This window comes from Motacilla alba, chromosome 20, assembly GCF_015832195.1.
Source record: "Motacilla alba alba isolate MOTALB_02 chromosome 20, Motacilla_alba_V1.0_pri, whole genome shotgun sequence".
Taxonomy (NCBI): domain Eukaryota; kingdom Metazoa; phylum Chordata; class Aves; order Passeriformes; family Motacillidae; genus Motacilla; species Motacilla alba.
The window spans coordinates 62053-301128 of record NC_052035.1 but is presented as its reverse complement, the minus strand read 5'-3'; the positions used below and the strand labels follow the sequence as shown (position 1 = coordinate 301128).

General features: G+C 50.6%; 4 protein-coding genes and 1 pseudogene across 10 annotated transcripts; 4 read left to right on the top strand and 1 right to left on the bottom strand.

Annotated features, from left to right (window-relative positions):
• Positions 1-4824: 4824 nt before the first annotated feature.
• RBM12 (RNA binding motif protein 12) lies at positions 4825-18237 on the top strand. Of its 3 annotated transcripts, none has more exons than XM_038158575.1 (3): positions 6171-6307; positions 9045-9127; positions 13624-18237. In XM_038158575.1, exon 3 carries the CDS (start codon positions 13646-13648, stop codon positions 16283-16285), a length of 2640 nt encoding a protein of 879 aa, XP_038014503.1. In that variant the 5' UTR covers positions 6171-6307; positions 9045-9127; positions 13624-13645; the 3' UTR covers positions 16286-18237. The 3 variants fall into 3 exon arrangements, with proteins under 3 accessions (XP_038014502.1, XP_038014503.1, XP_038014504.1); XM_038158576.1 differs by having other exon boundaries at positions 6180-6307; positions 9077-9127; XM_038158574.1 differs by lacking the exon at positions 9045-9127 and having other exon boundaries at positions 4825-6307.
• On the top strand, positions 13635-53158 carry CPNE1 (copine 1). The gene is given in 11 exon segments (XM_038158577.1): positions 13635-13766; positions 33523-33651; positions 34142-34321; positions 34622-34696; positions 35642-35728; positions 36195-36242; positions 36244-36285; positions 41041-41139; positions 42124-42210; positions 50587-50823; positions 52034-53158. Coding segments are annotated over 10 exon segments (1107 nt in total). The 5' UTR covers positions 13635-13766; the 3' UTR covers positions 52157-53158.
• Positions 53159-62826: 9668 nt separating this feature from the next.
• Positions 62827-102668, top strand: LOC119710341 (fer-1-like protein 4). 5 transcript variants are annotated; one of them, XM_038159310.1, is made up of 45 exons: positions 62827-62955; positions 63055-63110; positions 64116-64204; positions 66788-66887; positions 69076-69167; positions 69770-69811; positions 69918-70082; positions 70357-70417; positions 71601-71732; positions 71851-71913; positions 72927-73011; positions 73290-73449; positions 73667-73850; positions 74557-74743; positions 74948-75312; positions 75661-75769; positions 76510-76708; positions 77464-77584; positions 78225-78325; positions 78892-78979; positions 80279-80395; positions 81515-81667; positions 81906-82083; positions 82687-82811; positions 83192-83326; positions 84439-84612; positions 84858-84974; positions 85281-85442; positions 85770-85929; positions 86701-86804; positions 87185-87310; positions 89280-89328; positions 90509-90615; positions 90969-91100; positions 91809-91919; positions 92361-92488; positions 92964-93134; positions 93914-94068; positions 95944-96122; positions 97146-97231; positions 98175-98273; positions 98540-98781; positions 100661-100938; positions 101695-101795; positions 102330-102668. In XM_038159310.1, the coding sequence occupies exons 1-45, from the start codon at positions 62877-62879 to the stop codon at positions 102508-102510; spliced, it is 6048 nt and encodes a 2015-aa protein (XP_038015238.1). In that variant the 5' UTR covers positions 62827-62876; the 3' UTR covers positions 102511-102668. The 5 variants fall into 5 exon arrangements, with proteins under 5 accessions (XP_038015238.1, XP_038015237.1, XP_038015240.1 ...); XM_038159309.1 differs by having other exon boundaries at positions 93914-94131; XM_038159312.1 differs by lacking the exon at positions 84439-84612 and having other exon boundaries at positions 93914-94131.
• Positions 102669-107823: 5155 nt separating this feature from the next.
• On the top strand, positions 107824-112174 carry LOC119710168 (annotated as a pseudogene).
• A 160-nt stretch (positions 112175-112334) lies between these two features.
• ERGIC3 (ERGIC and golgi 3) lies at positions 112335-139633 on the bottom strand. The gene is made up of 13 exons (XM_038158861.1): positions 139492-139633; positions 139291-139361; positions 138704-138791; positions 138466-138585; positions 137133-137226; positions 135805-135970; positions 134092-134149; positions 121550-121581; positions 120803-120899; positions 119068-119132; positions 118123-118259; positions 117221-117276; positions 112335-114656 (listed from the first exon to the last, which is right to left on the bottom strand). The coding sequence occupies exons 1-13, from the start codon at positions 139577-139579 to the stop codon at positions 114577-114579; spliced, it is 1152 nt and encodes a 383-aa protein (XP_038014789.1). The 5' UTR covers positions 139580-139633; the 3' UTR covers positions 112335-114576.
• Positions 139634-239076: the final 99443 nt, after the last annotated feature.

Genomic DNA, 239076 nt, shown 5'->3' with positions numbered 1-239076 from the left:
TTAAATTGTGGTTATTTTGAAAAAAGGGAGCCTCAAATCTTAAAGATTCTGACCACCTCTTATTTGATAAGATTTAAAATAAAAATTCTACATGTAAAGGTTAGAGAAACTCATTCATACTAGTAACAAATGTTTATTTGAAATGTTTATGGGACAAGATGAGGAAAAATGTATGGTGGAAATAGTTCCCCCATGACAGAAATAAGTAATGCCAAGGATGAACATCTAGCTGTACCTCACTGAATGCAGTTAAAGCCTTTGGGGAATGAGAACTTGAGTCTATCCCACTCTTACCAGCTGGATGCCAATAAATGGTGGTGCATCATAACCCTTCCCCAGGCTGCACCATGATCTGAAAAATGCCTACTAGGCCTTGGCCTTGAACAGCCCTTGGGTTCAGCTCCTCTGGAGCTTATCAGAAAAACTGCTTCAGGAACTGGTCCTGTATAATGATCTCCTGGGTTTTGTTTGTTTGTTTGTTTGTTTTAATGGCATAATATTCTTGTTCTCCCACTTTCAAAGAAAGTTTCTGACCTGAAGTGGGGCCAGGATGAAACATTGTTGTGACTAAAGCCCATCTCTTGTGGCCCTGTAAACAGTGGCCCTGAGTGAGACCCTTGGAGCTCTCCTAGGTTGCAGTGACCTCTCTCTGCTGGGGCCTCTCAGAGCTAGGAACTCTCCCATTTTCTGCACTCACAAAATCCCCAAAGGATGGATCCTGGGCCAGTCCCCCTGCTCCTCAAGGCTCTGCCCTTCCCGCAGTGAAAAAAACAAAGGTATCTGAAGTGAGAACCATTTCAGTTAGAACCAACCGTTCATGTGCCTGCAGGGCTGTGATCCTATTAGCAACAAGGAGATGTGTTGGGATGACTCCTGTGACTGGAGGGTTGGAATAGAAGGATGCAGGCAGGGGAGAAGAGAGGCAATGTTGCTCTTTATGCCAGTGACCAGCAGAAGTGCATGGAGCTCCACCTGGGGATGAATGAGAAATGGACCGAGAGTTTAAGAGTCAGGATTAAATGGAGGGCAGGGATGGGTGACATCACAGAGGGGGGTCTGCTGCAGGCCACCTGAGCAGGAAGATGAGTCCATGAGGGTCTTCACAGACAAACAAGAATGGCCTCATATTTACAAGCCCTAGTTTTCATGGGGGAATTCAACCACCCTGACATCTGCTGGGGGTAGAACCCAGCAGGTCACAGGCAATCCAGGAGGTTTATGGAATACACTGATGTCAACTTCCTTCTCTGAGTGGTAGAGGAGACAATGAGGAAGGGTGCTATGCCACTTTATTCTCACCAACAAGGACAGGCTCGTGGGGAATGTGAAGCTCAAGGGCAGCCTAGGCTGCACTGACCATGAAATGGTGGATATTGAGATCCTTGGGGCAATGACAAGGGTGAGAAGCAAGCCCACTGTGCTCAACTTCAGGAGAGTAGGCTTTGAACTCACATGGGATCTGCTTGATAAGATAATGCCCTGGAGGGAAGAGGAGTCCAAGAAAGCTGTAGCAATGGGAAAGAAAGCGACACAGACCTCCTATGCAATCAAAACAGATCCCTTTATTACAGAAATCACACCTTTTTTATACCTTCAATCTCCACCTAACAAAACTGAAACCAAACTGAGGCCTAACAAAACTTAACAGAAAGAGGGCACCCATTGGCTGACTCAGCTGCAGTGCTGCTGTGCACCCGTCCTGTCACCCAATCAGCTTCCTGCTTATACACTGTCCATGCGTTCCTCCAACCAATCACAACCTCGCTCCCAGCTGTCACTCAGCTGACTCTCTCCTCACCCCTCAACCGATCTGCAGCCCTCCAGGCTGCGGCTGTGCCTTTTGCACAGGGCCTTCTCGTGAGCATAAGCCTTAACAACTTTAACAGTTATAACCCGATATCCTACATCAAACTGGTTGGTATTAAAGGATCTGCTCTTTGAACTCAGCAGCAACAAAAATATCCCAACAAAGTCAGGCAGCAACACCAGGAGGCCTGCATGGAACTGACAGAGGAAGTGACTAAACACAATTCATCAATTTGAGAAGTTGTGGCAGTCTGGTGAAGTTTTCACTGACTGGAAAATATCCCCCATTTTTAAAAGGGAAATATGGAAGCCTTGGGGAACTACACCTGCCTGCTTGACTTGCTGGCAATTCTCTCTCTGCTGTGACATCTGTCATGGGCCAACCGTTTCCAGTCAAATTGTATCTGCTAATATGTATGCTGTGTGCTTTGAAATGGTACAGTTTCCCAGGGCCGAGTCCCAAAAAACTGGCCTGACATCTCTACTATTGACAGCTTTGATGAAATTTCAGGCTGGTGAATAAGGTCTTGCACTGGAAGGAAGAAAATGCCAATTTTTAAAATGGACACTGTGAGTTGCTGGGAGAAATGATCCCTCTGACAGCTGATCCAAATCAGAGTCAAAAAAGGCAGGTACAAGATGCTCTTATAAGAAGCAAAGCTCATACTAATGAACAATCAGAGTGGGCTTGTGCTGAGTAGGCATAGTAAAACTAACAAAGTGTTTGATTCTAAGAGTGCCTACACAGGATCATTAAGACAGATAAATATCTGACTGACAGGTTTTAAGTAGAGATTGATATGAGGAATGAAGAGAGTGTTTCTGGGAGACTCTGTGAGGATTATTTCTCTTGAAGTGTTTTCTAAATGATCTGTGTTATGGATGAATGTCAAAATTCATATTTTATTTAGGTAAAAAGCAGATGTAAGGTAGTATAAAATATATTAAAGGTAGTTAGATATTAAAGGATTGGGATTGGTGTGGGGATCGCGTCTGGACATGTTTCAGAAAAGCCAGGAAAAATGGCCAGCAGTATTGAGAAACCACCACACACACACATACCTCACCAATAGATTACATTTACATGTGAAACACAGCAGGAACCCATAGTTTCGAGGTTTAGGTTAAGCAAGGAATTACGCCATCGGCAGCACACCTGGCTACTCCCGACCGGAGGGAAGGAGCACACACTGTTCAGATTTTTAATCTGCTTCTGGGAAATCTCTTAGCTTGTAAAAGAGATTTCCAGTAAGGACTGAATATCGGGTATTCAGAGTGTTAACGAGGATATCTCTCTCGGTATGGGACAGGTGTGTATTGTTAAGCTTGGTTGTTTGAGTCCTGTCTAGCACAAGACCAGAAGCCGATGAATTATTCCCGAAGACATCGAGGACTGGACCATCTTCCATCAGATAGCATTCTGCTAGACCGGAAAAACCTTTGGGACTTGTTTGATTAAGAAAAGGACAATGGACTTCCTAGCCCGCGGCAAGAAAAAGGGGATAAAACCTAGGTTCGAGAAGACCATGGTGTGCCACTAGCACTCTGATGCATGCAGGGGCTCAGAGCTGTGTAAGTGCGTCACCCAGGGTCTAGTCCCGGGCTAGACTCTGTCCGATCCGTGGCTAACTGAAATTTTGTCATTTGAACGTGAAATAAATTTTGTACTTTGTTATTATATCATAATTTGGCTCTCGCAAATTATTAAAAATTAGATTGGCAATTTCATTCATAACAATCTGGAAACAAGATTTGTGGTTGACAGGTAGTTATTGGAAAGGAAAACACAAAGTAGTATGAATCATTTAGCAAACTGAGTTCATTCATCCAAACCATAGATGAAGGAATAGGTTTAGAGGCTGTATTTATGGAATGGTACCTTTAGGGTTTGGAGAAGCAAAGAACCTTGGATTTGGGGTAATACTTCCAGACTAATGGTGCAGCAAAACTAATATTGCAAGGAGGAAAATATATTTATTTCATATGTGCAATTGCCACAGTGGATGCTGGTTTCCTCAAGCTTTACTTTAAAATGTCTTGTGTAAATTTTTCTTCCCCTGGTTGCATGCCTAACCTTTCTTCAGTTTTGATTTAGGTAAAGGAGACATAAATTAGTGTGCTCCCAGTGGTTTCCTAGTGTCCAATAAAGGAAAATCCCATTATTTTCCAATGCTTTTTTTCCTCTGTCTGCCTTTCCCCACATGCGTGTTACAGGGAAAACACTGGACATGGTTACATGATCCCTTGTCCTTTAACCTTCTGTCTGTCAATGTTTTGCTTTCCATAGATACTTTCCTCCTGCTGTTGGTAACTATCTGTCTGTCAATGTTTTGCTTTCCATAGATACTTTCCTCCTGCTGTTGGTAACTATCTGCATCATGCTGCTGATTTGTCTCTGGTACTTTTGGTCCCTTGGCACGCTCCTAATGGTCCACACAATAAACCTGACAAGTATCTTCACCATACATTTTTTGAACAGAAAGTAATGTGGTAACTCATCACATTGCACAAAAGCTGAGAAGTCTTATTTTTCCTCTGACCTGGGGTATTTCAACACTGTCCTTTTGTTGTCCCACACTGTCTCCCCACTGCAGGGTGGCTGGCGCAGCTTGGGAAGTGCTATGGTGTCACAGAGTGAAGCCCTGAGCTGCAGTTGCTCCTGCTACCCCTCGCATGTCCTAGGCAACCAGGTCTCCAGAGAAGCTGGCAAGCCTGGCTGTTGATGCCTCTGGTGACTTCAATCACCTGCTTTTCTGGGCTGTGTCAGGGTGCATGGTGACAGCCAACCCTATCTATTGTCACTAGTGTCACTAGAAAGGTGAATTACTGGATACTGCCTACACTTGCCTAGACAAGAAGGTGATATTAGCTTGGCAGAACTGGTATTTTCAGGCCATCCATTATCATAAATACCAAATAGAATACAGAATCTGAAAAACTGGGGTTAATAGTGATTTATTTAAAATATGGATATTGATCTAGTACCGATATCCAACTGTGACAGACCAAAACTTTCTAACAGTTTAAAGTCAGAAAGTGTATGTTTATTGTGTCGCAGGCAGTGTGCGGGATAGCTCCCAAATACACACCGCAATTTACAGGTGATTACAGAGTTCTTTTATCTATGCAAGTATTGAATACCCAAAATACAAATACATATTCATGACTTTGGTACATCCCATTCCCCCGCTTCATATGGTAATTAGTTCAAAAGCTATTACGCATGCCCAGTGTGTTCCTTTCATGGGGAGGCCTCCCAAAAAGAAGTAGTAAAAGTAGTCTTCCTCGTTCTGACCTTTCTACCTTTTCAATGCAAATGTGACAAATGAACCCTTGGAAGAACTCCCATTCCTTGTCTTCAATTGGTTTCAGAACAGAGGAGGTCCACAATTGTCTTACCTTCCTCAAAGCTATTTGTCAGTTTCTGTATTCTTCATTATAAACCCAGCTAACCAAACATTATGCTGACAAGCAATCAATTATTAATTAACTACTAACTCTTAACTTCATCAAGGCCTACCTATTTGTTTTAATGAGCTCCAACAAAGCTTATCTCTAACTAAAATCTTAGCTTCTCTAAAATCTCTAAATTTTTAAAGTTTATGTTTCAATAGGGAGAAGATAAGCACGTGTGGGCTGTTGCCTGGGAGGGGATGAGAATAGTAAAGCAGAATTTAGGAGCAAAAAGAGGGGATACACAGGAAAACAAATGATGGAGTGGGGATTACTGCTGTGCTGCTGAGCAGCCCCACTCTGGGTCCCTCTGCCTCAAGAGAGCACAACCGTGACTATCTGTTGGTTTTCATCCCTTGAGAGAAACCAGCGCCAAAGTTAACTGAGTTGCTGAACTCCAACATTCAATGCAAAAGCATTTGCAACAGGAGGCAATTATTTATTTTTATCCGTTTCTTGCAGAGGACTAAACAGGGATGTTTTTCCCATTGGAGGTCGCTGGTGCTGCTCTGCCTGTGTCCGCTGAAGTGCAGTGAGGGAGAAACCAGAAGAGTCCGGGGGTCCCTGAGCTCAGGGCACTGCCTGGTTATCAGCGTTGTCTTCAGTCAAGCCAAGGAGACAATCACAGCACGGGGCATCAGCTCCCAGGAATCTTTCGTTTTTATTCTGCAACTTGGTCGTACGTCAAGATGTTATAAACAGCCGCTCTCAGAGTTGTTTTCTTCGTTAGAAGTTCAATGCTCTCCCGGAGTCCCCGTTCCCTCAGCCAGCGTCCTCAGCGGCGCCGCGAGCGCAGCGCAGCCCCAGCCCCAGCACAGCTCCAGCGCCCTGGCCCCGCCCCGTCCAGCGCACGCGCCGTCCGCCCGAGCGCGACCCCGCCTTCCCCGTTCCGCCCCGCCCGTCCCCCGCGCCGCCCGGCCCCCGCCCCCAGCGGCGCCGCATCGCGGCGGCCATTTTGTGCGGCTGCGGTCGGTGCGCGGGGCTCGGCGCGCCGCGGGCCCGGGCGGGGTGGCTCCGTTCTAATCCTTTTTCCCGTACAGATCCCTCGGTAAGAGCGCGGCGGCGCCCGGGCAGGCCGGGCCGCCTGCCCAGTCCGGCGCTGCGGGCCCGCGGCGCGGCGGGGAGACGCGGGGAGGGAGGCCGGGCGGGCGCGTCTCCGCGCACAAAGGGCCGGGCCGGGCGGTGCCTCCCGCGTGCGGCCCCGGGGCGCCGAGCGGGGCCGCTCCCGCCTCGCTGCGGCCCGGCGCGCTGAGGCCCGCGGCTCGGGCCGGCCCCGGCCGCTCCCCCGTCCCTGACTCCCTCTCGCCGCCCGCGCACGCCGGCCCGCGGAGCTGCGCGGGCAGGTGAGTCTGTGCGGGCCGAACGCAGGCGCCGCGGGCCCGTCCGGCGGGAGCGGCCGAGTGACCTTGCGGCGGCGCCGGGGCCCGAGCCCGGGCACGGGCCGCACGGCGGGAGCCGTGCCGGGGCCCGAGGCGGGGATTTGACGGGTCCGGAGCGGCGCCCGGCGGGCCGGGTGCGGCGGGGAGCTCTGCAGTCCCGTTGTCGGCGCGGGGCTCCGGCATGTCTGGATCCCGGGGGGTGCTCGGGCGGGGCGGCTGCGCCTTGCCCTGCCCCGCCCCGGGGGACGAGGCGAGGCAAGTACTCCGCACCTTGCGGGGAGGAAGGTCCCCGGTGTCCTCGGCGCTGCCAACGCTCGTACCCTATAAACACCAGCGGAGTTGCTGTTCAGTAATGTCTCTTCTGCTAGTAAAAATCAGCTCCGCTAAAAAAAAAACCCAAAACAACCAAACAGCAACAACCAACCAAACAAAATACCACCCCCTCCCCCAAGATCTATAAACGAAGAAAAACCCTTAAAGGCACCCTTCCTAGAAAAACAACAAAAAAAAAAAGAAAAGCTAAAAATAAATTAGCGTTTAAATGAGCCCCGGAAATACACAGTGTGAGTTTTCTTTCGAAAAAACCTCATGGGTCTGGTTTTACTTTTTACTCACTCTTAAACTTACCTGTTATTCTTATTGGTTTACTTCCCCACCTTGATCTACTGGTGTTAGGCAGGCAAATCGGCTGGTTGTTTCCTTGGTGGATTCCTCTGTTTAATCATTTGTTGTGTGTCCAGTGGATACTGGATCTGTCTGTACAGCGGACAGGGTATTGTTGAGTTTCTCTGGAGAACTCCCAGAGATGCTGTGCCAGCTCTCTGTGGGAACACCTGTGCTTTAGCCGGTGCTTGTCTAGTTAATGTGCTCTTGCACGTTCTGTTGATTGGAAAGGTTATTTTTGCCTACAGAAGGCATAGATGGTTTTCTTTAAAGTTGAGGGATGTGACACTTGAAATTAAAAGTAGATGGTATTTGGTGAAGTTAAGCATAGCAGAGTGGACTTTTGCTCCTGTTCTGAATGCTGCCTGGTTTTGTTTGTGTTGTCTTAGTCCACTGCAGATCTTCATCTTGTTTTCAGTGTTGTGAAGAGGAATGTGGTTACTATACTGGAAATCCATCTAATGATTTAGGTTTTTCTTCTAAATGGGAAGTTCCTTGTGCATGAAAGATTTATCTGCTGCTTGAAGCAGGTGTGGTTTTGCATGAAATGGTTTTTGAGGTGATTGCATTTCTTTCTTTGTAAACTGCTGGTTGATACTGCTATACATGAAAGTATATAGTTGAGTCCTTCTAATACAGGATTGCATGTTTCTCTTAAAGGTCTAATAAACAAAAGTCTTATTTTTCTAAATGTGTTTGCCATTTTAAAATAAGTGTAGTTTTATCTTTCTCACTTGTAAGTCTGCCATTAGTGTCCTGGAAGACACGTGAATAGTTATGTTTTTTTAATTCTCTCTGTTAGGGAGTTTGTGAAGGGTTTGTTAGTACTTCCTGCTCTAAGTTCACTTCGGTAATGATGCTTGTAACTCAAACCAGCTTGTTGGGGTTGTGTGAGAAGGAGGCAGTTATCTGTTCTTAGTGAGATTCATTCCTCAATGGCTTTCCAAAGAATCACAGTTTTAGTGTACGGTGGTCTGCTAGGTAATGAAAGAGCAAAGGTTTTCCATCCTATCTTTAAATATAAAATACTTGTGTGGCCACTTAAAATGCTTGGCTTGTTTCTTGGGTTGTAAACCTGGGAAGATAATTTTTGTACAGGAATGAAAAAAATGGGCATTTGATGAGGATTTGGGTAATGAAATAGCAGATTACAAATGAAAGTAGAGTATCTTATGGGAATTCTTGCTGTGTGCTCTGTGGAGTTGACTGCATAGACATGGCTGTGAAATGTCACTTAGTTTTACCCAGCTAGTGTGACTCCTGAAGAATTCTTCAGATGCAGTTCTTGGGTGGTTTTCTTAGGCATGGCTTACTCTACCTTACTTTGTTCAAGTAAGGAGATATACAGTTGGAGGAAGGAATATCATTATTGATGGAACAAGGGTTTGGTAAAATTCAGGGCTTTCAAGTATTTACCTCTTGTTCTTTGCCTTTGAAAGAGAGATTTTTTTCACCTATTGGTGATGGGAAAATTTGGAAGACTCTTTAAATGCTTTCTGGCTCTTTCTATAGTCTTTGTGGAAGGCGTATCTATGTCTTGAAACCATATAAAAGCTCTACAATGCAATTGCCAGTAAGTCATATAGAGATAATGTATAGAAAATTCACCCTTATGATTATTTTATGTTGCAGTGCCTTGTGGTGGTTGCAGGTTTGAAATTCTATGTATACAGTTCTTTGTGGACTGTTAGTGCTGTTGTGTTGCCTGCATTGATTTTTGCCTCCATTTATTCTTTATTGCAGTCTAAAAGTTGGTTTTAATTGGTTGCCCACAGGATTGGCTTGGCTTCTGCTACTTGTTAAGAAAAAAACATCTGTCTTTGCAGGTAAGAGCTTTTGAATTGAAGACTTCTTTACATGCATATCAAGTATATCCTAAGAAACTCATGAAGCTTTTGGAATCTGTAAATTTGTGTCAAAAGACTTGAAGTCAAATAATCTGTAGCTTGTCTACTCATCACTGCTGATGGTGGTTTTGGCAATGTTTTTCTTGTAAACAGAATTTTCTGCCAAACTAATGTTTTGTTGTTTCATCAGCATGTGGTAGTCTGGAACACTCCCGTTTATTTTGCACTGTTGGAAAATGCAGTTACTTTGCTGCAAGCCACAGGTCTGTGTGTTTGTAATTGTTGGAGTGTAGAAGTGTACATCAGTTGATTCTAATTAGGTTTTGCAGTACTTAAAGGGGTCAGATAGTTTTGAATTGGCTCCAGGATGATTATAACAGGTTGATTTTAGCCTTAAGTAAAAGACAAAACTGTAGTTTGCAGTTTTAACTTTTGTGAGACAGTCTCATACTTAAAATTCCTCCTACAGTACCAGTGTTCCTGCAGTTCTTAGTCTTCACTCAAGAATTGCCAGATATGTTTGTGTGTGTGTGTGTATCATGTGTGTTGTACTTTAATACTCCCCAGGGACTAGGATGAATCTTCTGAACTTTTCTATTGCGAAATCCATACATCCTAGAAGGCTAATCTGGTGTGCTTACAAATTTATATATATGACCCAAATTATTATTATTTTACTAACGAGCACATTGATGAGATAAATAGTATTGTTATGTTTTACACCTGTTTTTTTCCAGTGTAACATGAACATTTTTTAAAATATTACTGTCGAGACATGTTAAAATTCATCCAATGAGTTGAATCAGGTTGGTTGTCAGCAGCCTGTAAATCTCTAGCTTTGATGATAGCTTGCTAACGGGGATGGATTGTCCATAGTACACTCCTAGGATGTTGTCTTTTCACAAATATATGAAGCACACAAAACGGCAGTAAAACCCACTTTTGCTTTGAAGTACCTTTTTGTACTTGGAGAAAAGCAGTCAGCCTGAGAACTGACAGCCCAACAAAAAGCCTTCAGTGCCTGCTGAAATGATGTGCGGCCTGTTTTGTGTCTGAAGTTAATGTTGCCTCTGCATGTGCTGGTCTTTGCAAGTCAACAGTGGAATATTTGAGCAGGCTTTGCATTTTCATTACTTGGAAAATTTGAGCAAGTGGGTTATTGTCTCCTAAGTGCATTTTGGAAAAAATGTGTTTTGTGAGTGTTTAGACATTTAAAATTTGGCCCTTTTGGTCCTTGAGATTTTTCTGTAAATAACAGAAAATACCTGCTACTTTGTCTTAAGTATCAAAATTCTGAAAAATGAAGCAGCTATGTTACATGTTCTTTTGTCAAAAATATTTGATTAGTCAAGTCCTTAAAATTATTTTTATTCAGATCATGTTATTGTTAGCTCTTGCTTAACATTAAGCAAGCATTCGCTTAATACTCTGCTTGGAATTAACTACACTGAAGTAATTTCAGATAGTTTTTTAGTAACTATATGCCTAAGTGGCTCATTGGATTTTTTTGTCAATAGTGATTTAGTGGATCTGAATAGAATACTTCGTAACAAGACTTCAAGTACTTGCTTAGCATTTATTATGAAGTTTTGAATTTAATGCAAAACGGAAAGATTTGCATTATCCCAGAAGTTATGTAAATGTTCAAATGCTTGAACTCTTCTGTGACTTTATCTGTTGATTTGTCTTCTGGGCTGAAATAATTTATAAATGCAGTTATCTAGCAGGTGTCAGTTCTGTTGAAGAAAGTAAGGTGTTCCAAACCAGCAGACCTTAGTACAAGGTCTTCCCACACGCTCCCAAAATGCCTTTGGTCATCCAATGGCTATATCAGATTGTCATCCCTTTTGCATTAAGGAAATAGCTAAAAGTAGTCTCCCATTTAACAGAAGATGCTTCAAATGTCTTTAACTTCTGATACATAAAAATTTCTGAAACTAGTTTCTATGTATAATAGTAGTAGAAGAAATCTAAACCTCCTGGCAAGATTTGCTTTTAATAGTGTTGCAGTTTTGAAAGCATAGGTGCCAAGCTGGGGATACATTTATACGGCTTGCTTGCCTCAGGGTCATCTGATTGAAAGCAGTCCTGTAGCGCAACATAAACCTTGGGTTTACAATACTCTTTAATATAGCTTCTTTAAAGGTGTCAGAATTTTCATTTTAACTTTAATTTCAGAGATCGTTATCAATGCTGGGCAAATTTAAAATAAAACAACAGAATCATTGTAAAACGCTACTTTTTAAAACAGTGCAAGAAGTCTTAGATATGTTTTTAGATGTTTTAGATAGCATAGGTAATCCTTACTTTGACTTGTGTTTTTTTTTTCCTCATGGACAAATTATTTTGTTGCTGGAAAATGATTGGGCAATAATTTTATTTTCGGATTAAATGTAATTCCACTATAAGAACTAAAGGCAAGGATGTTGCTTCTGTTGCCTCATCATGGAGATGAGAAAGTTACTTTCAAAAAAAATTGTCCCCAAAGCTTAGTACAGTATAAGCCTAAGTATAGTATAAATCTTTCTGTTGCTGTCTTTCCTTGGCGAATAGGGTTTTCTTAGTGGTATTTTTTTCTTTTTTTTAAATCTTCTTATGTTATGAACTCAAGTTCTAGTCTCTCTTTCAGGATGGTGCAGTAAGGAATCCAGTATTCATGCACAGTGACTAAAGCCGCAGAGCTGACTTGGTGCAAATGGGCTTGTTTGCTGTTTCCTTGAGGGAGAAGGATCCTCCACACTCTTTTGGTGTCTGGTGATAGCTGTGGGGTGATGCCCTGTAATACTCCAGGATGTTGCTTGAGTTCACTAGTATGTTGAAGGATTTAGCTCTGGTGTGTTGATCAACAGAACAAAATACTTAAGGACACATGTTTAGTAATCTGAGGTTCCATTACGCAAACAAAAGAATTGTTGCTTCTTCACCCCGCAGAAGAATTGTTACTGTTGTTTTCATTAAGTACTGGATTCAGCCTTACCTGATTAAAATGTGTCTTTACGTAGTCATTCATGACTTGTCTTCTCTAAAGTGTTTGGATGACCTGGACAAGCAAATGGAGCCAACTTAGAGATTTGACTGTATGCTGGGATATAGCTTAGTTGCTGGGAGGTGGTTATTGATTGTGGTTGGTCAGAGCTTTGGTAATGGCCGGGAGTCTTTGATGCATAGCTTTGTGGTGTTGCATTGGGGCATCTGGTTGGACTCGGTCTTTAAGGTCTTTCCCAGCCTAAACAGTTCTGTCATTCTGTGGTCTGGTTCATCCTTGATTTCAAATGCTAAGTTAACACTACTTGTATGTGACTTAGGGGAGCCTTGGATATCTTCCATACAGATACTGAACTGGCTTGTACTAAGGAAGTCAAGAAGTTTCAGAGATAAAGTGGTTCAAGTGAAGCATGGTGCTATTGCTGACGATTTAGGATGAGAGACTGGCTTCTGAGATGTTGAATTGTGCTAATATTATTTAATATCATGCTTTCAGCCTTTGCTGAAGGTTTGCCTAAGTGACAAGTATCTAGTTTGCTCTTTATCCTCAACTTCTGATATGAGCTTGGACTTCTGAGATCACAAGGTAACTGTTCAGATCTAGCTGTTCAGAATTACCTTAAGCATCTACTAATGCCAGCCGTGGAGATAAAATTCATTTACTTCCATCTGAGACATAAGGGGTCATGCTAGACAGAATATCTGCAACTTTTAAAAAATACCTTGTTTTTGAAAATTGTAACGGTCATATATCCATATAGATATGCATAGATGTTAATTTAATTTAGGTGAGGTCTCTATTGTCACAAAATGTCTGGGGCTAGTTTATAATAGCAAGCTTCAGGTCACCTGGACCTCTTGCCTTTGCTAGGAGAAAAAACATCAGGTTAGTATAATATAGATGCTCCCTGTCAGGATGTCTTGTGAGTTTCACAGTTGCTAGTTGTCCGTAATGGGTTTTTGTTCTTTACCAACCCACTGTTACGTTTCTAGTTGTCTTCACCTGGCAGGAGGTAAAATCCTTTCCCAAATTAAAGGGAAGTGTTCGTTTCCCATAGCTGTGCAGCATTTTTCAGCCACATTGTCAGGTACAATTGATACCATATCAGGGTATGGTAAATTAATTTTGCTTTGTCTGGCTAAAATACTCCTTTTGCTTACATTCCATTAATTATTGAACTACTGATGTAATAGTTCTGATTTTTGATGTTCCTTTGGTTTTTTTTAACGACACTTGTGGGTCTTAGTATCTAACAGCTATTTTGGAATTTATAGTGCAAAATGTATACTGATTGAGTTGGTAAATGTTTAATACTTCAGTCTGTATGAAGTAAACAAACGTAAATAAGGAACTCGGAATATTAACACGCTTAATCTTTGCAAGATGTTATTAGGTATATATAAACAAATATAGTAGATGGTGTCTGTAGGTAATTGCATGGTGTCACAAACAGTAGTCTGACATAGCCGTTGCCTTTTCTCATCTGCAGGTGTGTGTTGTTTCAGCGCAGCATGGCTGTGGTCATCCGCTTGCAAGGTCTCCCGATTGTGGCGGGGACCATGGACATTCGCCACTTCTTCTCTGGATTGACCATTCCCGATGGGGGCGTGCATATTGTAGGGGGTGAACTGGGTGAGGCTTTCATCGTTTTTGCCACTGATGAAGATGCAAGGCTTGGTATGATGCGCACAGGTGGTACAATTAAAGGGTCAAAAGTAACGTTGTTGCTGAGCAGTAAAACTGAAATGCAGAACATGATAGAGCTCAGTCGTAGGCGTTTTGAAACTGCCAATCTAGATATGCCACCAGCAAATGCTAGCAGGTCGGGACCACCACCTAGTTCTGGAATGAGTGGAAGGGTTAACGTACCTACTACAGTACCTAACTTTAATAATCCTTCTCCTAGTGTAGTAACTGCTTCTACTACGGTGCATGAAAGCAATAAAAACATATCCACATTTTCTACTGCCAGTATTGGCACTGCACCTCCAAATCTTGGGAGTACCTTTGGTAGTCCAACATTTAGCTCAACTATACCTAGCACAGCATCCCCAATGAACACAGTACCTCCTCCACCAATCCCTCCTATCCCAGCTATGCCATCTTTGCCACCAATGCCTTCTATTCCCCCTATACCTGTTCCACCTCCTGTACCCACACTGCCTCCTGTTCCTCCAGTTCCTCCAATACCCCCTGTGCCCCCTGTACCTCCAATGACACCTCTGCCTCCCATATCAGGAATGCCTCCTATGAATCCTCCACCTGTAGCACCCTTACCCACTGGAATGAATGGGTCTGGAGCAGCAGTGAATATGAACAGCGGCTTGAATCCATTGTTTATTGGTCCCATGAATCCTGTAAATCCTATCCAGATGAATTCTCAAGGTAGTGTCAAGCCAATTCCAATCAATCCAGATGATTTGTATGTCAGCGTTCATGGAATGCCCTTTACTGCAACAGAATCTGATGTGAAAGACTTTTTCCTTGGGCTCCGTGTGGATGCAGTCCATATGCTGAAGGATCATGTAGGTCGAAATAATGGAAATGGACTAGTTAAGTTTTTTTCTCCTCAAGATACGTTTGAAGCACTGAAGCGAAACAGAATGCTGATGATTCAGCGCTATGTTGAAGTTAGTCCTGCAACAGAGAGACAGTGGGTAGCTGCTGGAGGCCACATAACTTTCAAGCAAACCATGGGTCCCTCTGGGCAGGCACATCCTTCTCCCCAGCCTCATCCTAGGTCCAAATCTCCCACTGGACAGAAAAGGTCACGGTCAAGATCTCCCCATGAGCATGGTTTCTGTGTTTATTTGAAAGGTCTTCCCTTTGAATCGGAGAACAAACATGTGATAGATTTTTTTAAAAAGCTGGATATAGTTGAGGATAGCATTTATATAGCTTATGGACCCAATGGAAAGGCAATTGGGGAGGGCTTTGTTGAGTTTAGGAATGAAGCTGATTATAAAGCAGCTTTGTGTCATCATAAGCAGTACATAGGGAATCGCTTCATTCAGGTACATCCAATTACTAAAAAGGCAATGTTAGAAAAGATAGATATGATTCGTAAAAGATTGCAGAACTTCAGCTATGACCAGAGAGAAATTCTGATGAATGCTGAGGGAGAATCAGGCTTGCCAAAACTGTGTGCGCATATATCTAATATTCCATACAACATAACAAAAATTGAAATACTTCAGTTTCTGGAGGGACTGGCAGTGGAAGAAAATTCTGTACAAATTCTTCTTGATAATAATGGGCAAGGTTTAGGACAAGCACTGGTTCAGTTTAAAGCTGAAGATGATGCTCGTAAGGCAGAACGCTTGCACCGTAAAAAACTGAATGGAAGAGATGTTAATTTGCGTTTGATAACTGTAGAAGAAATGAGAGATATTGAGAGGAACCCAGCATCTCAAGGAAAAAAGATCCTGAAAATACCAATCCAGGGGAATGCAGCTGTGCCAGGAACACAGGGCCCTGGTGGGGATGAGCATGCCTTCTTGGGGGGAAATGCTAAAGAAGCAAATAATGGTCCTCCGTTTAATTTCCCTGGTAACTTCAGTGGGTCTGGCACATTTGGTCCCCCCTTACCGCCACCTGGAATAGGTGGCTTTCCTGATTCTAGACCAGGAATACCTACAGTTGCAGCTAGTGGTTTACCTGGTGCAAGTATTGAAGTACCAGGTTTTGCAGGTGGTCCTGCTAATTTGAGTGGACCAGCAGGTTTTGCAGGGGGTCCTCAGACATTTGGAAATGGTCCTGGCAATTTAGGTGGGCCCCCTGCCTTTGGTGCTGGTCCTCCAGCAATTGCTAGTGGTCTTGGACATTTAAGTGGACCTCCAGGGTTTGGACCCGGACCAGGAAACATACATATTGGTGGACCCCCAGGTTTTGGAACCGGGTCTGGGAAGCCAGGGCCAACTGTCATTAAAGTGCAGAATATGCCCTTTACTGTTTCGGTGGATGAAATTTTGGATTTCTTTTATGGTTACCAAGTGATCCCTGGTTCAGTGTGCTTAAAATACAATGAAAAAGGCATGCCTACTGGAGAAGCAATGGTTGCATTTGAGTCTCGTGATGAAGCTATGGCAGCTGTTGTTGATTTAAATGACAGGCCTATAGGTTCCAGAAAAGTAAAACTTGTATTAGGGTAGCTGTTCATCAAGTAGTTGTAGAATAGATATTCATAGTGCTGTGACAAATGCATCTGGATTGGTTTTTATAGTATTTCCAGGATAGAACCTGTGGATTGTTTAAATTGTAAAACAGATGGGTTTTGGTAAGACAGAGCACTGGGTTAGCCATTACATGAGAAACACTGCAAGGAGAGAGGTGTGGTGGATTTTCCTCGTACAAATATGTGGACAAGCTGGACAGATTCTTATTCGTCATAAAAGTTTGGTAAACTCTTCTGGACTCAGTGCTTATTGAGAAACTGAGATTGGTTTGACATAGTTTTGGATAAGGGAAATAGATGAAGTGAGCGAAGCTCTTCAGTGGTGTTCTTGTAAGCCATTGTAAATTAGATAGCTATTTTTAGATTTGGTTAAAAGCTGGCTGAATTTGCTTTGTTCACAGGTCAAAGCTTTGTTTAAAGTCCTGATTTTATTCTGTGACTGAATGAATTCTCAGTGTACACAGATCAATTGTTTTGTGTATGTATCTTTATTTTTTCCAAAATTCTCACTGTATGAACAGTTGAATTATGCCCTTTGCTGATGTGTCTACCAAACTAATTCCTATGAGTATGAGCAGAATCGTTCTGTAAAATTCAAGCTGTTCTGTGTGGTATAACCTTTAGTTATTTATATATTGCAATTTATAACTGCAGAATAAGACTTTTGCCACAAGTATAGCTAACCTCAAACATAAATCATATGAGTTTTATAGTACATTTAAAATGTTTTCAGTTGAAAATAATCATTATTGTTTAAGTAGCTTGATTTGTTAGGATTACACAAATCAGTTGAGAAAGGATCTTTGACACTAGTTGGATATTGGTGTTTCTCACATGTCTCTTGAACTCCTCGCATAGAGTCTCTGCTAAGAGAACCAAAGTGGTGATTATTAGTACAAGATTGGAGTCCATATAAAGTTTTAAATTAGGTTATAATGGAAGAAACTTGTATCTTCAGCAACTCTGTTGTGAATTACTGCTGTGGGTGAATTGAGAGATAAAATTTATTTTTCTCCAAAACTTGAAAGTACTGAGTTTACTATATATTTTTGCAATAAAGTTGTGCTGTTGTATTCAAAGTTTGTAAAGAGTTGCCATTTTCTTTGTTGCACAGTGAAACCTTCCATGGAAAAACGGAGAAATGGAAAGGAAGTAATTATGCAAGTGAAAAGTAGAATTTTTTTGGTTCATCCTTGCTTGGCTTATGATAAATTTTAAGACTTGGACGTTGCCTGGAAAAAATCCTGCTATTCCCTGCAAATCATTGTACTTAAACATAGTAAACTTCAAACTGTTTTTGGGTTTTTTTGACAAAGAAAAACAGTGCTTTTTGGTGTTGCATACCATGGAACACTGAAGTGTATGGGCAGGCAAAATTGAGAGGTGCAAGTGGCAACAGTTTTATTCATGTGGTGTGTAGGAGAGATTTGCAAACGTGTGCAGCGCTGCGTCCTGAGAGGATTTCACAGTACAGAAATCCGTGGAAGGATTGTATAAAGGTGTACTTCAATAAAGAGGCGGTTGCATTACACAGATGCTTCTGTAATTCATTAGCATAATTTTGTTTTGACAGATTACTAGGTGGTCCCAACTTTGGAAAAGTCATGTGATTTGTATATACTGTTTAAAATTAAGCCTCCTGTTAATAAAACTGTCTGTCTCTGAAGCTTCATGTTATGCATTTCAACAGTCTTTGGGAGTAATGTTTCAACAGCAGATCTTTGTTTCTTTCTTTTTTTTCCCGACAGTCTGAAAGTACTCTTCCTGATGTCAGAAAGATGTGTGTGATAAGGAGTCAAGTCAGTTTATTTTACAATTTTGCTCTTTGTTTTTTAAGCAACTTTTATTAAAGTTTCATACTATATTGGAGTTTTTTGGGTGCTTGTTTCTTCGTGTTTCACATTAGAATAAAATTACTGAAAAGGAAAACATGGATTCATTGTTCACAGAATTGATTTAAGATATTAGTGTGTGTTGACTCACCAAAACTGGTGATAACTTCTTTTTCAAGTTCAAATGCATCACAACAATGCTTGCCTTGTTGTGAAATATAATTAAACTACAGGTGTCTGGAATTAGATACACAGTTCTGTGTTACTGTCTTTTGATTTCACATTGTGATCCTCTTGGTAATGGATCCAAGGCTTCTAGTGTTTGTGTTGGACACAGCATATGCTGTGAAACATGCTTGTGTGCCTGTTCCTTTGGACTTGCTAAAAATGCAGGTTTGTTTTGGAAAGCTTTTTTCGGATTCTTGATTTTTCAGTATGATCTAAAGATGTTTCAATGCTTATCTGAAAGAAAGCACAAACCAGAAAGCCATGGGGGTTGGGAATGTTTAAATGGAGGACTTTGGGTGGGGTAGGGGCTCTTTGTTTTGCCAAGCAGTTGATTCTCCTTATCTTTTAGCATAAATTAGTAAATATCCCCTCTTCCTTAAGAGTAGGCTCTTGGAAAAACATAGGAAGTCATAGCATGCTTAGGTTTTCTGTATGTATCAGAAACAGTACATCAACTCAAATAGTTACTGTTGATCCTTTAAAACATAAAAAGAGAAAAGTTCATTATGAAGGGTCAGTGCAAACTGTTTACTATAACAATGTGGTTTCATGTTAGAAGTAGCCTTAAACTGCATGTTATGCTAAATTATGAGCAATACCTGTAGACTACATGTCTAGAGTTCATAAAACTGCTTACTTAGCACTTGTCTATATTCATGAACAGCCTTAAAAATAGGGGTAGGACCTCTGAGGTCCCACCTCCAATGTGGAAGGTATGAAACTGCCATTGGATATAACACCCCAAGCTGATTGCCAGCGAGAGGTAGCAATAGACAGGACCAGCTGATTGATGCTGCTCAAATCCCCAGTTGTTTTGACCTTGATGCCTTGAGTGTCAGGAAGTTAACATCCTTGATGTCCCGATTTCTCCAAATAATGGCAAGAAGGTACTTAGGTTTATATAACTGGCTATGCTGATGTTCTTAGCAATTCCTTATGTGTGTCTAAGTACTACTGCTGAAAAAAAAAGTTGTGAATGTAACAGTTTACTACCTGATTTGTTTAATGTGTGGGGTTTTTTCCCACCCTAAATAGAAATGAATGCAATTAGTCAATGATAAAATTGTGACTTACATGAAAGAACTTTAGTATTTGGGTGACAGTGTGACTTAGTATTACCAAATCTCAAGCAGTTATCCATTAATGTCACAGTCAGATTTTGTTGGCATTCTGTAATATCAGCATTAAAACCAGTTCTTTACCAATGAATTGTTGCTGTGGTCTGAAAGTAGTTTTATGAACTATTCGAGGCTTTGTATGTTTAAAGAAACCTGAAGGGTGCTTTATTTTAAGTAGCATTCATTTCATAGCATGTAGTATTTTCCTTGAGTGTCTATGCTCTGAATTTGTGTTGAGTGGAGAGAAAGATCGATGCAAAAATGAAGACTGTATTTGTGTGGCAGATGACATGGAAGGTCTGCCTTTTAAAAATATATGTGCTGTTCAGTTCCACATTGCTCATGCTGTCCCTAAAGTCATTGCCTATACTCGGTGAAATCAGCAGCTTGTTTTGCTGAGAGTATTTTGGAGTGCTGAAGACTGTAGAGTCTACAAAAGAGAATGTTTCCAGTTTCTAGGCACACCAGTGGTGCGTTAAATGTAAATAATGATTATGGTTTCTCTATTTTGTTTCTCCTTAGTCTTCTGCTGTGGTGGTTCCTAAGTTGCTGCTTCTTTTAGCAAGTGCTGTTGACCCTCAATGGGTTGTTCAGCAGCACTGAACTGTGTTGGCCTTCTGATCTGCAAAACCTGAAACTGCTATGTATTCTGGACCATTTAAAACCTCTGGCTTGCCAATAGATCACTGTTTGAGAGCAGTTGGTTTAGGTTCACTATTCAGATACATGGATTAGACCCTGAAACAGAGGATTCCAATTCTTTTTCATTATGGACACTAGTGGAAGAAAACAACTAGTTGCTATATTTGCTAATTGGTTGGAAAGAAACAGTTTTGAAACTGGACATATTAGGAAACATTTAGTTGGAGTTCAGGGAAATAGACAAATTAGTTTTGTCTCAGTTTGCTGCTTTAGATGAGCATGTCTTTGAAAAGAAAATGAGATTCTATGTTCTGTTGCTGTAAGGTTTTTCATGAACTCTGCTTTGGCCTGGAGGCAGAGCTGCCAAATACATTTGGTTGTCTTTGCTCTTTTCCAGGTTTGCTGCTCTGTGGCTGTATTTTTTTTCATGGCTTTGGGAAAACTGAGCTAGAGTTTGTGTACAGAAGGCGAGGAAGGGAAGCTGTTTAATGCTTCTGCAGGAAGAGTAACTTCAAAGTGTTCTCTTCCTATCTGGGTGGTGGTTTTTTTTTTTTTTTTTTTTTTTTTTTTTTTTTTTTTTTTTTTTTTTTTTTTTTTTTTCAGTGAGAATGTGATTGCAGTTCAAAGATTTGTTTTTTCCACAGTCTGGATTTTCCATGGAATGAAAACCTGTTGCTTGGTAGTACACACATTGATTTGTGGATGTGTACTGAAATCCACCTCTCTTTCCCTATCTCATGATCAGGTAGGTCTAACTGTGGCTAGTTTTCTATACAGATGACATTAGTAATTTTCTTGGAGCTTTGTTACCAAGTGGAATGTTTGGGTGGTGTTTGTGCAAGGAGTGTTTCCCGCGTCCCTGACCTGGATGCTTTTCACTCCTGGCTATAAACACCAAAAGTAAAAAAAAAAAAAAAAAAAAAAAAAAAGGCAGCCCTAAAAGTGTTCTTTTTCAGTAGCTCCAGCGTGAACATGGGTGTCAGATGGTTTGGCTGTGACTCCTTTCACTTGCTGATAGTCACTTCTGTGCAGATTCCTTTGTTATCATTCTGGGTTTGTTTGTGTATTCACAGCATGGCAGCTTCAGAGAGAATTAGCCAGATGAGTTCTACCTGAGTTCCTTTACTGCTTCTGCAGAGGCAAAGCTTACTGCTTTGTGGCTATCTTTCTTGTGTGTTCTTGTGTCTACAGCCTGAAATTCAAATGGTCTTACTAGTTGCTTCCCAAATACCTTAGGTAAGCTTTCAGGAACAGGGAATGTGATTTCTTTCAGAATGAGTTCCACAAAATCAGTTTGTAACTCTGTATTTGCGATTCTCACACCAGCTTCACCATTTTTCTCAACTTTTGAGTTCTTTTGCTGTGAATCACCAGTGAATTAGATCTGGTTGATCACAGTCGGGAAAGACTTTGGGGCCTGGAGTGGGGATTGCCCCCTTACAGTGCACAGTACACAGGAGTGCTAATTTAATTTTCCTGTAAAGTTTAAAACCAAAAAATAAGGACTTTTAAGGCTTGCACAGGGAAAATAGGAATTAATCCTGCCTAAAACTGTCTCTGGCATAGCGTGGCCATTTGGGCTGGTCACTTCTTCAGGAAGGCTAAAGACACTTTCAGCTCTTTGTGTTGTAGTTACAGTATGGTTAAACAAGGAATCAATTGGATTGTATGGCTCTGATTTCTGACTATCTGAAGGAAGGTGGAACTTCCAGCTAACAATTTCAGAGTTTGGAACAAATAGTTTAATGTCAACTGTTTTCCATTTAATGTGAATATGTGGATGTAGCACTGCTCTATGTGATAGTGGAAAGCTTAGAAATGCTTTCTAGTCACTTAGGCAGATTTGGGGAGGAAAACAGTGATATAGTCAGAACCTAGACTACTTCAAGAATTCCTTTTAGATAATCTTGGTTGAGTGCCTTTTATGAAATTCATAGGATGTGCCTTTTGAGTGCCTTTTATGAAATTCATAGGATCTCTGTCATTAAAATTTGAAGCCTCTGTGTAGCACCCATTTGTTTAGTGACCTTGCTGTGGTGGCATTTGCCAGAATGTGCTTCTTAATGAACTTTTAATGAAACTTCTTTGTTTTCAGCAGTATAGCCAAAGCATTGCTACTTGTTTTGATGGGAGGATGCATATGGAGTGTGGGAAGTCCTTGCTTGTTTGATCAGGAAGCTGAGCTCTGAAGTGAAAATGATGGTTGCCAATACTTTTTCATTATTGGGCAAATGTTTCTAATACAAGGGCAGAATTTATAAATTGTGTGTTTGAGCAACACTAGTGCAACCAGCCATAAAAGTGAAGAGGCTCGTTAAAAGTAACATTAGACACTGGCAGTTCACTGACTGAATGTATGGGAAAGCCTGTTCCTTAAGGAGGTGAGGCAAAGTTATTAAATATCACAAATTCATCTGTCTAGAGGTCTCCTACTGCATTCCAGCATTGCTGCAGAGCCAGTTTTCTGTGTTGCAGGTCCAGTCTTACATGAATACATGAGAGTGTTTTTAATAGCACTTAGAGGTCTCTTCAAATACTGACTTGAGTGCTTTATGCTTGAGTGCTTTATTTGTGCAGAGTGGTGGTGGTATAGCTAATTTGTCTCTCAGTAACTGGTATGCAAGTGGCAGAATGTTTTCATCCTCTCTTTAAGGGAACTTCAACTTTTTCATCAGAGATGAGGCACTGGGGGGAAATCAAATGGTTGAGGCCAAACCGTCATGCTTTAGCTGTAGTGAAAACAACCAAGTGCTGCGCTGATCTAATGAAGAATGGACATGGGTTCAGAAACTTCAGCACTGAGTTTGTGTGAAAAGGAGCACAATAAACAGTGACTAAATACTTCCATTCTTAAACAGATCTGAAATTAAATTCAGCTGTTCCGATAGAATGTATGAGATAAGTAATTGATCTAAATGAGTTGCTGTTAAACAGTTAAACTTGAGCTCTGCGGAGTCTTATGTTTTCTTAGATTGTAAATCAGAATATTTTAGATGGTAAGTCTTTTTTAAGACAACTGTAGTTGTTATCACTTAAGTCAGTGTGTATATTTTAACTGGATGCATCTCTTAAAAAAGCCTTTCAAGTATATGTGGAAAATTACATGTACAACATCATGACCTACTGCACAAATGCCCTGAATTTTGTGAAGGACGTTTTTTGTCATCTGGACGCTTAGCCCTAACTTTGGGTAACTGACACTGTAGTTTTGTTTAGCCAATAACGCAAGTGGTGCTTCTTCTGTGCAGCGCAAGCACTATATCATGCTACCTCTTTGAATGAGTAGGCAGTATTTGGCTACTTTAATGTCTCCAGGAACAGAAGACTTTGTAGTCTTTTCCCTCTGCATGATAGCTTGTGTTACTTTTTGTATTAAATATTGTCATTAGCTAGGTCTGTAAAAACAGCTTCAAACAGAAACAACAGTAAGTTTTCTGAAACCTAAAATGCTTAGTTTTAAACTAAATAATACATGAATGTACTATGAATCCTAGTGAATCAGCAGGTAATGTATCTATATGAAATATCAGCTATTTCAGTGCAGTGACTGGAATGAATATATAACCATAGAATCACTTAATTTTGTTATTATGAAAGGTGAGAGGAATCCCTGTAACTGTTCTGTGCCCTCTCTGTCTTGTTTAGGTTTGAAGAAGTAATTTATGTAGGAAGAACCTGCTTTTTGAATTTCTTTGGGTGGCTCAAAGATAACGTTTTAATATTTTTGTGCTTTTCAAATCCCTTTGCTACTGCATTAGGTTCGCATAAAAGCTCTGAATCTGTGATGGACAAGTGACTGTGGTGCCAAATTCAGTCTGATGTTTGTCCTGACTGCTGCCAGATTGAGACAGGTAGTGCTCTGCAGTTTGTAACCCAAGTTTGCAGGTTCCGCCTAATGGTGGTAACTCTTGAGTCACTCTGCTTAGAGTGAATATAATTTATTTCATTTTTTTTTTGTAGCTGTTAAATTTACTCTAGATTTTTCATCAGAGAAGTTGCTTGGAGAATTTGGTCTGCTTCAGTTGAGTCACATTTCTTATAAGTTTAGTGAAACTATTCATTTCATTTTGAGAAAAGAAAGAAGGTCCCTGGTGGGAGTTGTAAGGGTTTTCAGGTGCTTGGCTTGCAGAGATCTGTTTTCTCAAGGGTGTGAAACACCTTTGTAGCAAATTCAAACCTAATGACAACAGATTTCTTCAGGGTATAGTACAGTGTGTGTACTGTGGATTGCAGACATGGAAGAGCATTGAGGAAATAGGTGTCTGCTTGCATTTGTGTAGTCGCTTCTCCATTAATGCAGGAAGATTTTGTCATCATTTGGCCCACTTGTCTCTGACACAAATGGAGTGGCTTGAACTTACTGCTGTAATGGGTTTGTGCTTTTGTGAAGGTGCACTGGCAAGAGAAGCTGCGTCTGGAACAGAACAGAAAAGGGAACATGAGGTCTGTTTGGTGTTTGTGGCCTTTAAATTGTTCTATTGTTAGTCTGGATGGGCAAGAGAAAAAACATCTTTTAAAATCCCTTGCCATATCCTTCCCTTTATCCTACTTCCTTAATGTCAGGCTTTTGTGGTAGTGAGATGTTTTAGTTTATTTTTGTTTTGAAATATCATTATTTTGCAACAGATTAGGATTGAGAAGTTAAGATGTTTGTGCTGTAGGTGGTAATAATTAGTGACAGAAAAGTAGTATGAGTGTGACTCTCTCTCTTAAAAGGAAGCATATGCTCAAAAGAAGAAAGAACGGAAAGAGTATTGGCAATTAGGCTGAACTTGCAATGAATAAGTCGAATCAGTTTCCTGGGAGTACTGCAGAATTAATGTTAAGGTTTGGGATTTTTACTGGATCGTATTTTATGAGCTAGATTCAGTATTAAAGTCCATAAAGAAGAAAGCCTGACTTATATAATGTGAAGGGGTAATGTTCTTAAAGTGTGAGAAATTGAAAGGTCACTTCTGCTTTATGTCCTTACTAATTTTTTAGGCAAGATTTGCCACTGTGCCATAATAACTTCAGGGTGACTGAGAATAGTGTAAAGAATTCCTTGGTAGTATTTTGATCTTTTCTGGTGGTTATTCAACAAGTGCAGTGAAAAGAAGCAGGTTTGACAAGCTTTTAATTGATTAATGGCTGTTGGTACAATGTAGCCACCAAAATTCTTCATGTGAATTTGATACAATAGCAAAGATCAGTAAAATGTATTGCTGGCTTATTTGTATTTAAAATCATGCTTTGAACTCATGCTGTTCACACAATATGGATTAGTCTAGAAAGATGGACTTACTGAGTTTCTGCCTTGAAGTCACCATGCCTAGTTTTGGAGGAATGGGTAAAGTTATATCAATGTAATATAACTACAGGATAGTGGTAGTATAGTTTAGATTTCCAGAGTTTGGGGAGGGTAGAGGTTGTGAAGGGGAAAGCTGAATGCTGAGGAATCACTTCAAAAATCATGGGTGCATGTAAGTAAGAATTGGTGTGTGGAGATACTTGCTGGTGAAGCTGCAGTGTAGTTGAAGAATCAAAGAAGAGGAGTATCGTGTAGTCTTTCATCTCAGCTTAAGGAGTTTGGATGAAAAAATGGAAGACTGAATGATGGACAGCTGGATTTACCTGGGGAATGGGACAGAATGTTTAGGCCTGAGGTAGAAATAGCTGGAGTTTAAGGGAAAGAACAAGACCTTACTGGAGAAGGGCAAATATGATTGGCAACGTAAAATACGTGTTTGGGTTTGTTACAAAGATCTATGTGGTTGAGATGTTAAGTCTCTTTTTCAGTTAAGTTGTTCTTCAGGTTTCAATAATAAATACTTGAAAATCACTGTAAGGAGAAGGAGAAAGCAGGTGGGTAAATATGAAAGGAATGGGAAAAGTATCTTACTTGGTGGGAGGAGTCAGTGAACACTTTTAGAATTGCAGTTACTATTGTAGCTTAAGTCCAGTGACTGACTCCAAAGCTCTAGCCTGTGTTAAGCTACTTTTTCAAGAAAATGAGTTTTGCTATTCTGCTATTAAATCCTATGAAGAACTTTGAAATGTTTTCTTTGCATGAAGAATTTCTTAAGTCCAGGTGTTAATTTGAAACCTTTTGTAATTTAATATGTTCCAAACTAATATTTAAAATAGTTTCAGTTTTGGCCTATCAGTTGCTTATTTCTCAGAAAAGTGGAGAATATATCTGTAGTGAAGGCATGCATGATCATTTCATTGAGTTTATTGGTCATGATTAAGGGGTATTTTGGCAGTGTGCAAGTTAACAGTGAACATTGTACAGGTGGACAGGTGAATTTGTAGAAGGTACTTTTTCCCCAGAGCTGGGACTTGTCTCTTGGGTGGGGGGAAGCTGCAGTAAAGATGAACTGATTGAAGTTCTTGTTTGCATTTTTTACTGGAAATTACCAAAATTACCATGCCAGTTGTGATTGTTAGGCATTGTTTCAGCTTGCTTTTTTTTTTTTTTTTTTTTTTTTCTTTTTTAACACTGTTCTAAGCTTGTTACTTTTGTTACAAGTGGGAGCTTTGCCTCCTCAGTCAATTTCTGGGAGCTTTTTGGAGGTTGGGTTGTCAGAGCTTGTACCCATTGGCTGACTTTGGACACACCGCCCCCCCAACCCCCCCATTTTCCTGGTGAGCTCAGAGGCTGAGCTGGGGCTCTTACCATTGGTCATGGCTCAGAGTTTTAGCATCAGCACAGCCTCCACTTCACCCTGGAGGAATTGTGTCTGTCCTCCCTGGGAGCTGTCATCCGTGGAATTAAGGCTGGCTGATGAACCGTGGACACTCTTTACCAGGACTGAATCAAGTTGACAATGGTTTGTTTAGAAAGCTGTTCTTCATACTATTCGCCATTCTTTTATAACAGTTAGAAAATGCCTTTTGTTTCAGGTTGTATGTCAAATTTGTAACAGCAGTTAATTAACCCCTTGTATGTATGGTGACAGCTTGGAACACATTGTGGAGATTAGTGTAGCACTGTAGCAATAGTGATCTTAATGCTCTTGCATCCCCGTTGCAAACTGCCACAAATAATAAAATTATAGAAAAACTTGCAGCCATTTATATTTTCTGCAGAACATCTCAGTCTGTGGAATGAGGTTCTGTGGCCTATGGAAGAGCTGAAGTGCTGGAAAAGGCCTGTATTGACTAATAATTTGTGGACTGTGGTCCTTCTCATTAGACTCCCGTACTCTCAGTTTAAAATAAAGTTGCATTTTACTGCATCTGGTGTTACAAACCTAGCTATATGATTTCTTTTAGAGCCTTATGGTGTTCAGGAAACAAGGATCAAAATATAACTTTTATTCTGATAGCATTTAGCAAGTGATCCTGACCTCAGCACTAGGATCAGCTTTGTAATATCAAAACCCAAAATGTTACAGGCTGCCCCCTCAAAATAGAACTAACAATAAGAGAAAGCATTGCTTCTGCTCGCCTGCATATTTTGGGATCACAGCAGAAAAAGAGAGATGAAGCTTTGAAAAAAGTTGGGTGATAACTGGAAGATGTGGGATTAAACTAAGCAAGAGTTTGATAAGTGCAAGATTAATTAACGGAGATGCTCTGTTACATGTTTTGGGTTAATTTCTTGAGTTGTTGGATAGCAAAAGGCCAAGATGATGAAAATTGCAGTAGGGACATCTTGCAGGCATGATTGCTGACAGTTGTGCTGGGTTTGTAAGCAGAATGTAAGGTGGGACTTATGGCCAGTCCAGTTCAGAGTAAATTCTTTGGAAATCAGCTGTCCTGGACCGTATGCATTAAAGCCTCAAGTTTGAGTTAAACAAGGTGCTAAATTAATGTGTAAAATTTGGTGTACACTGCAATAGAGCTGGTTGGGTATTTTGTACAGTATTTAATGTGAGTTTATTAGTATGTTTAAATACAAAAATCCTGCAGATTTTCTTGGGCTGAATCCTTGCTTATATTTCATTTTATGCAGAGCAGCAAAACCAGGCTGACCCACGAGGCTTGTATTCAGTGATAGTACTACTGTTTTCTCTCAAGAAGATACCACCTCCTGCTAAAAATACTGCTGATGGTGTTTGATGCCATGAAGTTATTAGATTTTTTTATTGTCCTCTGGGTGACTGTAGGTACGGTGTCCTGCCATGCTGGGGTGATCACAGTGCCCTCTTGCTCAGTGCTCACTGTATTCACCTCATCCTCCCAGCTTGAAGAGTAGTGTCTGGCCTTAAGGCTTACTGAGGGATGGAAGTATATAAAACAAACGATGTAATTCAATAATTCTCTCCTTGGAGTGTCCAGCACTTGATCCTTAGTTGGCTAAATGGTGGCACTCATATAGGAGAGATAAGTAAAGAGAAGTATATTTATGCTTCAGGCATCCATATGTGGCATTTTGGGGAAATGCAAGACCCTCCAAAGCTCTGAACTGGGACAGTTAAAGCCTTCAGTCACAGTTGATTTGGAGTTTTCTTCAACAATAAGTTTACAGTGCTTTCTTCTTTTACAATTGACTTGCTTTAAGCTTTGGTTAAGCTCAGTCACTAGAGGAATAATAAATTTATGATTACAGACTTGTAAATGTGTTGATTTTCTTTATGTTGGAAGTGTTCTTTTCTGTGCAGAAGGAGGTTGTTTTTCTGCAGAAATGTGAAAAAAATTGGAAGTTCTGAAATGCCTATGTGAAACTCCAGAAAGTAGCAGGTAGTTGCTTATTCTTCTGAGTGTGTAGTGTAGATGTCCTATGTAATTTTCCTAGAAAGCAACTTTATTTTTCATCTTGGTTTGATTAGGGCCAACCTCATTACTGCTGTCTTCATTTCAGTGTAGAAAAGTTCTATTGAAAAGTTGAGATTTATCTTTTTGTACGTATTGTACAGCTATCGGAGTTTATGATCATCTTTACAGGTAAAAGCGGGTATGCATAGTAAAAATGGTTTTGACTTTTAAAACTAGACCTCAGTTTGGTTGTCTGAGCACTTCTTAAAGTGTACCTAGTATGGAGCCATTCTGTGTTTTACTTAAACAAGTGGGAATGACATCTGGTTGGTCAGTGAAAGACTTCTCTGGAGTATGTGCTTGTGATTTTGCAGATTTCTATGGATAGTATTTTGCTGTAATGTTGGTAGGGATAGCATGGGTGATGTATTTGTTTTTTCTTCAAAGTGTGGTGTTACATCATGTGCAATTCTAAATAAGAGCAAAAAATATAGGTACCTGATGGATCTGAAGCTGTATGTTGGAAACTCTTCCCTTGAAGGAATATGCAGAATTTGGCTCAAAATGAAACTTCACAGATGATGCCTCTCACCAGTAAGATCCCCAGGTTGTGGGAGCAGTGGATCAGATATTTGTGGCTATTGTCTGTATAATTGTTGATCATGGGTGTATAGCACAACCTCAGCTGTATTTTACAAGCTCTTTCAAGCAGCTGAGGGTTGGAAGTATATAAAACAAACAATGTAAGCACTTACCTGGTGGGTTGTTTATGTTGCCTTTTCGTTAGAAGCTATTATGATGGGATGTACCCAGTAGGTCTGTTTTCTGTATTTTAAAAAGAGTTTGAATTTATTACTGCTTTTGGAGTTCATTTTCACTTGGTAATCTGAATTTCTGTGGCTAGATTACTTTTGATACTTCCAGTCCGTGCTGTACTTTAATGTACTAATGGCAGTTGGAGGTTGTTAAACTGTTATTATTGCAAGCTGATCAGGATCAATGTATAATAAATTCTTTGTAAATTAAATGTGATAACTTTGTGGAAAGTAGTTTGCTTTAGCTGCTAGTTTTCCTTTGGAAATATCTACTATCTTCTGTAAACCAGAAGATTCAAGTAGTAGACAGCAGTATTAATTATCAAGGGTGGTTATGAGGGGAAAAATAGGAAAACAGTGCATTTTAGAATTTCTGAAACTGTTGGAAAAATTTGTGTTGCAACAAATATAAATAATATTCTGTCATTATAAATACTGTTGCAAGTCTAAAAACTGAGTTTATTTTGTGTGTACAATGGATACAAATAAGTATGCTCTGTGACAATTCAGTGAAACTACATGAAATGTGGTTTTGAAATGTTGATTCCAGTCTGCAAGCTGAATACAACTGGTGTTCTTGAATGCATGCTGAGGAAAAAAAGGATGGCTATTAATAAAAATAATAAAACCCCAAGTTCTTTCAGTGTAATTGCAGCAAACTGTATGCTTAGCCTGAGATCAGAGCCTTTGTACACTGTTTGAGCTTAGTAACCACTAGAAGAATGTTCTCTGATCATGTGTCTATTGCACAGCGCTGGTAAGTGGTGGAGTGTTACTGCTGCGACAGTGTCAGCGCTGAGTGATGCTCGTAGTGCCTGTCTCTTGCAGTGAGCTGGCATGTGCCAGCTGGGCAGCTTGGAGTAATGGAATGCCAAGATGATGTTGCAGCATTGTGTGGAAGTGCAAATCAGAGAAAGCATCAAAGGCTCCAGCTTAAAGAGGAACAGGGTGTGGGGGATTGTGTTAGGTGTGGCGTAGTTCTAAGTCCAAGCACTAATTGCTGGCATTTTGAAAACTTTTGGAATTGTCACTTCTCTTGTAGGAAAATAACTGGGACTCTATGGAAAGAAGTGGAGATTAAAGTCAGCTGATATATTTCACATAAACTACTCACTTTTTTATAGAAAGAGAGATGAAATCACTATAGTTTACTATGAGAAATAAAATTCTAGAAATCTTAACTTTATGGAGGAAAAGAAAAAAAAAGCCAATATTATCATAATGAAATCCTGTTTAAAAATCAAGTTGGAGGTAGTTTTTCTAATTGGTGAGGAACTTCACTTTTTTTTCTTCCCATTCAGTTTTTGTTTGTTTGTTGTTTTTTGTTTTGTTTGTTTGGTTGGTTTTTTGTTTTTTGGGGTTTTTTTCAGATATATGTGTCTGTTTGGGGATGAAAATATGTTAAACTTTTAATCTTTCTAGGCTTTTCAAATGCAGGCAGATTTCCAGAGATTTGTGCTACTCTGTTAACTGCATGAGCAGGGTAACTGAGCAAAGTTGCTTACCTGCAGACTAAGCAGGTCTTCAGGCTTGGCTGAAATGGATGCTGTGTTTTAGCAGACCAGCTCCTCTTTGCTCTTGCTGCTGGGGTGTCTAGGACCAGGATTTTCTTCTGCTGCTATTCAAGGAATGGACTGATACTGGAGAACACCATACATTGTGTTTGGGTAGCCATGAGGTGAAAAGAAGGTTATGTGGGCTCTTTGAGGACATCCATAGGCAGTAATTATAAATAATTGCTGGCTGAGGTTCAAACTGGTGTTTTCAGTTTATTTTTTTTTGAAAATCAGAATCTGTTAAGGAGCTCTCCCTCTCTTCATAAGGATTCAGTCTGTAGTTGTTAAACCTATTTTCTTGTTATCTCCCGAGTTGGTGAGGAAGGGTCTATGGCCAGTTAGGACACTTCCTGCTCAGCTACTCCAAACAGCTGGCCTTGCTGATGCTCTGTTGTGTCTTGGTGGTTATGTGCATCAGTGAGTGTCCTGTGATCTCCTGATGGAGCAAGAGGATATAGTGGGAAAGGATCCCTTGTAGTTTGTATATGTCCCCAGTGGTTCAGCAGAACATCTGGGCTGTATTTCAAGGGAAATCCTAAGCTATTACTAAATTTAAAACAATCAGATGAGACAGCCTTCTAGGTATTAGGGTACTGGAAGTCAAATCTTTGAAACAGTAGAGTATTTTCATAATTTCATTGCTGCTGATCTGGAGAAGAGATTCAGGTAGTAGATAAGAGGTGATTGCGTTTGAGGACTTGCATCCCTTCACCTCCTGGCTTCATTGTGTGATTTAACAGTTGCTATCTCAAACTCTTCCTTTTTGGTGTCTTTGTAACGTGGAATAAATATATATGGGCTTGTTCTATATGCAGCTTAAAATCTGCAGTAGCAGTTTTCTCCCAGAAAGGAGCCACTGCTGACTGGGGATGCTAAAGCTTATGGGGAGCTCTTTCTTTGAGGTTAACTTAACTCCTGATGCTTTGAGCTCTAGCGGGGAGGAAAGGTGCCTTTTGCTAGTACAGAACTCTTTGTTGCAGTAGAGAAAAACAGAGGCAAAATGTTGGCAAAGGAGCCCCAGACTGGATGTCCTAATCTTGTTGTCAAATAGTGGGTGTCAAACAAAGTTTTGCTGTTCTGTTTGCACCTATGTGAGTCTGTGAGATGAAAGCTGGTCTAGTAGAATGATATGTATCAGTGAAGAAAAAACTTGATACCTGTGACTTGCAATTTTACAAGAAATGTATTTATTAAAGTCAGTGGTTTCTTTGTGAATCTTGTGGTTGAAGGCAACTGAATAGAAAACGGATGGCTTCTGCCAGTAGTTTTAACAGCTGACCACCAGACTACTTCAAATAAGTTTTTAAAAATATGCTGATGTTAAACGAAGTGATGATGACCTTAGTTTAAAGCTGCACTATGATTGTCTTTGCCTAAAGCTTTGCTAATTTTTACTGAGTGCTGGTTTTGTCCTGTCACCATCACTGGAGCACCATGCACTGGCGTATTAAGTGACTTTGTTAACATTTGTCCAGGGTGGATTGCTGACTGGGATGTCCAAGGGATTAAATGTTGTACAGTAAAAGCTCATCTCTTTGAGTTAAATATATTCACCCTGCAAGTATGAGGAAGCCATGGGGTACTTGGATGCTAAAAAGCCAAAGCAAGAATTTCCTTATTTTCCAGACTCAGAAGAAGAAGCTTCTTTATGAAATAATCCCATTTAAAGCTCTAGTCCTCCAACTGTCCAGTGTCTGTAATATTTTGGTGCTTGAAGGCTTATCTTCTAATTCAGTTTTGAGAATTATAGCTGTTCCTGAAACAGAAGCGTCTGCAGTTTAATATCTAATACAATTTAGTCAGTTATCCCCTGTTTGCAGGATGATGTTATGGTGTTTTGGAAGCCAGCACGGCAAAGCACGGGGTCTCTGTGGCTCCCGTGGGTGAGCAGGAGGGGCTTTGGCAGTGCTTTCACTGCGTGGGGCGACTCTTCAGCGCGGGGCGGTGGCTGCGGCGCTGGCGGGACGGAGGTCCCGGTCCCTGTGAAGGGCTGTGAGCGGCGGTCCCGGGGAGGGGACAACAGACCCGGCCCTTTGTAGAAACCTGAGGCAGCAGCACGCACCGAGGCAGAGGGAAGGGCTCCTGCGGGGGGGGAGCGGGAGCAGCGGGGAGAGCCCAGTAGAAATAGGTGAATTCAAGAGCCGAGGGGCGAGGCGGCCCGCAGTTGGTGCCCGGCTGCGCGGAGGTACCGCGCTCCTCCGCACCCGCCTGGGCCTGGGCGAGAGGGGCCGCGGAGCGCCGGTAGCCGCGTCCCCTCCCCGGCCGCGCGTGCCTCCGCTCCGCCGCACCGGGGGCACGCGGGGTCCGGGCCGGGCCGTCTGACGCTGTGCTCTGCCCGCAGATGGCCGCGTGCGTGTCCCGGGTGGAGCTGTCCGTGGCCTGCCGGAGCCTCCTCGACGGGGACCTGAGCTCCACGTCGGACCCCCTCTGCGTCCTGCTGCAGGACGCGGGCTATGGCCGGTGGGCTGAGGTAAGAGCGGCCCGTGGCCGCGCGCTGCCGACGGGTGTAAACACGCCGAGTCTCCCCTTTTCCATCCCGTAGGTTTTCCTGGAAGATGTGTGACATACTTAATTCAGATTTACGATTGGTGAGCAGTCCCATTGCCCACACTCAAACCTTCAGTGTTTTCTTTAATTGCTGACTTGCTTGCTCAGAGTTGCATCAGGAGTCTAATTTGCCTGTAACAATATGACTTGCCGTAGAGACATGCTCCAGAATACATTGTTTCAGCAGTCTTTTCCCCCTAGTTTTCAGAATTTTCCCATGCAATAGTGTTTTTCAATGCCGTTTCCTTTCTTGGTGATCCATCGGTTAGCCCAGTTTGTCACTGACTATGAGGTATGGTCCAGGGTGTGTAGCCTTGCTGGTGCCTGTGTCCACCTGGTGCAGGTAAAAAGCTGTATGTGAGAATATGGGCTTGTTACTCATTGTCAGCAGCTTTGCTCCTGTGTTTGTGCAGCTAGATCACAAGGAAAAGGTCAAGAACTGCCAAGACCCTGAATTCTGCAAGAAACTGGTGGTGGACTACTACTTTGAGAAAGTGTGGAAGCTGAAATTTGGCGTGTATGATATTGATAACAAGTCCTTTGATTTAAATGATGATGACTACTTAGGAGGAATTGAGTGCACGCTGGGACAGGTATGTGTAGACGTGTTAAGTGATGTACAAAATAGCAGCGAGAGTTGTCTTCATTATGAAAAATGAAGTGAAAATCTGCTTTGTCAAAGGCTGCAACATATTCAAATTTGAAAACACTGTTAAACAAGTTCATTTGTGTTACCATTGAATGTGGTTAGAAAAGTCATTATGTCGATCGCAAAGCAAAGGTCAGAAATACATGTATTTTGTAATTAATTGCTTAACCTAGGAGGCACTTCAAGAGTAATTATTTCCCCTTTGTCTAACATGATATTTTTATTATCTGTCTTCTAACCTTAGGTTGTGTCCAGCTCAGTGTTCACCCGACTGCTGGAATTGAAGCAGGAAAAGCCAGCAGGAAAGGGCGCTATTACGGTAGTTAAGGTTTTTGTTTGAAAAAAGTCTCTTAATATGTTGTCTGGGATAAAGTGGCTTTTCTGGTTTCTTGTCAGTATGTCTTCAAATGCTACATATACACAGGAGAGAGAGATATAAAAGAAACTACAGTTTCTTTTATGGACAAAATATAAGCAAAACTTTGTGATTTCTTGTTTACATTTTTTTCCCCCCTAAATTTCCATGGCAGAGATTTCAGCAGAGGAGATTAAGGATACCAGGGTTGTGTACCTGGAAACTGAAGCCCAAAACTTGGACAAAAAAGTATTGATTTAAAAAAAAAATTATCTTGCACGCTTCTCTAGTAATTACATTTTGTGCCTCTTGGCCAGGAATCTCTGTGTTTGCAGACATTAAGCTAAGCCAGTAATCCATTTGTGAGCAAAGGCTTGCTGTGTTTTGTGTTATTTACAGTGGAGTAAGTTGGAGATACAATTGCATGTTGAAGTCCACAATGTCAGACTAGAAACTCAACTGCCAGGTTTAGGTTTTAAGGTATTATTTTGGCTTTGGAATATTCTGTATATGAATACAAATCACTTATATAATTGTCTCAAGTGAACTGATACTTCTGTATTTTTGTTAAAGAAGAAAAGGTGGAAATTTAGGTGTTCTGCTCAATGTTATTTTAAGCCAAAGACCAATACAGTGATTTAGTCATCTAACTCTCAGCAAAATTATGTGATTTATAGGGACAAAAGTGGTTTGAGGAGGAGATCTTGGAATTGGAGCTTATAAATGCTGATGACTTACAGAGTGCAGCAGTTTTAAAAAGGAAAATAAAAAAGTAAAGAGGAAAGAAAATTAATGCATAGTTTGTTTGACTTTGTTATTTTTTGAAGTATTGTCTACTATTTAGTTAATTCTTTACTCATTTTGGTAAAATATAGAGGAGGCTGATTACTTCGGGGTTTTTGTGGGCAGGATTTCTTAGGTAAATTGGATCAATTTCTGGAGTTTGACAAACAGAGCAACAGAGCTGGAGCATGGCAGCTTCTGCACAGAGCAGAGGTAGAATTTCCACACAATGCTTTCCTTGAGTTGATCAGACAGCTTATTCTTACTCAAAGTGAGAATCCCACTCCTGGTCACGCTTTGCACCAGTTTTGCAGAGAAAGTATAAAAAGGTATCTGGTATCCTATAAAAAGGTATTCTGCTCACTATGGCTGCAGCAAATTGTTTATTTGCTGCCTGGTGACTGGGTGGAGCTACCCGAGTAAGGAGTCTTACCACAGACAGCAAGTGAGAAGAGGGTCTTTCTTCCTTCTCAATGGTGTTGAGCTTGGCTGTAAAATTTGACTTCACTGAGAGCATCAAGCTTTTATTTCTTCCAGAGCTGTTGCTTGGCCATTGATACATGCCAGGATTGAACTGGTTGAGGCTATTCTTAACCTGCTATGAAGAGCTCTCATGCCATCATTCCTAGTGAGTTGCATGCTGTATTCCTCATGTGACATTACGCTGTCATATTTTAAGGTCATCAAGAACAACTTAAATCCATGCTGGAGGAAGTTCAGTTGTTCCCTTGCAAACTTTCTGTGGTGGAGATTTTAATAAACCTATCAAGGTACAGCCTTTAGAAATTCTCTTTGTTGTTCCAAGTAATCAGTTTTCTGTTGATGCTAACTATGAATTATCAGGCTGTCTAGTCATATTTAAGTTATTAGATTGCCTTTCTAGAATTGTAGTGCAGCAGATAAGTGATTATATGTCTGTTTTAAAATATGATGAATTGTCAGATTGAGAAGTCGGGAAATGCAGAAGTGACACAATTTCCAATGATTAGTCATAAGAAGAATTGTAACTGGTTTTTTTCACTATTCTGGCCATGGTTTCAAGTTGAGCTTTGGTGGTGGTGTCTTGTTTGGTTGGGTGGTTGGTTGTTTTGGGTTTTTTTCATTGTGGCTTTCTAGCACTGTTTTTAAGTTGACTGAGAAACTTGCCGATATTGGACAAACTTAAGCGCCTTGGGATACTAACACAGAGAGGACTTTGAGGTATCTTTCAGATTTATCCACTCAAGAGACTGGAAGGTTGTCCCAACTCTTTTTTCTATCTGTTTCAAGTAGAAATTTAGTTTTGAGTCAGAATTGCATTCCCCTGTGGTCTTGTATATGATAACTAATTCTCTGTTGCCCTGGCTTGTGGACGTGTAGCAGAACATCTACATCTTTTAATATGTTTCTACAAAAGAAAAATCTGATAGCAACTTAACACATTAATTTTCCTTCTAAGCAATGTGTTGATAATTTAAAGGCATTTAAATCCATAGATTGTTCTGTGTGTGTATAATTTCTCTCTACTTTTCTAACACTTAAATGTTTTACATTTGCAGAATTTTACTTCTTCATCCTCTCTCTGAAGAAATCTCATGCTGAAAGCTTGATATGGAAGATTTAGCAAAATGCATGCATGCTAATCTTGTTCTTTGTGCAGTATGGTAGTTCCTAATAATTACTGAGATTATTACCTGGAAATAGGTGTTCGGTTGTTGTCTTGGTTTAAAAGACAGGTGTCTGCCAAAGAAGGTGGGAACCTCCCTTGGAAAGGAGAATATGATCTCCTTCCCTCCAAATTCTTATAACTTTGAAATTACAGGGCTTTCAGGCAAAGATATGAGAAGAGGAACAGCAGCTCCTTACGAGCGTGTGTGTGTATAACAAGGCAAACAAACACCAAGCCCGCAGCAACGCCGAGCAGACGCAGAGACCCCGGGCCGGCCTTCTCCCGGCTGCAGGCGCCTTCCCCTGCGGTGCAGTTCCGGGCACAGCCAGCAGGGGCGCTGCTGGCTCCCGGCCGGGCAGGGCGGGGGCGATGATTCCCCCGGGGCTGCAGGGGGCGCTGTGGCGCGAGCTCGGCCGCCTCCGCACACGGCAATGGCAGGCGGGCCGGCGGAAGGGATGGAGAAGGGGCTTCCTTAGCAAACTCACAGGAAGCAGCCAGTCCTAGCGGGTGTCTGCCACTCTGGGTGGCAAGCTGGACTGTAGCAGGAACCCCAGAACAGCAGGCTGAAACAGCAGAGGTGAGTAGACCCTGGGTGGCAAAAAACCCGAAGCTGTGGCAGGAGCAATGGGGGTCCCGCAGTAGCAGCCGGGCTCCCAAAAGCAGCAGGAGAGGTGCTCCCTCCAGAGGGGGAGAGGGGTCCTGGATTTCCCCTGAGGCATCCAAGCAGCTGATGAGGGTCTCTCCCAGTGAGGTTAGTTGTTGAAGGAGGTCCCAGTTCAACAGCTACTCTTATGAGCAGAGGCTCTCCCAGGGTAAGGAGAAGCAGTGAAGGACAAAACTCCACAGTGGTGAAACCTCTGGGCAGCAGCAGTCCAGCAGCAAACCACAACCAGTCTAGCACCAAAACCACAACCATGACCTCTGATCCCAAGAGCGAGACTGCGAGAGAGGGCTGAGCCCAGGCCCTGGCCCCCAGCTAAGTCTTGGTATCTCTGCACTTGGCAAGAGAAAATCTCCCCCAGCTACCAAGCTCACTACCCAGCTAAGAGACTGCAGCCAAATACACCCCTTGCCCCACTCCTCCCCATCTTGGCCACATCTTTTGTCTCACTTAGGCAACAAGTGGGAGAAAAATTCCCTGAGAGAGAGAGGAAAAAACCCAAAAAATCCAAACCTCCAACAGGTGTGCTGGGCTTGTTGATAGATGGCAGTGTTCTAAGTGGTGTTTGTGAGCTCTTATTGGTGGGGAATCAACAGTCTTAGGTCAGAAAGAAGTCATCTTTGTTCAAAAGTGTGCAGCAAGCATATAGAGGAGGTGACTAAGAGGTGCATATTGTCATTGATTAGAACTGACATGGTATGGTTTACACATGCTGTTTTGTGGGGCTATATTTGCTATAGCCAAATTTTTGTTTTGTTTGTTGTTAGATGCTTTCTATGCTTTGGAATTCACTTCAGAATTATCTACTTCTTCAAAAGGATAGCTTTTTTCTGTTAGTTCATTTAAGCCAAAATTCTTGATGCATGGGCAAATAATCTGTGAAATTTCCCAATGCAGCTGTGAAAAAGGATTAACTGTTCATATCCTTAACATGTTGGGGAAGTTAGTCAGGGTAGTCTAGACTGACAGTCAGGAGTTTCATTAACAACAGTGAAGTATATAATATTGCACTACTGTTTTATTTTTCATTTGGAATTTGTTCCTCAAAACCTCTTGTTTGAGGCTTCCAAAAATTTACCTAGTGGTGAAACCTTTGGGCAGCATACACCATTTTGGTGTATCCCCTAAACAACAACTTTGCCAGCTGTGTATGAGAATTAAATGCTGAATATGTGTGTGAACATAATTCTTTTGATTAAATGTTATCTAGTATTATGGCAATTCTTTCTTCATTGTGATTCAGAGTTATGTTCTCTTTGTTCTGTGTTAAGAACAGCTCATATTTGTGACACAGCCTAATCTTTGTTACAGTTTTGTGAAAAATAAGTGAAAGCAGTGCCTCAGCCCCATAGTTACTTAAATAGAAGTAACAAATGTAGCAAATAGAAGTAGCAAAATAGAAATTTATATGTATTGGTTTAATGCCATGTACACAGAGGCAAAATAATTTTCTGTGGATTTGGAAAGTTCGTCCTGTAGATGAATGGGGCCTTTTCCTTGCTGACTGTATTCCATGGCTTGTAATGAGTATTGGAGAGTTCATTTGCAAGGAAATAATAAATAACTCAGTACAGTGTCCTGCAGTATTGGAGGGTTTTGTTTGCAACAACACCACTCTTTGGGCTGCCTGCAGTGATTCTTAGCAAGTCTTAGAAAAAAACCTTTGTAAAAAGAGGTTTATTTTAAGCCATACCATGTTGTGAACTAATAACTGAACTGGTCCTTGGCATGGCTATGAGGGGAGTGGGAGCAGGAAGGAGGGGAGAGGAGGTATGTGGAGATGGCAGTGACTGGATTCCCTGAAGCTCTCCAGGTGGCATAAAGGAGGCCCTTCACTGGGAGTCTGCACTCTGGCTTCTGCACAAGAGAAGGCCTCCCTGGCATGAACCAGTCACTTTTGGGTGATGTGTAAACATCAGAATTGTTGGGAGAAGCAGAGTAAAGTTCCAGCAGGAGGGGTGGGAATTGTTTCACGGTGGAGTGTTCAGATGAGAAGAGCAGAAGTGGGGTGGGAAGGATGGGGAAGGAGAAGGGGTAGCAGTCTCTGTGGTGTCTTTTGCCATTAAGACAATGAAGGATGCCATGGTCCTTCCCATTTAGATGACTACATTAAGCCATAATTCACCTGGCTGTTTGTATGGCTTTTCCATTGATACCAGTGGAAGACTCCCAGTAGATCTGAATAGTCCTTTAAAGAGCCCTGTGTCATTCAGATATCTAGACATTGAATTTGACATCCTTATCAGGATGTTACCCATGGGTTCATCTTGTCCCACAGTCCTTAGGAGAAAGCTGTCACTGTGATTTATACTGGAGTAACATCAACTTCTTGATTTCTGAAGGCAGATCTCAGAAAGAGAGTTCCTGAATCTGTGTGGCATGTGAGCTTCAGAAGGGAAGGAGGCAGCTGCTTACAACTGTCCCTTAGTTGACTGCTTCTGGAATTGTGTTCTGCAGTTGAACATGTTAGAAATGCTCCTCACTGGTGATTTTGTGGAGAGCTATGACACCATGTTGCTGTAAACCAATTATTAGTATATTTTCATTTGTATATGCATTGCTGTTTTGCATTATCTAGTTCTGAAGCCTTCATTCTGACATAAAAATGACTGTTTATTAATAAAGTGTTTATAATTTGCTTGGTATAAGATGTAGAAAGAGGCAGACTTACTGTTCATGGAAATTAGAATTTCCTTGTAAATTGATATTATTGTTGGACAGAAAAAAAAAAGAACATAGCTTAGATAACAAAGTTTTAATTGTTTGTTCCCACTACTCCAGTTGCATATCTTGTCCTGAATGACCTCACATTTACACATTTGGACTGGGAAATGCTGAAATGCTGGGGGGGTTTAATGTTTCTTTAAAATATTTATTTATTTATTTAATCGCTTACATTTAAACCAGGGGAAATTTGTGTTGGTTGGGGTTTTTTTTGTTTTTTTTTTTTTTTTTTTGTTTGTTTTTTTTTTGTTTTGTTTTTGGTTTTTTTTGTTTTTGTTTTTTGTTTTTTTTTTTTTAAGTTTTCACCATGCATACTTAAATGGGTGAGGAAGTGAACATGTTCCTCACTTGAGATTCACTCTGGCTCCTGATGGCGTGGGGCAGTTCACAAGCATTGATGCAGAGCTGTCAGACAGGAGATGGGGCAGTGAGCCATGGCCAGTCTCCCTAATGCAGGACGCCTGCCCATTGCCTGCTTCTCCCTCCTTTCAGGTGCAGTTTGCAAATCATGACAGTGATGGCTCACATGACTTGATAGGCACTTTGGAAATGACCCTGGCGCACATGCAGACAGCTGATGCTGGCTCTCTGGTGAGCTTCCTCAGCCCCTGCTAACTTAGTCCAGATTTCAGGCTTTCAGACCCTTTCTAATATTGAACTCAGACATGCACTTTTAGTTGTTGCTTCCAAACATGTGTATTTTTGTATTATTAAGCCAATATTTAAAAAGAATAAAAAGTGGTGTGGGAAGTATATTTCTTTGTTTTCTTTGGGTTCTAGTACCATTCCTATTTCTAAAAATATCCTTGAGCCTGTTATCTGCTGGTCCTGTTGTCCCCTGACCTACTTTTCCCAGCAGTTCAGCTTGCTTTGGCCTCTGCTGAGTCAAGGGAAAACAGAAATGCTTGTTGGTGCTGTAACAGATGAGTCCAGAAGCACAGCTTGTCTCATATAATGTATGTGCTGGAGCTGGTCACCCTCCTGAGCACTCTGGTCACCTTGCCAGCTAACAGTAGTCCTTCCAAGGGGCACTTGTTTTGGTCATGCAGTCTAGAGTAAGTTGAGTCACATGCTGGTGTTGCTGGTTTTGGTTTGTTTGCAGTGAAAACCTGACATCTCATTCTCCTGGAGATTGAGATTCACCTGAATGGAGGCAGCTGTATTTGCACACAGGACGTAGCTCAGGACTACTCCAGTTGCCAGCCAGCTTGATTGGGCATAATACAAAAGTTGGGTGTAAGGTTCTTGCCTTTTTTCTATCCCTTGTGAATTCAGAACCAATGTGAATGAATCCAAGCAGGGAAGCACTGCCACTGGGAACCTATGGCCCAGGCTTTTTTAGCCTCCCCACCCTGAGAGTTTTGCTTCCTCTGCCTAGTGCTGGTGGCAAAAGCATTCTGTTTAGCTTGTCAGCGGCCAAAGTACTTGCAGACCTTTCAAAATTAAATTTCTTAATTCTGCTGCGTATTTTGGTAACCCTGAAATTGGGGGCTGTGTGGCACTGTCTGTTCCAGTAATTTGCTCTCCTGTAAAGGCACATATTTTGGAACTTGATTCTGTGCTTGCTTTCTGTAGGTGGAATACGAATGCATTCATCCTGAGAAAAAACAAAAGAAAAACAGCTACAAAAACTCTGGCATTACTAGGATAAAATCCTGCAAGGTAGGAAGATTTTTGTTAGGTTTTTTTGCTTTTTTATTTTCTGATCGTAGTGAAATGAGTAGGTGTTACAATGTCTGTTCGTCTAGATTGAGACAGAATATTTATTTCTGGACTATGTGATGGGAGGCTGCCAGATTAACTTTATGGTGAGTTGTTCCCCACTGCTTGTATTGGTAGATGACAGGACAAAAGCAGTGAGGTTGTGTTCAGTACATTTATTGGCAGCATGAGTGACTGCAAATGCACTATGAATTTGCAGTGATGAAGTCTGCAAAACACTAAAGGATACTGTATTTTTGCTTTTTGTGATCAAGTAGCACTTTAATGGAGCTAGGGCTTCTTAAACTTCTGTTGAGAAATTGGTTCAGTCTGTCAGTGGAAAGGATTGCTATGGCTTGGAAATACCTGTACCCGAGTGGGAAAAGGGGTGCAGGCTTGTGTGCATGTCCCTGTGTAGGGTTGCCGTGTGCCTGGGAGAAAAGAAACTGTGTGGGCCTGAGCTAACCCCCTGTTTCTGGATATAGTTTGTTCTTCTCATTTGTTTGTGCTGACATATCAGTGACTTGCTGCCATCATGTTGCCTGATCAGGTGGGTGTACACTTCACTGCCTCCAGTGGAGATCCCAAGTCACCAGATTCTCTTCACTACATCAGCCCAGATGGGACAAATGAGTACCTGATTGCCATGTGGAGTGCAGGAAGTGTAGTCCAGAATTATGACACATATGTATTGATCTTGACTGATCTAGTCACCATGTCAAAAATGTGACTAGAACAGCTTGTTCTAGCCCTGCACTGTTTTAATGATTGAGGGGCTGCCTTTCCTTGGGAGATCCCTTTAGGAGCTGCTACTGTTTCCTCTTGCTTCTGTCAGTGCTAGGGAGGGCAATGGCCCCCCTTCATAATTTGCAGTATTTGCTTGGCTTGTCCCTTCTGAGTCCCTTGATGCTTCAGCTGGGCACTGATCCCTTGTTGCAGATGATGCATTGCAAACATGAATGTCCTATTCGGTTCAATGGGAATGGATACTGGGAGCGGTGGGAGCAGTCATGTTTGTCTGCTTTGTCCTGTGGCTAGGGTGGGATTGGTCTGGCTTTTCTCTTGCTACTTTAAAATCTCCTGAGAGTCCTGTGGGGTGCTGCACTGAGAGAAATTATCTAACTCTCAAGCCCAACCCTGAAACCCTTGGATACCTGGTGCTCAGCCATGGGCAGCTGGATGATGTACCAGTTCCTTATGGCAGGAATTCTGCCTTTGTCTCCAGCTACTTTTGGTAAATAAAACCAAAGAGTGAGTTATTACAGAATTGCTCTTTCTCATTTTTGTTGTTGCCCTTTCTTTCCAGCAACAAACTGTTTCCTGCATTTGAGTTTGGAGCTCAGGTTCCTCCTAGCTGGCAAGTAGGGTCTTCACAATGCTGGGCCCTTGCTCTGTCCATGTCTGCATTCCCTAACTGTTTGTAATGTCCCATTTCCCAAGGTATCTCATGAGTTTGCTTCGAACTTCAACTCCAGCAGCCTTTATTGCCAAGATGAAAACACCTCTGTATTAATGATGCCACTGAGTGGGGGAGGTGTTTGAAATGCTGTGTTTATTTCACAACTGGTGGAAATCAAATGCAGCACCAAGACATGGGGCAAATATAGCTTTACTTTCACTTTGATGCTGATAAAAGCAGATGTGTGTTGATGCAGGCAAGCTCCATAACCTTCACTGAAGGGGGTCTAGATTTAATTGATTGTCAGTCTGTACTAAAATGTTTGTTGCTTCAAATTGGTTACTTCTGCTGGGTTACAGGTGCCAGTGGATTCAGTGCAGTCCTGTGCCTGTGCTTGTTAAGATTTCAGAGCCGCCATCTGCTGAGGCTTTTAGAAGCCAGGGTTTCTCCACCAGCAATGTGGATATGGTTGACTGCTCTCTTTTCAAGTTTGTCTTAAAAGCTTGCTTTTTTTCATAGCCATCTTCTCCAGAGGAGGTGGTTTCAGGTTATATTTGGTTTGTATGGCAACGTTTTGGTAATGGGGGCTACAGGGGTGCTTTCTCTGACAAGCTGGCCAGCCAGCTCCAAGACAGATTCATCACTGGCAAAGACCAAGCCCATCAGTGATGGTGGGATAACTGATTTTAAAAGGGGGAAAAAAACCCTGTGTGACAGCAATCAGAGGGAAGGAGTGAGAATATATTAGAGGATCAATACCAGAGACACCAAGGCTGGTAAATAAGAAGGAGGAGGAAGTGTTCCAAGCATTCAAGCAGAGATTCCCTTGCAGGCTGTGGTGAAGACCATGGTGAGACAGCTGGGCCTCTGTAGCCCAAGGAGTCCATAAGGGAGGAAATAACCACCACCAGCCCATGGATGCCCTTCTCTGGAGCAGCCTGTTCCTGAATGAATGCATCTCGTGGGAGGGACCTACATGGGCAGTTCATGAAGATCTGCAGCTTGTGGGAAGGACTCATATAGGAGAAGTTTATTGAGGATTGTTTCCTGTGGAAGTGACCCTTTGCTGGAGCAGGGAAAGAGTGAGGAGAGACTTTCCTCTAAGTGAGGAAGGAGCAGCAGAAATGACATGTGAACTGACCACAGCCCCCATTTGCTGTTCCACTGAGGGGGGAGGAGAGAGAGAATTCGGGAGTGAATTTGAGCCTCAGAAGAGGGGAGGTGAGGGGAAGATGTTTTCAAGATTTAGTTTTTAATTTTCTTTATTCTATTCTGATTTGATTAGCAACAAATTCAACTGATTTCCCCATGTCAAATCTGGTTTGCCCATGATGGTGGGTGCTGAGCAATCTCCCTGTCCTTATCTTGACCCATGAGCCTTATTATATTTTCTCTCCCTTGTCCAGCTAAAGAGTGGGGTGATACATGGCTTTGATGGGCATCTTGTATTCAGCCAGGGTCACCCCAGCACACTGCTGTATTTAAGGGCAGCTCCCAATGCTAGATCATGACCTTTAAGGGCTGAGTTCTCGCAGCATGCTGTCACACAGAATTGTTCTTGAACAAGCATTTTCACTTAGTTTTTTTCTCTGGTCTTAAGCCAACAAAAAGTGGAATTAGAAATTCAGAGCTAAAATCCAAGCATTTATTCTCAGTTCAGCCTTGTCTGCCTCACTGGGATCTGGGTCTGTGGTATTTTAGGGTCCTTATGCAGCAGTTTTGAGTGGTACCATGCTAAAACCTGATGATGGACAGTGTAAACAGTGACAAGTGAAGCTGCATTGATACAAGCCAGGAATAGGCCAATTTAGATGGATCCATAGAAGAGTATGTACCATCTAAAATAGGACTTTAAAATTTTTTGTTTGGTTAACCTGAAAAATGCTTTTTGCATTAAAAAACCCTTTAGAGATTCAAGCATTTCTGTAACAGAAATGGCAATCTTCAATCAGGGATTGTTTTCTAACTTCTGCACAAAGAAAATGAAAAGTTAGTGTTCCCAAGAGCTTCTGACCTTGTCTAATTAGAACTTAACCAATTGAACAAGGTAAATTGAGAAGGTAGAAGGGAAGAGTAAACACTGTCTTCACCATATCTTTGGTAGGTTATTTTTTCTGCAACTTCATAGAATCATAGAATGGTTTTAATTGGAAAGGACATTAAAGGCCATCTGGTTTCAGACCCCTGCTATAGGCAGGGAAACCTTTCGCTAGACCAGGGTTGCTCAGAGTTCTATCCAGCCTGGCCTTGAACACTTCCAAGCAAGGGGCAGCCACAGCTACTCTGGGCAACTTGTTCCAGTGCCTCACCACCCTCACAGCAAAGAAGTATCCAATCTAAACCTACTCTCAGTTTGAATCAATTCCTCTTTGTCCTGTACATGCTCTTGTAAAAAGTCCCTGTCCATCTTTCTTGTAAGCCCCCCTCAGGAACTGGAAGGCTGCAATTATGTCACCCCTAAGCCTCCTATTCTCCAGGCTGAACAAACCCAATTCTCTCAGCCTTTCCTCCCAAGAGAGGTGCTCCATCCTCCTGATCAACCTGGTGGCCTCCTCTGGACTGGCTCCACCAGGTTTGTGTCTGTCTGGCACTGTGAACTCCAGAGCTGGATGCAGCACTGCAGGTGGGGCCTCGCCTGAGGGGACTAGAGGGGCAGAATCCCCTCCCTTGACCTGCTGCCCACACTTCTTTTGATGCAGCCCAGGACATGGTTGGTTTCTGGGTGCCAGCACACACGGCCGGGCATGTGCAGCCTCTCATCCACCAGCACCCCCAAATCCTTCTCATCAGGGCTGCTCTCGATCTGTTCCTGCCCCGGTCTGGATCAATACTGGGACTGATACCCAGCCCAGACGCAGCACCAGCATCTGGCCTTGTTAAACCTCAGGAGATTCCCGTGGGCCACTTCTCGGGCTTGTCCAGGTCCCTCTGCATGGCCCTGTCCTTCAGGTGTGTCATCCGCAAACCTGCTGAGGGTACGCTTGTTCCCTTCATGTACTAATGAAGATATTAAACAACACTGGTCCCAATACGAACCCCTGAGGGACCCCACTTGTCACTAATGTCCATTGGGACTCTGAGCCATTGACCACTACTCTCTGGATGTGACTGTCCAACCACTTTCTTATCCATCTAACAGTCCACTCATCAAATTCATCTCTCTCCAATTTAGAGAGAAGGATGTTGTGGGGATCTGTGTCAAAGGCTTTACAGAAGTCCATATAAATGACATCTCTGTCCCCTCCCTTGTCTACTGAGCTGTGCCATTGTGCAAGGCCACTGGGTTGGTCAGGGAGGACTTGCCCTTGGTGAAGCTATCCATGGGTCCCATAGACTTAAGTATATTCAGATACCTCAGGTGATCACACACCTGATCTTTACTTACAGTGAGAGGGACTTTGCTCCTCCAATCCTCATCCTGCTGTCCATCCACTCAAGAGGTGTGGAAAGAGAGTTTGCCATTGAAGACTGAGGCAAAAAAGCTATTGGGTACCTCAGCCTCCTCATCTGTTGTTACCAGTTTTCCAGCATCGTTGATCAGGGCTAACAGCTTTGACTTTTCTGGTTAATGGGCCTGTAGAAGGCCTTCCTTTTACTCTTTCCCTACTTTGTCAGGTTCAGTTCCAGCTCCACCTTGGCCACCCCTATACACCCAAACTTTATCTCTGTACTCTTCCTGGGTGACCTGTCTTAGCTTCAACTGTCTGTGCATTTGTTTCTTTCCCTTTAGTTTGACTAGCAGTTCCCTACTCAGCTATACTGGTCTCTTGCCTGATTTCTTGCTCCTGGGATTGCTAGCTCTTGTGTTCTATGGAAGCTCTGTTCTTCTTAAAAATCTGCCAAGCTCTGTTCTTCTCCCTTGTCCCCGAGGGCAGTATCCTAGAGGATCCCACTGACTGTCTCCCTGAAGAGCTGGAAGTCTGCTTGCCTAACCTTCAGTGGCCTAATTTTACTCTTACCTGACCCATATTCCTCAGTAGCGCCAATTTCACCAATGCATGATCATTGCAGTGCAGATTGCCTCTGATCTTGATGTTCCCAATTAGCTGCCTTGCGTTGGTGACCAACAGATCCAGTAATGCATCCTCTCTGGCAGGGCTGTTGATCAGCGGGGTCAAGAAGTTATCGTCCATGCATTTCTGGATTGCCTACAGCTCATTGTGCTACTTTCCCAGCACATCAGGACAGTTCAAGTTCCCCAGCAGGACAGGAGCCTCCCATAGCTGGAGCAGAAAGGATTCATCAGCAGGCTCCCTTTGATCAGGCAGCCTGTAGTGGACCCCAACCATGAAGTTCCCTTTGTTGCCTTGGTCACTAATTTTTACCCACAGGATTTCTATCAGATTTTTACCCACATGGCTGCTCTTCACACTCAGTCCACCTCTTGGTATAAAGGGCAACCCTTCTACCTCTCCTTACTCTCCAGTTCCTTCCTGACAGCCTGTAGCCATCAGTAGCTGTACTCTAGTGACAGGATTCCCATGGGTTTCAATAAGGGCACAAAGTTGTAGCACCAGTGGAGTGCCAATGGCTTCCAGGTCCTCCTGTCTGTTGCTTGTGCTCTTTGCATTGTTGTAAGGCACTCAGCTGGGCATTTGGCTTTATCGCCTTCCTAGAGGAACATTCATAATTCCTTTGAGATAATTTTCTGCTGTTTCTCTTTTGGCTTTTATTACCTTTGGAGACCCTGTGTTCCAGTGATACTCACACACTTCGAAGTCAGCAAGGGTATAGATGCACTTTAGCTGGGCTTTTGATTTCACCTTCGATGCTGGCATGTCAGCCCTAGGCTCATGTCTGCTAAGTCTGGTCTTATTGCCTTCCCCCTTCAAACCTAATTTGAAGCCTTCTGAATCAGCCCTGCCAGCTCAAAAGCCAAAATCCTGAACTTTCTGATGTTAAAGGCACAAAGACTGATGTGAAGAATTGTAGAATGGGGAAGACATGTGCAAATCCAATCTCTGCAGCTGTCCACTGTTTTAATCTCTGTGCTTCCTGTATTTCCTGTTATGCTGCTGCTTATTTTCCCTTCAGGAGTTCACAGCTGTGTCTTCTGGCTATGCTATTTAGCAATGCTTATAAAATAATGACTGGAGGAATTGTGGGCTCTTGTGGAAGCTTTCCTTCCTTATGTTGTAGGGATCCAAGGAATAGTGGATGCCTACCACCAGATTCTGCCTCAGATCTGACTCTACAGGCCAACCAACTTCTCTCCTATTATAAACCACATGGCAAGGAACTGCTGCAGTAAGTGCAAGGTCTTTACTGTGGATCTGCTTTGGGTTGATGTTTCTGTTTTCCATGTTGATGGTTGACTAGAATGGAATAGTAAATTGATGTTATCTTCCTTCCTTGGAATCGCAAGTTTGATCTTCTGTTGTCAGCCTACAGAGAGCCTGTTGATACTCTCTTGGTACATAGTGATATGAACCTATACTGGGTAGACACATTAGTTTAATTGCTCAATTGATATTTAGTTCTCTCCCAGTTTGCTGGCACTGTATTTACTGTTGCATTGTATAGGGGTGCTCTGTTGGTTCAACCCGTTGGACTAAGGCAACAGTTGCCTCACTCTACTCTTACCAAGATCTGTCACCTGTAGGGCGTGCATATAGAATAGAGTTTTGTGCTGAACAATTTTGCTCTCAGGAATGCTGAGAAAAACCTCTAAGAAGCTACCAGAGGGCTTGACTGTCCCATGATAGTGGCATGGAGTCTGAGAACTGTTATATCAGTGTGCTGATTGCAGAGCAGCTGTGCTTCTCTATGGTCATGGGCTCATTTGTGTGCTGCTGTGGCCATGATTGCTGTTAAAATTCTACTTCATTTCTTTAAAACTTGATTCATTTTGCTTAATAATGAAGGACTTGGATGTACTGATAGATTTTAGCTGATTTCATTCTGACAGACCAATCAGAAAGAATTTTGACATATACTCTGCTACTTGTTTTATCACCAAACTGTGTCGGTATTTTTGGTGCTACTTAATGTTTGTATGTATATCAAATACATTTCCCATGCTGTGAGGCACTTGGGCTAAGGAGATCCATTTCTTGCATTTCTGAGGGTATTTTTTAACTTTCCTAGCACTTTGGGGAAATCTTCCTAATTCTCGTAATGTGTTAAATATCTCTACTTTTTCTTTCGGTTTTAAACCTAACTATTTAAATTAAGAATCAGCAATTGGATACAGCAATTTGTGTTAACTGTGCTTGGGAATTGGAAATTCAGTTTTCTCTTATTTCATCATGTTTGCCTCCTTTTAAGTCTGTAAATAGCTGCTATAAAACAGCAGTTGCTCATTTCAGAACCAGGTACTAACCTTAATCTTCTGGAAAATGATAAAAATTTTAAACACTTTCCACACTAAGGCATTAGTTTGAGGTACTCCTTTCTTTCTGGAAAAGCCATTCTTCCCTTCATGTTACCTCTAGAACATCTCATGTTAGTCATCACTGCTGTGTTTTGAGATTTTTAATACTTCTAATGCTTTTAATTAGACACACCTGAATTAAATTATTGATTAAAAAAAGAACCAAGGCTTTTTGAGTTATACTGCAGGGATATTAAATATCTCTGGCCTTTCTGAATGCCAGTCAGTAAAACAGCACCTATCATTGAATTTCATATGCATCTGTGTTTATTTAGTAGTACTTTCTGTCTCTAGTAATTTTTGCCAATTGATGTAACTGTTCTTTATAAATTGAACTTAATCCTTTCTCTTTTTTCTAGTACATAGAATTTTGGAAGTGCACAATGAAAATCATTAGGCATAGGAAAAAATGCAAATGAACATAAGTTTCTTTAATGTTCTGGTTTTGTCTCATGCACAGCAACATTTGATTTCTTTCTTAGCATAAGGGAGTGCTCTATCTGCCTTCAGTCATGTGAGCTCTGGTGTTGAAGCTCCTAACTGTATGCTTTCTCATGTTTTTCAGCAATACTTTATCTTGCTGATCATCACAGATGGAGAGATCACTGATCTAGATCAAACTAGGCAAACCATTGTTAATGTCTCTAAGCTGCCCATGTTCATTATCATTGTTGGTGTTGGTGAAGCCAATTTTAAAGCAATGGAATTCCTTGATGGAGACAACGGTGTTCTGAAATCTGTGACAGGAGAGCCAGCTGCCTGGGACATTGTCCAGTTTGTGCCTTTCCAACAGTTCAAAAATGTATGGTTTTTTTAAATTCAGAAGATGTCACTGTGATACTTTATGAAAATCCTTTTGCCAGGATTTTTTTCTCCTGAGAAGCTGAGAAGCCTCAGAAAAGAAATGTCAGCAATAATTATCTGCTGCTGTGGAATGTGGCAGGTGAATCTTTGATTGGTCTCATGTGAATTGTTTTTACTTGATGACCAATCATGGTCCAGCTGTGTTGAGACTGAGCAGTCACGAGTTTCTATTATTCATTCCTTTCTAGCCTTCTGATGAAATCCCTTTTTCTATCTTTTAGTATAGTTTTAGTATAGATAATATAATATAATATAATATAATATAATATAATATAATATAATATAATATAATATAATATAATATAATATAATATAATATAATATAATATAATATAATATAATATAATATAATATAATATAATAGCCTTCAGAAACATGGAGTCAAGATTCTCGTCTCTTCCCTCATCCTGGGGATCCTCAAACACCATCACAAGAGTCCCATTGCCAGGATGTATGCATCCTAAAAATGACCATGGTCTTGACAAGGCAGCAAGCTGCATGCTCAGAGGGGCATGCCTGTGCTGCTTGTTCCCAGTGAGAGTTGGGATGTTGGCTTCTGTGTTCAAAGCTGTGTCTTGCTGTCTTGTCGTTCTTGAGAGCCTTCATTGTATAATTGATTTTGCATACTATCTCTTGGCTATTGCAGGATTAAAGGAGATGTTCTCTGTCCTGGGATACGAATATTTAGGCAAAGAACTGAGATCATACTGTCAGTCTCTGATGTTGAGGTCCATGAGTGATTGAAGTTGATGTCAGTCTTCCCTGCTGTTGAAGGCAGTCCAGTCACTCACCAGCTCCCTGATTTCCACCGTTGGCATTGGCATTCACGCATTTTGTGTGGTCAATTGGCTTGAGTGATTAAAATGAAAACCCAAAATGAGAGACCTTGCTAGTGGCTCGGGCAGTTTTTCACTCAGACTGGGGCCATATAAAGGCTATGTGAGTCTGAGGTTGAGGTGAGAACAAGCGGTTTTCATCAGCAGTGCTCACTGAGACTGACTGGAAGTGCTCCTAAAACTGTAGCAAGCAATTCTTAAAACAGAATGAGCAGGGCAAGTGTTCCAAATTCTCTAAGAGAGTGTTTCACTAGGCTACCAAATTTGTTCTTTGTGGTATTTCTGATTTATTCTCCCCATTCTCTTTTTCAGGCTCCCCGGGAAGCACTTTCCCAGATGGTTCTGGCTGAAGTGCCCAAGCAGCTAGCTGCTATGAATGGCAGGGGTGGCCCCCCTGAAACTGCCAGATATCAAGGTGACAGAGATTCAGGCTAGCCCTGGCTACCTGTCACACTGGGGTGAAGAAGAGCTGCCTGCAGCCACACTCTCCCTTGCACGCTGTGGATGCTCAGTGCCTCGAGGTTGCACCAGTCACACAACTTCTTTCATCAGCTTGTGCTGAGTCTTTGATATTTCAAAGATTTCTATTGGAAGAAAAGTAAATACAGAAAAACCTCCAAGTGCTGAAAGTTTTTGTCCCAGAAAGATTGACCTTGTTGGTTTTCTACCTTGCAACAGCGACACTTTGTGACACATCACACCACACCTAGTTGCTTTACACAGCCCATCTGCTGCTTGCTAGTGGGGTGGGCCTCTGAACTGAGCTGCTCTAGTGCTGAGCCTGGTGATAGAAGTGTTTGCTGTAATGACACTTACCACGTGCTCCTTGATAAGTGTCTTTTATCAAGCTGCCTTTGAAATGGATGTGACCAAAGACTGTTGGTTGGATGCCTGAGGTAGTTCTTGTTGTCTTCATAAAGGGCCAGTATATTTTTATGTTTCAGTCACCATACTTTTCTGTGTTCTTTTTAATCACATTTTTCTATTAGCAAAATTTCTTTCTGTGATGAACTCCTGCTTGAAGCCATTGTTATAGTTCAAGAACATGGCACTTTGCTTATTTATGGGGGTTAAATGAGAATTAATCATTAATTAATGGGATTGGGGTGAGATTAATGAGTCACATTAATGTGACTTTAAAAATCCTGCAGTTAGAAACACTGAAATTAAGATGCTTTGAATGAATTCTTTATATCACACAAGTTACAAAATGAAGAAGTAACTTATCTGTGGAACTCCAAGGAGGTGCCACCTCAGTAGTATGAAATGTGCATTACATGATCTGGGGACTGTAGAACAGGCACATGATAGCAATGCACACATGTTTTGAGGAAGATGGTTCATTTCCAAGTAGAGATAAAGAAACTTGGGTTTGTCATTGCACTACAAGTGTCAACACTTTCAGTTACATAAATAAATATTCTACTTTGACTTAGATAACGTGTAGACTCTCATTTCCTTCCTGAACTTTTCCCTTTGCTTTCCGGCTATGTGGATGGTGGTGTTTCAGTATCTGAGTGAGCCTAGATTCAGTGAGATCCAAAAAAAGAGCAGAGCCAGTTGTCCATTTTTGTTAATTTTGTTCCCCTTTAGTTACTAACACTGCTGAATCCCACAGCCCTTTCCTGCTGCAATATAAGATGTTCCTTTACTGTGAAGTTGCAAAAGAATTTGTGTGTTCTACCCAATAAACCAGAAGATGGTGAGAATACATTGGCAGACTGCATCTGTGATCCAGGCCCTGAAACTTAAGTTACAAGCTTGACAGAAGGCAGAACTTTGGGTTGAATTCACAGAATGAGTAGGTTGGAAGAGACCTTCAAGATCATTGAGTCCAACCCATGCCCTAAACACCTCAACTAAACCATGTCACCAAGTGCCACATCCAGTCTTTTTTTAAACACATCCAGGGATGGTGACTCCGTCACCTCCCTGGGCAGGCCATTTCAGTACTTTATCACTCTTTCGATAAAAAACTTTTTCATAATATCCAACCTATGTTTCCCTTGGTGCAGCTTAAGACTGTGTCCTCTGGTTCTGTCAGTTGTTGCCTGGAGAAAGAGACCGACCCCACCTGGCTACAACCACCTTTCTACAACTTTCTAGTTGTAGAGAGTGATAAGGTCACCCCTGAGTCTCCTTTTCTCCAGGCTAAACAACCCCAGCTCCCTCAGTCGTTCCTCATAGGGCTTGTGTTCTAAGCTCCTCACCAGCCTTGTTGCCTCCTCTGGTCATACTTGAGTGTCTCAACGTCCTTCCCAAACTGAGGGGCCGGAACTGGACATAGCACTCAAGGTGGGACCTCACCAGTGCCGAGTACAGGGGAAGAATGACCTGCCTGATCCTGCTGCCTACACCATTCCTGATCCAGGCCAGGATGCCATTGGCCTTCTTGGCCACCAGGGCACACTGCTGGCTCATGTTCAGCTGGCTATCAACCAGTACCCCCAGGTTCCTTTCTGCCTGGGCACAGTCCAGCCACACCAACCCTAGCCCATAGCATTGCAGGGGTTATTGTGGCCAAAATGCAGGACTCGGCACTTGCATATATTAAACTTCATGCTATTGGACTCTGCACATGCATCCAACCGTTTTGAGTCTCTCTGCAGAGCCATCCTACCTTCCAACAGATTGACACACGCTCCCAGCTTAAAGTCATCTGCAAATTTACTAATGAGACACTGAATCCCCTCATCCATGTCATCAATAAAAATATTGATCAGAACTGGCCCCAGCACAGAGCCCTGAGGGACACCACTGGTGACTGCTGCCAGCTGGATACAGCACTGTTTACCACCACTCTCTGGGCCCAGCGATGCAGCCAGTTCTGAACTCAGCAAAGAGTGCTCCTGTCCAAGCCGTGGGCTGCAGCTTTTCCAGGAGTGTTCTGTGGGAGACAGTGCTAAAGGCCTTGCTGAAGTCCAGGTACACATCAACATCCACAGCCTTTCCTGCATCCACCAGGAGGGTCACTTGGTCATAAAAGGAGACTAGGTTGGTCAAACATGACCTACCCCTCCTAAACCCTTGCTGGCTAGGTTTGATAGCCTGGCAGTCCTGTAAGTGCTGCATGGTGGCACTCAGTATTAAGTGTTCCATTACCTTACAGGGTACTGAGGTCAGGCTGACTGGTCTATATTTACTTGGATCCTTCTTCCCACCCTTTTTATCAATGGGCATCACATTGGCCAGCTTCCAGTCATCTGGAACCTCAGCAGTGAGCCAGGACTGCTGGTAAATGATGGAGAGCAGCTTCACAAACTCATCTGCCAGCTCCCTCATCACCCATTTGGTCCCACGGATTTATGAATATCCAAGCAGTTCAGCAGTTCTCTGATTGCCTCCTCTTAGGTAATGGAGGGGACCATTCTGTCCCCTGATATCATCAACCAACCCAAGAGGACAGTTGTCCTGAAGGCAAGTCGTCTTCTCACTAAAAACTGAGGCAAAGGAGGCGTTAAGCACTTCTGCCTTCTCTTAGTGTGCAGTTAAGTTCCCTTCCGCATCTAATAAAGAACAAAGGTTGGTCTTACCCTTCCTTTTACAATGGATATATTTGTAAAAACATTTTTATTATCCTTTACAGAAGTTGCCAATTTAATTTCAAACTGACCTTTGGCCTCCCTTATTTTTTTCCTACATGCTCTATCAGCCCCCTTAAATACTTCCTGAGAGACTGGATTTTATTCCTAAGCTCCTCCAAAACCTCCTTGCCTATCCAGGCTTGACATTTGCCTCACCAACTCATCTTTTGGCACACAGGGACAGTCTGTTCCTGTGCCCTCAAGAGCTCTGTTTCAAAGCACACCCACCTTTCCTGAAGTCCTTTGTTTTTAAGGGCTGCTTCCCAAGGAACTCTCTGAATAAGTCGCCTAAATAGGCCAAAGTCTGCCCTCCGGAAGTCCAATGTAAAAGTCTTATTGGTGTTCCTCCTCATTTCACCAAATATCTAGAATTCTATAATTTCATGATCCCTGTGCCCCAAGCAGTCTCCAACCACATCTCTCACCAGCCCATCTCTATTTGTAAACAGCAGATCTAACACAGTCCCTCCCCAGTGGGCTCACCTACCAGCTGCGACAAAAAGTTGTCCTCCACAAACTAAAAATTTCCTGGACTGCCTTTTTTCAGCTGTATTAAGTTCCCAGCAGATGTCTGGCAAATTGAAGTCTCCTACAAGAACAAGGGCTGATGAACCTGAAACTCTAGCTGTTTAGAGAATAACTTGTCCACCTCTTCTTCCTGGTTGGGTGGACAATAACAGACTCTCAGCAGGATATCAGCCTTGTTGGCCTTCCCCCTAATTCTCACCCATAGGCATTCAACTTCATCCTCATTAGTTTCAATACCTATGGAAACAAAAGCGTCCCTAATATAGAGGGCCACCCCTCCACCTCTTCTTCCTTTCCTGTCTCTCCTGAAGAGCTTGTAGCCAGTGCAACACTCCAGCCATATGAGTCATCCCACCACGTTTCCGTAGTGGCAATTACATCATAGCTCTGCTGTTGGACCATGGCCTCCAGCTCTTCTTGTTTGTTACCCATGCTGCGTGCACTGGTATACATGCACCTCAGCTGGGCTGCTGATTTCACTCCTAATTTAGGCTTACCACCCTTAACCAGCCTGCTTCCAGACAGTCTAGATGCATCCCCTTCCCCCTTCAGAACTAGTTTAAAGCCCTCTCAACAAGTTCTGCCAGCTCATGAGCTAAAAACCTTCTGCCCTTAACAGAGAGATGGAGCCCGTCTGGTTCCAGCAGGCCAGGTGCCGTAAAAGTTGCCCCATGATCAAAGAATCCTAAATTCTGCTGATGACACCAACCCTTGAACCACTTATTGATAATGTGAGCTCTCCTATTCCTTTCACCATTTTTCTCAACCACCAAAGGGACTGAGGAAAAGACTACTGGCAACTCTGTCCTGTCAACCACTTGTCCCAGTGCCTGAAAGTCTCTTTTAATTGTCCTGATACACTTCTTTTCAATCTCATCACTGCCAGCCTGGAGTATCAGCAGTGGGTAATAATCAGAGGGCTGAATCAGCCCAGGCTGTCTCTCAGTGATATCCCATACCCAAGCCCCAGGGAGGCAGCAGATCTCTCTGTGGGGTGGGTCCAGTCCCTCAGTTCCCCTCAGAATGGGGCCCTCTGTTCCCCTCAGAAGGGAATCACCCACTACAATTACCCTTATTTTCTTTTTGATATTAGAGGTGGAGATCTGTCTTATAGATGAATCATAATTGGGAGGCTCACTGGGCAGATAATTTTCTTCTAAATCATCTAACTCTCCAGATCCAGGGGCTCATACCTATTCTGAAGTGGCACCTGGCTAGGGGATGGGGGTAAGGAGGAATTTTTATGATTACCTCCCCAAGCAGGGACCCATTTCCACTCCCCTTCATCTACCAGGTGTCCTATTGTGTGACAGCGGGAGGGATGGGTGTCCTCTGACTCTTGGTGGGCCTCTCTCAAGGATGGAAGGGCAGAACTCCACCAATCTATTTCTTCACTTTCCCTGATAGTCCTTAGTCTTTCAACCTCCTCTCTAAGCTCAGCAACCAGTGAAAAGAGATCGTTCACCTGTTCACACTGCAGGCAGATTTCTTCCGCAACGCCCCCTGATACCAGATAAACTCAAACAGTCCGCACAGGAATGGGTCTGGACAGGTGCATCCTTTTTGGAGGGTTCCATCCTGGTTACATACATGCCTACTAACTACAGTTTTCGATCGCGTAAAAACCATTACTAACTGTAAGGAGTGAAGTCACTGTTCTGCAGCAAGCTGAGGTATCTCCATGTATAGGACTCATTTATGGTAGAAGAGACCTTTCCTGTTTTGGGGAGGAAGAGGCCAAGAAGTGGTAGAGGCAAGTCTGAGTGGGGAGGAGGAGGCCAAGAAGTTGTAGAGGCAGGTCTGAGGAAGTTCTTCCCACTGTGGGAGCAGACCAGAATTTGAAGGAGATGCTCTTTACCCACAGTAAGTGACTGTGAAATGTGAGCAAGAGAAGGGACACAAGTCCTGTAGTTGTAACTTAGGAGGAAGAGCTGCATGGATGTGGGCTCATGTGAAAAGCCATGGGAAGCTAAATTGAGAAGCTACTGAACTAGGATGGCCGAATTTTGCCTGTTTTCTGTCTTTTACTCTCTTCGGGGCTCCAGGTTTTAGAGGAAGTGCAGACAGCTGCTGGACACTTTGGTGGAAGGATGGTGGGTCTGTTTCCTGCCACATGCTGCCCTGGGTGTAGCTGGAATGCAGATTGATGGCACAGCTGTCGAGTTAGAGGAGAGGTCAGGTTATTTTCCTCAGGACAATGTGTTGTGCATGCTCTCTGTGTCCCCCAGTCACTGGCTTGATTTATCTTCCCGGTGAGCACAGGGAACACCCCAGAGGTCTTTTTACCCACACCAAGATTAAACAAGCACCTTTATACTTGTGATCCCCAAAGGTATTTCAGCCTCAGGGCGTTGAAAAAAATCAAAAGCTGTTGCATGTGGGAGCTCAGTGGGGAGGGTTCCTTTTGCTTCCTGGACATGTGGCAATAAATATTGGTGGCATATCATGCCAGGCTATGCCACACTACCCAGCAGGCAGTGGGAAATAATGCCTTTTTTGCCTGGACAACTGGTTGGGTTAATGGCCTTCCTCAAGGTCTAAAATACACAGGGGACAGTTTCGCTAAAAATGAGGCACTGTCTTCAGGTGGGTGCAGTGATGAGACTGCTCCAGGTGTTTGAGGAAGCCACAGAAAGCCCACAGCGAGGTGTTGTCCTCTGACCAGCTTTGACCAAGTACTGGATCCACTCAGCAGCAGCATAATTTGATGGTGTGGATGTCTCCATTTTAAACTGCCTAAGTTTCACTCCTCACTTCACTCTACCAATGACTGGATGTGGGGTCATGTCACGATCCGCCCTCATGGACAAGATTGTGATGGTTCGTTATCTGATCTCAGGGTACAAAACATCAACACGGCAAGGGGGTTTGCAGTAACAAAATCAATGTACTTTATTGAACAATCACAGCAAAATGCATTGGAGGGAATTGGGGGGAGAGAGAGAGAGACAAAGAGAGAGAGAGAGAAAGAAAACCCCTATAGGAAAGGAAAGAAAGACAGAGTAAGTATATCTACCAACATACAGGCGATGCAATTCTTCAAGGTCCAGTTGAGGAGTGGCCTTTACGGTGGTGGAGATCTCTAGAGGCTAGCTGACTTGAGGGGCCTTTTATATTGAAAGTTGGGAAGGAGGGGGAAAAGAATACAATAGTCTTATGATCTCAACAGTGGGGAGAGCTATTATTTTCCTGGTTCACTGCCTGCAGGCAAACATGATCAGTTTGATTAGCTGTTCTCCCCACACACACTGCCCTCCTCCCCCCAGATTACAGGTTTCAGTCCTTGAGGAGAAAAAGAGTCTTGTCCACACAGGGGTTTCATGTCTCAGTCTTAGAGGGAGTGGTTTCTCCCATCTCAATCCATCTGCCATGGTTAGATGAAGGGTCTTCTGTGGAGACCACCAAAGGGTAATTCCAGAAGATAGTCCAGCTAGGCTTGGGGGTGGAAAACTCCAGGCCATTGTTCAGGCGAAGGAAGGTCAAGATGCTCCTTGTCCTTTTCACTGGGAGCAGTGTAGCGTGAGGTACAATAACTCAAGTTCCAGTCCTGGGGACTTGGCAAACTCCCACCAAACCAGGATGTAGGATCCTCTCTCTTTCGGTGGTCTCAGTCTTCTTTCATGACGATCATGAGGCAGATGAAAAAGCAATCTTGGGCAGAGTCTTACAGGTCAGCACACTGAGCTTTCTGTCTGTTTCAAACTGATGAGCTCACTTACTTGTGTTATAGATAAATAGCCCAATTATGCCAAATTAAATAATTTCACGAGAGCCAAATTATGGGGCAACAAAAATATAATTTATTTCACGAATTGGATCGTAAATTTTGCCAGCCACAAATCAAAGTAATAGGGCTGAGCCCAGGTCTCGACTCTGGGTGAACGCAGATCTGACCCCTGTCGCATCAGACCTGGTGAGTTCATGAAGTCCGTCCAAGTGAGTCCAGTTTTTGTGCTCTTTTTCTTGCCCGAAGCCACTTTTCCTTTGTCCTTTTCTTTGTTTGACGAGCTTTTCGATGTTTCTCCAGTGCTGAAGAATCCTATCAGATGGGTAAACAATGCTGAATCCAGAGTCTTCTGGAATATTCATGTAGTCCTCTTGTTGGCTGTAGACTTCTGTCTCTCACTCTCATAGTGCAGCCGTGGAAAACACATTACACATCCGAGAACACGTACATGTATAATGGAGTTTATGGGAATCCCCTTTTACATGTTAGTAGGTTTACAGGAACTCAGAATACACAAAACACAGTTATGGGAATTACCTCATATCTGGTTTATCTCCGATTGCTAAGGGCCATGATGGCTCGGATGTTCCTGAAATCCATTAGGAACTTCTTCTATGGGAGTAGTTCCTCTTTACTTGCTAATTAGAGATTCTATTCAGTGGAAACCTGTGTGAGCTACAAGCTGATGAGGAAACCGATGTCTCAATTCCTGTGTAGGATTCCAAGTGTCATTGTTGTGTTAAACCCTGAAACATAACTTTAATCTATGTATATTTTGAGTATCTCTTTTAGTGTTATATTTTATTTCTGCACAAATTTTAATATATCTATAACACTTGGGTTCACAAAAGTGGTGCCAAATGCTGTCAAGTCTGCTATGTTTTGTTGTTGCATGGTTGTGCTAGTTTGAAAATAAGCTGGTGTGTGAAATGAACCCCACTCAACAACCTTAAGAGAGATTACAGGTCAGAGTTAAAATTTATTAAAGAGATTTATGATAGATACGATAATACAGAGAAAACTGGTTTTAACCCATAATGACTGAATACAACCTGGCACCCTGTTGGTCAGGGTGATGGTACCAGTTCTGGTCCTCCTCCAAATCTATCAAGTGGTGGTGCCAGAAGTCCCCAGGCCTAAAGATTTTATACTCATGTTTGTTAGGAAAATTAATCCACAACGCCAGAGGTTTATGTCCGAAAAAGAAACAGACGAGTCCTGTAGCTTTATTCATGAATGAAAGGGGAGACCATGGGGCATTTTCCATAGGGTCTCTCAAAATGATGGAAGATGCAGTCTCCTTTTTATCCTAATTTCCCAGCCAATTTTCCTTCTCTCTTTCCCCATTGGCTGAGGTACTTGAGAACTACAGACTTCCCTAATGGCCTAATACAGACCCCCTTCCAGTGTGCACACCACACAACCCCAAGCCCCAACCCCTCTTTTCTTTGTATCTCTGTTCTGTTTCTCTAAGTCCAAGAATTTAGCAAAGCCTTGGGTGAGCAACAGTGTCAACTGGTGGAATTCCTCTGGAATTTATGTTTCTTCCCATTATTTTTTTCACTTATCAGTATCTGACCTAATCTACAAACAGGCTCACAGTTTGTAAAGACACATCCCTCTCATTCCTTTCACATTTATGTGGGGATGCTCAGTATCTCCCTCAGGGCGGAGAGTTTCACAATTCATGAGGTAACACTGTGAGTCATGGGATATTTTGAGAGTCCTTGATAGTTTAAGTGTTGCAGCTGCCCATTCTGCTGTTTCACTGAGTCCTTTATGGCCCATTAGAAGAGATGACCCCTTCAAAGCAACTGGGCATTACACAGGTATAATTCACTCCTTGGTGTTTGTGGAGCTGAATAAGCCACTCTGGCCTGCTGCAAGGCACTCTGTACATCGTGTGTGGATGGAGGTGTATGGAAAATCACGCTATGAAAAGCCAGTGTCCACAGAGGAGACAGAAGAGTCCTGAAACTTTATTTGAATAAATATTTGAAAAGTTTCCACTTTTCTCTCTCGAGGATTTGCAGGCCGCAGCCTCCTCTTACCCTAAACTCCCGGCCGCATATTGCCCTCTTCCTTTGCCCATTGGCTGAGGTACCAGGAAAGTACCTCCCGAACTGCCTACCACATATCCCCTCTTGAACCCGTCATTTTACAGTAAAGTTCAGAAGTTCAGGCTTGTGTAGACCCACTTGTCTGTTTCAGGAGCCAAATTGTCTGGGGTCTGCAACAAACCTACTGCCCAAAGTTAGCAGAGACATTAAGAACCATTTCAAGCTAACACCCATACCTTCATCCATCAAATTCTTTGTGAAGACATTAGCACACATCTTTCCAATCACAAATGTTTGGTGCTGGGTGCTGAGAGGGAGAAGCAGATCCTCAGGAGGAAGAAGTGCTCTCCAAAATCTGCTCAGCTCATGATTGTTTGATTGCTTTAATCTGGTCTGAATTTGTGCTTTGAAAGAACTCTGGCATCTCTATCAGCTCTCGAGTAGATAGGATGAGTAGATAGGATTAGGCCCGGGGGCTGCAGCAGGGAGCACAGCCATCTTCTGGCACCATGTGCCCCAGGTCTCCCTCCTACCTTGTGAGGTTGCCAGCACCCTTTGGAGCAGCTGAAACTCCTGGTCCACTGCCTGTGGATTTTGATGCTTGTCTGTGCCCTGCAGAGATCTGGCAGCTGGGGTGCAGCTGCTGTCCCAAAGTGCTCTGGCATTCCTACCTCCACTGAGTAGCACCTCAGGCCCCTGCTCAGGAAGCTGCTGAGCATGTGCTGTTTCCTCATGTCAGAGGAGCCCAACCCTCACAAGGGCAGCTCTGAACTGCCCTTTCCCACCCTCACTCTGTTTTTTTTGGAGGGTTTTAGCCACAGGACCTGTGATTTTGTGCTGGGAAAGGTGCGGGGCTGGGGCTGAAAGCAGAGCCAGGCTCTGTATTCGCAGCCGGTGTCTCTCAGTTCTGAATTCAGCAGCCCATGTCCTTCCAAGCACCAGATGAAGCGTGGCCATGTGATGGCTTCACTCCTCCTGCCATTTCCTGCAGTGCTCCCTGGGGGTCCCTGCGGCCCAGGGCTCTCTCAGCCAGCAGCGATGCATTCTGGGGGGCTCAGCCTGGTGCTGTGGGTTGAGGGAGGGAGGCAGTACAGCCAGGGCTTCCCCCTCCTCCCTGTGTCCCTCAGCAGGGGCTACCCAGCCCATGGGCCACTGGGGTGTGGAGTGTCTGGCCGGACCGGCTGGGTGAGTTGGGGTTGAGTCACTCTGGGCGGTGCACGGCTGAGCGAGAGGCAGCAGGGCCCACCACGAGCTCCATGGCGCTCAGTGTCGGTGTTCGGCGGCTCTCCCAACTGCCGGGCCATGGGGAGCGGCAGGTCCATCTCAGCTTCCGAGGTGGGCTCCGGGTAGCCAGGAGGGTGGGGATTTGGGGGATTTAGGGCTGGGGGCTGCCTTCCCCTGCCAGCACCTTATGCCTCCTCTCTACTTCTCAAGGCTTCACCCAGAAGACGAGAAAGGTCTGCTGTGGCCCAGAGGCCATCTTCAAGGAGGTGAGGAAACTGGGATCATGTGGAACATGTGGGACTAGGATGGGACAGGTCAGTGTCTTGGTCATAAAATCATAGATTGGTTTGCGTTGGAAGGGACCTTGAAGATGATCTTATTCCAGCCTCCACACCATGGACAGGGCCACCTTTCACTAGACTGTTCTCTGGGAATTTCTCTGCTGTCTCCTTCTTCTGCTCTGCTCAGAGGGGCAGATGGATTCCTCACATTGTGTATGTGACCCATGCGTACAAGCCTCCAGGAAGTGAAATTCAGCTGAGTGATACTGCCTGGAAGCCTGGGCACATCAAAGCTGAAGGCAAAGCTCCCCCTGCCCTCAGAAAGCCAGATTGTCACTGCAGTTGATGCCTTGTGGGACAGGAGTGGGACTTGTGTGTTTGAGTGTATATATGTGTGCATATGTGTGTGTGTGCAGGGGCAGGGATGGGGGTGGCCTGGGAAGCATGTCCGTTTCTCCAGTGCCATCCCCATCGAAGCCTGTGACTGCCCACCTGTGCTGTGCCAGTGGGCAGTTCCCACCTGTCCCTTGCTCAAGTCCCAGTGCCAATGTGCTGCCTGGTGAAAGGCAGTGAAGTTGGGGGGGAGCAGGAGGCACAGGCACTGTTTTGGATGTGTAGTGAGTCGAAGCCTCAGAGTGCAGCTTTTCTCTAAGCCAGATGACTCCCTGCCCGGGTGATCACTTCTCCCCAAGCACCTCTGTACATTCCCATGTTCTGTCTCACTCCACAACCTGCCAGCTCAGAGACCCCAGCAGGCACAAGCATCCTTCGTTTTCCAGGGTGGTGCTGCTCTGACATTCTGTAGCAGCTGATTTGTGGCTCTGTGCTGCTGGAGGGGCTCTATGCCTGGCCAGCAGGAAAGTAACTTCCCATCACAGCTGCTTTTCATCATATCCATGGACTTGGTCACCTCACAGGGGAGCGAACCAGCCATGAGACATCGGAAAGTGTGGCTGAGTTGTCACCTCTTCCTGCTCCATTTTTTTGCAGCTCTTCCATTGGCCGCACTATGGGAAGCTTGTCATGGGCGAAATGCTATCCATTAAGGTTTACAACTGCAGCAAGGTTTTCAGTAACAGGTGGGTCCTTTGATTGTTGGGGTGACCAGTAGAGGTGGGGGAGAAGACATACTGGTCTGTACATTGTCTACTGGCAGTAGAAAATATTTATTGAAAATTTGATGGAAAGAAGATGAGCAGAATGCCACTTACAGAGGAAGGAAGGAGCTGATTGTTCTGATGGGGCAGCAATACTGTATACAATAAGTTAAATAAGGGGAATGATTTAGCTGTGCCAGCAGTAGCAGGGTCTACATAAGGATCCAGATCCAACCCACAGCTGGGACAAAGGTTAAACAAGGCCCTAGAAACAGCTACAAAGGCAGGTCTTGCTGCAGACTGAGGACCTGCTGTCATTCTGAACATCCTTGTGGTGACTATGACCATGCTGTGCCCAAATTCAACATATCTGTTGGTGTAGAAAAGCCCTGAATGCATTGTGTCATGGTTAAACCTTTAATAAGGCAGCAATTTCAATATAAAAGATCTGCCAGAATTTAAAATGCTTCTAGGTGGCACAGGCACAACATTGTGAACTCAGTGGCTATTCCAACAGTTGTAAAACACTGCAGGGAAACCCAAGAATAGAGATGATAGATTGAGTAGTGGAGCAAGAAAGGCAGCAGAGGCATGTCCTTCAGGACATGTGAAACATGAAGATGCAGGGAAAAGTGCCAGCTCTGATAAACAAATTTTAAGAACTGAAGGAAAATGCACCAGCTAATAATGCAAACCTAATAAATTTGCATACAGCTAATAATGCAAACCTTTTCAAAGATGTTAGAGAGGGCATGGAAAAACAGATGAGCACAACACATGCGAAACACAGATGATGACAGAGCAGAAGGTATGGCAGAATGTTGCGTCACTCTTTCCTGGATGCTTTTCTTATGGGAGCTGGATCAGAGGAATTGTCTCTGATTGAAATGTCAATAGAAACTGCTGCAAGACAAAGAGATTACCACAAACAGTAGCAAAACAGGAGGACCTGACAGCCTGAAGGAGTCCAGTGGGAAATGAGTGGATTGACACTATATCCACACACCTCCACTGCTGGGGAGCAGCATAATAGCAGGTGACAAACAGTACAATTCAAAAGCAGTTGGTTTGTGCACTGGGATGGTCAAAATTAAATAGAAAGAAAGTGTGGAAAGACAGAATGGGAAAACTTGTTACATTGCTGTATCTGTTTATGGTCTCTGGACTTCTGTGTGTGCATCCTTTCTGTGGCAGCAGCATCAAGCTAGCAAAGATGGAAAGGAGGAGGATGAGTAGACAGACTCCTTCTTTGGGGGTAGGAAGTTGGACAGGCTCTGTGTCTCAGAGAAAAGGGAGGTGAGAAGGAATACAAGAGATCAACAGCTCACAGCTGAAATTGAGATGTGTGGGGAGCAGTTCCTCTTGTCTGATCCTGGGTAGGCTCTTCCAGAGGTGGTTCCCAGCTAGCATTGGGAAGCTCTGCTTCATGCAGGGCTTAGCTTGGCTGCCAGCAGAGATGCCATGAGGAGATGGAGGTCCATATACACATAGGTGCAGACAGTGACACACGAGCCAGGGTTAGGACTAGCAAATGCCATCCTGCATGCCTTACTGCCACTTGCAGGCAGCCAGATAACCCTTCTCCGGGGAGAAGCCACTTTGGAGTAGGTAAATTTTGGCTTGACTTGCGCAGACATTCTTGTGGTCATAGCTTTATGTCCTTGTTCAGTATTTTCTTGTGTAAACCTTGTTTCCCAGTTTTTTTCTGAGAAGAGTCCCCGCCAGCTCTGCTGGGTGCCGAGACACAGAGTGGCTCCTGTGAAGCCCAACTCTGCTGAAGGGGAGATCTCTTTTGCACTCCATGAGTCTGGATCTGCACAAACCTTTAACCATCAGTGGCAGCTCTGTTGCAAGTAGCTGCCTGGGCATGACTGGGGAAAAGGCAGGACCTGCTGTAGGGTCAGTCTCAGGTATTCAGCTGCCAGACTTCCTATGGAAAACACTTCAAGGCAGCTCAGAGGGGCTGTGAGCGGGAGAGTGGAGGTCCCAGTGCTCCCCAGGATGTAGGCACTTGATGCTATGTACAGTGTTGTTGCAGTCTCTCTTTTTAGTCCAGTGTTAGGAAAATCAATCCACAAACACCAGAGATTTATATCCAAACAGGAGACAGAGGACTCCTGTAACTTTATTTGAATAAAGGGAGAGGTCATGGGCATTTTCCATGGGGTCTCTCAAATTGTTAGAGGATGCAGTCTCCTTTTTATCCTGATTACCTAGCTACATTTCCCTTCTCTCTTTCCCCATTGGCTGACATACTTGAGAGGCACAGACTTCCCGAAATGCCTAATACCTAAGACTCCTTTGCAATTTGTATACCTCCCCCCTGCCTTTTTTTTCCCCCTTGTGTCAATCAGTGGAACTCCTATGGAATGTATGGTTCCTCTTTTATCTCTCTGTAACTAACTTTATTTATCAACAGACTCTGTTTGTAAAGACAAATCTCTCATTCCATTCATCAATCAGTGGAATCCTTCCCATTGTTTCTTTTATCTCTCAGTACTAGTTTTATCTACCAGCAAACCCACAGTTTGTTTGTAAAGACAAATCCCTCATTCCTTTCACCAGGCTGCTCGGTACCCTTGTCCTCAGCCTTCAGCACCTGATGACATCCGGAAGGCTAATCCTGCGTGAGGCCCTTGTGGACAAGAGCAACAGAGTCACTGATGTAAGTCCTCCATGGACAGCCTGGCTGTCAGCAGTCAGTAAGGTTTTTTGGGAAACGTCATGTGATACTCTCCAGGTGGATTGGGGACTGAGGGGGAATCCAAAAAGCTGTTTGAACTGGAAGCACTGTGGCATTTGTGCCATCTCTGCACAGACTCTTCATATCCACCCAGAGGTGTCTAGGAGCATCTACAAATGCATGGGTTAGGCTGGGGCTCCTGGAGAACTGCCAAGGGCCTGAATGAACAGAAGGAGGCTTCGTAAAACCTTCTCAAGTCTAGGAAATGGATGTAGAAAGTGGCATCTCCTCTGCTTCATGCCCCATGAAGTGCATGTGTATGGGCTGCTGCAGTGATGAAGTGAGGTGGAAGGTGGTAGGGTGCCTTGGAACCCTCAGCAAACTTTTGGCACTTGGAACCCTCAGTTTAGCACTAACTGGATGGCTTGATGAGTGTCTGGGACAGCATGAGTGTCGCTGACACCCGACTGCCCCTCTGCTCTGTGCGTCCTGCTCTCCTCCAGCCCTGGCATTGGGGCTCAGTTGGTCCTTTGCACTTGTAGAAGATGAACACCACCCTAAAATGAGCTGTTTCCTGCCAACTGGGTGTGCAGGCACAGCTCAGTGGGTTCCAGACTGCCAGACCTGTGCCAGGGCAGCTGGCAGGCAGGAAGAGCAGAGGTGGAGGCAGCAGTCCTGCAAAAGGTGCTGCATCTCTGCTTGCTCTTCACACAGGCAGTATTACTAAACCACATGGTGGCACATGGTATGCAAGCTCTGTGGCCACCAGACCACCAGCCTGAGTGGCATAGGCACAAGTTGCTGGTGTTACTGGACTCCTGGATCATGGAGCAGGTCCAGGTAGAAATTGACCATTTCCAGGATGATTTTTAGCCCATGCAGCTCACTGGATAGATGTTCATGCCAGCAAAGAGACAGGTATTAGACTCATCTCTTGGTGCTGATAATGGTTTGAAGGGACTCCACTGTGTAAGGTCAGAGGTACAGTGTGGCCCAGCCCTTTGCCCCGGGTACCTCTTCCCTTGTGCTAACAGCAACACGTGTGCTGATGAGCTGCTCCAACCAAAAGCCAACCACATTCAGTTTTGCCGGGTTAGTTTTGGATTGTGCAACCCTGGCTGCACAACAGCTGAAGGGGATAGAAACTGGGCAGGCAAGACTGCTTATCCAAGAGCAGCCTGGGACCCTCTCAGCTCAGCTAGGAAGAAACATGACCCCAAGAGAGAGGCTGCTCCTTTAGAAAAGTGGGAATAAAGCCATTAGACTTCCTGCTAGTCCAAATCCTGTTCTCCTGTGGGACTAGAGTTACTCACACCCCTTCTTCTCCTGGTGATTTGAAGGAGTGTTTTTAGGGCCTTAGCTTTTCATCCAGCTTCATCTTAGGCTTCTTCACCCTCCAGCCTTTGTTGCTGCCTTTCCTGATCACTGTACTGCTGATTTCTTGGGCTGCATTTCTTTTCCCAGAAATATGTATTTTCCAGGGATTGAGCTCTGAACCCAGAGTACATCTCCTTCAGCCTGCTAAGGAGTGATCTCGTCCATACTAGTGTTTTTGGCCTCTGCTAGGAAATCATTTGTGTTTGTGTTGGTTTGAGATCAAGCTGGCCACCTGCAGACCAAGGGTGTTCAGACCTGTGTTGGCTGTGCCAATACCCAGCGTGCTCTGTAGGTCTCTGGCTGTCCTTCTTTGTCTCTTGTGATGCAGGCTCTCGATGTGCTGGTGGCTTCTCCAGCATTTTAATCCAAGCTGTCCTTCCTAGGGATCCTCTGCCAGCTGTCTTGTGCCTCCTCCAGAGAGACTGCTCCAAATCCTGCATGTTATTGTGCAGGGCTCTCCCCAGTTCCCCTATCAAAAATGCCTCGAGATGATTCTCCGGGCCTCTTTATGGTAGATTTGTAAAGTTGAGCCAGCTTTTATTCAATGAAACATGGAGTTTGAGAAGCTGTGGAGGAGGAAGTTTTGTTTCATCTAGCTTGTTGATGGAGGCAGGCAATTTGAGTCTGGTATAAATATGCTTCTTGTGGGGACGTGACCACCTTTCTTCTGCATCTTTCCATCAACTTCTCACTTCTTTTTTTCTTCCATGTCCCTCTTTCTCTTTTTTGTGACATTTTTGCCATTGCTTTGAGGCTACCAAGCTCTCAGGCCCTTTCACTTTCTGCTTTGTAGATCTACATTGAGTTGGATTTGCGCTACCAGCCTCCAAATAGCTCAGCAGGGAGCTGGATTGAAGAGGATTTTGTCTATCCTATGAAAGACAGGTATGGAAATCCTAGGAAGAGCAAATTTCCAGGCAGTTTGTACAGCTGCCTTTGTCAGTGGCAGCCTTTGGGATGCAATCCAGCCTTATTTACTCTCCACTTCTAGCCAGGCTGATGCATCTCAACTCTAGAGCAGCACTAAGGTAGCAGGGCTCTTGGATAAAGAGGTACCTTGTAATCACAACGAGCCTTTGACTGCAATGATCCATTGTAGGTGCTGGGAGTCCTGGGACTCCCTAGGACAGCCTTGAGAGCATTTCTGCAGCCCTCCTGTCTTGTGGTTGCAAAGTTGCAGAGAGCATGGTTTTGGCCTCCAGCAACTCCATGCACCCTGTATGCTGGTAGTGCCCAAAGCCAGGGGAGTTGTAGGTTTCTGGGCAGACAGGATGACAGGCAGCAGCAAGGCCTGCAGAGTGTCACTTGTGGAACTAGAGGGAAAACAGCAGACACATGGGGTGGACAGTGGACAAGTTTAGGAAAAATTGCTGGTGTCCCTTCCAAGAAATAAACAGGAGGGTGGCTGGGGCATTGTTCCTTAAATGCATCAGGGAACAGCCGTGGCACACTGGACTTTAGAGAAAAGCATCTTTTGTTTTTTACAGTTCGGAGTTAATCATCCACAATCCTGGATTTGAGCAGCTGGAGTAAGTAGCCCTTGAATGTCTTGGCTCAGCCTCCTGGGTGGAGGGCAGTGCACAGCCCACTTGTGAGAGCTGATGTATGGCTCATGGCATGTGGCGGGGCTTGCAGGACTGCTGAGTGGCTGAGAGCGAAGGAACTGGACAAGAAGGCTGCTGCACTAGGCAGGAAGCTGGCAAAAGGTCTGGAGACTGATGAAGAAGAGGAAGAGGAGGAAGATTTCTATGATACATCTGAGATTGAGGCCTCGGGCATCATCTTCAGCCCTGTGAAGAGGTATCCAAGGTCTTCTCTCTTGCCCTTGCTTGGGTCCTGGTGTAGAAAATGCCATATCCTGGGGAATTCCTGCAGCTCAAGACAGTGTGCTTTGGCAAAATGTCAGAAGACTTCCATCTCCAAAGGCCCTAGACAGGGTGTGTTGGGGATTTGCTCATTCCCAAGGCAATGGGCCATTATTTGTGAGGTTTTCTATTGCTTCCCTTGATGGGGAATTACTCAGGTCCATGTTTACAAGGACACCTGCTCACCTGGACTTTTTTTTTCTGTGCAGCCGCTCCAGACTCTGCTCTGCACATGACCTCTTTGCCATCCCAATGCCGCAGAGTTTCCAGGTACTGCAGCTCTGGGTGCGTGTCCCCATAGCTGCCTCTGGCCCTGCAGCCAGTCCCTTACTGCCTTTCTGAAGGCCTGGGCATCTCCAGTTGCCACATACTCTGTCAAGGCCTCTAGCAAGAAGACCATCATGCTTTGTGTGACTTCCCTGGGCAAGATGTAAGATTCTGTAAATGAGCTGCATCCAGGAGTGCTGGTCACAGTATCAGTAAGCCCATGCAGTTGGCTAAGGATAAACAGGAGAAGGGAATCAGCTACATGTGCCATTACAAAACATTGCCTAAGCAGAGCTTCAGTACCCAGGCAGAGCTGGTGCCTGCCAGCTTTCCCAGGGTCTTTTCTGTCTTAGGTCCCTAAGCTATGGGACATGAGCAGGGCCAGAGGGCTATGTGAGGGCTATGTGGGGGCTTGCTTGGACATGCCAAGAGGCTGTTAGGAAGTGGTGGTTCTGGCTGATTATCTCACATCAGGCTAAACTGATTTCAGGGCAAGTCTCCCAGCATGGCTATGGATTTAAATCCTCCTCTGGTTCTAAGTAAGCATGGATTCACATTTTGTCCTGTCAACCACGCAGGAAGTTTTTGTGAGGGTTGAATTTACTACCATCATTCTCTTGAAGCAATCATTCTGTACCTTAACCATGGCCTAATTCCTTGTACTGAGAGCAAATGTGAAAACATTTCTTTCATATCTTAGACTCGTAAGCAGTTGCAGTAAATGTAAGTAAATCATAAACAGCCAAATTCCAGTCTTTCCAATGGTGTCCATCTCAGTAGGATTCAAAGAGGAGTATTAACAGAAGTTACAAAAAGCATCTTCTCCAAGATGCTCTGTGCACCCTCCCATGTGGGAGCAGTGGGTTTGCAACCCCTTGGGATCAGAAACTGAGGGTACAAGTGCTGCTGGGAAGGTCAGCTCTTGTCAAAAGTACTGGGGCTCTTACACTTTATTTCCTCACTTGTCTGAAAGAAACAAGTATCTCAAATACTACTTTGGTCTGTCCTGGCTGTAGCAGATTTCAGCAGCCATGCTTTTGCCTGCCCTAAGAGTCCAGCTCTGCATTGAGACTGCCCTGTACATGTGCATACTGGTATACTCAAAACAATCTCAGTATGGAGGTGTAAACAAGGAGAGTGCTGATTCAGACAAGGAGAGTGCTGGTTTTCTCCCATATTTTCTCAGGTTGGGATTAATGTCATTGAAGCACAGAAGTTGGTGGGGGTGAACATCAATCCCTTTGTTGTAGTCAAGGTGGGAGAAGAAAAGAGGCACACAGCAACACAGAAGTCAACAAACTGCCCCTTCTACAACGAAGTATGTGACATGGACAGAGGCGCTGTCCTTGCCCCACCAGTGTCCCAAGTGCCTGGGACCATCCTTGCAAGGGATGCCTGGAAGCCTGAGGCTCGGCTGTCTTGCTCTTCTCTTCCAGTATTTTTTGTTTGACTTCTATGAGCCAAGAGACATTTTATTGCACAGACTTATAGAGATCTCGGTATGTATGTCTTCCTCTTCATCTTTCATTCGTTAGTGGTACATCCTGATGCTTCTGTGTGTAGACACTGGGTGCAATTCGCAAAGCAAGGCTACCAATACCATTGAGGTGTTCCAGCTGGAATCACCTGCCCACAGAGAGCCATAGGGCCTTCCTATGGCTGCACTGGGGTAGAGACCTAACCCTGCTCTGACCTAACCCAGTGCTGGGCAGTGTTGCCTTCCCACCTCCTCCAGGTAAGGGTTTTCTTCACCCAGTGACTGCAGTGAGGCTCTGGGGCACTTTCTTGCCTTTTGCCTTGTTGCCCTGCTGTTTGGCAGCAATTCCCTACTGCCCCCTTACCCTGGAGTCTCATCCTGCAGGTCCCGAAGGTAAGTGACTGATGTGAGGGGAGGTGAGAAATTATTTGTGTTGTAGAAAAGCCCAGGCAGGCAGAGAGGTTGAAAATCCCTTTGCCCAAAGCACAAAGACATTCCCAAGACATGGGGATGTTCTGAAGATAGCTAAACCCAGCCAGCATGTCCTTTGCCAAGTGGTCTCCAGCACTTTCCCTGTGAAAAGCTGCATGTCTCTTCTGCGGGCAAGAGTTCAGCAAGAACTGAGTAAGACTTAGATTTTGGGAGAGACGCTAGCCTGATGGGGTCATGGCTCTGCCCTAACCCAGCAGGATATGGACATAAGGACTTCCTGTGTGGGAAAACAGATGTGTCTTAGCTCCATTGTTGGGCTGTGGCTTACCTGGGCCTGCAGAAGCTGAATTGTTTGCACATGACTGCCTCGGTCTAGGTTTGGCTGTGGGCTATGGGCTGGTGGGCTTTGTGGAAGTGGTTGGGTAGGAATTGGTAGTCCTAGCGCTAACACAGATGGGTCAATCTGCACAAAGAGCTTGCAACCACCACCTCAGCTGTGCTTTGGAACACCTCTTGGCAGCCCTGTGTTCCTTGGAGATATCTGGATGTGTCACCTGGCTGCCCACACCGCATGGTGCTCAGGGGGACTTGTGCTGTCTGTAGGTTTTTCACTCAAGGAAGATACCATTTCTGGGAACTTGCATAGGAACGTTCAAGATGGATGTTGAGACAGTGTACAGCCAGCCAGGTATGACAACTGCACCACATACCTGTGTCTGACCCTGGCTTTGTCTGAAACTGGTGTTTCCTTCATGCTCTGATGGGTCTGGTCAAATCCCTGGCTTTAAAACACTTAGTTTGCATGAAGATCTGAGCTTGCTTCTCCACCCAGCTGTCTGAAGGCAGGTGACACCTCCTGCACCTTCAGAGGCAGGGTCAGGGCCAGGGCAGTCTTTGTGCAGACAGACTTGGATGTGAAATGGTAACCTGGCTGCTCCCTAGGGAATTCCTCCTCTTCCCTCTCAGATCACAGGTTTTTCCAGAAGTGGGCAGTTATCAGTGACCCCATGGACACCCGGGCAGGCGTGAAAGGCTTTGTGAAGTGCAACATCTCTGTCTCTGCACGCAGGGATATTGTGGGCTTCCTTCACACCTATTCAAGGAACCAGGATGAGGACATTGAAAGGTAGGTGCAATGGGATCTTGCATGGCCGTGGGGAACACTGCCATGTCTGTTTTCACACTACCTTTTTTGCCCCATTTTCCCCTCTTCTGATGGGCAAAGACCCAATGAAAAAGACCTGTGGTGAGGCAGGATCCAATCTTCCTGCCAGTCAGTGAATTTCTCATCATTGTATTCCGTGGACTCCAGGAGAGGGGCAGAACATGAATTTGTCTTTCAGGAACCTGCTGCTGCCTAAGAGAATCCCTGCAGAGAGACCCTGGGCCAGGGTCTGCATCAAACTCTATCGTGCTGAGGGTCTGCCCAGCATGACAGCAGGCATCATGGGTGGTATCTCCAAGATCATAGGGGAGAGAAAAGTCTTTATCGACCCATATGTGCAGGTCTCATTCTGTGGGCAGCAGGTGAGTCTGAGGAGAAGCTGTGTTGGGACAGGCTGATTTTCCCTTGGCTGTGTGGCAGCATGTGGGCACAGCAATCCCACTGAAAATAGTCTGGGAGAGCCTAGGTGTTGCTGTCTTTAGCGGTTAGCAGTTGTCTGGGCTGTGTGGCCATGGCTGTGCAATGTCTGAATGAGAAGGCTGTTCTCTGCTTTTGTCTCTACAGAGAGCTGCTCATAGGACATCCCCAGCCCCGGGCATGGCTACTGGCTGAGCTACTGGCTTTGCAGGCAGAGATTCATATAGTTAAATATAGAGATAAATCCTGGAGCAGAAGTCCTTTTTCTGTGTCAAGCTGGGCTCAGCCTGAGACCCTTGAGAGATTTACTGAGATAATGATCAAGTTTTTGCACACAAGGTCAGGGTTTCTGGTCCCATAATATCCATTAATATGAGAATCAATCCCTGATTGGCAGTCTTGTGGGCCTGGAGTGCTCCAGGCAACTTGCATTCCCTTGATTGTATAGGTCATGCCAGGGCCTTGGGACAGTCCCCCATTAATGAAACAGAGAGGAATTGCAGGAACGGAGATAGGAGCAGGGACAATGCCACCCCAAGGCACTGTCTGCAGGTGGTACAAGAGTGCATGCCATTCCGAGACAAGTTCTGAGGCATCCTTTCTCTGGGTACCACTTGGGACTGTGTCACTTTCACACTTTCTCCTTCCCAGGGGGAAACGTCAGTAGAGACCAGCACCACTGAGCCCGAGTGGAATGAGCAGATCAGTTTCATTGAGATGTTCCCACCTCTGGCCAGGAAGATAAAAGTCCAGGTGCTGGATGATGCAAATGTTGGTGATGTGGCCATTGCTACACACTACATTGACCTGCAGGAGATCTCAGACCCTGACAGGAATGGTGAGGCTTGGCATGGCTGCTTTGGGGCAGGATGTGTTGGGCAGCCCTATACCATGCACTTTCTTCTTGGCATGCTGGTCTCCTGGGGCTGGGAGCAGGAGTGGCTGAGCACAGACATTCTGGTGTCCTGGGCAGTCCTTTTTGGGGAGGTCTCTCTGCAGTGGCATCCTGGAGCATAATGAAACCCTGTCCCTGTCTCTGCAGGCTTTAACCCCACATTTGGCCCAGCCTGGGTGAACCTGTATGGCTCCCCTCAGAACTCAACTCTACGGGATGTCCACAAAGACCTCAATGAAGGTATGGGTGATGGCATCTTCTACTGTGGGCGCATCCTCATGGCCATCACAGTGGAGATCTTCAGCAGCCCCAGTGCAGCAGAGAGAAAGCTTGGGTACAGGATGAGAGGTGCCCTGAAAAAAATGAAGCTGAAGAAGAAAAGTAAAAAATCCAAGGAGAAAACGAAAGAACTGAGCCAGCTGCAGGGAGAGGGGGAGGCTGGGAGCTCTCAGGAGGCCGAGCAGCCCAGGGAGGTCACTGTGGAAGTAGAAGAGCTTCATCCACTCCCTGAGGTGAGTTCTCCAGTGCTGACATGGCTGATCCATGCCAGTCTTTGGCATGCACAGCTGTGAAGGGAAAGAGGCAAGGCGGGAGGCAGCTGTGTTGATGCAGTAGCCATCCCTTAGCCTACAACCTGCTCAGTGGCTTCACACGAGCATCAGCCAATCCATGGCTCTGCACCAATACCTCACCTCAGGATTTCCAATAAATCTTATCTTGCTTCTGGCAGCCCAATGGTGATCTCAGCAGCATCCTGCTGAGGTCCTGTGGAAGGGCTGGCAGACATCAGTTATGCCCTGGTGCTCAGGGAGTGGTTTGGCACACGAGGCTCTCAGGCTGATTTCTGTGTCCTTGCTCAGAATGTGTTGGGGAGAAAGGATGAATTCCTCCTCTTTGCTGCCTTCTTTGAAGCCACTATGATGGACTCCTCTCTCAGCTCGAAACCTGTCAACTTTGAAGTCTCTATAGGTGAGTATTCCCTAGGGCCCCATGTCCAGAAACTATGGGAACAGTGTGAATCTCCCTCTGACAGCCAAGTCAGTTCTTCATACTGCCCTGACAAGTCAGCTTGGGGAGTCGGGAAAGATGAGGAATGAGCCCAGGGAGTGTGCACAGTGCTTTCCTAAAATCCTGAATCTCTTCTATGGGACTGGAGATTTGCACCATTTGTGTGAAATACCTGTTTTGGGAAAGTTTGGGGAAACTCTTCTAGTAAGTGAAGGATTTGGTAGCAAGAAAGGGAAAAAAATAAGGGAAAGCTGGGATGCTGGGGTTGGCCATGTGGCACTGAGGGGATTTGACAACAAGTGATGGGGAAACAATGGTCTGAGAGTGGGTCAAAGCCCCCACCTGCTAAGCTGGACGGCTGAAGATGTTTGATGCTGAGATACTACTTGAGGAGCTGATGCTGGCCCCAGTGTAGGGATGTAGATGGTAGTCAGCAGGCACTTGGTGGAGCTGTCAGAACTGAAGAAGGCATACACGAGAGCCTCCTTGCAATTGCCCAGCTCCCTCTCGGATCTCTTGGTTGTCCATGTGATGCGCCAATGCTTGGACACAACTACTACTTCTCAAAGCAGTAAATGCCTCTGTGTTTCTCTTGGCAGGAATCCTGCCAAGAGTCTGGTATTGCCAGGTAGAAAATGTCTTTTCTAAAAAATCCTGAGTGATCCCACTTACCTGTTTATAATTTAATGCTCACCTTCAAGGAAACTATGGAAAATTTGAAGAGGTTGTGACCAAAGGATGGCAAAAAGTGGAAAAGGGAGAAGTGAAAGAAGAAAGGCAGCCGTTACTGGCTGCTGGTTCAGATGGTGAGCTGGATGCTGAAATCCTGACTCCAGCTTTAGCAGCACTGAACAAATCAGTTACAAAGAGTCAGAGACCAGAGCCCATGGAATATGACAAGTAAGTCTTCTATGTCTTTCTATTCCCCCTTTCTTGGAGCTGTTACAGCTTCCCACATTGATTGTTCCAGATGTTATTAGAGGTCTGCTCAGCAATGCATCATAAGTTTCTCTTCCTTGTAACCCTGCATTTTGCCATGGCCTAGCTGGCTGGGATTTCCCACTAGTTCTAGGAGCACTATGGTCTCTGCTTGATATTTGCAGATGGCCAAGGATGGGGTCCCAAGGAAACTGAGACCTGTGAATAACAGCCATCCCTTTTCTGCTTCACAAGCAGTGTCCTAAGGGCTTGTTTCCAGTGAGGAAGGAGAGGAGTACTCTTGGCATATGCTGTCCTATGTTGAGCAGGCAAGACACATAGGCTCTTCTGATGTTTGCTCTGGGAATATTGCCTAGTTTGTCCCACAGGCCTGGCAATGTCTTGGTCTTTGTGTTGTGCGGCCGGTGCCTGCTACTACTTAGTCCCATAGAAGTGAGAAATCTTGGCAACATCCCATGCTCCTGTCAGCCTCATTCATCTGAGCATGTGCTTCTGTCTCCACTAGAAACCCTGTGTGGTAGTTTGGGATGGCAAAGGGCAGATGCAGCAGTTTGCACCCATGTCCATGGTGCAGAGCCCAAAACACCAATTTATTCCCTGTGAGTGAGACAGAGTTCAGCCTCTGCTCCCTTGCTGGATGTGCAAGTGCATGTGTTATGATACGGCATATGCTTTCTGTAGCAGTAGCCGTAACCTCCTTTGCCTGCGGTCCTTAGGTCATACATCTGCCTGCCCATGACGCATGAAAAACCCTGCGTGTATGTATGGAGCTACTGGGAGGATCACACCTGGAGACTCTGCATTTCCAACCGGATTGTCAAACTGGCAGAGCGCCTGGTAGCATGTTCAGGGTGTTTCTCTGTGGCATGCTCCTTCCTGGTGTGCTTTCTTTGTTGCATGTGCAGTTGCTGTGCGAGATTGTGAGATGTTTGCTGTCCTCACCACCCATGCAAGACCATGTCTCTCACAGGGCTTAGTCCCACCTGCCCTTTAGACACGGTTGGGTAGGCCACACAGACTCATGCTGTGCAACTGTCTAGTGGTGGTTCCTGGAGGAGTGAGTAATGTGATATGATGTGTGTGACAACAAGTTCCTCTGCTGCCAGTCCTGAGCTGTGTGAGCCCTGGGCAGATGATTGGGAAAGCAGATTCTCAGCCTCAGGTTGTCGTGAAGGGGATGCAGTCTCTCCCCAGGATCTTGTCTTTCCCTTCTGTCTTGAAAATACAAAAGTAGAGCTTGCCACAGTGTATGTTAGTGGCTGCTCGAGAACTGAGACACAAGGTGTTGTAACAACAAATGCTAAGGTTTTCCTCAGACTCTGGGGAGTCCCAGGCAGCATAGTGCTGATCTGCAGCACTCATGAATCCCAGCGCTGCAGAAAGGCATAAGCCATTTGTGACAAACGCATCCTTGCAAGGTTTTACTCTGACCCCTCAGCCAGGTGCAAGCTTCGTGAATACTGTGATTTCACTACAGGAGCAGGGTTTGGATGAAGTGGAGAAGCTCTTGAGAAGACCAAAGGCTAAAGCAGAAGAGCGGTTCCGAGAGGTGCTGGAGGAATTTGTAGGTGGATGCAGGTTAGCATGTCCCTGATGTCCTGAAGATTCTTGTTTTCAGGTTAGGAGGTCATATCATGTTCTGCCTCAGCTGTGTGCAGCTTCTCTCTTCTCCTTTTGAGGTGGATGTGCAGAAGGAAATGAGGATGACTTGGGAAAAGGACCCTCTCTGTAGCTCTTCAAGCTTGGAGAGGAGACTCCAGTCCTGTTCTAAGAATCAGAGGGGTCATAGATGACAGCCTCAGTGTTCCTAGGCTCTCATGTGTTTCCTAAATGTAAAGGATATTTCCTTCACTCTTTTCAATCACACAGTCAAAAGACCACTGTTTCAATCCCCATGACTACCCTGTGGGGGCTGTTATGCACTTCAGTCCACAGTGCTACAGTAGAAAGGGAGCCTCAGGTGCTGAGAATCCCCAGTGTACCTTCTGAACCAACAAGCTTGCAGAAGAGAAGGCATTGCAGAAATGGAGCCTCCTGACACATCTGGATTGCTACCAGGGATTTGGAGCTTGTGTCTGCTGTGAGCTGTGCTCAACATGCTAGGTGCAGAAGAGACAGAGTCTGTGCTGCTTTTCTCATTGCAGGCAATATTCACTCAACGCAGAGAGAAAAACAATTGCTCATCCAAATAACCTGGACAGATGTCGGACAAAATACCTGATGCGCAACATTGTAAGTTGTGGGGTTTGGTGGTGGTTGGTGGGAGCCTGTGCAATCCCTGCTCTGGGGAACCTTCTGGAGGATTGGCAGGAATTGATGCTAAGAAGGAAACCTGGAGCTAAAACTCACTGTATCAGTCATAGCCTTTTTCTACAGCATCTCCCAACTTCTGCTCAGAGCAATGCAATTTCTGGCACAGGCAAAAGAGACAGGGTCTGGCCATGGCTGCAACCTTTTTTTATGCAGATGCTGTGCCCTGATGCCTTCCTTCATCTCCACTGGGGCAAATGTAGTTGAGCACGTGCATATTGCTGCCCGGTTTGTTGCTAGAGGCCTTTTGGTGCACCATATTCCTGCAGGCAGTTTTGTGGTGGCTCACTGAGATCCGCTACTCCTGAAAACTCAGCGCCTTGGCTGAGTACATATTCAGCAGGTCTACAGCAGCCATTCATCTGTCTGTCCTTAGAAAGGGCGACACTTGGGCACTTATCATCCGGCACACAAGACTAGATAGCTGAATGAGAGCACCATTACATACCTTCCATCACAGCACATCTGTAGAGTCATAGCCCCCGTCAGACTATAAATCTTTGAAAGGCTGTCCAAAATGCAGTCACAGCAGCAGGAAATAAAATTTAGGCATATCTGGGTCCCAGTTCCCTCTGTTTCCTTGCATGTTGTCAGCTGAGCTATGGTGAAGGTACTCTGCTAAGCCTGAGAGACTCTGGAAGAGAGAACCCACCTAAGAGATGAGTTTTCTGGCCTTGCCAGTGCATAGTGGGTGTACTCCCTGAATTTCTTCTGGATTTCATTATTAGTTTTGATTAATCCCAAAGTTTCTCTTCAGCTGTGTACACTATCTCTGATATGTACTAATAGTGGTGAAAGCCAAGCCCTGTGTTGTAGTTTCCTACATCTTCATAATCCCACACTACTGTGGCCCCAGTTGCTCCTTGGCCAAGATCTCCCACAGGCACTATCTGGAGCCTTAGACCATCAGCTTCTGGAATGTTTATTCCTTAGACATCTTTCTTCCCCAAATAATTTTAAAGCTCATGGACTTCTGTTACCGGATTATATTGGCCAGGCTGATGAGTTACTGTGGTCTCCAGTTCATGGCACCCTTTGCTAAGTGGCTTGTGACTGGTTCATGGAGGTTTGCTCTCAGCAACTGGGCAGTGAGCCATGGTGGACGTCAGGGTGCAATGGGGCAAGATGGACTTGGTCAGCACAATAGGCTCCCTGCAGACCCCCCATGTGGGGTGGCAGTGGGGCATGGCTGGTTGTGTGACAGCTGTGCTTTCTGTTCAGATCCTGTATGCAAAGCAGGGGCTCCGTGTGAGGCGGCACCTGACCCGAGACAATGTCAAGGAGAAGGTTAAGGAGACAAGGAGGATCCTGGCAAAGATACGTTCCATGGCTAAAGAGGTACAGTGGCTACTAGAACCTCTGTTCTGAGCTGGAGAGGGTTGGCAAGGAGAGGATACTGAGCTGGCTGCTGGAGCTCTCACCAGTCTGAGCTGAAGCTTTTCCTCTGCTGTCTTCCCTCACTATGTAAAATTCTAAGTTCCAGCTACTGGAAGTTACCATGTTTCCTGTGATAGCTCTAATGAGGGATGAAGCCGGGCAGCTTTGCAGGGCTGTTGGTGGCGGAGCAGGGGTCCAAGCAACTTTGCTGTGGGTAGGAGGCAGAGCTGGGCCAGCTCCAGGCCTCTTGGGCCTCTCTGCTCCATCAGGCCAAGGCCTTGTCTGCAGCAGACAGTTTTGCCTCGGAAAACAGCCTTGCTTGCGCTCCCTGCACTTCCACCAGGGTCTGACCCTAGACACTTTCTGCAGATTCAAACTTGCATTGGAATAAGATTCTCATCCATAGCAGAGACTCTTCACGTTCAGAGTTTCATTGTTTTATTTTAAGTAACTGAAAAAAATCGTCACGTTGCTGTAGTGTCAACCAGAACGCCATGTTTGCTGACATAAGGTGGACAGATGCTGTTGAAGTTTGGAGAAGTCTTTCATCAAGTAAAGTCAAATAATTTTCACATCTTTAGCTATGTGAGGGTAGAGTGATGTACAATTGTAGTGATGATGTTTTTCTTCCCAAGTCAATATTTCTGTGATGGAGCTCTGCTCTTCTGGGGATGGTTGAAGACTTGCCTGACCACAGGAAGAGGAGAATGAATTTTTGGGTTTACTTTGCTTGTGTGTGAAGCTTTTTCTTTCCCTATTAAACTGTTTTTATCTCAATCCATGACTTCTTTCACTTTTACATTTTGAATCCTGTTTCTCATCACACCAAGAGACGGTGAGTGACAGGCTGCATGGGGCTGAGTTGCCAGCCAGAGTTAAACCACAACACCTCCAGAGCCGTATTGCAGGGCTGACTTTCAGAAGTATGTGGCCAATGTTAGGTCCTTTATTTCTGGATCTCTAAACTGCCATTGCTCATCAGTCCCTCCTGTGGGGAGATGAAGCTTTCACCATGTCAATGGAAAGAAGATGACTCATGGTGTTCCTCTGCTGTGATGTTCCTCCCTTCTCTTTCTCCAGCCCCAGTGCACTCTCCCTGATGTACTCATCTGGATGCTCAGCAACAACAGGCGTGTAGCATATGCCAGAATTCCTGCACAAAACATCCTCTACTCAGTAGTTGAAGAGGAGAAAGGCAAAGACTGTGCAAAGATCCAGACTGTCTTTATGAAGGTAGGGTTTATACCAAAACAGTGCGCTCTTGCTTGCTTCATGCTGTTTCCCCCTCCTTGCTTTCAGCTCTCCTTCCTGAAATCCTGGAGTTCACAAGGAAACATAGCTCTCACTCCACCACTGCCTTTTGCCTCTGCTGATGTGGTGCTCTTTCTCCTGTGGTCTTTGGTCAGTCCCAGGTTGATGGTGATCCTCTTGGTCTGAGATGTGAAACCTGCTAAACCTTCTGTGCTTTCAGGTCCCTGGCTTACACACTGGTGAGATCTTTGCCAAACTGGAAATCTACATGTGGCTTGGGGTAACCAAATATGCAAAAAACTGTTTGGCAGAGCTGCCTGAGGAGTTATTTTCTGAGACTGAGCAGGAGATAGCCCAGCTCTCAGCATACAGCCTTCCCAGCTGGCTCCGCAGGGATGGTGAGTGCAGATACCAGTTCTTCACATAAGCAGGAGAGCAGGGAGTTGAGAGGTCCCATCCATGGATTAGTGTCTGTGGTGGTGCATTGTCCCTCCACAGTCCTTCACCTCAGGCCACACTGTGATCTGAGAATTGTAGTACGTCTGAAAATTAGAACCTGATCTAGGTCCTAAGGCACGACTGGGATAGGCATGTCCAGTTTGATCTCATGAGGATGCATTCGCACATTCATAGCTAAAGCAGCAGACAGGACGGGCGCTTTGTAGGCATTGAATGTGCTGCCAAATTGGCAATGGGCGTGTGTTCTGCCCCTCTCATGAGGCTTGGTGGTGCTCCCCTGCAGTAGATGCTCATAGCAGAACACTGCACATTTCACATGTCGCATGTCATGTACTTCCCAGAGGTGTCTGGGAAGCCCACTGAGCTTGTCTGGCTTGGCTAAACCATTTGAGATGTACTGGCCTGAGAACCACAGTCCCTAGAAGTGGTAGCTATTTGTCACAGAATGTGCCCACTCTTATCTGGCTGGCCTTCTCCTTCAGGCATTTTTTTGGCCTCATAGAGGACTTTGTTGGGGACTTCTTCTCTCCTTTTCTTACCAGACTTCAGCTATTTCCAGCTCCGAGCCCATCTCTATCAGGCTCGAGGGATTCTCCCTGCAGATGATAATGGCCTTTCAGATCCATTCGCAAGAGTGGTGTTTTCAACTCATTGCCAGACCACCAGGGTGAGACCATTTAAACTCTTGCTTCTGTCATCTTGGGAACCTGGGGAGAGAAAAATGCCTTCACTGACATGTTTAAGGTCAGTGGTATGGAAGTCCTCCTGGGACTTTTGTATCTCCAAGCACTTAGGTATCTATGCTCTGAGCAGTGTGACTATATTCAGGGAATATTTGACAGTCATTGAGCATGGTCTCAAAAGCTGATTGGCATGTGCTAGTTGACCTTGAGTGCTGATCCCACACTTTTACCACATCCCTCCTGCCAGCCACCAGCTGCATGTGACTGTGTGAGAGAGGGAATCAGCCCAGAGTTCCTCACTTTCCTGCATGTGGTTTATTTCCACTGACTGTGAAACACTTGGGCCTTCTGTCTCCATCTGCAGATGCTGGAGGAGACACTGAGCCCTATGTGGAACGAGCTACTTTTGTTTGACCAGCTCATTATTGATGGGAAGAAAGAAGAGTTGAAAACAGAGACCCCCATCATTATAATCAACCTCTTCAGCCACAATAAATTTGTAAGTATGGCCATGCTCCCCTCCTTCTGTTGTTTCTGGAAAAGGGAAGGCAGAGGATCTCTGAGTGCTGCCACTTCTCTGTTTGGTTTCCATGACAGCTTGGTGCTGGTCACTGGTAACAGTGAGTTGTGGGGACTGTGGTTGAGGTTGAGACTTTCTGACTCAGAGATACTCTAAACTCATCAGGGGCTGATGAGTGCTTGTTGGATCCAGGATCTCTCATTTTTGAAGAAACATTATGCCTGCTTCCTTGGCAGGCTCACATTGCAGAGGGCTCATATCCTGGGGGAACTGATATTGCTTTTAGAGCTATTCCTTCCCTGTTTCCCTACATGTCATTGATCATCCCTCCTCAGCCCTCCCTTTTCTCTCTTTATTAATGCTTTAAAGTCACACTGTCTCCTAGAGCCTCTTTGCTATCCTAGGGCTAATGACATAACTTGCACCAGGTTCTCCTGTTGTAACTCAGCAGCTTTCCTGTGGTTCCAGTACAAGACAAACCCTATCATACTGGGATGAGTCCAGAGGAGGCCATCAAAATGGAGCACAGGACAGAGGAGGAGAGCTGAGTATATTCAGCCTACAGAGGTTGAGAGAAAGCCAGTGTCTTTTTGCTGTCTGCAGCTACCTGGTGGGAAAGGAGGGAACAACTCAGTTCAGATTTCTCATGGAAGTTACCAAGGGGCCCAACAGCAAGCAACGAGCACAAACTGGCAAGGAAGAAAATCCATCTTGATATAAGAAAGCAATTTTACACAGAGGTAGAACGCATGCTGGGCTTGTAGCTCAGAGAGCTTGTAGTGTATCAATCCTTGGAGATACTCAAACCCTGTCTGGAAGAGACTCTGAAAAACCTGATCTAGCTTTGATGTCCTCTGGTGCATGGTGCCAGGCTGAGTTCTGCATGGAGATGAACCAGGAGTTAAGTGGAGCTGCTGTAAACATGCCTTTATTTGTTCCTAGCTCTGGATGGAGCAGAGAAAATCAAAGCAGAGGATAACATGGGTAGAAGAGTAGTCTTGTATTGTCCCAGATTGGCTGGAATTAGTGGTGGTCTTTGAGGTGGTGAGATACCACAGGGATGATTTGAGTAATTCCCCTCTTTCCTGCAGGGCTCCCCTGAGTTCCTTGGGCAGGCCTTTGCTGTCCCACAGGTGAAGCTGGTTGATGAGCCATACACCAAACCTGCCTTGCAGTTCTTTGATTTCTACAGAGGCAGCAAAACAGCGGGAGAGCTCATTGCCACTTTTGAGCTGATTGAGCTTGATTACAGTGGCTATTTGGAGGTAACAGGCTTGTAGAAAGCTGCACATGGTTGCCAGCTCTCTGAGGAGAGCTGTGTGGGTGAGGAGCTGGTTGCATGGGGCCCACCAGAATTCCAAGTTGGAGACCATATCTGGCTTTCCAATGAGACGAGGCTGCAGGGACAGCCTGTGAGCATGGAACTAGAAGGTGGAAGAGAGGGGGCTTGGCATGGCATGGAATAGAAGTGATTTTCATCACCTGCTGTGTCCTGGTTCCACCTGTTCAGCCATCAGTGCCTGAAGATGTGGAGCCCAAGGAGCCTGACTACCTGGAAGACCCCCGTGCTGGACGGTTCATCATCCCTGAGGGCATCCGCCCGGTACTGAAGGAGTTTCGCATAGAGGTGCACCACATTCTGTTGCACTGGCTTTCCCCTCAAGCTGCCCCTGGGTGGAGGGCAGGGCTTGGTGAGGGAGTCCACTTTGATGGTCAAATGTGCCTGTGAGGCCTGAGCAGATGCCAGAAATGGAGGTGCTTGACCTGAGGGGGAAACTATTTGAGTAGTTCAACAGGCAAAACTGCTGGGCAGCTGAGCTGAGAGAGCAGGCCTGTGCCTCTTCTGGGGACTCTGTCCTGTGGGTGGGGGGTGGTAGCACGGGCAGTGCCATGGCTAGCATGTCTCAGACAGCAGCTTCATCTTGTGCTTCAGATCCTGTTCTGGGGCCTGAGGGACCTGAAGAGAGTGAACTTGTTTGAGGTGGATGAGCCTCAGGTGATCATTGAATGTGCTGGCAAAAAGGTGGAGTCAGAGGTGATTACGTCCTACAAAGAGAACCCCAACTTCACTGAGCTGGTCAAATACATGGATGTGGTGAGTGGGAAGGTTGATTCTGCCATGCCAGGGTACACCATGGCTAACCTGCATCACCTCACTGCATGGGACAACATAGATAGAGGGAAACTGCTTCCAGGATTTTGCTCTCATGACCACATGGTTCAGCTGCAGAACAAAACCTTTGTGAAATTGCCCACCAAGAGCCATCTTAGCCATGGCCTGTCACTGCAAGGCTTTGATTTTTGGGCATAGCTGCAAGGCGCCAGCAGGCTTCTCCTTATGTGATGGGTCTGCCATATTTGACAGCTCAACACAGGTTAGTCACCTTTACTCTTGTGAGCCCCGTGCATAATTCTTTTGCAGGAGCTCCCAGAGCAGGTATACCTGCACCCTCCCCTCAGCATCTTTGTGGTGGAGAAGCGTGCGTTTGGGCGCACTGTGCTTGTGGGTAGCCATGTTGTGTCCAATGTGATGAAATTCTCTCCCAGAGAGTTGGAGGAGGAACCAGAGCATGTGCCCAAAGGTAAGCTACTTAGAGAGGTTCTCACAGAGACAACAGACAGGTTTTGCCAGTGGCAAAGATCCCTGGCTCTTCCGCTTTTTCTTAGTCAGGCAGCAGAATCCTCTCCCTGGAATCACAAGGTCGTAGAATCACAGAATGGTTTGGGTTGAAAGGGAGCTTAAAGATCACCTTGTTCCACCTTCTGCCATGATTAGGGACACTTTCCACTAGACCAGATTACTCCAAGCTCTGCCCAACCTGGCCTTGAGCATTTCCAGGAATGGGGCAGCTACAGCTTCTCTGGGGAACCTGTGCCAGGGCCTCACCACCCTCACAGGGAAGAATTTGCTCAATGAGACCTCCATCTTTAGGGAGCTGGTCCACTAGGACAAGGACTGAAAAGTTTTCAGTTCTCTCATGTTGTCAGGTCAAAATCTGTTCATTGGGTAACAGCTTAGCTAAATAGCTCTATGATAGCAACAGCCACCACTCCTGATCTGGAAGCATGAAAAAGAAGCCAAAGATTGATCCATCTGTGGCTATTTCTGAGTAGGGAAGGTATATATCATAATTCTGAATTCCTGGGAGTCAGCAACAAGCATATTGATGATGGTGGCCAATCTCAGTACTGTAGTTGGATTTCCAGTAGTATTTTGGCAGGGTCTGCTTTAAAAAGCTTTGAAATAAATCAGACTAGTGTTTTAACAAGGAGGATTTTCCTGTGGCCAAAAGTAAGAAGTAGTGGGCAGAAATAAATGCATGGAAACATTAAGTTCTTTCTTTTCATCTCAGCTTGCAATGTCTCATCTCACCATCTTCCATCTCAGACTGTGGTAAATATTGGACAGGCAGCTGGTGACCCAGGCTCCAGCACTCACCCCCTTAGTTTTGTGAAGGTGAGTGATGTGTTGGGCCCAACAAATTTTGAAGTTTGCAAAGCCAACCTGTAGATTACAAACAACAACAAAAAAGTTCAGAAATTCAGTGTTAGGTTTCATCCACCAGGTCTTTTTCTGGACTGAAACACTCTCTCTCTTGCCTGCTCATTGGCAGTGCCATGTGCTGGGGCTCTGGCACAGGGACATTAAGGAGGCCTGCCCTGTGCCTTGAGAATGGCTTCTTTTGTAGCAAAGAACAAAGCTGGAGCCACAAGCAGCTTTGCACCTCCAGTGCTCTGCCTGAATGCTGAGTCTTTGCCAGAGGCTCCCAGGGCAGTGGAGAAGGGTGCATGAGTGTCCTGGGTGGTCATTTCTTCCCTCTGCTCTTTTGTCTCAAGGCTCCTTTGAAGAAAATTCTTATCAACAAGCTTGTAAAGAAGGAAGATGAAGAGGAAAAACCAGAACTGGAAGAACTGGATTGGTGGTCCAAGTACTATGCGTCCCTGAAAGAGCTGTATAACCAGGTAATGTTTTGTGACAGCTGCCAACAAAAGGGAAAATAGGCTGCACTGGTCTGAGGAAGATATTTTCAACCATACTGAGTGTCACAGGAGCTCTCCTGGCATGGATCTGCAGGAAGAGGTGAACTTTAGTGTATCAAGCGTATTTAAGGTAGCCAGATATCAAGCATCTACCATGTGGGCTGATTTCAGCAGGAGGTGGGTATTGAAACATCCTGTCAATGGTTTGATGCTGGCGCAATGCCAGTGCCCCCATGAAAACATACTCTCCCCGGTGTCTGCTGTGAGATGTGATCAGAAACAGAGCAAAGCAGGCCTCAACTTGAAAACAAAGGAGGAAAAAACTTTATTAACTTATAACTATATGAAACACACAGCAAAATGGAAACCTTTCAAAAACATTTCTCCTCCCCCCACTCAATTTCCCCACAGCATAAAATAAAACCTTAGATTTTTCATCCAGTCACCACCCTTCAGATATTCAATTCTCAGTCCATCAAGGAGAGAGGAGTCCCTCTTGCACCACATCGAGACCTCTTCCTTCCATGTCCAGTGCTCTCACCACTGTGCATGGACCAGAGCTGCTTCTAGGGTTCCCTTTTCAAGGATGCTTCGCCCAGTTCCAGAAAAAAAAAAAAAAAAGCTACAGTCTCTCACTTTTTGGGACACCCGTCTCCCCCAAATTTCACCCCCTGGGGCCGAGGGGTCTCAAGAACAAAGCTCTTCCTCTCCACTGAAGATCGAGGGCACCACCATCCTCCTCACCCGTTGTCTCTGTTCACACCACTCCTTCACTGTTGGCTCTCTTGGCTCCAAGCCATTGCCTCCTCCTAAATATAGTCTCTGTATCATAGGAAAAATGGTTCTGCCCATGGCTATACAAGAAAACTCCAGCCAAAGGCCACTCCATCATCTCTTCCCACCTACGATTCTTCTCAACTTTTCTCGGTCATCCTTCACTTGTACAACTTTACATCACACTTGTCCCATTTCCTCCTATTTCATCCCTATCTCTCCTCTCATTCAGCTCCAGGAGGATCAGCATTTGTAAGGTTTCCATCATCCCAGAAAGGGGCTAAAAGCTTGGGCTCTGTCTGCCCAGAACTCCCACAGCTGCTGGCTGCATCTTCTCGCCACATCCCCCGCCCTTTTCCTTCTCGGCCAGGCCAGTGCTATCAAATTTCAAGGTGGCACAGGCACGCTCTCTTTTTCTCTCTCTCTCCCAGGAGGGTGGGGAGGGGGGAAGGCTGCCTGATGTCTCTCAATGCTCCTCCACCCTTCCATCCTGAAGGGGCCAGGGGCCTTCACCTCCCTTCTCAGTCCAAGGTTCTGGCCTACCTCGCCTCGTGGCTTCTCCTCCCCCGCCCAGCCTGCAGCTGGGCAGGGGAGGTCTGGCGTCTTCAGGGACTGGAACCAAGAGAAAGTTCCCCTGGGCGTCCTCTGCTTTTAACCCCTGTGTTCTCAGAGGCATATCCATATCCTCAGTGGCCACACCAGGTGCGAATATTCACATCTGAGCACCTATTGGTTTGACCACTGCCTCTCCAAAAAAACTCACTTCCTTCTCAAACCACGACACATCCCTGAGGCTTGGTGCTCAAGTGGTGTGAGAATGAGGCAGCTTCTGTTGAGGGACTCCTGAAAATGTGATGTTGCTGACTTTAACAGGGACTTTCATGCTGCTTACTCTGTCCTGGTTATGTTCTAGTATGTGTTATGGGAGCAGGTCTGCTCCAAATTTCCTTCCTTGCACTGTCTACTCAAATTCCAATCAAAAGAAGCTAGAAGGAGGATATGGGGAGAAGAAAAAAGTCATTTAGACACTCGTTGGATGCCATCCTGCAATGATGTTATTGCTGAATGATTTCACACTATGCCTTACTTACTCTGCTGGCAGGATAATGTCAGTGTTCCATGCTTGGAAGGAGAAGCCTTTTCTGTTAGGGATCTGAGGTGACTGTGTGTATTTCAGGCATGCAGTGATGAGGAAGATGCTGAGAACGATGACCTGAATGATGCAGGTGAGTTCTCTAGCAATACCTCACTCTTTAGTGGGGAGAACCAAGATTTTATATCATCCCAGAGGGTACTGGGCTTGTGAGAATGGCATCTGTGCAGACAACACCCTTTCAACATTCAGCGACAACAACATAAAAGTGAGCAGAGAGGCTGAAGACATTGACAAGGGCTATCAGGCTATTTCAAGTTGAAAACACCAAACTTTCCTCAAAAAATTTGAAAAATAGTCAGAAAAGCCCTGGAAAATGGTGGAGTCTTGTAAAATGGTGTTAAAGCAAGTACTTTCCTGTGTGAGAAAAATGCAGAAAAATCATCTACAGGGATCGTGGGATTGTCTAGGTGAGACCAGGAAGCAGTGGTAGGAGGGAGAGAGGATGATGGACAGGAAAAACTTTCCAGGATCTGGGCATCACTCTGTGCTTATGGGGTACACATGCGGGGTGCAGGTGAATCAGGTAAGAGGAGGTATCAGAGGTAATGGACAATAATAACAATCTTTTTATGATCTGAGAACAGTGTTACAGCTGTAGGTTCAGGTTTGCAGAGGTGTAAGCAGTGACTCATACGGCTCTGACCTGGAAAAGTGCAAAGTATAAAAATGATGTAAATCACCACAATTTATGGAGAGAATTTGAGGGTACCTGCATGCCATTAGCACTTGAGGGATCTGGAGCCTTGGGAAATGGGACAAGCACACACCCACACTGTCCTTGGTTTGGTGGTGCCCCTCAGAAAGGTCTAGACACAGTCTCTTTCAGCTGGCTGTGCTGAAAGTGGCAGTGATGCTTCAGTTAGCTACCCAAACCAACAGGCCAGCAAATAAGCGCTCATCCAAAGAGGAGGGTGGGCTCTCCTCTGTGCCTTCCCTGACAGCACCTGTGAGCTGGCCCAACCACCTTCCTTCTTGGTTTCTGCCCAATTCCTGTCTGAATGGTGGCCATGCAGGTAAACAGACAGGTAGGTCTGTGCCAATTTTTGTCCCCTCACCCATCCAGCCATGCTGTGCTGGGAAACCGAAGATGCTGGAAGGACACCTGTAACAAACAGCAATAGCTCCAGTTGCCGTGACACAGGCCAAAGCCCTGGGTGAAAGCAGAAACTGTGGCTGGGGTGATTTCATGTAGACACTTGACATGATGGGTGAAATCAGAGTGTTTCCTAATCTCTTACCATCATTTCTAGATGGAGGGAATTTAAATGCATCTTCCATTGACATGGAAGCAGAGGATGAGGCAGTGACTGAAGCTGAACCTGCTCAACCCAAGAGGAAGCTCATTGCCACCCTTCAGGTGATAATTGGGGTGACCTAGTCACTTTCAGGCCTGGCCCTTTGTCCATGTCTTCCTCACATTCCTGCAATGGAAGTTATGCTGGGAGGAGAACCTGCAGTGTGTGCTGAGACCCCACCATTGTGGGACCTTGATGCAGCTAGTAAGACCTTGGAGACAAGCTGAGATGTGCATCCACATCTAAGGCTGGCCCTAGGGACATGCAGGAAAACCATTAAGACCCTGCACTGAGTAAAGCAGAAGTAAGGTAGAACTAGGTGAAATGATTGAAACAGAGAAAGAATGGCCTTTCTAACTCTCCTTCCTTTTGAGATGGCAAGGAAAGGCCCAAAATTACTTTCTACTTATTTCAGATCTACAACTCTGAGCTGGAACATGAGTTTGGTAATTTTGAAGACTGGTTGCGTATTTTCCCCCTTCATCGTGGCAAAGCAAATGAAGATGAAGATGGAAATGAGGATGAACATTATGTGGGGAAGTACAAGGTACTGTTTCATTTGGATGACATTTGTGCTGCTTGTGGAAGAAGATCCTTATGACCTGTCTTTCAGAGCAAGCCAACACCAGCAAAAGCTTGCAGAGTACATGGGTGTGCAGTTTGGGCTGCAGCATGGCCAGGGTACTGTTAGTGCCTGTTGAAGCAACTGTACTGTGGTCCTACTGTCGTTATCTTATAAATCCATCCAATTTAGATTTTTTAGCTGCTACAAGGAGAAAGCATGAAGCATAAAGGACTCATTCTGGTTGCAGCCTCTGGGTCTATTCGGTGTGCACATAAGTATTATATAAGTAAGCTTCACTGGTTTTAAAGCTAGGAAAACTTATTTAAAAGAGGCATCATCCTCCCATCCAGGAGCTCTTGAAAACTCTGAAATATCAACTACAGAAGTTGTAGCTGTCCCTAGAAAATGTTTGGTGTCCTCTGTCTTTGGCAATCCAAAGTGTCTAGAGATGCTCAGATCCGACATTGGCAGTGGTATGGCAGCCTGCAGCCTAAATTGCAAGCAGGGATTGCCTGGGCCATGTGGACATGATTTGACCTTTGGAAAGGACTGTCCATGGGCACAGGGTGGCTGGGGTCTGCATGGGGAAATGGCTCTGATTTTCTAGTTGGCAGGTGAAGCTGGTGGCTCCAATCCTTTCTGAGATATTCCCATGTATATCCAGCTGTTCCTTGAAAGTGTTTTCTGCAGGGCTCCTTCTATGTCTACCCCACTGAGGAAGCTGCTACAGAGCCCAAGGTCTCCCAGGGCATTCCAAGGAACAGACCCATCAAGGTTCTTGTAAGAGTTTACATTGTTAAGGTAAGTCTCTGGAGGAGGTGACAGTAATGCTTAGCAGTCTCTCCCGTCCCTGTGGATCTTCTGCCATTCTCTGCTCAGTAAATGTGAGCAGTGGCGCTTGTGAAAAATGTGACGCTGGCTTGAAGCTTCTGCCAGTGGAAGTCACCTACATCCTGTCCATGGAGAATCTTCCATGCTTTGTAGCTTGAGGATGGGCAGATGGGCATTTATTGGTTTCTCACATCTGCCTTGAGATCATGAGCAAGTAGGTGGGTCCACAACTGAAGACATCAATGGCTTGTAGAGTGAGGATTTGTGTGGGATCAAGTGGCTGTTTCACTGCTGGGGTGGTTGCTGGAGGGACATGACCAAGTGGGCTTGGGTGGTATCAGGCCTGTGCAGTGTCCCTTGTGCAGGCTGCCCTCCACACCTGTGTACAGCAGTATCTCTTATATATTCCAGGCCACAAATCTCTCTCCAGCAGACCCCAATGGCAAAGCAGACCCCTATGTGGTGGTGACTGTGGGGCAGCAGCAGAAGGACACGAAGGAGCGATACATCCCAAAGCAGCTCAATCCTGTGTTTGGAGAGTATGCAGGAAGGTTTCATCTAGTGGGTTTAATAAGAACAGTGCAAATCTGGGGCTTGAAATGTGGTTCAGCATGTAAGGTCTTCTGTTCCTCTCTGATGGAGAATCTTGTGCTTTTACACAAAGCCCTTGGGCATGTCTCTTGCCTCCTCTTGTCTCTTGCCTCCTTAACTCAGGAGCCATCATGCTTTGAGTTAGGAGGCAAGCATACCCAAGGACTTGATTTAAAATTGGAAGCCGAGCATTCCCTAACTTCAGGCCCGCTATCTGAGCCATACATTCCTGGACAAGTAATTCCTTTGTTTTAACATGCACACTGAAAATGTCACATACAGAATTTAGAAAGAACCAAAGTTTATTAGAGGCCTTTAAGTTGTCAAATACAGTTCTTAAATGTAGAGGATTATCAAAGCAGAGCATGTGTTTCATTTCCATCCTCTTTGCTAACTGTGCTTTCCCTGTTTGATTCTGTCCAGAGTTGTGGAGCTGACAGTCTCCTTTCCCATGGAATCAGAACTCACTGTGGCAATATTTGATCATGATTTGGTTGGATCTGATGATCTGATTGGGGAGACCAAGATTGACTTGGAGAATCGATTCTACAGCAAGCACAGGGCCAACTGTGGAGTGGCTGCGCAGTATGACTTGTAGGTACCAATGTGACACATGAGGGCCATAGACTTTCTTCTCACGTGCCACATGTGGGTTACAGAGCTCCTCCTGTTCTGTGAGACAGAATATGCATTTGCAGGTGCTCCACAGATTCGCTGCAAGTTACATGGATAACTCTATCTCTTTAGACACCTACCAGCTTCCTGTGATAACTCTAATTCCTACTGCAATCTAACATACCTTGCATAAAATAGCAAAAAAACCTTCTTTATTCCTTTCACATTGGTGTTCTGTGAGAAACGTGCTTGCTTGACTCTGATCTCTTTCAGAAAGTACAGCAGTTTCTCTGGCAGCATTTTGTAAGCAGCAACACTCAGGACATCTGATTTCCTTTGGCCTCCTTCCATATGGATTCTGCAGATCTTTGGCCAGATTTCTGCAAACTTCTCTTCTTCTACCCTGCTATTGGAAAATTAGCTGTGGGAATGGAGTTGAGCACCCAGCACAGCTAAAAGTTCTTTCTCCCTTAGGAACTGCATCTAGAATTGCTCCTGCTCCTAGCATTGCTTCTGCTGTTCAGAAGCTAATAGTTCTCTGGAGTGCAAGTCCAGCTTGTTTTTTTGTCAGGAAAGAATTTGTTTAGCTCTTCATTCATTAAGACTTTTTGTAACCTCTCTAAGCCCAGGGTTTTCCCAGTGGAAATCTGAGCAGGGTTCTAGTGCTATAGCCTGTGCTTTGGGAAGGAAGGCTGTTTCACAGCCTAGAAAAGAAACTTAAGCGGAAGAAGTTCCTGATGTTTTCTTTTTCCATGCAGAAATGGCTACAACATGTGGCGAGATGCTTTTAAACCCACACAGATCTTGGATAGTTTATGCAAGAAAAACTCAATCCCTGCTGCAGAGTACAGATGGGAGGAAATTAAAGTGGACAATAAAATATTCAAAGTCCCTCCAGAGGCTTTTCCTGAAGGTACAGAGGGCTTGTTGAACTGGTCCCTTAAACAGCTGCCTGTGGTCAGCAATGCATGTGTTGGTAGGTGGTCTGGGAGCCCACAATCCTCTCTTCCCTGAGGTGTCCAGGCTGGCTTCCCCACTATGTGCCCTGCATGGCCCAGTTTTTTGGGTCATTGTGAGATGCATCCTTGGTTCAGTGCCCTTGTTTCATTGGACATTGTTGCACTGGGAGAAGATGTGATCCAGGCCATTAGATACCACAGTGGCTTCCCCGGCAGTGGGTGGAACAAAGTAAACCTGTTTTCACAGCAGTGCTGGTCATGGAGGTTTGTTGTATGCCAGCTTATTCTGGTGGCTGGCACTATCACAAAGCTGAACCTTCATCTGCTTATGATCACTATCAGCAAGATAATGAAGTCCTGTGTCCTGTTTGGGATTATGTGTGTTTTGCAGTTTTTTGGTTTTCTTTTTTTTCTTTTTTTCTTTTTTTTTTTTTGGTTGATTTTTTTTTTTTGGTAGGTGTTGTTTTGTTTTGTTTTGGGTGTGTTTTAGGGTTGTGGGGGAGGGGGAAGGGAGTGTTTTTTCAGTCTTCTTTCCTGTTTCTAGCTGGCTTTGTCCAGGAATGTTCTGTGATTCCAGTGGCTTCAGGTGCCTTGAGTGATTCCACAATGCCCCCCTCTACTCTTGATCTTCACCTTGTGGGCAGCTTCTGCTTCTCATTTGCTGTTTTCTTTCCTTCTACCTGGCATTACAAACCCTGAGCCAGGGCCACAGATGTCCAAGAACATACCAACCTTTCACAGTCTCTACTAGCAGTGATGGAGATCTTCCCTCAGCAAAGGCCAGGCCCTGCTGCTGCCAACACCTGTGCAATTGAATCCAACCTTGTGGAAAGACTAGAGCAGATGTGGCCCACATGTGGATGGCTGAGTACTGCAAGGCAATGCTATGTAGCCTGTAGGAAGGATGATCCCTGGCCTTACCTGCTCAGAGTGAGGACACCTACACACGTATGGCCAACTTTACTTTCTCCTTGTTTCAGTGAAACTGTTCCTCAGTTTTCTGGTGGTTTCTATGACTTACGCAAAGAAGGGAAAATAAATCCTACTCAGGAGAGGGCAAGGAGCCTCCAGAAGACATTTTTCCTTTTTTTCAGGTCACTGGATAGCTGGGGAGAGAGAAACAAGGGGTTCTCCTGGTGTTCCCTGACAGCTGGCTCTAGTTCCAACACTGCTGCAGCTGGTGCCCTGTGAACTTCTGCTGTGCTTGAGCACTGCTTGAAATGGTTTAGGTCTCAGACTGATATCCAAGGGGCAGTTGTGCTCCATAAACCCAGGAGTGAGTGGGTCATTATGCCCTCACCTGTTGGCTATGGCTTATCTCCCACCGGCAAGATTTGGTTTTGAAGTGTCATTTAGCTCACTGTGCCAAAGGAGTCAATTACTAATTGTGTTCATTAACAGAGCACACAGCTGCATGTCTTGAGACTGGCAAGTAATGCTTTCCAGTAGCACTTCTCTGGCAAAAATTCACCCATGGATCTGTTGGCACTACCACAGAGATGTGGGGACTTAAAACTGCCCCAGAGGATCACATCCTCCTCAATGTCCCTTGGATCTTTTCCCCAGGGCCAGAGTAAATTCGTTTTTGCCCTTTCCATTGCATTTCTCTTGGCTTGTTTTCTTCCTGCCTGCCATTTCTGTCATCACTGCAACATACTGAACTCACTCCATTCATCTTTGCCCTCCTGCTTCTCCCCATTTGTTTTTCTGGAGAGGTGCTTGTTTGCCCAGTCCATCATCTCCTGTTGCTTGTGCTAGTGACTGATGTCCTGACATGACTCTTGCTGGCCAGAAGCCTTCATTTTCTCCCTGGCTGTGTCCTGCTGCAGAGGCTTCTGTGAGGAACAAGAGAGGAGTGGCAGATGAGAACTTGTCGCTGGATGTTGAACATAAGGCTTTGTACGTCCTGCAGCACTGGGAAGAGATGCCAGGATATGGGTACAAGCTAGTACCAGAGCATGTGGAAATCCGGTCTTTGTACAACCCGGAGAACCCCGGCCTTGTGCAGGTGACGTGTTTCTGTGCCAAACCTCAACATTGTTTCGGGGAAGGACCTTTTGGACAGCTGTTTTCTAGCCAGCTGTCTGGTCTGCTGTGAATCTTACACATTGTCCCATTCCTGGGTGGGTGACTGGAGTTGTGTCTGTGGATGGCTGGCCCAGGTTTGAAGTGAGGACATTGGCCATGGTTATCCTTTGCTCCCACCTACCCTCTGACCTCTCATGATGCTTCTGAACATCCTTTCCTCAAGGAAATTCTGTCCATTGATGTTGTGTTCACAGTGCTGGTGACACAGAGTCCTTCCTGTCTCCACAGGCCATTTAGCACTGGCTCTGATGAGGATGCTGTGTGGGTGGCAGTAGACCTGCTCTGCTTTTGAGCCTTGCCACTATGCACCCCCATGGGTGATGGTATCCTTGCCTATAACTGCCTCCTCTGCATTGTCCCTTATCACTGCTGTTTTGCAAGAACCTTGTTCTCCACCCTTGCCTTCTCCCTCCCTCCCTGCTGTTTTGCAAGAACCTTGTTCTCCTCCCTTGACTTCTCCATCCTTAGTTTTGTGCAATGTAGCCATCTGAACTCACTGTTTAAATGTCCTGTACTGAAATCTCCTGTTCCCTTGGATACTGGAGGTTTGAACAAAACAGAGTTCTGCAGTCACGTTGGCTTTGTTTGGCATTGGAAATGCACGAGTCAGACCTATCACTTCTTAGTTTTGTTGGTTTTGCTTAAGCATTGCATTACCATGTGCTCCTTATTAAAACAGAGGGATATGTTTACCTCTATTTGAAATGAATTTAGTGTAGGTGAAATGGTTTTTCTTAGGAGCAGAAATAAGCATTCTTTCATGGCCTTAATTTTTTTTCCCTGTGTAAAATCGAATCTCATGTCACTCTCAAGTGCTGGGAATGGAGAGAACCAAGCAGGGGCTTTCTGATGAGAACTTTCCTTGCAGGATCAAGCCCTTCCTCCTTGAAGACCTGCAGAGTGGTCTGTCTCTTGAAGTGTCTTTGCTGTCTTCTCTCATCAGGGCTCCTTGCACATGTGGATTGACATGTTCCCAAATGATGTCCCTGCACCACCACCCATCAACATCAAACCACGACTGCCTGTCAGGTACCACCTGTGGGGGTAGGCCTGGGGCTGGTGGGCTGCAGGGAGGGTCAATGTCCTTGCCATGGCTGGCAGGATGTGCCACAGGGCACAGGCTGAGGGTCAGTGCTAGTGTGGCATGTAGCCCTCTTTCCTCCAGCTCTGACCACAGTATGTTCTCTTGATTGTATCATGTTGGGCCATAAGAGCTTCAGCTGCACAAAGGTTTGGGGAATGGCAGGTCAACGTCTCTGTGGCTGGACATAAAGGTAATAGAAACCCAGGCCAGAGCTACTCATCAAACTCTATTCTGGCTAGTGGACAGATGTCCTTGGGAGTCTGGAGAAATGCAGTTGAAGGAGGAAATCTACTGTTTTCAAGTATCTAATGGTACTTTTGAGATGGAGGGTCCAGATTATTCTCAGATGTGCACCTGAAAGGACAAGAGATAATGATCATGAATTGCAGCAAGGGAAACTCTAACTGACTATAGGGAAAACATTTTCCCAGTGAGAGTGAAGCTACCCTGGAATAGGGGTAGATTGACTCAGATGTGCTGGGATGTCCATCCTTGGTGATATTAAAAACTAATGCAGACAAGGCCCTGCACAATCGACCTACTATGAAGCTAGAGCAAGAGCCTGGAGCAGAGACCGCAGAGATTCCTTCCTGCCTAAGCTTTTCTGTGCTCCTATGGCTTAGTAGAGCATTTCCCATGCAACAGGGACTTGGTTTGCAAAAGCTACCTGTATTGAATGTAGGTGTTTGTCTTGTAGGGTTGTAGTGTCCAGAAAGAGTTTTATGCCTGGCAGTGAGACTGCTAGGCTGTGCTTGGTGGGAGGAGCAGGGGGAACCACACTGCTGGGAATTTTCAAGTCCTGCTGCTCTGGCATTGTGCTCAGGGCTTGATCTGCCCTCCCATGCCCCAGAGACAAGGGCATGTGTCTCACCCGTGTCCTTCCCACAGCTATGAGCTCCGTGTGATTATCTGGAACACAGACAATGTGATCCTTGGTGATGTCAACCCAGTAACAGGAGAGCCTTCCAGTGACATCTACGTGAAAAGGTCTGGTGGGAATGAGCGGGAGGTCAGAGCCTGGCTGCCCTGCTCCCTGCCCTGATCCACATGCTCAACTTCCCTCCTCTGAACCTCTGGTGTGAGGTGCCTACTCCAGTCGTCTGCATGGGCTGCTCTAACCCCAGAGATGTAGTCCAGGTGTTGCTCTGGTTTGACCTTTTCCTGCTACCCCATGGTGTTCAGTGCTTCCATCCTTCTGCTCTGCCGCTGAGGCTGGCTGACAAGGGTAGAGGATAACTGAGTTTCTCCTGCAGCTGGATAAAAGGTCTTGACCGTGATAAGCAGGAGACAGATGTTCACTTTAACTCCTTGACTGGGGAAGGCAATTTCAACTGGAGGTTCATCTTTCGCTTCAATTATCTCCCAACTGAGAAGGAGATCACCTACAAGAAAAAGGACTCTGTCTTCTCCATGGAGGAATCAGAGTTTCGGGAACCGGCTGTTCTGGTCCTCCAGGTCTGGGACTATGACAGGATTTCAGCTAATGACTTTCTAGGTATGGTGTTACCTGCTGGAAGTGGGGTGACCTGTCCCTTACCTTGCTGGAGCATTTCCCTGGGGTTCAGCTCTCTGAGAAGGGAAACTAGGACCATCAGATCAAACTCTTCAGCTCAGCAGTCATCTGGGCTGGTTTTTCACACCTGAGCTACAGACAAAGCCTGGAGATAGGCACCTCCCATACACAGACATGTAGTGCTTGCATGCTTGTCCCAGGGCCTTGGCATATTTTTTCAGCACAACCCTTCCAATAAACTTGCTTATTTTCTGTGCTCTTAGAAATGCAGATCTCAAAGTCCGGGCTTAAGAACATTTTTCCCAGGACCTTATGTTGTGGGAACAGGGACAACCTGTGTACAACTAGACAACCTTTGTGAGACTATTGTCACTTGAGTTGCAGCATCCCATTGCTGGGGCCTCAGAAGTTCCTGGATGCTCTGGAACTTCCGGGTAATAAAACCTACCAAGCTAGGCATGCAGCAAGGCCCGGGGCCAAAACAGAGCTAGTGGTGATTCCCCACACATTATGCTAGCACAAGTACTGCTGATTCTCTCCCACTTCTGCTGTCATCCCCAAGCTTATAGCACTCTGTTCAGTTGTTCCTCCCTTCTTCAAATGTTAACCTCCGTACTAAAAAGCAGCCCCTTTCCCCTACTATCTCCTGGGCATGTTTAAACTCTCCTTATACTTCAACCTTTCATAGTGTACTTAAGAGGCTTTACTGCTTGATGTACTTCCAGTGGTCCAGCCATGAAGAATTAAGGCACTGAAAAAAGCATTAACAATTCCAATGATTTCTGGCATGTATAACCTCAGGAACTTCTAGATAGTAAGGGGCTTCTGCAGGGTTTATTGCAATCTCCTGCCCCAAGACAGGCTGGATGCACTCTAGGTCAGGTTGCTTAGGGAATTTTCTGGGTGGGTTTTGATTAGCTTCAAGGATAGATTCCTAGCATGCTTCTGGAACCCTTTTCCTGGCTGCACCTTTCTCACAATTCTCAGGTTTTTTACTTGCAGCATTTTGTGTCTGTTGCCTTAGGTGCTTTTATTATCCATTTCTGAGAAGAGTCTGGCTCCATCTGCTCTGTAGCTTCCTTTAGGCTGTGAGGGATGCAGTAAGATCACCGTCTTGACCCCTCTTCTCTGGACTGAACATATATGTGTCTCTCACTTCTCTTGCTGTGGCACCTACTACATACTTGACTATCTTAGCCATGAAAAACAAATTAGTTGACACCTTTCTTGTATTGGACGTCCAAAACTGGGCACAGTATCCAGATGTAGTCTCACTCGGAAATGAGCAGAGAACACTCACATCTCTTGTCTGCTTTTACCAGTACAGACCAGGATGTGGTAAGATTGTTCTGTTGCAAGGGCTCAGTGCCAAAGTGGGACAGGAGCTCATTCTGAGCAGAACAGAGGCATAAGGCCAAACAGGGAGATGAACTGAGGTTGTTGCAGATCTATGATAAACTTGAAATCTTTAAAGCACTTATAATTTTAAATCATTATCATTTTATAAGTTTAATTGACATTTCCAGGAATTAGAGACAAAGATCAGCTTGGACATGTGAGGAGAGCAGGGTGGGACATGATAAAAGGGTGAAAATAACTCACCATATGAACTCACCAAACAGCTCTTATCAAAAACATGATGAGACATGGGGCTTCTGCCTCTTAGTCTTTAACTCCTGAGCTAGTCATTTCTTATGCAGAATTTCAGGTTCTCCATTGGTAAATGTGCAGGGTGCTCCTAGACCATTGCAGCAGCTAGGACCTACTCGTGGCAGTTGGGAGCATGGCAGAGACAGTCAAATGTCGTGTGGGGCTGACCTCAAGGTTTCACCGTGTGGTCTCCTCTTCCCTGTGCCTGCAGGCTCCATCGAGCTGAAGCTGCATGACATGGTGTGGGCAGCCAAGAGCTCTGAGCATTGCACCATCAAAATGGCCAAGGAGAATGCAACACCTCGATTCTCCATCTTCCGAAATAAGCGCATGAGAGGCTGGTGGCCCTTCATTAAACTCAGAGATCAAGAAGATGACGAGAGAGAGGAAAGGGAGTGCAAGAAGAAGAAAAAAACTAAGTGGAGCAGCTCAGTCAGACCAGAGGACATGGAATTCACAGACGCCAGTGGGAACAAGTATTTCCTGACGGTAAGGTGGGGAGCTGGCACTGGTGAGCACAGCCAGTGTTCTTCCTCTGCCTTGATATGGCAGCCTGTCCTACATGCACACAACCTACAAGGGCAGCAGTGACCCAGCTTCTGCAGGATCCTGAAGACTTCTTCCATCTACTGCTGATCCAGCACTTTGTCTGTCCTGAAGAACCAGATGCTGTGGTATGCAGGGGTGTCTGACATCATGTATTCCCCTGAACTTTCCATAGAGCTCAGCTCCATGAGGGGAGCTGTATTTTTTTAGGAATTTAGTGTTCCCACTGAAACACCTCAGACCATGTTCTCCTTGCTCACTCCTACTCCAAAGCAAGAGACATATGGCTCCCCATCAGCCAGTCAGGACAGCAGCAGAATCTTGTCCTGGGGTCTCTGCCTGCCCAAGACAGGCAGATGCCAACTGACCAGGGACAGACTTGCTCCTGATACCCCTGCTGCTGGGCCACTGTGTGTCTCCAAGGGTGAATTTTGCTCCGTGCCACTGTGGGAGGGTAGAGACAAATCAGGTAGTTGGGGAGTTCATTAAAATACAGTTCCTTGTCTGCAAAACATTTTCTTACCAGGCCACAGTTTCCACTGGCTGTGAAGTAAGACTCTAGCCAATGGAGAAAAAAGCTCTGAGCCATCTGTAAGTGAAAATGGGAGAAAAATACCCAGTTGTGGCAGGATGTGTGCTCAGCGGGCTGGTTTGTGAAGCAACACATTCAACTGTGGCTCAGACATTTTGTCCCTCCAGGGTAAGGTGGAAGCGGAGTTCCAACTGCTGACTGTGGAGGAGGCTGACAAAAGTCCTGTTGGCTTGGGCCGAAAAGGGCCTGAACCCCTGGAAAAGCCCAAGTGAGTATATGTACTATCACTTTTAGGTTGAACAGATAGTGCCGTGTTCTCAGCAGCTGTTTGTAGGGAAGCCAGGAGTATTGGCTTGTCTGGAAGCCAAGAGCAATCTCTGAGGTCCTGGGCATTGGAGTCTGCAGGACCAGGACTGCCAGGGTTTCCCAGAGCTCAAGTGAGTCCACAGGACTTGAGGCTGCAGCACCTGGCCCAAGATTGAGCTAAGGAAGAAACTCAAGGCAGCTGTGCCATAACATTGCTTGTACAATGGTCAGGTCTGTCTGTGTGAAGGGATCTCTTGTGTACGAAGGTTAAGGACAGCTCTGAGGACACTGGGGCACTGTTCCAAAAAGTCCTATCCTGTTGTCTTTAGCGTCTCCACAGGCAGTGTGTTTACTGTAGCCCCTGGGCTGATCCTGCCTGGAAGCAGCAGGAAGAGCTGGTGATTCATGAAGGTAGCAGGACAACAAAGCAGAAGGGCCAACGTAAATGTTCTATGGATTGAGCCTGTGCTTATATATTCTTCTCTTCCTGTTCTAGTCGGCCCAAAACAACTTTCAACTGGTTTGTGAATCCCATGAAGACCTTTGTGTTTTTTATCTGGAAGCGGTACAAGAAATATATAATTGTGCTGTTTGTTGTCACTGTTCTGACAATCTTCCTGGTTCTTTTGGTCTACACTATGCCTGGATACATCAGCGAGAAGATCATTAATGGATAAATGCTCTTCATCAGAGGACTATTCAAAGACAGGGGTGATTGTAGCAGGAATCAAGACCTTAAGATCAGAAAGTTAATGAAAACCTGTGGGTGCAGACACAGCCTAGAGAGACAGAGACCTGCAGAAGTGAGCTTTGTTTTCCTTGTGAATAAAAACTCCTTGGCTACTCTCTCTGATGCATGTGTTTTTTAGCTGCTTTCTGGAGCTGGGGAACATGCTCTGGACATGAACCCAGAAGTCAGTGTGGGGTAGACATGATGTTCCCCCAGTGAGTCTAGAGTTCAGCCATGGGATGGGGACCCCAGAATGGCAAAGAGGTAGGCCTCTCTCCCTCTAGAGAACCTTTGGGCTGCAAGGTGGAGGTGAAATAGGCTGCAAAGGGCTCAGGCAACACCTGCTTGGGGCTACGGCAAAGCTCTGGGCTGTGACAGTGCTGCATCACTTCCTGTTTTTCTGCAGGGCCTATTTAGTGGGATGTTGCCTTCATAAATAGTGCTTGGTCCTCCCCAGCAGTGCTCAGTGAGCCCCAGCAGCGACTGCTCCATTCAAACTGAAACAGAGATTTTTGGAGTTCACTTGAATTAAGCATTTAAAAGGTAGACTGTAGAACTATGTGTTGAATTTTAAACTTCTTACTTAATAAACCTCTACCATGGTACAAAGGGCATAGGGAAATGCAAATTTCTGGAATTTCTTACATAAAGAACAATACCAGAGAAGACCAAGAGATACAAAAAGCCCAGATAAAGGAACTCCTCTGTCTCCAAGCTAATTAAGGCCGACAGACCTACTCAGATAAGCACCAAGGGACCAAAAGCGCATGCACAAAGAAGTTCAAAAGTTCAGTCATGAGGAAGACCACAGCCTTCAGCCTCAGAAGACTACCAGAGACCCCCGTGCGGTCACCACAGCAAAGAACGCATGCCCAGGAGGGCGTGGGTCTGATTACCAAACGAGGCGAGGACAGGCGGGGCCAGGGGTTGAATATGCATAGAAAAATTGTGCAGTGTACTGCATATGGAACACCTTTGTGAATAAAGATGTGGGACAGGCTGAAGCTCGGGGCACAAGTTTTCACGAGAGCGATCCCATTTGTGCCGGGCGCTGACATACATACCCACTTCATAACTATATCTGGTTGTGGAGTTTATTTATTCCGCGTATCGCTTTAAAACAAACTCCAGCACATCCAGTGCACACCTCCAGAGAGCCCTCTTAGCTCTTTCAGCCATGCTCAACCACATTTCCCACCACACCACCTGCTGAAACGCTGGCATTGGTCTTCTTCTCGTAGCAGATGAAGCTGGTGGATTTTGGTGTCCTTTCTCTTGTTGGTTCTGCTTTCCCCGAGGTCTAGGCGTGCGGAGTGGTTCCCGCGGCTCCCGCAGCTCCTGGCCGACAGTCTCCTGTCGATTGTCAGATCTCCGACCAAAACAAAGCAGAACAGTTCAGGAAAAAAAACCCAAAAGCCGCTGAAGGATTCCTGCCGCAGACTCGCCAGGCCAGGGAAGGGGAAAAAAGAAACTTGTTGTTTAAGCTAGCAAAAAAACCAAGCTAGCTAAACAACAAAGTGACGCGCAGCCGACACGGCACCCACCACACCTCGGAGTGAGGCTTTGAACAAAGCCCAAGGCTCCCAAGGTTCCCACACCCACACCCCGCCCCCGTCCCACCTTAAAGTTACAGCAAACATTTCTGGGCATAAAGCCAAGACACGCAGGCTTCCTCAAAATACTTCGCTTTATAATTCCTGCTGTGTGCCTGGGATATGCAGGTGTGTGTCTGTGTGTACAAAGTGAATGGAGGGTGAGGTGGTGTCTGTTCAGGGTGTGAGTTTGCAAGCCAAGAGGTTCAGTCCTGCTTTTGCTGCTGGCAGCAGAGTGACCCCAGGCCTCTGCCCCAGACCCCTCCAAGCCCAAATGTGACCATGATTCATGCCTGCAGTTCCCCTTCCTGGTCAGCACCATGGCTGCCCTGATCTCAGTGAGCAGCGGGTGCAGGAGGACTTCAGGTCACCCACCACCTACCTCTGTCTTCATCAGCCACATGGACCACTACAAGGCTACTGACAACAGCCTGGAGGAGAAGAGCAGGGGCGGAGGGCTACAGGGATGCACCCTGGGCAATGGGGAGGGCCTTCATCACTGTGGGCCTACTGAATCTGTACCAGGTCAGGCACCACCATACCATTTGTCACCATGAGTACAGAGTGGTGTGAATATATTTGGGTGTCTGCAAAACACCCGAAGCAAAGATTTGGTAAAGGCATGTAACAGGTTATGGTGGCCAGGGGTGTCAGAGACTGAAGATGGGTCTAAGGCCTGACGTGTTTGGTCTGCAGTTGTGCACGTCGACAAAATAATGTAGAAGAACTTATTGTTAGTTGATAGGACTAACCTTCAGAAATGCAACCATGTGTTGGTTACCTGGTGGGATTTATCTTGTGAAAGGGAAACAATACAATAAAACTGTTGTTGGCATAGAAGTGTGATCATGGGCCGTTGTGATCTCATCTCATGCATTGACCCCATGTGAGATGATGTTGAAACTGGCCACTCCTGAGGAGGGTGTGGTGGGGAGAGAGGATGACATGATGCACAGTGTATTGATCCAGGGGACACCCTGAAGGTGTGCTGCCCTCCTGCCTCTCCCGCTCAGGAGCCATGCTCTATCTCCTTCTGCTTGACAGCTTCTCCAACATCCAGGGGTCAGTATGTATTTATTGCCAATGCAACAAATGAAATTGACTTGCTTTGCTATTCTGACTGTGTCTCGAGTTTTTTGTGCATGGGCATCCTCCCGAACCCATAACACCAGGTAACAGGCAGCTGTCGGCTGAGGACAAGAGCAAGGGAGGAGATGTTTGTATGGGAAGGCTCTGCCTAGAACTGGTCCCACACCATGGGCTGAAGAGAGGACAGCTCTCACATGCCCAGGCAGGGTAGCAGACTGAGGGCTGAGGCAGGGTCTTCCACAGCACAGATCTTTGACAAATGTGTGAATGCTGCCAGAAGCAGCCCCAGGGTCTCCAGGATGGATATCTGGACAGCTGGAGCCTCTGGGTGCATTGAGGAACCTGCCTCATTCCAGCAGATCTCAGCAGTATGGGAAGCATGGCGGCAATAAAGGGTGCCAAGCACATGATGCACAGCAGCACCCTAATGCTGGCAGCTCTTGGAGCACCTTGGAGCTGCCTATCTCCCACCTCCTGGTAACATGCTTCTCATCCAAACCTCCATGCCATGTCCTCTTCCCCTGCTGCTGCTCTCCACCCTGTCCACAGTCCCTTCTCTTACCAGCTCCCAGACTGATGGTATGTTTGTTGCTCGCACCATATCATGGTGGAGGACCAGATTGCACTGTGTTGCCTGACAGTGGATGTTGCTGTTGTCCACATGTGATGAAAGGTGCGAGATAACCAGCCTGATTGTTGTTGTGCCTGAAAGTCAGGGACCCTATCTGCACATCTGACCCAGCACAGTGGAATAGTGTGGCCCACACCAGCCCCTCCAGGAGCCAGATCCATGTTCTGGCCATGCTTGGGATGTATCACCCCTTCTTCCTCAGAGGAGTAGTTTGGTAAGTGGTCAGAGACCAAAATCAGCTCAGCTCCCACATCTGCCAGTATTTATTCCCTTTGGTTTTTACCTGAACTGGTGTTGGCCCCAGCAGTTTCTCTTTTCAGCAGTGCTGTGATTCCTTGGCACTGACATCTCCCTGCTAAGTGCTGGGAATGCTATCACTGTTTATAATTCCAGGTTTTTAGCAGGTCACAGAGTGACATTTTGGACATGGAGAAGAGTGCAGTGTCTACACTGGCCCAGCTTCTCTGGGCTGCAGGAGACACCTTTTTTCCTGAGGACACTGCAAAGGCAGAGGCCTTTCCTTAGGGACACCTTGCTTGATCTTGAGATCATGGTGAGCAGCACTGCTGCCTCCCTGCGCAGACCTGCCCTGGGAAACTGAGACCCCATATGGTGCACCTGCACATGCCTGGGACCTGGTGTAAAGAATCAGCTGCCTCTCTAAGGATGCTCCAGCAGAAGGAGGCATTTTCTGGATCCCTCTCTCAAACTCCTCAGAGATGACCTGCTACCTCAGCACTTCCTCTGCACACAAAACCTCCCAGTCTCTCATTTTTGTTCTTCACACCATTGCCAGGGGCTTTGGGATCAGGACAGTGGAACTAGTTTTGGTTTGTGTCTGATGAAGAAGTTCTCTCCTTTGATTCCTTCAGAATCAACTGCTGCTCTGCAGGGTTCATGGTCTTTATATGTGTGGTAAGGATTGAGCACATTGGAGCTTGGGAAAGCAAACAAGCGGAGCCAGCACCACAGAGCCTCTGCTGTCCCTAACTCCTCCCACCGATGTTTCATGCTCTGTGTGATCCAGAAAATGTGCTTCATGACAGCTCCGGGCACAGCCCCTGCCTGGCTCCCCAGTAGTGGTGCAGAGGCCCTTTGAGCCTGTAACCAGTAAATACCTTTGCGTTTTCCAGTGCTGCTATAGTTTGAGTTTCTAGATCCTTCATCTTTGTGCCAAACTTCCTTCCAAAGCAAAGTGTTGACCTCCCCTTGGATAAAATAATCACTGTTCAGGTTGCACTGCTTTTTCACTAGCTGTGCTTTTCTAATTGCTGAGCACATTTCACAGTGCTCTGTCCCCTCTGAGCTAAAATTACATCCAGGTGTGCAAGAGTCCTGGTGAGGTGCTGGATGTACAAGGCTGTTGAGAGCTCTGCATTGCTGGTGTCAGTGAGCCATCCCAGCAGGACACACAGGGGCGGGAGGGCAGCTCCACTCCAGGCAGATTCTCCAACCCAGAGGAATTTCTTAATCATTAAATTCCTGATTTGGCCTTAGGAACCTGAATGGGGCACTCAGCTTCTGGTCTGCATGGAGAGGCTGTGCCAGAGTGCCAGGTACTGATGAAGAAAGGACAGCAGCTCTGACCTCACTGTACCACCCACAGTTCTCCCCCACACATGGTGCCACATTTCCTCTTCCCTTCACAGTTGCTGCACTTGCAAAAAGCACTGGAGAGGCTACTGAGCCCAGAAGCATTATCTTCACCCATTCATGCTCAGTGGACTGGGTGCTTGCAAGAGTATGAAAGATTAAGTCATAGGAACTTGTGACTGCCAGCAGGGAAAGTGTGGAGGCTCTGGTAGCCACCCTGTGGGCAGAAGAGCTGGCATTTCATGGCAGCTCCCTGCTTGGGAGAACCCACATCTGGGTTTCCAGTTGCACTGGTGATGGCTTGTTTGTGCTTCTCCCTTTAATATGGGGTGATGGTTCCTGGGCTTTTAGAAGGGACAGGCTATTAGAAGGGACAGCAGACATCCCCCGCTTCAGCCACCTAGGATCATGCAGATTCTTGTTGCTGTTATGTAAGAAACAACATAGACTCACCAGAAGGCTGGTTTGCACAGCATCTCACTTTACTTCAAATTCTCTCCTTTTATACAGTCCTCCCATACAGATAGACCAGACTGGTCAATTATCAATACATTTCACCTGATTGGCTAATTAACAAAATGCCTTTCTTATAAACAATCTTTGAGAAAAATAGGAAAACAGAGAGTAGGAAAACAACACCTGCAGGTTGTTTACAATAACAAGTGATCATTGTTTATCTTCAACTCCCTAAAGCCTCACAAGCCGATTCTGGGAAAACTTAAGCTAGTTTTCTCACTCTCTGACCAGGCTGTCACATCCCCAGATTCTCCCATTCTGTTCTGTCTCCCATATCTGTTGGTTGACTGGACCCCTGGGACAGCAGTTTTGCTGTCTGGGACATGTTCTGGGGGTCAGATCTGAGTACTGATCTGAGTCAGACACCATGGTGAGTAGGGATGTCCATTACGGCTCTGTTCTCCAGGAGCTGCAGAGAATGGTTTCTATGGAGAAATGGAGCTAATGCTGACACATAGCAACTGAGGGAGGCACAGGCTGCTACTGTGAGAACATGAGGGATTTTCTAGTACAGAGGGGACAGCTGCACAAACCAGCTGTGTTCTCTTCTGACTCTGGGATGAAGGCTGCCCATGAAGCTCTGCTCTTCACTCTTGTCTTGGGCCACAGAAGCCAAGTTGTAAGTCACTGAGCTCTTCATGAATTCCCTGAGGAATGGAAAATCCTTTTCCCTCTGACCGTAGGCTACATGAGCACTTTTTGATAGAGAACAGATGTTCTTCCTGGCAAAGATTTAATGCCCTTGAAACTGCAGAACCCCAGGACTGCTAGGGTGGGAGCTGCATGGTGCCTGCATGGGCTCAGCAGGGCAGAGAGGTTGTGGGGCTCCTCTGTCCCAGCTTCTCTTCATGTATGGGGAAGAGGGCTCACTGCATTGCAAGTGCATGTGCACTTGGTAGGTGAATGTACACCACTTAGGATGGGGAAGCTGGTAATTGACTCGTGGCCAGGGTGGTGATGATGCTTTGCTACTAGTTCACAGGTCAGTTTACAGACTCTAAATGCATTGCAGGCAGAGAGAAGTTTCTTGTACAGCACATGCTGCCAGCCAGCCCTATCTGACCTAAAGTAAATGGTGGCAGTGGCAACAGCAGAACACAGAAATAACATCATTGAACAGTTAGAAAAGGAAATTAATATTGGGCTATTTCAGTTCCCTCAGGGTGGGTGAGCATCCAAGGGGTGTCCTAGGAAGCTGGGCAGAGAGAGTGGGTGAGAAGGCATCCTATGGTGCCACTGCCACTGGTGTTTGTGACGTATTACTGCAGGAGGCACATGGGATGCTGTTACAGAGGTACACAAAGGTGGTGTTGGCGCTGTGCCCTGTGCTGCTTGTCCTGTGGCAATGTTTCTGAGCCCTCACTGATGGCATTAGTCCTGACTGTTGGGTTCCCTCCCTTCTCCACACCCCTACTGCCCACTGCACCGCCCCTACCAATGGCTCTGCATGGTTCAACACCCGCTACCAAGGCAGCCATGGGGCCTCTGCTGACAGGTGCACACCACGAGCTCTCCTCAGATGTAGTTCAGTGGTGGCTGGTAAGTGAGGCAAGGGGCAGGAGCTTGTTGGTCTTCCCAGGCTCCCTGAATCTGTTCGCAGTGGGGCAGGGCCAAGAACAGATATGATGGGGATAGAGGGATGCAGAGATCCCAGCTCAATCCTTCCTCCCCTTCATACCCTGCCCCCTGGGCTGTTTTGCATCCTTTTCCTAACATCCCATCTGTTTTTCTGTCCTTTCCCAGGTCTCTGCTAGGAGAAATGGGGCTCTGTCTCCCTTTGGGCTACTGGTGGAGGTGCTAATGCTGCATGTCACAGTGCTTGTTCCTCTAGACCTTGCAGGGTCCCTTGAGTAGTATCCAACTCCATGCCATAATTCAGCAGTTCTTCAATGTCCTCTCGGCCCTGACAGCTGACATGTGGGACCCATCTCACTTCAGGACTTGTGCAGTGGTGGGGAACTCAGGGCAGCTGAAAGAGTCCAGTCATGGGCTGCTAATTGACGCTCATAACTGGGTGCTGAGGTGGGTGACCTAAAGGGACTTGGTCTCACCCTGTCTTCCAAGAACGCTAGCATGCCCTAGCCCCTGTCTATGCTGTTGAAATCTGCCAAGACAAACCCTGTGAAGGAGTTGGCTGGCTGACCCTGCTCTCCGGAGCCCTACATCCTGGGACACACAGACCTTGTGTCACCCATATCCATTCTTTGCTGCTGGCTAGGGTGACCTGCTGTCCCTGCCTGGTGGGACCAAGAGCCTGGGAAGATGCACCTTTGTTTTGGGACACACCATCCTGCTGTCCTTTAGGATGAACAGAGCAAAGATCACTGGCTTTGAGCTGGATGTTGGCATGAGAACAACTCATCTCTTCATATGTTGCATATAGGTAAAGCCTTATAGAGTAAGAGCCTTTTTACCCTTGTAAAATCATAGATTAGGCCTGCTGCATCAGCTGGGTGCAGCTAACAGCTAGCCAAGCAAGTTACTGTGAGAAAGGAATTGCACCTGTGAAAATAGAAGCTCTAACTGTGAGAATAATTCTATACCCATGAAACAAGAATGTAAACCTCATTAGAGAGGAAAGTTTTTGATGGACATATACACTAGCAACTACTAAGCAACGAACCGATTTGCAGTAAGTTACCAATTAGAATTAAGCATGATGCCTTTAGAACTGTGATAAATATGATAAATACGAACTGTGAACAATAAAGATTGGGCTATTGTGCATGAAGAATAGAGGTGTCTTGTCCATCTCTACAGTGACATTCATGTACCCAGAAGAGTGCAGTGAACCTAAGGCCCGATGTTCACCTTGTCCTTGTCCCCTTCAAACCTCTGAACCTGCAGTGGGTCACCAGTTTCTTCTCCACTGGAGAACTCACATGGTATGTCAGCACTGGGGGATGGTGTCTTGTGCTGGAAACCCTGTGGATGGTGCAGTGTGGTCTGGGGGTTCTAGTGCCTCACTGGAGACCTGGCACTAGTCCTGATTGCACAAAGGGCACTGGGCAGCCCTCTGCCCTGCACTTTGAGGTAGTTGGGCATTGACCTGTCCCCAGAGGGCTCAGGCAACCTGCAGTACCATACTCCTATGAGTGGGATGGCAGCTGTGCCCACAGCGGGGCCAGGGGCTTGATGCATCCCTTCCTACAGCCTGGCCAGGGGATGCTGCTTGGCCAACTCAAGGGGTGGGAGATGCCACTGGGCTGGGTGCTGGGAGACAACAGATACCCTCTGCAAAGAAATGGGCCCCCTCAGCAGTGGGTGTACTACATGATCACTGCTCACCTCTGCTTTTGCAGCACATATGAGAGTTAGAAACAGTTCATCAAAGGAACAAGGTAATGGCTTTGTGGGCTCCAGCTTCTCAGGGGCAGGCAGAACTCTGCTGGGCAGTGAGCCAACAGCTGCACTGAGTTGGGCTGGCTGTCCTGTTCCAGCATGGAGAGCACCATATCACTCCACTCCCCACTCAGGTGCTGATCCTGAGCCCAGCTTTCCTCAAGTACATCCATGACAACTGAACAGAGCATCATGGGTGATACCCCTCCACTGGCTTCACAGCCCTGCTCTTTGCCTTGCACACCTGCCATCAGGTGAGCACAGCCCATGGAACCAGATGCTGCTGCTGTACCTCCCCTTGTACTGCTTGTCCATATGCTTGTAGGATGCCCCAGTGTCCACACAGCATTGGCCCTTGCTGGAATGCGCACAGGTCTCCGTGTTTGGCTTCGGAGCAGACAGTGAAGGGAACCGGCACCACTACTGGGAAAAAAACCACTGGCCTGGAGCCTTCTGCAGGACGAGAGCCGATGACACTGATGTTGAATTCAGCCTCATTGAGAGACGGGTACCTGAAGGCAGGATTGTATTTTACAAGTGATGCATTTCCAAGAAACTGAAGCCAGGTTGTTTGGCCAGGAATGGGCCAAAGGACACTACCAGCAGTTGTCCTGGCTCTTCAGCTTGCTGCTCCACCCCACCACCTGGGTTCACAGACCCTGCAATTCGCTGGGTTTCGGTACTGCTTGTGCTGGTCCTACCAGCTGGGTACTGTGGGTGCCATTCTTCCATGGCAGTAGCAATGTTGTGTTTAGCTGGACATAGGGTGGCACAGTTCTGCCCAAACTGGTTGGGAGGGACAAAGAGGAGATGTTGGGGCTGGAAGTGGGCATAGAGCCTGTGAGCTGCTGTGTGTGGCCCTGCAGGGCTGTGAAGCCAGTGGTGGACAGCAGCTGCTCAAATGTGGCTGTCCACATGACAGAGCTGGTATTTCCACCCACAGATGGCTTTTGGGGGAAGTTTGTAGTTGTTCTTAGGAAAGGAAGATGCCCTCCTCACCTTGCCCAGTCTTTTACTAAGACTTTTATTTTTACAGTCCTTAACTAAAGGAATATTTTTAAATTGTATCAAGGAAGAATAAGAAGGGAAAAATCAAACATGGTGACAGAAGACAACAGAATCCAACACATTTGAAATGATCTTATGTTGAATAAACTTTGAAAACACATGAACCACCATTTCCTTTCCTTTTTGACCCCTTACAACTTTGAAAAGGCATCCCTGTAGAACATGACCCCCCTGCAGATCAAGACTGCAGACCCTGGGGACTGAGCTCCCCAAAGGTTTTTGTCCTCCAGAGCAGGGTTAGCAGGATGTCTTTTATCACTTTCAATCACTAACATCCTTGATTCAGACTCAGCTTTATCATGATTCTTAGTCACTTGGGCTTTCAGTCTATTAAAATCACCAGCACTCTTGGACTCATATCCTCCCTACTGATAGCAGAAACCTGTATTACTTAACTATTAACTTCATTAATTTTCTGTCTCTCCAGATAGAATCTCCATGTTGGTGTCTTTGATTTCTTCTCTCCACTATTTCCAGTTTCCCATGATGAGTACAAGCATTGCGCCTTCACCTTCCCTTCACCTTTCTTTAGATCCTCAGGTCTGCTCTGGGCAATAATCTCCAATGCTTGTCCAGTTTATAAGCAATTGACTTTCCTATCAAGGACAAGCCAGTCCTTGACAGGAAACAGTGATAACTGTTTCACTATGGGTTAAATTCTTGCTGCATTACTTCCTTTTATCTCCTCTCTCCTACTATTCCTATAAATTTAGTTACAAAGCTGAAATGCACTGATGAGCACTTGAAGCTGTTCAGGTCACCTTTTGATCCTGAGAAACGTACAGATACTGTGTTCCATTCCTCAGGCTGTAGTAGTACTATGTGATCCTGACCCACTGGATTCATTAAATAAGCTTTGTAAAAAAATACATTTAAAACAAACCTGCATTTCAACATTCTTGCTTGAAGATAATAATTCTCCTTACCCACACCACAAATTGCTTCTCTCCCCAGCTGAAAAAACAGCAGTTTTTAGACTCTCCGGTTTATAGGTAAGTCAAATTAATTAAAAAACCAAACCACCTAGCAAAACCTGCTTTAAAATAAATTATAAAACAGCTTCCTCTCTGCAGTATCTGATCCTGTCCCTGTCCAATTGCTTGGACCAATATTAGAGTCATACCAAAGCAAATCCAGATCTGAGATTTAAGAGTAATCAATCTGTTTTACATCAAATAGGCAATAATTCACACATTTTTTCCTCATTATTTAAAAATTTCTCCCAATATAGTTTCAGACACCAAGCACTTTACTCACTTGTGTAATAATTTAACTAAAAAGGCCCCATCATCATCACAATCTCTACATACTTTGCCACAATGCAATGTGTCTTTTAATCCTTGTTTCCAATTCAGTATCAGGACTAGTTCAAATAATTTAATTATTCTTCCATATGCCTTACTAGAACAAGAGAGGATGGACTTTATTTGAAAATATATACCAAGGGGAAATGAAAAAAAAATCCAATTAAAAAATCACTTAAAATTCCAGACACCTTTTTTTTTCTGAAACATCAACTTGCATTTCTCAAAAGAAGAACAACTGGGAGCTACCCCAGCACAGAAAGTACATCCCAAATGCTTAGGCTACCCATACAGCCCAGGATGGCTGGAAGGCGATAGATGTGATTCAGCACATTTTTATGGAGATCTGACATACAGCATCAGTGCACCCAGAAACATTTTATGGAAAAATTAAAAATCCCTGATGGTGTTGCTAGAAAGCTTATTTGATGGCAACTTCAATCCATTACAGGTCTCTTGACAATAAAGTACATTATTCCTAGAGGCAAACAATGCGGCATCTCCAGCATCTCTGTTGGGAAGGGGAATAGAACTGGAGGAATATGGACTGACACAAAAAGAGTGTGACAGTAGGGCCTGCAGAGCTAATATGGTAGCTAATTATGATATGATAGCTAATCTTTATAGCAGCAAGGTTCAAGTTGTTCCATCCACAAACTAAGGCCAAAGAATCAGGGCACAGTAACATACGAGTGGTTAGGGCCATATGGAAGTTGCAAACCTCTTCTCCTGTGCACTCTCAGAAGATCACTTGTGCTTCAAAGAGCCTGCTCAGTTCTCCTTGGAGGCTTGGGGGGGTTCCTTTGTTTTGTTTGCTTTTGTCTGATTGTTTTTTTGTTTGTTTGTTTTTAATGGGTTGATAATAAGCCATTGCTTATTTATGTTGTCTTCCCAAGTTCAATCTTCTTCTGGATGGCACGTGCTGAGTGATAGATCAAGGAGTCAATGAAACCGGCAACTAAAAGGAAAAACCAAATGGATGAAGTCAGTCATGCCTCAAAGAGAGAACAACTCCCAAAGATAGAAAACACAAACCCTGCTATCAGAGGAAAGGAATCCCACATCCACCAGACAGAAAAAGGTTCTGCTGCTGCTGTTGCTGCTCAGAACAGTAAAGTCCTCATCTCCTCAGGACAGACAGGACTGACCCTGCAGGACAGAGGTGATCATGCTTCTCTAGAAAAGATCCCTTTTCCAGAAATAAAAGAGACAGGCTGTGTAATGCGTTTTTAATGATGACTGAGAAGAGTTTGGAGAGGAAGCTGATGTGCTTTACACCACTTGTTGCCTTGACTCAGCTTGCAAAGGGCGTTTCCCATTTCTTGCTCATTTCACAGCAACTTTAAAAGTACCATATGTTGCCCTTCAGGAATGCCCTTTATTGGAGATGGCAATGTACACCCACCAGACACAAAGCAATACAAACCACTGCCTTTAATTCTTTCTGCAGTATTTTCCTCAATCTCTCCAGCCCTGAAGAAGCCTTTTAATTCAGTGTTTGTTTGTGACCACAGAAAAACTCAGAATGGTCTACTGTACCACAAACCCCAACCAACCAAGGTTTTCACAGGACAGGAACCTTGAGCTCCTGCCAGGGAAGGAACACAAAGGTTGCTAGGGAGCTATTTTTCAATGATTGGATTTTATAAAGCTTCATATTCTTTCTTTTATTCAAAACTTCAATCAAAGGAATAAGTAAACTATTACCTGGCTGTATACAAAGACATTTCAATATGATACAAAGGATTGCAGCTAAAATGGGAATTGAATCTTCTGTTTATTACTATATAATATGGAATTCTTGGACTTAATATTTGGTCTATCATGCTTCAGATAACTCTTGTGTGGTTGTTTTGCCCTGAAATTATCTCTACTTGTGGAATCAATTTGATACTGTTACACGAACACTGAGGTGACTTTAGAATAGCACAGAATCATTAAGGCTGGGAAAGACCTCTAAGGTCATAGTGTCCAATTGCCCCCAGCTCTCCCAAGCCCACCACTATACCACGTCTTTAAGTGTCACATCTACACATCTTTTAGATTCCTCCAGGGTGGGTGACTCTGCCAACTGCCCTGGGCAGCTTGTGCCACAGACAACCCTTTCTGTGACAAAATTTTTTTTTCTGATATCCAATCTAAATTCCCCTAGTACAACTTGAAGCCATTTGATTTCATCCTGTCCCTGTAAGAAGAAGAGACTGACCCTGGTCTGGCTCCAACCTCCTTTCACATAGTTGTAGAGAGCAAGAAGGTCCCTCTTGAGCTTCTTTTCCTGCAGGCTGAGCACCCCCACCTGGTCCTTATCAGACCTACGTTCCAGCTCCTTCCACAGCTCCATTCTCTTCTCTGGACTTGCCGCAGCACCTCAATGTCTTGCTCGTCATGAAGGGTCCAGAACCCAGGATTCAAGGTACATCACCAGTGTGCAGTGAGGGACAGTCACTGCCCTGGTCCTGTTGGCCACACTATTGCTGGTACAAGTAATTGACCTTATTGGCCACTAGTTGATTTCTAGAATACAGAGAGTCTGGGCATGGTGTATGGCAGAAACATGAATTGGCTGTCTAACCCAGCCAGTGCTAAGGGGCACTTGAATTTGTCATAAAAGTAATTTCTGAATGACTTTTCAAATCAGAGAGATGAATAGGATAAAATTTATTGCAGACAGAAATTCTGTTTAACAGTGTCAGGGTAATTGAGGACTGTGACACCTCAGATGATGGGAAAATCATGCAGATAAAAGTATGATGTTATAGGTATTTAATACAGATGTTATGTGACACAGAAACTGGCTTCTCAGGTCCCTGACCACATCTTCAGGCTTGTCCTTAACACCCACATGTCCGACTATGAGCACCCTGGATTACTACCTGGAGAGCATAGCTGCACCAAGGTGCTCCCATGCACACAGCTGAGCAGATACTGATTAGCTATTCCAGATGCCAGCAGTGAGAGTGAAGTGTAGATACTCAGATGGATCTGCAGGAACCTCTGAGCCTCTCCTCAGAGACCCCATCTAGTCCTTGCAGAATACTAGCTAGAGCTCCTGTGTCTGGGAACAGTTTGATATCACTCAGATATATATTATGCCCATGGCAACCTGGGTTCACAGACTTAACTGGCATTGATTCCACATGAAAACAACTATCTACTTACAGACCCAAGATAGCCATGAATGCAAGTACAGACACTCTCATATGGTCTGTGAAGAACAGCTTTGTTAGAAAACAAAATGTCCTGTAGAGCATCAAAATGAAATCTTATGACAGGTCTACTGGTCTAATGAAATGAAATGCTGTAATAGGTCTGCATTGTCTACAGCATCTTGTAAGCCTCCAGTACTAGCTACAGTCTGATGCCACTCCTGTGGCTCTGCAGAACATGCTGTATCACTTCCTAAGGGCTGAAATAATATCTCTTAATCAAACAGGGATTTATTACTAGACATGCAGACTTTAGAAAGCGTAAGATAGTAAATGTTTATACTTTGGAAAGCAAAATGATTGAAAGGTGCAATACCTGTAAATATGCCTCCAACAATGGCACAAACTCCAGTGAGAAAGTGAGTAAAGGACCTAGAATTAGAACAACCAGCATGAGCTCAGATACCAATGTCAGGTACATAACAATTAACTAATAATTCTAATAATAATCATCAAACCATGTAAGTATGCATTACCTAAATATTCACAGCTAACAATTCTCAAATTAAAGAATTAATTAACCCCTATTGGCTAAAGAATGGAGTTTGTCACTGCTACTTTTAGTCAGCAGCACTAAGAGGAAGTACTGAATTTATAAATTTGAAAGATGGGCTTTTAATTCCTAAGGCATTATTCATGCCTACCCAGTGAGAATGCACAGGAGGGTCATGTAACACAGTAATTAAATCCTAAGCACACATTAATACATTTTAAGATATAGACATTATCTGCCCCCCATTATGAACCTCATAGGTTGGACAGCTACAACCCCTTCCCTTCCCCTGCAGTTGCATTGCCAGCCATTAACCCAGAGAGAAGAAGAGGTTCCACACTGGCTGCAAGATATAGAGAAAAGCTATAGCAAATGCAGAGTAAGGAACCAGTTGGACTGTGTGGGTGCTGGTGGTAAAATGGGTATGCTCTGTAAATCCAGTCTTCCCATTAGATGTCTGAACCAAGAACCATTACATCACACTTCTGCTCCTTGCACCACTTTCCTTTTCCATCTTGATACATAGTAACAGAAAAAACCCAGACCACAGTTCACACTGAGAGGAAGGGTATCGGTGAGCACCTCTTCCTTTTTACTGGCTGGGAAGGGGCTTGGATGAATTTCAGGCATTTGCACTATCATGTCTAAATGACGATGAAGTTTCAAGCTATGCAAAATTACAAAATCAATGAAGGATGAACAAAAGAGAATGAAATGTCTCTTACCTGTGTTTCTCTGTCAGCTTCACCATCATGGGTGAAAGCTCATACAGCACAAAGACACCAGGCAGACCCTGGTCTCCCAGTAGCCCATTTGCTATTTTCTCATGTCGTGTAACTGAGAACTGGTTAGTTCTTACCACCTACCAGGAAACAAACACAGCAAACATTGTTTTGCTAACAGGGAATAGGAAAAGCTACTAAAACATGAGTTCAGTGAACCACACCAGTGTAGCCCTGCCCATGTGGGCAACCCGACAGTGGTTAGAAAGAGTCATGAAAAGCTCTATCAGGATCAGGTATTTGCTATCAGGTCTATTTTTACTATAGGCTACCAGTTAAAGCTGCAGCTAGCCCATAGTACAAGGGAAGCATAACGTCCAGGCTGGACTATTTGGTCTCTGCTGGCACACAATAGCATAAGCTGTTCCTCTCAACCCTGAGTCTACATCATCCTCTGCAGGACCAAAATGCAGTCCTATTAGGCATGCTTCAGGAGACAGCACTGATAGTAGAGAGCCATAAATAATCAAGAGTGAGAAAAAGGAAAACAATACATAGAGGCAGGAGAGCAGAGAAAGACAGATATAGCCTGTCTTCACATAAATTAAGATCACCCTTCAGCATTCTTCTGTGCCCTGCCATTTTTTAAAACGTTGTTCATACTAGCCCTATTCTTAGAGCAATTAAACTGGGTTTCTGTAAAATGAAATGATGTCCTATCATCCCTACTAAGTTATCTGACACAAATTACAATCCAAGTGGAGAAAGATACTATCCAGGTTTCTTTACTGAATTCCACACTTGGGGGTTCCAAGTACTGAATGTACAATACGGCCCCTGGTGTACATCTGGCAACACATCTGGATCCACAGTTACTATCAGCATAAAAAATATGAGGAGAAAGTGAAGGCTTTCACTTGTCAAAGTAGCAGGTAAAAAGGTACTTACTTCACCATCTACTTTCCTATACACAGTGGGGACCACTTTGACAAAATATTGAAACATCATGGAAGCTGTAAGCAAAGACAGGGAGAGATACAATTAATATAAAGCAGTAAGCTGGAAGCTTTTCACTGACAGGTCAGGTAGACACAAACTGGTTTTGCTCAGCTTGTCAAGGAACATCTTTCTGCACAACAGCTGCTGGAGGTTTTCAAGGACAGTAAAGTTAATGTCTGAAATGTGTCTTCCTTTTGCCAAAGTGAATTTCATTTCTGCTCCGACCAAAACCAAAATTCATGGCTTTTTGGCTTTGAATAAATAGAAAAACTTCTACAAACTTGCTATAGTTTTACCAGTAAAACGTCTTGCAAATTCAGTTCTAGTCCAGGAAAATTTCTTAACAACATAGCCCTAAGAAAACTTACTCAGGTCAAAATGAGTATCTCATATCAATTTCAATTAACACTGCAGTTTATTCCTGTAGAAGCATGGCATTTATTGTATCAGAAGATGAAAAGGAAGATCTGGACCAATGAAGAAAAAATAGAAGAACCCCTTCTGTTGCCTCAGACCAGCCTGTTCCTTCAGTTCTCTTAAGAATAACATAATGCAAGAAAAAAAAAATTTTCTATGAAATTCCCTAGAGAAGACTATCCATCCATTTCTACAGCAGACGTAATCCTTGCATATGGTGTCTTTAGCTGCAATAAACATAAATTTGACCTGAAATCTACTGCTCCTACTTCTTTACTGGACCATGTGTTCAGAACAAATTCTTCAAGAATTTACCAACTGAGGTAAATTTCTCTGAGGCTCAGGATGACAAGCTTGAGCTTATGCAGAAATTTATCAGTCAGCTACAGGTTCTCCCTCTCAGATAGTTTGTTACTCCACAGAATAACTACAGCATCATAATAGTATTGAACACTATGATGCCTTTTAATTTTTTTGTACTTATTTTCAAACGCCATTCTCTGATTTGGCTACAAGGATCAAAACCAATGGTAGAAAACTTTAAATAACAGATTCAGGTAGGACTAACAATCCTATCACTGCTTCAAAGCAAATGACTTCTTACTCCAAGTTTTATTACATACAGCTCCAATTACCTTCAAAGACAAACTATTCAGACTTCAGTGGATCTAAAAAAAAAAAACCTCTGCAGTGGCATGTAAAGGACCTTTCATAGAAAAGCAGGCTTGTGGAAATAAACTCAAGCACAGCAGCAGCAGGAAGAAAAAAACTGTCTCTCAAGCCAGCAAATCTGGAGTTATCTGGAAAAGATCAACAATATTTCAATTTCACTGCAGCTTTTCAAGCTCTTACTGTTGGGTATGTCAAGGTCAGGCAGACACCACAGCTCTCCAGCAACTACCAATTAGGCCTTTTTTGTCTACCCTGCATCTTCTGGTTCTCTCTCACTGTATGTAGTAGTTAGACAGGGCTCTCCTTGAACTATATCTGACCTAGGCCTTTAATAATGACACACTGTATCTGCTGTTGTGCATTCATGAATGCTGAACAGAGATACCTTTCAGAAAGGTCACAGAATCCAAACATGCTGGCAGATTTCTTCCAGGTGAATGGAGACAGCTGCTCCAGAAAGAGCACAAGGTGGAGGAGTCACATTTCACATAACACTGTCAGGGTTTTTGTTGAATCTGAGAACTTTGCTCCTGTTCTCTTCGAACACTTATTAATACAGACACTTAAAAAGAGAGTTCTTTCAGCTGTCTTTTACCTTGCTGTGCAGTGATGGCTGTCCCATCCAGAGGGTTCACAATGCCTGGATAATCCCTTCCAAATGAGAGATGTTTGATATAGTGCGTCATATTGATCTGAAATGGAAATGCTAATAACTCAAATAACCGCACAGCACATGAGGGGTAAGATAAGGGGCCTGAAGGTCATTACTTGTATATTTTTCTGAGCGTGGCTCTAGAATGGAGACAGGTGCTCCTTTTCTCTGTGCATCCCAACAGTAAACTCCAAAACATTTGCTCTTCTTTTTTATTCATAGGAGATTTCAAGACAAGAAATTTCTCCTTCTCCTGCTGGAAATCCACAGATCTCAGTGCCCTTTCCTCCCATCTATAGAGCAGGCTCTCCTACCCACTCCTCTCCCTGCAATAGGAATACATGCTATCAGCTGCCTTGGTGGAATAAGTATGAGCATTGTCTGCTTTCCTCCCAGCACAAGGTAAACTCCAACAGATCCAGAAGCAGTTGTGACAATATCAACCTTAAGAAACTGTGAAGCATAGATTAAGGAAAAAGACTGGCTCAGAAAGAGAGGCACAGGCTTGCCCAGCAGCATGCAAATGTCACAGAATGCATTTCAGAACCCTCTGTGAAATCAGGACCCAGGTTCTGCTTAGACCCATAAAGCCAAATCTGCAGCAATCTAGGATCTCAATCTGGCAAGGGGAGGGAAATCCAGAAGGAAAATAGACTAAAAGAACTAGAACACTACCTCAGGAACACTTACATTATCAAGTCCGAAGCTCTGCAGATCGTGAACTGTAATAGAAAAATAGTTAACAATATAGCTCACATTGTCATAGCAATAGTATCTCTCTCACATATTCTAGCAATAAGGCAGCTCCTTTCATTTCCATCACAATCTAAAATGGCAAGAAAATTGCCTGGGTTTCTCTCTTGCTTGTATAGTAGGGTGTATGACAGATAAAACTGCTGTAATACCCTTCCTTACAGAGAGCCACTGCTAGAATGAAAGAAAGTAAATTTAATTTGGGGTTACTTCAGATTAGGTATTCAGTCCTCACCTGCATGTATTCTTCATCTAGGGCAAAAACAAGATCCCAGAGGCCAGAAAAGAAAGCTTTGTTGTTAGCTACACATAACTTCTCTCACTACTGTAAAACACAAAGGCACAACAGATCTAAACTAACAAATGAGCAGAGCACATGCTTTAATATAGCTTGCAAGTGCCCTTAAAAATCACCATCATCCTAGTAACTCTCAGCACTTTGCCTATCAGCCTTGCTACTGCTTCCCAGAGAACATACTAGGAAAGGAAAAGTCTTTGCAGGAATGGCCCGAGCAGGGTATTTACAAACCACTAGTAGGGCCACAGTGACTGTCACCAGTGTTGGGATTTGGGGAATTTGGCCTGCCCCTTCTCTGCCCTTCCCACATATAGCAATGTGATAATGCTGGCAGCACCACACACCGCTAGAAGGGATCTGGCAGAGATACGGTATGGGGATTTTTGAAAGAGTTTTGAATGAGTTACAGATGGTACCTCTGAGTTTTTTAGATGATGTGATTTATTTTTCTATCTTCTACATAGGCAGGAAAGGTGAGTTTGCCTCACATCTTCACTGCATGGTTCAGAAGGTCACAAGACCTCTAGTTACAAGACTTTTTAAGGATTTATTGACTAATAAAACACTACGAAAAAGGATATTTATGTTTTTGACCCAATCCTTAAATATTTCCTCTTATGGACTCATGCTACAGTGTAAACTTTCTTAGCTAATCATGTTATGACACATAAGCCTACAGTACTGCATTCTAAATCTCTCATTTACCTTTGTAACTACCTTTATTTTTTCTGCATTTTAAACTCCAAAACTATAAACTTTCTTCTATTTAGCTTAATGTGTCTCTGCTTTAAACTATAAATCCACATTCTCGCTTCCAGCAACCTGAATTTGGAAACCTTTTCCAGGGTCTTAGATCAAGTTCTGTGTTTAATTCTAAGCTTTCGCTTACAGGCCCAAAGTTCTGAGAGTTCCCTGCATTTCGGATTCCAACATCTTCCCCTTCTTTTTGTACTAAGAATACTCTTTTGATGGCTTAGTCAATTATCTTTCGTATGCAATGGAGTAGGTAAGGTACTGCTATATGTATAACTCTGATGACAATCAATATATACATGCTTATCTTTAAAATCTGTGGGAGGCAATGGATATCTTCTAGTTTGCCACTTAAATGACTTTATGCAATACCAGGAGCATCAGTCTCGGGAAGAAAATCTAAATTGCAACTCCATTTCAGTATCACTCCTACCAGGTTCATCTAGAGTCATACAATCAACTCAAAGAAGCCAGAGGCTGTGGCCATTTTAACAGGTAAATTCATGCGCTCAAGAAGGCAGACTTCACTTTTCAATCTAGCAAAGTAAAACACAGTTCAATAATCATGGGCTATTACTTTAGGAGCTAACGGAGTCAGATTACCAAGTGTTGCTACATTATTAACAAAGATTAGAAACGCTGCTCCCTTGAGAGCCTAGCACAAGATAAGCTGCTGTGTTGATTTGACACAGCCTGGTTTTTGATAGTGAGGGAGGGCAACAGGAGTAGCTTCTGTGAGAAGCTGCTAGAAGCTTCCACCATGTCCAACAGAGCCAATCTCTGATGGCTCTGAAGATGGACATGCTGTTGGCCCAATTAAAGAGGTTGGTAATGCCTCTGTGATGACATAGTTAAGAAGAAAAATTGAAACAGCATGCGTGCAGTTTTCTCCAGGGGTGGTGAGGTGCCACGGCTGCTGCCATCCTGGCACAGCGTGTGGCAAGCCTCTGCTGCCTGGCCGCCCCTAGCCGGCCATGCCGCGGGAAGAAGGGCGAGGGCAGTGGCAGCAGCTTCTCCTTCCCAGTGCCCCACAGGAAGAGAGGTGTTAAATAGCGCCGGTGTCATGGTGGCTGTCACTGCCCGCTTGGTGGTGGCGGGGCTGCATGGCCGGCAGCAGAAATAGTGAGAGACTATTAGAGAGACTCTAATAGTGAGAGACCATAGTGAGAGACTCTCCGGCACGGAACCTAGATGAGATTAACCTCTCAGAGCTGTGGGATCCTGTAGGAATCTTTGAATTAGCAGAACTTGTTACCAAAAGTACCTATGAGCTGCAGTTTTACTTCTAGTCAGAGAAGAGGAGGAGCTGAGCACATGTGAGGGAGAACAACAGGGCAACATGAAGGTCAGTGAAAAAAGAGGGTGTCAAAGTGTCAAAGCCAAGATTTCTCTGCAAGCCATGATGAGGACTATGGTGAAACAAACTGTCCCCCTGTGATGCACGAAGTCCATGGGGGATGCAGAGATCCACTCACAGCCAATGGGAGAAGTGCTCATGCCAGAGTGGGTGGATGCCAGAGAAAACTGTGATCCAGTGGGAGACCCAAATAGAGAGGGCCCCTGCTTCCAGAGATAGAGGGCCCTTGCTTCCAAACTCAAACAGCCTATCCTTAAGGGACTGCATCCCATGGAAAAGTGACATGTCACAATAGTTTTGGGAAGATTAATTGTCCGTGGGAGGGATTCATGCCATTGTAGAAGTAAGACTCCTCTCCCTGAGCAAACAGAAAAAGATCTCGGGTGATGAACTGACCAAAACCCCCATGTCCTGTCTCTCTGCACTGTCAGTGGGAAAGAGGGAACAGCTGGGGAAGGAAAAAGGTGGTTTAAAGGCTTATTTTACTTCTCATTATTTTCCTCTGACTCTGTTAATAAGAAACTTACTTTATGCCTTTAAATTTGAACCTGTTTTGCCCTTAAGAATGTTTTCTCTCAGTCCTCATCTCAACTCATGAGCCCTTAGTTAGTTTTTTTTCCCTCTCTGCCCAGCTGAGAGCAAGAGAGGGTGAGCAAATAACTTTCGTGGGTGCCTGGTGTTTGGCCAGTAGCAAACCACGACAGCTGCAAAGCTAAAGATCTGATTTGAACTAGCCTCTCCTTTAAAACATTTACTTGAGCGTGCTGTGAACTCCTTTTTTTCAATTAACATTTTCCAGTAAACCACCAGAAGCTGTACTTGTATTTATATAAAACCCTTACTAAACCTAAAGATATAGGCATGAAAAATAGAGAATGTACAGTTAGAAAAGGAAATGCTAAAGTACACTCCTCCTAAGGCACTAATGAAGGGAGAGGTCCTCTTGCAGCTAAATGCCCAGAGACTAGGCTGAGGCACTTGGAATTATAGCAATGGTTCTGCATTTCAAAGACCACAGAGATGCACTGGCTTCAGATATTCCTTTTGCTATCTCTGACTGGAGTGCAGACCTGTCACCTCCACTAGCACAGTGACAGCACACAGGTTTGTGTTCCTGTGCTGACAACTGCATCAATGAACTTTAAAAAAGAAATTCCTAGCAAAAATTTGGAAGTATATGTGATGGTGGGCAGGGGAAAGAAAGAAAGGAGAAATGGCCTTGGCATTATGCTATGCTATTCTTCTTAACAGTTACCAGCAACACTAGGCTGTTTCATGCTGCACTTATTTGCACTTAAGTCAAGAGTTCCATGGCTTAGCTGCCAGTGAAGTGTCAAGTCTTGCTGCCTTTTGTAAAGACGCTAGCTGGCTAACTTTCAGTTATAACAAAGTTCCACAGAGATCCTGGCTGTGATGGGTCTCATTTAAACTGGACCTACATGATTATCCTTGTGGGTTCCTTCTATCTCAGGATATTCTATGATTTCATACCACCAAAGGAATAAAACTTTGTCCCATCATCTTTCAGCTCATTCTATCCCATCCACCTTTCAGTCATGAGCCATCTCAGACTCTGTAAAAGGCTGAAATTCAAGTCTTGCTTTATCTGAGGCTATTCTTCCAGTCAGAACAGCTCCAAAGTAAGGTTAATCCCACAGCTGCACTGGCACAGTGATGCACAGAGAGGCAGAGAGATGATCCTCGTGGTAGCTGTGTTCCTAGAACCCTTTGCAGTATTATGGTGTTTATCAGATTTATCACCTGGGTAGTCACATGTGTTGGTTGGTACATGTGAAGTTGTACTGAGGACTAGTGAGCATGACAAAACTTACAGGAATAGCAGAGTACCAGAGAAACCCAAGGCATCACTTGAGAAGGACCAGACATTACTAACATGTTACACTAGATTTACATTGTGTGTGACCCCTATTAATAGTTATGGCTACTGAAAAAATATGTCCCTGGAGTGCTCTGCTATGCTTTCCACAACGAAGCAGTTTTTATAAAACTCCTCTCCAATAAGTGATTTACAACTCTGCAGTAGAGCTGTTCAGTTCCTAAAAGAGTCTTCCACCAGCCTGCAGGTTTATCTCTCTTTAATCACTGATGATTATGCTAAGCACGTATGTACATACTCTACGTTGCAGATACATGTTTAGCTTAACATAAACCAGCAGGCTATTTAGCCTGCTAAGATAAGGAACAGGACAAGGAAAGAGAACAGAAGATCTTTAAAAGACTGTCTCCTAGGACCAAAGACTCATATTTCTGAAGAAACAAACACATTTTTTCATTTCCTTAACCACACCTAACAGGCAAAATAAAGATACCTGCTAAACATCTTAAGTTTGTCAAGAACTCTGTCTGCTTTATAGAACCAAGATTTGTTCATGGTTTTAGTAACACAGTTTTAACGAATGCTGTCTATCTGAAGAATTCTCCCCATCCTGCATTTCTGACCTGGACAATCACAAAGCCTCCCTGGACTTCACAAAACTCAGTTCTTAACCCCTAAAAGGGATGAACAGCACTTACAGCCATTCAGGACTCTGTCAATAAACATGTGAAGATTCCAAAAAACCAAAGACTGCCACCCAAACACATTGCTCCAAAGTGAGATAGGACATCACTTTTCAAAGTGGGGACAAATTTTATGGAGGAAAATATCTTACAGGAGCACAATGGCAGAGAGATGGAAGTGGCATAAAGATGTGTTGTGAAGAGGGAGAATGAGGCAGGGAGCAACACAGAAAATGTTGCAGCTAAGCAAAACTGAGAGTCTAAGCCCTCTGCCAGATGCTACTGACTCGAAACACCACATCTCCACCTGCAACTGCCATGATTACCCATAGAAAAATCCAGTGGTTTACTAACCCTTGTAAAAGTTCCTACAAACTACTCACAGATCAGCTGGCTTGGTACATGAATTTTCAGGAAATATTCTCTAACGTGTTGCACAAATGAGATTAATTGAGATAATTCTCTCATCTGACTTGAAAAGGCAGAAGTTGCTCTAACATATCAGCACATTCCCCTCAAGCACATTAGCTGCACAGTGCAGCTAAACATTTGCCAAAACATTATCTCCAACATGGGGATACTAAAATAATTTAAGACAAGGATTGTCCACCTTTTCCACCCTGTTTACCACAGAAGAATGACCTGGCACAGCTCTCCTTTTAGCTTCCTGGAAACCTTCTCAAATCCCAGCCTGGATCAACAGCTCCTTCCAAAGGAGATTTATGGGCTCAGCAAATAACAAAAATCATGTTAGTTCTGTAGTCCAGAGGAAAAAAAAAAAGGATACAGCAACACCTAATCTCAACAGTATGGGAAAACAAGCAGAGTAGGAGAGAAAAGAGAAATGTTCATATCCTTAAAAAGAGATTCAGGCAGAGTAGTATTTAAAGTTCATACCAAAAAGGGGAAGAGAAACATCTGTGCTTGTGGGCTTTCTAGGCTATATAAAATCACCCTCTAGACAGCTAAAGGACTGATATATGGTCAAGCAATAATTTAAAGTGTAACAGAGAACTCAAAATGCAGTAATTAATCACCAAAAAAAACCCCACAGTGGGATGTGCTTATATGTTAAGCGAACTCCAAAGCAGCATGCCAAACAACAATACTGGTTATATTTAGAGTATTTTTCAGTCATAAGAGAAATAATTTTAGGAACAAAGCTATTCAAAAATGCACTCAAGGTTTATATTTACAACATATTAACATTCAAAGCTGTGTAATAGGTTCTTTATTCTTAATCAGTCCTGTGCTATTTTCATCCCACCTGATGCACAGAGGAAATAACAAATCATGAGGCTGCTTTTCTTCATTCTATTGCAAGATCCTGACAAAGGTGAATACTAGGAAAGATTGGGGGCAGGGAAATATATTTTTGAACAGCATATCTGAAGGGAGGTTAAGTAAACTCCTTTTTTGTTTCTTTCCAAAGCTTGTTCATTTGTATTCAACACTGTGCAATATACACATTTAACACTAATCAGTAACTGTCATAGACTTACTGGGCCTTATAGTTGTATGGGCCTCTGAATCCTTCCCACACCAATTAGATCCTCTCAGCCACATCTCTGTTGGGACTTCTACAATAGCATGATTTTTGGTAGGGAGAAGGACAGGCTGCTCCAGAGGGCTACTTGACAAATGTTAAGCATTCCCAACAACTGGTACAACTTGAGTTCTGATCGATGATAGTGAAGTGACAAATGAAAATGTCATTTTTGTTGTCTCCAAAACAGACTTGTTATAACTTGAAAACAGTCTGTCCACCATAAATGGGTGAGACCTTGAGTCTTTCAGCACCAAGACAACCAAACTCTGGTAAGAGGTCACTAGGGTAAAAAGAAAAGTCCTCAGCAATGCTGAGGATGAAGTAAGACTCTCAGTGTTCAGTATTGTGAGACACTACTAACAGACACTACTTTGGGACAAAAGTTAGAATGAGCTCATACACACCTCCTCTATGGAAGAAATAGTGTACAGGTGATCAGAGGATTTGGATCTCCTTCACACTGAACTGGTGTCCTGATGGAGACTGAGTCCCACATCAGTTTTTTCAAAGTTGTTGTTGGGCAGGAGAGGAACTCAGATAAGCAACTGCTACCTGTAGAGGCCTCTGCAATAGTGATGAGCCCACAACTAGTTGGGCCATAGGAAAGGAACAGAGAAGGAGACTGCAGGCTCTGCAGAAAAAGGAGCTAGTGTCACTTGCTCTTGGCTGACACTGAGAAGGTGCAGAGGGACTTGAAAAATGACAACCAGTCTGCAGTCAAAGACTTGGTATCTTTTCACAATTCAGTAATCAAAACACTAAAAAAAGTATGTAAAATAAGAGAGGCTATGTGGGGTCATCCAAAGCATCCAAGGATGAGTTCAAATAGGTTCTGGCTGTCAAATAAGCTCTAGCAGAGAAAGAAAGAAGCCCTTTGTTAAATACATAAACAGCACACTAATGAAGATGTATATCTGACCAGTGGATCTGACTCCTAGAGAGCTAACAAAGCTTCTCACCTTTCTAGGCAAAGCCTGGTGGCTCCAAGGAGGCAGCTCCTTTTCCAAGACCATCATCATCGCAAAGAGGAGCTAACATGTGTTTTTTCCTTCCACAGCCATCACCACAAAAGATGATGAAAACAAATGGTAATCTCTCAAAAACAGTATTTTTGAAGATAACATTGTTCCTCCACCTGACATGTAGGGTGTAAGAAAACCACAAAATTTGGACAACATACAGACTGCTTCATCCACAGAAATTGTCACAGTCATTCAGAGTGTGTTTTCAGGACAGAATGTCCTGAATGATGCCATCAACACCATCTTCTTTTTAAGGAATTGAAGGAATCTAATGAGACATTTTAAATAACGCTGAAAAGCTCTCTGGCTGTCAAAAAAGCACGATGGCCAACGTCTTCTCTAAAAAATACTGATGATGATGTAGCCACATTTCTCTTCACAAAGAAAAGCAAGGCACCACATGATGGCACCTCAGCAACAAAGTGGCCCAAAGACAATATAAAGGAGGAATGAGAACCCTCAGCTTCCCCTTGACTATAAGAAATAGAGCAAGAAAGATGGAAATTATATAGATAATGTCACTCTCCTCAGGAGCCTGCCATTAGGTAGGTGAAGTTTCCACAGGCAGGAAAGTCACTCTCAAATACTGAAGATAAAGCAGGAGATGGCTGCTGCTGCACAGGCACGGACAGACATGGCAGCAGTCCCTGAAACACAAATCTCAGAAGTTAAACAGCTAAATCACCCAATCATTCCTCTTTCCTCTGAGACAGGAAGGAAAGACAGGAGGTATGAATTGCTGCAAAAAAACCCAAATGCAATATTTAGAGTCATAAATAGGCCCAGCTGATGCTGGAGGCTGTCCTTGCAGATGCAAAACTGAAAGAGAGAACTTCACCAAAATCTGCAGCAGATTGCATGATCCAAACATAAAATCTCAGTTTAGGATTCAAAGTCTAAACAGACAACAGTAGAGCAACTCCAACCTCAGCAAGAACCACATGAATAAGCAGGGTTTGAGGCTGTGCTGCTTAAAACAGAAGACTCTAAGTATCAGTAATGTTTGACTCTGGCCTCCCTTAATGCAGGAGAACCAAAACTACTAGTTTCAGTGTTAAGAACTCTGATTGGAAGTGTTTCAGTCCTCTTCACAATCTCTTTCAATCCTTCTCCTAATGATCTGGGATTTCTTAGTGTAACTGAACAACAAATGACCATTTGCAGCCAGTATGACATTCCAGAGTTGGTGGTCTCCTCTAACACTGATGATGTCACATCATGTTGCAAGCCCAAAGTGACCAATTTTAAATGCTTCCAATAACTTGGGATGAAAAGCAGCATCGCTGCTTGCTTCAAAAGCAACACACTTCCAAAGGTTCGGCTCAGACTCTCAGGGAACACAGGATGTGAAGAACAGAAACGGAGTACCTGTCCAAGAAGTTCAAGCATTGTATTTATGCAGTAGCTAATACGTAATTAACCATTTTAAATGGCACAAAGGCATAAGATCAGCCATGTGAGTCATCCTAGACAGGACAATTCTGATGACCTGAGATTAAGAATGAGTAGCAATACACACTAAAACATAGTAATGAGGAAAACTAAGATAAAATACTACCTCTAGTAGTAAAGTGCTCAGCCTCTAATGGAGAGCTGAGAACACAGACCTTATACAAATAAAGTTATACATAACTGAAGTTCATTAACTAAACAGAAATAAAACTGCACCTTAGAGAGTGTTGCCATGTGTGTCAGCCCCTCTTATTCTACTTTCTGAAATAAAGCCATTTCAACTTGTTTCTCCCTAGGAAAGAAGTTACAGTTTCAAGATGTTAACACCAAGCACACAACAAGTGTTCAGAAGCTCAGATCAGGATTACATTTGCAGTCAGATGTACAAAGTGCTGCTTAATACGACGACCCTTGGGACTGTCACAGTGATGCCCACATCCATTTCCTGGCTGGAGATCTGTGATACAACAGGAACTTCAGCATAAGAAGAGAGGAACAACACAAGAAACTGAAAAGCTGATATGCAAGCTTCAGTATTTCAGTGCTATCTCAAAATAAAAATCCAACCATCAGCTGTACAAATGTGGTACAGACTCCAATAGGAGGCAAGAAGAATGGTGCCGTGGACTGAACTTTCCACACTACTCATATTCTTCACCCTCCTATTCTCTACTGATTCATATCAGTAGGGAATAGAAAGAAAAGCAAAAGTACTGTCAGTCATTAGAGTTCTGCATCAAGTAGGTCTAGTAAAATAATTTAGTGAATTGTTAATGTGACTTTCAACAACAACAGTTTGGAATATGCAGACTTCTCTTTGACATTGAACTTCATCCTGTGTGACATTCTGTTAAATGTATTAACAGGACTGCATGTTAAAGCAGACTTCACTGAAAGAATCAAACACCACAAGCACTTAAATTCTTGTCTGGAACTATGATCCAAACGAGATACAAGTTCTGGAAATATCTCACAGAACTCTGTCCTCTAATACTAGTCAAATTCTTTACCTGTAATTAAAGGGAGGAAAAAAACTCAAAACATAGAAAGAAAGGTTACAGTGAATCATGTACAAAAAAATAACCATGCTCTGAGCAGTCTGTTTTCCTTACGGGTCTGGAAAAATTCCTTGTTTGTTGGCTAGTGCCATGAAAACACTGCCAAAGAAAAAGGTGGGTAAAAAGGAAAATCCCACATTACGAATAACTAGGAAAGCAAGAGACAACAAAAGGAAGAAAATCATTAGGCCACTGCTTCTCATGCTTAGCCTGGACCACAATTCTGGACGCAGTCTGGTAACTTCAGACAGAGCTGAACTGAAAGAGGTTCAGAGAAATCCTGCAAGGAAGCTCAGAGGTCGACTGGCGTCCACAAATGACCAGGTTTATAAGCTGTGACTCTTCAGCAGGGAAAGATGTGCCCTGAGCCCTGTACAGGAAAGGCCTATGAAATGCTGAAGGGCAAGGAGAGAGCAGGAAGCAACCACACTCTTTTTCCATAGACGAAGAGGAGGCCATCAGCTACAGCCAGCAGGAACAACCAAATGAGTGGATGAGATTGGCAGTAACTACACAGCCCTTTTGAGTTTTATCTGTATTTTCTGAGTGAATTCTAATTCAGCTGTGCAGCATTTCTGAAGGACATGGAATTAGAGAGCTATCCTGACCTCATGCCCTCCTCTCTGCACACAAATACTTGCTCTGAGGCAGCCAGCCTGCATTCCTGTCTGTTACAGAGAGATGTAATACAGAGATGCTTCTCCTTAACATATATACCATGACTTTGTTGATTCTGGCTGTAGTAAGTTTGCTGTTGTCATGATAGTTTAAGCACACAAAGGAGGTTTTGCCACAATAAGTGAAGTATTTTTTTTTATTACAAATGATCAATATCATGGGGGAAACCAGGCTTTTCTCATTATTGCTGTTTGCACAAAAGTGCTTCTGTGCTCAGAAGTTTGTCTATTGTTCTCTAAATACACCAGTTACTCTCACCAAGCACATTCACATTCTCCCCTGACCTTAACCTCAGCAGTACTTAAGTTGGAGTGAGTGATAAAAGGAAAAAATACAATTTGATGTGTGGACTCTTCACTGGATAAGGAATTGGTTGGATGATCACATGCAAAGGGTAGTGGTCAGTGGCTCAATACACAGATGAAGAGCAGGAACAAGTGGGGTCCCTGTTAGGAACAGTACTGTTTAATACTGTAATCAATGACATGGACAATGAGACTGAGGGCACCTCAGCCTGTTTGCTGATAATAGCAAGTCAAGTAGTGAGGTTGATATGCTTGAGGGGCAGGATGCCATCCAGAGGAACCTGTACAAGCTTGAGAAGTGGGGCCAGTAAACATCATGACCAAGTGGAAGGTGCTGCACCTGGGTCAGGGCAACCCCTGGTACCAATACAGGCTGGGGATGAACAAGTCAAGAGCAGCCCAGGGTAGACGGAATTGGGGGTGTTGGTGGATGAGAAGCTTAACATGACCTGGCCATACGCACTGGCAATCCAGACACCACTTGCGTATTGGGTTCATTCTCAGCAGCATGGGCAACAGGTGGGGGGGAGGACTCTCCCCCTCTATTCCACTCAGGTGAGACCCCATATGCAGAGATGCCTCCAGCTCTGGAATGCCCAGCACAGGAAAGATGTAGATCTGCTGGAGCAAGTCTACATGAGCACACAAAGATGCTCCAAGGGCTGGAGCACTACTGCTATGGAGAGAGGCTGGGAGAGCCAGGAGAAGAGAAGGCTCTGGGAAGACCTGAGAGCCCCTTCCAACAGCAAAAGGGAACTATAAGAAAGATGGGAACAGACATTTTAATAAGGCCTGTTGCAATAGGACAAGGGGCAAGGATTTTAAACTAGAAGAGTGAACATTCAGATTGGAAATAGGAAACTGTATATGTTGAAAGTGATGAGGCATTTGCACAGGTTGCCCAGAGGGCTGGCAGACAGTCTCTGGGAACATTCAAGGCCAGGCTGGACTGGGCTCTTAGCAACCTGCTCTGGTGGAAGGTGTCCTTGCTCATTGCAAAGCGGTTGGACTACATGGCCTTTAAGGGTCCCTTCCAACTCAAACCATTCCATGATTTTGTAAACTACCACTATTGTTCTCGCCACACTATACTTATACATATACTTAAGGAAGTCCTTCACAACATAATTTTACTCTGAACCTCATGAATAGAGAAAAATATCCCTTCCAGAGGTACTGGTAGTTAGGTTCAGGACTGAAAATTTTACCTGAGGTTGTTTTACTGCAAAGCAGCAAAGTTTTCCAGAACTGAGAGACTGCCCAGAAACATTCTCTACCAAGTTCTTCCACATTCATGTGGCAGCACCCCTAGAAACCAATTTTCTGTTTGTCCATGATAGTTCTAAACCACTGTAACAAAACTTCAACAACGTCCTCCCCACTGAAGCAGTGATGTTGTTACTTCAGACAGTAATGCAAAGATATTAAAAGAAAATGGTCAGACACACCTGAAATCAAAAGGTCCAATGAACAGGAAAATACTTTACCATGTACATGAGACTGTTGAAAACTTTTTCCTGGTGCAAAGTGAAAATTTCCAGCTACCTGCAGGAGACAGTAAACATTCATTAAATGGTCTGAATCTATGTAACCAAAGCAGTTGTACTGGTGTTTGGATTTTTAGGATTTTGTTTACACAAGACAAACACCAACTGACTCATTTTCACAGGTGACAGTAGCAGCAGACATTATTCTAAGAGAGGTATGAATTTCCTATGTTCATTACAGGCAGTGATGCTGAAATCCATAATTAAATACTGACGTGGATAACAGCTGTTCTATCCAGATTATTTAGTGGACATAAAAATGAGAAAAGGAGGAATTAACTCCAAGTAGGGAACTGACTGGTCCTTCAGAAAATACAAAACAGTATCAAAGAAAAAGAGAGGAGAAAGTGAGAGTGAACACTTACAACAATAATCAGCAGTGATAAAAATGTATAAACCCATGAAAATAAGAGGATGCAAAAATGAAGCACTTAACCTACTAAACCTCCCTCCCAAAACAACCCAACCCTCCAAAAATCTGCAAAAGACAAACTGGTAAAATTTAATCCTGGACTCTGAAAGGGATATGGATATTAGGTGCCAGTCCTCCCTGACACATACTAGCAATCATATGGCCTCTGCCTTGGAAGATTTGAATGTTCCAAGCTCACACACTGTATTACATCTTTGATACCTGGGCAAATATATGCCTTATGTTAACTGCAGACCTGTGGAGAATGAAGATGGGCAAAATTCCAAGTGCCTAAAAAAGGACTCCAAAAACTTCCCCAGTGACACTCACACTTGGACCATTCCTACATTGAGAATTCCCCTTCGAATTTTCCTGCTCATCATATATTGTGAGAGAGGGTCCCATAACAGTTCAATACCTATGATAATGATCAAATCACAATGTCTGGATATGAGAGCTCAAAGTTTACTTTCAAGAAATAAAGACTGTGGTCTCCAGGAATAATATACAAGGATTAAAAAAAAAACCAACAAAACCAAACAAAAAACAAACCCAAAAAGAAAAAAACCCACGGAGTTTGAAGTTAAAAACAAACAAAAAATAGGCTGGGTCTGACTTCTTCTAGAAGGTACTTGGGTATGCAACCTGTGTGTTTGTGGGGGTAACCCACAAAATGACAGGTTACATAGTTACCTGGTGCATCTTCTGTATTTTCATACATCATTTGCATAAACCACCTCTCTGAGCATTTTCAGCCTTGACAACTAACTCCAATAGCCTTGATTCCACTGTTTTTCCAAAGAAGATAACACCTCACTCTCTCCAACACCTCTGCAGGTAAGTTGTTGGTTACTGCTACCTCCAGCATCCACTTGTGGCCTCTGATTTAAAACCGTAAGGGCAGGTGGAACAATTCAAGCTCAAAGAAGCTGCCTCTCCTCCTCCAGAAATCTCAGCAAATAGACTTGGTACCCAGCTGGGAGGAAAAGGCAAACTTCTCCAGCTGCCATGACTTCATACCAGCCCACAGAACACAAACCAGAATTAGACTCTTTCCCACTGCTCCTTCTGACTGTCCTCCTGAACCCCATGACAAGCACAAAGACGTTGCTGATCCCAGAGGTTATTCTATGATAGTCTTGTAAGCACCTAAAACTGGAAAAGGAGAGGAATGCCCCGACTCTGCCTTTTCCCAGTCCTTACCATTATGCAGCAGGTTCACAGCAAAAGCTCTCTCTCACCTTGTTGACCTCTAGGAAACCATACACTTGGCAGCCCTCATTCTTCTGCTCTTGCATTTTCTGGCTAAACCCTTCCCTCTTGCACTGCTCTATGCTATCTGGGTTCTTGAAGGCCCAGCCTCGCCGCCTGTATGCTTCTCTGACATCGTCACAAGTATTACAACACCTGCAAAAAACACAAGCACCATCTTACCATCTTTACCATTAAGAAGAGATGCTCCAGCTCAGGACTTGAATCCTTGACATATTCTTCTTTAACAAAGCAGCAACACAAACGTTGGGGACTGGACCTTGGAAAGTGGCCTAATGCTCCTGAATGAGCATGAGCTTCTTGATGTGCCTTTTGAGGTTCAGAGGTGAGGATGCACGCTGTTTGAATACAGGACTGGAGTCCAAAGAGGGCTCTGCCTGGCCATTTACACAGCCAAGGCAGCCCTTGGCAAAGAAATTTGCCACAAAAACAACATCAGTGTCCCACAATTATAAGCAGTTTGGAAATTCCTCATGTGAACAAAGCATCTGCCTGTTTCTATTGCTCCTTTCCTCTGTTTTTAGGCCAAGACATTGGCCTAAAGGGGGGGCTTAACTGCAAAGTTTCTTTGTACTTTTCTACCTGTGGACAATACCTTAGTTACCAGAAAAAAAAAACAGGTTTCTTCCTAGGTTTCATGTTCTGCTGGACATGTTGAACAAATTTCTGCTGTTGAAGGCAGCAGTTATGAATACCTCAAGATGAAAACATCTCTGGGAAAGGACACAACTTGACAGATGGGACAAACCAAGTTATCACTGAGCCAAAAATAGCCAAGATTAGTCCAGAACCTATACAGACTATCATGGATCCATTCTTACAGTAATTTCCTGTTCAGAGGAATGAGAAATACAAAAAGACGCCTGTTGTTTGTGTGAGCCATAGATGTCTGGTCTTTGCTCCTGTAAGGATACAATGCCAGCAGCAGAAGTGAGAAGGCAAGGCCAGGGCATAACCAGGTTTTACAGCAAGATAACTCGCGTAACAGTGAAATCATTTAAACACCTCCGCTCTGGACACCAAACAAGCCCAGAAAATCTCTTACCTGATGAAATACAATTTTTGTACTGCTTAAACAGGCATACAGACAATCCAAACAACCTACAGATGCACCTTCTCAACAATCTTAAGTGCAGCTTCTAAAGGCATAGCCAAACCACAATAGCTCTTATCACTGAACATGTGCCTGAGAGCAGGATTTCATTGCACAGACCTTCACAGACATTTGGGAAAAAAAAAGCATATAAAATACCAGAATTCAAGCGCTAAGAGGATAGAAAAAAGGTGGAAAGTTTACCGAATGTCCTCTGACTCTGCCCCATAACAGCTCTCGCAGCGATCAGCATCCAAAGAATTTGGATCAAACACTTTTTCTTCCTCTTTTCCCAGCTCTAAGACAAAACAGGATTCAAAGTGATGAGACACATCTAGAAACTCTGTACTCTTGTTCTGCTCTATGCATAATGAATACTCTATGCACACACAATGTGCTACTGCACATCCTGCACCCAACACCCACCTAAAATGGTACGTATGTAGCCTGCTGAGTTGTGGAGTAAAACCAAGAAGGAGCATAGTATTTATCCTCTCAAGAACAGCCTCCATGGAAAGAACTGGCTATCTGTAAGCCTTGCTGAAGCATCAGACATTACTTGCATAAAAGCTTTGCTAAAATGTGTCTTAAGTAGACCCATCCAGTACATTATGAATGATACAGGACTTGCTTAAAAACACGTAGAATAGTTTTTGTCCCCAGACAATAATTTTTAAAGTCACAACCTGTAGCGGCTGCTAAGTGCCACAGGAGTAAGAATACTATCACCACATTCCCATGACAACCAGAGAAACCCTTGTGCCTGCCAATTGTTCAGCTCTTGGCTTAGTTTAGCCTTTCAATGTCAACAACAGAAACCTTAAATCTAAAGCGATACAAAGCTAAAAATCCAATCATGTTGATACTCAGAACTACGCTGACTCCCAGAAAAGGGAATAAATAACTCATGTTTTGGAAATGAAAAGTCAAAACAGTATTACTGTGCAACTGAAATGCTTTGTCAGAATCCTTTCTGGTTGGTATCAAAGAACAAGCATGAGTCATAACACGTAAAAAATGTAGACAAGAGGTTTATGTAGCCAAGAATCACTTATTACAACTCGCAAACAATAGATCAACTCACATATATTTATGCAGGTGTGCATTAACACACACAGAGTTAATGGAGTAAAATGCAAGTTTAGGCTTAAAGATTAAGTCACTGGAGCCTTCCCCAGAGAAAGGCTCTTTCCTAGAACCACACAGTCCCATTTGTTCACCCACTGTGATTTAAAGCCAAATTTTGCAAGAACAGCTCCTTGATTTCTAATCCCAAAAGACCACCAACCGTGCAACTCTATTCCTCAAATGTATATATGGGTCTTTATCATAGTTTCAGAGGGACTGGGCAAAGATTTTCTTGCAAAAGTACTGAGTGTAAGAGTAGTTTAATAGATCTGCATGCTATAAGGTATTTAAGACTTTGTGGCATTTAAACACTCTACAGCTGTCACCTTGTCCCCACAAATCTCAGAACAGGCATACAGTGGAAAGACTAACACAACATCCACCCAGGACAGGCACAACAGCATCTTACCATGTCTCTCAGCCTCTGGAGTAACACGATTCCCAGCTTTATCCAAACGTTGTTTAAACAGATTGTGCTCTACATCCAGCTGCTGCTCTCCTGCTACATCCATTGCATCAATGCTCAAATCTGAAACCAGTGCACAAGGAAAGTGATCTATAAACATACATTTGTTATGGGCACATTGAGCCTCCTGAGTCCCTGCCAAGGACAAAAATTATCATCACCATTCAGAAGTCTTACTCACAAGCACAAGGCATATGTGGGAAAATAACATCTAGATTGATCTTCAGTTTATCTCCCCTTGATTTGTCAACGTATAATTCTGGATGAACCTGGGAACAAAGGAAAAACAGTCCCATTTTACTTGTAAGCAAATCAAAAGGCTCCTTTCCCTTGGTGCTGTGGCCCAGGAGCTGATTTTTAAGACAGAAGAGGTTTGCCAAACAGCTGAGCCACTGCCACACACAGCTCAGCACATGCCATTTGCAATGCTGTTAAATAACTAGGGGATCTCTGAACGTGGGGAGGGAACAAGCCTTCAGCGCTTGCTTTCCCTTCTTGGCATGGCTGCTCACAGGCAGCGAGACGTAGCGCCGTCCCGGCGGGACGCCACGGGGGAGGGGGCGGGGGCAGCCCGCTCTCACAGCCGCCGCGAACGAACAGGGAACAGAAAAATAACGCGAACCGCGGGTCTATGCGGGGCGAAGCTGCTGCCCGGGCAGCCCAGGGGCAGAGGCGAGGGCCCTCCGGCCGCCCTGAAGGGTTGCCCGCCGTGAGTCGGAGGCAGCACCGAAGGACTGGAGCTGTGTCCGCTCCATCGGCGGTACTTACCTCCTTGGTGAGGTAGTATTGCAGCTCCGAGAAGAAAAGCAGCACCATGATGAGCCCGCTAACTGCCGTCACTGCCGGGGAGACGAGAACCACTGTCAGCCCCGCCACAACCCGACCGCCGCCGCCCCGATCCGCTGACGAGCGCCGGCCCGCTAAGGTCCCCCGGCCACCCGCAGCCCACCCGCAGCCCCCCCCGCTCACCCAGCGCTCCCCCGCACGTCTTAACCCGAAAATCTTCTAGGGTCTTAGGAAAAGCATCGAACCGCTTCAGCCGCCACAGCGACTCCATGACACCGCGCGGCCCGGAACAGAACCCTTCTTCCGGCGCCGGCCTCGCCCCCGCTCCCGGGCCCGCCCCCGGCGGCGAGCAGCTCTCTGTAGCCGGGTGAGCTTCCGAATCCCGTCTGTGGCCTCCAGCTGCAGGAGGGCAGGAGCTGCAGGGCACTGAGAGGTTTTGGAGAGCAGTCGAGCTGCCCCCTGGGCCCGCTGTGGCGGCAGCAGTGCGGAAAGCAAAGCGTCTCCGTAGAGTATGAATCATGATTTTAAAGGGTTAAAATTTTAACTGAGGGTTAGAACCAATTCATATTGAAGTTAGATACACCAGCGATAGGTTAGTGATTATTAGATGCTTAAGCTAAAGCTAATTGTTATTTTATGAGCTCATTTGTAGAAAGACGTGGAGCAAGTGAACCATTATAGGAACGTATTGAAACCAGTAGAGCAATGCCCAGCACCTGGGCTCTATGTCAATCCATCACGAAGCAGAGGGCCTTGGGTCATGCCAGAGGGTCACAGAGACCTGATGAAGACTTTCCTGACTTCATCCCTGGGACCACTGACCCAATTCAAGAGAAGAATTGTGCATGTGTGAAAGAATAATAACCTCATTTTAATACAAAACAGAGATGGGAAGTGCTGGGGTTATGCACATGTTTTATTTTGGGAAATAAATAGGAGGCAAAGAAGCTTGTATTGCCAGCCAGGGGCTATGTACAAATCATGAACAGGACAGGACTGCTAGGAATTTGTCTTGAGCTGTTTTATTTTCCAGCATCAGTCTCATGACATGATTATGACAATGGGGAGATGCCATCAGCTCACATCCCAGGCAGCAGACCAAGAACTTAATGTTACAAATTACTTAATAAGTTTTTGACCAATCTCACAAAGCAAAAGCATATTGACAGTAGTTCCATCCAACCACTATAAGCACACGTACCTTTGGTTAAAACAATGCTTGCTTATTTCGGATACAATACCTGCTTGTAAGCCTTAAAACACAACACACAGAGCTCCATTATTAAGCTTAGAACTTCCTAATATCTCAGTAGATATACTTTTCTGTAGCTTAGGGAGTTATTCTAGACAAGTGTTAATACACTGACCATTGTTCTATTTGTCCTTACTTTTCTACTTCTTACATAACTTTTCTGCTGACCAATCTTAAGGCTACTGCTTAGCTCAGATCACAGTTCTGCTGTCTCTGAGGCCTGCCTTTTGCAGCTTTCCAAAATCCCTCTAATTTTATGGATTCCCACACTTAGCGTCCCACTGTCTGCCAGTGTGACTGGCAATAGAGGGAGGCCATTTTACATGGGAAAAGAAGTAATTACCTCAGGGTTTGGGTATCAGCTTCAGGGTGGCCTTTGGGGCTCTAAGGCCTTGCAGGGTCCTAGTGGCTGGCAGCTTTAGTTTTGGAGAAATCCAGGAAAGTTTGAAAATTTCTACCTTGGCAGACCACTGTGGGCCAGTGCAAGTGGTCACATAGAGAGGATATATTCCATGGGAAAAACAAGTAATTTTCCCAGTGTCTGGATATCAGCTGAGAGGTAGCGTTTGGGGCTCGAAGGACTTAGAGGATCCTAGCTGCTGGCAGCTTTAGTTTTGGAGAAATCTAGCAAAGTTTGAAAATTTCTAGCTTGGCAACACACTGTGTGCCAGTGCAAGTGGCCACAGAGGCCATTTTCCATAGGAAAAAAAGGAATTTTCCCACAGTCTGGGTATCAGATGAAAGGTGGTGTTTGGGGCTTAAAGGACTTGCTGGGTCCTAGTTTCTGGCAGCTTTAGTTATGGAGAAATCCAGCAGAGTTTGCAAATTTCTGGCTTGGCAGACCCACTGTCTGCTTGGGCGAGTGGCCCCAAACGGAAACCATTTTCCATGGAAAAAAGAAGTCCTTTCCTCAGGGTCTGGGTATCAGATGAAAGGTGGCTTCTGGGCCTCTAAGGACTTGCAGACCCCTCGTTGCTGGCAGTTTTAGTTTTGGAGAAATCTATCAAAATTCGCAAATTTCTAGCTTGGCAGGCCACGGTTGGATGGGCTGCATGGTCGTAAATGGCGGCCATTTTCTATGGGAAAAAGAAGTCCTTTCCTCAGGGTCTGGGTATCAGATGAAAGGTTGCATTTGGGGCTCTAAAGAATTGCAGGGTCCTAGAGTCTGGAAGCTTTAGTTTTGGAGATATCCAGAAAAGTTTTCAAATTTCTAGCTCGCCACCCCTCTACCTGCCAGGGTAAGTGGCCACAAATGAAAGCAATTTTGCATGGGAAAAAGGGTCCCAATTCCCCAGGGTCTGGGTATAAGCTGAGAAACAGCAGTTGGGGGTCAAATGACTTGCAGGGTCCTAGTGTCTGCAACTTTTACTTTTTGAGAAATTTAGCAAGGTCTATAAATTTCTAGCTTGGAAGAACACAGTCTGCCAGTGCGAGTGGAAACAAATTGCGGCCAATTTCCATGGAAAAAAGAAGTCATTTCCCCAGGGTCTAAATAAGAGATGAAAGGTGGGGTTCTGGGGCTCTCAGGACGAGCCACGTCCAAGTTTCAGGCGGTTTTCATTTTGGAGAAATGCAGCCAAATTTGCAAATTTCAAGATTACTGCGACAGTCAGCTGGGGCCCATAGCCGCAAATGTCGGCCATTTTCCATGGGAAAAAGAAGACATTTCTCCAGGGTCAGGGCATCAGATGAACGGTTGCTTTTGGGGCTCTGAGGACTAGCAGACTCCCTGTGGCTGGCAGTTTTCATTTTGAAGAAATCCAACCAAACTTGCAAATTTCTTTGTTGGCATGCCAAAGTCAACTGGGCGTGTAGCTGCAAATAGTAACTATATTCATGGGACAAAGAAGTCATTTCCCCAGGGTCTGAGTAAGAGATGAAAGGTGGGGTTTTTGGGGCTCTGAGGATGAGCAGGGTCCCAGTTTCTGGCGGTTTTCATTTTGGAGAAATCCAGCCAAATTTGCACATTTCTTTGTTGGAGGGCCAAGGTCTGCCGGGGCACGTAGCTGCAAATGGCAGCCATTTTCCATGGGACAAAGAAGTCATTTCCCCAGGGTCTGAGCAAGAGATGGAAGGAGGGTTTTTGGGGCTCTGAGGACAAGCAGGGTCCCAGTTTCTAGTGGTTTTCATTTTGGAGAAATCCAGCCAAATTTGCAGATTTCTAGCTTGGTGCGAAACAGTCATCCGGGGTGAGGGCCGTGAATTGTGACCATTTTCCATGGGACAAAGAAGTCATTTCCCCAGGGCCTGCATATCAGATGAGAGGCGGGTTTTGGCGCTCTGATGACTCGCAGACTCCGTGTGGCTGGCAGTTTTCATTTTGGAGAAATGCAGCCAAATTTGCAAATTTCTTGCTTGGCAGGCCACGTTGTGCCAGGGCACGTAGCTGCAAATGGCGGCCATTTTCCATGGGAAAAAGAAGTCATTTCCCCAGGGTCTGAGCAAGAGATGAAAGGTGGGGTTTTGGGGCTCTGAGGATGAGCAGGGTCCCAGTTTCTGGTGGTTTTCATTTTGGAGAAATCCAGCCAAATTTGCACATTTCTTTGTTGGAGGGCCAAGGTCTGCCGAGGCACGTAGCTGCAAATGGCGGCCATTTTCCATGGGACAAAGAAGTCATTTCCCCAGGGTCTGAGCAAGAGATGGAAGGAGGGGTTTTGGGGCTCTAAGGACAAGCAGGGTCCCAGTTTCAGGCGGTTTTCATTTTGGAGAAATGCAGCCAAATTTGCAGATTTCTAGCTCAGGACGAAACAGTCATCCGGGGCGAGGGCCGTGAATTGTGACCATTTTCCATGGGACAAAGAAGTCATTTCCCCAGGGTCTGCGTATCAGATGAGAGGCGGGTTTTGGGGCTCTGATGAATCGCATACTCCGTGTGGCTGGCAGTTTTCATTTTGGAGAAATGCAGCCAAATTTGCAAATTTCTAGCTTACTGCGACAGTCAGCCGGGGCCCATAGACGCAAATGGCGGCAATTTTCCATGGGACAAAGAAGTCATTTCCCCAGGGTCTGCGTATCTGATGAGAGGCGGGTTTTGGCTCTCTGATGACTCGCAGACTCCGTGTGGCTGGCAGTTTTCATTTTGGAGAAATGCAGCCAAATTTGCAAATTTCTTGCTTGGAAGGCCACGTTGGGCCAGGGCACGTAGCTGCAAATGGCGGCCATTTTCCATGGGAAAAAGAAGTCATTTCCCCAGGGTCTGAGCAAGAGATGAAAGGTGGGGTTTTGGGGCTCTGAGGATGAGCAGGGTCCCAGTTTCTGGCGGTTTTCATTTTGGAGAAATCCAGCCAAATTTGCAAATTTTTTGTTCTGTGTGCCAATGTCAGGTGGGCTTGTAGCTGCAAATGTCGGCCATTTTCCATGGGAAAAAGAAGTCATTTCCCCAGGGTCTGGGCAAGAGATGGAAGGAGGGTTTTTGGGGCTCTGAGGACGAGCAGGGTCCCAGTTTCTAGTGGTTTTCATTTTGGAGAAATCCAGCCAAATTTGCAAATTTTTTGTTCTGTGTGCCAAAGTCAGGTGGGCTTGTAGCTGCAAATGTCGGCCATTTTCCATGGGACAAAGAAGTCATTTCCCCAGGGTCTGAGCAAGAGATGGAAGGAGGGTTTTTGGGGCTCTGAGGACAAGCAGGGTCCCAGTTTCTAGTGGTTTTAATTTTGGAGAAATCCAGCCAAATTTGCAGATTTCTAGCTTGGCGCGAAACAGTCATCCGGGGTGAGGGCCTTGAATTGTGACCATTTTCCATGGGACAAAGAAGTCATTTCCCCAGGGTCTGCATATCAGATGAGAGGCGGGTTTTGGCGCTCTGATGACTCGCAGACTCCGTGTGGCTGGCAGTTTTCATTTTGGAGAAATGCAGCCAAATTTGCAAATTTCTAGCTTACTGCAACAGTCAGCCGGGGCCCATAAACGCAAATGGCGGCCAATTTCCATGGGACAAAGAAGTCATTTCCCCATGGTCTAAACAAGAGATGAAAGGTGGGGTTTTGGGGCTCTGCGGATTAGCAGACTCCCTGTGGCTGGCAATTTTCATTTTGGAGAAATCCAGCCTAATTTGCAAATTTCTTGCTTGGCAGGCCACGTTGTACCAGGGCACGTAGCTGCAAATGGCGGACATTTTCCTGTTAACCCTGTCTCCTCACGCCCCAGACCCTGTGACACCCTGCAGCCCCCTGCCCTCAGCCCTCGGCCGCCTGTGACAACTCACATCCCCCTGACACCGGTCAGCTCCTGTGACACCCTGCAACCACTGGTGAGACCCTGCAACAATCTCGGCTCGACTGACAGCCCCGGTGTCACCAAGAGGCCCTTCCCCTCAGCCCCCAGCCCCTGTGACACCTTGCAGCACGTTGCCGTCAGCCCTCGGCCGCCTTAGACACCCCGCTTTTCAGTGTGACACCCTGCAGCTCCTGTGACACCCTGCAGCCCCTGGTGAGACCCAGCAGCCCATTCATCTCAGCTGCCCGCCCCGGTGACACCCTGCAGCCCCATTTCCCTCACCTCCTAGGCTTATTTACACCCTGCAGCCCATTGCATTCAGCCCTCGGCCGCCTGTGAACCCCCAGAGTCCCCTGAGACACCGGTCAGCTCTTGTGACACCCTGCACCCCATTGTGAGTCCCTACAGCCCCATCCTCTCACCTCCGAAATCTGGTGACTGACTGTTAACCCTGTCCCCTCAGCCCCCAGGCCTTGTGACACCCTGCAGCCCGTTGCCGTCAACCTTCAGCCGCCTGTGACACCCCGCATTCCCCTGTGACACCCTGCAGCCCCTTCCTCTAAGCCCGCAGACCCTGTGACACCCTGCAGCCCCCTGCCCTTAGCCTTTGGCCACCTGTGACAACCCACATCCCCCTGTGACACTGGTCAGCTCCTATGACATCCTGCAACCACTGGTGAGACCCTGCAACCCTCTCCTCCTGTTTGACAGCCCCGGTGACATCCTGACACCCTTCCCCTCAGACCCAACCCCTGTGACACCTTGCAGCCCGTTGCTGTCAGCCCTCGTTCGCCTTAGAAACCCCGCATTCCCCTGTGACACCCTGTAGCTCCTATGACACCCTGCAACCACTGGTGAGACCCTGCAACCCTCTCTTCTCGGCTGAGAGCCCTGTTGAAAGCTTGATGCCATTCCCCTCAGCCCCGAGCCCCTCAGACACCCTGTAGCCTGTTGCCGTCGGGATTGGCCGCCTTAGACACCTCGCCTTCCACTGTGACACCCTGCAGCTCTTGTGACACCTTGCAGCCCTTGGTGACACCGTGCAGCCCCTGGTGAGAACCTGCAGCCCCTTCCTCTCAGCTGCCAGCCCCAGTGACACCCTGGAGCCCCATTTCCCTCACCTCTCAGGCTTTGAGACACCCTGGAGCCCGTTGCCATCAGGCCTCAGCTGCCTGTGACACCCCATATCCCCGCTGTGACACCTTGCAGCTCCTGTGACACCCTGCAGCCCCTGGGGAGAGCCTGCCAGCACCTCCTCTCACCTCCTAACCCCAGTGACAGCCTGTTAACCCTGTCCCCTCATCCCCCAGCCCCTGTGACACCCTGCAGCACGTTGCCGTCAGCCCTCGGCCGCATTATACACCCAGCCTTCCCCTATGACACCCTGCAGCTCGTGTGACACCCTGCAGCCCCGGGTGACACCCTGTAGTCCCTGGTGAGACACTGCTGCCGCCTTCGCTCAGCTGCCTGCCCTGGTAGCACCTTGCAGGCCCTTCCCCTCATCCCTCAGCCCCTGTGACACCCTGCAGCCCCTTACCTTCAGCCCTCGCCTGCCTGTGACACCCTGCATTTCCATGTGACACCCTGAAGCTCCTGTGACACCCTGCAGCCCATTGTGAGTCCCTGCAGCCCTATCCTCTCACCTCCAAAATCTGGTGAATGACTGTTAACCCTGTCCCCTCATCCCCCAGGCCTTGTGACACTCTGCAGCCCGTTGCCGTCAACCTTCAGCCGCCTGTGACACCCCGCATTCCCCTGTGACACCCTGCAGCCCCTTCCTCTAAGCCCGCAGACCCTGTGACACCCTGCAGCCCCCTGCCCTCAGCCTCTGGCCACATGAGACACCCCATATCCCCACTGTGACACTGGTCAGCTCCTGTGACACCCTGCAACCACTGGTGAGACCCTGCAACCATCTCCTCTTGTCTGACAGCCCCGGTAACAGCCTGAAACCCTTCCCTTCAGCCCCCAACCCCTGTGACACCTTGCAGCCCATTGCCGTCAGCCCTCGTTCGCCTTAGAAACCCCGCCTTCCCCTGTGACACCCTGCAGCTCCTGTGACACCCTGCAGCCCCTGGTGAGACCCTGCCAGCACCTCCTCTCACCACCTAACCCCAGTGACAGCCTCTTAAACCTGTCCCCTCATCCCCCAGACCCTGTGACACCCTGCAGCTCCTGTGACACCCTGCAATCACTGGTGAGACCCTGCAACATTCTCCGCTGGACTGACAGCCCCGGTGACAGCCTGAGGCCCTTCCCCTTAGCCTCCAGCCCCTGTGACACCCTGCAGCCCCTTACCTTCAGCCCTCGTCTGCCTGTGACACCCTGCATTTCCCTGTGACACCCTGAAGCTCCTGTGGCACCCTGCAGCCCCTTACTGTTAGCCCTCGGCCGCCTGAGACATCCTGCATCCCCTTTTGACATCCTGCAGCCCCTTCCCCTAAGCTCTAGACCCTGTGACACCCTGCAGCCCCTTGCTATCAGCCCTTGGCCACCTGTCACACCCCACATCCCCCTGTGACACCCGTCTGCTCCTGTGACACCCTGCAGCCACTGGTGAGACCCTGCAGCCCCCTGCTCTCAGCTGCCAGCCCTGGTGACACCTTGCTGGCCCTTCCCCTCAGCCCCCACCCCCTGTGATACCCTGCATTCCCTTGCCTTCATCCCTGGGCCGTCTGTGACATCCCGCATTCCCCAGTGACACCGTGCAGCAAACCCTGCAGCCCATGCTGAGACCCTACAGGCACTTTCTCTCTCCTCCTAACCCAGGTGACTGTCTGTTAAACCTGTCGCCTCAGCCCCGAGCCCCTGTTACACCCTGCAGCCCCTTCCCTTCATCCCTCGGCCGCTGTGACACCCCAAATCCCCCTGTTACACCCTGCAGCTCCTGTGACACCTTACAGGCCATTGTGAGACCGTGCAGCCCCCTCCTTGCGCCTCCTAACCCCAGTGACTGTCTGTTAACCCTGTACCCTCAGCCCCCAGCCCTTGTGACACCCTGCAGATCCTTTCCTTCCGCCCTCGGACTCCTGTGACACCCCGCATTCCCCTGTGACACCCTGCAGCACACCCTGCAGCCCATGGTGAGACCCTGCAGCCCCCTCCTCTAACCTCCTAACCCATGTGACAGCCTGGCCAAAGTGTCCCCACAGCCCCCAGGCACTGTGACACCCTGCAGCCCCTTACCGTCAGCCCTCGGCTGCCTGTGACATCCCGCATCCCCATTTGACACGCTGCAGCCCCTTCCCCTAAGCAACCAGACCCTGTGACACCCTGCACACCCCAGCCGTGAGCCCGTGGTTGCCTGTGACACCACGCATCCAACTTTGACACCCTGCAGCCCCCTCCTCTCAGCTGCCAGCCCCAGTGACAACCTGTAGCCCCTTCTCATAAGCCCGGTAGCCCTGCGACACCCTGCAGCCCGTTGCCCTCAGCCCTTGGCCGCCTGTGATACTCCACAAACCCCTGTGACACCCCACATCCCCCTGTGACTCCCATCAGCTACTGTGACACCCTGCAACCCGCTCCTCTTGTCTGACACCCCCGGTAACAGCCTGACGCCCTTCCCCTCTGCCCCCAACCCCTGTGACACCTTGCAGCCTCTTGCCATCAGTCCTCATTCGCCTTAGAAACCCCGCCTTCCCCTGTGACACCATGCAGCTCCTGTGACACCCTGCAGCCCCTAGTGAGACCCAGCAGCCCCTTCCTTTCAGCTGCCAGCCCCGGTGACACCCTGCAGCCCCATTTCCCTCACCTCCCAGGTTTTGTGACACCCTGCAGCCCATTGCCTTCCGCCCTCGGCCGCCTGTGACACCCCACATCCCCCTGGGACACCCGTCAGCTTCTGTGAGACCCTGCAACCACTGGTGAGAACCTGCAGCCCTCTCCTCTCGACTGAGAGCCCTGTTGAGAGCTTGACGCCACTCCCCTCAGCCCCCAGCCCCTCAGACACCCTGCAGCCCGTTGCCGTCGGCCTTCGGCCGCCTTAGACACCTCGCCTTCCCCTGTGACACCCTGCAGCTCTTGTGACACCCTGCAGGCCCTGTTGGCACCCTGCAGCCCCTGGTGAGACCCTGCAGCCCCTTCCTCTTAGCTGCCAGCCCCGGTGACACCCTGCAGGCCCATTCCCTCACCCCTCAGGCTTTGTGACACCCTGCAGCCCATTGCCTTCAGCCCTCGGCCGCCTGTGACACCCCGTATTCCCCAGTGACACCCTGCAGCTCCTGTGACACCTGGCAGCCCATGATGAGTCCCTGCATCCAATTCCTCTCACCTCCGAACCCGGGTGACTGGCTGTTAATCATGTCCCCTCAGCCCCCAGCCCTTGTGACACCCTGCAGATCCTTTCCTTCAGCCCTCGGCCGCCTGTGACACCCCACATTCCCCTGTGACACCCTGCAGCACACCCTGCAGCCCATGGTGAGACCCTGCAGCCACCTCCTCTCTCCTCCTAACACCGGTGACTGTCTGTTAACCCTGTTGCCTCAGGCCCCAGACCCTGTGACACCCTGCAGAACCCTGCCCTCAGGCCTCGGCCGCCTGTGACACCCCACATCCACCTGTGACACCCTGCAGCACCTGTGGCATCCTGTAGGCCCTGGGGAGACTCTGCAGCCCCCTTGTCTCGACTGACAGCCCCAGTGACAACCTGTAGCCCCTTTACCTAATCCCGGTAGCCCTGCAAAACCCTGCAGCTCGTTTCCCTCAGCCCTCGGGCGCCTGTGACACCCCACATCCCCAGGTGACACCCTGCAGCTCCGGTTACGACCTGCAGCCCCTGGTGAGACCCTGCATCCCATGGTGAGACCCTGCAGCCCCTTCCTCTCAGCTGCAAGCCCTGGTAAAACCTGGCAGGCCCTTCCCTTCAGCCCCCAGCCTCTGTGACACCCTGCAGCCCCTTGACTTCAGCCCTCAGCCGCCTGTGACACCCCGCATTCCCCAGTGGCACCCTGAAGCTCCTGTTACACTCGGCAGCCATTTGTGAGACCCTGCAGCCACCTCCTCTCTCCTAACCACTGTGACTGTCTGTTGACCTTGTCCTCTCAGCCCCCAGTCCCTGTTACAGCCTGCAGCCCCTTGCGGTGAGCCCTCGGCCACCTGCTATAACCCGCATGACCCTGTGACACCCTGCAGCCCCTTCCCCACAGCCCCCAGACCCTGTGACACCCCACCTTCCCCTGTGCAACTTTGCAGATCCTGTGACACTCTGTAGACACTGGTGAGAGAGTCCAGCCCCCTCCTCTCAGCTGCCAGCCCTGGTGACACCTTGCTGGCCCTTCCCCTTAGCCCCCACCCCCTGTGATACCCTGCATCCCCTTGCCTTCATCCATCGGCCGTCTGTGACTCCCGCATTCCCCACTGACACCCTGCAGCACACCCTGCAGCCCATGCTGAGACCCTGCTGCCACCTCCTCTCTCCTCCTAAACCGGGTGACTGTCTGTTAAACCTGTCACCCCAAGCCCCTGTGACACCCTGCAGCCCCTTCCCTTCATCCCTCGGCTGCTGTGACACCCCTCATTCCCCTGTGACAGCCTGCAGCTCCTGTGACACCCTGCCACCCCTGGTGAGTCCCTGCAGCCAACTCCTCTCACCTCCGAACCCCAATGACAGCCTGTCAACCCTGTCCCCTCAGCCCCCAGCCCTTGTGACACCCTGCAGATCCTTTCCTTCTGCCCTCGGATTCCTGTGACACCCTGCATTCCCCTGTGACACCCTGCAGCACACCCTGCAGCCCATGGTGAGACCCTGCAGCCCCCTCCTCTAACCTCCTAACCCATGTGACAGCCTGGCCAAAGTGTCCCCACAGCCCCCAGGCACTGTGACACCCTGCAGCCCCTTACCGTCAGCCCTCGGCCGCCTGTGACATCCCGCATCCCCATTTGACACGCTGCAGCCCCTTCCCCTAAGCTACCAGACCCTGTGACACCCTGCATACCCCAGCCGTGAGCCCGCGGTTGCCTGTGACACCACGCATCCAACTTTGACACCCTGCAGCCCCCTCCTCTCAGCTGCCAGTCCTGGTGATACCTTGCAGGCCCTTCCCCTCAGCCCCTACCCCCTGTGATACCCTACATCCCCTTGCCTTCATCCCTTGGCCGCCAGTGACACCCCGTATTCCCCAGTGACACCCTGCAGCTCCTGTGACACCTGTCAGCCCATGGTGAGTCCCTGCATCCAACTCCTCTCACCTCCGAACCCGGGTGACTGACTGTTAACCATGTCCCCTCAGCCCCCAGCCCTTGTGACACCCTGCAGATCCTTTCCTTTAGCCCTCGGCAGCCTGTGACTCCCCGCATTCCCCAGTGCCACTTTGCAGCACACCCTGCAGCCCATGGTGAGACCCTACAGCCCCCTCCTCTCTCCTCTTAACACTGGTGACTGTCTGTTAACCCTGTTGCCTCAGGCCCCAGTCCCTGTGACACCCTGCAACCCCTTGCCGTCAACCGTCAGCCGCCTGCTACAACCTGCATCCCCTTTGAAGCTGCAGCCCCTTCCCCTCAGCCCCCAGACCCTGTGACACCCTGCAGAACCCTGCCCTCAGGCCTCGGCCACCTGTGACACCCCACATCCACCTGTGACACCCTGCAGCTCCCGTGACACCCTGTAGCCCCTGGTGAGACTCTGCAGCCCCCTCATCTCGACAGACAGCCCCAGTGACAACCTGTAACTCCTTCACCTAATCCCGGTAGCCGTGCGACACCCTGCAGCTTGTTGCCCTCAGCCCTTGGCCGCCTGTGACACCCCACATGTACCTGTGACACCCTGCAGCTCCTGTGACACCCTGCAGCCCGTGGTGAGACCGTGCAGCGCACTCCTCCCACCTGCCAACCACGGTGCCACCCTGCAGCCCCTTCCCCCCACCTCCCAGGGTTTGTGACACTCTGCAGCCCCTTGCCTTCAGCCCTCAGCCGCCTGTGACACCCCACATCACCGCTGTGACACTCTGCAGCTCTGGTGACACCCTCTAGCCCCTGGTGAGACTCTGCAGCCCCTTTCTCTCAACAGACAGCCCCAGTGACAACCTGTAGCCCCTTCACCTAAGCCCGGAAACCCTGTGACACCCTGCAGCTTGTTGCCCTCAGCCCTTGGCCGCCTGTGACACCCCACATGTACCTGTGACACCCTGCAGCTCCTGTGACACCCTGCAGCCCCTGGTGAGACCGTGCAGCGCGCTCCTCCGACCTGCCAACCACGGTGCCACCCTGCAGTGCCTTCCCCCCACCTCCCAGGGATGGTGACACCCTGCAGGCCCATTGCCTTCAGCCCTCAGCCGCCTGTGACACCCCGCATCCCCCTGTGAAACCCTGCAGCTCCTGTGACACCCTGCAGGCCCTGGTGAGACATTGCAGCTCCCTCCTCTCATCTCCGAACCCCAATAACAGCCTGTTAACCCTGTCCCCTCAGCCCCCAGCCCCTGTGACACCCTGTAGAACCTAGCCTTCAGCCCTTGGCCATCTGTGCAACCCCGCATCCCCCTTTGACGTCCTGTAGCGCCTTCCCCTAAACTCCAGACCCTGTGACACCCTGTAGACCTTTGCTATCAGCCCTCAGCCGCCTGTGACACCCTGCAGCTCCTGTGAAACCCTGCAACCACTGGTGAGACCCTGCAACCCTCTCCTCTCAGCTGGAAGCGCCGGTGACAGCCTGAGGCCCTTCCCCTCAGCCCCCAGCCTCTTCGACACCCTGCAGGCGTTGCCTTCGGTCCTTGGCCGCCTGTGACACCCCACCTTCCCCTGGTGAGACCCTGCAGCTCCTGTGACAACCTGCAGCCCCTGGTGAGGCCCTGCAGGCCCTGATGAGACCCTGCAGCCCCTTCCTCTCAGCTGCCAGCCTTGGTGACACCTGGCACGCCCTTCCCCTCAGCCCACAGCCCCTGTGACATCCTGCAGCCCCGGGTGAGACCCTGCAGTCCCCTCTTGCACCTCCTAACCCCAATGACAGCCTGTTAACCCTGTCCCCTCAGCGCCCAGCAACTGTGACACCCTGTAGAACCTAGCCTTCAGCCCTCAGCCGCCTGTGACACCCCACATCCCACTTTGAAACCCTGCAGCCCCTTCCACAAAACCCCCAGACCCTGTGACACCCTGCAGCCTCTTGCGATCAGCCCTTGGCCACCTGTCACACCCCACATCCCCCTGTGACACCTGTCTGCTCCTGTGGCACCCTGCAGCCACTGGTGAGACCCTGCAGCCCCCTCCTCTCAGCTGCCAGTCCTGGTGATACCTTGCAGGCCCTTCCCCTCAGCCCCTACCCTCTGTGATACCCTACATCCCCTTGCCTTCATCCCTCGGCCTCCTGTGACACCCTGCAGCCCCTTGACTTCAGCCTTCGGCTGCCTGTGAAACCCCACATCCCCTAGTAACACCCTGCAGTTCCTGTAACACGCGGCAGCCCATGGTGAGACCCTGCAGCCAACTCCTCTCACCTCCAAACCCTGGTGACTGACTGTTTACCATGTCCCCTCAGCCCCCAGCCCTTTTGAAACCCTGCAGCCCCTTTCCTTCAGCCCTCGGCCTCCTCTGACACCCCGCATTCCCCTGTGACACCCTGCAGCCCACCCTGCAGCCCATGGTGATGCCCTGCAGCCCCCTCCTCTCACCTCCTAACCCATGTGACAGCCCGGCAAAACTGTCCCCAGAGCCCCCAGACATTGTGACACACTGTAGCCCCTTGCCGTCAGCCCTCGGCCGCCTGTGACACCCCCAACTACCTGTGACACCTTGGAGCTCTGGTGACACCCTGTAGCCACAGGTGAGATTCTGCAGCTCCCTCCTCTCGACTGACAGCCCCAGAGACAGCCTGTAGCCGCTTCACCTAAGCCCTGTAGCACCACGACACCCTGCAGCTTGTTGCCCTCAGCCCTTGGCCGCCTGTGACACCCCACATCCCCCTGTGACACCCTGCAGCTCCTGTGACACCCTACAGCCCCTGGTGAGACCCTGCAGTCCCCTCTTGCACCACCTAACCTAAATGAATGCCTGTTAACCCTGTCCCCTCAGCCCCCAGCCCCTGTGACACCCTGTAGAACCTAGCCTTCAGCCCTCAGCTGCCTGTGACGCCCCGTATTCCCCAGTGACACTCTGCAGCTCCTGTGACACCAGGCAGCCCATGGTGAGTCCCTGCAGCCAACTCCTCTCTCCTAACCCCGGTGACTGTCTGTTAACCCTGCCCCCTCAGCCCCCAGTCCCTGTGACAGCCTGCAGCCCCTTGTGGTCAGCCCTCGGCCACCTGCTACAACCCGCATCCCCCTGTGACTCTCATCAGCCCCTTTCCCCACAGCCCCCAGACCCTGTGACACACCGCCTTCCCCTGTGACACCCTGCAGCTCCTGTGACACCCTGCAGCCACTGGTGAGAGAGTCCAGCCTCCTCCTCTCAGCTGCAGACCCTGGTGACACCTTGCTAAACCTGTCGCCTCAGCCCCCACTGACTGTGATACCCTGCATCCCCTTGCCTTCATCTCTCGGCCGCCTGTGACACCCCACATTCCCCTGTGAAACCCTGCAGCTCCTGTGGCACCCTGCAGCCCCTGGTGAGACTCTGCAGTCCCCTCCTTGCACCTCCTAACCCCAATGACAGCCTATTAACCCTGTCCCCTCAGCTCCCAGGCCCTGTGACACCCTGTAGAACCTAGCCTTTAGCCCTCGGCCTCCTGTGACACCCCAAATCCCCCTGTGACTCTCGTCAGCTCCTGTGGCACCCTGCAACCACTGGTGAGACCCTGCAACCCTCTCCTCTCAGCTGAAAGCGCCGGTAACAGCCTGAGGCCCATCCCCTCAGCCCCCAGCCCCTTTGACACCCTGCAGGTGTTGCCTTCGGTCCTTGGCCGCCTGTGACACCCCACCTTCCCCTATGACACCCTGCAGCTCCTGTGACACCCTGCAGCCCCTGGTGAGACACCGCGGGCCCTGGTGAGACCTTGCAGCCCCTTCCTCGCAGCTGCCAGCCTTGGTGACACCTGGAAGGCCCTTCCCCTCAGACCCAGCCTCTGTGACACCCTGCAGCCCCTTGACTTCAGCCCGTGGCTGCCTGTGACGCCCCATATTCCCCAGTGACACCCTGCAGCTCCTGTGACACCAGGCAGCCCATGGTGAGTCCCTGCAGCCACCTCCTCTCTCCTCCTAACCCGGGTGACTGTCTGTTAACCCTGTCGCCTCAGCCTCCACTCCCTGTGACACCCTGCAGCCCCCTGCCCTCAGTCCTCGGCCGCCTGTGACACCCCACAACTACCTGTGACACCCTGCAGCTCTGGTGACACCCTGTAGCCCCTGGTGAGACTCTGCAGCCCCCTCCTCTCGACTGACAACCCAATGAAAACCTGTAGCCCCTTCACCTAAGCCCTGTAGCCCTGCGAAACCCTGCAGCTTGTTGCCCTCAGCCCTTGGCTGCCTGTGACACCCCACATCCCCAGGTGACACCCTGCAGCTCCTGTGACACCCTGCAGCCCCTCGTGAGTCCCTGTAGCCCCTGGTGAGAACCTTCAGCCCCTTCCTCTCAGCTGCCAGCCTTGGTGAAACCTGGCAGGCCCTTCTCTTCAGCCCCCAGCCACTGTGACACCCTGCAGCCCCTTGACTTCAGCCCTCGGCTGCCTGTGACGCCCCGTATTCCACAGTGACACCCTGCAGCTCCTGTGACACCAGGCAGTCCATGGTGAGTCCCTGCAGCCAACTCCTCTCTTCTCCTATCCCCAGTGACTGTCTGTTAACCCTGTCCCCTCAGCCCTCATGTTCTTGTGACAGCCAGCAGCCCCTTGCGGTCAGCCCTTGGCCGCCTGCTACAACCCGCATCCCTCTGTGACACCCTGCAGCCCCTTTCCCCACAGCCCCCAGACCCTGTGACACACCGCCTTCCCCTGTGACACCCTGCAGCTCCTGTGACACCCTGCAGCCACTGGTGAGAGAGTCCCGTCCCCTCCTCTCAGCTGCAGACCCTGGTGACACCTTGCAGGACCTTTCCCTGAGCCCCCACGCACTGTGATACCCTTCATCCCCTTGCCTTCATCTCTCGGCCGCCTGTGACACCCCACATTCCCCTGTGACACCCTGCAGCTCCTGTGGCACCCTGCAGCCCCTGGTGAGACCCTGCAGTCCCCTCCTCGCACCTCCTAACCCCAATGACAGCCTATTAACCCTGTCCCCTTAGCCCCCAGGCCCTGTGACACCCTGTAGAACCTAGCCTTCAGCCCTCGGCCTCCTGTGACACCCCAAACCCCCCTGTGACTCTCGTCAGCTCCTGTGGCACCCTGCAACCACTGGTGAGACCCTGCAACCCTCTCCTCTCCGCTGAAAGCGCCGGTAACAGCCTGAGGCCCATCCCCTCAGCCCCCAGCCCCTTTGACACCCTGCAGGCGTTGCCTTCGGTCCTTGGCCACCTGTGACACCCCACCTAACCCTGGTGAGACCCTGCAGCCCCTGGTGAGACACTGCAGGCCCTGGTGAGACCCTTCAGCCCCTTCCTCTCAGTTGCCAGCCTTGGTGACACCTGGAAGGCCCTTCCCCTCAGCCCCCAGCCTCTGTGACACCCTGCAGCCCCTTGACTTCAGCCCTCGGCCGCCTGTGACACCCCACAACTACCTGTGACACCCTGCAGCTCTGGTGACACCCTGTAGCCCCTGGTGAGACTCTGCAGCCCCCTCCTCTCGACGGACAGCCCCAATGACAACCTGTAGCCCCTTCACCTAAGCCCTGTAGCCCTGCGAAACCCTGCAGCTTGTTGCCCTCAGCCCTTGGCCGCCTGTTACACCCCAAATCCCCAGGTGACACCCTGCAGCTCCTGTGACACCCTGCAGCCCCTCGTGAGTCCCTGCAGCCCCTGGTGAGAACCTTCAGCCCCTTCCTCTCAGCTGCCAGCCTTGGTGACACCTGGAAGGCCCTTCCCCTCAGCCCCCAGCCACTGTGACACCCTGCAGCCCCTTGACTTCAGCCCTCGGCTGCCTGTGACGCCCCGTATTCCCCAGTGACACCCTGCCGCTCCTGTGACACCAGGCAGCCCATGGTGAGTCCCTGCAGCCACCTCCTCTCTCCTCCTAACCCGGGTGACTGTCTCTTAAACCCTTCGCCTCAGCCTCCACTCCCTGTGACACCCTGCAGCCCCCTGCCCTCAGTCCTCGGCCGCCTGTGACACCCCACATCCACCTGTGACACCCTGCAGCTCTGGTGACACCCTGTAGCCCCTGGTGAGACTCTGCAGCCCCCTCCTCTCGACTGACAGCCCCAATGATAACCTGTAGCCCCTTTACTGAAGCCCTGTAGCCCTGCGAAACCCTGCAGCTTGTTTCCCTCAGTCCTCGAGCGCTTGTGACACCCCACATCTACCTGTGACACCCTGCAGCTCCTGTAACACCCTGCAGCCCCTGGTGAGACACCGCAGGCCCTGGTGAGACTCTGCAGCCCCCTCCACTCAACTGACAGCGCCAGTGACAACATGTAGCCCCTTCACCTAAGCCCTGTAGCACCACGACACCCTGCAGCGTGTTGCCCTCAGCCCTTGGCCGCCTGTGCCACCCCACATCCCCAGGTGACACCATGCAGCTCCTGTGACACCCTGCAGCCCCTGGTGAGACCCTGCAGCCACCGGTGAGAACCTTCAGCCCCTTCCTCTCAGCTGCAAGCCCTGGTAACACCTGGCAGGCCCATCCCTTCAGCCCCCAGGCTTTGTGACACCCTGCAGCCCCTTGACTTCAGCCCTTGGCCGCCTGTGACGCCCCGTATTCCCCAGTGACACTCTGCATCTCTTGCTACACCCGGCAGCCCATGGTGAGACGCTGCAGCCACATCCTCTCTCCTAACCCCGGTGACTGTCTCTTAAATCCTGTCCCCTAAGCCCCCAAGTTCTTGTGACAGCCTGCAGCCCCTTGCGGTCAGTCCTTGGCCGCCTGCTACAACCCGAATCCCCCTGTGACACCCTGCAGCCCCTTTCCCCACAGCCCCCAGACCCTGTGACACACCGCCTTCCCCTGTGACACCCTGCAGCTCCTGTGACACCCTGCAGCCACTGGTGAGAGAGTCCAGCCTCCTCCTCTCAGCTGCAGGCCCTGGTGACACCTTGCAGGACCTTTCCCTGAGCCCCCACGAACTGTGATACCCTGCATCCCCTTGCCTTCATCTCTCAGCCGCCTGTGACACCACACATCCCCAGGTGATACCCTGCTGCTCCTGTGACACCCTGCAGCCCCTGGTGAGTCCCTGCAGCCCCTGGTGAAACCCTGCAGCCCCTTCCTCTCAGCTGCCAGACTTGGTGTCACCTGGCAGGCCCTTCCCTTCAGCCCCCAGCCTCTGTGGCACCCTGCAGCCCCTTACTTGAGCCCGTGGCTGCCTGTGACGCCCCATATTCCCCAGTGACACCCTGCAGCTCCTGTGACACCAGGCAGCCCATGGTGAGTCCCTGCAGCCAACTCCTCTCTTCTCCTATCCCCGGTGACTGTCTGTTAACCCTGTCGCCTCAGCCCCCAAGTTCTTGTGACAGCCAGCAGCCCCTTGCGGTCAGCCCTCGGCCGCCTGCTACAACCCGCATCCCTCTGTGACACCCTGCAGCCCCTTTCCCCACAGCCCCCAGACCCTGTGACACACTGCCTTCCCCTGTGACACCCTGCAGCTCCTGTGGCACCCTGCAGCCACTCGTGAGAGAGTCCAGACCCCTCCTCTTAGCTGCAGGTCCTGGTGACACCTTGCAGGACCTTTCCCTGAGCCCCCACGAACTGTGATACCCTGCATCCCCTTGCCTTCATCTCTCGGCCGCCTGTGACACCCCACATTCCCCTGTGACACCCTGCAGCTCCTGTGGCACCCTGCAGCCCCTGGTGAGACCCTGCAGTCCCCTCCTCGCACCTCCTAACCCAAATGACAGCCTATTAACCCTGGCCCCTCAGCCCCCAGGCCCTGTGACACCCTGAAGAAACTAGCCTTAAGCCCTCGGCCGCCTGTTACACCCCACATTCTCCTGTGACACCCTGCGGCTCCTGTGGCACCCTGCAGCCCCTGGTGAGACCCTGCAGTCCCCTCCTCGCACCTCCTAACCCCAATGACAGCCTATTAACCCTGTCGCCTCAGCTCCCAGGCCCTGTGACACCCTGTAGAACCTAGCCTTCAGCCCTCGGTCACCTGTGACACCCCAAATCCCCCTGTGACTCTCGTCAGCTCCTGTGGCACCCTGCAACCACTGGTGAGACCCTGCAACCCTCTCCTCTCCGCTGAAAGCGCCGGTAACAGCCTGAGGCCCATCCCCTCAGCCCCCAGCCCCTTTGACACCCTGCAGGCGTTGCCTTCGGTCCTTGGCCGCCTGTGACACTCCACCTTCCCCTATGACACCCTGCAGCTCCTGTGCAACCCTGCAGCCCCTGGTGAGACACCGCAGGCCCTGGTGAGACTCTGCAGCCCCCTCCACTCGACTGACTGCGCCAGTGACAACATGTAGCCCCTTCACCTAAGCCCTGTAGCACCACGACACCCTGCAGCTTGTTGACCTCAGCCCTTGGCCGCCTGTGACACCCCACATCCCCAGGTGACACCCTGCAGCTCCTGTGTTACCCTGCAGCCCCTGGTGAGACCCTGCAGCCCCTGGTGAGACCCTTCAGCCCCTTCCTCTCAGCTGCAAGCCCTGGTAACACCTGGCAGGCCCATCCCTTCAGCCCCCAGCCTCTGTGACAGCCTGCAGCCCCTTGACGTCAGCCCTTGGCTGCCTGTGACACCCCGTATTCCCCAGTGACACTCTGCATCTCTTGCTACACCCGGCAGCCCATGGTGAGACGCTGCAGCCACATCCTCTCTCCTAACCCCGGTGACTGTCTGTTAAATCCTGTCCCCTAAGCCCCCAAGTTCTTGTGACAGCCTGCAGCCCCTTGCGGTCAGCCCTTGGCCACCTGCTACAACCCGAATCCCCCTGTGACACCCTGCAGCCCCTTTCCCCACAGCCCCCAGACCCTGTGACACACCGCCTTCCCCTGTGACACCCTGCAGCTCCTGTGACACCCTGCAGCCACTGGTGAGAGAGTCCAGCCTCCTCCTCTCAGCTGCAGGCCCTGGTGACACCTTGCAGGACCTTTCCCTGAGCCCCCACGAACTGTGATACCCTGCATCCCCTTGCCTTCATCTCTCAGCCGCCTGTGACACCGCACATCCCCAGGTGATACCCTGCTGCTCCTGTGACACCCTGCAGCCCCTGGTGAGTCCCTGCAGCCCCTGGTGAAACCCTGCAGCCCCTTCCTCTCAGCTGCCAGACTTGGTGTCACCTGGCAGGCCCTTCCCTTCAGCCCCAAGCCTCTGTGGCACCCTGCAGCCCCTTGGCTTGAGCCCGTGGCTGCCTGTGACGCCCCGTATTCCCCAGTGACACCCTGCAGCTCCTGTGACACCAGGCAGCCCATGGTGAGTCCCTGCAGCCAACTCCTCTCTTCTTCTATCCCCGGTGACTGTCTGTTAACCCTGTCGCCTCAGCCCCCAAGTTCTTGTGACAGCCAGCAGCCCCTTGCGGTCAGCCCTCGGCCGCCTGCTACAACCCGCATCCCTCTGTGACACCCTGCAGCCCCTTTCCCCACAGCCCCCAGACCCTGTGACACACTGCCTTCCCCTGTGACACCCTGCAGCTCCTGTGACACCCTGAAGCCACTGGTGAGAGAGTCCAGACCCCTCCTCTTAGCTGCCGGCCCTGGTGACACCTTGCAGGACCTTTCCCTGAGCCCCCACGAACTGTGATACCCTGCATCCCCTTGCCTTCATCTCTCAGCCGCCTGTGACACCCCACATTCACCTGTGAAACCCTGCAGCTCCTGTGGCACCCTGCAGCCCCTGGTGAGACCCTGCAGTCCCCTCCTTGCACCTCCTAACCCCAATGACAGCCTATTAATGCAGTCCCCTCAGCCCCCAGCCTCTGTGACACCCTGTAGAACCTAGCCTTCAGCCCTCGGCCGCCTGTGACACCCCACATCCCCCTGTGACTCTCGTCAGCTCCTGTGGCACCCTGCAACCACTGGTGAGACCCTGCAACCCTCTCCTCTCAGCTGAAAGCGCCGGTAACAGCCTGAGGCCCATCCCCTCAGCCCCCAGCCCCCTTGACCCCCTGCAGGCATTGCCTTCAGTCCTTGGCCGCCTGTGACATCCCACCTTCCCTTGGTAGGACCCTGCAGCCCCTGGTGAGACACTGCAGCCCCTGGTGAGTCCCTGCAGGCCCTGGTGAGACCTTGCAGCCCATTCCTCTCAGCTTCCAGCCTTGGTGACACCTGGAAGGCCCTTCCCGTCAGCCCTCAGCCTCTGCGACACTCTGCAGCCTCTTGACTTCAGCCCTCGGCTGCCTGTGACGCCCCGTATTCCCCAGTGACACCCTGCAGCTCCTGTGACACCAGGCAGCCCATGGTGAGACGCAGCAGCCACCTCCAGTCTCCTCCTAACCCAGGTGACTGTCTCTTAAACCTGTCGCCTCAGCCTCACTCCCTGTGACACCCGGCAGCCCCCTGCCCTCAGTCCTCGGCCGCCTGTGACACCCCACAACTACCTGTGACACCTTGCAGCTCCTGTGACACCCTGTAGCCCCTGGTGAGACTCTGCAGCCCCCTCCTTTCGAATGACAGCCCCAATGATAACCTGTAGCCCCTTCACCGAAGCCCTGTAGCCCTGCGAAACCCTGCAGCTCGTTTCCCTCAGTCCTCGAGCGCTTGTGACACCCCACATCCACCTGTGACACCCTGCAGCTCCTGTGACACCCTGTAGCCCCTGGTGAGACTCTGTAGCCCCCTCCACTCAACTGACAGCGCCAGTGACAACATGTAGCCCCTTCACATAAGCCCTGTAGCACCACAACACCCTGCAGCTTGTTGACCTCAGCCCTTGGCCGCCTGTGACACCCCACATCCCCAGGTGACACCCTGCAGCTCCTGGGTTACCCTGCAGCCCCTGGTGAGACCCTGCAGCCACCGGTGAGAACCTTCAGCCCCTTCCTCTCAGCTGCAAGCCCTGGTAACACCTGGCAGGCCCTTCCCTTCAGCCCCCAGCCTCTGTGACAGCCTGCAGCCCCTTGACGGCAGCCCTTGGCCACCTGTGACGCCCCGTATAACCTAGTGAAACCGTGCAGCCCCTGTAGGCCCTCGGCCCTTCGGGGCCAGCTGCCTGCTGGATTTCCACGAATATCAAGATGCCGCCCAGGGACAAGCTGCCACCTGTGCCAACTCGGGCTGCTTTGAGAGTGGCCATGGAGCAGTGCAAACTGAGACCAGGAACGTGGCGTGGTGGGTTTTGTTTCCCCGTGCAGAAGCATTTGCAGAAGCAGGTATGCCCTCGGCCCTAAGGGGCCGTATGCCTGCTGGATTTCCAAGAATATCAAGATGCTGCCCAGGGACAAGCTGCCACCGGTGTCAACTCGGGCTGCTTTGAGAGTGCCCATGGAGCACTGAAAACTGAGACCAGGAACGTGGGGTGGTGGGTTTTGTCTCCTCGGGCAGAAGCCTTTGTCAGTACAAGGCAGGCCCTCGGCCCTTCGGGGCCGGCTGCATTCTGGATTTCCCCGAATATCAAGATGCCGCCCAGGGAAGAGCTGCCACCTGTGCCAACTCGGGCTGCTTTGAGAGTGCCCATGGAGCACTGCAAACTGAGACCAGGAACGTGGGCTGGTGGGTTTTGTCTCCCCAGGCAGAAGCATTTTTCTGTATTAGGTAGGCCCTCGGCCCTTTGGGGCTGGCTGCCTGCTGGAATTCCACGAATATCAAGGTGCCGCCCAGGGACAAGCTGCCACCTGTGCCAACTCGGGCTGCTTTGAGAGTGCCCATGGAGCTCTGCAAACTGAGACCAGGAACGTGGGGTGGTGGGTTTTGTCTCCCCGGGCAGAAGCCTTTTTCAGTACAAGACAGGCCCTCGGACGTTCGGGGCCGGTCGCTGGCTGGATTTCCACCAATCGCAAGATGCCGCCCAGGGACAAGCTGCCACCTGTGCCAACTCGGGCTGCTTTGAGAGTGCCCATGGAGCTCTGCAAACTGAGACCAGGAACGTGGGGTGGTGGGTTTTGTTTCCCTGAGCAGAAGCATTTTTCAGTACTAGGTAGGCCCTCGGCCCTTCGGGGCTGGCTGCCTGCTGGATTTCCCCGAATCTGAAGATGCCGCCCAGGGACAAGCTGCCACCTCTGTCAACTCGGGCTGCTATGAGAGTGCCCATGGAGCACTGGAAACTGAGACCAGGAACGTGGGCTGGTGGGTTTTGTCTCCCCGGGCAGAAACCTTTGTCAGTACCAGGTATGCCCTCGGCCCTTCGGGGCTGGCTGTCTCCTGGATTTCCCCGAATATCAAGATGCCGCCCAGGGACAAGCTGCCACCTGTACCAACTCGGGCTGCTTTGAGAGTGCCCATGGAGCTCTGCAAACTGAGACCAGGAACGTGGGGTGGTGGGTTTTGTTTCCCTTGGCAGAAGCCCGTGTCAATACCTGGTAGGCCCTCGGCCCTTTGGGGCTGGCTACCTGCTGGAATTCCACGAATATCAAGGTGCCGCCCAGGGACAAGCTGCCACCCGCGCCAACTCGGGTGCTTTGAGAGTGCCCATGGAGCACTGCAAAATGAGACCAGGAACGTGGGCTAGTGGGTTTTGTCTCCCCGGGCAGAAGCCTTTGTCAGTACAAGACAGGCCCTCGGACCTTCGGGGCCGGTGTCCGGCAGGATTTCCACCAATCGCAAGATGCCGCCCAGGGACAAACTGCCACCTGTGCCAACTCGGGCTGCTTTGAGAGTGCCCATGGAGCACTGGAAACTGAGACCAGGAACGTGGGCTGGTGGGTTTTGTCTCCCCGGGCAGAAACCTTTGTCAGTACCAGGTATGCCCTCGGCCCTTCGGGGCTGGCTGTCTCCTGGATTTCCCCGAATATCAAGATGCCGCCCAGGGACAAGCTGCCACCTGTACCAACTCGGGCTGCTTTGAGAGTGCCCATGGAGCACTGCAAACTGAGACCAGGAACGTGGGGTGGTGGGTTTTGTTTCCCTGAGCAGAAGCCCGTGTCAATACCTGGTAGGCCCTCGGCCCTTCGGGGCTGGCTGCCGTCTGGATTTCCACGTATAACCAGATGCCGCCCAGGGACAAGCTGCCGCCTGTGCCAACTCGGGGTGCTTTGAGAGTGCCCATGGAGCACTGCAAACTGAGACCAGGAACGTGGGGTGGTGGGTTTTGTCTCCCTGAGGAGAAGCATTTGTCAGTACTAGGTAGGCCCTCGGCCCTTCGGGGCTGGCTGCCTGCTGGATTTCCCCGAATATCAAGATGCTGCCCAGGGAAGAGCTGCCACCTGTGCCAACTCGGGCTGCTTTGAGAGTGCCCATGGAACACTGGAAACTGAGACCAGGAACATGGGCTGGTGGGTTTTGTTTTCCCGGGCAGAAGCCTTTGTCAGTACCAGGTATACCCTCGGCCTTAAGGGGCCGGCTGCCTTCTGGATTTCCCCGAATATCAAGATGCCGCCCAGGGACAAGCTGCCACCTGTGCCAACTGGGGCTGCTTTGAGAGTGCCCACGGAGCTCTGCAAACTGAGACCAGGAACGTGGGCTAGTAGGTTTTTTTTCTTTTAGCAGAAGCATTTGTCACTACTAGGTAGGCCTTCGGGCCTTCGGGGCTGGATGTCCCCTGGATTGCCACGAATATCAAGGTGCCGCCCAGGGACAAGCTGCCACCTGTGCCAACTCGGGCTGCTTTGAGAGTGCCCATGGAGCTCTGCAAACTGAGACCAGGAACGTGGGCTGGTGGGTTTTGTTTCACCGGGCAGAAGCCCGTGTCAATACCTGGTAGGCCCTCGGCCCTTCGGGGCCGGCTGCATTCTGGATTTCCCCGAATATCAAGATGCCGCCCAGGGACAAGCTGCCACCTGTGCCAACTCGGGCTGCTTTGAGAGTGCCCATGGAGCACTGCAAACTGAGACCAGGAACATGGGCTGGTGGGTTTTGTCTCCCCGGGCAGAAGCCTTTGTCAGTACAAGACAGGCCCTCAGACCTTTGGGGCCGGTTGCCGGCAGGATTTCCACCAATCGCAAGATGCCGCCCAGGGACAAGCTGCCACCTGTGCCAACTCGGGCTGCTTTGAGAGTGCCCATGGAGCACTGGAAACTGAGACCAGGAACGTGGGCTGGTGGGTTTTGTCTCATTGGGCAGAAGCCTTTCTCAGTACCAGGTAGGCCCTCGGACCTTTAAGGGCCAGCTGCCCGCTGGATTTCCACGAATATCAAGATGCCGCCTAGGGACAAGCTGCCACCTGTGCCAACTCGGGCTGCTTTGAGAGTGCCCATGGAGCTCTGCAAACTGAGACCAGGAACGTGGGCTGGTGGGTTTTGTTTCCCTTGGCAGAAGCCCGTGTCAATACCTGGTAGGCCCTCGGCCCTTTGGGGCTGGCTGCCTGCTGGAATTCCACGAATATCAAGGTGCCGCCCAGGGACAAGCTGCCACCTGTGCCAACTCGGGCTGCTTTGAGAGTGCCCATGGAGCTCTGCAAACTGAGACCAGGAATATGGGGAGGTGGGTTTTGTCTCCCCGGGCAGAAGCCTTTTTCAGTACAAGACAGGCCCTCGGACCTTCGGGGCAGTCGCCGGCTGGATTTCCACCAATCGCAAGATGCTGCCCAGGGACAAGCTGCCACCTGTGCCAACTCGGGCTGCTTTCAGAGTGCCCATGGAGCTCTGCAAACTGAGACCAGGAACGTGGGGTGGTGGGTTTTGTTTCCCTTGGCAGAAGCCCGTGTCAATACCTGGTAGGCCCTCGGCCCTTCGGGGCCGGCTGCATTCTGGATTTCCCCGAATATCAAGATGCCGCCCAGGGACAAGCTGCCACCCGCGCCAACTCGGGTGCTTTGAGAGTGCCCATGGAGCACTGCAAACTGAGACCAGGAACGTGGGCTAGTGGGTTTTGTCTCCCCGGGCAGAAGCCTTTGTCAGTACAAGACAGGCCCTCGGACCTTCGGGGCCGGTGTCCGGCAGGATTTCCACCAATCGCAAGATGCCGCCCAGGGACAAACTGCCACCTCTGCCAACTCGGGTTGCTTTGAGAGTGCCCATGGAGCTCTGCAAACTGAGACCAGGAACGTGGGGTGGTGGGTTTTGTTTCCCTGAGCAGAAGCCCGTGTCAATACCTGGTAGGCCCTCGGCCCTTCGGGGCTGGCTGCCGTCTGGATTTCCACGTATAACCAGATGCCGCCCAGGGACAAGCTGCCGCCTGTGCCAACTCGGGCTGCTTTGAGAGTGCCCATGGAGCACTGGAAACTGAGACCAGGAACGTGGGGTGGTGGGTTTTGTCTCCCTGAGCAGAAGCATTTGTCAGTAGTAGGTAGGCCCTCGGCCCTTCGGGGCTGGCTGCCTGCTGGATTTCCACGAATATCAAGATGCTGCCCAGGGAAGAGCTGCCACCTGTGCCAACTCGGGCTGCTTTGAGAGTGCCCATGGAACACTGGAAACTGAGACCAGGAACATTGCGTGGTGGGTTTTGTTTTCCCGGGCAGAAGCCTTTGTCAGTACCAGGTATACCCTCGGCCCTAAGGGGCCGGCTGCCTTCTGAATTTCCCCGAATATCAAGATGCCGCCCAGGGACAAGCTGCCACCTTTGCCAACTCCGGCTGCTTTGAGACTGCCCACGGAGCTCTGCAAACTGAGACCAGGAACGTGGGCTAGTGGGTTTTTTTCTTTGAGCAGAAGCATTTGTCACTAATAGGTAGGCCTTCGGGCCTTCGGGGCTGGATGTCCCCTGGATTGCCACGAATATCAAGATGCCGCCCAGGGACAAGCTGCCACCTGTGCCAACTCGGGCTGCTTTGAGAGTGCCCACGGAGCACTGCAAACTGAGACCAGGAACGTGGGCTGGTGGGTTTTGTTTCCCCTGGCAGAAGCCCGTGTCAATACCTGGTAGGCCCTCGGCCCTTCGGGGCCGGCAGCATTCTGGATTTCCCCGAATATCAAGATGCCGCCCAGGGAAGATCTGCCACCTGTGCCAACTCGGGCTGCTTTGAGAGTGCCCATGGAGCACTGCAAACTGAGACCAGGAACGTGGGCTGGTGGGTTTTGTCTCCCCAGGCAGAAGCATTTTTCTGTATTAGGTCGGCCCTCGGCCCTTCGGGGCCGGCTGCCTGCTGGATTTCCCAGAATATCAAGATGCTGCCCAGGAACAAGCTGCCACCTGTGCCAACTCGGGCTGCTTTGAGAGTGCCCATGGAGCTCTGCAAACTGAGACCAGGAACGTGGGGTGGTGGGTTTTGTTTCCCTGAGCAGAAGCCCGTGTCAATACCTGGTAGGCCCTCGGCCCTTCGGGGCTGGCTGCCGTCTGGATTTCCCCGAATATCAAGATGCCGCCCAGGGAAGAGCTGCCACCTGTGCCAACTCGGGCTGCTTTGAGAGTGCCCATGGAGCACTGCAAACTGAGACCAGGAACGTGGGCTGGTGGGTTTTGTCTCCCCAGGCAGAAGCATTTTTCTGTATTAGGTAGGCCCTCGGCCCTTCGGGGCTGGCTGCCTGCTGGAACTCCACGAATATCAAGGTGCCGCCCAGGGACAAGCTGCCACCTGTGCCAACTCGGGCTGCTTTGAGAGTGCCCATGGAGCTCTGCAAACTGAGACCAGGAACGTGGGGTGGTGGGTTTTGTCTCCCCGGGCAGAAGCCTTTTTCAGTACAAGACAGGCCCTCGGACGTTCGGGGCCGGTCGCTGGCTGGATTTCCACCAATCGCAAGATGCCGCCCAGGGACAAGCTGCCACCTGTGCCAACTCGGGCTGCTTTGAGAGTGCCCATGGAGCTCTGCAAACTGAGACCAGGAACGTGGGGTGGTGGGTTTTGTTTCCCTGAGCAGAAGCATTTTTCAGTACTAGGTAGGCCCTCGGCCCTTCGGGGCTGGCTGCCTGCTGGATTTCCCCGAATCTGAAGATGCCGCCCAGGGACAAGCTGCCACCTCTGTCAACTCGGGCTGCTTTGAGAGTGCCCATGGAGCACTGGAAACTGAGACCAGGAACGTGGGCTGGTGGGTTTTGTCTCCCCGGGCAGAAACCTTTGTCAGTACCAGGTATGCCCTCGGCCCTTCGGGGCTGGCTGTCTCCTGGATTTCCCCGAATATCAAGATGCCGCCCAGGGACAAGCTGCCACCTGTACCAACTCGGGCTGCTTTGAGAGTGCCCATGGAGCTCTGCAAACTGAGACCAGGAACGTGGGGTGGTGGGTTTTGTTTCCCTTGGCAGAAGCCCGTGTCAATACCTGGTAGGCCCTCGGCCCTTTGGGGCTGGCTGCCTGCTGGAATTCCACGAATATCAAGGTGCCGCCCAGGGACAAGCTGCCACCTCTGTCAACTCGGGCTGCTTTGAGAGTGCCCATGGAGCTCTGCAAACTGAGACCAGGAATGTGGGGAGGTGGGTTTTGTCTCCCCGGGCAGAAGCCTTTTTCAGTACAAGACAGGCCCTCGGCCCTTCGGGGCCGGTCGCCGGCTGGATTTCCACCAATCGCAAGATGCTGCCCAGGGACAAGCTGCCACCTTTGCCAACTCGGGCTGCTTTGAGAGTGCCCACGGAGCTCTGCAAACTGAGACCAGGAACGTGGGCTGGTGGGTTTTGTTTCCCTTGGCAGAAGCCCGTGTCAATACCTGGTAGGCCCTCGGCCCTTCGGGGCCGGCTGCATTCTGGATTTCCCCGAATATCAAGATGCCGCCCAGGGACAAGCTGCCACCCGCGCCAACTCGGGTGCTTTGAGAGTGCCCATGGAGCACTGCAAACTGAGACCAGGAACGTGGGCTAGTGGGTTTTGTCTCCCCGGGCAGAAGCCTTTGTCAGTACAAGACAGGCCCTCGGACCTTCGGGGCCGGTGTCCGGCAGGATTTCCACCAATCGCAAGATGCCGCCCAGGGACAAACTGCCACCTCTGCCAACTCGGGTTGCTTTGAGAGTGCCCATGGAGCTCTGCAAACTGAGACCAGGAACGTGGGGTGGTGGGTTTTGTTTCCCTGAGCAGAAGCATTTGTCAGTAATAGGTAGGCCCTCGGCCCTTCAGGCCTGGCTGCCTGCTGGATTTCCACGAATATCAAGATGCCGCCCAGGGACAAGCTGCCACCTGTGCCAACTTGGGCTGCTTTGAGAGTGCCCATGGAGCACTGGAAACTGAGACCAGGAACGTGGGGTGGTGGGTTTTGTTTCCCTGAGCAGAAGCCCGTGTCAATACCTGGTAGGCCCTCGGCCCTTCGGGGCTGGCTGCCGTCTGGATTTCCACGTATAACCAGATGCCGCCCAGGGACAAGCTGCCGCCTGTGCCAACTCGGGGTGCTTTGAGAGTGCCCATGGAGCACTGCAAACTGAGACCAGGAACGTGGGGTGGTGGGTTTTGTCTCCCTGAGGAGAAGCATTTGTCAGTACTAGGTAGGCCCTCGGCCCTTCGGGGCTGGCTGCCTGCTGGATTTCCCCGAATATCAAGATGCTGCCCAGGGAAGAGCTGCCACCTGTGCCAACTCGGGCTGCTTTGAGAGTGCCCATGGAACACTGGAAACTGAGACCAGGAACATGGGCTGGTGGGTTTTGTTTTCCCGGGCAGAAGCCTTTGTCAGTACCAGGTATACCCTCGGCCTTAAGGGGCCGGCTGCCTTCTGGATTTCCCCGAATATCAAGATGCCGCCCAGGGACAAGCTGCCACCTGTGCCAACTGGGGCTGCTTTGAGAGTGCCCACGGAGCTCTGCAAACTGAGACCAGGAACGTGGGCTAGTAGGTTTTTTTTCTTTGAGCAGAAGCATTTGTCACTACTAGGTAGGCCTTCGGGCCTTCGGGGCTGGATGTCCCGTGGATTGCCACGAATATCAAGGTGCCGCCCAGGGACAAGCTGCCACCTGTGCCAACTCGGGCTGCTTTGAGAGTGCCCATGGAGCTCTGCAAACTGAGACCAGGAACGTGGGCTGGTGGGTTTTGTTTCACCGGGCAGAAGCCCGTGTCAATACCTGGTAGGCCCTCGGCCCTTCGGGGCCGGCTGCATTCTGGATTTCCCCGAATATCAAGATGCCGCCCAGGGAAGAGCTGCCACCTGTGCCAACTCGGGCTGCTTTGAGAGTGCCCATGGAGCACTGCAAACTGAGACCAGGAACGTGGGGTGGTGGGTTTTGTCTCCCCGGGCAGAAGCCTTTTTCAGTACAAGACAGGCCCTCAGATCTTTGGGGCCGGTTGCCGGCAGGATTTCCACCAATCGCAAGATGCCGCCCAGGGACAAGCTGCCACCTGTGCCAACTCGGGGTGCTTTGAGAGTGCTCATGGAGCACTGCAAACTGAGACCAGGAACGTGGGGTGGTGGGTTTTTTCTCCGTGAGCAGAAGCATTTGTCAGTACTAGGTAGGCCCTCGGCCCTTCGGGGCTGGCTGCCTGCTGGATTTCCCGGAATATCAAGATGCTGCCCAGGGAAGAGCTGCCACCTGTGCCAACTCGGGCTGCTTTGAGAGTGCCCATGGAGCTCTGCAAACTGAGACCAGGAACGTGGGGTGGTGGGTTTTGTTTCCCTGAGCAGAAGCCCGTGTCAATACCTGGTAGGCCCTTGGCCCTAAGGGGCCGGCTGCCGTCTGGATTTCCACGTATAACCAGATGCCGCCCAGGGACAAGCTGCCACCTGTGCCAACTCGGGCTGCTTTGAGCGTGCCCACGGAGCACTGGAAACTGAGACCAGGAACGTGGGGTGGTGGGTTTTGTTTCCCTGATCAGAAGCATTTGTCACTACTAGGTAGGCCCTCGGCCCTTTGGGGCTGGCTGCCTGCTGGATTTCCACGAATATCAAGATGCCGCCCAGGGACAAGCTGCCACCTGTGCCAACTCGGGCTGCTTTGAGAGTGCCCATGGAGCTCTGCAAACTGAGACCAGGAACATGGGCTGGGGGGTTTTGTTTCCCTGAGCAGAAGCCCGTGTCAATACCTGGTAGGCCCTCGGCCCTTCGGGGCCGGCTGCCTTCTGGATTTCCCCGAATATCAAGATGCCGCCCAGGGACAAGCTGCCACCTGTGCCAACTCGGGCTGCTTTGAGAGTGCCCATGGAGCACTGCAAACTGAGACCAGGAACATGGGCTGGTGGGTTTTGTCTCCCCGGGCAGAAGCCTTTTTCAGTACAAGACAGGCCCTCAGACCTTTGGGGCCGGTTGCCGGCAGGATTTCCACCAATCGCAAGATGCCGCCCAGGGACAAGCTGCCACCTGTGCCAACTCGGGCTGCTTTGAGAGTGCCCATGGAGCACTGGAAACTGAGACCAGGAACGTGGGCTGGTGAGTTTTGTCTCATTGGGCAGAAGCCTTTCTCAGTACCAGGTAGGCCCTCGGACCTTTAAGGGCCAGCTGCCCGCTGGATTTCCACGAATATCAAGATGCCGCCTAGGGACAAGCTGCCACCTGTGCCAACTCGGGCTGCTTTGAGAGTGCCCATGGAGCTCTGCAAACTGAGACCAGGAACGTGGGCTGGTGGGTTTTGTTTCCCTTGGCAGAAGCCCGTGTCAATACCTGGTAGGCCCTCGGCCCTTTGGGGCTGGCTGCCTGCTGGAATTCCACGAATATCAAGGTGCCGCCCAGGGACAAGCTGCCACCTGTGCCAACTCGGGCTGCTTTGAGAGTGCCCATGGAGCTCTGCAAACTGAGACCAGGAATATGGGGAGGTGGGTTTTGTCTCCCCGGGCAGAAGCATTTTTCCGTACAAGACAGGCCCTCGGACCTTCGGGGCAGTCGCCGGCTGGATTTCCACCAATCGCAAGATGCTGCCCAGGGACAAGCTGCCACCTGTGCCAACTCGGGCTGCTTTCAGAGTGCCCATGGAGCTCTGCAAACTGAGACCAGGAACGTGGGGTGGTGGGTTTTGTTTCCCTTGGCAGAAGCCCGTGTCAATACCTGGTAGGCCCTCGGCCCTTCGGGGCCGGCTGCATTCTGGATTTCCCGGAATATCAAGATGCCGCCCAGGGACAAGCTGCCACCCGCGCCAACTCGGGTGCTTTGAGAGTGCCCATGGAGCACTGCAAACTGAGACCAGGAACGTGGGCTAGTGGGTTTTGTCTCCCCGGGCAGAAGCCTTTGTCAGTACAAGACAGGCCCTCGGACCTTCGGGGCCGGTGTCCGGCAGGATTTCCACCAATCGCAAGATGCCGCCCAGGGACAAACTGCCACCTCTGCCAACTCGGGTTGCTTTGAGAGTGCCCATGGAGCTCTGCAAACTGAGACCAGGAACGTGGGGTGGTGGGTTTTGTTTCCCTGAGCAGAAGCCCGTGTCAATACCTGGTAGGCCCTCGGCCCTTCGGGGCTGGCTGCCGTCTGGATTTCCACGTATAACCAGATGCCGCCCAGGGACAAGCTGCCGCCTGTGCCAACTCGGGCTGCTTTGAGAGTGCCCATGGAGCACTGGAAACTGAGACCAGGAACGTGGGGTGGTGGGTTTTGTCTCCCTGAGCAGAAGCATTTGTCTGTAGTAGGTAGGCCCTCGGCCCTTCAGGGCTGGCTGCCTGCTGGATTTCCACGAATATCAAGATGCTGCCCAGGGAAGAGCTGCCACCTGTGCCAACTCGGGCTGCTTTGAGAGTGCCCATGGAACACTGGAAACTGAGACCAGGAACATTGCGTGGTGGGTTTTGTTTTCCCGGGCAGAAGCCTTTGTCAGTACCAGGTATACCCTCGGCCCTAAGGGGCCGGCTGCCTTCTGGATTTCCCCGAATATCAAGATGCCGCCCAGGGACAAGCTGCCACCTTTGCCAACTCCGGCTGCTTTGAGAGTGCCCACGGAGCTCTGCAAACTGAGACCAGGAACGTGGGCTGGTGGGTTTTGTTTCCCCTGGCAGAAGCCCGTGTCAATACCTGGTAGGCCCTCGGCCCTTCGGGGCCGGCTGCATTCTGGATTTCCCCGAATATCAAGATGCCGCCCAGGGAAGATCTGCCACCTGTGCCAACTCGGGCTGCTTTGAGAGTGCCCATGGAGCACTGCAAACTGAGACCAGGAACGTGGGCTGGTGGGTTTTGTCTCCCCAGGCAGAAGCATTTTTCTGTATTAGGTCGGCCCTCGGCCCTTCGGGGCCGGCTGCCTGCTGGATTTCCCCGAATATCAAGATGCTGCCCAGGAACAAGCTGCCACCTGTGCCAACTCGGGCTGCTTTGAGAGTGCCCATGGAGCTCTGCAAACTGAGACCAGGAACGTGGGGTGGTGGGTTTTGTTTCCCTGAGCAGAAGCCCGTGTCAATACCTGGTAGGCCCTCGGCCCTTCGGGGCTGGCTGCCGTCTGGATTTCCCCGAATATCAAGATGCCGCCCAGGGAAGAGCTGCCACCTGTGCCAACTCGGGCTGCTTTGAGAGTGCCCATGGAGCACTGCAAACTGAGACCAGGAACGTGGGCTGGTGGGTTTTGTCTCCCCAGGCAGAAGCATTTTTCTGTATTAGGTAGGCCCTCGGCCCTTCGGGGCTGGCTGCCTGCTGGAATTCCACGAATATCAAGGTGCCGCCCAGGGACAAGCTGCCACCTGTGCCAACTCGGGCTGCTTTGAGAGTGCCCATGGAGCTCTGCAAACTGAGACCAGGAACGTGGGGTGGTGGGTTTTGTCTCCCCGGGCAGAAGCCTTTTTCAGTACAAGACAGGCCCTCGGACGTTCGGGGCCGGTCGCTGGCTGGATTTCCACCAATCGCAAGATGCCGCCCAGGGACAAGCTGCCACCTGTGCCAACTCGGGCTGCTTTGAGAGTGCCCATGGAGCTCTGCAAACTGAGACCAGGAACGTGGGGTGGTGGGTTTTGTTTCCCTGAGCAGAAGCATTTTTCAGTACTAGGTAGGCCCTCGGCCCTTCGGGGCTGGCTGCCTGCTGGATTTCCCCGAATCTGAAGATGCCGCCCAGGGACAAGCTGCCACCTCTGTCAACTCGGGCTGCTTTGAGAGTGCCCATGGAGCACTGGAAACTGAGACCAGGAACGTGGGCTGGTGGGTTTTGTCTCCCCGGGCAGAAACCTTTGTCAGTACCAGGTATGCCCTCGGCCCTTCGGGGCTGGCTGTCTCCTGGATTTCCCTGAATATCAAGATGCCGCCCAGGGACAAGCTGCCACCTGTACCAACTCGGGCTGCTTTGAGAGTGCCCATGGAGCTCTGCAAACTGAGACCAGGAACGTGGGGTGGTGGGTTTTGTTTCCCTTGGCAGAAGCCCGTGTCAATACCTGGTAGGCCCTCGGCCCTTTGGGGCTGGCTGCCTGCTGGAATTCCACGAATATCAAGGTGCCGCCCAGGGAAGAGCTGCCACCTCTGTCAACTCGGGCTGCTTTGAGAGTGCCCATGGAGCTCTGCAAACTGAGACCAGGAATGTGGGGAGGTGGGTTTTGTCTCCCCGGGCAGAAGCCTTTTTCAGTACAAGACAGGCCCTCGGCCCTTCGGGGCCGGTCGCCGGCTGGATTTCCACCAATCGCAAGATGCTGCCCAGGGACAAGCTGCCACCTTTGCCAACTCGGGCTGCTTTGAGAGTGCCCATGGAGCTCTGCAAACTGAGACCAGGAACGTGGGCTGGTGGGTTTTGTTTCCCTTGGCAGAAGCCCGTGTCAATACCTGGTAGGCCCTCGGCCCTTCGGGGCCGGCTGCATTCTGGATTTCCCCGAATATCAAGATGCCGCCCAGGGACAAGCTGCCACCCGCGCCAACTCGGGTGCTTTGAGAGTGCCCATGGAGCACTGCAAACTGAGACCAGGAACGTGTGCTAGTGGGTTTTGTCTCCCCGGGCAGAAGCCTTTGTCAGTACAAGACAGGCCCTCGGACCTTCGGGGCCGGTGTCCGGCAGGATTTCCACCAATCGCAAGATGCCGCCCAGGGACAAACTGCCACCTCTGCCAACTCGGGTTGCTTTGAGAGTGCCCATGGAGCTCTGCAAACTGAGACCAGGAACGTGGGGTGGTGGGTTTTGTTTCCCTGAGCAGAAGCATTTGTCAGTAATAGGTAGGCCCTCGGCCCTTCAGGGCTGGCTGCCTGCTGGATTTCCACGAATATCAAGATGCCGCCCAGGGACAAGCTGCCACCTGTGCCAACTCGGGCTGCTTTGAGAGTGCCCATGGAGCACTGCAAACTGAGACCAGGAACGTGGGGTGGTGGGTTTTGTTTCCCTGAGCAGAAGCCCGTGTCAATACCTGGTAGGCCCTCGGCCCTTCGGGGCTGGCTGCCGTCTGGATTTCCACGTATAACCAGATGCCGCCCAGGGACAAGCTGCCGCCTGTGCCAACTCGGGCTGCTTTGAGAGTGCCCATGGAGCACTGCAAACTGAGACCAGGAACGTGGGGTGGTGGGTTTTGTCTCCCTGAGGAGAAGCATTTGTCAGTACTAGGTAGGCCCTCGGCCCTTCGGGGCTGGCTGCCTGCTGGATTTCCCCGAATATCAAGATGCTGCCCAGGGAAGAGCTGCCACCTGTGCCAACTCGGGCTGCTTTGAGAGTGCCCATGGAACACTGGAAACTGAGACCAGGAACATGGGCTGGTGGGTTTTGTTTTCCCGGGCAGAAGCCTTTGTCAGTACCAGGTATACCCTCGGCCTTAAGGGGCCGGCTGCCTTCTGGATTTCCCCGAATATCAAGATGCCGCCCAGGGACAAGCTGCCACCTGTGCCAACTGGGGCTGCTTTGAGAGTGCCCACGGAGCTCTGCAAACTGAGACCAGGAACGTGGGCTAGTAGGTTTTTTTTCTTTGAGCAGAAGCATTTGTCACTACTAGGTAGGCCTTCGGGCCTTCGGGGCTGGATGTCCCCTGGATTGCCACGAATATCAAGGTGCCGCCCAGGGACAAGCTGCCACCTGTGCCAACTCGGGCTGCTTTGAGAGTGCCCATGGAGCTCTGCAAACTGAGACCAGGAACGTGGGCTGGTGGGTTTTGTTTCACCGGGCAGAAGCCCGTGTCAATACCTGGTAGGCCCTCGGCCCTTCGGGGCCGGCTGCATTCTGGATTTCCCTGAATATCAAGATGCCGCCCAGGGAAGAGCTGCCACCTGTGCCAACTCGGGCTGCTTTGAGAGTGCCCATGGAGCACTGCAAACTGAGACCAGGAACGTGGGGTGGTGGGTTTTGTCTCCCCGGGCAGAAGCCTTTTTCAGTACAAGACAGGCCCTCAGATCTTTGGGGCCGGTTGCCGGCAGGATTTCCACCAATCGCAAGATGCCGCCCAGGGACAAGCTGCCACCTGTGCCAACTCGGGGTGCTTTGAGAGTGCTCATGGAGCACTGCAAACTGAGACCAGGAACGTGGGGTGGTGGGTTTTTTCTCCGTGAGCAGAAGCATTTGTCAGTACTAGGTAGGCCCTCGGCCCTTCGGGGCTGGCTGCCTGCTGGATTTCCCGGAATATCAAGATGCTGCCCAGGGAAGAGCTGCCACCTGTGCCAACTCGGGCTGCTTTGAGAGTGCCCATGGAGCTCTGCAAACTGAGACCAGGAACGTGGGGTGGTGGGTTTTGTTTCCCTGAGCAGAAGCCCGTGTCAATACCTGGTAGGCCCTTGGCCCTAAGGGGCCGGCTGCCGTCTGGATTTCCACGTATAACCAGATGCCGCCCAGGGACAAGCTGCCACCTGTGCCAACTCGGGCTGCTTTGAGCGTGCCCACGGAGCACTGGAAACTGAGACCAGGAACGTGGGGTGGTGGGTTTTGTTTCCCTGATCAGAAGCATTTGTCACTACTAGGTAGGCCCTCGGCCCTTTGGGGCTGGCTGCCTGCTGGATTTCCACGAATATCAAGATGCCGCCCAGGGACAAGCTGCCACCTGTGCCAACTCGGGCTGCTTTGAGAGTGCCCATGGAGCTCTGCAAACTGAGACCAGGAACATGGGCTGGGGGGTTTTGTTTCCCTGAGCAGAAGCCCGTGTCAATACCTGGTAGGCCCTCGGCCCTTCGGGGCCGGCTGCCTTCTGGATTTCCCCGAATATCAAGATGCCGCCCAGGGACAAGCTGCCACCTGTGCCAACTCGGGCTGTTTTGAGAGTGCCCATGGAGCACTGCAAACTGAGACCAGGAACATGGGCTGGTGGGTTTTGTCTCCCCGGGCAGAAGCCTTTTTCAGTACAAGACAGGCCCTCAGACCTTTGGGGCCGGTTGCCGGCAGGATTTCCACCAATCGCAAGATGCCGCCCAGGGACAAGCTGCCACCTGTGCCAACTCGGGCTGCTTTGAGAGTGCCCATGGAGCACTGGAAACTGAGACCAGGAACGTGGGCTGGTGGGTTTTGTCTCATTGGGCAGAAGCCTTTCTCAGTACCAGGTAGGCCCTCGGACCTTTAAGGGCCAGCTGCCCGCTGGATTTCCACGAATATCAAGATGCCGCCTAGGGACAAGCTGCCACCTGTGCCAACTCGGGCTGCTTTGAGAGTGCCCATGGAGCTCTGCAAACTGAGACCAGGAACGTGGGCTGGTGGGTTTTGTTTCCCTTGGCAGAAGCCCGTGTCAATACCTGGTAGGCCCTCGGCCCTTTGGGGCTGGCTGCCTGCTGGAATTCCACGAATATCAAGGTGCCGCCCAGGGACAAGCTGCCACCTGTGCCAACTCGGGCTGCTTTGAGAGTGCCCATGGAGCTCTGCAAACTGAGACCAGGAATATGGGGAGGTGGGTTTTGTCTCCCCGGGCAGAAGCATTTTTCCGTACAAGACAGGCCCTCGGACCTTCGGGGCAGTCGCCGGCTGGATTTCCACCAATCGCAAGATGCTGCCCAGGGACAAGCTGCCACCTGTGCCAACTCGGGCTGCTTTCAGAGTGCCCATGGAGCTCTGCAAACTGAGACCAGGAACGTGGGGTGGTGGGTTTTGTTTCCCTTGGCAGAAGCCCGTGTCAATACCTGGTAGGCCCTCGGCCCTTCGGGGCCGGCTGCATTCTGGATTTCCCGGAATATCAAGATGCCGCCCAGGGACAAGCTGCCACCCGCGCCAACTCGGGTGCTTTGAGAGTGCCCATGGAGCACTGCAAACTGAGACCAGGAACGTGGGCTAGTGGGTTTTGTCTCCCCGGGCAGAAGCCTTTGTCAGTACAAGACAGGCCCTCGGACCTTCGGGGCCGGTGTCCGGCAGGATTTCCACCAATCGCAAGATGCCGCCCAGGGACAAACTGCCACCTCTGCCAACTCGGGTTGCTTTGAGAGTGCCCATGGAGCTCTGCAAACTGAGACCAGGAACGTGGGGTGGTGGGTTTTGTTTCCCTGAGCAGAAGCCCGTGTCAATACCTGGTAGGCCCTCGGCCCTTCGGGGCTGGCTGCCGTCTGGATTTCCACGTATAACCAGATGCCGCCCAGGGACAAGCTGCCGCCTGTGCCAACTCGGGCTGCTTTGAGAGTGCCCATGGAGCACTGGAAACTGAGACCAGGAACGTGGGGTGGTGGGTTTTGTCTCCCTGAGCAGAAGCATTTGTCAGTAGTAGGTAGGCCCTCGGCCCTTCGGGGCTGGCTGCCTGCTGGATTTCCCCGAATATCAAGATGCTGCCCAGGGAAGAGCTGCCACCTGTGCCAACTCGGGCTGCTTTGAGAGTGCCCATGGAACACTGGAAACTGAGACCAGGAACATTGCGTGGTGGGTTTTGTTTTCCCGGGCAGAAGCCTTTGTCAGTACCAGGTATACCCTCGGCCCTAAGGGGCCGGCTGCCTTCTGGATTTCCCCGAATATCAAGATGCCGCCCAGGGACAAGCTGCCACCTTTGCCAACTCCGGCTGCTTTGAGACTGCCCACGGAGCTCTGCAAACTGAGACCAGGAACGTGGGCTAGTGGGTTTTTTTCTTTGAGCAGAAGCATTTGTCACTAATAGGTAGGCCTTCGGGCCTTCGGGGCTGGATGTCCCCTGGATTGCCACGAATATCAAGATGCCGCCCAGGGACAAGCTGCCACCTGTGCCAACTCGGGCTGCTTTGAGAGTGCCCACGGAGCTCTGCAAACTGAGACCAGGAACGTGGGCTGGTGGGTTTTGTTTCCCCTGGCAGAAGCCCGTGTCAATACCTGGTAGGCCCTCGGCCCTTCGGGGCCGGCTGCCTGCTGGATTTCCCCGAATATCAAGATGCTGCCCAGGAACAAGCTGCCACCTGTGCCAACTCGGGCTGCTTTGAGAGTGCCCATGGAGCTCTGCAAACTGAGACCAGGAACGTGGGGTGGTGGGTTTTGTTTCCCTGAGCAGAAGCCCGTGTCAATACCTGGTAGGCCCTCGGCCCTTCGGGGCTGGCTGCCGTCTGGATTTCCCCGAATATCAAGATGCCGCCCAGGGAAGAGCTGCCACCTGTGCCAACTCGGGCTGCTTTGAGAGTGCCCATGGAGCACTGCAAACTGAGACCAGGAACGTGGGCTGGTGGGTTTTGTCTCCCCAGGCAGAAGCATTTTTCTGTATTAGGTAGGCCCTCGGCCCTTCGGGGCTGGCTGCCTGCTGGAATTCCACGAATATCAAGTTGCCGCCCAGGGACAAGCTGCCACCTGTGCCAACTCGGGCTGCTTTGAGAGTGCCCATGGAGCTCTGCAAACTGAGACCAGGAACGTGGGGTGGTGGGTTTTGTCTCCCCGGGCAGAAGCCTTTTTCAGTACAAGACAGGCCCTCGGACGTTCGGGGCCGGTCGCTGGCTGGATTTCCACCAATCGCAAGATGCCGCCCAGGGACAAGCTGCCACCTGTGCCAACTCGGGCTGCTTTGAGAGTGCCCATGGAGCTCTGCAAACTGAGACCAGGAACGTGGGGTGGTGGGTTTTGTTTCCCTGAGCAGAAGCATTTTTCAGTACTAGGTAGGCCCTCGGCCCTTCGGGGCTGGCTGCCTGCTGGATTTCCCCGAATCTGAAGATGCCGCCCAGGGACAAGCTGCCACCTCTGTCAACTCGGGCTGCTTTGAGAGTGCCCATGGAGCACTGGAAACTGAGACCAGGAACGTGGGCTGGTGGGTTTTGTCTCCCCGGGCAGAAACCTTTGTCAGTACCAGGTATGCCCTCGGCCCTTCGGGGCTGGCTGTCTCCTGGATTTCCCCGAATATCAAGATGCCGCCCAGGGACAAGCTGCCACCTGTACCAACTCGGGCTGCTTTGAGAGTGCCCATGGAGCTCTGCAAACTGAGACCAGGAACGTGGGGTGGTGGGTTTTGTTTCCCTTGGCAGAAGCCCGTGTCAATACCTGGTAGGCCCTCGGCCCTTTGGGGCTGGCTGCCTGCTGGAATTCCACGAATATCAAGGTGCCGCCCAGGGACAAGCTGCCACCTCTGTCAACTCGGGCTGCTTTGAGAGTGCCCATGGAGCTCTGCAAACTGAGACCAGGAATGTGGGGAGGTGGGTTTTGTCTCCCCGGGCAGAAGCCTTTTTCAGTACAAGACAGGCCCTCGGCCCTTCGGGGCCGGTCGCCGGCTGGATTTCCACCAATCGCAAGATGCTGCCCAGGGACAAGCTGCCACCTTTGCCAACTCGGGCTGCTTTGAGAGTGCCCACGGAGCTCTGCAAACTGAGACCAGGAACGTGGGCTGGTGGGTTTTGTTTCCCTTGGCAGAAGCCCGTGTCAATACCTGGTAGGCCCTCGGCCCTTCGGGGCCGGCTGCATTCTGGATTTCCCCGAATATCAAGATGCCGCCCAGGGACAAGCTGCCACCCGCGCCAACTCGGGTGCTTTGAGAGTGCCCATGGAGCACTGCAAACTGAGACCAGGAACGTGTGCTAGTGGGTTTTGTCTCCCCGGGCAGAAGCCTTTGTCAGTACAAGACAGGCCCTCGGACCTTCGGGGCCGGTGTCCGGCAGGATTTCCACCAATCGCAAGATGCCGCCCAGGGACAAACTGCCACCTCTGCCAACTCGGGTTGCTTTGAGAGTGCCCATGGAGCTCTGCAAACTGAGACCAGGAACGTGGGGTGGTGGGTTTTGTTTCCCTGAGCAGAAGCATTTGTCAGTAATAGGTAGGCCTTCGGGCCTTCGGGGCTGGATGTCCCCTGGATTGCCACGAATATCAAGATGCCGCCCAGGGACAAGCTGCCACCTGTGCCAACTCGGGCTGCTTTGAGAGTGCCCACGGAGCTCTGCAAACTGAGACCAGGAACATGGGCTGGGGGGTTTTGTTTCCCTGAGCAGAAGCCCGTGTCAATACCTGGTAGGCCCTCGGCCCTTCGGGGCCGGCTGCCTTCTGGATTTCCCCGAATATCAAGATGCCGCCCAGGGACAAGCTGCCACCTGTGCCAACTCGGGCTGTTTTGAGAGTGCCCATGGAGCACTGCAAACTGAGACCAGGAACATGGGCTGGTGGGTTTTGTCTCCCCAGGCAGAAGCCTTTTTCAGTACAAGACAGGCCCTCAGACCTTTGGGGCCGGTTGCCGGCAGGATTTCCACCAATCGCAAGATGCCGCCCAGGGACAAGCTGCCACCTGTGCCAACTCGGGCTGCTTTGAGAGTGCCCATGGAGCACTGGAAACTGAGACCAGGAACGTGGGCTGGTGGGTTTTGTCTCATTGGGCAGAAGCCTTTCTCAGTACCAGGTAGGCCCTCGGACCTTTAAGGGCCAGCTGCCCGCTGGATTTCCACGAATATCAAGATGCCGCCTAGGGACAAGCTGCCACCTGTGCCAACTCGGGCTGCTTTGAGAGTGCCCATGGAGCTCTGCAAACTGAGACCAGGAACGTGGGCTGGTGGGTTTTGTTTCCCTTGGCAGAAGCCCGTGTCAATACCTGGTAGGCCCTCGGCCCTTTGGGGCTGGCTGCCTGCTGGAATTCCACGAATATCAAGGTGCCGCCCAGGGACAAGCTGCCACCTGTGCCAACTCGGGCTGCTTTGAGAGTGCCCATGGAGCTCTGCAAACTGAGACCAGGAATATGGGGAGGTGGGTTTTGTCTCCCCGGGCAGAAGCATTTTTCCGTACAAGACAGGCCCTCGGACCTTCGGGGCAGTCGCCGGCTGGATTTCCACCAATCGCAAGATGCTGCCCAGGGACAAGCTGCCACCTGTGCCAACTCGGGCTGCTTTCAGAGTGCCCATGGAGCTCTGCAAACTGAGACCAGGAACGTGGGGTGGTGGGTTTTGTTTCCCTTGGCAGAAGCCCGTGTCAATACCTGGTAGGCCCTCGGCCCTTCGGGGCCGGCTGCATTCTGGATTTCCCGGAATATCAAGATGCCGCCCAGGGACAAGCTGCCACCCGCGCCAACTCGGGTGCTTTGAGAGTGCCCATGGAGCACTGCAAACTGAGACCAGGAACGTGGGCTAGTGGGTTTTGTCTCCCCGGGCAGAAGCCTTTGTCAGTACAAGACAGGCCCTCGGACCTTCGGGGCCGGTGTCCGGCAGGATTTCCACCAATCGCAAGATGCCGCCCAGGGACAAACTGCCACCTCTGCCAACTCGGGTTGCTTTGAGAGTGCCCATGGAGCTCTGCAAACTGAGACCAGGAACGTGGGGTGGTGGGTTTTGTTTCCCTGAGCAGAAGCCCGTGTCAATACCTGGTAGGCCCTCGGCCCTTCGGGGCTGGCTGCCGTCTGGATTTCCACGTATAACCAGATGCCGCCCAGGGACAAGCTGCCGCCTGTGCCAACTCGGGCTGCTTTGAGAGTGCCCATGGAGCACTGGAAACTGAGACCAGGAACGTGGGGTGGTGGGTTTTGTCTCCCTGAGCAGAAGCATTTGTCAGTAGTAGGTAGGCCCTCGGCCCTTCGGGGCTGGCTGCCTGCTGGATTTCCACGAATATCAAGATGCTGCCCAGGGAAGAGCTGCCACCTGTGCCAACTCGGGCTGCTTTGAGAGTGCCCATGGAACACTGGAAACTGAGACCAGGAACATTGCGTGGTGGGTTTTGTTTTCCCGGGCAGAAGCCTTTGTCAGTACCAGGTATACCCTCGGCCCTAAGGGGCCGGCTGCCTTCTGGATTTCCCCGAATATCAAGATGCCGCCCAGGGACAAGCTGCCACCTTTGCCAACTCCGGCTGCTTTGAGACTGCCCACGGAGCTCTGCAAACTGAGACCAGGAACGTGGGCTAGTGGGTTTTTTTCTTTGAGCAGAAGCATTTGTCACTAATAGGTAGGCCTTCGGGCCTTCGGGGCTGGATGTCCCCTGGATTGCCACGAATATCAAGATGCCGCCCAGGGACAAGCTGCCACCTGTGCCAACTCGGGCTGCTTTGAGAGTGCCCACGGAGCTCTGCAAACTGAGACCAGGAACGTGGGCTGGTGGGTTTTGTTTCCCCTGGCAGAAGCCCGTGTCAATACCTGGTAGGCCCTCGGCCCTTCGGGGCCGGCTGCATTCTGGATTTCCCCGAATATCAAGATGCCGCCCAGGGAAGATCTGCCACCTGTGCCAACTCGGGCTGCTTTGAGAGTGCCCATGGAGCACTGCAAACTGAGACCAGGAACGTGGGCTGGTGGGTTTTGTCTCCCCAGGCAGAAGCATTTTTCTGTATTAGGTCGGCCCTCGGCCCTTCGGGGCCGGCTGCCTGCTGGATTTCCCCGAATATCAAGATGCTGCCCAGGAACAAGCTGCCACCTGTGCCAACTCGGGCTGCTTTGAGAGTGCCCATGGAGCTCTGCAAACTGAGACCAGGAACGTGGGGTGGTGGGTTTTGTTTCCCTGAGCAGAAGCCCGTGTCAATATCTGGTAGGCCCTCGGCCCTTCGGGGCTGGCTGCCGTCTGGATTTCCCCGAATATCAAGATGCTGCCCAGGGAAGAGCTGCCACCTGTGCCAACTCGGGCTGCTTTGAGAGTGCCCATGGAGCACTGCAAACTGAGACCAGGAACGTGGGCTGGTGGGTTTTGTCTCCCCAGGCAGAAGCATTTTTCTGTATTAGGTAGGCCCTCGGCCCTTCGGGGCTGGCTGCCTGCTGGAATTCCACGAATATCAAGGTGCCGCCCAGGGACAAGCTGCCACCTGTGCCAACTCGGGCTGCTTTGAGAGTGCCCATGGAGCTCTGCAAACTGAGACCAGGAACGTGGGGTGGTGGGTTTTGTCTCCCCGGGCAGAAGCCTTTTTCAGTACAAGACAGGCCCTCGGACGTTCGGGGCCGGTCACTGGCTGGATTTCCACCAATCGCAAGATGCCGCCCAGGGACAAGCTGCCACCTGTGCCAACTCGGGCTGCTTTGAGAGTGCCCATGGAGCACTGCAAACTGAGACCAGGAACGTGGGGTGGTGGGTTTTGTTTCCCTGAGCAGAAGCATTTTTCAGTACTAGGTAGGCCCTCGGCCCTTCGGGGCTGGCTGCCTGCTGGATTTCCCCGAATCTGAAGATGCCGCCCAGGGACAAGCTGCCACCTCTGTCAACTCGGGCTGCTTTGAGAGTGCCCATGGAGCACTGGAAACTGAGACCAGGAACGTGGGCTGGTGGGTTTTGTCTCCCCGGGCAGAAACCTTTGTCAGTACCAGGTATGCCCTCGGCCCTTCGGGGCTGGCTGTCTCCTGGATTTCCCCGAATATCAAGATGCCGCCCAGGGACAAGCTGCCACCTGTACCAACTCGGGCTGCTTTGAGAGTGCCCATGGAGCTCTGCAAACTGAGACCAGGAACGTGGGGTGGTGGGTTTTGTTTCCCTTGGCAGAAGCCCGTGTCAATACCTGGTAGGCCCTCGGCCCTTTGGGGCTGGCTGCCTGCTGGAATTCCACGAATATCAAGGTGCCGCCCAGGGACAAGCTGCCACCTCTGTCAACTCGGGCTGCTTTGAGAGTGCCCATGGAGCTCTGCAAACTGAGACCAGGAATGTGGGGAGGTGGGTTTTGTCTCCCCGGGCAGAAGCCTTTTTCAGTACAAGACAGGCCCTCGGCCCTTCGGGGCCGGTCGCCGGCTGGATTTCCACCAATCGCAAGATGCTGCCCAGGGACAAGCTGCCACCTTTGCCAACTCGGGCTGCTTTGAGAGTGCCCACGGAGCTCTGCAAACTGAGACCAGGAACGTGGGCTGGTGGGTTTTGTTTCCCTTGGCAGAAGCCCGTGTCAATACCTGGTAGGCCCTCGGCCCTTCGGGGCCGGCTGCATTCTGGATTTCCCCGAATATCAAGATGCCGCCCAGGGACAAGCTGCCACCCGCGCCAACTCGGGTGCTTTGAGAGTGCCCATGGAGCACTGCAAACTGAGACCAGGAACGTGTGCTAGTGGGTTTTGTCTCCCCGGGCAGAAGCCTTTGTCAGTACAAGACAGGCCCTCGGACCTTCGGGGCCGGTGTCCGGCAGGATTTCCACCAATCGCAAGATGCCGCCCAGGGACAAACTGCCACCTCTGCCAACTCGGGTTGCTTTGAGAGTGCCCATGGAGCTCTGCAAACTGAGACCAGGAACGTGGGGTGGTGGGTTTTGTTTCCCTGAGCAGAAGCATTTGTCAGTAATAGGTAGGCCTTCGGGCCTTCGGGGCTGGATGTCCCCTGGATTGCCACGAATATCAAGATGCCGCCCAGGGACAAGCTGCCACCTGTGCCAACTCGGGCTGCTTTGAGAGTGCCCACGGAGCTCTGCAAACTGAGACCAGGAACGTGGGCTGGTGGGTTTTGTTTCCCCTGGCAGAAGCCCGTGTCAATACCTGGTAGGCCCTCGGCCCTTCGGGGCCGGCTGCATTCTGGATTTCCCCGAATATCAAGATGCCGCCCAGGGAAGATCTGCCACCTGTGCCAACTCGGGCTGCTTTGAGAGTGCCCATGGAGCACTGCAAACTGAGACCAGGAACGTGGGCTGGTGGGTTTTGTCTCCCCAGGCAGAAGCATTTTTCTGTATTAGGTCGGCCCTCGGCCCTTCGGGGCCGGCTGCCTGCTGGATTTCCCCGAATATCAAGATGCTGCCCAGGAACAAGCTGCCACCTGTGCCAACTCGGGCTGCTTTGAGAGTGCCCATGGAGCTCTGCAAACTGAGACCAGGAACGTGGGGTGGTGGGTTTTGTTTCCCTGAGCAGAAGCCCGTGTCAATACCTGGTAGGCCCTCGGCCCTTCGGGGCTGGCTGCCGTCTGGATTTCCCCGAATATCAAGATGCCGCCCAGGGAAGAGCTGCCACCTGTGCCAACTCGGGCTGCTTTGAGAGTGCCCATGGAGCACTGCAAACTGAGACCAGGAACGTGGGCTGGTGGGTTTTGTCTCCCCAGGCAGAAGCATTTTTCTGTATTAGGTAGGCCCTCGGCCCTTCGGGGCTGGCTGCCTGCTGGAATTCCACGAATATCAAGGTGCCGCCCAGGGACAAGCTGCCACCTGTGCCAACTCGGGCTGCTTTGAGAGTGCCCATGGAGCTCTGCAAACTGAGACCAGGAACGTGGGGTGGTGGGTTTTGTCTCCCCGGGCAGAAGCCTTTTTCAGTACAAGACAGGCCCTCGGACGTTCGGGGCCGGTCGCTGGCTGGATTTCCACCAATCGCAAGATGCCGCCCAGGGACAAGCTGCCACCTGTGCCAACTCGGGCTGCTTTGAGAGTGCCCATGGAGCACTGGAAACTGAGACCAGGAACGTGGGCTGGTGGGTTTGTTCTTTTTGGGCAGAAGCCTTTCCCAGTACCAGGTAGGCCCTCGGACCTTTAAGGGCCAGCTGCCCGCTGGATTTCCATGAATATCAAGATGCCGCCCAGGGACAAGCTGCCACCTCTGCCAACTCGCGCTGCTTTGAGAGTGCCCATGGAGCTCTGCAAACTGAGACCAGGAACGTGGGCTGGTGGGTTTTGTTTCCCTTGGCAGAAGCCCGTGTCAATACCTTGTAGGCCCTCGGCCCTTCGGTGCCGGCTGCCGTCTGGATTTCCACGTATAACCAGATGCCGCCCAGGGACAAGCTGCCGCCTGTGCCAACTCGCGCTGCTTTGAGAGTGCCCATGGAGCACTGCAAACTGAGACCAGGAACGTGGGGTGGTGGGTTTTGTCTCCCTGAGCAGAAGCATTTGTCAGTACTAGGTAGGCCCTCGGCCCTTCGGGGCTGGCTGCCTGCTGGATTTCCCGGAATATCAAGATGATGCCCAGGGACAAGCTGCCACCTGTGCCAACTCGGGCTGCTTTCAGAGTGCCCATGGAGCTTTGCAAACTGAGACCAGGAACGTGGGCTGGTGGGTTTTGTTTCCCTGAGCAGAAGCCCGTGTCAATACCTGGTAGGCCCTCGGCCCTTTGGGGCCGGCTGCCGTCTGGATTTCCACGTATAACCAGATGCCGCCCATGGACAAGCTGCCGCCTGTGCCAACTCGGGCTGCTTTGAGAGTGCCCATGGAGCACTGCAAACTGAGACCAGGAACGTGGGGTGGTGGGTTTTTTCTCCGTGAGCAGAAGCATTTGTCAGTACTAGGTAGGCCTTCGGCCCTTCGGGGCTGACTGCCTGCTGGATTTCCCCGAATATCAAGATGCTGCCCAGGGAAGAGCTGCCACCTGTGCCAACTCGGGCTACTTTGAGAGTGCCCATGGAGCACTGCAAACTGAGACCAGGAACGTGGGGTGGTGGGTTTTGTTTCCCTGAGCAGAAGCCCGTGTCAATACCTGGTAGGCCCTCGGCCCTTCGGGGCCGGCTGCCTTCTGGATTTCCCCGAATATCAAGATGCTGCCCAGGGACAAGCTGCCACCTGTGCCAACTCGGGCTGCTTTGAGAGTGCCCATGGAGCACTGCAAACTGAGACCAGGAACGTGGGGTGGTGGGTTTTGTTTCCCCTGGCAGATGCCTTTGTCAGTACCAGGTAGGCCTTCGGGCCTTTGGGGCGGGCTGTCCGCTGGATTGCCACGAATATCAAGGTGCCGCCCAGGGACAAGCTGCCACCTGTGCCAACTCGGGCTGCTTTGAGAGTGCCCATGGAGCTCTGCAAACTGAGACCAGGAACGTGGGCTGGTGGGTTTTGTCTCCCCGGGCAGAAGCCTTTTTCAGTATAAGACAGGCCCTCGGACCTTCGGGGCCGGTTGCCGGCTGGAATTCCACCAATCGCAAGATGCCGCCCAGGGACAAGCAGCCAGCTGTGCCAACTCGGGCTGCTTTGAGAGTGCCCATGGAGCACTGGAAACTGAGACCAGGAACATGGCGTGGTGGGTTTTGTTTTCCCGGGCAGAAGCCTTTGTCAGTATCAGGTATACCCTTGGCCCTAAGGGGCCGGCTGCCTTCTGGATTTCCCTGAATATCAAGATGCCGCCCAGGGACAAGCTGCCACCTGTACCAACTGGGGCTGCTTTGAGAGTGCCCATGGAGCACTGCAAACTGAGACCAGGAACGTGGGGTGGTGGGTTTTGTTTCCCCTGGCAGAAGCCTTTGTCAGTACCAGGTAGGCCTTCGGGCCTTCGGGGCGGGCTGTCCGCTGGATTGCCACGAATATCAAGGTGCCGCCCAGGGACAAGCTGCCACCTGTGCCAACTCGGGCTGCTTTGAGAGTGCCCATGGAGCTCTGCAAACTGAGACCAGGAACGTGGGCTGGTGGGTTTTGTCTCCCCGGGCAGAAGCCTTTGTCTGTACAAGACAGGCCCTCGGACCTTCGGGGCCGGTTGCCGGCTGGATTTCCACCAATCGCAAGATGCCGCCCAGGTACAGACTGCCACCTCTGCCAACTCGGGCTGCTTTGAGAGTGCCCACGGAGCTCTGCAAACTGAGACCAGGAACGTGGGGTGGTGGGTTTTGTTTCCCTGAGCAGAAGCATTTGTCAGTACTAGGTAGGCCCTCGGCCCTTCGGGGCTGGCTGCCTGCTGGATTTCCACGAATATCAAGATGCCGCCCAGGGACAAGCTGCCACCTGTGCCAACTCGCGCTGCTTTGAGAGTGCCCATGGAGCTCTGCAGACTGAGACCAGGAACGTGGGGTGGTGGGTTTTGTTTCCCTGAGCAGAAGCCCGTGTCAATACCTGGTAGGCCCTCGGACCTTCGGGGCCGGCTGCCGTCTGGATTTCCACGTATAACCAGATGCCGCCCAGGGACAAGCTGCCACCTGTGCCAACTCGGGCTGCTTTGAGAGTGCCCATGGAGCACTGGAAACTGAGACCAGGAACATGGCGTGGTGGGTTTTGTTTTCCCGGGCAGAAGCCTTTGTCAGTATCAGGTATACCCTTGGCCCTAAGGGGCCGGCTGCCTTCTGGATTTCCCTGAATATCAAGATGCCGCCCAGGGACAAGCTGCCACCTGAGCCAACTCGGGCTGCTTTGAGAGTGCCCATGGAGCACTGCAAACTGAGACCAGGAACGTGGGGTGGTGGGTTTTGTTTCCCCTGGCAGAAGCCTTTGTCAGTACCAGGTAGGCCTTCGGGCCTTCGGGGCGGGCTGTCCGCTGGATTGCCACGAATATCAAGGTGCCGCCCAGGGACAAGCTGCCACCTGTGCCAACTCGGGCTGCTTTGAGAGTGCCCATGGAGCACTGGAAACTGAGACCAGGAACGTGGGCTGGTGGGTTTTGTCTCCCCGGGCAGAAGCCTTTGTCAGTACAAGACAGGCCCTCGGACCTTCGGGGCCGGTTGCCTGCTGGATTTCCACCAATCGCAAGATGCCGCCCAGGTACAGACTGCCACCTCTGCCAACTCGGGCTGCTTTGAGAGTGCCCATGGAGCTCTGCAAACTGAGACCAGGAACGTGGGGTGGTGGGTGTTGTTTCCCCGGGCAGAAGCCCGTGTCAATACCTGGTAGGCCCTTGGCCCTTCGGGGCCGGCTGCATTCTGGATTTCCCCGAATATCAAGATGCCGCCCAGGGAAGAGCTGCCACCTGTGCCAACTCGGGCTGCTTTGAAAGTGCCCATGGAGCACTGCAAACTGAGACCAGGAACATGGGCTGGTGGGTTTTGTCTCCCCGGGCAGAAGCCTTTTTCAGTACAAGACAGGCCCTCAGGCCTTCGGGGCCGGTTGCCGGCAGGATTTCCACCAATCGCAAGATGCCGCCCAGGGACAAGCTGCCACCTGTGCCAACTCGGGCTGCTTTGAGAGTGCCCATGGAGCACTGGAAACTGAGACCAGGAACGTGGGCTGGTGGGTTTTGTTTCCCTGAGCAGAAGCATGTGTCAGTACTAGGTCGGCCCTCGGACCTTCGGAGCTGGCTGCCTGCTGGATTTCCACGAATATCAAGGTGCCGCCCAGGGACAAGCTGCCACCTGTGCCAACTCGGGCTGCTTTGAGAGTGCCCATGGAGCTCTGCAAACTGAGACCAGGAACGTGGGCTGGTGGGTTTGTCTCCTCGGCCAGAAGCCTTTCTCAGTACCAGGTAGGCCTTCAGGCCTTCGAGGCGGGTTGTCCCCTGGATTTCCCCGAATATCAAGGTGCCGCCCACGGACAAGCTGCTGCCTGCGCCAACTCGGGCTGCTTTGAGAGTGCCCATGGAGCTCTGCAAACTGAGACCAGGAACGTGGTTTGGTGGGTTTTGTTTCCCTTGGCAGAAGCCCTTGTCAATACCTGGTAGGCCCTCGGCCCTAAGGGGCCGGCTGCCTTCTGGATTTCCCCGAATATCAAGATGCCGCCCAGGGACAAGCTGCCACCTGTGCCAACTCGGGCTGCTTTGAGAGTGCCCATGGAGCACTGCAAACTGAGACCAGGAACGTGGGGTGGTGGGTTTTGTTTCCCCTGCCAGAAGCCTTTGTCAGTACCAGGTAGGCCTTCGGGACTTTGGGGCGGGCTGTCCTCTGGATTGCCACGAATATCAAGGCGCCGCCCAGGGACAAGCTGCCGCCTGTGGCAACTCGGGCTGCTTTGAGAGTGCCCATGGAGCACTGCAAACTGAGACCAGGAACGTGGGCTGGTGGGTTTTGTTTCCCTGAGCAGAAGCATTTGTCAGTACTAAGTAGGCCCTTGGCCCTTCGGGGCTGGCTGCCTGCTGGATTTCCCCGAATATCAAGATGCTGCCCAGGGACAAGCTGCCACCTGTGCCAACTCGGGCTGCTTTGAGAGTGCCCATGGAGCACTGGAAACTGAGACCAGGAACGTGGGCTGGTGGGTTTTGTCTCCCCGGGCAGAAGCCTTTGTCAGTACAAGACAGGCCCTCGGACCTTCGGGGCCGGTTGCCTGCTGGATTTCCACCAATCGCAAGATGCCGCCCAGGTACAGACTGCCAACTCTGCCAACTCGGGCTGCTTTGAGAGTGCCCACGGAGCTCTGCAAACTGAGACCAGGAACGTGGGGTGGTGGGTTTTGTTTCCCTGAGCAGAAGCCCGTGTCAATACCTGGTGGGCCCTCGGCCCTTCGGGGCCGGCTGCCGTCTGGATTTCCACGTATAACCAGATGCCGCCCAGGGACAAGCTGCCGCCTGTGCCAACTCGGGCTGCTTTGAGAGTGCCCATGGAACACTGGAAACTGAGACCAGGAACATGGCGTGGTGGGTTTTGTTTTCCCAGGCAGAAGCCTTTTTCAGTACCAGATATACCCTCGGCCCTAAGGGGCCGGCTGCCTTCTGGATTTCCTCGAATATCAGGATGCCGCCCAGGGACAAGCTGCCACCTGTGCCAACTCGGGCTGCTTTGAGACTGCCCACGGAGCTCTTCAAACTGAGACCAGGAACGTGGGCTAGTGGGTTTTTTTTCTTTGAGCAGAAGCATTTGTCACTACTAGGTAGGCCTTCGGGCCTTCGGGGCTGGATGTCCCCTGGATTGCCACGAATATCAAGGTGCCGCCCAGGGACAAGCTGCCACCTGTGCCAACTCGGGCTGCTTTGAGAGTGCCCATGGAGCTCTGCAAACTGAGACCAGGAACGTGGGGTGGTGGGTTTTGTTTCCCCGGGCAGAAGCCCGTGTCAATTCCTGGTAGGCCCTTGGCCCTTCGGGGCCGGCTGCATTCTGGATTTCCACGAATATCAAGATGCCGCCCAGGGAAGAGCTGCCACCTGTGCCAACTCGGGCTGCTTTGAGAGTGCCCATGGAGCACTGCAAACTGAGACCAGGAACGTGGGGTGGTGGGTTTTGTCTCCCTGAGCAGAAGCATTTGTCAGTACTAGGTAGGCCCTCGGCCCTTCGGGGCTGGCTGCCTGCTGGATTTCCCTGAATATCAAGATGCTGCCCAGGGAAGAGTTGCCACCTGTGCCAACTCGGGCTGCTTTGAGAGTGCCCATGGAGCTCTGCAAACTGAGACCAGGAACGTGGGCTGGTGGGTTTTGTCTCCCTGAGCAGAAGCCTTTTTCAGTACAAGAGAGGCCCTCGGACCTTCGGGGCCGGTTGCCGGCTGGATTTCCACCAATATCAATATGCCGGCCAGGGAAGAGCCGCCACCTGTGCCAACTCGGGCTGCTTTGAGAGTGCCCATGGAGCACTGCAAACTGAGACCAGGAACGTGGGCTGGTGGGTTTTGTTTCCCTGAGCAGAAGCATTTGTCAATACTAGGTAGGCCCTCGGACCTTCGGGGCCGGCTGCCTGCTGGATTTCCACGAATATCAAGGTGCCGCCCATGGACAAGCTGCCACCTGTGCCAACTCGGGCTGCTTTGAGAGTGCCCATGGAGCACTGGAAACTGAGACCAGGAACATGGCGTGGTGGGTTTTGTTTTCCCGGGCAGAAGCCTTTGTCAGTACCAGGTAGGCCCTCGGCCCTAAGGGGCTGGCTGCCTTCTGGATTTCCCCGAATATCACGATGTCGCCCAGGGACAAGCTGCCACCTGTGCCAACTCGGGCTGCTTTGAGAGTGCCCATGGAGCACTGCAAACTGAGACCCGGAACGTGGGCTGGTGGGTTTTGTTTCCCCTGGCAGAAGCCTTTGTCAGTACCAGGTAGGCCTTCGGGCCGTTGGGGCGGGCTGTCCGCTGGATTGCCACGAATATCAAGGTGCCGCCCAGGGACAAGCTGCCACCTGTGCCAACTCGGGCTGCTTTTTAGAGTGCCCATGGAGCTCTGCAAACTGAGACCAGGAACGTGGGCTGGTGGGTTTTGTCTCCCCGGGCAGAAGCCTTTTTCAGTACAAGACAGGCCCTCGGACCTTCGGGTCCGGTTGCCGGCTGGAATTCCACCAATCGCAAGAGGCCGCCCAGGGACAAGCTGCCACCTGTGCCAACTCGGGCTGCTTTGAGAGTGCCCATGGAGCACTGGAAACTGAGACCAGGAACATGGCGTGGTGGGTTTTGTTTTCCCGGGCAGAAGCCTTTGTCAGTACCAGGTATACCCTTGGCCCTAAGGGGCCGCCTGCATTCTGGATTTCCCTGAATATCAAGATGCCGCCCAGGGACAAGCTGCCACCTGTGCCAACTCGGGCTGCTTTTTAGAGTGCCATGGAGCTCTGCAAACTGAGACCAGGAACGTGGGCTGGTGGGTTTTGTTTCCCCGGGCAGAAGCCCGTGTCAATACCTGGTAGGCCCTTTGCCCTTCGGGGCCGGCTGCATTCTGGATTTCCATGAATATCAAGATGCCGCCCAGGGAAGAGCTGCCACCTGTGCCAACTCGGGCTGCTTTTTAGAGTGCCCATGGAGCTCTGCAAACTGAGACCAGGAACGTGGGGTGGTGGGTTTTGTCTCCCTGAGCAGAAGCATTTGTCAGTACTAGGTAGGCCCTCGGCCCTTCGGGGCTGGCTGCCTGCTGGATTTCCCTGAATATCAAGATGCTGCCCAGGGAAGAGTTGCCACCTGTGCCAACTCGGGCTGCTTTGAGAGTGCCCATGGAGCTCTGCAAACTGAGACCAGGAACGTGGGCTGGTGGGTTTTGTCTCCCTGGGCAGAAGCCTTTTTCAGTACAAGAGAGGCCCTCGGACCTTCGGGGCCGGTTGCCGGCTGGATTTCCACCAATATCAATATGCCGGCCAGGGACAAGCTGCCACCTGTGCCAACTCGGGCTGCTTTGAGAGTGCCCATGGAGCACTGGAAACTGAGACCAGGAACGTGGGGTGGTGGGTTTTGTTTCCCTGAGCAGAAGCATTTGTCAATAATAGGTAGGCCTTCGGGCCGTTGGGGCGGGCTGTCCGCTGGATTGCCACGAATATCAAGGTGCCGCCCAGGGACAAGCTGCCACCTGTGCCAACTCGGGCTGCTTTTTAGAGTGCCCATGGAGCTCTGCAAACTGAGACCAGGAACGTGGGCTGGTGGGTTTTGTCTCCCCGGGCAGAAGCCTTTTTCAGTACAAGACAGGCCCTCGGACCTTCGGGGCCGGTTGCCGGCTGGAATTCCTCCAATCGCAAGATGCCGCCCAGGGACAAGCTGCCACCTGTGCCAACTCGGGCTGCTTTGAGAGTGCCCATGGAGCACTGGAAACTGAGACCAGGAACATGGCGTGGTGGGTTTTGTTTTCCCGGGCAGAAGCCTTTGTCAGTACCAGGTATACCCTTGGCCCTAAGGGGCCGGCTGCCTTCTGGATTTCCCCGAATATCAAGATGCCGTCCAGGGACAAGCTGCCACCTGTGCCAACTCGGGCTGCTTTTTAGAGTGCCCATGGAGCTCTGCAAACTGAGACCAGGAACGTGGGCTGGTGGGTTTTGTTTCCCTTGGCAGAAGCCCGTGTCAATACCTGGTAGGCCCTCGGCCCTTCGGGGCCGGCTGCCGTCTGGATTTCCACGTATAACCAGATGCCGCCCAGGGACAAGCTGCCGCCTGTGCCAACTCGGGCTGCTTTGAGAGTGCCCATGGAGCACTGCAAACTGAGACCAGGAACGTGGGGTGGTGGGTTTTGTCTCCCTGAGCAGAAGCATTTGTCAGTAGTAGGTAGGCCCTCGGCCCTTCGGGGCTGGCTGCCTGCTGGATTTCCCTGAATATCAAGATGGTGCCCAGGGAAGAGTTGCCACCTGTGCCAACTCGGGCTGCTTTGAGAGTGCCCATGGAGCTCTGCAAACTGAGACCAGGAACGTGGGCTGGTGGGTTTTGTCTCCCTGGGCAGAAGCCTTTTTCAGTACAAGAGAGGCCCTCGGACCTTCGGGGCCGGTTGCCGGCTGGATTTCCACCAATCGCAAGATGCCGCCCAGGGACAAGCTGCCACCTGTGCCAACTCGGGCTGCTTTGAGAGTGCCCATGGAGCTCTGCAAACTGAGACCAGGAACGTGGGCTGGTGGGTTTTGTTTCCCTGAGCAGAAGCATTTGTCACTACTAGGTAGGGCCTCGGACCTTCGGGGCTGGCTGCCTGCTGGATTGCCACGAATATCAAGGTGCCGCCCAGGGACAAGCTGCCACCTGTGCCAACTCGGGCTGCTTTGAGAGTGCCCATGGAGCTCTGCAAACTGAGACCAGGAACGTGGGGTGGTGGGTTTTGTTTCCCCTGGCAGAAGCCTTTGTCAGTACCAGGTAGGCCTTCGGGCCTTTGGGGCGGGCTGTCCGCTGGATTGCCACGAATATCAAGGTGCCGCCCAGGGACAAGCTGCCACCTGTGCCAACTCGGGCTGCTTTGAGAGTGCCCATGGAGCTCTGCAAACTGAGACCAGGAACGTGGGCTGGTGGGTTTTGTCTCCCCGGGCAGAAGCCTTTTTCAGTACAAGAGAGGCCCTCGGACCTTCGGTGCCGGTTGCCGGCAGGATTTTCACCAATCGCAAGATGCCGCCCAGGGACAAGCTGCCACCTGTGCCAACTCGGGCTGCTTTGAGAGTGCCCATGGAGCTCTGCAAACTGAGACCAGGAACATGGGCTGGTGGGTTTTGTTTCCCTGAGCAGAAGCATGTGTCAGTACTAGGTCGGCCCTCGGACCTTCGGAGCTGGCTGCCTGCTGGATTTCCACGAATATCAAGGTGCCGCCCAGGGACAAGCTGCCACCTGTGCCAACTCGGGCTGCTTTGAGAGTGCCCATGGAGCTCTGCAAACTGAGACCAGGAACATGGCGTGGTGGGTTTTGTTTTCCCGGGCAGAAGCCTTTGTCAGTACCAGGTATACCCTTGGCCCTAAGGGGCCGGCTGCCTTCTGGATTTCCCCGAATATCAAGATGCCGCCCAGGGACAAGCTGCCACCTGTGCCAACTCGGGCTGCTTTGAGAGTGCCCATGGAGCTCTGCAAACTGAGACCAGGAACGTGGGCTGGTGGGTTTTGTTTCCCCGGGCAGAAGCCCGTGTCAATACCTGGTAGGCCCTTGGCCCTTCGGGGCCGGCTGCATTCTGGATTTCCACGAATATCAAGATGCCGCCCAGGGAAGAGCTGCCACCTGTGCCAACTCGGGCTGCTTTGAGAGTGCCCATGGAGCACTGCAAACTGAGACCAGGAACGTGGGGTGGTGGGTTTTGTCTCCCTGAGCAGAAGCATTTGTCAGTACTAGGTAGGCCCTCGGCCCTTCGGGGCTGGCTGCCTGCTGGATTTCCCTGAATATCAAGATGCTGCCCAGGGACAAGCTGCCACCTGTGCCAACTCGGGCTGCTTTGAGAGTGCCCATGGAGCTCTGCAAACTGAGACCAGGAACGTGGGGTGGTGGGTTTTGTCTCCCTGGGCAGAAGCCTTTTTCAGTACAAGACAGGCCCTCGGACCTTCGGGGCCGGTTGCCGGCTGGATTTCCACCAATATCAATATGCCGGCCAGGGAAGAGCTGCCACCTGTGCCAACTCGGGCTGCTTTGAGAGTGCCCATGGAGCACTGGAAACTGAGACCAGGAACGTGGGGTGGTGGGTTTTGTTTCCCTGAGCAGAAGCATTTGTCAATACTAGGTAGGCTCTCGGACCTTCGGGGCCGGCTGCCTGCTGGATTTCCACGAATATCAAGGTGCCGCCCATGGACAAGGTGCCACCTGTGCCAACTCGGGCTGCTTTGAGAGTGCCCATGGAGCACTGGAAACTGAGACCAGGAACATGGCGTGGTGGGTTTTGTTTTCCCGGGCAGAAGCCTTTGTCAGTACCAGGTAGGCCCTCGGCCCTAAGGGGCTGGCTGCCTTCTGGATTTCCCCGAATATCAAGGTGCCGCCCAGGGACAAGCTGCCACCTGTGCCAACTCGGGCTGCTTTTTAGAGTGCCCATGGAGCTCTGCAAACTGAGACCAGGAACGTGGGCTGGTGGGTTTTGTCTCCCCGGGCAGAAGCCTTTTTCAGTACAAGACAGGCCCTCGGACCTTCGGGGCCGGTTGCCCGCTGGAATTCCACCAATCGCAAGATGCCGCCCAGGGACAAGCTGCCACCTGTGCCAACTCGGGCTGCTTTGAGAGTGCCCATGGAGCACTGGAAACTGAGACCAGGAACATGGCGTGGTGGGTTTTGTTTTCCCGGGCAGAAGCCTTTGTCAGTACCAGGTATACCCTTGGCCCTAAGGGGCCGGCTGCATTCTGGATTTCCCCGAATATCAAGGTGCCGCCCAGGGACAAGCTGCCACCTGTGCCAACTCGGGCTGCTTTGAGAGTGCCCATGGAGCTCTGCAAACTGAGACCAGGAACATGGCGTGGTGGGTTTTGTTTTCCCGGGCAGAAGCCTTTGTCAGTACCAGGTATACCCTTGGCCCTAAGGGGCCGGCTGCCTTCTGGATTTCCCCGAATATCAAGATGCCGCCCAGGGACAAGCTGCCACCTGTGCCAACTCGGGCTGCTTTGAGAGTGCCCATGGAGCTCTGCAAACTGAGACCAGGAACGTGGGCTGGTGGGTTTTGTTTCCCCTGGCAGAAGCCTTTGTCAGTACCAGGTAGGCCTTCGGGCCTTCGAGGCGGGCTGTCCTCTGGATTGCCACGAATATCAAGGTGCCGCCCAGGGACAAGCTGCCACCTGTGTCAACTCGGGCTGCTTTGAGAGTGCCCATGGAGCACTGCAAACTGAGACCAGGAACGTGGGCTGGTGGGTTTTGTCTCCCCGGGCAGAAGCCTTTTTCAGTACAAGACAGGCCCTCGGACCTTCGGGGCCGGTTGCCGGCTGGAATTCCACCAATCGCAAGATGCCGCCCAGGGACAAGCTGCCACCTGTGCCAACTCGGGCTGCTTTGAGAGTGCCCATGGAGCACTGGAAACTGAGACCAGGAACATGGTGTGGTGGGTTTTGTTTTCCCGGGCAGAAGCCTTTGTCAGTACCAGGTATACCCTTGGCCCTAAGGGGCCGGCTGCATTCTGGATTTCCCCGAATATCAAGATGCCGCCCAGGGACAAGCTGCCACCTGTGCCAACTCGGGCTGCTTTGAGAGTGCCCATGGAGCTCTGCAAACTGAGACCAGGAACGTGGGCTGGTGGGTATTGTTTCCCTTGGCAGAAGCCCGTGTCAATACCTGGTAGGCCCTCGGCCCTTCGGGGCCGGCTGCCGTCTGGATTTCCACGTATAACCAGATGCCGCCCAGGGACAAGCTGCCGCCTGTGCCAACTCGGGCTGCTTTGAGAGTGCCCATGGAGCACTGCAAACTGAGACCAGGAACGTGGGCTGGTGGGTTTTGTTTCCCTGAGCAGAAGCATTTGTCACTACTAGGTAGGGCCTCGGACCTTCGGGGCTGGCTGCCTGCTGGATTGCCACGAATATCAAGGTGCCGCCCAGGGACAAGCTGCCACCTGTGCCAACTCGGGCTGCTTTGAGAGTGCCCATGGAGCTCTGCAAACTGAGACCAGGAACGTGGGGTGGTGGGTTTTGTTTCCCCTGGCAGAAGCCTTTGTCAGTACCAGGTAGGCCTTCGGGCCTTTGGGGCGGGCTGTCCGCTGGATTGCCACGAATATCAAGGTGCCGCCCAGGGACAAGCTGCCACCTGTGCCAACTCGGACTGCTTTGAGAGTGCCCATGGAGCTCTGCAAACTGAGACCAGGAACGTGGGCTGGTGGGTTTTGTCTCCCCGGGCAGAAGCCTTTTTCAGTACAAGAGAGGCCCTCGGACCTTCGGTGCCGGTTGCCGGCAGGATTTTCACCAATCGCAAGATGCCGCCCAGGGACAAGCTGCCACCTGTGCCAACTCGGGCTGCTTTGAGAGTGCCCATGGAGCTCTGCAAACTGAGACCAGGAACATGGGCTGGTGGGTTTTGTTTCCCTGAGCAGAAGCATGTGTCAGTACTAGGTCGGCCCTCGGACCTTCGGAGCTGGCTGCCTGCTGGATTTCCACGAATATCAAGGTGCCGCCCAGGGACAAGCTGCCACCTGTGCCAACTCGGGCTGCTTTGAGAGTGCCCATGGAGCTCTGCAAACTGAGACCAGGAACATGGCGTGGTGGGTTTTGTTTTCCCGGGCAGAAGCCTTTGTCAGTACCAGGTATACCCTTGGCCCTAAGGGGCCGGCTGCCTTCTGGATTTCCCCGAATATCAAGATGCCGCCCAGGGACAAGCTGCCACCTGTGCCAACTCGGGCTGCTTTGAGAGTGCCCATGGAGCTCTGCAAACTGAGACCAGGAACGTGGGCTGGTGGGTTTTGTTTCCCCGGGCAGAAGCCCGTGTCAATACCTGGTAGGCCCTTGGCCCTTCGGGGCCGGCTGCATTCTGGATTTCCACGAATATCAAGATGCCGCCCAGGGAAGAGCTGCCACCTGTGCCAACTCGGGCTGCTTTGAGAGTGCCCATGGAGCACTGCAAACTGAGACCAGGAACGTGGGGTGGTGGGTTTTGTCTCCCTGAGCAGAAGCATTTGTCAGTACTAGGTAGGCCCTCGGCCCTTCGGGGCTGGCTGCCTGCTGGATTTCCCTGAATATCAAGATGCTGCCCAGGGACAAGCTGCCACCTGTGCCAACTCGGGCTGCTTTGAGAGTGCCCATGGAGCTCTGCAAACTGAGACCAGGAACGTGGGGTGGTGGGTTTTGTCTCCCTGGGCAGAAGCCTTTTTCAGTACAAGAGAGGCCCTCGGACCTTCGGGGCCGGTTGCCGGCTGGATTTCCACCAATATCAATATGCCGGCCAGGGAAGAGCTGCCACCTGTGCCAACTCGGGCTGCTTTGAGAGTGCCCATGGAGCACTGGAAACTGAGACCAGGAACGTGGGGTGGTGGGTTTTGTTTCCCTGAGCAGAAGCATTTGTCAATACTAGGTAGGCTCTCGGACCTTCGGGGCCGGCTGCCTGCTGGATTTCCACGAATATCAAGGTGCCGCCCATGGACAAGGTGCCACCTGTGCCAACTCGGGCTGCTTTGAGAGTGCCCATGGAGCACTGGAAACTGAGACCAGGAACATGGCGTGGTGGGTTTTGTTTTCCCGGGCAGAAGCCTTTGTCAGTACCAGGTAGGCCCTCGGCCCTAAGGGGCTGGCTGCCTTCTGGATTTCCCCGAATATCAAGGTGCCGCCCAGGGACAAGCTGCCACCTGTGCCAACTCGGGCTGCTTTTTAGAGTGCCCATGGAGCTCTGCAAACTGAGACCAGGAACGTGGGCTGGTGGGTTTTGTCTCCCCGGGCAGAAGCCTTTTTCAGTACAAGACAGGCCCTCGGACCTTCGGGGCCGGTTGCCCGCTGGAATTCCACCAATCGCAAGATGCCGCCCAGGGACAAGCTGCCACCTGTGCCAACTCGGGCTGCTTTGAGAGTGCCCATGGAGCACTGGAAACTGAGACCAGGAACATGGCGTGGTGGGTTTTGTTTTCCCGGGCAGAAGCCTTTGTCAGTACCAGGTATACCCTTGGCCCTAAGGGGCCGGCTGCATTCTGGATTTCCCCGAATATCAAGGTGCCGCCCAGGGACAAGCTGCCACCTGTGCCAACTCGGGCTGCTTTGAGAGTGCCCATGGAGCTCTGCAAACTGAGACCAGGAACATGGCGTGGTGGGTTTTGTTTTCCCGGGCAGAAGCCTTTGTCAGTACCAGGTATACCCTTGGCCCTAAGGGGCCGGCTGCCTTCTGGATTTCCCCGAATATCAAGATGCCGCCCAGGGACAAGCTGCCACCTGTGCCAACTCGGGCTGCTTTGAGAGTGCCCATGGAGCTCTGCAAACTGAGACCAGGAACGTGGGCTGGTGGGTTTTGTTTCCCCTGGCAGAAGCCTTTGTCAGTACCAGGTAGGCCTTCGGGCCTTCGAGGCGGGCTGTCCTCTGGATTGCCACGAATATCAAGGTGCCGCCCAGGGACAAGCTGCCACCTGTGTCAACTCGGGCTGCTTTGAGAGTGCCCATGGAGCACTGCAAACTGAGACCAGGAACGTGGGCTGGTGGGTTTTGTCTCCCCGGGCAGAAGCCTTTTTCAGTACAAGACAGGCCCTCGGACCTTCGGGGCCGGTTGCCGGCTGGAATTCCACCAATCGCAAGATGCCGCCCAGGGACAAGCTGCCACCTGTGCCAACTCGGGCTGCTTTGAGAGTGCCCATGGAGCACTGGAAACTGAGACCAGGAACATGGTGTGGTGGGTTTTGTTTTCCCGGGCAGAAGCCTTTGTCAGTACCAGGTATACCCTTGGCCCTAAGGGGCCGGCTGCATTCTGGATTTCCCCGAATATCAAGATGCCGCCCAGGGACAAGCTGCCACCTGTGCCAACTCGGGCTGCTTTGAGAGTGCCCATGGAGCTCTGCAAACTGAGACCAGGAACGTGGGCTGGTGGGTATTGTTTCCCTTGGCAGAAGCCCGTGTCAATACCTGGTAGGCCCTCGGCCCTTCGGGGCCGGCTGCCGTCTGGATTTCCACGTATAACCAGATGCCGCCCAGGGACAAGCTGCCGCCTGTGCCAACTCGGGCTGCTTTGAGAGTGCCCATGGAGCACTGCAAACTGAGACCAGGAACGTGGGGTGGTGGGTTTTGTCTCCCTGAGCAGAAGCATTTGTCAGTACTAGGTAGGCCCTCGGCCCTTCAGGGCCGGCTGCCTGCTGGATTTCCCTGAATATCAAGATGCTGCCCAGGGAAGAGTTGCCACCTGTGCCAACTCGGGCTGCTTTGAGAGTGCCCATGGAGCTCTGCAAACTGAGACCAGGAACGTGGGCTGGTGGGTTTTGTCTCCCTGGGCAGAAGCCTTTTTCAGTACAAGACAGGCCCTCGGACCTTCGGGGCCGGTTGCCGGCTGGATTTCCACCAATATCAAGGTGCCGCCCAGGGACTAGCTGCCACCTGTGCCAACTCGGGCTGCTTTGAGAGTGCCCATGGAGCACTGCAAACTGAGACCAGGAACGTGGGGTAGTGGGTTTTGTTTCCCTTGGCAGAAGCATTTGTCACTACTAGGTAGGGCCTCGGACCTTCGGGGCTGGCTGCCTGCTGGATTTCCACGAATATAAAGGTGCCGCCCATGGACAAGCTGCCACCTGTGCCAACTCGGGCTGCTTTGAGAGTGCCCATGGAACACTGGAAACTGAGACCAGGAACATGGCGTGGTGGGTTTTGTTTTCCCGGGCAGAAGCCTTTGTCAGTACCAGGTATGCCCTCGGCCCTAAGGGGCCGGCTGCCTTCTGGATTTCCCCGAATATCAAGATGCCGCCCAGGGACAAGCTGCCACCTGTGCCAACTCGGGCTGCTTTGAGAGTGCCCACGGAGCTCTGCAAACTGAGACCAGGAACGTGGGCTAGTGGGTTTTTATTCTTTGAGCAGAAGCATTTGTCACTACTCGGTAGGCCTTCGGGCCTTCGGGGCTGGATGTCCCCTGGATTACCACGAATATCAAGGTGCCGCCCAGGGACAAGCTGCCACCTGTGGCAACTCGGGCTGCTTTGAGAGTGCCCATGGAGCTCTGCAAACTGAGACCAGGAACGTGGGCTGGTGGGTTTTGTTTCCCCGGGCAGAAGCCCGTGTCAATACCTGGTAGGCCCTTGGCCCTTCGGGGCCGGCTGCATTCTGGATTTCCACGAATATCAAGATGCCGCCCAGGGAAGAGCTGCCACCTGTGCCAACTCGGGCTGCTTTGAGAGTGCCCATGGAGCACTGCAAACTGAGACCAGGAACATGGGGTGGTGGGTTTTGTCTCCCTGAGCAGAAGCATTTGTCAGTATTAGGTAGGCCCTCGGCCCTTCGGGGCTGGCTGCCTGATGGATTTCCCTGAATATCAAGATGGTGCCCAGGGAAGAGTTGCCACCTGTGCCAACTCGGGCTGCTTTGAGAGTGCCCATGGAGCTCTGCAAACTGAGACCAGGAACGTGGGCTGGTGGGTTTTGTCTCCCTGAGCAGAAGCCTTTGTCAGTACAAGAGAGGCCCTCGGACCTTCGGGGCCGGTTGCCGGCTGGATTTCCACCAATATCAATATGCCGGCCAGGGAAGAGCTGCCACCTGTGCCAACTCGGGCTGCTTTGAGAGTGCCCATGGAGCACTGGAAACTGAGACCAGGAACGTGGGGTGGTGGGTTTTGTTTCCCTGAGCAGAAGCATTTGTCAATACTAGGTAGGCCCTCGGACCTTCGGGGCTGGCTGCCTGCTGGATTTCCACGAATATCAAGGTGCTGCCCATGGACAAGCTGCCACCTGTGCCAACTCGGGCTGCTTTGAGAGTGCCCATGGAGCACTGGAAACTGAGACCAGGAACATGGCGTGGTGGGTTTTGTTTTCCCGGGCAGAAGCCTTTGTCAGTACCAGGTAGGCCCTCGGCCCTAAGGGGCTGGCTGCCTTCTGGATTTCCCCGAATATCAAGATGCCGCCCAGGGAAGAGCTGCCACCTGTGCCAACTCGGGCTGCTTTGAGAGTGCCCATGGAGCACTGCAAACTGAGACCAGGAACATGGCGTGGTGGGTTTTGTTTTCCCGGGCAGAAGCCTTTGTCAGTACCAGGTATACCCTTGGCCCTAAGGGGCCGGCTGCATTCTGGATTTCCCCGAATATCAAGATGCCGCCCAGGGACAAGCTGCCACCTGTGCCAACTCGGGCTGCTTTTTAGAGTGCCCATGGAGCTCTGCAAACTGAGACCAGGAACGTGGGCTGGTGGGTTTTGTTTCCCTGGGCAGAAGCCCGTGTCAATACCTGGTAGGCCCTTGGCCCTTTGGGGCGGGCCGTCCGCTGGATTTCCCGGAATATCAAGATGCCGCCCAGGGACAAGCTGCCACCTGTGCCAACTCGGGCTGCTTTGAGAGTGCCCATGGAGCTCTGCAAACTAAGACCAGGAACGTGGGCTGGTGGGTTTTGTCTCCCCGGGCAGAAGCCTTTTTCAGTACAAGAGAGGCCCTCGGACCTTCGGGGCCGGTTGCCGGCAGGATTTCCACCAATCGCAAGATGCCGCCCAGGGACAAGCTGCCACCTGTGCCAACTCGGGCTGCTTTGAGAGTGCCCATGGAGCTCTGCAAACTGAGGTCAGGAACGTGGGGTGCTGGGTTTTGTTTCCCTGAGCAGAAGCATGTGTCAGTACTAGGTCGGCCCTCGGACCTTCGGAGCTGGCTGCCTGCTGGATTTCAACGAATATCAAGGTGCCGCCCAGGGACAAGCTGCCACCTGTGCCAACTCGGGCTGCTTTGAGAGTGCCCATGGAGCTCTGCAAACTGAGACCAGGAACATGGCGTGGTGGGTTTTGTTTTCCCGGGCAGAAGCCTTTTTCAGTACAAGACAGGCCCTCGGACCTTCGGGGCCGGTTGCCGGCTGGAATTCCACCAATCGCAAGATGCCGCCCAGGGACAAGCTGCCACCTGTGCCAACTCGGGCTGCTTTGAGAGTGCCCATGGAGCACTGCAAACTGAGACCAGGAACGTGGGGTGGTGGGTTTTGTTTCCCTGAGCAGAAGCATTTGTCAATACTAGGTAGGCCCTCGGACCTTCGGGGCTGGCTGCCTGCTGGATTTCCACGAATATCAAGGTGCCGCCCATGGACAAGGTGCCACCTGTGCCAACTCGGGCTGCTTTGAGAGTGCCCATGGAGCACTGGAAACTGAGACCAGGAACATGGCGTGGTGGGTTTTGTTTTCCCGGGCAGAAGCCTTTTTCAGTACCAGGTAGGCCCTCGGCCCTAAGGGGCCGGCTGCCTTCTGGATTTCCCCGAATATCACGATGCCGCCCAGGGACAAGCTGCCAGCTGTGCCAACTCGGGCTGCTTTGAGAGTGCCCATGGAGCACTGCAAACTGAGACCAGGAACGTGGGGTGGTGGGTTTTGTCTCCCTGAGCAGAAGCCTTTGTCAGTACTAGGTAGGCGCTCGGCCCTTCGGGGCTGGCTGCCTGCTGGATTTCCCTGAATATCAAGATGCTGCCCAGGGAAGAGTTGCCACCTGTGCCAACTCGGGCTGCTTTGAGAGTGCCCATGGAGCTCTGCAAACTGAGACCAGGAACGTGGGCTGGTGGGTTTTGTCTCCCTGGGCAGAGGCCTTTTTCAGTACAAGAGAGGCCCTCGGACCTTCGGGGCCGGTTGCCGGCTGGATTTCCACCAATCGCAAGATGCCGCCCAGGGACAAGCTGCCACCTGTGCCAACTCGGGCTGCTTTGAGAGTGCCCATGGAGCTCTGCAAACTGAGACCAGGAACGTGGGCTGGTGGGTTTTGTTTCCCTGAGCAGAAGCATTTGTCAATACTAGGTAGGGCCTCGGACCTTCGGGGCTGGCTGCCTGCTGGATTTCCACGAATATCAAGGTGCCGCCCAGGGACAAGCTGCCACCTGAGCCAACTCGGGCTGCTTTGAGAGTGCCCATGGAGCACTGCAAACTGAGACCAGGAACGTGGGGTGGTGGGTTTTGTTTCCCCTGGCAGAAGCCTTTGTCAGTACCAGGTAGGCCTTCGGGCCGTTGGGGCGGGCTGTCCGCTGGATTGCCACGAATATCAAGGTGCCGCCCAGGGACAAGCTGCCACCTGTGCCAACTCGGGCTGCTTTTTAGAGTGCCCATGGAGCTCTGCAAACTGAGACCAGGAACGTGGGGTGGTGGGTTTTTCTCCGTGAGCAGAAGCATTTGTCAGTACTAGGTAGGCCCTTGGCCCTTTGGGGCTGGCTGCCTGCTGGATTTCACCGAATATCAAGATGCTGCCCAGGGAAGAGCTGCCACCTGTGCCAACTCGGGCTGCTTTGAGAGTGCCCATGGAGCACTGGAAACTGAGACCCGGAACGTGGGCTAGTGGGTTTTTATTCTTTGAGCAGAAGCATTTGTCACTACTAGGTAGGCCTTCGGGCCTTCGGGGCTGGATGTCCCCTGGATTGCCACGAATATCAAGATGCCGCCCAGGGACAAGCTGCCACCTGTGCCAACTCGGGCTGCTTTGAGAGTGCCCATGGAGCTCTGCAAACTGAGACCAGGAACGTGGGGTGGTGGGTTTTGTTTCCCTTGGCAGAAGCCCGTGTCAATACCTGGTAGGCCCTTGGCCCTTCGGGGCCGGCTGCATTCTGGATTTCCACGAATATCAAGATGCCGCCCAGGGAAGAGCTGCCACCTTTGCCAACTCGGGCTGCTTTGAGAGTGCCCATGGAGCACTGCAAACTGAGACCAGGAACGTGGGGTGGTGGGTTTTGTCTCCCTGAGCAGAAGCATTTGTCAGTACTAGGTAGGCCCTCGGCCCTTCGGGGCTGGCTGCCTGCTGGATTTCCCTGAATATCAAGATGCTGCCCAGGGAAGAGTTGCCACCTGTGCCAACTCGGGCTGCTTTGAGAGTGCCCATGGAGCTCTGCAAACTGAGACCTGGAACGTGGGCTGGTGGGTTTTGTCTCCCTGGGCAGAAGCCTTTTTCAGTACAAGAGAGGCCCTCGGACCTTCGGGGCTGGCTGCCTGCTGGATTGCCACGAATATCACGATGTCGCCCAGGGACAAGCTGCCACCTGTGCCAACTCGGGCTGCTTTGAGAGTGCCCATGGAGCTCTGCAAACTGAGACCAGGAACGTGGGGTCGTGGGTTTTGTTTCCCCTGGCAGAAGCCTTTGTCAGTACCAGGTAGGCCTTCGGGCCGTTGGGGCGGGCTGTCCGCTGGATTGCCACGAATATCAAGGTGCCACCCAGGGACAAGCTGCCACCTGTGCCAACTCGGGCTGCTTTTTAGAGTGCCCATGGAGCTCTGCAAACTGAGACCAGGAACGTGGGCTGGTGGGTTTTGTTTTCCCGGGCAGAAGCCTTTTTCAGTACAAGACAGGCCCTCGGACCTTCGGGGCCGGTTGCCGGCTGGAATTCCACCAATCGCAAGATGCCGCCCAGGGACAAGCTGCCACCTGTGCCAACTCGGGCTGCTTTGAGAGTGCCCATGGAGCACTGGAAAATGAGACCAGGAACATGGCGTGGTGGGTTTTGTTTTCCCGGGCAGAAGCCTTTGTCAGTACCAGGTATACCCTTGGCCCTAAGGGGCCGGCTGCATTCTGGATTTCCCCGAATATCAAGATGCCGCCCAGGGACAAGCTGCCACCTGTGCCAACTCGGGCTGCTTTTTAGAGTGCCCATGGAGCACTGCAAACTGAGACCAGGAATGTGGGCTGGTGGGTTTTGTTTCCCCGGGCAGAAGCCCGTGTCAATACCTGGTAGGCCCTTGGCCCTTCGGGGCCGGCTGCATTCTGGATTTCCACGAATATCAAGATGCCGCCCAGGGAAGAGCTGCCACCTGTGCCAACTCGGGCTGCTTTGAGAGTGCCCATGGAGCTCTGCAAACTGAGACCAGGAACGTGGGCTGGTGGGTTTTGTTTCCCTGAGCAGAAGCATTTGTCAATACTAGGTAGGGCCTCAGACCTTCGGGGCTGGCTGCCTTCTGGATTTCCACGAATATCAAGGTGCCGCCCAGGGACAAGCTGCCACCTGTGCCAACTCGGGCTGCTTTGAGAGTGCCCATGGAGCTCTGCAAACTGAGACCAGGAACGTGGGCTGGTGGGTTTTGTTTCCCCTGGCAGAAGCCTTTGTCAGTACCAGGTAGGCCTTCGGGCCATCGGGGCGGGCTGTCCGCTGGATTGCCACGAATATCAAGGTGCCGCCCAGGGACAAGCTGCCACCTGAGCCAACTCGGGCTGCTTTGAGAGTGCCCATGGAGCTCTGCAAACTGAGACCAGGAACGTGGGCTGGTGGGTTTTGTCTCCCTGGGCAGAAGCCTTTTTCAGTACAAGAGAGGCCCTCGGACCTTCGGGGCCGATTGGCAGCTGGATTTCCACCAATATCAATATGCCGCCCAGGGAAGAGCTGCCACCTGTGCCAACTCGGGCTGCTTTGAGAGTGCCCATGGAGCACTGGAAACTGAGACCAGGAACGTGGGGTGGTGGGTTTTGTTTCCCTGAGCAGAAGCATTTGTCAATACTAGGTAGGCCCTCGGACCTTCGGGGCTGGCTGCCTGCTGGATTTCCACGAATATCAAGGTGCCGCCCATGGACAAGGTGCCACCTGTGCCAACTCGGGCTGCTTTGAGAGTGCCCATGGAGCACTGGAAACTGAGACCAGGAACATGGCGTGGTGGGTTTTGTTTTCCCGGGCAGAAGCCTTTTTCAGTACCAGGTAGGCCCTCGGCCCTAAGGGGCCGGCTGCCTTCTGGATTTCCCCGAATATCACGATGCCGCCCAGGGACAAGCTGCCACCTGTGCCAACTCGGGCTGCTTTGAGAGTGCCCATGGAGCACTGGAAACTGAGACCAGGAACGTGGGGTGGTGGGTTTTGTTTCCCCGGGCAGAAGCCTTTGTCAGTACCAGGTAGGCCTTCGGGCCTTTGGGGCGGGCTGTCCGCTGGATTGCCACGAATATCAAGATGCCGCCCAGGGACAAGCTGCCACCTGTGCCAACTCGGGCTGCTTTTTAGAGTGCCCATGGAGCTCTGCAAACTGAGACCAGGAACGTGGGCTGGTGGGTTTTGTTTCCCTGAGCAGAAGCATTTGTCAATACTAGGTAGGCCCTCGGACCTTCGGGGCCGGCTGCCTGCTGGATTTCCACGAATATCATGGTGCCGCCCATGGACAAGCTGCCACCTGTGCCAACTCGGGCTGCTTTGAGAGTGCCCATGGAGCACTGGAAACTGAGACCAGGAACATGGCGTGGTGGGTTTTGTTTTCCCGGGCAGAAGCCTTTGTCAGTACCAGGTAGGCCCTCGGCCCTAAGGGGCTGGCTGCCTTCTGGATTTCCCCGAATATCACGATGCCGCCCAGGGACAAGCTGCCACCTGTGCCAACTCGGGCTGCTTTGAGAGTGCCCATGGAGCACTGCAAACTGAGACCAGGAACGTGGGGTGGTGGGTTTTGTTTTCCCGGGCAGAAGCCTTTGTCAGTACCAGGTAGGCCTTCGGGCCGTTGGGGCGGGCTGTCCGCTGGATTGCCACGAATATCAAGGTGCCGCCCAGGGACAAGCTGCCACCTGTGCCAACTCGGGCTGCTTTGAGAGTGCCCATGGAGCTCTGCAAACTGAGACCAGGAACGTGGGCTGGTGGGTTTTGTTTCCCCGGGCAGAAGCCCGTGTCAATACCTGGTAGGCCCTTGGCCCTTCGGGGCTGGCTGCATTCTGGATTTCCCCGAATATCAAGATGCCGCCCAGGGAAGAGCTGCCACCTGTGCCAACTCGGGCTGCTTTGAGAGTGCCCATGGAGCACTGCAAACTGAGACCAGGAACGTGGGGTGGAGGGTTTTGTTTCCCCTGGCAGAAGCCTTTGTCAGTACCAGGTAGGCCTTCGGGCCGTTGGGGCGGGCTGTCCGCTGGATTGCCACGAATATCAAGGTGCCGCCCAGGGACAAGCTGCCACCTGTGCCAACTCGGGCTGCTTTTTAGAGTGCCCATGGAGCTCTGCAAACTGAGACCAGGAACGTGGGCTGGTGGGTTTTGTCTCCCCGGGCAGAAGCCTTTTTCAGTACAAGACAGGCCCTCGGACCTTCGGGGCCGGTTGCCGGCTGGAATTCCACCAATCGCAAGATGCCGCCCAGGGACAAGCTGCCACCTGTGCCAACTCGGGCTGCTTTGAGAGTGCCCATGGAGCACTGGAAACTGAGACCAGGAACGTGGGGTGGTGGGTTTTGTTTCCCTGAGCAGAAGCATTTGTCAATACTAGGTAGGCCCTCGGACCTTCGGGGCTGGCTGCCTGCTGGATTTCCACGAATATCAAGGTGCCGCCCATGGACAAGGTGCCACCTGTGCCAACTCGGGCTGCTTTGAGAGTGCCCATGGAGCACTGGAAACTGAGACCAGGAACATGGCGTGGTGGGTTTTGTTTTCCCGGGCAGAAGCCTTTTTCAGTACCAGGTAGGCCCTCGGCCCTAAGGGGCCGGCTGCCTTCTGGATTTCCCCGAATATCACGATGCCGCCCAGGGACAAGCTGCCACCTGTGCCAACTCGGGCTGCTTTGAGAGTGCCCATGGAGCACTGGAAACTGAGACCAGGAACGTGGGGTGGTGGGTTTTGTTTCCCCTGGCAGAAGCCTTTGTCAGTACCAGGTAGGCCTTCGGGCCTTTGGGGCGGGCTGTCCGCTGGATTGCCACGAATATCAAGGTGCCGCCCAGGGACAAGCTGCCACCTGAGCCAACTCGGGCTGCTTTGAGAGTGCCCATGGAGCTCTGCAAACTGAGACCAGGAACGTGGGCTGGTGGGTTTTGTCTCCCTGGGCAGAGGCCTTTTTCAGTACAAGAGAGGCCCTCGGACCTTCGGGGCCGGTTGCCAGCTGGATTTCCACCAATATCAATATGCCGCCCAGGGAAGAGCTGCCACCTGTGCCAACTCGGGCTGCTTTGAGAGTGCCCATGGAGCACTGGAAACTCAGACCAGGAACGTGGGGTGGTGGGTTTTGTTTCCCTGAGCAGAAGCATTTGTCAATACTAGGTAGGCCCTCGGACCTTCGGGGCTGGCTGCCTGCTGGATTTCCACGAATATCATGGTGCCGCCCATGGACAAGCTGCCACCTGTGCCAACTCGGGCTGCTTTGAGAGTGCCCATGGAGCACTGGAAACTGAGACCAGGAACATGGCGTGGTGGGTTTTGTTTTCCCGGGCAGAAGCCTTTGTCAGTACCAGGTAGGCCTTCGGCCCTAAGGGGCCGGCTGCCTTCTGGATTTCCCCGAATATCACGATGCCGCCCAGGGACAAGCTGCCACCTGTGCCAACTCGGGCTGCTTTGAGAGTGCCCATGGAGCACTGGAAACTGAGACCAGGAACGTGGGGTGGTGGGTTTTGTTTCCCCGGGCAGAAGCCTTTGTCAGTACCAGGTAGGCCTTCGGGCCGTTGGGGCGGGCTGTCCGCTGGATTGCCACGAATATCAAGGTGCCGCCCAGGGACAAGCTGCCACCTGTGCCAACTCGGGCTGCTTTGAGAGTGCCCATGGAGCACTGGAAACTGAGACCAGGAACGTGGGCTGGTGGGTTTTGTTTCCCCTGGCAGAAGCCCGTGTCAATACCTGGTAGGCCCTTGGCCCTTCGGGGCTGGCTGCATTCTGGATTTCCCCGAATATCAAGATGCCGCCCAGGGAAGAGCTGCCACCTGTGCCAACTCGGGCTGCTTTGAGAGTGCCCATGGAGCACTGCAAACTGAGACCAGGAACGTGGGGTGGTGGGTTTTGTTTCCCCTGGCAGATGCCTTTGTCAGTACCAGGTAGGCCTTCGGGCCGTTGGGGCGGGCTGTCCGCTGGATTGCCACGAATATCAAGGTGCCGCCCAGGGACAAGCTGCCACCTGTGCCAACTCGGGCTGCTTTTTAGAGTGCCCATGGAGCTCTGCAAACTGAGACCAGGAACGTGGGCTGGTGGGTTTTGTCTCCCCGGGCAGAAGCCTTTTTCAGTACAAGACAGGCCCTCGGACCTTCGGGGCCGTTTGCCAGCTGGATTTCCACCAATCGCAAGATGCCGCCCAGGGACAAGCTGCCACCTGTGCCAACTCGGGGTGCTTTGAGAGTGCCCATGGAGCACTGGAAACTGAGACCAGGAACGTGGGGTGGTGGGTTTTGTTTCCCTGAGGAGAAGCATTTGTCAATACTAGGTAGGCCCTCGGACCATCGGGGCTGGCTGCCTGCTGGATTTCCACGAATATCAAGGTGCCGCCCATGGATAAGGTGCCACCTGTGCCAACTCGGGCTGCTTTGAGAGTGCCCATGGAGCACTGGAAACTGAGACCAGGAACATGGCGTGGTGGGTTTTGTTTTCCCGGGCAGAAGCCTTTTTCAGTACCAGGTAGGCCCTCGGCCCTAAGGGGCCGGCTGCCTTCTGGATTTCCCCGAATATCACGATGCCGCCCAGGGACAAGCTGCCACCTGTGCCAACTCGGGCTGCTTTGAGAGTGCCCATGGAGCACTGGAAACTGAGACCAGGAACGTGGGGTGGTGGGTTTTGTTTCCCCGGGCAGAAGCCTTTGTCAGTACCAGGTAGGCCTTCGGGCCTTTGGGGCGGGCTGTCCGCTGGATTGCCACGAATATCAAGATGCCGCCCAGGGACAAGCTGCCACCTGTGCCAACTCGGGCTGCTTTTTAGAGTGCCCATGGAGCTCTGCAAACTGAGACCAGGAACGTGGGCTGGTGGGTTTTTTCTCCGTGAGCAGAAGCATTTGTCAGTACTAGGTAGGCCCTTGGCCCTTTGGGGCTGGCTGCCTGCTGGATTTCACCGAATATCAAGATGCTGCCCAGGGAAGAGCTGCCACCTGTGCCAACTCGGGCTGCTTTGAGAGTGCCCACGGAGCTCTGCAAACTGAGACCAGGAACGTGGGCTAGTGGGTTTTTATTCTTTGAGCAGAAGCATTTGTCACTACTAGGTAGGCCTTCGGGCCTTCGGGGCTGGATGTCCCCTGGATTGCCACGAATATCAAGGTGCCGCCCAAGGACAAGCTGCCACCTGTGCCAACTCGGGCTGCTTTGAGAGTGCCCATGGAGCTCTGCAAACTGAGATCAGGAACGTGGGCTGGTGGGTTTTGTCTCCCTGGGCAGAAGCCTTTTTCAGTACAAGACAGGCCCTCGGACCTTCGGGGCCGGTTGCCGGCTGGATTTCCACCAATATCAATATGCCGGCCAGGGAAGAGCTGCCACCTGTGCCAACTCGGGCTGCTTTGAGAGTGCCCATGGAGCACTGGAAACTGAGACCAGGAACGTGGGGTGGTGGGTTTTGTTTCCCTGAGCAGAAGCATTTGTCAATACTAGGTAGGCCCTCGGACCTTCGGGGCTGGCTGCCTGCTGGATTTCCACGAATATCAAGGTGCCGCCCATGGACAAGGTGCCACCTGTGCCAACTCGGGCTGCTTTGAGAGTGCCCATGGAGCACTGGAAACTGAGACCAGGAACATGGCGTGGTGGGTTTTGTTTTCCCGGGCAGAAGCCTTTTTCAGTACCAGGTAGGCCCTCGGCCCTAAGGGGCCGGCTGCCTTCTGGATTTCCCCGAATATCACGATGCCGCCCAGGGACAAGCTGCCACCTGTGCCAACTCGGGCTGCTTTGAGAGTGCCCATGGAGCACTGGAAACTGAGACCAGGAACGTGGGGTGGTGGGTTTTGTTTCCCCGGGCAGAAGCCTTTGTCAGTACCAGGTAGGCCTTCGGGCCTTTGGGGCGGGCTGTCCGCTGGATTGCCACGAATATCAAGATGCCGCCCAGGGACAAGCTGCCACCTGTGCCAACTCGGGCTGCTTTTTAGAGTGCCCATGGAGCTCTGCAAACTGAGACCAGGAACGTGGGCTGGTGGGTTTTGTTTCCCTGAGCAGAAGCATTTGTCAATACTAGGTAGGCCCTCGGACCTTCGGGGCCGGCTGCCTGCTGGATTTCCACGAATATCATGGTGCCGCCCATGGACAAGCTGCCACCTGTGCCAACTCGGGCTGCTTTGAGAGTGCCCATGGAGCACTGGAAACTGAGACCAGGAACATGGCGTGGTGGGTTTTGTTTTCCCGGGCAGAAGCCTTTGTCAGTACCAGGTAGGCCCTCGGCCCTAAGGGGCCGGCTGCCTTCTGGATTTCCCCGAATATCACGATGCCGCCCAGGGACAAGCTGCCACCTGTGCCAACTCGGGCTGCTTTGAGAGTGCCCATGGAGCACTGCAAACTGAGACCAGGAACGTGGGGTGGTGGGTTTTGTTTCCCCGGGCAGAAGCCTTTGTCAGTACCAGGTAGGCCTTCGGGCCGTTGGGGCGGGCTGTCCGCTGGATTGCCACGAATATCAAGGTGCCGCCCAGGGACAAGCTGCCACCTGTGCCAACTCGGGCTGCTTTGAGAGTGCCCATGGAGCTCTGCAAACTGAGACCAGGAACGTGGGCTGGTGGGTTTTGTTTCCCCGGGCAGAAGCCCGTGTCAATACCTGGTAGGCCCTTGGCCCTTCGGGGCTGGCTGCATTCTGGATTTCCCCGAATATCAAGATGCCGCCCAGGGAAGAGCTGCCACCTGTGCCAACTCGGGCTGCTTTGAGAGTGCCCATGGAGCACTGCAAACTGAGACCAGGAACGTGGGGTGGTGGGTTTTGTTTCCCCTGGCAGAAGCCTTTGTCAGTACCAGGTAGGCCTTCGGGCCGTTGGGGCGGGCTGTCCGCTGGATTGCCACGAATATCAAGGTGCCGCCCAGGGACAAGCTGCCACCTGTGCCAACTCGGGCTGCTTTTTAGAGTGCCCATGGAGCTCTGCAAACTGAGACCAGGAACGTGGGCTGGTGGGTTTTGTCTCCCCGGGCAGAAGCCTTTTTCAGTACAAGACAGGCCCTCGGACCTTCGGGGCCGGTTGCCGGCTGGAATTCCACCAATCGCAAGATGCCGCCCAGGGACAAGCTGCCACCTGTGCCAACTCGGGCTGCTTTGAGAGTGCCCATGGAGCACTGGAAACTGAGACCAGGAACGTGGGGTGGTGGGTTTTGTTTCTCTGAGCAGAAGCATTTGTCAATACTAGGTAGGCCCTCGGACCTTCGGGGCTGGCTGCCTGCTGGATTTCCACGAATATCAAGGTGCCGCCCATGGACATGGTGCCACCTGTGCCAACTCGGGCTGCTTTGAGAGTGCCCATGGAGCACTGGAAACTGAGACCAGGAACATGGCGTGGTGGGTTTTGTTTTCCCGGGCAGAAGCCTTTTTCAGTACCAGGTAGGCCCTCGGCCCTAAGGGGCCGGCTGCCTTCTGGATTTCCCCGAATATCACGATGCCGCCCAGGGACAAGCTGCCACCTGTGCCAACTCGGGCTGCTTTGAGAGTGCCCATGGAGCTCTGCAAACTGAGACCAGGAACGTGGGCTGGTGGGTTTTGTTTCCCCTGGCAGAAGCCTTTGTCAGTACCAGGTAGGCCTTCGGGCCATCGGGGCGGGCTGTCCGCTGGATTGCCACGAATATCAAGGTGCCGCCCAGGGACAAGCTGCCACCTGAGCCAACTCGGGCTGCTTTGAGAGTGCCCATGGAGCTCTGCAAACTGAGACCAGGAACGTGGGCTGGTGGGTTTTGTCTCCCTGGGCAGAAGCCTTTTTCAGTACAAGAGAGGCCCTCGGACCTTCGGGGCCGATTGGCAGCTGGATTTCCACCAATATCAATATGCCGCCCAGGGAAGAGCTGCCACCTGTGCCAACTCGGGCTGCTTTGAGAGTGCCCATGGAGCACTGGAAACTGAGACCAGGAACGTGGGGTGGTGGGTTTTGTTTCCCTGAGCAGAAGCATTTGTCAATACTAGGTAGGCCCTCGGACCTTCGGGGCTGGCTGCCTGCTGGATTTCCACGAATATCAAGGTGCCGCCCATGGACAAGGTGCCACCTGTGCCAACTCGGGCTGCTTTGAGAGTGCCCATGGAGCACTGGAAACTGAGACCAGGAACATGGCGTGGTGGGTTTTGTTTTCCCGGGCAGAAGCCTTTTTCAGTACCAGGTAGGCCCTCGGCCCTAAGGGGCCGGCTGCCTTCTGGATTTCCCCGAATATCACGATGCCGCCCAGGGACAAGCTGCCACCTGTGCCAACTCGGGCTGCTTTGAGAGTGCCCATGGAGCACTGGAAACTGAGACCAGGAACGTGGGGTGGTGGGTTTTGTTTCCCCGGGCAGAAGCCTTTGTCAGTACCAGGTAGGCCTTCGGGCCTTTGGGGCGGGCTGTCCGCTGGATTGCCACGAATATCAAGATGCCGCCCAGGGACAAGCTGCCACCTGTGCCAACTCGGGCTGCTTTTTAGAGTGCCCATGGAGCTCTGCAAACTGAGACCAGGAACGTGGGCTGGTGGGTTTTGTTTCCCTGAGCAGAAGCATTTGTCAATACTAGGTAGGCCCTCGGACCTTCGGGGCCGGCTGCCTGCTGGATTTCCACGAATATCATGGTGCCGCCCATGGACAAGCTGCCACCTGTGCCAACTCGGGCTGCTTTGAGAGTGCCCATGGAGCACTGGAAACTGAGACCAGGAACATGGCGTGGTGGGTTTTGTTTTCCCGGGCAGAAGCCTTTGTCAGTACCAGGTAGGCCCTCGGCCCTAAGGGGCCGGCTGCCTTCTGGATTTCCCCGAATATCACGATGCCGCCCAGGGACAAGCTGCCACCTGTGCCAACTCGGGCTGCTTTGAGAGTGCCCATGGAGCACTGCAAACTGAGACCAGGAACGTGGGGTGGTGGGTTTTGTTTTCCCGGGCAGAAGCCTTTGTCAGTACCAGGTAGGCCTTCGGGCCGTTGGGGCGGGCTGTCCGCTGGATTGCCACGAATATCAAGGTGCCGCCCAGGGACAAGCTGCCACCTGTGCCAACTCGGGCTGCTTTGAGAGTGCCCATGGAGCTCTGCAAACTGAGACCAGGAACGTGGGCTGGTGGGTTTTGTTTCCCCGGGCAGAAGCCCGTGTCAATACCTGGTAGGCCCTTGGCCCTTCGGGGCTGGCTGCATTCTGGATTTCCCCGAATATCAAGATGCCGCCCAGGGAAGAGCTGCCACCTGTGCCAACTCGGGCTGCTTTGAGAGTGCCCATGGAGCACTGCAAACTGAGACCAGGAACGTGGGGTGGAGGGTTTTGTTTCCCCTGGCAGAAGCCTTTGTCAGTACCAGGTAGGCCTTCGGGCCGTTGGGGCGGGCTGTCCGCTGGATTGCCACGAATATCAAGGTGCCGCCCAGGGACAAGCTGCCACCTGTGCCAACTCGGGCTGCTTTTTAGAGTGCCCATGGAGCTCTGCAAACTGAGACCAGGAACGTGGGCTGGTGGGTTTTGTCTCCCCGGGCAGAAGCCTTTTTCAGTACAAGACAGGCCCTCGGACCTTCGGGGCCGGTTGCCGGCTGGAATTCCACCAATCGCAAGATGCCGCCCAGGGACAAGCTGCCACCTGTGCCAACTCGGGCTGCTTTGAGAGTGCCCATGGAGCACTGGAAACTGAGACCAGGAACGTGGGGTGGTGGGTTTTGTTTCCCTGAGCAGAAGCATTTGTCAATACTAGGTAGGCCCTCGGACCTTCGGGGCTGGCTGCCTGCTGGATTTCCACGAATATCAAGGTGCCGCCCATGGACAAGGTGCCACCTGTGCCAACTCGGGCTGCTTTGAGAGTGCCCATGGAGCACTGGAAACTGAGACCAGGAACATGGCGTGGTGGGTTTTGTTTTCCCGGGCAGAAGCCTTTTTCAGTACCAGGTAGGCCCTCGGCCCTAAGGGGCCGGCTGCCTTCTGGATTTCCCCGAATATCACGATGCCGCCCAGGGACAAGCTGCCACCTGTGCCAACTCGGGCTGCTTTGAGAGTGCCCATGGAGCACTGGAAACTGAGACCAGGAACGTGGGGTGGTGGGTTTTGTTTCCCCTGGCAGAAGCCTTTGTCAGTACCAGGTAGGCCTTCGGGCCTTTGGGGCGGGCTGTCCGCTGGATTGCCACGAATATCAAGGTGCCGCCCAGGGACAAGCTGCCACCTGAGCCAACTCGGGCTGCTTTGAGAGTGCCCATGGAGCTCTGCAAACTGAGACCAGGAACGTGGGCTGGTGGGTTTTGTCTCCCTGGGCAGAGGCCTTTTTCAGTACAAGAGAGGCCCTCGGACCTTCGGGGCCGGTTGCCAGCTGGATTTCCACCAATATCAATATGCCGCCCAGGGAAGAGCTGCCACCTGTGCCAACTCGGGCTGCTTTGAGAGTGCCCATGGAGCACTGGAAACTCAGACCAGGAACGTGGGGTGGTGGGTTTTGTTTCCCTGAGCAGAAGCATTTGTCAATACTAGGTAGGCCCTCGGACCTTCGGGGCTGGCTGCCTGCTGGATTTCCACGAATATCATGGTGCCGCCCATGGACAAGCTGCCACCTGTGCCAACTCGGGCTGCTTTGAGAGTGCCCATGGAGCACTGGAAACTGAGACCAGGAACATGGCGTGGTGGGTTTTGTTTTCCCGGGCAGAAGCCTTTGTCAGTACCAGGTAGGCCTTCGGCCCTAAGGGGCCGGCTGCCTTCTGGATTTCCCCGAATATCACGATGCCGCCCAGGGACAAGCTGCCACCTGTGCCAACTCGGGCTGCTTTGAGAGTGCCCATGGAGCACTGGAAACTGAGACCAGGAACGTGGGGTGGTGGGTTTTGTTTCCCCGGGCAGAAGCCTTTGTCAGTACCAGGTAGGCCTTCGGGCCGTTGGGGCGGGCTGTCCGCTGGATTGCCACGAATATCAAGGTGCCGCCCAGGGACAAGCTGCCACCTGTGCCAACTCGGGCTGCTTTGAGAGTGCCCATGGAGCACTGGAAACTGAGACCAGGAACGTGGGCTGGTGGGTTTTGTTTCCCCTGGCAGAAGCCCGTGTCAATACCTGGTAGGCCCTTGGCCCTTCGGGGCTGGCTGCATTCTGGATTTCCCCGAATATCAAGATGCCGCCCAGGGAAGAGCTGCCACCTGTGCCAACTCGGGCTGCTTTGAGAGTGCCCATGGAGCACTGCAAACTGAGACCAGGAACGTGGGGTGGTGGGTTTTGTTTCCCCTGGCAGATGCCTTTGTCAGTACCAGGTAGGCCTTCGGGCCGTTGGGGCGGGCTGTCCGCTGGATTGCCACGAATATCAAGGTGCCGCCAGGGACAAGCTGCCACCTGTGCCAACTCGGGCTGCTTTTTAGAGTGCCCATGGAGCTCTGCAAACTGAGACCAGGAACGTGGGCTGGTGGGTTTTGTCTCCCCGGGCAGAAGCCTTTTTCAGTACAAGACAGGCCCTCGGACCTTCGGGGCCGTTTGCCAGCTGGATTTCCACCAATCGCAAGATGCCGCCCAGGGACAAGCTGCCACCTGTGCCAACTCGGGGTGCTTTGAGAGTGCCCATGGAGCACTGGAAACTGAGACCAGGAACGTGGGGTGGTGGGTTTTGTTTCCCTGAGGAGAAGCATTTGTCAATACTAGGTAGGCCCTCGGACCATCGGGGCTGGCTGCCTGCTGGATTTCCACGAATATCAAGGTGCCGCCCATGGACAAGGTGCCACCTGTGCCAACTCGGGCTGCTTTGAGAGTGCCCATGGAGCACTGGAAACTGAGACCAGGAACATGGCGTGGTGGGTTTTGTTTTCCCGGGCAGAAGCCTTTTTCAGTACCAGGTAGGCCCTCGGCCCTAAGGGGCCGGCTGCCTTCTGGATTTCCCCGAATATCACGATGCCGCCCAGGGACAAGCTGCCACCTGTGCCAACTCGGGCTGCTTTGAGAGTGCCCATGGAGCACTGGAAACTGAGACCAGGAACGTGGGGTGGTGGGTTTTGTTTCCCCGGGCAGAAGCCTTTGTCAGTACCAGGTAGGCCTTCGGGCCTTTGGGGCGGGCTGTCCGCTGGATTGCCACGAATATCAAGATGCCGCCCAGGGACAAGCTGCCACCTGTGCCAACTCGGGCTGCTTTTTAGAGTGCCCATGGAGCTCTGCAAACTGAGACCAGGAACGTGGGCTGGTGGGTTTTTTCTCCGTGAGCAGAAGCATTTGTCAGTACTAGGTAGGCCCTTGGCCCTTTGGGGCTGGCTGCCTGCTGGATTTCACCGAATATCAAGATGCTGCCCAGGGAAGAGCTGCCACCTGTGCCAACTCGGGCTGCTTTGAGAGTGCCCACGGAGCTCTGCAAACTGAGACCAGGAACGTGGGCTAGTGGGTTTTTATTCTTTGAGCAGAAGCATTTGTCACTACTAGGTAGGCCTTCGGGCCTTCGGGGCTGGATGTCCCCTGGATTGCCACGAATATCAAGGTGCCGCCCAAGGACAAGCTGCCACCTGTGCCAACTCGGGCTGCTTTGAGAGTGCCCATGGAGCTCTGCAAACTGAGATCAGGAACGTGGGCTGGTGGGTTTTGTCTCCCTGGGCAGAAGCCTTTTTCAGTACAAGACAGGCCCTCGGACCTTCGGGGCCGGTTGCCGGCTGGATTTCCACCAATATCAATATGCCGGCCAGGGAAGAGCTGCCACCTGTGCCAACTCGGGCTGCTTTGAGAGTGCCCATGGAGCACTGGAAACTGAGACCAGGAACGTGGGGTGGTGGGTTTTGTTTCCCTGAGCAGAAGCATTTGTCAATACTAGGTAGGCCCTCGGACCTTCGGGGCTGGCTGCCTGCTGGATTTCCACGAATATCAAGGTGCCGCCCATGGACAAGGTGCCACCTGTGCCAACTCGGGCTGCTTTGAGAGTGCCCATGGAGCACTGGAAACTGAGACCAGGAACATGGCGTGGTGGGTTTTGTTTTCCCGGGCAGAAGCCTTTTTCAGTACCAGGTAGGCCCTCGGCCCTAAGGGGCCGGCTGCCTTCTGGATTTCCCCGAATATCACGATGCCGCCCAGGGACAAGCTGCCACCTGTGCCAACTCGGGCTGCTTTGAGAGTGCCCATGGAGCACTGGAAACTGAGACCAGGAACGTGGGGTGGTGGGTTTTGTTTCCCCGGGCAGAAGCCTTTGTCAGTACCAGGTAGGCCTTCGGGCCTTTGGGGCGGGCTGTCCGCTGGATTGCCACGAATATCAAGATGCCGCCCAGGGACAAGCTGCCACCTGTGCCAACTCGGGCTGCTTTTTAGAGTGCCCATGGAGCTCTGCAAACTGAGACCAGGAACGTGGGCTGGTGGGTTTTGTTTCCCTGAGCAGAAGCATTTGTCAATACTAGGTAGGCCCTCGGACCTTCGGGGCCGGCTGCCTGCTGGATTTCCACGAATATCATGGTGCCGCCCATGGACAAGCTGCCACCTGTGCCAACTCGGGCTGCTTTGAGAGTGCCCATGGAGCACTGGAAACTGAGACCAGGAACATGGCGTGGTGGGTTTTGTTTTCCCGGGCAGAAGCCTTTGTCAGTACCAGGTAGGCCCTCGGCCCTAAGGGGCCGGCTGCCTTCTGGATTTCCCCGAATATCACGATGCCGCCCAGGGACAAGCTGCCACCTGTGCCAACTCGGGCTGCTTTGAGAGTGCCCATGGAGCACTGCAAACTGAGACCAGGAACGTGGGGTGGTGGGTTTTGTTTCCCCGGGCAGAAGCCTTTGTCAGTACCAGGTAGGCCTTCGGGCCGTTGGGGCGGGCTGTCCGCTGGATTGCCACGAATATCAAGGTGCCGCCCAGGGACAAGCTGCCACCTGTGCCAACTCGGGCTGCTTTGAGAGTGCCCATGGAGCTCTGCAAACTGAGACCAGGAACGTGGGCTGGTGGGTTTTGTTTCCCCGGGCAGAAGCCCGTGTCAATACCTGGTAGGCCCTTGGCCCTTCGGGGCTGGCTGCATTCTGGATTTCCCCGAATATCAAGATGCCGCCCAGGGAAGAGCTGCCACCTGTGCCAACTCGGGCTGCTTTGAGAGTGCCCATGGAGCACTGCAAACTGAGACCAGGAACGTGGGGTGGTGGGTTTTGTTTCCCCTGGCAGAAGCCTTTGTCAGTACCAGGTAGGCCTTCGGGCCGTTGGGGCGGGCTGTCCGCTGGATTGCCACGAATATCAAGGTGCCGCCCAGGGACAAGCTGCCACCTGTGCCAACTCGGGCTGCTTTTTAGAGTGCCCATGGAGCTCTGCAAACTGAGACCAGGAACGTGGGCTGGTGGGTTTTGTCTCCCCGGGCAGAAGCCTTTTTCAGTACAAGACAGGCCCTCGGACCTTCGGGGCCGGTTGCCGGCTGGAATTCCACCAATCGCAAGATGCCGCCCAGGGACAAGCTGCCACCTGTGCCAACTCGGGCTGCTTTGAGAGTGCCCATGGAGCACTGGAAACTGAGACCAGGAACGTGGGGTGGTGGGTTTTGTTTCTCTGAGCAGAAGCATTTGTCAATACTAGGTAGGCCCTCGGACCTTCGGGGCTGGCTGCCTGCTGGATTTCCACGAATATCAAGGTGCCGCCCATGGACATGGTGCCACCTGTGCCAACTCGGGCTGCTTTGAGAGTGCCCATGGAGCACTGGAAACTGAGACCAGGAACATGGCGTGGTGGGTTTTGTTTTCCCGGGCAGAAGCCTTTTTCAGTACCAGGTAGGCCCTCGGCCCTAAGGGGCCGGCTGCCTTCTGGATTTCCCCGAATATCACGATGCCGCCCAGGGACAAGCTGCCACCTGTGCCAACTCGGGCTGCTTTGAGAGTGCCCATGGAGCACTGGAAACTGAGACCAGGAACGTGGGGTGGTGGGTTTTGTTTCCCCTGGCAGAAGCCTTTGTCAGTACCAGGTAGGCCTTCGGGCCTTTGGGGCGGGCTGTCCGCTGGATTGCCACGAATATCAAGGTGCCGCCCAGGGACAAGCTGCCACCTGAGCCAACTCGGGCTGCTTTGAGAGTGCCCATGGAGCTCTGCAAACTGAGACCAGGAACGTGGGCTGGTGGGTTTTGTTTCCCCTGGCAGAAGCCCGTGTCAATACCTGGTAGGCCCTTGGCCCTTCGGGGCTGGCTGCATTCTGGATTTCCCCGAATATCAAGATGCCGCCCAGGGAAGAGCTGCCACCTGTGCCAACTCGGGCTGCTTTGAGAGTGCCCATGGAGCACTGGAAACTGAGACCAGGAACGTGGGGTGGTGGGTTTTGTTTCCCCTGGCAGAAGCCTTTGTCAGTACCAGGTAGGCCTTCGGGCCGTTGGGGCGGGCTGTCCGCTGGATTGCCACGAATATCAAGGTGCCGCCCAGGGACAAGCTGCCACCTGTGCCAACTCGGGCTGCTTTTTAGAGTGCCCATGGAGCTCTGCAAACTGAGACCAGGAACGTGGGCTGGTGGGTTTTGTCTCCCCGGGCAGAAGCCTTTTTCAGTACAAGACAGGCCCTCGGACCTTCGGGGCCGTTTGCCAGCTGGATTTCCACCAATCGCAAGATGCCGCCCAGGGACAAGCTGCCACCTGTGCCAACTCGGGGTGCTTTGAGAGTGCCCATGGAGCACTGGAAACTGAGACCAGGAACGTGGGGTGGTGGGTTTTGTTTCCCTGAGGAGAAGCATTTGTCAATACTAGGTAGGCCCTCGGACCATCGGGGCTGGCTGCCTGCTGGATTTCCACGAATATCAAGGTGCCGCCCATGGACAAGGTGCCACCTGTGCCAACTCGGGCTGCTTTGAGAGTGCCCATGGAGCACTGGAAACTGAGACCAGGAACATGGCGTGGTGGGTTTTGTTTTCCCGGGCAGAAGCCTTTTTCAGTACCAGGTAGGCCCTCGGCCCTAAGGGGCCGGCTGCCTTCTGGATTTCCCCGAATATCACGATGCCGCCCAGGGACAAGCTGCCACCTGTGCCAACTCGGGCTGCTTTGAGAGTGCCCATGGAGCACTGGAAACTGAGACCAGGAACGTGGGGTGGTGGGTTTTGTTTCCCCGGGCAGAAGCCTTTGTCAGTACCAGGTAGGCCTTCGGGCCTTTGGGGCGGGCTGTCCGCTGGATTGCCACGAATATCAAGATGCCGCCCAGGGACAAGCTGCCACCTGTGCCAACTCGGGCTGCTTTTTAGAGTGCCCATGGAGCTCTGCAAACTGAGACCAGGAACGTGGGCTGGTGGGTTTTTTCTCCGTGAGCAGAAGCATTTGTCAGTACTAGGTAGGCCCTTGGCCCTTTGGGGCTGGCTGCCTGCTGGATTTCACCGAATATCAAGATGCTGCCCAGGGAAGAGCTGCCACCTGTGCCAACTCGGGCTGCTTTGAGAGTGCCCACGGAGCTCTGCAAACTGAGACCAGGAACGTGGGCTAGTGGGTTTTTATTCTTTGAGCAGAAGCATTTGTCACTACTAGGTAGGCCTTCGGGCCTTCGGGGCTGGATGTCCCCTGGATTGCCACGAATATCAAGGTGCCGCCCAAGGACAAGCTGCCACCTGTGCCAACTCGGGCTGCTTTGAGAGTGCCCATGGAGCTCTGCAAACTGAGATCAGGAACGTGGGCTGGTGGGTTTTGTCTCCCTGGGCAGAAGCCTTTTTCAGTACAAGACAGGCCCTCGGACCTTCGGGGCCGGTTGCCGGCTGGATTTCCACCAATATCAATATGCCGGCCAGGGAAGAGCTGCCACCTGTGCCAACTCGGGCTGCTTTGAGAGTGCCCATGGAGCACTGGAAACTGAGACCAGGAACATGGCGTGGTGGGTTTTGTTTTCCCGGGCAGAAGCATTTGTCAGTACCAGGTAGGCCCTCGGCCCTAAGGGGCCGGCTGCCTTCTGGATTTCCCCGAATATCACGATGCCGCCCAGGGACAAGCTGCCACCTGTGCCAACTCGGGCTGCTTTGAGAGTGCCCATGGAGCACTGCAAACTGAGACCAGGAACGTGGGGTGGTGGGTTTTGTTTCCCCTGGCAGAAGCCTTTGTCAGTACCAGGTAGGCCTTCGGGCCGTTGGGGCGGGCTGTCCGCTGGATTGCCACGAATATCAAGGTGCCACCCAGGGACAAGCTGCCACCTGTGCCAACTCGGGCTGCTTTTTAGAGTGCCCATGGAGCTCTGCAAACTGAGACCAGGAACGTGGGCTGGTGGGTTTTGTTTCCCTGAGCAGAAGCATTTGTCAATACTAGGTAGGCCCTCGGACCTTCGGGGCCGGCTGCCTGCTGGATTTCCACGAATATCATGGTGCCGCCCATGGACAAGCTGCCACCTGTGCCAACTCGGGCTGCTTTGAGAGTGCCCATGGAGCACTGGAAACTGAGACCAGGAACATGGCGTGGTGGGTTTTGTTTTCCCGGGCAGAAGCCTTTGTCAGTACCAGGTAGGCCCTCGGCCCTAAGGGGCCGGCTGCCTTCTGGATTTCCCCGAATATCACGATGCCGCCCAGGGACAAGCTGCCACCTGTGCCAACTCGGGCTGCTTTGAGAGTGCCCATGGAGCACTGCAAACTGAGACCAGGAACGTGGGGTGGTGGGTTTTGTTTCCCCGGGCAGAAGCCTTTGTCAGTACCAGGTAGGCCTTCGGGCCGTTGGGGCGGGCTGTCCGCTGGATTGCCACGAATATCAAGGTGCCGCCCAGGGACAAGCTGCCACCTGTGCCAACTCGGGCTGCTTTGAGAGTGCCCATGGAGCTCTGCAAACTGAGACCAGGAACGTGGGCTGGTGGGTTTTGTTTCCCCGGGCAGAAGCCCGTGTCAATACCTGGTAGGCCCTTGGCCCTTCGGGGCTGGCTGCATTCTGGATTTCCCCGAATATCAAGATGCCGCCCAGGGAAGAGCTGCCACCTGTGCCAACTCGGGCTGCTTTGAGAGTGCCCATGGAGCACTGCAAACTGAGACCAGGAACGTGGGGTGGTGGGTTTTGTTTCCCCTGGCAGAAGCCTTTGTCAGTACCAGGTAGGCCTTCGGGCCGTTGGGGCGGGCTGTCCGCTGGATTGCCACGAATATCAAGGTGCCGCCCAGGGACAAGCTGCCACCTGTGCCAACTCGGGCTGCTTTTTAGAGTGCCCATGGAGCTCTGCAAACTGAGACCAGGAACGTGGGCTGGTGGGTTTTGTCTCCCCGGGCAGAAGCCTTTTTCAGTACAAGACAGGCCCTCGGACCTTCGGGGCCGGTTGCCGGCTGGAATTCCACCAATCGCAAGATGCCGCCCAGGGACAAGCTGCCACCTGTGCCAACTCGGGCTGCTTTGAGAGTGCCCATGGAGCACTGGAAACTGAGACCAGGAACGTGGGGTGGTGGGTTTTGTTTCTCTGAGCAGAAGCATTTGTCAATACTAGGTAGGCCCTCGGACCTTCGGGGCTGGCTGCCTGCTGGATTTCCACGAATATCAAGGTGCCGCCCATGGACATGGTGCCACCTGTGCCAACTCGGGCTGCTTTGAGAGTGCCCATGGAGCACTGGAAACTGAGACCAGGAACATGGCGTGGTGGGTTTTGTTTTCCCGGGCAGAAGCCTTTTTCAGTACCAGGTAGGCCCTCGGCCCTAAGGGGCCGGCTGCCTTCTGGATTTCCCCGAATATCACGATGCCGCCCAGGGACAAGCTGCCACCTGTGCCAACTCGGGCTGCTTTGAGAGTGCCCATGGAGCACTGGAAACTGAGACCAGGAACGTGGGGTGGTGGGTTTTGTTTCCCCTGGCAGAAGCCTTTGTCAGTACCAGGTAGGCCTTCGGGCCTTTGGGGCGGGCTGTCCGCTGGATTGCCACGAATATCAAGGTGCCGCCCAGGGACAAGCTGCCACCTGAGCCAACTCGGGCTGCTTTGAGAGTGCCCATGGAGCTCTGCAAACTGAGACCAGGAACGTGGGCTGGTGGGTTTTGTCTCCCTGGGCAGAGGCCTTTTTCAGTACAAGAGAGGCCCTCGGACCTTCGGGGCCGGTTGCCAGCTGGATTTCCACCAATATCAATATGCCGCCCAGGGAAGAGCTGCCACCTGTGCCAACTCGGGCTGCTTTGAGAGTGCCCATGGAGCACTGGAAACTCAGACCAGGAACGTGGGGTGGTGGGTTTTGTTTCCCTGAGCAGAAGCATTTGTCAATACTAGGTAGGCCCTCGGACCTTCGGGGCTGGCTGCCTGCTGGATTTCCACGAATATCATGGTGCCGCCCATGGACAAGCTGCCACCTGTGCCAACTCGGGCTGCTTTGAGAGTGCCCATGGAGCACTGGAAACTGAGACCAGGAACATGGCGTGGTGGGTTTTGTTTTCCCGGGCAGAAGCCTTTGTCAGTACCAGGTAGGCCTTCGGCCCTAAGGGGCCGGCTGCCTTCTGGATTTCCCCGAATATCACGATGCCGCCCAGGGACAAGCTGCCACCTGTGCCAACTCGGGCTGCTTTGAGAGTGCCCATGGAGCACTGCAAACTGAGACCAGGAACGTGGGGTGGTGGGTTTTGTTTCCCCGGGCAGAAGCCTTTGTCAGTACCAGGTAGGCCTTCGGGCCGTTGGGGCGGGCTGTCCGCTGGATTGCCACGAATATCAAGGTGCCGCCCAGGGACAAGCTGCCACCTGTGCCAACTCGGGCTGCTTTGAGAGTGCCCATGGAGCTCTGCAAACTGAGACCAGGAACGTGGGCTGGTGGGTTTTGTTTCCCCTGGCAGAAGCCCGTGTCAATACCTGGTAGGCCCTTGGCCCTTCGGGGCTGGCTGCATTCTGGATTTCCCCGAATATCAAGATGCCGCCCAGGGAAGAGCTGCCACCTGTGCCAACTCGGGCTGCTTTGAGAGTGCCCATGGAGCACTGGAAACTGAGACCAGGAACGTGGGGTGGTGGGTTTTGTTTCCCCTGGCAGAAGCCTTTGTCAGTACCAGGTAGGCCTTCGGGCCGTTGGGGCGGGCTGTCCGCTGGATTGCCACGAATATCAAGGTGCCGCCCAGGGACAAGCTGCCACCTGTGCCAACTCGGGCTGCTTTTTAGAGTGCCCATGGAGCTCTGCAAACTGAGACCAGGAACGTGGGCTGGTGGGTTTTGTCTCCCCGGGCAGAAGCCTTTTTCAGTACAAGACAGGCCCTCGGACCTTCGGGGCCGTTTGCCAGCTGGATTTCCACCAATCGCAAGATGCCGCCCAGGGACAAGCTGCCACCTGTGCCAACTCGGGCTGCTTTGAGAGTGCCCATGGAGCACTGGAAACTGAGACCAGGAACATGGCGTGGTGGGTTTTGTTTTCCCGGGCAGAAGCCTTTGTCAGTACCAGGTATACCCTTGGCCCTAAGGGGCCGGCTGCATTCTGGATTTCCCCGAATATCAAGATGCCGCCCAGGGACAAGCTGCCAGCTGTGCCAACTCGGGCTGCTTTTTAGAGTGCCCATGGAGCTCTGCAAACTGAGATCAGGAATGTGGGCTGGTGGGTTTTGTTTCCCCGGGCAGAAGCCCGTGTCAATACCTGGTAGGCCCTTGGCCCTTCGGGGCTGGCTGCATTCTGGATTTCCACGAATATCAAGATGCCGCCCAGGGAAGAGCTGCCACCTGTGCCAACTCGGGCTGCTTTGAGAGTGCCCACGGAGCTCTGCAAACTGAGACCAGGAACGTGGGGTGGTGGGTTTTTTCTCCCTGAGCAGAAGCATTTGTCAGTACTAGGTAGGCCCTCGGCCCTTCGGGGCTGGCTGCCTGCTGGATTTCCCTGAATATCAAGATGCTGCCCAGGGAAGAGTTGCCACCTGTGCCAACTCGGGCTGCTTTGAGAGTGCCTATGGAGCTCTGCAAACTGAGACCAGGAACGTGGGGTGGTGGGTTTTGTCTCCCTGGGCAGAAGCCTTTTTCAGTACAAGAGAGGCCCTCGGACCTTCGGGGCCGGTTGCCGGCTGGATTTCCACCAATATCAATATGCCGCCCAGGTAAGAGCTGCCACCTGTGCCAACTCGGGCTGCTTTGAGAGTGCCCATGGAGCACTGGAAACTGAGACCAGGAACGTGGGGTGGTGGGTTTTGTTTCCCTGAGCAGAAGCATTTGTCAATACTAGGTAGGCCCTCGGACCTTCGGGGCCGGCTGCCTGCTGGATTTCCACGAATATCAAGGTGCCGCCCATGGACAAGCTGCCACCTGTGCCAACTCGGGCTGCTTTGAGAGTGCCCATGGAGCACTGGAAACTGAGACCAGGAACATGGCGTGGTGGGTTTTGTTTTCCCGGGCAGAAGCCTTTGTCAGTACCAGGTAGGCCCTCGGCCCTAAGGGGCTGGCTGCCTTCTGGATTTCCCCGAATATCAAGATGCCGCCCAGGGACAAGCTGCCACCTGTGCCAACTCGGGCTGCTTTGAGAGTGCCCATGGAGCACTGCAAACTGAGACCAGGAACGTGGGGTGGTGGGTTTTGTTTCCCCTGGCAGAAGCCTTTGTCAGTACCAGGTAGGCCTTCGGGCCGTTGGGGCGGGCTGTCCGCTGGATTGCCACGAATATCAAGGTGCCGCCCAGGGACAAGCTGCCACCTGTGCCAACTCGGGCTGCTTTTTAGAGTGCCCATGGAGCTCTGCAAACTGAGACCAGGAACGTGGGCTGGTGGGTTTTGTCTCCCCGGGCAGAAGCCTTTTTCAGTACAAGACAGTCCCTCGGACCTTCGGGGCCGGTTGCCGGCTGGAATTCCACCAATCGCAAGATGCCGCCCAGGGACAAGCTGCCACCTGTGCCAACTCGGGCTGCTTTGAGAGTGCCCATGGAGCACTGCAAACTGAGACCAGGAACATGGCGTGGTGGGTTTTGTTTTCCCGGGCAGAAGCCTTTGTCAGTACCAGGTATACCCGTGGCCCTAAGGGGCCGGCTGCATTCTGGATTTCCCCGAATATCAAGATGCCGCCCAGGGACAAGCTGCCACCTGTGCCAACTCGGGCTGCTTTGAGAGTGCCCATGGAGCACTGCAAACTGAGACCAGGAACGTGGGGTGGTGGGTTTTGTCTCCCTGAGCAGAAGCATTTGTCAGTACTAGGTAGGCCCTCGGCCCTTCGGGGCTGGCTGCCTGCTGGATGTCCCTGAATATCAAGATGCTGCCCAGGGACAAGCTGCCAACTGTGCCAACTCGGGCTGCTTTGAGAGTGCCCATGGAGCTCTGCAAACTGAGACCAGGAACGTGGGCTGGTGGGTTTTGTCTCCCTGGGCAGAAGCCTTTTTCAGTACAAGAGAGGCCCTCGGACCTTCGGGGCCGGTTGCCGGCTGGATTTCCACAAATCGCAAGATGCCGCCCAGGGACAAGCTGCCACCTGTGCCAACTCGGGCTGCTTTGAGCGTGCCCATGGAGCTCTGCAAACTGAGACCAGGAACGTGGGCTGGTGGGTTTTGTTTCCCTGAGCAGAAGCATTTGTCAATACTAGGTAGGGCCTCAGACCTTCGGGGCTGGCTGCCTTCTGGATTTCCACGAATATCAAGGTGCCGCCCAGGGACAAGCTGCCAGCTGTGCCAACTCGGGCTGCTTTGAGGGTGCCCATGGAGCTCTGCAAACTGAGACCAGGAACGTGGGCTGGTGGGTTTTGTCTCCCTGGGCAGAAGCCTTTTTCAGTACAAGAGAGGCCCTCGGACCTTCGGGGCCGGTTGCCGGCTGGATTTCCACCAATATCAATATGCCGCCCAGAGAAGAGCTGCCACCTGTGCCAACTCGGGCTGCTTTGAGAGTGCCCATGGAGCACTGCAAACTGAGACCAGGAACATGGGGTGGTGGGTTTTGTTTTCCCGGGCAGAAGCCTTTGTCAGTACCAGGTATACCCTCGGCCCTAAGGGGCCGGCTGCCTTCTGTATTTCCCCGAATATCAAGATGCCGCCCAGGGACAAGCTGCCACCTGTGCCAACTCGGGCTGCTTTGAGAGTGCCCATGGAGCACTGCAAACTGAGACCAGGAACGTGGGCTAGTGGGTTTTTATTCTTTGAGCAGAAGCGTTTGTCACTACTAGGTAGGCCTTCGCGCCTTCGGGGCTGGATGTCCCCTCGATTGCCACGAATATCAAGGTGCCGCCCAGGGACAAGCTGCCACCTGTGCCAACTCGGGCTGCTTTGAGAGTGCCCATGGAGCTCTGCAAACTGAGACCAGGAACGTGGGGTGGTGGGTTTTGTTTCCCCGGGCAGAAGCCTTTTTCAGTACAAGAGAGGCCCTCGGACCTTCGGGGCCGGTTGCCGGCTGGATTTCCACGAATATCAAGGTGCCGCCCAGGGACTAGCTGCCACCTGTGCCAACTCGGGCTGCTTTGAGAGTGCCCATGGAACACTGGAAACTGAGACCAGGAACATGGCGTGGTGGGTTTTGTTTTCCCGGGCAGAAGCCTTTGTCAGTACCAGGTATGCCCTCGGCCCTAAGGGGCCGGCTGCCTTCTGGATTTCCCCGAATATCAAGATGCTGCCCAGGGACAAGCTGCCACCTGTGCCAACTCGGGCTGCTTTGAGAGTGCCCATGGAGCTCTGCAAACTGAGACCAGGAACGTGGGCTAGTGGGTTTTTATTCTTTGAGCAGAAGCATTTGTCACTACTCGGTAGGCGTTCGGGCCTTCGGGGCTGGATGTCCCCTGGATTTCCACGAATATCAAGGTGCCGCCCAGGGACAAGCTGCCACCTGTGGCAACTCGGGCTGCTTTGAGAGTGCCCATGGAGCTCTGCAAACTGAGACCAGGAACGTGGGGTGGTGGGTTTTGTTTCCCCGGGCAGAAGCCCGTGTCAATACCTGGTAGGCCCTTGGCCCTTCGGGGCCGGCTGCATTCTGGATTTCCACGAATATCAAGATGCCGCCCAGGGAAGAGCTGCCACCTGTGCCAACTCGGGCTGCTTTAAGAGTGCCCATGGAGCACTGCAAACTGAGACCAGGAACGTGGGGTGGTGGGTTTTGTCTCCCTGAGCAGAAGCATTTGTCAGAAGTAGGTAGGCCCTCGGCCCTTCGGGGCTGGCTGCCTGCTGGATTTCCCTGAATATCAAGATGGTGCCCAGGGAAGAGTTGCCACCTGTGCCAACTCGGGCTGCTTTGAGAGTGCCCATGGAGCTCTGCAAACTGAGACCAGGATAGTGGGCTGGTGGGTTTTGTCTCCCTGAGCAGAAGCCTTTTTCAGTACAAGAGAGGCCCTCGGACCTTCGGGGCCGGTTGCCGGCTGGATTTCCACCAATATCAATATGCCGGCCAGGGACAAGCTGCCACCTGTGCCAACTCGGGCTGCTTTGAGAGTGCCCATGGAGCACTGGAAACTGAGACCAGGAACGTGGGGTGGTGGGTTTTGTTTCCCTGAGCAGAAGCATTTGTCAATACTAGGTAGGCCCTCGGACCTTCGGGGCCGGCTGCCTGCTGGATTTCCACGAATATCAAGGTGCTGCCCATGGACAAGCTGCCACCTGTGCCAACTCGGGCTGCTTTGAGAGTGCCCATGGAGCACTGGAAACTGAGACCAGGAACATGGCGTGGTGGGTTTTGTTTTCCCGGACAGAAGCCTTTGTCAGTACCAGGTAGGCCCTCGGCCCTAAGGGGCTGGCTGCCTTCTGGATTTCCCCGAATATCAAGATGCCGCCCAGGGACAAGGTGCCACCTGTACCAACTCGGGCTGCTTTGAGAGTGCCCATGGAGCACTGGAAACTGAGACCAGGAACATGGCGTGGTGGGTTTTGTTTTCCCGGGCAGAAGCCTTTGTCAGTACCAGGTATACCCTTGGCCCTAAGGGGCCGGCTGCATTCTGGATTTCCCCGAATATCAAGATGCCGCCCAGGGACAAGCTGCCACCTGTGCCAACTCGGGCTGCTTTTTAGAGTGCCCATGGAGCTCTGCAAACTGAGACCAGGAACGTGGGCTGGTGGGTTTTGTTTCCCTTGGCAGAAGCCCGTGTCAATACCTGGTAGGCCCTTCGCCCTTTGGGGCGGGCTGTCCGCTGGATTTCCCGGAATATCAAGATGCCGCCCAGGGACAAGCTGCCACCTGTGCCAACTTGGGCTGCTTTGAGAGTGCCCATGGAGCTCTGCAAACTAAGACCAGGAACGTGGGCTGATGGGTTTTGTCTCCCCGGGCAGAAGCCTTTTTCAGTACAAGAGAGGCCCTCGGACCTTCGGGGCCGGTTGCCGGCAGGATTTCCACCAATCGCAAGATGCCGCCCAGGGACAAGCTGCCACCTGTGCCAACTCGGGCTGCTTTGAGAGTGCCCATGGAGCTCTGCAAACTGAGACCAGGAACGTGGGGTGGTGGGTTTTGTTTCCCTGAGCAGAAGCATGTGTCAGTACTAGGTCGGCCCTCGGACCTTCGGAGCTGGCTGCCTGCTGGATTTCCACGAATATCAAGGTGCCGCCCAGGGACAAGCTGCCACCTGTGCCAACTCGGGCTGCTTTGAGAGTGCCCATGGAGCTCTGCAAACTGAGACCAGGAACATGGCGTGGTGGGTTTTGTTTTCCCGGGCAGAAGCCTTTGTCAGTACGAGGTATACCCTTGGCCCTAAGGGGCCGGCTGCCTTCTGGATTTCCCCGAATATCAAGATGCCGCCCAGGGACAAGCTGCCACCTGTGCCAACTCGGGCTGCTTTGAGAGTGCCCATGGAGCTCTGCAAACTGAGACCAGGAACGTGGGGTGGTGGGTTTTGTTTCCCCTGGCAGAAGCCTTTGTCAGTACCAGGTAGACCTTCGGGCCGTTGGGGCGGGCTGTCCGCTGGATTGCCACGAATATCAAGATGCCGCCCAGGGACAAGCTGCCACCTGTGCCAACTCGGGCTGCTTTTTAGAGTGCCCATGGAGCTCTGCAAACTGAGACCAGGAACGTGGGCTGGTGGGTTTTGTCTCCCCGGGCAGAAGCCTTTTTCAGTACAAGACAGGCCCTCGGACCTTCGGGGCCGGTTGCCGGCTGGAATTCCACCAATCGCAAGAGGCCGCCCAGGGACAAGCTGCCACCTGTGCCAACTCGGGCTGCTTTGAGAGTGCCCATGGAGCACTGGAAACTGAGACCAGGAACATGGCGTGGTGGGTTTTGTTTTCCCGGGCAGAAGCCTTTGTCAGTACCAGGTATACCCTTGGCCCTAAGGGGCCGGCTGCATTCTGGATTTCCCCGAATATCAAGATGCCGCCCAGGGACAAGCTGCCACCTGTGCCAACTCGGGCTGCTTTTTAGAGTGCCCATGGAGCTCTGCAAACTGAGACCAGGAACGTGGGCTGGTGGGTTTTGTTTCCCTTGGCAGAAGCCCGTGTCAATACCTGGTAGGCCCTTGGCCCTTCGGGGCCGGCTGCATTCTGGATTTCCACGAATATCAAGATGCCGCCCAGGGAAGAGCTGCCACCTGTGCCAACTCGGGCTGCTTTGAGAGTGCCCATGGAGCTCTGCAAACTGAGACCAGGAACGTGGGCTGGTGGGTTTTGTTTCCCTTGGCAGAAGCCCGTGTCAATACCTGGTAGGCCCTTGGCCCTTTGGGGCGGGCCGTCCGCTGGATTTCTCGGAATATCAAGATGCCGCCCAGGGACAAGCTGCCACCTGTGCCAACTTGGGCTGCTTTGAGAGTGCCCATGGAGCACTGGAAACTGAGACCAGGAACGTGGGGTGGTGGGTTTTGTTTCCCTGAGCAGAAGCATTTGTCAATACTAGGTAGGCCCTCGGACCTTCGGGGCCGGCTGCCTGCTGGATTTCCACGAATATCAAGGTGCTGCCCATGGACAAGCTGCCACCTGTGCCAACTCGGGCTGCTTTGAGAGTGCCCATGGAGCACTGGAAACTGAGACCAGGAACATGGCGTGGTGGGTTTTGTTTTCCCGGACAGAAGCCTTTGTCAGTACCAGGTAGGCCCTCGGCCCTAAGGGGCTGGCTGCCTTCTGGATTTCCCCGAATATCAAGATGCCGCCCAGGGACAAGGTGCCACCTGTACCAACTCGGGCTGCTTTGAGAGTGCCCATGGAGCACTGGAAACTGAGACCAGGAACATGGCGTGGTGGGTTTTGTTTTCCCGGGCAGAAGCCTTTGTCAGTACCAGGTATACCCTTGGCCCTAAGGGGCCGGCTGCATTCTGGATTTCCCCGAATATCAAGATGCCGCCCAGGGACAAGCTGCCACCTGTGCCAACTCGGGCTGCTTTTTAGAGTGCCCATGGAGCTCTGCAAACTGAGACCAGGAACGTGGGCTGGTGGGTTTTGTTTCCCTTGGCAGAAGCCCGTGTCAATACCTGGTAGGCCCTTCGCCCTTTGGGGCGGGCTGTCCGCTGGATTTCCCGGAATATCAAGATGCCGCCCAGGGACAAGCTGCCACCTGTGCCAACTTGGGCTGCTTTGAGAGTGCCCATGGAGCTCTGCAAACTAAGACCAGGAACGTGGGCTGATGGGTTTTGTCTCCCCGGGCAGAAGCCTTTTTCAGTACAAGAGAGGCCCTCGGACCTTCGGGGCCGGTTGCCGGCAGGATTTCCACCAATCGCAAGATGCCGCCCAGGGACAAGCTGCCACCTGTGCCAACTCGGGCTGCTTTGAGAGTGCCCATGGAGCTCTGCAAACTGAGACCAGGAACGTGGGGTGGTGGGTTTTGTTTCCCTGAGCAGAAGCATGTGTCAGTACTAGGTCGGCCCTCGGACCTTCGGAGCTGGCTGCCTGCTGGATTTCCACGAATATCAAGGTGCCGCCCAGGGACAAGCTGCCACCTGTGCCAACTCGGGCTGCTTTGAGAGTGCCCATGGAGCTCTGCAAACTGAGACCAGGAACATGGCGTGGTGGGTTTTGTTTTCCCGGGCAGAAGCCTTTGTCAGTACGAGGTATACCCTTGGCCCTAAGGGGCCGGCTGCCTTCTGGATTTCCCCGAATATCAAGATGCCGCCCAGGGACAAGCTGCCACCTGTGCCAACTCGGGCTGCTTTGAGAGTGCCCATGGAGCTCTGCAAACTGAGACCAGGAACGTGGGGTGGTGGGTTTTGTTTCCCCTGGCAGAAGCCTTTGTCAGTACCAGGTAGACCTTCGGGCCGTTGGGGCGGGCTGTCCGCTGGATTGCCACGAATATCAAGATGCCGCCCAGGGACAAGCTGCCACCTGTGCCAACTCGGGCTGCTTTTTAGAGTGCCCATGGAGCTCTGCAAACTGAGACCAGGAACGTGGGCTGGTGGGTTTTGTCTCCCCGGGCAGAAGCCTTTTTCAGTACAAGACAGGCCCTCGGACCTTCGGGGCCGGTTGCCGGCTGGAATTCCACCAATCGCAAGAGGCCGCCCAGGGACAAGCTGCCACCTGTGCCAACTCGGGCTGCTTTGAGAGTGCCCATGGAGCACTGGAAACTGAGACCAGGAACATGGCGTGGTGGGTTTTGTTTTCCCGGGCAGAAGCCTTTGTCAGTACCAGGTATACCCTTGGCCCTAAGGGGCCGGCTGCATTCTGGATTTCCCCGAATATCAAGATGCCGCCCAGGGACAAGCTGCCACCTGTGCCAACTCGGGCTGCTTTTTAGAGTGCCCATGGAGCTCTGCAAACTGAGACCAGGAACGTGGGCTGGTGGGTTTTGTTTCCCTTGGCAGAAGCCCGTGTCAATACCTGGTAGGCCCTTGGCCCTTCGGGGCCGGCTGCATTCTGGATTTCCACGAATATCAAGATGCCGCCCAGGGAAGAGCTGCCACCTGTGCCAACTCGGGCTGCTTTGAGAGTGCCCATGGAGCTCTGCAAACTGAGACCAGGAACGTGGGCTGGTGGGTTTTGTTTCCCTTGGCAGAAGCCCGTGTCAATACCTGGTAGGCCCTTGGCCCTTTGGGGCGGGCCGTCCGCTGGATTTCTCGGAATATCAAGATGCCGCCCAGGGACAAGCTGCCACCTGTGCCAACTTGGGCTGCTTTGAGAGTGCCCATGGAGCTCTGCAAACTAAGACCAGGAACGTGGGCTCGTGGGTTTTGTCTCCCCGGGCAGAAGCCTTTTTCAGTACAAGAGAGGCCCTCGGACCTTCGGGGCCGGTTGCCGGCAGGATTTCCACCAATCGCAAGATGCCGCCCAGGGACAAGCTGCCACCTGTGCCAACTCGGGCTGCTTTGAGAGTGCCCATGGAGCTCTGCAAACTGAGACCAGGAACGTGGGGTGGTGGGTTTTGTTTCCCTGAGCAGAAGCATGTGTCAGTACTAGGTCGGCCCTCGGACCTTCGGAGCTGGCTGCCTGCTGGATTTCCACGAATATCAAGGTGCCGCCCAGGGACAAGCTGCCACCTGTGCCAACTCGGGCTGCTTTGAGAGTGCCCATGGAGCTCTGCAAACTGAGACCAGGAACATGGCGTGGTGGGTTTTGTTTTCCCGGGCAGAAGCCTTTGTCAGTACCAGGTATACCCTTGGCCCTAAGGGGCCGGCTGCCTTCTGGATTTCCCCAAATATCAAGATGCCGCCCAGGGACAAGCTGCCACCTGTGCCAACTCGGGCTGCTTTGAGAGTGCCCATGGAGCTCTGCAAACTGAGACCAGGAACGTGGGGTGGTGGGTTTTGTTTCCCCTGGCAGAAGCCTTTGTCAGTACCAGGTAGGCCTTCGGGCCGTTGGGGCGGGCTGTCCGCTGGATTGCCACGAATATCAAGGTGCCGCCCAGGGACAAGCTGCCACCTGTGCCAACTCGGGCTGCTTTTTAGAGTGCCCATGGAGCTCTGCAAACTGAGACCAGGAACGTGGGCTGGTGGGTTTTGTCTCCCCGGGCAGAAGCCTTTTTCAGTACAAGACAGGCCCTCGGACCTTCGGGGCCGGTTGCCGGCTGGAATTCCACCAATCGCAAGATGCCGCCCAGGGACAAGCTGCCACCTGTGCCAACTCGGGCTGCTTTGAGAGTGCCCATGGAGCACTGGAAACTGAGACCAGGAACATGGCGTGGTGGGTTTTGTTTTCCCGGGCAGAAGCCTTTGTCAGTACCAGGTATACCCTTGGCCCTAAGGGGCCGGCTGCATTCTGGATTTCCCCGAATATCAAGATGCCGCCCAGGGACAAGCTGCCACCTGTGCCAACTCGGGCTGCTTTTTAGAGTGCCCATGGAGCTCTGCAAACTGAGACCAGGAACGTGGGCTGGTGGGTTTTGTTTCCCTTGGCAGAAGCCCGTGTCAATACCTGGTAGGCCCTTGGCCCTTCGGGGCCGGCTGCATTCTGGATTTCCACGAATATCAAGATGCCGCCCAGGGAAGAGCTGCCACCTGTGCCAACTCGGGCTGCTTTGAGAGTGCCCATGGAGCACTGCAAACTGAGACCAGGAACGTGGGGTGGTGGGTTTTGTCTCCCTGAGCAGAAGCATTTGTCAGTACTAGGTAGGCCCTCGGCCCTTCGGGGCTGGCTGCATTCTGGATTTCCCCGAATATCAAGATGCCGCCCAGGGAAGAGCTGCCACCTGTGCCAACTCGGGCTGCTTTGAGAGTGCCCATGGAGCACTGCAAACTGAGACCAGGAACGTGGGGTGGTGGGTTTTGTTTCCCCTGGCAGAAGCCTTTGTCAGTACCAGGTAGGCCTTCGGGCCGTTGGGGCGGGCTGTCCGCTGGATTGCCACGAATATCAAGGTGCCGCCCAGGGACAAGCTGCCACCTGTGCCAACTCGGGCTGCTTTGAGAGTGCCCATGGAGCACTGGAAACTGAGACCAGGAACGTGGGGTGGTGGGTTTTGTCTCCCCGGGCAGAAGCCTTTTTCAGTACAAGACAGGCCCTCGGACCTTCGGGGCCGGTTGCCGGCTGGAATTCCACCAATCGCAAGATGCCGCCCAGGGACAAGCTGCCACCTGTGCCAACTCGGGCTGCTTTGAGAGTGCCCATGGAGCACTGGAAACTGAGACCAGGAACGTGGGGTGGTGGGTTTTGTTTCCCTGAGCAGAAGCATTTGTCAATACTAGGTAGGCCCTCGGACCTTTGGGGCTGGCTGCCTGCTGGATTTCCACGAATATCAAGGTGCCGCCCATGGACAAGGTGCCACCTGTGCCAACTCGGGCTGCTTTGAGAGTGCCCATGGAGCACTGGAAACTGAGACCAGGAACATGGCGTGGTGGGTTTTGTTTTCCCGGGCAGAAGCCTTTTTCAGTACCAGGTAGGCCCTCGGCCCTAAGGGGCCGGCTGCCTTCTGGATTTCCCCGAATATCACGATGCCGCCCAGGGACAAGCTTCCAGCTGTGCCAACTCGGGCTGCTTTGAGAGTGCCCATGGAGCACTGCAAACTGAGACCAGGAACGTGGGGTGGTGGGTTTTGTCTCCCTGAGCAGAAGCCTTTGTCAGTACTAGGTAGGCGCTCGGCCCTTCGGGGCCGGCTGCCTGCTGGATTTCCCTGAATATCAAGATGCTGCCCAGGGAAGAGTTGCCACCTGTGCCAACTCGGGCTGCTTTGAGAGTGCCCATGGAGCTCTGCAAACTGAGACCAGGAACGTGGGCTGGTGGGTTTTGTCTCCCTGGGCAGAAGCCTTTTTCAGTACAAGAGAGGCCCTCGGCCCTTCGGGGCCGGTTGCCGGCTGGATTTCCACCAATCGCAAGATGCCGCCCAGGGACAAGCTGCCACCTGTGCCAACTCGGGCTGCTTTGAGAGTGCCCATGGAGCTCTGCAAACTGAGACCAGGAACGTGGGCTGGTGGGTTTTGTTTCCCTGAGCAGAAGCATTTGTCAATACTAGGTAGGGCCTCGGACCTTCGGGGCTGGCTGCCTGCTGGATTTCCACGAATATCAAGGTGCCGCCCAGGGACAAGCTGCCACCTGTGCCAACTCGGGCTGCTTTGAGAGTGCCCATGGAGCTCTGCAAACTGAGACCAGGAACGTGGGGTGGTGGGTTTTGTTTCCCCTGGCAGAAGCCTTTGTCAGTACCAGGTAGGCCTTCGGGCCGTTGGGGCGGGCTGTCCGCTGGATTGCCACGAATATCAAGGTGCCGCCCAGGGACAAGCTGCCACCTGTGCCAACTCGGGCTGCTTTTTAGAGTGCCCATGGAGCTCTGCAAACTGAGACCAGGAACGTGGGGTGGTGGGTTTTTCTCCGTGAGCAGAAGCATTTGTCAGTACTAGGTAGGCCCTTGGCCCTTTGGGGCTGGCTGCATTCTGGATTTCCCCGAATATCAAGATGCTGCCCAGGGAAGAGCTGCCACCTGTGCCAACTCGGGCTGCTTTGAGAGTGCCCATGGAGCACTGGAAACTGAGACCAGGAACGTGGGCTAGTGGGTTTTTATTCTTTGAGCAGAAGCATTTGTCACTATTAGGTAGGCCTTCGGGCCTTCGGGGCTGGATGTCCCCTGGATTGCCACGAATATCAAGATGCCGCCCAGGGATAAGCTGCCACCTGTGCCAACTCGGGCTGCTTTGAGAGTGCCCATGGAGCTCTGCAAACTGAGACCAGGAACGTGGGGTGGTGGGTTGGTTTCCCTTGGCAGAAGCCCGTGTCAATACCTGGTAGGCCCTTGGCCCTTCGGGGCCGGCTGCATTCTGGATTTCCACGAATATCAAGATGCCGCCCAGGGAAGAGCTGCCACCTGTGCCAACTCGGGCTGCTTTGAGAGTGCCCATGGAGCACTGCAAACTGAGACCAGGAACGTGGGGTGGTGGGTTTTGTCTCCCTGAGCAGAAGCATTTGTCAGTACTAGGTAGGCCCTCGGCCCTTCGGGGCTGGCTGCCTGCTGGATTTCCCTGAATATCAAGA

Coding starts and splice junctions, on each gene's coding strand:
- ERGIC3 (XM_038158861.1), bottom strand. CDS start 139,579: ATGGAGTCGCTGTGGCGGCTGAAGCGGTTCGATGCTTTTCCTAAGACC. Junction 139,362..139,491: donor GACGTGCGGGGGAGCGCTGG/GTGAGCGGGGGG, acceptor TCTCCCCGGCAG/TGACGGCAGTTAGCGGGCTC. Junction 138,792..139,290: donor AATACTACCTCACCAAGGAG/GTAAGTACCGCC, acceptor CTTTGTTCCCAG/GTTCATCCAGAATTATACGT.
- LOC119710341 (XM_038159309.1), top strand. CDS start 62,877: ATGGCGCTCAGTGTCGGTGTTCGGCGGCTCTCCCAACTGCCGGGCCAT. Junction 64,205..66,787: donor AGCAAGGTTTTCAGTAACAG/GTGGGTCCTTTG, acceptor TCCTTTCACCAG/GCTGCTCGGTACCCTTGTCC. Junction 97,232..98,174: donor AAACCACGACTGCCTGTCAG/GTACCACCTGTG, acceptor TCCTTCCCACAG/CTATGAGCTCCGTGTGATTA.
- RBM12 (XM_038158574.1), top strand. CDS start 5,997: ATGCTCTCCCGGAGTCCCCGTTCCCTCAGCCAGCGTCCTCAGCGGCGC. Junction 6,308..13,623: donor TTTCCCGTACAGATCCCTCG/GTAAGAGCGCGG, acceptor TCTCATCTGCAG/GTGTGTGTTGTTTCAGCGCA.